Source organism: Cygnus atratus, chromosome 17 (genome assembly GCF_013377495.2).
Source record: "Cygnus atratus isolate AKBS03 ecotype Queensland, Australia chromosome 17, CAtr_DNAZoo_HiC_assembly, whole genome shotgun sequence".
Classification (NCBI taxonomy): domain Eukaryota; kingdom Metazoa; phylum Chordata; class Aves; order Anseriformes; family Anatidae; genus Cygnus; species Cygnus atratus.
Window position 1 is genome coordinate 15169470 of NC_066378.1, and position 246836 is coordinate 15416305.

General features: G+C 41.6%; 6 protein-coding genes and 1 long non-coding RNA gene across 25 annotated transcripts; 3 read left to right on the forward strand and 4 right to left on the reverse strand.

Moving 5' to 3' along the window:
• Positions 1-4080: 4080 nt before the first annotated feature.
• Positions 4081-173965, reverse strand: TTC28 (tetratricopeptide repeat domain 28). Of its 4 annotated transcripts, none has more exons than XM_050714214.1 (22): positions 173865-173965; positions 167351-167629; positions 77888-78035; positions 74720-74992; positions 73755-73885; positions 57963-58470; positions 45091-46432; positions 43614-44137; positions 41902-42011; positions 41483-41612; positions 40843-41061; positions 38730-38895; positions 32215-32355; positions 23714-23858; positions 19302-19481; positions 17483-18203; positions 16319-16443; positions 15027-15258; positions 14495-14571; positions 11515-11644; positions 10319-10426; positions 4081-9785 (listed from the first exon to the last, which is right to left on the reverse strand). In XM_050714214.1, the coding sequence occupies exons 1-22, from the start codon at positions 173955-173957 to the stop codon at positions 8161-8163; spliced, it is 7407 nt and encodes a 2468-aa protein (XP_050570171.1). In that variant the 5' UTR covers positions 173958-173965; the 3' UTR covers positions 4081-8160. The 4 variants fall into 4 exon arrangements, with proteins under 4 accessions (XP_050570171.1, XP_035421550.1, XP_050570172.1 ...); XM_035565657.2 differs by lacking the exon at positions 173865-173965 and adding an exon at positions 168116-168174; XM_050714215.1 differs by lacking the exons at positions 167351-167629; positions 173865-173965 and adding exons at positions 82113-82207; positions 121983-122094.
• A 182-nt stretch (positions 173966-174147) lies between these two features.
• LOC118257556 (uncharacterized) lies at positions 174148-196605 on the forward strand. The gene is made up of 4 exons (XR_004781629.2): positions 174148-174367; positions 175879-175941; positions 176733-176840; positions 196458-196605. It is a non-coding gene; the product is annotated as an uncharacterized LOC118257556 (long non-coding RNA).
• CHEK2 (checkpoint kinase 2) lies at positions 176577-198818 on the reverse strand. 5 transcript variants are annotated; one of them, XM_035565664.2, is made up of 15 exons: positions 198636-198818; positions 196501-196755; positions 195811-195935; positions 195396-195543; positions 194514-194604; positions 192284-192392; positions 190827-190880; positions 190012-190073; positions 189407-189506; positions 186787-186873; positions 185610-185773; positions 185274-185389; positions 183854-183939; positions 177424-177504; positions 176577-176802 (listed from the first exon to the last, which is right to left on the reverse strand). In XM_035565664.2, exons 2-15 carry the CDS (start codon positions 196748-196750, stop codon positions 176707-176709), a joined length of 1569 nt encoding a protein of 522 aa, XP_035421557.1. In that variant the 5' UTR covers positions 196751-196755; positions 198636-198818; the 3' UTR covers positions 176577-176706. The 5 variants fall into 5 exon arrangements, with proteins under 5 accessions (XP_035421557.1, XP_035421555.1, XP_035421556.1 ...); XM_035565662.1 differs by lacking the exon at positions 198636-198818 and adding an exon at positions 198371-198490; XM_035565663.2 differs by lacking the exon at positions 198636-198818 and adding an exon at positions 198237-198343.
• On the forward strand, positions 198429-204152 carry HSCB (HscB mitochondrial iron-sulfur cluster cochaperone). Of its 2 annotated transcripts, none has more exons than XM_035565683.2 (6): positions 198429-198655; positions 198725-198821; positions 199346-199435; positions 199935-200079; positions 200946-200993; positions 202254-204152. In XM_035565683.2, exons 1-6 carry the CDS (start codon positions 198429-198431, stop codon positions 202343-202345), a joined length of 699 nt encoding a protein of 232 aa, XP_035421576.1. In that variant the 3' UTR covers positions 202346-204152. The 2 variants fall into 2 exon arrangements, with proteins under 2 accessions (XP_035421576.1, XP_035421577.1); XM_035565684.2 differs by having other exon boundaries at positions 203812-204152.
• LOC118257552 (solute carrier family 2, facilitated glucose transporter member 11-like) lies at positions 203435-214350 on the reverse strand. Of its 10 annotated transcripts, XM_035565667.2 has the most exons (13): positions 213964-214350; positions 213181-213314; positions 212321-212419; positions 211459-211619; positions 210329-210453; positions 209690-209819; positions 208316-208464; positions 207968-208155; positions 207315-207425; positions 207103-207204; positions 205494-205569; positions 204814-204941; positions 203435-203913 (listed from the first exon to the last, which is right to left on the reverse strand). In XM_035565667.2, exons 2-13 carry the CDS (start codon positions 213241-213243, stop codon positions 203710-203712), a joined length of 1536 nt encoding a protein of 511 aa, XP_035421560.1. In that variant the 5' UTR covers positions 213244-213314; positions 213964-214350; the 3' UTR covers positions 203435-203709. The 10 variants fall into 10 exon arrangements, with proteins under 10 accessions (XP_035421560.1, XP_035421561.1, XP_035421562.1 ...); XM_035565668.2 differs by lacking the exon at positions 213181-213314 and having other exon boundaries at positions 213569-214348; XM_035565669.2 differs by lacking the exon at positions 213181-213314 and having other exon boundaries at positions 213964-214343.
• A 410-nt stretch (positions 214351-214760) lies between these two features.
• On the forward strand, positions 214761-224062 carry CCDC117 (coiled-coil domain containing 117). 2 transcript variants are annotated; one of them, XM_035565680.2, is made up of 5 exons: positions 214768-215285; positions 215995-216045; positions 216421-216654; positions 218108-218245; positions 218766-223353. In XM_035565680.2, the coding sequence occupies exons 1-5, from the start codon at positions 214930-214932 to the stop codon at positions 219016-219018; spliced, it is 1032 nt and encodes a 343-aa protein (XP_035421573.1). In that variant the 5' UTR covers positions 214768-214929; the 3' UTR covers positions 219019-223353. The 2 variants fall into 2 exon arrangements, with proteins under 2 accessions (XP_035421575.1, XP_035421573.1); XM_035565682.2 differs by lacking the exon at positions 218108-218245 and having other exon boundaries at positions 214761-215285; positions 218766-224062.
• Positions 224063-226044: 1982 nt separating this feature from the next.
• On the reverse strand, positions 226045-229255 carry XBP1 (X-box binding protein 1). The gene is given in 6 exon segments (XM_035565685.2): positions 226045-227087; positions 227855-227938; positions 227941-228018; positions 228622-228750; positions 228831-228927; positions 228997-229255. Coding segments are annotated over 6 exon segments (1140 nt in total). The 5' UTR covers positions 229191-229255; the 3' UTR covers positions 226045-226529.
• Between the last annotated feature and the right edge of the window lie 17581 nt (positions 229256-246836).

Genomic DNA, 246836 nt, shown 5'->3' on the forward strand with positions numbered 1-246836 from the left:
GAGACGAAGAGGACAACACAGGTGCCAGTGAGACATGAGGATAAACTAGCTGGAAATTTTTGGTGGAGCTTAGAGACATTGAATGGGGGGAAATGATAAAACAATCCCAGTTCTAATTTGGCCATTCAGAGCTAGAGCACAGAAAAATGAGGAGACTCTATGACTATGTCCCTGGAACAAGGGCCCAGCCCTGCTCTCAGCTAAACCACTGGGACATATGGACTCTTCAGCACAGGGCACAGAAAGGATAAAAAAGGTCAAGTTTCCCCAGTATGCCTCTGCATGTGGTATTCAGCATTATTCTTGTTTCCATAGCAATTAAAGCATAACCTGTGGCAAAATGATGCCCTAGGAACAAAGCAGCTGGCTAGCACTGTTTCTGGGTGCTCAAAAAACATGATTTGGGTAAAAACTCAGTATCTGTTGAAAATAATGCATTCTGAGTGTCCTAATTTGCTTTTCAGTTTCCAAGCATTAGCTTTCAAATTTTTCAGATTTTTCTTCACAGCTGTGCTAACTAGCTCCTTCTCCTTTAACACTGCTTGAGATGCCCACATAAAAGACTAGGTAAATCAGAAAAACAAACACTTCAAGATCTGACAAAGGGACGGCAAAACTTTATAGTTTAGCACTCTGGAAAGGAAATGATTCTTCCTCAAAAAATGTAGATATGTCTGGCTGTGGTACAGTTGACAATGTTTACACTTGCAAAGATTGTCATTGTGAATAATGCTGCCCTCTTGCTGACAAAAGAAAGTGCTATTTTGAATGGACATTTGTCAGCTTTCAACCCATAGGAAACTTAAATGTACAGTTTTAGTTTATGGGTAGCAACAGTATATTTTTGCACTTGGTGGACTCCTGTTCCAGCATCAATGTCCGTGTCCCCAAATGTATGCATTTCATCCTTTTCCCCAAAAAGGGCCACAGACCCTACTTACGGGCTCATCCTTGTCCACCCTTTGAAGCCATCTTTCCCAAGTTTTGTCCATCAGTAACTAGAACTAATGATGCATTTACACATCATCTCCAGCAGAGTAGAAGAGAGTAGAGATTCAGATGGGGAAATTCAATGTTGCCAGACAACCCTCCCACAATTAAATGGCTTTAAAAAAAATCCTCAATATGCTCTGCCTATAAAAACATACTTTCATTCAAGTCCCTCGCAATGTGAAAGATGGATGCTATGGAAACTGCCACTCAGACTTTTGCCTTTACTGGCTTTGTTTTATTAAGCAAAGAAATTACAAAGGCCTGTGCCAGGACACAGTGGTGGGGCTTTAAGAGTCTGCTTCCCGAAGTTCTCAAGCATTCTGTATTTTCCTTTATTTGTTTTTTTCAAAATCCTGGCTCAATGTAGTCCCCCGCTGCTGCTCTTTCCCCATATGGACAACATTTGTCTTTTGTTTACTCAGCCAGCTGCAATGTGTGCTCCCTCCAAAACCCTTATTCTCTTTGTTTATATCCAGATCATACCACACACGATAGTATCATCTGAGTAGCTGCATCCTGCTGATTCCAGACACTGCATACAGACAAACCACTTCAGACCCGTAAATACAATTTCACCGTGGTCTCTGCTGCTGGACAGGATGCTTCCTCAGCAAGCTGTTCTTCATGGGAGCCCTCTGGCCTATGCTCACTCTGCGCAGGTATCAAATACAGACAGTGTAGTAGCACATCAGCAGCTCCTGGCTTTTGTTAGATTGAGCTTACTGACTGGAGTCCTGCTGCCTAAACACAGGTTTGCATGTATGTGAAGTGGGATGGTGACATTAAAATGTAAGAGCATGGTGGCAGGAGGTCTGTAACGGGACCTGCTGAAGAAGCATGCTTGGCCAGCGCCCACCACACTAGGAGCTCGGTCAACAGGCAGGTCTGTGTTATTCCCAACTTGACCTCTGTGTACAGCAGTTAGAAGACATCAGGTGAGACATCAGGTTAGGTCCTGTGACAGACATAGTGCCGCACAAGGCTTGTACCTTAGGAACATGCCTACTTCTGAAGTGTCTGTGACCCTCTTACAGCTTCCCGTACTGTGCTGCAGTGCAGGCTCTGCTCTTGCTCTAACAGCTTTCCACCGATCGCAGAACAGGACAACTAACTGCATCTGTCTGGAGGGGTAAAAGGCAGAAGCTGCAGGGCTGGGCTGCCAATGCAGGGGACGTGAACTAGCTCTCTGAAACAGAACTCCTCCCTTCTGTTGAGTTCCCAGGACCCTGGTGTGATAGAACAGGGGTTTGTAACAGCAGCAAACACACTTTCATTCAATGAACAGCGAATGAGAACATGTTTTCTTGTTATATTTTTAATATCTAAACACTCTCTTCTATGCCGAAAGACCAAAGCTCTGCACTTCAGCATACAGGTTATAGATTTGGGACTTGGGAACAGTGTAGGTGAGGTAAGTATACCCTAATTCTGACATTTATGTCGCTGGAGTCCTCCTATCTAATCTGCAAGCTCAGGTACAGTGTGGGTACCCATGTGCCTAACCCAGAGTTGGACTTTTTCCATTTGCACCCTGAAGCATCTTTTAGGATATATCCTCCTGTCCTGGCCACATGTTGGAATAGCAATGCACATGTTGTCATATGCTCTCTTACAGCCACAAAGCACTGGAATTCTGAGGACTAACCAAGAGAAGAAAAGATGTTTGTGATGGCTACCTCTCAGATTGTTTTGTAGTGGCTGGCAGCAAACTGATGCCCCTCTCCAAGGCCTTCTCAGAGGAAGATGTGGGAGAGACTTTGTAGGGACAGCACAATCCCCTGTATGCTTTTTATTTGTACAAGCAGCATTTGCTGCAGTTCCCTGTGGAACAGCTTTCTCAGAGGCCAGTGAAATACCAGCCACAGTAATTTACCAGTAAGATCCCACGCAGTTGATGTCACCATGTAAGCAAAGATGGACAATACTCTTTCTGACAGGGATAAAAAAAACAGGTCTTCTCTTTGGAGAGTACATAAATAATGAGAAAATGAGGTCACGTGGGATAAATTATATGATGGAATGAGAGCTGGGGTGTTTCGAGTCTCCCTGACCGTTCTCAGAGAGAAGCAAATGCTGCTTCCAGCTGGGAGCTGGCACGAGCAGAGCTGTGTGCTGTGCTTCACGCATCTGGCAGAAGGATGAGGGAAGGGCACATGCAGGTATGTGCTACTGGTAGTGTACATCAACCCATAGTATGAGTGTGCATCTGGACACTCAAAGAATGCTCCAACCTGTCCCTGATACATATTAGCATACTAAGTACTAGATACAAAAACGTTCAAGGTCAGGCTTTAGACAACTTCCTTCTGTTTTTTGCAGTTCTGAGCTGACTTCTTCCAACACTTGCTGTTCTAGAAGTATGTCTCTGAAGGGAACAGGACTTTCTTGAATCTCTGTGATAAAATGGCAGAATCTTAGTAACAACGACAGGACGTGCCACCAGGTTGTAGGTAATCCTAAGAGCATGACTAAGCTGAGGCAGCCATCTATAAAACCCTTGCTGGGGAGCGGCACCATCTATGTCTTCAAATACAGAGAATCAGCTACATTTCAGAAGCATGCCAGGAACGGTCCCTTTCAAAAGAATTAGTGCCAGGAATTGGCAGTGATTTATGTGGTTTAGGTTACCTCATTTTCAGCACATCAAAGACTTGGAGGGTAGAGACTGTAGGCCAGTAACAGCCTGCTGTTTCATGACCTAGGACATGGTTTGTGTCTTCTATCAACAGGGCTAGAGGTGGCGTTTACACATCTGGGAGGGAGGCATCAATGAAAATTCCAGAGACCATAAAAAAGTCAAATTCTGGTTAGTTTCATCTGGTCACCAACACCTCCTTTAAGGACAATGGCATCTTTAACACAGGAGCAGAAGGAAGATTTAAGTAAGCAAGTTTCAAATAGCAAAGGGTGTGGGGAAAATATATCGTACCTTCAGCACTTGGTCCTTCCACAGTGCAGGGGTGGAAATAGGTGGTCCGTGAAGTTCCTTCCAAGCCTACATGTCGTTTTGCTGCTGACTAAAACAAGAAAGACAGTGAGCAAATGCTGATGTTTCCACCGCCTACCAGGAAAAGGAAAAGCAACTTCCAGTCATCATTTGTAGCAGAGCTACATTCTGATAAAAAATACATTAAGTTCTCAGTGACCCCTCATTTCCACAGGAGAAGTTGAGGACAGCTGTCACCCCATTAGTCACACTTCAAAATTCCAAGCCACCTGCCAGGACAGAGAGCAGTGTGCTAACAAATTTGTTAACAACGTCATCCTAGAACAAGAGACTGGAGTACTGAGAGAACTCATGCTTTAATAGACACTGAAATCACAAAGGAAGAAGGCCAAATGCCTTAGCAATTTCAATAAAAATATGAAAATCTTTTTACATGGTAAATTTCATAATATAAAAAGTTTAATGCTGTCTGGAAACAGAGTTTTAATTTACAAAAAAAGTCCATATAGGCCAAACATGGCTAACACTGCATACAAGGAGAGCAAGTGCTAAAGGGCTGCTGCTTGGAAGAGTCTTTGCTGACAGTCCTCTCTGAGTAATCATCTTCAACGCTCTTTGAAGGAGTTCTGCAACCGAGGGGCCAAGTTTTCCATGCACATTTGCAACTTTTCTGGTCTGCATGGCAATGCAATGAACCCAAACCATTATTATCACCTAGCCTGAAACTACCAGTGTTTCTTCACAGATTCACAGTCCTCCTGGATCTGTTCTGCAACTTGAAAGAGATGGTCACAGAACTAGTTTGATCTAATGAGAGGAAATATGGCCAAGAGTGATATACGTGGGTGTAGCACCCCTTCAATGCTTTTTCCTTGTTTAAATAAGGTATCACTAAAAAGAAGGAAAATCAGTAACCAGTCAGAGTTCAGGCTAACCAACAAAATCAAAATAAACTGGATTTTGTTCAGTGAGATTATTTACTGTTCCCCTTTAGTTTAAGCTAAAGACAGTCAATAAAATATCTGCAATTAGTATCTCACGCAGTAAAATATACTGAATAAAACCAAACTAAAACACATTCTATGGCCTTGGGGAACTGTTGCACGTGGCAGGTTTAATGTGGAAGTTGGTAACACCTAATTCTTATTGCTCACTGTATTAAGCAGTGTTGTCACTTGTACCATGCACAAATACGACGACGACAAATGCATTTAAACTCCACAGAAGGGATTCTAATATCAAACGCAGAACATGTTATTTTCATTTCCTGAATTTCTCCACATATTGGGCAAACCTGATAAAACGTCTTCACAAAGGGGTTGTTTCTCATTCAGGTGGTGGAGGAGTGAGGCACAAGGTGTGTGAAGTGTCTCCCAGACAAGCAAGCATGCATTTTCATGGCTCTCATTAAGCCAATAGAAGTGTCCTCTGTCAAGCTAATGGAAATAAATTTCTCAAAAGACTTGTTCTAGTGACACTCACCTTCCATGTTTATACAACACCAATTTCCCAAATACTGAACTTCCCTTACATCTGTACCCTTCCCCGCTTCTAATGCTCCCCTCCCCTTAAAAAAAGCAACAACACAACAGAAGAACCACCCCCCACCCCTGATTTATCTCTTTCTGAAAACTTAAAGCCAGTATGAAACCTACTGGCAGTATGAAAATGGGTTGTACCAAAATGGCAATATAGAATTTCTACAGATTAAAGATCCTTTAGTTATGGAAGTAAACTACAAGTAAAGAGGCTTATTTCCAGCATGTTATGCAGCACTACAGGGAATATTTGCTGTTGCTATAAACAAAAAGCTGCCCACTTCCATCCTGGATGTTCCTGGGATGTCGTTCTAAAACAGTTATGCTGGTTGGAAACGGAGTAGGTCACACGGAGTCCGTCAGCAGTCTCGTGACCACAGCAAGTTGCATGATCAGCAAAATTGCCATCTACATGACACGTAGATACTGTACTGACTCTTTTTGGCCCACTATTCTAATTATTCCCACCTAATGGCGAGAAGATATTTAGCACCAAACCATCTCAGAAAGATGTAATATACAGACAAATAACTTGAATTGTATGAGTTGAATGGGTTTACTCGACTGCTTTGCTACGTTGCATAATATGAGTAAGTAACTACTCTTTCTTTCTGTACTGAAACTTTTGTGATCAACCATCCATTGTTAGCTGACTATAACAACACAGTCCTATATTTTTTGCCTTTAGCACTTGTGTTAATTTCTTGTGATAGTGAAAGCATTCTCCCAACATCAGTGGATTCTAGAATATACTCTAAGCAAGCGTTTCATATGTGCACCACAAGTAAGCTGAACCTAAGTAATTTTATATTACAGTATCAGAATTGAATCCTCTGTCCTGCTATCATGCTTTTCCTGCAAGACCCCCCTAAAAATCACAAATGTTCAGGTCCACATTTTCAAGAAGAGCATCCAGACATGACAAGTGCAACAATTATCTGCATCAGCAACGATACCCTAATAAATTTAGAGATCTGACTGCACTCACCATTCAGGTAGTCAGTTGCAAGACTGGAATTTGACTTAAGATCCATGTAAAACTCAGGGCCTAATTAATAAGCCTCACAACACCTCTGTGAGGTAGGTACGTAAGTATTACTATCCCCACTTAGATAGACAGGGAAGACGAGGCACAGAGAGGTGAAGTGATTAGCCTTCAGTCACTTGACAAATTTTGGGAGTGCATAATAGAAACCAAAAGCCTTGGTAATCCAGTGCTCCGACCTCATAGCACATGGCCTGCGAAATACTTTGCTTGGATCTAAGTGTGCTGAGTTAATATCCAGAGTTTTCAGTGCACATAAATTATCATTTTGATTCTGATTACATCACTGCATTTAATGGCCACTTAAAAAATAATCATCTCCAACTTGACCCACAACACCTAAATACCATCTAGCCTAGGAAAGCTTAGTGTTTTTTACACATCACCTCTGGAGCGCTCTTGGTTCTCTTTTCTCCACAGATCAGAGGGTGCACAGGTTCTGCATACAGCTGGTCTGCATGTCCCCTCATGTACATGTTCCGACTGCACACTGACACTAGCCTATCTCATCTGTGTATACTGGTATACATGCTCCTGAAGAAGCTTGTTTCCTTAGCCGGGGAAAGAGCTCATCAGGAACACATCTACAATATTTGGAAAGATCTAGAAGGATCAGAGAAGGATTTATTTGGACAGGTGATTTCTAAATCACATACACTTACGTTACATTCCTGCCTACTGCGAAACTGTAAGATTCACTTTTCTGCGCACACTTAGCAGACAGAAGACATCTATGCTGCCCAAATAATTGCCAGGATGAAAATTTCACCATTGTAACACTGTGTGCCAGAAAGATCGGAGCATTCAATAAAAACAGAACTTGTGCCTCTGGCACAGCCTTACTACCTCATTCTGAGGCTCACCTTGCCCATTATACCCAAAACATTTTTTGGGGAGCAGACCAACTAGCAAAAAAAATCACCTGAAAGGTTTCCCTCCAAAAAAAGTTACCTGAGATGCAGGTTTTAGAATGGGGCATCTCTCTCCTCTTGTCTGTGTCACCAGCCTTTAAATGATGCAAGAGAACTGCCAGTATCAAGCTGCTATGGAGTTGTATTGCCAGCAATTTCTTGTGTTTCGCTAACAACTTAGCAGAGATACCTAGAGGTGTCTTATCTTGTCCTCTCTGTCAGCCTTTGAAACCAACCAAAGAAACGGCTTGTACTTCTCCAGGCAGAAACTTGTGCACACTTTCTTTGCGGTATAAATGAAAGTTTATACCACTCCTCTCGCTTCCCTCTCCAATCCCTGATATGTATAATTTTTGTATAAAAAGACAGCCGAAAAACCTCCTGTTAGGATAAGAAATACAAGTAGGTGGCTTAAAATCTAGTATTTTATGAACAGAACAAGATTCGTTGGACCTGTTGCAGCAAATATGGAACACTACATAGAACCTGTTATCAAGTGAGTCTTGCCAAGGTCCTGTTAAGGGAAACTAAAACCCATCTGTGTAAGGCCCATGTTTCCACACAGTAACAGACAGGGCCAATCTGTCACATTCGCGTGTATCGACAACTGTGGGTACGACCATGGCTTCTTTGATGATATTCTGTGGTTCTATATTGATAAAGGCAAGTGGGCAGAAGCAAATACTTTAACAAGACTCTAAGTCATCAGTTGGTACTCAAGACATTTCAACATTTGGAGGAAGGAAAAAATCTTCCCGGTGATAAGAATTTATAACCATTCCCAGATGGCAGCCTCAAGGGGAGTATGGTTCCTGGAGTGCTACTAGAAGGTGGAGAATGAGCTGATGTCACTGCATTTGGAGTTTCAGGGTGTCTGTGTCCATTTGGAGGGTTCTTTTGTGGAGAAGCAAGTTGTTGCTCAATAGACAGGTCCTTCAGCTCCAGCTTATCTGCACTTTCTTCTTTGCTGTGACGTGGAGATAAATTTAGCAAGCTGAGAACATCTTTCTTAGAAGTCATTGTGCCAGGAGCTCCTCGCAGAATCTTTATTGGGCCAGTGGAGTGCTGGGGAGTGTTCTGCCAGAACATCTTTAAGTTGTGAATTGCTTGCACTTTTTCATCAATAGCAGCCATTTTTAATTTGTCTATGTCTGGGGCATCAGCTGGACTTGAACGAGCAGAACCAGCTGAGGAATAAGAAAGAGCAGGAGATGGAGTGCTGCCACCAGGAGACTGATGCCCTGAGCTTGGAGAGAGATTTCTGGGTGATTTAGAAATATGAGCACTGTAAGGAGAGCTAGGGTACTTGAGCTTGAAGTGAGGCTGCTCAGTTAAGGACCCATGTAAATCACAACTTGGAGATGGCTGTCCACTGTACTGGCCTGTGCCTTCTTTGTTTGACATCTCTGATGTCGTGGGGCTATTATAGCCAGAACTCACTTTCTGAAGGGATGAACTCCTTGTTGGAGGCTTTGGTTTAATTGCAACAGGTGAAGACTGATTCTTCTGACTAGAGCTGACTGGCCTACTGAATGCACTGGTCTCTGAAGATCTGAATGCAGACATACCTGCTGGCATAGAAGCTGCATCATCTGAATTTTTGCTCTTACTTATTTGGCTGCCGCTTCTCTGAAGACGTTCAACAGCAATGAGGTGACTCTGAGTTTCCTCCAGGATTTTTTGAGCCAACTCTTGGGGATCAAGCTTTGGATTACTGTCCTCCTGGGATTTGACAGTGCTGTCAGTCTCAGTGCTAGACTGGTCAGATTCTCCAGTATCAGAACTTGCAAGTTTCCCAACTTTTTGGAAAGGTGAGTTTGGACTAGGAATAAGAGTCATTTTAACAGGAGAATTTGGCGTACTTATGCTCCCTTTGGAATTGACAAGCTCTTTAATACCTCCAGTTTGACCAGTTTGGGGATGTTTGTTATCTGGGGAAAATCTTGTTTTTATGTTTTCTTGGTAACTGGCCAAAGGCTCATTGCTGATTATAGAAAAACCTTCATACTCTTCCTCATCTTTGCTGGCTACAGTGCTGGTTTGTGGTGACAACTGGCTCTGTATTGCAGACCTATGCAGATAGATGTTCTTCGGCCTCTCATAGTCCTGACGTCCTCTGTGTCCCACACCATCTGGCATGCTCTCCGGCTTGGAAACAAAACTCATGGAAGAGGCAATAGAGCTCAGGCTATACACAGAAATGGCATCTGATGCAATGCTGTCTGGACAAGTAGGAGAGAATGGTGGGTTTTGATACTGGGGTACAGGGTTGGAAATAGACTGAGCAGAAGCCAGTGACTCTAGTGATGAGGAACTGTCCAGGCTAAGGCGCTTAGGCAGCTCTGTAGAATCTAAAAAGAAAAAAGAAAAAGGAAAAAAAGTACAAGCATGCCCCTAGATACACAGTAAAATGAAATAAAACCAAGTAATGTTCTTATCAGAATTAAGAGGAAATGCTACAAAGCATGCATTATGCTACTTCAAAAGAAAAATAACAAAACAAAATGAAAAAAAGAACCAACAACCTACTACTTAGGTGAGAAAAATAATGTGCACAGACCAGGAAATGCATGGACAGGAAACTCAGACCAAGTATCCTAGAGGAAAACTTTGGGAACTTGTCAATTGATTATGATTTTATATCTCAAAATCTTCCAGTTGCTGGAGTCTATTCCCAGCTCTGACCTCAGCCAAGTCTTAGTGTTTGTTTTCCATAAGAAAATTACATTTGCTGCACCTCTTGTATGATGTATGGTCTATGATGCATGTATGACGATGAATGTATGATGTCTGCAAAAGGTAAGAGTGTGAGATTACAATATAAGCCATTCTGATCAAATCATCAGATGGTTATAGGAGGAAAAACTTCTGTAAGTAGCTTTACCAAAAAGTGCCAGCAAGGACTGTAGAGCAAAGTGCATGGTCCTCCTATTAGCTTGTTTCCCAGTTTTCAGAATCACCTCCTCTTGCCCAACTTCACAAAGGTCAAAACCTGTAGTGGAATACGGAGCAAAAAATCATACCTCATAAAAAGATCCCATGTCCTAAACAAGTGTCATCTTGTTTATAACACAAATAGAACAAAGAGATATGAAATCCTGCAGTGTCCTGGAATGATGTCTCCTCACTTACAATATACCTCTTGCTGGTTTGGTTTTATTACTGTTTAACACATCTTCTTGGGAGCCTTACTGGGCTGGACATATTCAACACACACATACACAAATCTATCTGGTCCAAACTGATATACAAATGCACTGGTTGGTATTTTAGCTACAAATTATACGCAATTATCAGGGAATGATGGACTAAATGCATCTCAGGGGACAGGGTCTCACATGCCCCTAGCATTCCTTCATTAGTCCAAAGCTTTCTCACAGAAATGGGTCTGAGGAAGAACAAAAACCTTGGAATTTAGCAAATGAGGCCTGGGCAGCAAGAGGCATAAATGTATGAGAGAAACGATGTTAGGCTTTTATGAGCTTTTCATGTAGTCTTCTTGGACATCTCTTTCTGCCTCTTCCATGCAAAGCCCTTCATCTAAACAGCAGCCAAGCCAGAATAAATTCTAGTTTGATACTTAGTTCTCATCTGCCTCTTCTGTAGAATGTAGACCCTGGTACATACTATCACCCTGATATGCCCTGTCCTTGTCCATTGTGCAGGTTTCCCAGGTAAAGGAATGATTGGTTCACTGCAGGTAGAAGACCAGAAGAAAACTCACAAGTATGCATTATGAACAACAGTGGATCAGGATCCTGAAATAAAAACAGGGTTTAAACCAACCTGACAGCAGCAAGCTGCTGTAAACCCTGAAATCCGTATTCTGCTGACTCAGGATAAGTTTTGGGGCATGAGAGAAATACTCATCCCTAGCACTGGCCAAACAGTGAGTGAAACGTCTGTGTATGTGAACTGGTAGAGATTTACTGAGCAGTCAGGGATCACATCCAGAGATGCAGAGACCAAAAAGAACCCAGACAAACAAATCTAAAGCTGTGAGATTTATCACTACTTCAAGCCACCATATAAAACTATGAATAGTTTTTAGAAAGATAATAGAAAGAAGTGTTTTCCTACCTAAAGCTGCCAGAAACTCATGACAACCAGGAAGCCTCCAGAGTTGGACACTGATGGAAACCTGGATTGGTGCAGAAGAGAAATCTTGTTCCTTCTCACCTGCCTGAAGTTGAACCAGGACTTGATGTAGCTGAAAATAACAATGCAAACATTAGCCATTCCTTAGAAATTAAATAACTGCTTTTCTGACAATCACAGCTAAGGAAATACACTGCAAACAGCCCTTCCCCTGTACACCTGTACACTCAGCTGCTGGTCCTGAATGGAGCAGTGGGATGAAAGGTCTGAGCACAGGGTGCAGTCCAGAAACAGCAATGATGGACAAACTTGAACAGCGGCAAATCTAGAGACAGAGCAGGAGTGAGGGTCGGGGGTGTGGCAAGCAGAAACTGAGTGAGGAGAAGGAAGGCAGACTTTCCTAATACCTCTGTGGTCTCCCAGGAATGAATTTTCTCAACTGTTCTCAAAGGACAGGAGTAGCAAAGTTGAGAAAAAAATGTGTTTATGAAGATCTGACACAAATTAAGGTGCCAAGATCCCATCTAACTCAAAAACACAGCCAGAGCAGGAAGGATGGAAAGTCATTAATCAGGGACCAGCTAACCCCAGGACCACCCATCTCTTCCAACCCACAAAGGCTTACACAGTCTTTTTTCCACATTAGCACCATGGAGCAAATTCCAGGCCTGAAAGCAGGGTGAAGACACTACCCTGCAGCTCAGGAAAATGGCTCTGCAGTGACCAAGGCATTTAATTCTGCACAGCAGCGTCACTCCCCAGTGCGTGTAATACTCACCATTCCCACCACATTTTTAACAGCCTTCATGCAGCAAATAACAAAGAAGGAAAAGACAGGAGAAAAGAAAGAAAGAACACAGGTTATTCTGTGCTATAAAATGCCTGTAATAGGGAGCCCTGCAGTGCAGGGACACATCCACATGCAAAACAGCATCCTGACTGGCAAGATGCTCTGTTCTGAGAAAGAAGGGAGCAATGGAAATGACTTGTGCTGTGAATCAGGAGTCCAGCAGTGTGGGAACAGGCAGCTGGAATCTGGAAGTGCCCAGCTCATTACAATCAACTCAGACACATCGCAGGCATATACCCAGTCCAACCCACATTCTGGCAGAAGGCTGAACATAGAACAAGCCCTTCTCTTGTTTTCTCTGGGATATATTATTGGCACTTAAATAGTCAGCAATCCCTAGCTTTTCCTTGTATATGTAGTAGTACCAGAGTTCGTACTTTTGTGTTTCCTGCCTTCCATTTTGCACTAAAAGTAAGTATTTTCTATTCAGAGCAAGAGATCAAGCTCCCTGCCTTGCTGCTTCAGTAACGTCAAGAGCACCTGCTCCCTTACAACACCAATCAGCTTTATTGGAAAGACAGAAAAAAGCAACACCCACTGACTGAGCTGTTCGTAATTATGCTTCAGTTTTGAACAAAGTCTTCGCTCCTTTGGGACAGGCAGAGCCTTGTCTCACCAACTGAACCGCTGAGAATAATGAGGGGAGAAAAGCAAGTAACAGCAGAAGATGTGAGAGCTAAACTGAAAAATCCTGACTTGTAACCAGATAGATTCTTGTGCAAAAGGGAATTCTGCCTAGGGTTTGGTCTATAGAAGAACATTTGCACAAACAATGCAATACGCATGCCTATACTTATTGCAAGGGGCACCTGAGGAAATAGTAAGTGCATCTTTTGCTAGTCATCAACAGCCATCTGAATGGTTTGGATGATTTAATTATCTGAGGCAAGACAACAATCACGAAGTAAAGTCATTGACACTGTCACACATTCAGATCTACTGGAATGTCATTCTCTACGCGTCATATCCCATTTACTCTGGGCCTTCCTCTGGAGGTAAGGAGGAAAAAATAATCCTGCTATTCAACCACAGAAGTCTCAGACACTAACAGAAGAGCCAAGGCAAAAAAGCAAAATCCCGTAAAGGACAAGCCATTAGAAATATCCCATATGTTATTGTAAATTTGGGCAAGAAACTCTTTGAATCAGATGTAGTCGAATGGATGGACAAAGCAGGCTTCTTAATGGATGATTACAAAGCTGTTATTTTGTATTTTGTGCAGATAGACTCACAATGACAGAAACGCTCTAAAACTACACAGGGATAAACCCAGATATTCACCGTGGTACTTCCCTATAACATTTCTGCATGGAAAAAGGGGAAAAGAGAGTGAGCTTTTCACCTTTTTTTATATATTTTTTCACCTATTTTTTATATTTTTCACCTATTAACTATGTGCAGTGTTCACTTACTAAGGCAAGCACCAACATAAACCTCAGTTAGGGGAGCAATCAGGACACTAAAAAACATATAAAGGAAAGCCATCCAGGCCAGTGGCACAGAGTAAGGTTAGGTTCTGCTAGGCATATTACAAAGACTGGTAGGAAGGAATGTCAAGCAGATGGGTTGTGTGTCTGTGTGGGGGGCACAACTCCCACAGCCACAGGTGGCAATGCCTTTCTCTTCAAGAAGGTGAATTCTTTCAGCAGAGCAATGAGCACTCAAACCAGAAAAAGCATAGGCCTGATAAAGTTCTCAGATAGAGCACTGTCCAAAGTCAGGTATTCCTTGAGGTATTGGTAATTACAGTGGGCAAAGACGAGCCGACATGGGCCTTGAATAGGATGGCCAAAAAACAATTAGTGCTTCTACCATTGATTTCCCATATTTTGCTTCCCCCTCACTGTAGTACATATTATGTTTTCACTTCTCCCACTGAACCTGGAGACCCTTCCAAGGCCATGCAGCCCAATAATATACCTTCATTTTACCATTCTGGACACACACTTTCATTCACACAAACAGAGAAATTTATAATCTCAACCCTGAAGACTCCTAGCAGCCTCTGGGGCTGATAAACCACGGCATAAACTGTTCTGTGCAATTTCTGAATTTACTGACCTGGGAAGAACCATTTGGAAACTGGTACTGGAGAAAAACCTCCCAACTTACCCTGTTGATAAGCTGTTCTCCTGTTTCTGAAGCTGTGATAAGTTTACAAAGTGCCTGAAGTGCAGGGTTAGGCAAACCTGAAAAATAACAGAAAAAAACAGGGATTGTTCAATACTTGTTGCTTGCCTGCTAGAAATGCAACAATCTGAACAGAATATAACTTCAGATAACTCCTAAAGCCTCTCTCCCTCGTCACTGAATGGTTCTGAAAACAGCGTCAATTTTCAGAAAACAAAAGGTTTTCCCAACTTTGTATTTGATTATACAGTTTCTGACTGAGAGCTGGAAGAAGAAAAGGTCACATCATACTTCTCAGATACTGGACCCAGTGGTAAATGATTACAATCTATGACAAAATTTACAGTACGAATTTACTTCTAGAACATCTGTCCTGTTAAATGCTTTTATTTCATTGCTCTAGAAGCCTAGAACAACAGCACCATTTTGCAGGCTTACATCAAAGACAGGCAGGGAAAGGCAGATGTCTGCTTGGACGTATGAGAACAGAGCCCACGGCTGGCCTGCTTCTTACCTAGGAGGGACTGTATGGTGGTGCTGCACTGCTGCAGCCGCTCACCAGGGTCAGAGGTTGGGAAGAACACTGCTGCTGGAAGGCCACTGGCTGGAGGGTCCAACCGAAATCCTACTGCAGTGAGTAGTGCCTGCCAGCCTGGGATGCCACCAACTTTATTCTCCACACTTTGTTGGGAGGTATACATGGAGTTGTGCTGCCCATTCTGGATTCGCTGCAATGATTTCTCCACCTGTGGGGAAAATACAGCACAAGCTTATTTTAAAAGCGATTTTTACTAACCACCTCATTTTTCACATTAAAGATGCAGGAACTATGGGCTGAGGGATAGCAATGCTGATGCTGAACTTGGCTTGTCACAAACAGAAGGATGCTAGTGCCCTTGAAAACACAGGCTTCAGTATCTCAACACTCACATTTTTAAAATCACTATGATGAGTGTCACTGGTCTCTTGGATCCTGGGGAAATGAATGCCACAGGAAACAAAGTACCAGTTTGATTGTGATTATCTTCTATAAACCTGGCAGCTGCGTTTGTCCACACAGGATGACTCGCTGTCAGGTTCCAGTCTCTTGAGTACACTGTGCATTACCAGGCAAGAGTGTGAAGCTATACGGTAAATAGTAAAGAGAGAGAAGTGTCCACAAAACCCAGCAACTGGGATGACTAGCAATACTCATAGATTTCCATCATCCCATGGATACTCCACATTCCTGTGGGACCACAGAAGACACACCAGAAAGAAAAATACTAAAAATCATGAGATTATTCTTGTCATCTGGCAGCTTGACCTCAGTCCTGCTGCTCCCCACAGAAGGTTACTGCCAAATTTGGGAACAAAAGTGCCTCACATCCAAGTATGCAAAGAGCATGCGTTCACTAGCTCTGCATCTCTGTGACTGCTTCTTCGCCATATCCATAGCTATTTTCTTGTAGGAACGATTAACCCCAATCATAATCTCATTTTTAAAGCACAGACCCAAATCAACAACTCACACAAATCGGGTAGGTCTGGGGAAGATTTTGCAACAATACAGTTAGCATCTGCTCTGGGGAGCCCATAAAGTGTCCCACTCTTTTCACACTGACCCAAAGTTTTAGCAAGATAACACCTTACAGTAAGAGAGAAGGTCTGAAGGTTTATATTTGTGAGTGGTTACACATCAGGGTATTTGTCTTCCCATTCTTCATTTATAGATGCATACCCATAGGTAACATCACTTCTCTGCTACATGGGTTCCAATGCCCCTCCCTGTGCCTGCTGGGTGCTGTAGCGTTTCCTTTCTCTTACCAGATGTAGCAGGACACGCAGGGCATCTCGTGCCCTTTCAGGATGCTGCAGAATCTCAGTCAGGGCCTGTCCCACTAGCGAAGAAGGGCTGTTCAGCTTCATGTCACTCCCAATAAGCATGAAGCCTGCAGGGTCCAGATAAGAGACTTACTGAGAATTGAAACAGACAGACTCAGAAACGTAAACTCAGTCCAATCTGATACTCTCTGAATCATGTCTTAACACTGGACTCAACAAGCTCGAAATCACTCTGTCAGATTTACTCCAAGTAACAAGCCGTAGCAAGGTTCCTGCTCCTACGGCTACATACAGTTTACATCAGAGCCATATCTACAAGAGCTGCCTGATCTAAAAAATACAGTACTGCTGCCTGTGCAAAACCAGACATTTGGGGAGTGCTTGCAGCTTTCAAAAACACAAGACTTGTGCTGAGAAAAACAAACAAACAAACCAACCCAAAAACCTAAAACCAGCTAATTTGCAATTATCCCAGTAACACTGTTGAACTCCAAGACTTGGTCTTTCTGAATCTCAACTCATTAATCAAATTGAGAAGGAGCAAACTCCAGCACTGTACCCCAGGGCTTACACTGCTGAGAAATTTCCAGTGGAAACAAGGGAAACCTTTCTGCTAAACAGACCAAAGGAGTAAGCCCTGCAAGGCTTATGGCATGAAAATCATAACTACTGATTGCTGATACAACTTCTAGAAGTACTACTCCTGCCTTCTTGTTAGATTTTCACTACATTCTCAGTAAAAAAGTTCTGTTAATTTTCTCCAGCTAATTGCATCCCAAGCATACAGCAAGAAACTTGCCCCTATAAATTTCAAACATGCAGTGGAGTTGTTGTATCACACTTTATTTCTTTACAGTCATGAAATCATTGTGACAAAACACACTTTACCTTGCAATTGCTTTAGACTATATCTAATCTGTAGCAAACTTACTATACAATGAAATACTGCTGTTTTCCATGACACTGACTTTCAGCCACACTCAGATGAATCAGGGCTTGAAAGAGCAGCTGAATTCTGGGCGAGCACAGGGAACATGCTACTCCCAACTACCTGCTAGCACCACTCCTTGCTTAACTCAAACTATTTGGCATAAGAGCCTTTCCCAGAAACCACGTTTTGTTCATCAAAAGGCAGATTCTTCCTACCTGCCCAGTTGGATGGATGGGAGAACTGCTTGCTGCTCTGTACAGTTTTCATCGCTTCACCAAGGGCTGCACTGGCTTTCATCCCATTTAAGAGGGAGGAATAGAAGGCATGCACAAACATTTTGGAAGCAGCCACTGGAACTGGCCAGAGTGACACGAGGACACATTGAGTCCCAGCAGCCAGGAATGCTCTTGTCAAGCCAATGACTCCATCGGCAGTGACTTTGCTGTTGGATTCTTGGTAAGAGCCAAGAACCACTAATTTAACAGGAAGCCGCAGATCCAGGACATCAGCTGCAGTCAGCAGAAACTCCTGAAGAGGAGGACAGTCTGAGATGCTCTCCACATCACTGGCATCATCCTGCATCCGAAGGGATTCTGGGATTGTGTAGGGATTCCCAAATGAACTCTTGCTGCTGACTGGATTGCTGTCAGTGTTGGGTGTCAGGACCAGAGCAGCCAGCTTCCAGGAGACATGGGTTGCAAAATGGACGCATTCTGCCTGAGTGAGGGCACTCATCACTCTCTCCTTTGTTGCTGCACTGCCAACTAAGGGTTGGCAGCCAAGTAACTCAGATACCATAAATGCTTCCTCTTCTGCAGAGGGCATAGGTCCCCATAGCCACCTGTCCATAACTGCTGAAGGGAGCTTGGGATTCCCTATGACAGCTGCCATTGAGGTAGAACTGGAGTAAGCAGGAGTACTCTTCCTCACATGGGACTACAGAGAGAAAAAGAAAGCAAAAAAGGGCTTCAAAGCTCTGTCTGTTGAGGTGTTGGTAGAAAAACATCCCATCTCCTTGGCTCTAAACAGAAGTCTGGTTGTCATAATAAAGCTTTGCATTTCATTAGTTTATTCCATTTAACTATTCCAAGGAACATCTCCACTTTAGTCCAGTCAGGATTTCTATCCCCACTTCTTAGGAGAATAAATAGATAAGAACAGAAAGGAACAGACAGCCCAGGTCATGCTAGAGGGCTGTAGCAGAGCTAAAAGTATAAAGAAGATCCCAGTTTCCCACCTTAAGGGAGGATTATTTGTAACCATTGGTTTCTGGCACTTGTATTTCAAGGATCAGCATCTCCACTGCCAGCAACATGGTGCTGCATGCAACTGATTACTGCGGCCTGATACTGACCAGAAAAGCCTAATCCCCACATGAGTAACAGAGAAAAAAATGAGACCCTTTTGCTGTTCCCGTGACTGTGTTTAACATAGTGCAAGGCAAGACATGCAGCAAAACACTGCTCAGCAAAAACAGATTCTCCCTGGAGATGTGGGCCTTAGAAAAGCTGATGGTTGTTGCCATACATCAGCATGAAGATATTTCTGAAAGATTTGCCGGTGGTATTGGCTTTGCCTTATGGCTTCATTATCATGAGACATTAATGGCCTTCTCCACACAGAAAGCTGAGAAGCAAACATACCAGAATGGGACAGGACAGTTAACTCACCAAGGAAGCTCAGTATATATCACAAACACCTACATCTCTGCAGTCTGCCGTGTAGCTCCACACCCCAGGACATGCCACCCTTTAGAAGAGGATATCCAAATGATCCATTCCCTTTGTTCTTCCAGGCATGCCTGGGGTTGTGATTTTGTGCTGCAGAAGCTACACCAGAGTCTACTTCACACACAACTGGGGTGCTCAACATGCTCATCAGCCCTGGAAGTGCCTTGGGAAGGTGGTACATTTGTGGCTTCTATTCTTTGTCTGGTGTAGCAGGACAGAGCTGCTGCTATTCCAGCATGTATAGGAACTTACAACTCAGAAGAGAGGTTCTATGAGAAGAAGGTTTTATAAGGCAATGTCAGACCTTGGAGCTGGGATTCAGCGACTGGATGGATGGCACTGCAATTAGGCTGAAGCGCTCATAGAGGTACTCATTGGAGGAACTGCCCTTCAGGAGAGCAAAAGGAATGAGGTACAGTTCTCCCTCCAGAACCAGTATCAGCTGGCGGTGGCGGCCAACAGGCCCACTGGAATGCATCAAGCCCTGTAAAGTAAAAAAATAGAATCAGTTTGGTCCTTTCACTCCAGCAGTTCCCAGCCTGCACTCTCAAAAGTGTCAGGCTCTAGTCTGACCCCACAGTTTGGAAATATCCACATCAGAATTACTCTCCATGTGAATGCAGATGCAGTGACTGGTAGACACATAGCGGCATTGGACAGTTCTATAAAGCTGGATTGTTGCTTATCTGTGCATGAACAAACCCATTCTGGTGAACAAGCCTTGAGTCCACTAAACATGCTCTGTAGTCATGCACAGCTGAAACAAGTTTGCTGGGACCTAGTCTCATCACAGTGCAGCAACTCCTTCAGCTGCAGTGTAAACTCTTTATCATTCCCAACCACCTGTATCTTGTAAATATTACTAGCACCTCATCCTTTGAAAGAGAATGCTTTTTCAAGTATTGAACTTCAAAACAGCAACTTCCCATATAAAAGTAAAAAATCCACAGATAGACTGTTTGTATGGCTTGCAATTCTAGATGCTTGACACTGTAATCAACCCAGAGTCACAAATACAGGTTTAAACAGAGAGTATCTTTTGGATGGAGATGTGAGACAGAGAGATTAATAAACAGAAAAGATGCAACTGGGCACACACAATGGCAACTGCTCCTGGTCCCACATAACTGTGGGAATTTCAGTCTTACTTCACAGTTATCACAGAATGGTTGAGGTTGGAAGGAACCTCTGGAAGCCATCTGGTCCAACCCCACTGCTCAAGCCGGGACACCTAGAGCAGGTTACCCTGGACCATGTCCAAGCAGATTTATTTTTTTTTTTAATCTTGCGTGTTGTAAAAATAATTAGTTATCATCTCAGGACAGAGGAACTTCAAAGCATTTACATTCACTCCAGCTTAAATACCTGCAGCAGGAAAAAAACGTCTAAAGGACCAATGCAAAACAGCAGTACATTTCTGAACAATTGTACACCTTTAAGGTAGAGTGGCAGCCATATGTTGGCCTGGTAAATAAACCATTTGTTTAAAGGTGAAACCTTTAGCACAAGCTTGGGTGAGACTAAGTCCTCAACTCGACATAGTTTTGGAGATAACCAGTTCAAGTAGTGTTGTTTCATTTTTCCTCTAGACTGATTGATGTTCCCAAAGACAAGCTAATTTTACAGTATTCACAGCAGGGTGGAGGCAAAGACCTAACATGCAGGACTATAAGTTCTTATAAGAATTTTAATTTCAAACCATTTGATCTCCATCAGATGTATCAAATATGTGTTTTGACAGGAGAAAACCAGCTACTTAGGCTACTAGGCAAATGAAGATGAAACTGCCTGAACCCATTTCAAGTAGATTTCTGAACTAGATTCCAACGTCTCCAAAACTGACTTATTGATGGAAATTCTGGGCCTTCAATGGAACAGCAGAAAAGGTAGTGTGTTTTTCAAACACATGGCTTATATTTCATAAATAACCCAAAACAAACAAACAAAAACCAACAAACAAAAACCCAACAACTCTGAGGCCTCACTCTTTTTGGAAGAAATAATACCCATGCTCTACCCCCTTTCTGTTATTTATCAAATGTTAATCCATTTGAAATCTCTGCTTTAGAGAAAACTTATTTCAGCTGAGTTCCCATTTAACAGGGGACAGAAGAATCTTCTTCATTTTGCTGCCAACGGTAAACTACTACCGTGAAATATCTAATGGAAACACAAACTTTTAAAACACAGGGGCGTGTGAATAATGTCAGAAAATCCTGAAGTGCAGACATACTGGATAAAAACAGTCCAACAGAAAAGAAATTGCTATTGTGCAGTCAGGGTGAATTTTACTGCTTGTGTCAGGTTTTATAGAGAGAGCTCAGACAAATGCACCTTGGTCCTAACACAATTCTTCCTCTCTGTCTTGTTCAGGGTCTAGCTGGAGCAAACTGCCCGACTGCACTGTGATGCACTGATAGCTGAGGATTAATTTGAGATACACTGACCCCATCTCACTAGCAATCAAAGAATAACAGGAATTTGCAGTCAATCTCAAGCGTTAGCTCTTAGGCAGCAGCAAAGATGAATTAATATTATTAAGAAATAGAATTATCAGTCTGGTGGTTTCCTCCAAAGGGAGTTGGGAGTGAATCAGAAATACCAAAAACAAGGTTATCTATAAGGGAGAATGTCAACAGTAGAAAGTAGAAGAAAGATAGCAATGCGCTTTTAATGGCTTTTTGGCTTTTGAAATGGGAACAAAATTCCTGAAGGATAACAAAATTTTCACAGAATCACAGAATCGTCTAGGTTGGAAGAGACCTCCAAGATCATCTAGTCCAAACTCTGTCCTAACACTAACAAGACCTCCACTAAACCATATCACTAAGCTCTAAATCTAAACGTCTTTTAAAGACCTCCAGGGATGGTGACTGAACCACTTCCCTGGGCAGTCCGTTCCAATGCCTAACAACCCTTTCAGTAAAGAAGTTCTTCCTAATATCCAACCTAAACCTCCCCTGGCGCAACTTTAGCCCATTCCCCCTCGTCTGGTCACCAGGCACGTGGGAGAATAGACCAACCCCCACCTTGCTACAGCCTCCTTTAAGGTACCTGTAGAGAGCGATAAGGTCATCCCTGAGCCTCCTCTTCTCCAGGCTAAACAACCCCAGCTCCCTCAGCCGCTCCTCATAAGACTTGTTCTCCAGACCCCTCACCAGCTTCGTTGCCCTTCTCTGGACTCTCTCGAGCACCTCCATGTCCTTCTTGTAGCGAGGGGCCCAAAACTTAACACAGTACTCGAGGTGCGGCCTCACCAGAGCCGAGTACAGGGGGACAGTCACCTCCCTAGCCCTGCTGGCCATACTGCTGCTTATACAAGCCAGGATGCTGTTGGCCTTCTTGGCCACCTGAGCACACTGCTGGCTCATATTCAGCTGCCTATCAACCAGTATTCCCAGGTCCTTCTCTGCCAGGCAGCTTTCCAACCACTCATCTCCAAGCCTGTAGCGCTGCTTGGGGTTGTCGTGCCCCAGGTGCAGGACCCGGCACTTGGCCTTGTTGAACTTCATACAGTTGACCTCAGCCCATCGGTCCAGCCTATCCAGATCCTCCTGCAGAGCCTTCCTTCCCTCGAGCAGATCGACACACGCACCTAACTTGGTGTCATCTGCAAACTTACTGAGGGTGCACTCGATCCCCTCGTCCAGGTCATCGATAAAGATATTAAAGAGGACCAGCCCCAGCACTGAGCCCTGGGGGACTCCACTAGTAACCGGCCTCCAACTGGATTTGACTCCATTCACCACAACTCTTTGGGCCCGGCCATCCAGACAGTTTTTAACCCAACGAAGCGTACGCCAGTCCAAGCCACGAGCAGCCAGTTTCTCGAGGAGAATGTTGTGGGAAACGGTGTCAAAAGCCTTACTGGAGTCAAGGTAGATCACATCCACAGCCTTCCCCTCATCCACCAGGCGCGTCACTTGGTCATAGAAGGAGATCAGGTTCGTCAAGCAGGACCTGCCTTTCATAAACCCATGCTGACTGGGCCTGATCGCCTGGTTGCCCTTCAAGTGCCGTGTGACGACATTCAATATAATCTGCTCCATGAGCTTCCCTGGCACTGAGGTCAAACTAACAAGCCTGTAGCTCCCCAGGCCTTTTCATTTAAAAGGAGATGAGAATATTAAAAGGAGATGAGAATAGTTGCTGACCTCTTGCTGTTTCAGGGGGAAAGGTATGCAGACTTTTTTTTTTTTTGAATGTCTTTAGGGGAGAGGAACAGACACACAAACTGGCTAAACTATTAAGACAAAGAATCATAGAAAAGATGCTCCTTTGTCATTTCAGAAGCAGGAAGAAGGCTCACACTGCTGCATCACACAGCATAGGCACACATAAGGCTAACTCCCCCGTCCACTGAACCCAGCGCCATGGCCAGCCTTGATTTAGATGAATCTTCTCCATACTCAGAACAGTTTTTCATTCTCCCTGACCTATTTGTCCCTAGGTAGATCTGCCAAGTTTGCCAATTAATGTTAGTGAATAAAAGATACGCTTTCTTCATCAAAAGCATTATACTTTGGCAGCTGACCAAAAGAGGTACCATCAGCAACATCCTTTATTTCCACCTCCCAACACATCCTGTCTCACCATCAGGGATGATGAAGTGGAAAGCTCCATGCCTCAGAAACAATTCCCAGGCTGTCTATTCTTGCTTTCCCACACAACAGGTGATTTTGGTTAAGTGTATGTCTGTGTGTGCTAGAGGCTTACTCCTTCCAGTGGTCCTATCAGTAAGTCATAGAGTGCACGGAGTGGGGGTTTGCTGAAGGAAGTCTGCCTCCTTGGAAGAGATGATGTTCCATCCTTAACAGGAGACATGGTACTGCTGAATAGACTGGTCATGCTCTGACAGCTCCTGTGGGCAAAAGGCAAGTGAGAGGTTAGTTGCAGAAATCTGAGGTCCACAGCAAGTTGCCCTGCCTACATAATGCTGACAATGAGCCAGTCCCAGTCCATCCAAGCAGATGACTGTGCTCTGTAAGATGCTTCATGCCAGGGCTTTATTCTCCCATTCAGCTTCACGCCACAATGAACAATGACATTAATGGCAGGGTGAACTAGCTGCGGAAGCGGCTTGCATTGCTATGGAGTTTCTCTATAAAATCAAGTGCCCAAAGTGCTGTTCACAACATTTATTACTTACCTATGAGTAGCAATTGTGTATGGGCAAACATGAGACCTGTTAACAATTGACTACAATCACAGGAAGATTTACAGTAGGGTTTTGCACCAACTAATCTAGCATGATACTGAAAGGAAATAGGAAAACAGGCAAGCAACAAGACATGAAGATTATGCCTGCACTTGCTGTCACTCCTCTGGATGGCTCCATGAAGTCAGAGTTATACATCTTAGGCACTGCCTCCGAAAAAATCCTGAGTTGTGTAAGCAGGTTAGAATCCACATTTCCAGCAAGACAGCTGATCTGAAACCTGCTTCCCTACTAGCTTTATAATTTGCTGCAATGCTGTTTTGCTCCCACTTTCCTGTTCCATGGGGTAATGGCAGTACAAATGACGGTTTCCTTTATTTGCTATCTGTCCATCTCCAGTCATTCTCTTACAGTGTTCACTGCCAAAACTCAGTCACAGAGCTGTCTCCAAGCCCCACCCAAATGCCACTACACAGTTCTTTTTCTCTCCACCCCAGCAGAACAGATTTAGTTTCCCAATGATTTTTTCTTCATGCAAGCAGCTGAACGGAGTTAATCTGGACCTGTTTTAAAGTAACAAACAAAACCAACACTCACCCCTCTGGTCCCCCTGCAGACTCATCAAAATCTTTCCCATCACTGACAGTAGTCCTCCTCAGCTCTGCTTTCCTTAAGCACCAAGAAGTCTTCCAAACATTGCTATTATTTCTTGAACAGCCCCTCACTGCACACTTCGTAGCTCTCCTTATCTTCCCTGAAACCCAGCATGTTAGCTATTTTCCCACATGCTTACACCAGCCCCCACTCTTACCAAGTTCAAGCTGTCAGCTACTCCTTACAGGAGCAATCTCTCCCTCTCTCTCACCCCAAAACTGCTACTGGCATTTCAGGGACAAGAACAGCACCTTGTGCCACTGACCAGGAGCCTGAACCTGAAGAATTCATGCAGCTGTTCCTTTATTATATACATTCCTTCCCAAACCAGTATGCATTCCCTTATCAGCTTCCATGTATATCAGGAGTCTACCCCGCACTTTATATATATATCTATATCTATCTATCTATAATGTGATAATTACCTGTGCTAATTAGGTATTTGAGCTTCAGTCATTTATCTGTACTGTGTTCATCTCATGCTACATGCATGACATGTTTCTGTACTTCCCTGTCTGCACATCCTTCTTCACAGATGCTGCAAGTGTAGCATCTATACTAGTACAGGCCTTCATTAGTCTTTTGCACTACAGACACTCCTATCAACTGGTCAGCCATCTGGCAGTCACTTTCAGTTGCAAAGAGTACATGTACATTGTGTGAGACCTACATGCAGCTCTTGTACGTAAGAATTATTGTACCATCTCCCTGTCCTCCAGAGACTTGGAGGTACTGTCATCACCAAGAGGCTAGTGAATGTTATGTGAGTGCTGACCTGGTGCCCATTTCCAACATCCCACAGACAGCTTTGCACATGTTCTCCAGGGTGTCAGGCATCACGAAACACCAGCACTCTGAGGAGACCGAGATGGCATGGCTACAAAAACTTACTGCCCTGTTCAGGAAATGATGTTGCCGCTCTCTAGTCTCTCTAATCCAGCAGCTGTGCTCCCCAGAAAGGTTATCCTTGGCATGGTGCCATGAATAACCATTTTATGTAAAAAGGATAATTTTCCAGAAAGTTTTAACAGGTGGGCCTTAAAAAAAAAAAAAAAAAAAAAAAGAGGAAGGGAGTGAAATGAGACATTTAATAGTAATGGTAGAACAGGGTCTGAAGTGCAACTAGAGTCACCACTGGGGCTGTCCAGCAATGAAAACAACAAATCTCATGCATAGAAGGCCACCCACGAGGGAACACATGCCCCATTGCCCTCATGGTGCCAAATGCATTAAATGGAGGATTCCATGTCAAGCTCATGCTCTGATGCTGCTGCATAGAGAAAGCCTCCTTCCATTCCTGGTCTCTGTGAACCACAGAGCCGCTCTCTCAAGCGTCTTCCAGTGCCATGCACCTGTGCCAATTTATATGACAGGAAAGCAGCTATAGTTTCCTGGATTCATGACCAACCCCTCACACTTCTTCAGGACAGTAGACTGCAATGTCTTCTGTTAAGAATCTTTATTCTCAAAAAATGCCTTGCCTCTGTTCGTTAGTTTTACCTCTTGCCTGGATCGATTCTTAGCTATCACCACACGAAATAAACAAAAGCAGAAAGCTTTTGCATATGCAGGAAATGAGAACATAACTAAGTGTCCAATAGGTCAACCAATGACATTAATACAGTTGATTGCATATCTGCTATAGGCATATGTGACTGCACAGTATCTCTTTATACTCACAGATTAGGCCAAATTTCCAGGAAAAGATAAGGTGAACAAAATGTTCCACTCAAGTGCACACCTTCTACCACTGCCAACCACAGGGCTGAGACAAAGCCCTGACCTCTTCTGACACATACCAACAAACAGATTTAGAAACTTTCTTTCTCCCCTCCCTTTCTCTCCTCAGCTGCTGCAACCAGTCACCGGACCCGGCTTACCTCATGTCTAAAAACTATTCACTAAAGAAAAAATGATGCTATTGCCCATGCTTTCCACTAACAAGACCTTTGTAACTTACAGGCCAACAGGAGCAATTTAAGAATGCAAAGAGAAGCCTGGTGTCTAACTGTCCATGCTCTCCTACACAAACAGGGATGCTGGTGAAAGCACAGGCACGCTGAAACTACTCAGCACTGTTGAGAACCTGACTAGGTGACTTGTGTGATACCAAGTTTCTTGGCAGCATCAGGATGGATTCAGCACTATGTCCTCCCCTCTGGACCGCGCTCTGCCTAGCTTCATTGCAGCAGCTGACTGAGCCAAGCGCACTGTGCAGTGCCCAGTTGTTTCTACACTATATAGCACAGATTTTAAAATCTGATGAAGAAATAGAATAGAAATTGTGCTTTCCCAATCCCGTGCATTCCTAGTGCCCTGATCCCCATGTACTTAAAGCACACACCTCTACTATATTCCATCTGATATACCACTGAGGAAGGGCAGGGATACCCTCCTGCTTATCCAGGATCAAGTGAGCACAAAGAGCACTAGTCCAAGCAGAACAGTCCTGGTCTTCCTCAGAAATAGCAATTTGCCAGCAGGTGGCACTCACCAGCCTAGTCATCGGTGTTAAACACATTTAACAGACTAATTTATTGCAGGGGATACAAGTTTGATTACTCTAATCAGCAGAGCCTCCTTCATCTTGTTTGCACAGCCTAGCAGCTCTACATTTATCCCTTCACCACTCAGATTGTTTTTTATTAGAACAAAACCAAAGGAATATCATAAATCTTCCACATCCTTTGCATGTCTGTGTACACACAGAGAGAGAAAATCCGTAGGGAGAGGCTGGACATAGATCTTCAGCAAGCAGAGCAAACCTGGAGCCCTGGCCATCTCTCTCCCCTTCCTCCCTGGCCAGTGCTAACAAACAGCTCTCCAGGTGGCCTGTCAGGCATCCGAGCCCAGGTGATTTCAATGCAACAAGATGGACACTTCTGAATCTTTCAGGCAAACACCCCTTCTATGAAGGGCCAGTGCTGCACAGCAGCAGGTCTGAGCATTTCTACCTTGCTGTTGCAGTGTTCCCTCCCCTGATTTCTGGAACAATAAAATTTGGACTCCCTGCACAGACTCTGCAGTGCTGCTTATTTATAATCCTTTGTATAAGGCATCCTGACCTGCATCAAGCAGAGGAAACAGCACAAACTGGGACTCAGGACTGCCTGCATATATCAGTGTTAACTCTGCTTCCGCCCTTTGTCTTGGAGACAGAGGAACAAAGCAATGATCCCATAACATCCTCAGAGAAAGATGGAGAAAACCCTTGTCATACAAGCCTTGAGCTCAGACTAATTTGGCATACCACCAGTCTCTCAGGGCCTGGCTTTGCTTGCGGAGGATGAATGTGACTAGGCACAGGAAGGAAGGAGCAGTTCATACTGCAGTCAGCACAGCACTGCTCTTGCCTTGGCACTCGTTAAGACTCTGAACAGGTCAAATATTACTCATGGCCAAGCACAGCCATTCTGGAGGGCTGAGAGTCAGACTTACTGCTTTAATGGTCTGACAGTCCTGGGACAAATGGATATCCATCAGGCCTGTCACTTCGCAAGCCTGCCTCAAAAAGTCCTTTCCCAGACATGCAGACCCATACCCGCATTCAAGGTCTTGACATACAACACCAAGCTGTGGGAAGCTCCGAAAAACATTCAAATATCAAGCCCCTGCAGACACTTTCAAGCACCCACAATTACCTCCAATACCCACCAGTGGTTGCGCATAACCCACAGGCCACCCAGCACTCTCTGCTTGGGTGGTCTGTACTTGGGCAGCCACAACACTGCCCCCCCCATATGGTACAGAACCAGGCAGATAAGAAACTCTCCGGCCACTGCTTTCCTAATCTGTCTTCCAAAGGCCTCACACTTTGTCCTTGGACAGCCAGAATCCCTGCCTTAGCACAGTTTCCAGGAGGATCTGGTCCATGATCTTGCAAGGCACAGAGGTTGGTTGGGAGACAACAATGTCCTTGTCACAAGTAAATTTGCTTCTCAAGTTATATTACTCCTTACCTCCTTATTTGCCTTCTACAAACTCTCATTATGATGCATTGTAAAAATTGCCCTCAGGGAAGTATATTTTACACTTAAGCAGTGGCAGGGCTGATCCACATGTTTTCTGCAGGAAGGCAGACAGACTGTGTCCCCCGTGATGGTGGAGAGGCCAAAGAAAAGGTGGGGAGCTATATTCAGGTGACGGCAATGATCACGTTTCTTGCTTGAGCAAAAGATGATGAGCAGGGAAGAAATCAAATTTTAATCTGGTCTAAAAGTCCTACAGAGCAGAGAACACAGAAGCTGTATAAGACATGAGCAACTGGGATTGTGTTGGGATCTCTTGGCATGAACTGCTTAGACAGCTACTGGACAGTACTGAGATTACTGCGGTGTCCCTTCAGCATCCCTTTTTCCTCCAAAGTCCTTTTCTTCTCAGAAGTCCCTTAAGTTAACTGCCAAACCTAGGCATTTTTGCTTTTCTAAGCAGAGCTGCCAAAAAGCATACTATTCTCTGCTTGAAAGCCAGAATCACCGGGTTACCTGATGACAGCAGCCAGAGGGCACCCATCCAAAACCAATGGCTGCATTTCAGTCACCCACTTGCCATCAGAAATGGAGACTGGATGGCTCCAAACAGTCCCAGCACGTCTAGGGCCTCATTTTGACATGGGACCTTAACAGCATGTGCAACTCCTGCGCGTGAAGGAACTCACACTGGCCCCAGGCCATGTAAACTCCCTTGAGGATCTCCAACATTCAAACACAAGATGTGAACACTGCATTCAGGCCTCACATGAGGAATGCAGGGCCTGCCTTGGCAGCAGGAAAAGGCAAGCTCTTACTCTCAACTGCAAGCAGGCCCTAGTCCCCTTTGTGCCCTGCACTGTAGAAGCCAAGGCAAACAGAGGCCGTACCTTCGTTTACTGCTTGTGAGGCACAACATTACCATCTCCTGAAGCACAACAGCAGCAATAACCCACTCATCACTGACCTACAGCTATGTGATTTCATGCCAGTATTAGCTGGCAGAAGAACAACTGCACAGAGGCGGCGAGCTGGAGGCCAGAGATGCAAGATGACAATTTGTATTCTTCCTAAACATTCAACTCTGTTGTTTACCCAAACTCTAAAAGCTCACAGTTCCTTGCTAGAACTCTAGTCCAGTGCATAGAAATGCTGCCTACTCCCCTTTCCTTTATTAATATTCTTCCTTCCATGTAGACTTTCATCTGCTTCATTCCTGAAGCTGCAGGACTCTTTCAAGGATAACTCCTTGCTGTCCCAAGCTCACTGTGCAACATGCACTATGCTGCATACTGCTCTCTACACTGCTAGATTAGGAAGAACCACGCAGTGTAACAATAGGACAGGTAATACTTCCTACAGTTCCCTTCTAGACTCTGTAGCCTCTAGTTTCATCATCTGTGGGACTGAAGCAGACATAAGTACTCAAAGGTTTGGGCAGGACTATAGCACCTGCCCTGAATCTGGGACTCAGCAAACCAGGTACAAACCAGATGTGGCAGCATCAGCTTTACCACTAGAGCTCCCTGATATTCCCCCATGTGGGGACAAAAGTTGGGCAGGGAGGCCACACAGAAGTATCTTGCCTTTCTCTTCATCTCAGTGCAGCTTGTGAAAACATCAGTCACGTTTGCTTCTAGTTCTCCTTCTGATGCTCTTGTGAGGGTGCTTTTAATGAAGTGCTCAAGTTCCCCCATCCCTGAGATTCTCCTAATAGCTACAAACCAGTTAATTCACAAGACACCTGAGGTAAGCTCCTAGATCTGTGTTCAAAGAAATGCATTTAGCTCCCAAGAAGCAAAAAGACACACAGATGCTGCATAAATGGCCTCCGTGGTGTTCCTGAAGATTGCATCCCCCAGAGCAGAACCAGAGCATATTTTCCCTTTGTAACCCGAGAGAAGTTCTCCTGTTCTGACCCTGATGACATGGCAAAATGTCTCAGCAATCCTGGGGGTCTGCCTGTTTGATCCTGAACAAGCAAGTACTGATAATTCACCACCACTGCGGTAGCATGAATAGGTAAGTATGTGGACTGTGGAAAGAAAAAACAGATAGTTGTTAGGGCCAACAAGCAGCTCCCAGTTTCATGGGGATGCTATTGCTACAGCTCATAAGCTCCAGTGATTGCTCCCTGTACTGCAGGCTGACTGCTTTCTCTTTTCCAGCTGTGAAAGGCCTCGAGTGTCCTGTGCCCATATTCTACGCTGGAACACAGATCTAGACAGAAACCCTGGGTTGCATCATGTAGCGTCTCTCCATTATGGGAGCGGTAACAATGGAAAAATTCTGTCTTCAATGGTCATTTCAAACACTTGCCCTAAACAGCATGGTGTTGTGAAAGACTGAGACCTGTGCAAACTATAAGTGACAGAAAATGAGTGGAGATGGCATAGCTAGTGCACAATCCTGTAACTTTGGAAATGCAGCATATTACCACCTACTTAGTACACCAGTTAAAATCCACAGAAACAAGTACTTCCACCAGAAGTGTGTAAGCAGAGAGCTCCAAGTTCCACAACTCACAGACAGCAGGGACAAAAACAGACTTCCCCTGCAATTGTTCAGATGGTCAAAAATGGCTCTTGTCCAGCAGAACAGGAAATTAGAAATGGCTGCCCCTCAAGACCAAGTTGCCAGTTTACAATTGCTGACAAGTCTTTGATGGCTATCATCTTAACCTATCAAGTTCAACTAGAAATGCAATGAAGATGTCAACCCCTACATCTCCCAAACCAAGCTACTGGGTTCCTAAGTGAAATACACAGTCCTGTCTAGGTCTCTGCCCATGGCCCTCCCTCTCAAAAGAAGGCACAATGATGCTTTCATTTGTTGTCCTGCCTCCTTTCTATTGAAAATTTGTAGTTGTAAAGAAGGAAGCAATAGGACCCCATGCCCAAACCATGAAGATTTTTTCGTCCTTCACATGTAAGATTTGAGTCTGTAGAATAAAACCAAGCCCCAACAGGCCACATATCTGTCAAAGGACACTAGGCACCTGAAATACCTGTCCCAGGCTGGACAGGCGTGCAGCAGTGGGTGGTACTGGATTCCCAGTCCCGTCAGGAGCAAGATGCAAGGCTCTCCTGAGAAAGGGAAAAATTCTCACTGTAACAAATTAACACAAAAGAAAAGGATTGAAGGGGAACACCTATGGGCCCCTCTGCTCAGAAAGGAAGAGACTACTGTACATACTAACATGGGGACCTTATTCCCAAGATAGATGCTTAGTGTTCCCCAAGCATCAGAGTTGTGAAGACATATCCACAGGAATGGTTACTGCAACCAAAACAAAGAGCATCGGTTTGCTGTTCTGTGTCCTTGAAACATGGGGGAATAAGGGAGACCACTAACAACGTCATCAGCTCTAGTCTGAGGTCACGGCAAGACATCTCATTCTGCTTACTGATCCCCACAGTGCAGCACTGTATTCTCACCTGTTCAGGAGGTTGTTCCTGCTGACCATCCTCAGGAAGCCAGTTGGATCAGTCACTGAGTTCAGCTTGTTATTCATCTCCTCATACTGTTGGTCCATGATATCCCCAGCTTCACTCTCAGTCTCACTGCTAGCACAGGCTCTGCAGAGGGAACAGCAGGTTGAAGGAATCATTGGTGCAGGACAGAACAACAGCTTTGTAACAAATGCTCAGCCAGTTTGAGAGAAAATTAATTTCAGACAACCTCAACCAAATGTTAAAGTCAAACTTTCCCTGGATTGCATCTCCTCTCCTGTTAGGCATACAAGATAATAACAACCCTGTACCTTCCTCTTGCCCTGGGCATTCTTAAGGGTTTAAAGCGTTACACACAATGATAGAAATACAGGACCCAAATTCCCATGCCCAGCAAACAGATAAGGACTTGTGACGCTACTGAACAGAAAAGCTGATGTTTAAAGGAAACACCAACTCAGCCCTTGAATTGCCTAAGCACATATGCTAGCATACCCTTTCCACAAAAAAACACGACAACAACAAAAAAAACACGACCCTCCAAGCTATGTATGCTCCCTTCACTGGCAAAGCTCAATATACAAAAGGCAGCTGTGTTGATGTTCCTATTATACAAACAGGGAAAGACACACATAGACAAAAAACCGACTCCATCAGTGACACTAGGACAACAGCAACAGAGAGAAATATAGAGAAATATCTAAATGACCATCTTGTCGTAGATTTTCCATTTAAATGCTATGGTAGCACTTGTTTTTCCTTTCTAAAGGCAGAAAGCAAACAACTATTGTATGTGCATTTTTAACAATCCCTTCCTTTAATTTAATAAATAATTTGCATATCATATGGTGCATCACAAGCCTTGGAATTTGTACGCTTAAGCGAAAGCTGCTGTGCTGCCTGCATCTCACTTATGCTTCCTTTTACTGGGTTCCTGACAACTTACAGCCTTTCCTCAAGGACACATTTTTCAATAACAAGCACGTGAATCAAATTATCGTATAACAGGTATTTGTGCAGATAACTATACATGTTGCTGTATGGACCACAGGATATCTTACAAATATACTTCCAGGTCAATATCATTTAATAACCTGAGAGAATAAGCCTTAACAAAAGCCATTCACTTCTTGAACATTGAAATGGGACTAGTCAAACAACAGTCAAGAAGAAAAAAGTGGGGGGTGAGGGTTAGGGGAAGAAAAGGTTGTCAATGGCTGTCTCCTGTATGTTTTTCTTCCAGCTGTAGGCATGCTGAGTCTTGAGTCCTGGCACAGTTTTAAGTATCACTCATGATGAATATTTGGAGCTCCTACAAGAGTTAAAAATCTTGAGTTCATGAACCCAAGAGAGCAGGTCACACGCTTTCCCAGAAAAGAAAGAAATCTGTCCCAACAAAAATTCAAGCAGTCTTCAAAGTCTCTCACACTTTATTTTTTTGCAAGTATGTGTTATTCGTTACCTTAATTAGACAAGCTGAGATGAAGAATTTTCAGCACAAAGCAAAGGCTGCAGTGTAGAACCTAACATTACCACAGCAAAATCCTGGTGACACATCCTATGAGAGCATCCCTTCCTCCCAGGAGCAAAAAATGGGAAGATGTGCCACCTTGGTGGTGCAACAGTACCTACAAACATGTTTACACCATTATGGAAGGCAACTGCACTTAAATATCAATGCAAAAGCATACAACTACAGTGCACTTAAGCAGGCCATGAACTGAGAAGTCGAAGCCAAACAAAAGTTTTCACATGCATGCTGTACATATTCAACTCCTTTTGTTCTTTATTGACAGTCAGAGAACAGCTTCCAGGGACTGCAGGTGACAGTTTCTCCTGGGGGTGTGCCATGCTGGAGTATGGCGGCAATCAGCAATGCTGTAAGGAAGCACTTGATAATATGAGGAAAGAGTTTCAAATCAGAACATGATATTGACCCACACGGAGCAGACAAGACTTGTTTAATAACCTGCATATAATTTTGAAGTGGGGAAAGAGCTTCTGCCTGTGATCATACCACACCAGCCCAATGATCTCAGAGACAAGCATCAAACCCACAGTCCTTAACCAAGAACATACCACCACCATCCCCACAAAAAGAGGAGGAAGCTGACATCACAGTAAATTAAAGACTCATCCCAGAACCTGAAGACTGAAGGACTCCCTTTGCCAGGAAAAGTCTGTGATGACAAATGGTGACCAGAACTGAAAATAGCATCTGAAAACATAAGGAGTAACCGCAGATTTTGGTTGTGTACATGCATATCTAGAGGATAAGATTCAACCATTGGTACCTAGAGATGGATGTAACCTTCTGAAACATGAAACCCTGATCCTTTAAAAGAAGGGTAGATGGAACCAATTCAGTCTTGCTTTTTCTTTCTTGTCCTTCCTGTCAGTATTTGCACCTCAGAGGGAGTGACTCTGTTCTTCCAGAAAGAATCATAGAATCATAGAATATCCCGAGTTGGAAGGGACCCATAAGGATCATCAAGTCCAACTCCTGGCACCGCACAGGTCTGCCCAAAAGTTTAGACCATGTGACTAAGTGCACAGTCCAACCGCTTCTTAAATTCAGACAGGCTTGGTGCAGTTCCCTGGGGAGCCTGTTCCAGTGTGCAACCACCCTCTCGGTGAAGAACCTCTTCCTGATGTCCAGCCTAAACTTCCCCTGCCTCAGCTTAACACTGTTCCCCTGAGTCCTATCACTGGTGATAACGGAGAATAGGTCACCTGCCTCTCCACTCCCCCTCACGAGGAAGTTGTAGACTTCCAAGAACAGAGAGCTCATGCTCCACATGCACGCACAAGAAAGAACTGGATGAAGCGTCAACATCCGGAACTCATGTGTAAAACCCAGGAAACACGAAGGCTGGAGAGAATAACTTCTGACATTTCCTTTAATGGGAATCACACAGCTCATTTTCAAGCAAGACTTAAAAAATTTATCTCCTAAGGTGTGACTGAAGCCAAGAGAACAGATTTAATGTAAGGCCTGCGAACCACTAGACATCACCACAGACAAGGATAGGCCTTAAGTATAGCATTATTTAATAGCAATAATTTCATGATTATGATCATTCAAATAGCTGTGCTTATGTGCTTGCAGCTTCTCAGGGCTTTAACGTGCAGGAAGCTACTCCCCTTTGTCAATTCCCTTAGACTTCGATTACTCAGCTGGTTTAGGTTCCAATTGCTCTTTCTCAGAGTACTTAATAAAAACCCTAGACTAGCATGCAGTTTGTTATTGGTCACAGTGAAATGAATAATCCAGTCAAAGAGCTGTAAAAAAACATATGTTCCCCTTCAGAAAGCCACCTTCACAACTGGGGAAGGTTATGTACCTTGTCAGAAAGTACAAACCCAAAATGCATCCAGATGAGACAACTGGAAGTCCAATACATGCAGATGTGGGTATCACTGGAGGGAGGTATCTGCTGCCCCTACTGCATCTGCTTTCAAACTGTCTCAACGTTATGAGTTAAGCATAGAGTCGTCTCAGCAACTCAACTGACACAATCCTGACAAATCCCTTGTGAGGTTGGTGGGTGATTTCAGAAAATGGAAGTTCAGACTGAGTTCTGGACAGACTGGGTCAGAATCTCTAAGTCTAACATGATTGCTGACCTTAGGCTCACTGTTCCTGATCCACCATTTTGGCTATCAGCAGCAAGAAGTCACCTGTTCATGATCAAAATCTGTTACAGATACTGCCAGTATTTCAGCAACGTGTACAAACGTCCACATTAGCAAGATTCTGGGTCCCTGAATACCCGTCTCTCACTGAATCACTAGAGTTCATCCTCCCACAATGGCAATACTAAATTTTTTAGTGACACTCCAAAGGAACTTCCAGACACCAACATCACACTCAGAGAGATAGAATCTAACACCATGTTCATGGGAAGTTTTCAGACTGGTACTATAATTTTGTTCAAATCATTTTGTATCTTATCATTTACGGATAATCACTGCTATAGTCACAAAAATATTTATATATAGAAGTAGAACAAAGAGAAAGGATGAGCAAATCACTGTGTAGCTAGCCCAAAGGAACAAAAACCCTTTATCTATCTCCCAGCTGTAAAGCTACGTAAACCACACAGATCACTGACATAGCTTTCCTCCTTGGAGACTACGGCAGAGAAGCAGAGAAAATGGCTCAAATCAGTTTTCTTCTAGATATATGTTGTCCATCTCGACTCAGGTATCTCCTTCACCTTTCTCATACCAATTAACTTTCCTCTCTTGTGTGGGATAACAATGCATGGTTTATTTATTTATTTTTTTCTGTTTTGGGGAGTGGTTTGCTTTCCTTCTCATTTGCAGCCCAGTCAGTTCAAACATGGCCACAAATCTGCTTGCATTCTGCTGCGTGTACCTCTTAAGAAAATGACATAGGTTATGGACTGCTAGGTTTTAGCGCTCTGAAGCAGCATCTCAAAGATTTTGATGTGTCTTCAGTCTGTCACTGGCAAAGACTTTAGGACTGTACAAATTGTTTAGTTCTTACAAGATTAACGTAAGAATTTTAATGGTAACATGGGTGTCTAAAGTAATCTCAAAGGGTTGCAGAAACCCACAAGTAATTTATATAGCAAGAGTTTGTCAGTTCTTTGGGCAAATTTCCAATGAAAAGTGGAAAAGAGCATCTTGTGTTCTTTAGGAGACTGATACAATAACCATCCTGTTAAAACACAAAGAAGGAAACAAAAAAAGAAAAACAACCCACCCCACACACTCCCTTAAAACACAACAAAAATCCTGAGATCTCCTCTCAAGTTAGTAGTGTTCTACACAGGTTCTTTTCTGGTAATGCAAACAACAAACTTCTCAGTCAAAGTTAGATACAATGCAAATAGCTGCACTCAGGCCAGTAGACATTATGAAAATATAGAGCACTGAAAAGCTAAGATAAGCTTGGAACAGGCCACGAGTGGTTTATAAGACAAAGACACCTCCTAAACCTTCTAAAAGCTAGTATTTTTGTGGTTTAGACATAAATAAATAGATAAGAAAATAAACAAATAAATTAGGTAGAGCTTTCTCTTCAGTTCCCTAAGTAAAGGTAAAACCAGAAGAAGGCGGCTCTGCAACCTGAAGCATCCTCCCCTGCAAACCTTTCAGGGCACATTCAGCATCCCAGCATAGATGCACATTCTTTAATTTACTCTGGAATTGGTGAAAATGATAAAAGTTATTTACCACACCCGAGTCCACAACCTCTACTGGTTTCCACTTTTGGCATCTGACTCTCCCATGAAGGGAAAAACACGGAGGGACTCACCATCCATGCTGAGCACATGTTAACAGCCTCTCAGAGCTTCACATCCAGCAAGCTGATTGTAACCAATGTTATTAATCACTGGTGTTAGGGACATAGCATAACCAAGTGTTATATGTCCCCTAATCTGGGGAGAGAATTAATTTGTCTGAGTTACTGCAGGAAGTCCTGGGGAAAAAGCAACTGGGAAATCTGGTAACATTCTGCATAGTCAAAACACCTAAGAGGAAGCTTCAGAACTGGGGTTATGATCGTATTTCATTTTGACAGAAAATTCACATCCTGTTAGACTGCACTGTGAGCATCAAGGGCAGAAAGCCACGGACACTGCTGGTGGGTGGACGACAAAGCATAGTTTGGTTTTACTGCTGCCTTCTGCACAACACTGCTCTACCTCACACCACTGCAGTGTCAGGTATGCAATGGAATTTGCTGCCTACAATGGCTATTACAAAAGATGAAAAAAGATTAATTAGGAGAGTAGAATAGGTTCCCTGGATCCCACAGAATCCTAAGCTCATATCAATTCAAGGATCAGTGCCATCATTTCCTCTTTCTTGGCTAACATCATGACCTGGAACCCCAGTTTTGGATGTACACTGCCCCCATAGACCATGGGTTGCTCTCGGAAAGCTATCGGTATGGTGGTGACTCTAATGTCAGCTGTTAATGGCTTGTGGGGGCTGGGGCAGCACAAAGAAGAGGACATTTTTCTATAGCCTTGGGGACTCAAGAGTGCTTCATTCACAAATTTCAGTGCTGCATAAAAAGGCAATACAGCTTTAAAAAAGATTTAAAAATGGTACAGCTTAAAAGAGCCCCAATTCACATAAATTTTAAGAGCTGGTTAACAAATCAGCGAACACATACCTTTAAATCTCCTTTGCACCAGTAGTAAACTAGACCTGCAAACAGCCAGTGTTACCAACCTACTCCAAGTAAAGAAACTATGCAGTAAGCCGCACTTATAACAAGATGCTAAATTGTTGCCAAATTTTTTTCCCTGAACTACTCACATACAAAGAATGGACAAGGACATTACCAGCAGAAAAATAGACATGGATACCTGAATAAAACAATTTTGTAGTTGCTGTAATGAAAATTTGCCCCCTGCTCTCACTCTCAGCTCTCAGACTTCTCATCCCATTAGTTGAACTGTTATCGCTTTCTGGTGAGAAAGTGGGAACCAGGATGTTAAACCCTATCTCCAGCTTACCGGGTATAGTAGGAATCCACACCCAGCGCCTCCCGTACACTTGAGACATACTGTTCCAATGCAGAGTTTGTTACTGTTTGCAAAGTCACACTGTTGGCTTCAGGGAAGTCCCCAGCATTTTCTGTCAGGCTGTCACCCAGATAATACTCATGAAATTTTAGAATTCCTGCAAGGAAAAAGAATCATGACATTATTTCTGCAGGGGAGGAAGAGCACTGCCGGCAACTGTCCAGGAAAGCAGAACAGTCCCTAGCACTTGTCATTTCCAGTACAACTGTGGCAATGCATTCTGTGCCATGTCTCCACAGGGCTTTTCCAGACTTCTGAATTACAACTGGTTATTTAAAATCTGGCTTTGTACTTTGCAGATGATAGCTTTTATGAGATGCTCAGAATGCATTTGCTATTGCAGCAGTCTTATATAAATTAGAAAGCACATCTTTCATGCAAGCATGCGTAAGTCACCAATGTAAGTCACATTTCCACAGCTATGCATGAAAAATACCTAATAGTCTCTGTTCACATACATTGAACACATAAGGCCTCAAATGCTGAACAAAATTGCTATTACTACAGCAGAACCTTCTCATGTCACACAAAGGTTTTTCATTTTACTCATATGCATGAAAATACATTATATACGAAGAAAGGTGTATTAATGCATAGTAAAATACTAAATATTAGCATTTCACAACGGATAAGACTTATAAAGAACAATCGCTGTTTTGGTAAGAATTCAACTAATACTCTAGATAAAACCTTCCTCCATTCATACTGCCATAACCTTTCTGATACAATTCTACAGTGCTGCAGCCTGTGATCAACAGCAAAAGGCTGCTTTGTATGCCCTGTTTGCATTGACAGCATAGATCAGTTATCAAGAGTGGGGGAATAATGAATAAAGCAGCTCCTTTTGTCACAAATACAGAATCAGTGAAGAGGCTCTAAAGGCACAATTTCAGTGGGATAATGAGGATCCTGGGCTGTCATTGAAGCTACTCTCCACCAGCAGTAATGAGATGAGAAGGGATGGAGTCACTGCTGAAGAGCTCCCCAGCAAAGCTGTTCAAGAGAAAACCTGCATGTTAAAGACAAAAGCACCAGTGTCCCTCTCCTTCCTCACACCTGTCAGTGCCTTCAAGGAGCCAGTCACAAACCCATGTACTTGGAGAGCACAGCTGCACTTCTACACAACCCAGATGGGCAAGGAGGAGACTGGTTGTGAAGGCTGGTGGCAAATCCTGCACTCCTGATCCATATAATTCTAGTATACTCAGCTTGATCTCAATACTACAGAATTAGTGACATTTTATTGTGCAAAGTACAGAACTAAAGAGCCAGTTAGTGCCAAGGATGCGTAGCAGGATGACATCATCTTAAACTTATACCATCAATATTACAAGACACCCCCTAAAAGAGCACCTTCCAATCGCTGTCATCCCATCTGAAGTCAGAAACATGTGAATGTCTGCTTCCCTTCCCAAAGCATTTTTGGTGTAATCTGAATAGTGCTTTTTATCTCTTTCATTTTGTTATGGTGAAGGGCTGCAATTATTACATTATATCCAGAAAGAACTCATGAAAATTTACAGTCATCATTTTATTAGATAATGAAAAACAGCTGCCTGCAAAAAGCAATCCTCTTCAAATTAATCCTCCTTGCTCTCCTGTGATAAGCATTTCCGCATTCATATGAGCGGAATTCAGAGGATCAGGCAGTTCAATGATGTATCAGGAAGCAAGGATGCCCTTCTGTTTTCTGCAATCCAATTCAGTGAATAAATGCCAAAAGCTTTTGGAACGATAAAGCACAGAAATATAATTAAAGTAAGCATTCTTATGCATTAAAGATTCTCACAGACCAAGGTACCTGGAATCCCATTACTGCTCTGCATTGCTCTGTGAGAAAAACATACAGATTAGAGGTTGAAAAACGGAAATATTAAACACCTGAGACATTTCCATCTCCAGATGAATGTCAAAATCCTGAATAAGAACTTCTATGTCATTATTGCTGTGGCTATGCCACCATTTCCCGTCTATTTAGCTCCAAGGTTCTGGATCCAAAGGATTGCTTTTGTTCATAGGCTCTCACCTCCAAAAGGGACCTCACCTGCCCCAGGAGCCAGCAGCCAGCTGTACAGGTAACCTGCTGCCAGTGAGTAGTAGAGAACAAGTCCCCTCTGGCCATTCACTGTCTCCAGGACCTGGTCAATGGTCACCGGAGAATAGGGATCAGAGTCCTGCTGCCCAGTCTGGCGTTCCACGAGCAGATCAGCAAACGCCCTTGTTCGTCCTCTCTCTGCTACTGCCAAAGCTTCATCATGGTGACCTGAAAAGACAAAGCCATCTCTCAGACCTGACACCAACATGGTCTGCAGTGACAAGTGCGGGAACAGGGACAGGTGCTATCCCAGCTCAAACACAAACCTAGTGAAACAGCATCACAGCATTTATTTCTGGAAAGAGCAGTCCAGCACTGGACTATGGTCCCACAGATCATCTTGGCTGCAAGCACTAACATGATGTATGGGGAAATCAGTCACAGAGTCAAATAGCTGGAGAAAGAATGGAAGACTATCCACAGGTGCCTGAAACCCAAAGAGACCCTTACTTCTGTCCTGGCAAACAAACGCTGTGCTTCATCAGACAGGTAAGAGCAAAGGTTGTAGCACGAACTGTCTCCCTGCATCTTTAGTCAAACTGTGGCACAAGCGTGGAGTTCAGACCCAGCAGGCGATGGTGTCTCTTACCTAGGCTGACAAGTACTCGTTGCAGGGCCTGATAGGAAGATGTCTGCAGGTCGAAGAGTGACAGCTTGTAATCTGTGCTCAGCTGCACCTCATGTCGGATAGTTTCAAACAGTGCCGAGGCCCGGTACAACTGGTGGGGGGAAAACAGCCATGGTAACTCCCTAAACAGATGCAGCAGATAGTGCTGACTAGGAGAGCAGGATCCAGGGGCCACCATAGCCACAGATGGGGAGGTCAGCCTCAGACAGCCCCTCAGCATGTCAGCATCCCTGGCTGAGGGCAGGGGGCTGGGGATGCAACAAGAAGGCACATGGGCTCAGTGCATCATACACCCTGTCCCAGGATGCACCAGACATTTCCTCCCCCTACGACAGAAATGACCCACAGGACTCACAAGCATGGGACAGGCCATGGAATACCTGGTGCTGAGACTCCTCCAGGTTCCCACTTGCCCAGAGGGAAAGGCCAAGGCCATGGCGGATTTTGGCTTCATCTTCTCTGCGTCCCAGCTGCTCTGCCAGCCTCAGTCCTGAAAAGCAGTCATAGTGAGAGAGGGCTGGAGGGAGAAGTGGCTTTAGCCTCCAGGTGGAACATTCCTCCTGCCTCAGTTGCCTGGGGAGATGTTGGCTCAGGTGGGCCACATGCCTCCCTGGTGCCTGTGGCAGGCAGACAGCGGTGCTGGAGAGCAGTGAGATGTCAGCTGCAGCACTGCTAGGCAGCGCCTGCTTACACTCGAATCAACACCTGCATGAGAGGTGCCTAAGCAAGACAGACGTTTCCATGGACCAAGACACAACCCAAGTGAGGTTAAGGTGCAATCCCAAGACACTCTGTACTCTTCTACCAGGAAGTTTGACTTGTAAATCTTAAAAGCCACACAGACAATCAAAATCACACTGAACTGCCAAACACTACCAGAGAAGAGGCTCTTGCCACATTACTTGTTCATTTCCCACTAGCTATTCCAGCATCCTGGAAGGTTCTACATGGTTTCTCTACTGAGCCCAAACAGAGGGCAGGGTCCTGGCATGAGCGACATAAAGCGCATTTTACTTACAGCAGCACCTTCTTGTTTGTCCCCTGCTTCCATCACACTCCAAGCCTCTCACCTCCATGGGCCCTGCTGCTGCCAACAAGGATGCTCTTATCTACTTTGTTTCCTACAGACTGGAGAAGGGGAGGCCTGGTTGTGACCATGCATCTCAGCAGCAACCAGCATTTACATTTTTTTTTTCAGGAATCTTTCATCACACAGGGAAAAGGAGCTGCATATAATTTATCTCCTTCCAATATAATTGAACTCCCTCAGGTTGTTGGAATCCTGTCAAAGTCAGTTTAAAAAAAAATGAGACTAGCTGATATAATTAATCCTTCAGCTTCCAACTTCATACGCTCCAACTACATTGCTCATCTCCTCCATCTGAGAGCTACCGCCCTGAACAAATGCTGCTTGCATGCTGGAATCTTTTTCAGCAGCACAAGCCGGAGGCCTGCGCTGGTCCTGGCGCTCAGCAGCGGGCAGATGGCTTCTGAACACCGAGGGCTGCACCTCCCAACCAAACAAGAGTTGTTTTCACTATCAGCTTACAGGACACTCACCCATCTGGTCTCACTCCCATTGGAGCTCAGAAAGAAAAGCCAGGTGGTGAGCAGCAAAGCACAGCTCAGCACACATTAGTTCCAGACTTACTTTTGGATGAGTATGTCCTTACCCATGCAGCCAATTCCTGGGATGCAGTGCTATCTACAGAGAGAGCTTACACCTTCAATGCTCAGGCACAAGCAGGCTTTACAAAGACTCATTAGATGCAGTCTGGATTCAAGCTCAGAGCTGGATGGGAAGCCCCCAGGAAGGAAGAGACTGCTCTGCACAACACTCTCTTCACAGGATGCCAGGAAAGCTCTGACTGACATGGCGTGCTGACCAGAACAACTTGCTTGTGTAGCTACTCACATGGATGCTCAACAGTAGCTATGTATGTCTGCAAGAGCTTTTGCATCTAAGTCACTGTCAAACCCATTCTATTAGTGCCACACTCACAGTACCTCACTTCTCTCCAAGTGTTCAGGCCTCCCTCCTACTCCCCTACATCTATCACAACGTGCTATGTTGGAGGATTCAGCCTCTTACCTTCCTGCAGGTACATCACAGCCTGAGAGTAGTTCTGCAAGGCATGATGAGTCCTTCCCAGACTGCTGTAGGATATAGTTTTGGCTACAAGATCGTTCATTTGTGCTGCAATGCTGAGATGCTGTTCCTGATAAACTACCGCCCTCTCGTAGGTGCCCAAGGACTCGTAGGTCAGGCCCAGGTTCCCGTAGGCTCGGCCTTGGCAAGTGGGATTGTTGGTCTCCTCCGCAATCTGCAGGTCTAGCTGGTGATACTGCAGGGCTGTGTCATACTCTCCCATCTGCTGATAGACCCCACCAAGGCCGCAGGCAGCATCACTCTCCAGAGCTCGGTCCTTCATCTCTCGAGCAATGTTCAGCTGGCGTTCCAGGCAAGAAATGGCTTGTTCGTAATTCCCCAGCTGGCTGTGCAGGCTCCCCAGCTCCCCATAGGCCTGGGCTTTGTTAAATGCCTCCCCCAACTCATGTGCCACCACAAGCCTCTTCTCAAAGCATACCAGAGCCTGCTGCAAACTTCCCATAGCTCTACAAGGGAAGAAAACAGCATTGATTTTGCCAGTATTTTCTTGAAATATAATGTTTTGTCACTTCCTCTAGAGGCCATCTCAAATCTTTCAGGCAAAGACAAATGTTTTCCCCCTAGGAGTCATGCTCAGTGTCTTTGAATCACCATCCTTCCTCTGCTACCCTATAAACTTCTTGCTCCAAGGACAGAGCAACATCAGCTCCATTATTTGAGCCAGTAGCAGAGACAAAACCATTTTCTTCCCAGCATCCAGATGACTCCGTTACTTGGTCCTACGCCATATCCCTGTGCATGTATACAATGGCCACACAAACACATCCTGCCATTAACACAATGCACCCATTTTCACTTGTCTAGACATCAACCTCCCTGCCCTCTACTGCATATCTAGACTGCCCCCAGCAAGCCAGCCAAGCTTCACTGATAACCAGTTCGCATGCACACTTCAGCCCCACAGCCTGTTATCTCCCTTTCCCTCACACTCAGCTCTACTCCTGTTCCCATCTGTGCATTCCCACATGCTCCCTAAGTAGCACGCAACCTTCCCCATGCTGTGCTCTATGCAGGTACGGACACAGGCCACCTTCTCACATTTCTGCGTGCATCCCATACCTCTCTCCTCTGTTATATCAATGTTTCCCCTCGACACACACAAGCACACCTCCCGCCAGTGCCTCTAGGCAAGCACAGCTGTGCACAGATATGAATGCTCCCATGCACACGCTCCTCCCAGCAGCCCACTGGCTTCCAGTGCCTTCAGGGACTCAAGCACAAGTTCGTGTGCAGAGCCTGAGCACCAGGCGGGCTCACAGGAACTCACCTGAACCAGGATCAGGCAGGCTACATCCGGACTATAACACCTGGCAATACTGAACAACAGATGCCTTTCTGTGTGCTTTAACAGACTGCATTTCACTGCCTTTTGTTGCAATACACATACAGCGTTCCTTACCTGTGTCCATTGCCCAGGCCCCGGTAGGCCTTTGCCTGATCTTGCATGCGGTTCAGGCTTTGAGCCACCGACAGATACTGTTCATAATACTTTATAGCTTCCTCAAAATCTCCCAAAGCTTCATAACAATCTCCCAGGTTCCCATATGCTCGGCCTCGATCCAACACAGATTCATTTCCGCTGAGCTGCTGCAGCATGGCCAGCTGCTGTTCAAAGTAGCCAATAGCTTCCTCCATGACATTCATGTTCATCTTGGTAATGCCCATGTTACCATAGACTTGGGCTTCTATGCTGGGGTCCTTCAACTTCTGCCCAAGATCCAGTTGTTCTTCGTAACACTTGAATGCCATAGTGTACTTCCCAAGTGACATGTATACTGCAGCAAGGTGACCGTGTGCTCTGCATTCACCTGACACATCACCCAGCTCCTGGTACACCTCCAGCTCCTGTGTATGGTAACCTAAAGCCTTATCACACTTCTGTATCATTCTGTATGCAGAGCCCAAGGCTGCATAGGCGCTGGCTTCCAATCTCCTGTCTTTAACATGATGGGCTAAGCTCAACTGCTGCTCATAAAATTTTATTGCACCACTTACGTCTTTTTTACAGACAAATATATCCCCCAAGTTTCCCAGAGCTCGGAATTTGGCCTGGGAATTGTTCAGAGACTGTGCCAGGGACAACAGATACTTTTGACACTCCTCTGCTTTGCCGAAGTCCATCAAGGCTTTGAAGGCCAGGCCCAGGTTGCAATAAGCTTTGGCTTGGCTCAGCTTGTCATGAAGATCCTTTGCTAAGGCAAGATCCTGCTCATAGTACTTAACAGCCTCTTCGTAGTTCCCAAGGCAGTAATGGGCATAGCCAAGGTTATGGCAAACTTTACCCTCCCCTTCCATGTCCTGTAGCTCTGGGGACAAGCGCAGGTATTGCTCGTAGTAAGGTGCAGCCTGCACAAACTCTCCTCTTGAGCAGTGGAAGTTGCCCAAATTGCTGAGGGCCCGTGCTTCACTCTGGATGTCTCGCAGCTCCCGGGCAATGTTGAGATGATTTTGGTAGTGCTGCAGAGCACGGTCATGGGCACCCAGTGCTTGATAGGCAACTGCTAAGTTCCCATGTGTAGATGCTTGAGAGGCTCGGTCATTTACTTCCATAGAAATCTGCAGCTCCTGCCGATGGTACTTGACAGCTTGGTCATACATGCCCAGAGCATTGTAAGCATTGCCCATGTTGCCATAGGCCCGGCCCTGGGCCGCATAATCACTCAGCTCCTGAGCTATGGACAGATGTGTCTTATGCAGCCGCAGCGCAGTGTCATAGTCACCTTTCATCTGGTGAATGATTCCTGAAAAATAGCAGAAACGGGTTCAAAGAAACCAGTCTATCACGGTGACCCTTCTGCAACACCTTGCTATGCCAGGACTTTTCTGCAACCTGTCATTTAGCAGCCCGTGGCCTGGCCCTTTGTCCATGCTCTCTACAGGGAACCCCATCCCTTCCCCACAGCACCCCAATGCATAACTGGCACGGCCGATGCAGCACAGCCTTTCTCAAGGGAACTTGTTCCTAACTCCTACCAGGAATATCTCAAAGGTTTTCTATTACACACAAAACAGACATTCACAACAACTGGACAGTTTGTCTTCACAAAATGCCCATTCTGTTTTTGAACTACCCTACTTTTTTCCTTCAGTGATACCTGGTGACTAGAGCTCATATACAAACAACAGATTAAGCAAGAAAGCATTCATGTTTGCCTTTTGAATTCAGTCAAATCTTGTTTTCATTGAGACCTGTGAACAGGAGCTCTGAATATGCTTTCTGTACATGATGTAGTATTTTATTTGCTTTTCTGTCTTGTCCTCCATTACTAAAATCTTCTTACGGTAACAATACTAATATAGTCACCCTCTCTTTGAAGAAGAATGTATCCATACCTGAGGTGCTTATCCTCATATACCCTCTAACTCTGCAGTGTTCTTCTGGAGATAGTCAATCATTATTGCTCTCCCATGGGCAGCAGCTCCCCCCAGACCCCCTGCTCCTGCGTGGGCTCCTCTCCACGGGCTGCAGCTCCGGCCCAGGGCCTGCTCCTGCGAGGGCTCTCCATGGGCCGCAGCCTCCTCCAGGCCACATCCACCTGCTCCACCGGGGGCTCCTCCACGGGCTGCAGCGTGGAGATCTGCTCCGTGTGGGACCCATGGGCTGCAGGGGGACAGCCTGCTCCACCAGGGGCCTCTCCACAGGCCGCACGGGAACTGCTGCTGCGTGCCTGGAGCACCCTCTTGCCCTCCTGCTGCACTGACCTGGGGTCTGCAGGGCTGCTTCTCACTCCTCTCTCCCAGCTGCTGTAGCACAGCAGGTATTTCCCTTTCTTCGATCTGCTCTCCCAGAGGCCCAACCAGCGCTGCTCCCTGGCTCAGCTCTGGCCAGCAGTGGGTCCCTTTTGGAGCCGGCTGAAACTGGCCCTTATCTAATATGGGGTAGCTTCTGGACTCTTCTCACGGAGGCCACCCCTGCAGCCCCCCCGCTACTAAAACCTTGCTATGTAAACCCAATACAGTTAGTTATCAGCTTACCTAATTGCATGATAGAAGTTACTTTTTTCTCACTCTGTTCCTTATGCACCCTACATGCTGTTGTTTTCTTGACCACCACTTGACATGAGTGCCAGCACATGGAGACACAGGGTACTGCTCTTACTCCACTCACAGAGACCACATTTCACCCTGAGAATGGAGGCAAGGGATCCACGCTTGATCCAGTTCTATACTAGAGGTTACAGGCGCAGCCAACATTTTGTCATTGTTTGAATTCTCCTAATATTACAAGGGGTTGCTCCCATACACTGTGTGTTGCATCCTACATGAGAACCACATCACTTTCTGAGGCACTCTTTTTATCTCCTCTGTGCTAGGAAGTAGGTTAGTGGGTGACACAGCACCAACAAAAGACATAAAGCAGCCTCCACTCTGCAGTGAGACCTGTCCCGCCCAGCCTTGGAACATCCACACAACAACAGCAATCAGAAAGCCTCTCCTACACAAGCAAAAGGAAGGGCCCACTCCTGTAAATGAGTCGAGGCACAGAAGACAAACATTCTTGGCCAAGGTTGGGTTTCATGGATAGGAGAACAACCGGCCACAGGCAGGAAGCTGGGACAGAGCCAGGGGCAGATCAGGGTTTTGCTGTGGGAGAAGTCATGTTTCTGCATCCAGCAGAGGCTTGTCTGCAATAGTGACTAGTGTCTGTTTGGTAAACAGCACCATACAGACTATAGTCTGGAGCAGACAATGAGCTGAACAGAAGGGTGGTGATGTTTGGAGCCAAAACCAAGGAAAAGACAGCAGGAAGAGTCTTGCTCCAGGGAAAGGTGGACCATAACATCCCACTGAAGCTCAGGCTATGCAACACCACAAAGACGGTGTAAATGACCATGGTCAATAATCCGGAGGCCAAACACTAGTGAATCTGATCAGAGCTCTGCATACTCCAGACTTTTCATTTGAGACAACTGCCTTTACTCTCTACCTCATTAAACAAAGCCAGAATAAAAACATGTAACGCCCAGTCCCAAAGCCCTCATCTATTGATGATTCAGACCTGCAAAGAGTGGTCCCTTAGGATGTCCCTCAGAAAGGATACAAAAAGAAAAGACAGCCCTTCATTCAAAGGCCACAGAACAGTTCAGGTGTCTGGAACATCAACAGCTCTGTGCTGCGGTGGGCCCTGCTGCAGACCTCCACACTGCCCAACTTGCACCTGAAAGTTCAAACGTGTCTGGAGGCACAGCCCAATTTATTACACTTGGCAAAGTGGAAGTGGTAACTAAAACAACCCTACACTACGGAACCTCAATAAGGCAAGCACAGAAACAGATGGAAGAGCAGAGAAACCATGCCTTGCTGAGGAAGGCAAAGAAACAGGGACGCCTACAGAGACCGTGTAGCAGCAGCAGATAGCCCCACAAAGATGTGATCTTCCCTCCTGGCACAGCACCATTTCTCCCAGGAGCAGAAAGTTCCCTGGCAACTGCAGGTCCATGTCTCACCCAAAGACGCTGAAGACCATCACACATCTCCCACAGGCTGTGCCCAACCCTGACAGAAGAAAAAAAAAAACAAAAAAAAACCCTTCCCAGCCGACCTGACAAAAACACTGAATTACTGCTTAGGAAAATACAAAACAGGGCAGAACCACTCATCTGAGCAGCATGTTCCCACGCAGCTCCAGCAGCCCAAGACAGGCATGGAGAGGAGGCCTGGGAGCCACACCTGCCTGAGCAGACATCGCTGAAATGTCTGTTCACAGCACAGGTCAAAACACCCCAGTTCGTGCCAACGTTATAACTTGTGCTTTAATGAGACTTCGCCTGTGAATGTGTGGCTCCTTTGCACTCATGAACAGGCCTGGAAATCATAGAATCATATAACGGTTTGGGTGGGAAGGGACCTAAAAGGTCGCCTAACTCCAACCCCCCCTGCCATGGGCAGGGACACCTCCCACTAGACCAGGCTGCCCAAAGCCCCATCCAACCCGGCCTTGAACACTTCCAGGGATGGGGCATCAACAACTTCTCTGAGCAACCTGTGCCAGTGCCTGAGTAAAGAATTCCCTCTTCATATCTAATCTGAATCTACCCTTTGTTAGTTTAAAGCCATTACCCCTTGTCCTATCACTTTGCTCCCTGACACAAAGTCCCTCCCCAGCTTTTCTGTAGGCCCCCTTTAGGTACTGGCAGGCCGCTCTAAGGTCTCCCACAGCCTTTTCTTCTCCAGGCTGAACAACCCCAACTCTCTCAGCCTGTCCTCATAGGAGAGGTGCTCCAGCCCCTTGATCATCTTTGTGGCCTCCTCTGGACTCATTCTAATAGGTCCAAGTCCTTCTTGTGCTGGGGGCCCCAGAGCTGAACAATCGGATCCACCAGAGAGATCCAGGAGCTATTGACAGAGACCCTGCAAACACAGTTACTTGTTTCTGGAAGACAACCTCAGGTCCTTCCCTGATCCTGAAAGAAAACAGCTTCCAATATCCATCTCTGTATCACAATCAATGAGAAGGGGAGGAAAAGATGTGGAGTGTCAGGGAACATCTGCCTTCCCCCAGCCACCGGTAAGGGTAGCATGCTGCGACCAGATCCCATGCATCAGCCTCCCCCTGCTTTCTACTTATGCAGAGAAATCTGAGGACAGACAGCTTTCCAAGTGAGGCTGGAAAACGAGGGCTGAAATTTGCTTTCTCGAGGCAACTTGGACCTCATGGATTCATTTCTTAAATTCATGTAGGATTGAAAACCCAAGTTCCACTACATCAGCATGAAACATTCTGGCTAGATTATCTGTATTTCTATCAAAGCAAGTTATTCAAAAATTATGCTTATTTTCCTACTAATGTGAGGCTTCAGGAGAAGGCAACTTAGAAAACACGGGCAGAACGAAACAGGATTGAAACAGCAAACACTTGGCCGCCGCTGTTTCCCTCCCCACACACCACAACTGTGATCAAATGCAGAGCTGACAGCAGAAGGGATCAGCTCCCTGGTGTCTTTGCCCAGCTCCTTGCCCACTTCTCCCTCAGCTCTGCTGGGCCCATGGCTCCACCTGATCATCAGCTCTCTGCCTGACACATGCTGCTGTTTCCCTGCAGTGTGACGAGGGAATGCAGTGGCAGCAAGGACGAGCTGCACTGAGCTCAGTGATGTGCTGGGCTCGCAAGCTGCTACGCACAGCTGAGTGCTCCCAGGAAAGGGCACTGACTTCTGCAGAAAAACCACCCAGTGACTGCAGGGTGTGGAACTGGACTGGACACAAAGCTAAATAAGGTAGAAACTGTGAAAAGCAGTCACTGTAAAAATGTCCCATTGCTGCAGCAACTACAGAAGATGGAATTAGCTAAATTTCTCCCCTGAATGCAGCAGGCAGTATCTGAGCTGGAATCAGGCAGAACCAGCACTGCCTCAAGGATGCTGGAGTTCACACTCCCAGCTCCATCTCCTGACGTGGTTTTTCTTCTAGCCAGCACCTCCGCGTGCCAGCATGACATAACACAGCAGCCCCACCTGTGAGAAAGCTAAACACACAGCTCATTGCAAAACATATCTGAAAACCCAAGGTTTCCAAAATGAGCGAACAAGTAAACATTTCCTAATCTCTTACTACTAAACAGACAGATTCCTCAAGGAGGTGAGACAGGCAGTTCTCCACCAGAGCTGCTTTGAACCTCCTTGGAGGAATCAAGTGTAGGAAAGCACTCAGCTTGAAGTGACGGTAAAAGGGAAGGAGAACAGAAATCAGGCTAAAAGCAAAATTGAGTTCAGCTGACTGTCTAGATAACTTGTTCTATGATGAGATACTCTTTATGTAAGAGTCAGAAAGCAGAGAAGAGGACAAACATTGTTAAAATTACTGAGTAGTGCCTTTGCACAAATGAAGTGAGTACTACAGTGAAATGTAACAAAAACCAGTGAAGAAGCAAGCACTGCTGAGACAGGGAAGGATAAGAATATTATGCAGGAAGGATTGGACAACCTTGTGTATTAGAGCAACAGGAATGGTGTCATGAAGTTCAAGAGTAAAATATGCAAAGACATGCACTTCAAGACTAATAGCAAGAATTTCTACTACAAGGGCAGGGAATCATCATTTGGAAATAAAATGAGGAGAACCTATCCAGTGAACTGATGTATCTCCAGTAAAGAAAGACAAAATGTGATTCCTGTTGGATGCAAAAGACTAGCAATTTAGAGAACAATGTCGGTGTTACTACTGAGAGGCATCAACCCTGGAAATTATTTTGACCATCAGAGTGCTGAAGCTCCAGAATAGCCCTACAATATAGTATAGTAGTATACAACTTTATACAGTATAGTAGTATAGAAGCAACCAAAACGTTACTGTTAAAATGGGATTGCTTAGTTTATGAATCATAGTGTTAATATTACATGGCATGTGCAATAACAGGAGTCTGGATTCAGCACCTCAGGGCACATCTTTCATCCCTCTTAGTTGAATCACAGATTCCTCTAGTTACTCTAAGCTTCTACAGCTTTTCTGGGAGAGTAACTGAAGTCAGCAATGTCGGCAAAATTATTATTAATTAAACAATTTAACTAAAGGGAAAAAAGGAAAAGAGGAAAAGTGGAGGGAAAAAAATACAACAACAAGCAAAGGCTGTGTGGAAGTGCAGAGGAAAGAAATTACTCTCTACTTCCCACCAACAAGCGATGCTTGACCACGTCCTTGAAGCAGAGCCTCAATGCACGTAGCCATTGTTCAGAAGGACAGATGTTTTTGCATGAGTCCACCCCTCCTCTCTTCTTCCTTTTTCCACCTTTTATTACTGAGTGTGACATCACGTGGCATGGAATATCCCTTTGGTTGGTTTAGGTCAGCTGCCCTGGTGATGTTCCTTCCTCCCCTCCTGCCCACCTCCAGCCTGCTGGCTCTGGGGGCGTTGCAGGGAGTCCTGATGCGGTGCCAGCACTGCTCAGCAGCAGACACAACGCTGGTGTGATACCAGGGCTGTTCTAGCTACAAGTGCAGAGCACAGCACTGTATGGGCTGCTGCAGGGAAAGTTAACATCCCAGCCAGACCCAGTACACCACAGAAACTGCTATTGCATTAGTTTGTTAGAGCTGTCACCCATCTGTTGTGGCCATGTAAGGAAGAAGGATCCCGAAGTACACTGTCACTTCAAAACATCAGCATTCTGACTCATTCTTACAGCTATAATCATTGACTGCATAGCAGACAGTCTTCTGGTCAAGCAGCTGGACTATATCCTTGAAATAGCATATAAAGAATATGGCAGAACAGACCCAAGCCCAGAATCTAGCAGACATGAGGGGAGACAAAGAGATAGCCTTTACTGCCGTATATCATATAATGCTACAAAATTAGTGCAAATTACATTCATGCACAAGCTCTTTTTTCTTTCCTTAATGATGAATACAGATAGAACTGTGTAGAATATTTGCATAGAGCATCAGCAAAATAATTGTGTTCTGCCTATTAAATCACTGATTTTCCAATCCAGGCAACAAATTGATAAGGGAAGAGGGAAAATGTCAGACTAACTTTGAAACAGTGATTGCAGTTCCTGTGCTGGAGCCCAGAAGGGGGTTAGAGCAGAAGTTAAAGGGAGCTTCAGTCTCCTGTTAGTATCAGCCAAAGCAGAACAAACCTTTCAGTCGAGGTGGAGTCACAGCTGTGCTATAGCCCGCAGCGTAGACTAAAATAATATTGCTCTTGACTGAAGCTGCTCTTTTGGAATGAAATGCAAACATGTTGAAAGTTGAAAAAAAAGTGGTTTTGTAGGTCTCCCACCTACAGGGTGGGAGAACAACATCCCAGCCCCCTTCTCGGTGCTGACTGGAGGGCCTGACAGCATCCACCGCCTGAGTATGCTCTGATGCAACGCCCTGCAGCTGGCGGACGCCTGTGGGCAGTGAGAGATGAGGGAAGGGGGTGTCCTGGGCGAGTTCCCCAGTCCTTCAGCAACCGGGGACAACGTAACAACCATTTTGTGACTTTTGCTCCTCATGATGCTCGCCTGCATCTTCACTACATTGCCTCAGTACCCTCTAAAGGGAACAAGCTGCAAACTCAAACCAACTTTGCACCCTGAAAGTCCAGTATAGAGCACTCAAACACTCCCTCATCTCCCAGCATTTTATGCTGCTTCTAGGAGGCGGTGTTTAGAGACACCATCGGATTCTGTGCCATCTTCTGAATTTGACATAACGGCTCACTGAATTTTCTAGTAAGTACTTTACAAAGGTAAATATGATGGAAGACACAACAATGACTGAAAAAAGGTAGCTAAAATTTAGAAATACATACTAATCCTATGGGCAGGAATGTAACAATTTTGACATATTCCCAAGACCATATTCAATGAAATTAATATAATTCTAATTTTACAAGCTGAATATTGCAGTTTTACCTTAACCGAGGTGCAACACTTCAGAATAAGAATTGATGCATGAACACACTACCCCCTCAAACAGCTCCCCGTCCCCTGGAATATTAGGGAGAGAGAAAGATGTGAAGGTTTTCAGGAGGTTATTCTTGTTTGGGTTTTGGAGGGGTAGTTTCAGTACTAAAAAGATCTCTGCAGAAATTCTCAGGTAATTGTTTTTACATTCTTAGTCTTGACATTGTTAAATACAGTGTTTGACATTTTGTGTGTGTTTTATTTAATTTTTTAATGACCTGAAAATTAAAGATTGATCACCCAAGAAAGTCTCTTAAATGTTTTGAAGTACAGATGCTGAAAAAGCAATTTTTTGTAATGCAAAAACTTTCTTCAAGCAGAATCAGAATGTCATCATCTTATTACTGTACTTTTTAGTGAATTTGCTGTGATGACTAAGAAAAACTAACAGTTGTGCTTACCTGAGAATAATCAGCCCTCTGTTTGTACATCCTAAATAGACACTCTTTTCCCCTCCGACATGGCACACCTCAAGATACACACACTTCACAGAAATGCAGAGCTGAGTCTTTGAGGGTACCGCAGCTTCAGCATCTGCCAAGGGTTAATCTGACACACAAAGCTTCTCCCTGTCTATGAATACAACATTGACTTTTACTTTCTCCTACAAGTTACTTGGGGATTTGAAATGATTATCAGTGGAACTAGACTAAATGTTCTATAATACTCTTTACTTGCAAATAAAGCAAGGTTCCAGAGACCAAAATGAAGCATATGTGCCGCTACCTTAATACAGGCAGCCCATCCAACTTTGAGCAGCAAGCACGTAAAAGAGAGGCACAGAAGTTCTCTTGTAACTGCAAAAAGATGATAAGCACCTAGGGAGAGACTTAAACTGTGTTTTAATAATAATCTGAAGTGTACTCTCAGCATCACAACAGGAACTGTTAATAAGCTCTGCAGAGGCTGAAAAGCCAGCTCTCTACATGGAGCCTTGGCATTTGGAGACACCATCTGCTTTGCAAAGGTTGACAATCTGAGACTTCTGGTTAAACTCCAGATCTCCTTGTTGTGAAGGGCTCAGTAACTTGTGAGTTGCCCTCAGTCCATTACCTTCTGCTTACCGAGTCACAGAGTGCATTATATCTCCCTGCAGAGCACTACAGCAGCTGGGCTATGTTATATTCTGCGCCTGTCTTGCTCAGCATTAGATAGTACACTTAAGAGAGCTTTCCATCTAAATCAGTGAAATGCAAACAGAAAATTCTGTTGCTTCAGCAAAGAGGCCAACTCTAACATTCTGGCTTGGAAACACACGTTTAGATACATTTTTTGCCTGTCAGCATGGTTATTTCGTATGAGGTTTCGTTTTGCATGTGGATTAGATGAAAGAGACAATTAAGACTCAACTTTTTAATTGGTACTGGATGTATTTTAACAACAGGAATAGACTTTCGCAACAAGAACTGCATGTTCTCTTTTTCCAGTGTAACTTAACTCTGAGAGAGAGAACATAGAAAAATAGCCAAATAACAGCTGAAACGTGAGATCCTGTACTCAGAAGCTAGGGAAACTATTCAAATACAAAGTGTAGACTGGCTGAGTCAGCATACCAACCTAAAGTTATGTTTAGGCTTAAATCCAAACAAGTAAAACATTCTCTGCTGCAACAAAACATTTTTTTTAAACAATTATTTTCTGGGATTGCATGCTGAATGTATCATTAAATTCAAAGCTCCTGTAAGACATAACCATATTAAGATGAACTTTCTAGTCCCAACCTGACTGGATTTGAGTCAGCAAAACAGTAAGAGAATTAAAAATGCAAGTGAGAACCCACAAAGGCTGAAGAACAAGAGCAAGTCACTTCTGCAGCAGTGCTTGTTTCATTCTGGGATGAGTTAAAACAACTACCACAGGTTTAGCAGTTCCCTGTAAGTGCTGATATTTATCTCATCTCAGCACTTCTGTACCACTTTTCTGTAACAGTGCTGAGTAACACAAAGCCAGACCACACTGACCATACAGGCACTTAGAAGAAACATCACAGAACGCGAATCAAGCTCTTTCATCCAGTAAATAGATGTGGTCTGCCCAATGACAAGGGGCTTGAAAAAATGGGAGGAGACAATACGGACAACCCTAGACAGCTCATCAAACTGTCAGGAGGAAGAAAAACAAAACCAAGTGACAGCTTCCATTTCCCAAGACTGCATTTCCTTACTTTCTTGGATTTGCTCAGAAAGAATTGGGGTGATTCTCCAGAAAGCAGCAAGTGCTTCAGAGCGGAGGCTAATGAAACTGTTTCTGAACCCTAGAGGTTTGCTTGTGCTGCTCAGAATAGGTCCATCCATCCCCATGTTAGAGGCACTCACGGCTGAACATGGCTGTGCACTCTCCCAGTATCTACCAACAGCCTGTATACTCCATTGCTCAGCTTCCACTGGAAATAAAACACATTAAGATAAACTCCACAGCAACAGGAACATTCCCTCAATCCTGACCACAAACTGAGAAGCCAGCACGTTCCCCAAGCACAACCAAGGATGACATCTCCATCTCCCACAGGAATCCAGAGTTTACATCTCCCCCTGCTCCCTGCCTGGACAATTCAAGGTCCCACTTCTCCACGTGAGCCCTTCTGTCCCTGTCACTGACCAGTGGATCTCACGCAAGTCCACACATCTCCCCGAGACCAGCCCTACAACTGCAGCAGAGATGTGGGATGTACTTTGTGCTTTGCTAGAGGCATCTACCAGTGCACTTTGAAAAAGCCCTTGCATAAATGTAGGGGAAGCCAGACACAAAGTTTCATCCTCCCTGCTGGGTGCTCTATCACACTAACAGAAATGCCATCAATGCAATGCTCAGTGCTCTCTAACACTAAGCACCCCACAGGCACTTTTGCCTCAAACCTATTTTGCCTCGCTCATTTTCCCTAACTCGTGTGAAGGAGGAGGTTTGCAACACTAATCAGAAAGCTAGGACTGTCACATTTTCTCCAGTTCCCCTTATCTTCTTCATTCAACTCTTGAAGAGTCAGCTATTATGAGAAATTAAGTAATTCATCAAGCCCGTTTCAATTACCTGCTGTTGATAACATCAGAGTACAATTAGCATCTACAAATGAACCAAGTGCCAACTGCCAGGCAGTAACAGAAGCTAATTTACAGCATGGGGCAGCCTCCAAGAGCTGAGATTCAGGGGCTGCCAGCAAACATTTATTTTGTTATACCAGCAGCGGCCCTGTTCTGCCCCTCCCTGCACAGCTGCATACACCCAGCTGAGTCGTGCAGCCAGAACACGTCCTAACAACAGCTGCAATGACAGCAGTGCAGACTCCCACATCTCACGACCAGAGATGCAAACACATCTTTGTTTGCTTCCACATCTAGCAATGTGAAAGAGGAGAAATGGACTTCACTTTGATTTTTGTAATTCAGTCCTTCTCAGCCTGCCAGTAGGATGCCCATGTCTCTCCTTAGAAGAACATATAGCTCCTACATTCTATTACTTTAATGTGCACATTCTGAACACAAACTTAGTTAGGATTTGATCCACGTGTCTCTCAAATTACAAGGCAGCAAACTGACAAGCTCCCGAAGTAATGGCCAGGTAATAAGCCACATCATTTCTTGCCTTAGTGCAAGACTTCCTACATTTCTTTCTGACATCTGAATAGCTCTTCAAATGTACTGTACCTTCTCATCTGCCTTCTGCTGTGACCTTGGGCTTTCTGCTGCCTTCTGAGCAGGTGAGTAACTGAACGTGGACACATTACATTGGCACACAATCTGTCAAGTGCCTGTTTACTTTATGAAGATAGTCTGGCGGAATTGGGATAACTAAAGACAGCACACAGTAAGCCTCCTGGATCCTGGTAGCAGCTCTGATAGTCAGTACATTTCCTGAGAAATTCTGCTCCACTTCAGGGCCTTACCTAAATTGGAGGAGGCTCTGCCTTCAGCAGCTCGGTCCTGCAGACTCTCAGCAATGTGCAATTGTTCTTCATGGTACTGCTTAGCTCTCTCCAGGTCCTGCATACATCTAGCTGCATGGCCCAAGCCAGCATAAGCTCGCATCTCAATGGCTTTCTCAGCCAGCTCCTGGGCCAACTCCAGCACATAGTTGTGGTAGGACATGGCTTTGTCGAAGTTTCTCCGGTAGTGGTAAGCACTGCCGAGGTTGCTGTAGGCTCGGGCTTCCTCCCGCTTGTTCCCCAGCTCCTTGGCGATCTTAAGATGTTGTTCATGGCACTGCACCGCATTTTCAAAATCCCCCATTGCAATGTACACTGCTCCCATATTTCCCAGCTCCCGTGCCTCAGAGAGCTCATCTTTGGACTGCTTTGCAAGGAGGACACACTGCTTGTGGCTAGCCAGTGCATTTGGGTAGTCCCCAATGGCTGTGTACACGTGGCCCAGACTGCTCAGTGCTGAGGACGCTGCCTGCAGGGATAAGAAAGAAAAAGTAAGTACAAGATCTCATGGAAACAAGTCAGATGGCCTCAGTCCCAGCAATCACAGCCACAAAAGGCCATTCTGGAAAGAACGCGACTGCCAGCTGAAAAGCTGCTCTCTTGCAGTTCTACACCGCTCAGGGCAGCTCAGGCAGAGGCAGCAGAATGGGGTTGACTCAGGAGAGCAGTGCTAAGATTACCTCTTTTCTCTGAAGCACACAGCATGTCTGTATATGGTAGAGGGGAAGGATAGGACTGCAAAGATGCAGAGACCACTGAGGAAACAAAGAAAGCAATAGCTATAGAAAACTGCACTCTACCAGGAACCAGCATGGACCAGCCTGAGCTGTCTCACAGAGCAACACTTCCCCTGAAGGCAGCCACACCTAAGTCACCTCTCGTAACTACTATAACATCTACATCGAGTCCTATTAACATTGCAAACAATCCTGTGCATAGCAGCTTTTGAGAAAGCAGACAAGTAATGATATTCACCTGCAGAGAACATCACAGACGAATGCTTGCCCTGTTCCAACCTCCACCCAGTAAGCTCACGGCAGTGTTACAGAATCCTCAGACCCTGCAGGCTGGTGCCAAAGAGCCCATCCACAGAGACCACCAGCAGCATGTGTAACATGACATAACCACGCAGAATGCTGAGCCATCATGCGGTCTCTTCTTTCCAGGGTCAACAGCCACTGAATACCTCTGCTGGAAAACTCACACACCTGCAGCCAGCACTCAGCAGAGAGCAGGGAGATGCCTCTGTTGCTTATCTTGCAAAACCAGTAGGCCAGCATGCACCACTCGCCAATATCTTCACGTACTTCTGTTTGGCCAATCATACCATGTTCACAAGAGCACAGTTTTCACTGTGTAGCATCAAGGTCCTTGTATCACAGCATCATTTGTTATTGAGCCCCCAAGAATCTTGGGACTGCAGCAAAGACAACAGGATTTCAGCAGCTGGACTCCCTGTCCCCTGGGAATACCATAAATAAATAGTTATTTGAAAACCTGACTTCTTACCATGGAGAAACAAGACAAATTGTCTGAGAATCAGATTCTTTTGCCTACTGTATCTACTAGGACACAGGCTTGCCTTCTACCTGGCAAAGCCAGGTATATATATACACCTGGACAACAGGGCAAAGAGCCAAAAGCAGAGCTTCTGCTCAGTGCATATCTGCTACCTCAGCATGGCCGTTCACTCCAAAGCTCTGATCCTGAGTACTCCATGGTCCCCTGCATATGCATTTCTTTTGCTACCCAGCTGCTGCTGCGACCCATTTACACAACAGCCATCTTTTCAAAGACCTTCAGAAAGGTACAGTCAAGGTGAGACTGAACAGAGATCAGTCTCACCTCACCCTAGCACCAGATCTCTGGAAAGACCCAGTCCACCCTTCCACCTCAGACGTAGCTACAGCATCTCAGAACAATCGTCCTCACTATTTGAGACAGCATACTACCGACGAAGAGGCAGTCTCACTCTCTTCCTATTTTTGGCTGTGGACTCACAATGCATCCTTACGCTAGTGTTCCTGTTCATGCAGTACATTCAGAGCTCTGTGACCACCTGTTCAAATTTCCTATTTCTTAACAGGCAAGATCTTGCACTGAGCGGTGTGACTCGGGGAAGAGCAGCTTGACCACATCACCAGACTGTAAGCAGGTGGGTCCCCTCTGGCTGTTCCACTGTTGGGAAGAAAGGTTTGCTCCCTTTCTCCCTGCTTTCTGAGTTCAGCTGCTGGAACAATCTATGTGGCATACTTCTGTTTTATTTCGCTAATCCCCTCTTACTTTGGCTTGGATTGCCCTCCAATGCAGCTGATACCAGTGCTTTTAGTTTAAGGAACAAGCATGCTTCATTGTTCTGGGTGTACCCCTAGTCATGAAACAAGTCTCTCCCATGAAAAGGGACTCCATGTAGTGAGTGCAAGGGGTGCAACTGAAAGCACCTCGCAGGTCATGCCAACCAGCTATCTGCAACCTGAACACCACAGAACTGGAGAGGCTTCAGCACAGTACCACTGACAAAGACACCAGCCTAACTCCAGGGGGGCACAAGACAAGCTGTAAAAAATGAGAGTCTTGTTCTGCACACACAAGACATGAATCAGGCCATAGCTTCTCAGAAGTGCACAGGCAGCAAGAAGTTCTGCAGGGCTAGACTCACCTAAGACTTTGTAGAGTCACACACGCAGACACCTTGCAGAGCAACACACACCTTGCTGCACAGAACAAACTGCTAGGCCACTTGGGACAAAATTAAATCCCAGCACAATGCAACCCTAAGCAGAGCTGACTCAGCGACCTCAATTAATTCTGGAAGACAGGCCACCACTACCAGTAGCACTTCTGATGTAACTGGGAAAAGACTGGAAATGCCTTTCTGGAAACACACGAGTCAAACTGTTCCCTGCTGGTGCTGCTTAAAAAAGGGGGATGCTTACATGTGCAAATTGCTAGACAAGTTATGGCAAAGAGCCATCTAGACAGAGATTCAGATGATGTTAACATCTTACAGCTAGGGAAAAGAGGCATAAATGGAAAGCAGGAGATCTCAGACTTTCTGTGCACAAGACAAACTTGCCAGATACAGAGATTGCTCATATTGTACACATGAATCTTTTCACGCACACAGATGCAGAAAGGCTACCTCTACCCTCCGATATGGCAATCCCACCCATGCTTCCCACGTGTTACGTTCTGTGGCAGTCTGAGTTGCTAACTGACCCGAGTGATCTGGAAGATGTACTTCTCAATCATCTTGGAACCTGCATGAACAGAGCCTATGGCACTTTCAGCTTCCCATGGGCTGGCTGCAGCATCTTTTCTCCAGCAAGATAAATATCAGTACTCTCTAAATACTCTCAGGGGCAATCACTGGAACAACTGCATAGTTTGACATTAAAGCAGCGTTTGGGAGCAATTTGGTGATTATATCTGCTGAGGATACCAATGACTCACTTCAGGGGGTTAGTAATATGACTCAGGAAGATAAATTCATCACTGCATACTTAATAAAATCCTCCACATAACAGCATCCACTGGGAACTCTATGTGGCTCACACATCGGGCCAACAGGGTAGAGATATTCCCATATGCACTGGCATAAGCATCAATATGTTGTGGTGGATACGAGGTTGGCACTGGTTGTGCGTGTGCAACAGACTTCAGCTGTGCTAGCACGAATTTCTGATTGGTAGCAGGATGATGGGAAACTACAGCTTCATACCAGCGGGGCTGTGCATCAGCAAACAAAGAAAATCAATGTTTTATATATCTGACAAAGACAAATTTTACAGTGGGGGTTGCTTACACCTTCAATTTTGCAATTTATCACTTTAATAGAAAGCAGATTCTTCTGCCGCTAAGCTGAGGTACAGAATGGAGTTCTGAAACGGGTTTCAAATTGCTCTCTTTTTCCTGGAGGCAGCAGACAGCTTAGGTTGTTCAGCTGAATAACGTGAAGAGTCTGATGTTAAGCACATGTGCATCACAGAATGACAATTAATAGGGACCTGGTGACTGAGAGAGATGTCTTTCTTAGATATTTCACCCATGCCAGAGAGTGGTCATTTCCCAATTATGTTACATTAAAACAACTATTTGACTGATTGCACAGCCTCCTTATATGAGAACATGGCATAATAATCCTAAAATGGGCAAGGTGAAAATGCTCTGCCTGGTATCCCGCTACATGGAAACCCTAATCCCCAAATATGGACACCAATCAGGGCTGATCAGAGACTGAGCTTTCACAGCTGAGGTGGGGAAATGCACAGTATGGACCAAGCACTTGTGATATACAGAAGCCTGACTGCAGCGTTCACCCTGCCCATGGCAGGGGGTTGGAACTAGGTGATCCTTGAGGTCCCTTCCAGCCCAGGCCATTCTGTGATTCTATATTGAGCTCGTGCTCTTGTTAGAGTAGGGGTTCACAGAAGTTGAGTTTGGCTGTAGAGGTCAGCAACAGATGACCTTGGGAACAGCCTGGTCTTTGTGCTATTCTAGGTCTTTAGAAAGAACATCACCCCTTTTTGAACTGTAGCCTTTCCAGCTGATGGGTTTAAACAATATTATGAGTTTACAAGCACAGGAATGTGAACATATACCCTGTGTTTGCAGCTGATACTGGCCCGTAGGGACACAAAGCCTTAACCAGTTTCTATTGTTCCAGTTTACACCCTTCCTGACAAGCCAGGCTTGGGTCCTGAGGCAGAGAGGTACTAAAACGTATGTTGTAAGAGACGCTGGGACTGTACCTAGTCAAGAGAAAGAAATGGATGTGAACTGACCTAATGTGGATATGAAGCCAACATCTGACAGAAACCTTTTCTCTGTCGCATGTACAAAGGTTGACTAATAGTAATATAACACTGTGTAAGCATTTAAGCTCTTTCTGCATGTAAGCATGTAAATTCTGTTTGTTTTATAGCTATGGACTGTGCCACTGCTGTGCACACAGGCAGGACAGTAGCCTAGCAGGGAATGAATACTTTCAGGACCTACCAAAATGACCCAGTGCCTGTAAATTGCATTTTATCTCCAATTCTATTAAGCCCCTTTATTATTTGATCAGAATCCACCAGTATTCCACAAGTAGCTCTGGAGATAAGTGATTGTGTACTAGTGCAAAATTCACACCCAAATACAGTAGGTGCCCCATCAACATTCAAAGTCACCCTTCCCTCCTCCCTCAAAAGTGAGGTTTGTGTGTCTGTACCACATCCAGCATTTTCTTTGTATGGCATGCTTTTGAAAACAAAGAGCAAGCAGCAGGTAATATTCTCCTCCTGTGTATTATCTGTACACAGAAAGAAGGAATGGCTTTGCTTTCAGGTAATTATTGCCTGGAAAACAAAACAAAAACCCACACTGGAATCAATAACCCTGTCAAATCCAGTTTATTTACAGAAGGTTTCAGTCTTTTACACAGAAACTGCCATTTTCAATGAGTCTCTCTTTAAAAAACTGTATTTCACTTTTATAACTGCAGGTTTAGGCACTGCAGCAAACTGAACATCAATGAACGGAAGCAATGCTGCGGAAACCAGTTATTAATAGTATTGCACAGAAAAAGGAATGCAGTCCTTTTTACTTCTTCCCACTACACCACAAGCAAAGGCTTAACACCTCCATCATTCTTGGATGAAATCACTCAGACACACAAGATGTGCAGCTGAGCTCCCTGGTACTGACCCTGGATGCTCCTCTTCCTGCACAGGATGCTCCAGGCCAACCATGTCCTTCCCAAAGCACCTCTGCACAGTCCTTCTGGAGCAGGGTCCGATCCTAACGTTACTCTTGCTCATAAAGCTGTACATCATTTTACTGGGAAACTTAATATGGGAAAAGCTTTGACTGAGGTGGGCCTTCTGAAAAACCAAGAAGTGCTGATCCCCGAGTTGTGGATCTAGACCAGGTTTCCACATCATTTCTTGTACCATAATCAGGGTACAGGCCACAGTAGAGTACTAGGTTTTGCAGATACTGTGAGAAGTAATTAAAAACAGAAGGCTGCATTTCTTTCAGCTAAAATCCATGTAGTGTGAAGGTCAAGTAGGGACATTTAAAGGAGATCCTCAGGAAGTATTACATTTCCCTTTTGAGTCACAAGTCCAGACAAAACAAAGTATGTGGCGTTCAGTGCACTCCCAAATTTCCTGCTCTGTTCAGATTTCCTTTAATTCTGCTTTCACATGCAGCCTCACATTTGAACTGGACAAATCTGTATTGAATCCAGTCAAGCTGACCTTCTCTAAAGAGCTGCTAAAAACAAAGAGAAAGGCAATGAATTAATGCTTTCTTACACAAATCCAGCTATTCAATGGTCAAGTATTATGGTGCTCACATCACTGAACTCACCCTCTCACCTAGGCTGGTTTTTCAGTCTAAGATTTGATGCAACACTAGTGCCCTGGAAGACCCAGAATCTTCAGATGAACTCATACAGAAAGCATTTTCCCAACAGCTTGTACTCAAGTCTTCTTTGTTGCAGCAAAGAATCTGGTTCTGATATGGAATGAGAAAGCTTTCATCCAAGAAAGCAAGCTTTCCTCCAAGGTATGCGAGAATTCACCCCAGATTCCTAATAAAGCAAGACTACCAGCTGCAACAAGAGGCTGAAATCAATGAGGCAAAGGCAAGCACTGCACTTTTTAATGAGGGTTTCAAGTCTGGAACCTATACGTACATCACGGGTCAGATTTTGAGTCCCAGAGGTTAATCAGATGCCTCTCAAGGACCAGCTGTTTGAAGTGGAAGCATATATGGCAACTATATGGACTGGAAAGAGTACACCTGTAATTTTGTAAGCTCAACAACAGAGCCAAACATGTGGGCCAGGCAAAGACTGAACTTCAGTGAATTGAACAATGCTGCAAAAAGCTTTCAGGAAAACATGTAATCATTCTGTAGACTGAGTCAAATCTCTCACAAGTTCTCATTAAGGTGAAATCACAACACCTGTGGAACTTGAGACTTCAAGGGCAGCAGGTGTAAAAATAAAACTTCTGTCCTGTTAGGAAATCTGGAGAACCAATCTGCCTCACTCCCAGCTAACTGTGTACTGGCTTCTTCACATTCTTTCCTCAGCAGCCTGCCCTACCTTCTGCTCAGCTGTGTCCTCCTGGCAAGTGGACAGTACGAAGGTTTCAGTTCAATAAATCACCCTAGTACGAAATCAGCAATGATTCTGGAAATCATGAACCAAAATCTGCAAACATCTCCTCAGAAAGTTGGGAAAGCATTAGTCCTGGTCTCTTGATGAAGCAAACTCTACGGTCCTACACAGTCCTGAAGATGACAACATGGCTTTTGATAAAAAGACATATATCTTATATAACACCTAAAAAACTACAAACACCACCACTTAAGCCACAGTGAGTCTCTGTGCATTAATGATTGGGCACACATGCTGGGATGCCCTGCAGAGCATCCTCCTTCTGTTCAGCCTTGTGGCTGATCCCTGGAAATCCTATTGTGGCCTTCCACTACCTCAGCTGCCAGTCAGGAAACCAGCCAGTTGCACAACTGGACCATACCCATTTCTGACTGCTCAGTACTGGGACACTGAGAGCTGAAGCTGCACACTGGGCAGTGAGTGGCTCTTGCCAACCTGACACCTGCTCAGGCAGTTGTTTTTTTTCCCAGTAGTAACGAAAATGCGTATTTAAACTGGCTTGAGATCAGCAAGAATGCCCTGTGATGCTAGACTTCATCACGGATTCAGATCAGACAACAACTTTCAAAGAAAACACAACCCTTTCCTTTTGCAAATATCCCATCTGTGAACTGAAAAGGCTTGATCGTTTTACCAGTTTCTGGCTTCTGTGTGTAATTTTCCACTGAGTTCCTAGAAACTGATGCTGGTCTCTCACTTCTTCAAAGAGCAGGGATTGGGAGCAGTCTTTTGCTTGAGCAAGTAGCAGCCTGATCAACCACTCTGTTATTTGTAAGTCCTGTGTAAAATGTCATGGGATTTTGAAAGCTGTTTCTCACACAGAGGTTGAACCAAAGAACAGCTTGTTTCAATTTCTTGAAAGCACCTTCAGGACTCAAAAGATCCTTTTAAAGACCCCAGAGAAAGACGGAAGGCATAGTGGAGAAAAGAGTGAAGAGGTAATCCCATGCACTAAGAATGTTTAGCTTACACTTCTATTAGCAGTGCCTGCATTAACCGCTAATATAGATCATCAATTAGCAAAGCCCTTCTCAGTCTGTTCCTTACTTTTGGAACTCCAGTCAGATGTGATGAAGCTATAAGGAACAATGTATATTCTCCTCTTAGCCCTTCCTGAACACATGCACCCTTAGCAGCACGGATGTCTTCTGGGGCCTGGCACATACCAGGATGCCAGCTGCGCCTGCCCCAAAGGGAAAAGACAGACCCCTGCACGCTCCAAAAACGCAATGCATGACCTCTTCTTCTTCAGAGGCCAAGCAGCTGCAACGGGACCTCGAGGACATTGTTGGAAAAGCGACTCTGTGAAGTGACTCAGCATGCTCGAGGTAGACCTGCGGTGACAGACTTGGGCAACAACAGAGCAACAGGAAGAGGCTCCTACTGACTCCACAAGGATGGGGCACTGACTCCACGTGCTGGCTGCTCACAGCCCTGCTGGAGATGTAAGGTGGCGGCACTACAGCGAGGAAAAGCTGCGCTCACTGTTGGGCACGACCTCTGCTCCAGCTTCACCTCAGTGTCAGGCTGTAGCAGTACAAACCTGGTTATGTCTACACCCGTAGAAGGACTCCAGACTCCTGACAAGGTAACCAGGAGGAGAACCTGGCCCCACAACTAACCAGCTGCACATGTTCCAATGAGCTCACTCCACACTGACAAGCCCTACGATAGCTCCTCCAGAGAAGAATGGTTGCACAGACCCACGCTTCCAGCCAAATCTACAGCACAACTGCAAGCACAGGGACCCTCGCAACTGAAGCACAAACAGTTGTAATTTCATCTCTGCCAGCTGCCATCTCTGTGGCTGCCAGCACAGTCCAAACACAGAAACCATCCTGGGCCAGGAAAGGGTGCAGACAGTGTGCCAGGGAGACATCCCCCATTTCAGGCAAGCTCTCACACCATTCAGTCAGAAGGAAGTTCAGCTGGGGCAGACACACCTGTTCACACATGGGGCAGAGCCCATACACCCTGTTTACTTGGAACTGTTCAGCTCACAGCAGCAAAGGTGACTGATTTATGGCACAAGCAGAATCCCAGCCTTTGCATGACAATCGCAGAGCACTGAAGGCAAGGATGAAGACAGTCTCTCCTAAGGACAGCTGTGCCACTTCTAACTCAGATTGTACTCTTACCTGACTCAGCAAAATATATATTTCTAAAATGATGGGCAAGGAACATGAAAAAAATATTCTTTTATCCTGTACCATAATACACACACACCCCGGTTGTTCAAATGAAAGATTAAAAACAGCTTTGCTATTTAGTAAGGGTGTGGCTTGTATAGACAAAGCACAACAGGAAGGACACCTGGAAAACATTTTGCTCTCTTCAGGAAGAGACAGAAAATCCTGGCTTTACAGACTTTATAGATTTCAGTAGAAAGAAGTGATCTGTCTTTCCTACTCCATCTCCAATAAGAAAGTGAAATTTGATCTTTGACTTGCACAGTCTGACAGTAAGTAGCTGTAGTTTACAAAATGTAGGAAGCTTTATGCTGAGTTACACTGCTGGCTCAGACATGCTTTAAAGGGGACTGGAAAAAGCTACTAGAATTTCAAACCTAAATAACCACCAGCAGCTGAGCTGCACACAAAGGATGTTCAGACAGTTGCAAAATCTGCAAATTCCCAACCGAATACAGACACAGATTATGTCTGTAACAGCCGTCATATTTCACTAACACTCCCTCCCCCAGAGGCTTAACACATCCCTGTCACACACATCAGCCTGTTATTCCTGACAACCTTCCATCATAACAATCCTCTGATGCCAGGAAAGGCCTCTAGTCGCAGTAAGATCCATGGCAATGCTCTCACTGCAGTAGAAAGTGTAGCACCTAACCGGCTTCTTGAGTCTCCTGGACTTTTTAAATCTCCTTCGAGCAGCTGGCTATGCTGTGTTTAATGCACCCCAAATGCAGTTTGCCCTCTTAGATGCCAGGGCACACTGCAGCTCATGTTGAGCCTGCTCTCAACCAGAACCCCCGGATCCCTTCTTGCAGGGCTGCTCTCCAGCCACTCGTCTCCCAGCCTGTGCCTGTGTCCAGCAGTGTTCCCTCCCAGTTGTAGCACCCAGCATTTACCTTTGTTGAATTTCATGCCATTGCTGATTGTCCAATGCTCCAACAGAGCAGAATGCATCTGAATTTCCACAGCAGTTCCCTGGGAAGTCTTCTTAAAATCTTATATGGATTTTAAGTCAGTATAACTTGCAAATCAAAGGAGGCAGCTTTGGCTCCTAGCACAGCACCTCCTTTTCCTCTGCACAGCAATAGTTCTAAAAAAATGTCTTGTGACAGCTAAAGCTACTCATTGAGTCTGGTTACTGAGCATACACACCTGCTGCAGATGATTGTCAGAGCCACATGTTAATGAATATACTAAGTGCAGCAGCCAGCAGCCATAGAAACAAATGGCTAGTGAAAGGAGGACACTGAAGACCAGCCAGTTCCGCACCTACTCCTTCCAGAAATAGCTGCTTCTAGAGGGGAGGTGGGGGGAACCCTTCAAAACCTGGCCGACAATGAGAACTGCACGCTGTTGGGCATCCTGAGTCCGTGCAGGGACAAGCTGGCACAGGCAGAGTCCATACATCTGTCCTCTGCCTGCCCTTTGGGCCCCCTGCCCTTCCTGCAGTCGTGCTCGCTGAGAAAAGGGGCAGTGGAAAAAGGGCTTGAGTCATCCAACTTCAGCATCACGAACAGTCCTTTTCCTAACCCAGCTCCTTCCTTCACCCACACCTAGTGAAGAGGGATGCTGCATCTTTAATGAAAGGCCCTGTTCAATGCTGAACACGCGGCCAGCACACGCACAGAAGCTGCCAGCACCCAGTGGCTTGCTGGCAACATCGTCCTTCCCAAAAGCTCAGTGTTGGCAATGCACTTTCACACAGGCACTAATTTTATTATGGTTGCTTTATGATTTTGCCTCATTGCCCTGCTATTTTTAAATGCAGGGCTGTAATAGAAGGCGTCTGACTGCCCGAGAGAGAGGAGCTATTACGCTGTGGAGTCTCTGTGGTGTCGGTGGCCTTTGTGAGGCAGAATTGGTGAGCCTGAGAAGGGGCTCCACTGCTCAGTAACAGGCACCTTGCTCCACAGCTTTCCTTTCCCTTTCAATGTCTGCTTATCAGTCCTCACAGCTTCAAAACACTCTCAAGTAGTTGTTTTCCAAATTAAATGATTGTAAATGAACACAGGTGAAAAACAGTTATTAGTAAGAGCCACTCCAACCCATCCTGAGATAGTCCACAGTTAGCTCCAACTCAGCTGCACAGAAGCAAGGAATGGCCTTACTGAATTTTGTAGTGCAAGACAAGTCTGCATACCTGAGAAGTAGCTAGAGATGAATAGAAACAGGGACAAGGAACAGTAGCTGTCACAGGCATCAAAAGCTGTCACATTCACTTTTTCATTCCAATTTTTCCTCTAACCCTGGCATAGCTCATCAGTTGCACTATCGTTGTTCAAATCACAGCTCATGGTGTGGCATCAACACAATTATATGGGTTACACAAGATCAGGTTGCCCAGTGTTTAAAACAAAGTATTTACTTCAAAAATATAGTACAGGCATAACAATCTACACCTCTGTTATTAAAAATGACTAGATTAGTACCACAAGATAACTAACATGTATTGACTACCTTATAAACCTCAACAGAGGTGAGACACCACAAACTGCTTTTACCATGACGTAGCAAAGCCAACTCCTGCCTTCTTTCTGCTGTTGCAGTGAAGCAGACATACCCGCACAAGCCTAAATATTGCATAAAAGCCAACAGCTGGATGGTCAGACCGAGTATTCAGTCATCGCACCTTGAAGCCTACCATTAAGGAGACAGGCCATTGAATCTGAAAGAGGAAGTTGTATTCTGCTATTTATGATCTGAAGGGCATGGCTTCTCTGGCATCTTTAGGTTCTTAAAGTAAGAAGAACTTGTAGCATTACTGCTGATATGTAATAATGTTTTGCACTGATCAGGTAGCAGGCAGTCTAAGAGATTAAATTCACCACCTATTTTTCCTGGGAGGTGATCATAGGAAATGCATTTTAAGTTCAGTGTCAAGTTGAACTCTGAGTTAGACTAAATACTAATTTATTTCTTTAAGTGAAACCTTGCTTTGTAACCATGCTCCGTCGTACTCATACGTAAAAAAAACATTTTATATGAAGACACAGGAATTTATTACCATTTATCTACTGTTTTTTAAATAATTACTGTATCTGATCTTCTTCCCCCACAAAGCATCAGTTCGATTTACTGGTCGCTTTGGGTGGAGATACCTTCACTTATTAGTACTTTGCCATGTTGTCACAGGTGAACCCTGTCCCGCATATTTAACCTTGAGTGATTTTTGTCTTGGTATCTACGGAGCAGAGGTGACCTCCCTGCAACTTCCAGGTTGCTTAGACTACAACATTTTACGGTGATGCTCTATCAAGTCCACAGCTTTGTTTTGTACAGATACACCCTAACAGAAAACTAGTTCTAACATCTCCAAGTAGTAGTATGGTCAAACTTCATGCCTTTTACCTAGGGACTGTAAAGGAACAGTCTGGCGATACCCATACTGCTAAGTGGCATGGCTGAAGCGTGGATGGATCCACGCACAGCAGCTTTACTTCAGCCGCTACAGGAAACATCATTGCAAGAGCAGCAGCACAGACCTCATTGGGATTCTCAACTTGAGTACAATCCCAGAGACCGTAGCAGGCCAAGACAGCCCACGCTGAAATCTGCTCTGCTTCATCTTCACAGACAAATGTCAGACTACCAAGCTGTGCTACAATTTCCTCTTTAACTGCACTTAAATTATCTCAGGAGTTCAACTCCTGCACTCATCTCCATCAGAGAGGATGTCCTTCTACATGGTGCTGCTTACCTTTCTTTCCTTTTCTTGCACCTCCTGCTGTCATCCTTTTTAGAATGGTATCCTGCTGACTACAATGATCATCTGCAAAGCTCCACAGTAACCCAAAAAACACATGGAAAGGTCCCTTATGAGTTCTAGCTTCCTGAATCAACTACACTCTTACGTCTGCTATTCTCTCTCTCAAAAAAAAAATAAAATCTTGCAGAATTGGCTTATCTGAGTTTCTTGACCTGCCACTGCAGCTGGTCAAAAATCCATGACTTAATAGCGATGGAAAGCATTGAAATGACGCTCTGAAGATGACTACTTCACAATGCCCATTACAGTGTCTTATTAAGAACTAGTCTTGCCCATCTGCATAGAAGAAAAACTCATGTATATTCAATACCTCAAGGTCTCTCAAAGATTCTAGAGGTATGCCAAGTCCCAGCTATTTTTGCTCCATTCTTTCTGTGTGCACAAGTATCAGAAACCAGACTGAACTTTTCCTCCACACTGTGACTCCAAAGACAGGACAACCTATCTGCACACATGGATTTTGAATGGTATGATATGGTGCTTGTTAAAGGAGCTGCACATACTCCCTGTGCCAGGTAGAAAAAATTTAAAACTCTGGAGCACCTGAGCAGCTTGGATGATTTCCCACCCAGCTGACAAAGTTGCTCTTCTAAAGGTTTGTGTGGAGGAGGAGACACCTGAATATTACAGCCAGACCCCCTGCAAATTATTCCTGAGTTCATGGGCTACTCGACCCAGAAAAAGTCCTGGGTACAAATATTTGCTTTGGCAGGCTCAGAACACAATGTTCCCTCTGAGGACTGCAGCCTCACGTACAAAGGAGCACTTATTTATTATTATTATTATTTATTTATTTATTAACCTTGTAAGCCAATCCTCTGGATAGTTGGAGGTAAAACAATTACCTCATTACAGTCGCACACCAAATTCCCTTCTGGTGGGATTCACATCAGCACTACTGCAACTTTATAATATTTGCATTATAAAAATGCCTGCAAAGGAGGCCAAGAAAAACAGCTTTTTGTTCAGAGGAAGCTCTGTGGTCAAGATGATGTCATAAGAAAGCGCCAAATTAATTTCCTGTGGTTACATCCTACAGGAAATCCAAGAAGCTCAGCTTTCTTTCTAAACCAAGCAGTCATTTGTTGTCAATAGCTGTTAATTATGTGCCCAGATGTGTCATAAACTAAGAACTATCACTATTAGACTTCATTCTCTGGATTTTTTCCAGATCGACCATTGGGATCTGTTTAGATCAGCAGCCTGAAGTCAGTGGAATAGATCAGCACTTGCTTCCCTGGGCCAGTTCAGGGGCTCTGGTGCACGCAGACTGCTGTGTTCTTGCCAAGCGCCGGCACAGCGAGCTTCCTGTTACTTCCTTCTGCAGCGCCTTCCACACAACTGGGAGAGGGCATTTGCTGCTTAGAGAAACACCACAGAGTAGGAACAGCTACGCAGATTAGACTCTTAGCAAGAACAGGGACTCCCAATCAAGAAAACTACAAAAAACAATGGTAACAGCTTCTCTGCTTTGCATGAACAGAAATGGGGAAATCGGGAGTGATTCATGAGGTTTTCCAGCCGGTAAAATAATCATGAAAATGTTGAGCAGATCCCTCCCCCAGTCACAGTCCTTCCACAACCTACCGAAGGATGCATCATGTCAAGGCTTCCTTGATATTTACATCATAAAAAACACTTCAACAAAGCACTTAAATATTTTAAATTGCTCTTTTCAACAGTCACCAGTGGGAAAATGGTTCCCCCAGTTTTTGTATCTCCCCCAAACTGCTCACATTTACATTAATTCACACCTGCCCTGCTGCCCCTAGCCACTCCCTTCATCTGCCCTACAGTCCACAAGTCCTCTACTTTCCTATTCACAGTACAGAGGAATATACTGGAGGAGGAAGATAATCCTTTTGTTTCTGTAATCTGCACTAAAGTTATGACTCTGTCCTCATAGTGAACTTTCAGTAAAAATCTCTCGAGACAAACTCTTCAGCCCACGAATCACGCTTCCCTGGACTGGCAGGGGGCCCGGCACACTTGGAGAGCTGAAGGGTATATGGTTAAGACAAATCAGATCCAGTCCAAACAACCCCTACACTTTACACAACATTGTATTTTAAGGCTTGCACGGATTATTTTTTCAGTACTTTTTAAACAAAGTATATTTCACGGAGACTGTGAGTGTTTGGGGCAGAGACCTAGCTCATTATTTGTCTGGAAAACGCACAACACGGGATGCACCCTTGTGGAGTTCAGAATGGTAGCACATACACCAGGGAAAACGAGAGCTAGTGATAGCCAGGACTCAACTGCAGAGATGTTGTATCAATGCCTAACTCCGCAACAGCCTCTACCTGGAGCTTACGCACAGTGAGCAAAATAGACAGGCAGGTAGACAGAGGCAGCATGACTTGCTCAAAGTCACGTGGAGAATAGAGACAGAGGCAGGCAAAAGTACAAAACAAGCATCCTGTCACCTGCATGTACATACTGTATCTACTGGAACATACAATTTCCATTAAAAAATGCAAATGTAAGGCTGGAAAGACAAATCACAGAGCTTCCAGGTTCTCAGAATAACACATCAGACAAACAAGGCTTCTTGACGTGATTGTGTCCTTTTAGAAAACCATGCGTGATTCCCAGTTTAGTCTATTTAATAAGCTTCCTACCTCTCTGTCCTTGAGTTTCATGGCAAGCACCAGCTGATGTCTGTGGTTAGTAAGGGCCTCCCGGTAATTTCCTTTGGAGAAGAATGCAGAGCCCAGATTTCCATGAGCTCGGCATTCTCCCGTCTGGTCACCTGAGTCACATGCAAACAAAAAAAAAAGATTAGGTAACAAAAGGGTGGCTGGAAACATCCAGCAGAAAGACTAAAACACTGTACAAGTGATGTTCCAGTGTAAGAACCAAGATCAGAACAAACTCATCCTCATATTTAATACACAGCCAAATCTCCCTGGCTTTCAGAAACTTAAACAATATTCCTCAACCTATTTTTAGAATTGTGTTAGTTTCTTCTTTGGCCTGACACCTGGCAACCTCCCATTCTTCCATGTTTATTCTTTGTTTGACATTAGCAATTTCTTTGTGAAAACAACTGAATGGTCCAGGGCTTAACACAAGAGCGTGCCAGCTTTCACCAGAAAGCAATTCTGCAGCCCAGCTCAGACACAAAGTACATCTACTACTGTCTTCTTTTCTTGTTCCCTAGCAACTGTCTCAGAAGCTCAGACTGACTACCTTTTTCTAAGTAATTATTGAAAAAAAAAAAAAAAGACTAAACAAAACAAAAATACCACATACAAACAGACCGCTTCATTTAACAAGCATTTAAGGTTTTGAGCATATCTCCACAGGAAGTAAGACTAGTCCCCATATACAAGACACCTGAGAATTAGAGGACCCTATAAAACCTTAGCATATTCATTGATTGCTTGTCTCTTCACACATATAGGTAAACAGGGCTGCACAAGCCCGTACTTCACACATTTAAGAAATTTTACATTTGATTTGGTAGCTTGTAAAATACCACAAAAATCTGAGCATCATAGAGAGATGCTGACCATTAGCACAACTATTAATTTGTTCCATTTACACCAAACTAGCACTCAAACGAGTGAAATGAGAACTCTACCTAAAGTCTTGGCTACATCCAAGTCCTGCTGCATGTATCCGGTGCTTTTCTCTGTATTCCCTAGGGACCAGTAAGCACTGCTCAGCGCAGAGAACACTGATCCCCGCAGCTTTAGGCTGCAAGTGCCAATCTTCAGGGCAGCTTCTAGGACAACCACAGAGGCCCCATGATGGCCTGCTGTGAGAAGTTCCTGGCCAATCACAGACACCACAACAAAGGGGCTCTTGTCCAGCTTCATCTTCTGCAATTGTTGATAGGTTGGCTCCAGAGACTCTAAAATACATAAAGGAAAGCAGAGTTACTCAACAAACTAAGTTATTTTCATCTATAAACCAGCCTAACACCTCATCTCCATTTTTGGTAACCAAATGACACATGAGTTAAGGGCCAGTCTACCCAAATCAAACCAAGATTTATTACAGGAATTCAGGGCTCAAACACACAGTTTAATATTTAGTACAAGCACATTGAGACAGGTCAGGTCAACAAGCAAGTTGATGCTTTCATTGCAGAAAGCACTTCTGGAAGACAGCACAAGAATGCAAAGCAGTCTTATACTGAGGTCTGAAGACTGGTTTAATGGCAGGTAGAATACAGAAAACACCTGTAGAGTTTCACAGGAGATTGGAAATGGGCCACCAGCAGTGTATTTGAGCACTGTAGGTTCTGCTCCTTTAGCACAAACTTCAGCTGAATGTTTGAAAAATCTGTGCCTGTCCACATACTGTGCACATGACGTGGGCCAAGAGAAGTGACAAAAATAGCAGAAAGAAGCTGCTCAACCCACACAGCCTTACCTGCTCTCATAAGCAGCCAGGATCTGAAGGTACACCTGCAGAAAAACAGCACTGGACTTGACAGACTAGTGATAATGTGTCTAATTGCTTTTATCACGCTGTTGATAAAGCATCTTGGCTGCATGTCTCAGTAAAGACATCAATATAACAGGACTCCAGAGTTTGCTGCGCTCCACCTGACCACGCTGAGTTAATTTTCCATATTTATGACCAAGCAGGATTTCTGGATTAGATGCTCTCACCTGAATCAACATTATCACAGCAACCTCAGAATGCCACGTGCTCCTAGTTTTCATCATCTCTACAATCACAGTGCATATAAATAACTACAAAAGGGGATTTCCTACCCTTCCCTGAAGACGCAAACAGTGTGAGTGTGATGCCATTTACCAACGTACAGTTAGATTGAATCCTGGGACTAAATGCAGATATAAGAGAATAGAAATAATTGCTGTAACACGCCACCAGGAAACAAAACCGATTATTGTTGATAGAGCACAGTTAACAGGCATAGCACTACAAGAGCAGGTACAAATTCAGTTCCTGTCTTACAGAGCTTACAATCCTAGCCAGGTAATGTATGCAAACATAGGGAGAGAGAGGAAAGCACAAGGCAAGGGCTCCTGGTAATCCTAAAGTCAAATAGAAAAGGTGAACTAGCGTGGTAATGGAAGGGCCAATACAGAAGTCATTGCTTCTCTCACCCAACAGCAAACAGCGAGGGAAGAGACATCGCCACAGCCAGGTGAACGATGCAGCATCAGGGGGTTCATTTACTGTAGAAGCAAGTTTCAGCTTCATCTCTCTATTTTGCAAACCTACACTCCCTGAATCCCTCAGTGTCTGCTTTTAATAATGTTTTGCACATCACTAACACAGACCCTTTTGCCTTTCCAGTTGCTCATCTTCTTTCTCTGAATGCAAGTATTCGGGAAGCGACCACTCAAACCAGTCTACCCATAGCTTGAAATTATCAATTATCCTGATGGAATCAAATTACACAGGACTGGTTTTACACCATAATACCCAAACAGATCTTCTATGTCTCTCATAGGCAGCAAACTCTTGTAAATGGGGGCAGAATGATAATGTAACAACTACTGAAGTGTTCATAGAGTGCCTAGCTCAGTGGGACTAAGCTCCTGAATATTCATTGCAGTAGTACAGCATAGACACACACTCAAATTAAAACTAGTACTTCATAAGCAAAGCTGATCTAAAATTTGCCAACCACTCAGTGAGAGGATAACAACTGGAAAGCAGCAACACTGAGAAGCACAGTAGGGAGCAGCAGTATAAATAGACAGCTGCAGTATGTCAGGACAGTGAGATCATCCAGCCAGACTGGGGGCTGCTTACAGAGCAATACCAGAACACCTGCATTCTAAGCAGCAGCCACAGTACATTTGGTACCAAAAGAAATTAGCTTCACACATTAACTGCTATATAGGACAGAAACTTCTAGATGAATCCATTTTAAAGGATGGAGAAAAAAAAACAAAAAAAAAAAAAAACACAAAAACAAACAAACAAAAAAAAACTAATGGAAATATTTTTTCATTTCAGTGCTTCTTGACCCCTAAGCCCTGGGGCCTCCAGCAGCATCTTCTAATGATGAGAATTATCATGTGTCGTTGCCATTGCCCGCCCCCCCCGAAATACCATTAGGACACAGCAACAAAGCTGGCAAGAGAAACAGAGCAACAGAGCAAAGAGGATACTGCTACTTTCCTCTAGACAAGAAAATCTTTGTCCCTGGAAACGGGGACCATTATGAAAGAGGCAAAACAGGTACAGCTAATACTACCTCAAGTCCACATTATGTCAACATTCTTCCCAAATATAAATGAAATAGCAGAGCAGACTTTTGCCTTCCGGACCATTGTTTTGAGATACATTAATACTGTGGAAAATCTACCAGAGTACTCTTCCGGACAAACTCTGGCCCTGACCATTTAGGACTCCCTGTACCCAGTGGCCAAGCACTAGAGCACTGTGGGAAATTGTTCCAAGTAATAACAAAGCCAGGGCCACAGTAGTGCACATCTCCATCTGCACCAATACTGGATGAAAGACAAAGCAGCAAGGATTTCATTGGAACTGTTACACAATACCAGTTTGATTCATCTCCCCAGTGCCTCTTGAGCGGGATGTCACCATCTTGCTGTCCCACTGAATCACAATACTGTTTTTTTTCTTCCTCCTCCTACTCTGAGCTCTATTTCTCAGCAGAAAAGTCAAATCCTGAAATCATTCTCTTCAGGCCTCCAGATTTCTCCCCCTCAGATGCTGGCAGAGTTACCATAGACTGAAACTACTGCCTCTAAGTACCACAGCAGCAGATCACCTGATAAAATTTCCTGGTGCTTACCTCGCATGGGAGATTTCATGGCAGCCTCGACCATGCCAACCAGAAGCTGAAGACTCTTGGGATCCTGAGCCAGACCCGATGCAAATGCTGCGAGTGCATCTGCATGACGTCCGAGATACTGAAGGGCTACGCCCTGTCGGAAGTATGCCTGAAAAACCAAAAGGAAGAAATGTCAATTACTAAATTGGTAGAAATCACAGATACCGAATCTGCCAGTCACCTCATGCTGGTGGACACTACATGATCACGTTCAGGATTCTTTGGTCATGCTAGATATAATCAGAAAAAAACAGCATTACAGCTTGGTTTGTGACTGCCCAGCCAGTCGCTTATCCCCATTGTGTGTTGACTTCCTCGACCTTTGCAAGGCCTCTGAAGTGCTCTGGAGACCAGGGGTGGTAATTACTATTCAGACACACAGCTTTCCCCTTGGACTCAGCAAATTACTTATTCTGATCTTCTTATAACCAAATGCTCATTCTCTTGAGGTCTCCGTTTCTACTCTCTTGGCTCACACAGCACAGAAAGAACATGCTTCCTTTCTCAAAATTTCTCACCAATGAGTCCAATATAAACACTGTATTAGCAGAGAACAAAATGTATTGAAAGCTTAAGTTGCAATGAAATACTATACAAAACTCCAGATAGGATCAAAATCTCCCTTATCCACATGCATCTCGCAATGCAGACAGGGCCCAGCATTGTCCCACTTGCTGGGTGCAGCAAATGTCATCTATTGACTCATCAACCCGTCTCACACCTGTATCACCCCTGGAAAGTCAGGTCTCCAATTTACAGTAGCATGTGAACACCATTCTGTTCCAATTACAGAATCACTTTTGAACCAGGATGCCCAATTCAGAATTCTGAAGTTAGCTTTCCTAAGGGAAAGGGAGAATGTTCCGTGCACACAAAGCAAGTACCATAAGGAGCCAGTATTTCACACTTAGGATGGAATTTTTTATTGGTTTTATCATGAATGAACTGACAATTAAAGAAACATACATGCTGTATCAGCCAGAGAGCTAGGCAAACAGATATGCCATACTGTTGAACTGCAGTATGCTGCTGAATCAGGTTATTTACAAAGTGACCAGGATATCATTAAGTGATATGGGAGTAGGCAGTTCAATAATCCCAGATTATGAGTCTTGAAGTGAGGCAGGAAGACCCTCTTGCAAGAATAGTTTGATGGAACTGAAGAAAGTGAGGAAGAGCACTGTGTTGAGATAAAGGCTGTGTACCAGGGAGTGAGAGCTAGAAGTGCAGCGACAATGCAGAGAATGCAAGTCAGAACCATGAGCAGGGAGAAAATGAGATTGCACACAAAATAACAACGATGAAAAGCTGGAAAAGAGCAAAATTAATTGGAAAAAAAAAAGAAGGGCACAGGTGAACCATGCTAAATACAATGAGCTTGAAAGTACAGTGAGCAACTGCACTTACTGCAACCATCTAAAAGAACTGAAATGCGATCAAAAGTGAGAATCAGACCACAGACTAACAAGTAGTCAAATTTGGAGTACCAGCCTATACATGCACTTCTTAGACTGAGCCAAGACACTCATCATTTTGAACACATTCACAAGAACATTTTTCTTTGTTTATTCCTTTCAATGGAAACCATTCATGGAACCATGCAATACCTTCAAATTAACTTCAATCTCTTCTCACTACACATTTGCATTCTTACATCAACAACATCAATATGCATCTGAAAAGTGTTCCCAAACAGAGCTTTTGCATTCCCCTCAATTGTGATACCAAGAATCCCCACACAAAGCAAGAACTGCAGAAATGTGTCCTACTCACATAAAGCAATGGCAAAGCCTCTGCTCACAGGATATGCAGAACTACCTTGAGACCTACGGCACCAGAGACCACAGAAACTACAACCACTTACTCCAAGTGCTGAGACATATTTGTAGCACATACCTCTAGACACTATGTTATAAAAAAAAAGTGTTAAATCGTTAAGAAACATCTTTAATATCTATTATTCAAGTTTTATCTTCATGTCCAACTCATATCTTTATGACCCAAACTTTGCTGTACTCTTGGTTCACTGAAAACTTTGATAGCACCAATAATAATACACAATAGAAGATAAAAACTTATACTGTATTAAAGAGTGCTTAAAGAACATAATACTGCTCCTTAAGATTGGCTCCTAGTATCGCATTCATGGATAAGACATAATCACTATTTGTACCCATCTGCAACAGAAACCCATGCTCAAGATACATCAAGAGTACAGGTGTGAAGGTCTTTTTACTTGTACGGGATAAATCTCCAATTAATATCCAAACTGGTATTTCATTAGAGCTTGCAGACACTTTCAGAATCCAGTCCATGGAGGCAGAGATTAAGGAAAATCAGAAATGACATGAGAAATTTATAGACATGAATATTTAATTCCTTTTCCATTAGCAATCGTTGACTGTAGAACTAGTTTTAATGAATATGATGAAAGCAAAATTCTTTTCATTAACCTTTAGTATAAATGTGTTCTTATTGAACCAAACAAGCTACTGTACTGGAAACCCAATTCAATGTTAATTAGATTACTAGTATGATGCTTTAAATCGGTGAAAATATAAAGAACTAAGAGATGTGCAGCAGCCATAAAACATGAGTTCTCCAAGCAGCGAGTGTGCTGTCACCTAAATCATGGTGTACACTTTTAAGTCCTTTTCTTCCCCCCCCAGAATTATAATTTAATTACTTTCTTTACTGCTTCATGACAGAGGCAGTTTGATGCAGCACGTCTCTGATGGGGGCCTTTCAGGCCAAGGCTGGTTTCACAGACCCAGGACTAATGTGCCTGCCTAATCCAGTTATCAAGGATGAGGGCACAAATACACAGCTGCCAGCAAGGGAACTCCACATTGTGCATATCTAACAGCTCACGCTTTACAGAAAGGTAGAAGCCTGTCACCTCTTCTCTCAAAATGCACACTACCTGTATAGACGGCACATCAGAAGCACACTGCAGAACGTCAATTCAGCCCCCAAACCCAAAAAGCCGTATAAAGAGTTTTAATGAAAAGGCAGAAGGGAGATGGATGCTACAGACAATGCAGAGGAGACTCTCATGGCCTACAGAAGAGAGGAATTACTACAGTTAGCATTTCCAGGGTTCAAAAGGGACCATGTAGTTAGTGCAATGCTCTCTACATCCCATCCTATACAGACAAAGGCTGTAGCAGAAGTAACAAGCTCAGCTTCAGTAACTCCTCAGCTACAGGTGCAGTAATAAATAGCTTTCCTGTGTCCCATGAAGAAAAATGACCCCCGTGAGGAAAACGGGGAACAAGCATGCTAAACAAAACACACACGAAGCCTCTGCCCTACTTCCAGTTCTTGCACAGAAATTCAGACAAACATCTCCTAGCAGGAAAACAAACAAACAAAAAACAAAAACCCACCACAGGTGCAACTTGACAATAGAAAAAAAGCCTGGCCACAGGGTGTCAGAGCACCGTGCAGAGTAGCAACAAGCCTGCTGCACTGACCATTGCCTCCCCGAGAGCTCGCAGTGTGCGTCCCACAGCACTGAGGAACAGAGCCCCCAGCCCCGAGTTCTGCTCTCAGTGAGACCACAGGCTCCAGGTCATAGAAGAGAACAAGGCAGGGAAGAGATAGGCAAACAGTATTCAGCAGCATGCATGCTCCATGTCCTTGCTGCAAAGAGGTCTTATTTCCTTCCCACATCTATTCCTGGAAACCACTTAATTTGAATACAAACCAGCATTCAGAGCCCAACAGAAAAATCAAAACAAACAAACAAACAAAAAACCAAAACTATTAATCTAACTGAAGGAAAATTTTGGTCAATTTTTCTCCCACAAAAAATTTTCCTTCCTTTCTCCTCCGGTTTCCAGTTTATGCAGAACCCTCTCCACATATTGTGCTCCCCAGAGTCCTTTAACAAAATAAATAAAAAGCATTCACATCATCTATTTCCTCTCCAAAAGAGGCATTCACAAGTTATTTTAGCATTGGAATGAAGACACCATAACGAGGGAAAAAATCTGCAAACGGGAAATGGAGAGAATCACCCTTTGGAAAAGGAAAGGAAAAGGAAAGGCAGGGAGCCAGCAGCTGCAGCTGAAGAAATGAGACAAAGAGCATCTTTCCAGCCCTGACGAAGACAGAATCTTCCCACGCTTCAGTAAACTTTACATTTCTGATCTGCACATAGCGCGATTGAAAGAGCACTCACAGAATCACAGAACGGTTGAGGTTGGAAGGGACTTCTGGAGATCCTCTAGTCCAACCCTCCTGCCAAGCAGGGTCACCTAGAGCACGTTGTTCCTTCTAAAATGAAAAACATATTAATTTACCAGTGATCCCAGGTAAGAAAAGCCCATTGATTCCTTTAAAGAAGATTAAAGCAACAAGAAGATGATGCTTTGCTAAAGACAGGACAAAAGAACAGCAGGTGTTTTCTAACCAGTGGCTCTTTGCATCCTCAATGTAATATAGAAAGCCGGAATCTCTTGTATTTTTTCAGGCTCTGCATCACATTTTCCAGGAACACCAGCAATGCTGTATTAGATCAAACCTCACAAACTTATACTTCAGTTACTTATCTCTAAGGGAAGGTGGCACCAGAACTCCTCCTTCGCCCACAGCTGGAAGAAAACCTTTGGGCAGTTAGATATCTGGTAATCAATGCAAGAAATATTTTCACCCATATCCACCCTGAAATGGAAGGATTTAAATTCCTTCCGAAAAGATAACTTTGGTATTGAATCCCAGTGCTCAGTTGTTTCTTGGATTATGCTCTGCTTCAGCTGCAAGTACCACTGACTAGTTGTACATAATTTTATTTACTCTTTCTTACATTTCAATCACACTGACTGAGACCTTATTTCCACCTGAAAAGTTGGCTTAAGTAAGTAAGAACAGGGCATCTGTTCTTTTTGCATAAATCTACCTTATTTCCTCTTATTTATATCTTCTCAAAGATAACCACTTTTAAGCTTTTAATTCTTTGAACAGGTTTGGTGTCTTTTTTGTACTGATCAGTTTTACTTCTCATCTCATCAGCCTTACCCTTTTTTGGGTGGATTGTGCCTCACACCTATGCACAGAGCTCCAGAGGCATGGATCTGTGGTAACAGCAAGATACTCTCAGAGCATGGCCTTGCAAAGGACCTTCCCAATCCTTCGTTAACATACTAATGAGTCAAGTTCCCCCTCTCTTTAAATCTCCTTGCAATGGTGAGTAAAGCTGCAGTGGAGCACCAATAGATTAGAAGTCCACAGTATTCAATTGCATCTAGTAACACGTTTCAAGGAGAAAGAGCCAACTCGGGGATAGATCACAGGCAGACTTCAAAACATGCAGGCCCATACTCCCAGAGTCCAGACTCCCTTTGGTTTCATCAGACCTTGCAACTGCCAACAAACTGGACCAATTGGGGCAGGAAAATGTTGCTCGTTTTCTCTGTGAGAGTTAAACAAACAAACAAACAAACAAACAACAACAAAAATAACAACAAGAACAAGAAAAGCAAAAAACAAGCAAACAAAAACCTGCAGATAACGGTGCCCTGGCGAGTGGGACACCAGACAATTCTCCCCTCTTCTCTTCATCAGGGAGCCAGCAGATGACTCCTGGAAGAGAGGTACCTCCCCCTCCTGACCGCTTACCCCCGTTACTGCCCGTGTACCCCCTTACACTCAGTGATGTGCACGCTGGCTTCAAGCCTCCTGGTCAGTCAGTGCCTTCCCTGGGGAGAGAGGAGCTTTCACTTGTCAGCATACAGGCACTGTGTCAGCAAATCCCTGTAGTTTCCTGACTACAGCTCTCACAAAGAAAAAGCCATAGCAGAGGGTAAACAAACTGCTTTATGAACAGGTTCATTGAGGTCAGCTGCTGATGCATAGCTGCAGAGCTTGGAAAAAAAAAATCAGGAAATATACACAGAAGCCCTTTGTCTTTTCCTGCAAAGGACTGATCGCTCAGTACACTCCCCACTTCTAGGATTGTTTCGGGAAGGAGATCCTGATTCACATTTTAATATGTGCCACATGGGTCCTAGCTTGGACCTGTGTTTTGGAAGGGCCAAGTACCGCAGCGTTGCAGCTGGCAATCAGTATTCTCTAAGTGATAGGTGGAACACCGCTCTTCAACAATTTACAATGTACTTAAATCTGAAATGAAGTTTATTTGCTAAAATGGAGACATTTTTAAGCTCTGACGCTTATACCCTACCAAATAACAAAGCCCTGCTTCAGTCAATAGAGGAGAACTGTACAACATTAAAAAACAACCAAACAAAGCTTCTATAAAATTACTTAAGAACAAGAAATAGCCAAATCACAAAACAAAACCTGAATCTGAAACATGCACCTTAGTTTTAAGAGAAGGAGCTGCAAACCTGTATTTCCTATATCTCCTTACCTTGCTCACCATTGTTTCCTTGATCCCTCCCTACACCCCCTTACTGATTGCTATCTTCATAGCATCTCCTCGATAACATCCCTCATTTTCTGCTCAGTCCTCCACAACACCCTCAGCTGCCTCACCATGTTTCCAATTCCCTCCCTTCCACCACACCCACGCTCCTATATCTTTTTTGATCTGATCTCCTGACTTTTCTGGTGAACATGCAAGGATAATCTGAGAACCTCTACAATAATTCAAACATATGCAAAAAAGAAAATCTTGCTCTTTGCTGAAATTTGGCACTCGATGCATCTCCCTCAATAGAAACTATTTTGTCTTGTCCTTTGTGTGAGCACAAGCAAACTCGCTCAGCTGCTCCCACCTCCAGATTCACCAGCATGCCATGGGCTGACAGCATCTACTGCACAACCCTCTAGCCAGAGCCAGCTCAAACTCTGCGTGATGCTTCTGCTGGTGTCTCCACCGCCAACCCCTGCAGTAAGCACAGCGAGAGTGATTACACAGGGAAGAGGATTAAAAAGTAGAAGGCAGCTTTAGCAAAGAGCTGATCTGATCGTGTCACTGATACTAAGCAAGAGAGTTAAGAGAAAGTCCACACACCTATGGACCTTCTGTTCTGGGAGATCAGGCGATACTGCAGCCTCACACAGTCATTTCTCAGTCAGCCAGGTAACTACCATCACTTGAGACAAGCCACAGATTTCATATGGCCAAGTGGAGATGGTCTGGGAAAGAGGACAGGGAGGGAATAACGAGTGTTTTATTGAAAGCACTGCTGATACTCCAGGAACACCAACAAAAAAATCATTCTAATTAACTTGCAAAATATATTTGGCACTTGCGGTTTTGAAGCCATACAAAATGGCCCCATAACAGAGGCTGCTCATGCAGCAAACCCAAGCACGGAATGCCTACGATCTGAAGCTGCAACACGCCCAGCACAGGAGCCACCCAGAACGTAACAGTTCTTCCCTCCTCATGGAAGATTTTGCTCCCCTCACATTTTTTCAGGCTTGCCTTTTGCCCTGTGCTTTTCAGGACATGTCATATTTTCATGGCAAAAATATTTTTTAGTGCTTTTTCTCTACCCTCAGCTTTAGATAAAGCGTATGAACAAGAGGAGAACGTGAAAGAAGACGTTCCTAATCCAACACTCCTGTTTTCTGGAGGAGGCTGATGGCTGAGCTGCAGCAGCATTTAAATGTCTGCCTAACAGGCATTTTCTCTCTCTCTAGAATTCTAAACACAGATCCTATTTGTTCTGCACAATTTATTGGCCAGTGTACTTTCTATTCAGGCTAGTCTTTTTTTCATCTGTGCTTATCAAAGCCCATTTAATGCACAAGGAGAACCTGATCTGTCCTGTCCTATGAGGAGTTGCCACTGAACTGGCTGCTGCAGCAGCATACAGACGATACAAATGTAAACACTCTTGCTAGAGTTTTGATCCTTGTCACCTGAGATCCCATCTACAAAACCATCTAGAACCTGAATACTAGATCTTCAGGCGCAACATGAAACAGGATTAGAATGCAAATGCAATCACTGAAATGACTGATATTAACACTGGTTCTGAAATTGTTGTGAATTCTTCTAATATCAACATACACAAACTGCTTTAGGAAGAGCAATATTAACTGGCTTACAATTAATACAAAACAAGCAATAAAGATAAAAATACAGTACAAAGAAATTACATTTATGAATATGAATGGGACTTCTTGTCTTTCCTTTACGTTTTCCAAGATCCTGCTACATAAAAACAAGTCTGGTAAAGGAAGTCCTAGATAATTCAATGCTTTTCTTACCAGATAAGGATCAAAATGTATTATAATTTTTTGGACCAGCGGTCTAGGCTTTCACAGCAAATATTCATACTGTACTGGCATCTGAAGCAGGCTTTGGTACAACTCTTCAGGCTCATACCACTTTTCCCTGTAGAATCCAAGGCAATAAATCACTCGGATCCTCAGCGCATCTTGTACGCAATGCTTGCAAGAGTTAGAGATAGGAAACAGCTGCAGGAGTTCAATCCTGTCTTACCATTGCCTTTTGTAAGAAAGTCTGATGCATGACCTCACATTTCTAGAATATGATTTAGTATCAGGGTACAAGCATTTTTACACAAGTTCTTTACTTGGCAGGATGGTGTATTCTTTATAAATATTCTTAAATAGGTAGAACCAGGGCATCAATTAGCACATAGGAGCCCAGTGAGAGCATATTGTCACATGGCTTCCTTGAGTCACACTAAACTGAACAGGTAGAAAACCAGAAACCGTAACTTTCTCTCTAAAGTAGGGCAATCCCTTCAAGAACGTGATGAGAGAAGGTCAACACATACAAGAGCCGATCCTCTCAGATCATGCCAGCAAGAAATCCTACTGGAAGCAAGCTGCCCACAAGGAGTGCAATGACAAAGACATTGAGGCCTTCTACCCGCCAAGGGTCAGGCATCCCTCCTTCCTGCCCGCAGCCAGCTCACGTTGCTCACGGCAAATCCAGGTTCAGCTGCTGCAGATCCACACAGGCTTTGAGCGGGAGCCACAGCTCTCCTCTGGGGGGGTGAGGGCTCCTGCACCTCTGTCTGCTCATTCTCCCTTCTCTGCCCAACCCCTCTCCTTCTGTAGGTGATCCCTTTGCAAATCTGTGGGCGGTAACGCTGCATTGCATATTCTTTGCCCAAGCTGCGTTCCTAGAATTCATCCGGTAATTTTGTCATCAAACTTCAGAGTCCCATTTACATCATGAATTGCCGGTCAACTTTTAACTGGGTAATAGAAAGATGAAACTGGAATGACATCAGATGAACCTGGACCAGAAAATAACTGTCAAACAAATATGGAAGACTTGGAAAAAAATTCTGTCGTAAGACAAAGACCTTCATTGTACACAAGAGAGGAAATTCAAGACACCTTTATAGTCATGTCAGCTTCAGACTCTGGACAACCAATTATCTGGACAGAAAAGGCAAATGTATAGAAATACTTTTTCTACAATGCTCCCTTAGTTTGCAAGATCAGCAGATGATGCCAAAAATAGCATGAATAATCTATGAAGCATTTAATCGGCCTGTCCTGAGTCTGCAGAACGCTTCAATGTTGGACACACCCATCGTCCTGCGTGGGACTGTGCCGTACGTATTACCCAGCTCCCTCACAGCTTCGCACGCAAGCAAAGCCAACATCTGACGAATACAACATGCATGAATACAGAATAGGAGGAAAATACGGGAACAGCCACTATGGCTTCTTGGGGCCAGGCACCAGGTTGAATCTTTCTTCTCTAATTGTAACTGCTTTACAGCCAAATTTTAGAGAGAAATACAGGACAAATCTCTGCTGTGGGATTTCAGGAATGTGGGGAGAGGGAAGAATGTGCTTTAATTCAGAACACATGCAGCACATGCATAAATACTGCTTGCAGACCATATGCATTGAAATGCTGCTTTCACAGTTAAAACTGCACCCAAGATAACAATTTTTGTCCTGAATCCATATACTCAGCTGGCACCTGAACCAGTACTATCAGCCTACCCTAAAGAACAAGCGGACATCTGACAGATGTACCATCTCTGCAGCATAGCTTCTTTGTATTTTACCCCTGTTTCCAAGATGTCTCTAACAAAAACTATGCCACCTGAAAGTTGAAATTTCCTCTAGGTCCCACTGAGTCTACATAGAAAAGCAGGAAGGGGTGTGTGTGTTTGTAAAATATTATGCTTTGTTTTATCCAAAGAGCCTTTAATTTTCCTTATGAATTGTGCTTCCACTATCACCAGTGGGAGACTGCTGAAGTCATTTTCCCACTGGTATTAAATGTAATCATTAGTAATAGAGTCAAGTCTTTGCTTACTTAGTTTAGCACAAAAATTAACTGCACAGCTTTTTATATAGCTTAACGTTGTTGCTCTGTTCCTGCCTGCTCCAGGCTTGCTCTAGAAATACAAGCTACAATTTAGAGCCTCTCTTAGGGAGCAACTCCTACCTCTCACAAGAGTGTGTGGAAACAGAATCTTCCTACCTTTATCAGCTACAACTATTAAGCCTTATCTAATAGTAAGAACTAGCCATGAGTGCAGTAAAGCACTCTAGACAAGCAGCAACCAGTCCGCTGGCGCCCAAATACAGCACAGGGAAAGAACAACCAACCTGTTGTTGTTTAGGTTGACAGGCACAGAGGCAAGTATAGCGTCATCTAGAATTCCTCTGCAAGTTAGCAGGAATAAAGTTTTACTCAATTTCTGGCTAAACAAATAGCTTTAAGAGTTGCAGAAGAAAGGGTAAGCCACCTTCCAGCAGTAATACCAATCCTAGTAAGATATTACTGAAGATTTAATAGACACAGAATTAACACAGAACTAAAAATAAATGGATCACCCCTGTAAGGTGTTTCTCAATAAAGTTTGAGACAGTGACAGGACTGTTTCTAACACACAATTTGTCTAGTTTCAGGTCTGTACCATGATTTATACTGTGTTAATATTTGATATTTATCTGCAAATGTACATCTGCACACAGTTCTCCCAATTCTAGCAATATTTAACGTATTGAGAATCTTTGTATATACTTGAGTTCTGCAAACATACACTACTATTTGCAATTGTACCCTTAAAAGAAAAATAAATGAAAAAAGCAGTACAAAGGGAAAATAGGGAATAATAAAAATCATGTCCTAAAGCGGAAGACACCCACCACAATTACTCTTTTTGCTGCTCAGCCTTAATGTTCCAGCTCAAAGTTTTGTTGCCTCACTTCGAATTACTCATCTGAGTAGCAGCTTAAATGACTGCCCCTCCTCTTCAGCATTTCTCCATGTTGCAGGCTGGCCATCTGTGCAAGTTTAGGTGGATCACAATGAAAACACACAATAAAATCTAGAAGTGACACATTAAAGCATCTGGTCAGCCCACAGTCACAAGGCTTGGCATTCACAGAAAATCCAGCAAGAAATATTTCAAAGATCTGTGTTAGATAATACAGCACTAATGGGCTGGACAAAGTCCTGGTGATCTGGATTCACGGTTAAGACAATAGGTCTTTTCCTAGCAGCACAACTGCTGATTAAACTAATACTGTGCAATGATTTGTAAATCCTGTCTTACAGTAAAACTACTGAGGTTGACTTAAATCTTGAAATCTGGACTTAAGAATAAATAATGCTATTATTATTGTTGTCAGCATTAGTCTGTGCTTTCTAGGCCAGCAGCTCTAACAGACAGCATTAATGGCACATCCTCCAGCATCAGCACAGCGCACAGCTACCAGCTGGCTCTACAGCCAAAGGAACATTTAGCTCCAGCAGCATGCAAAGCATGGGACAACCCTCTCAAGCAGCTCTACCATAGGAAAATACTGGCAAAGCCTCCCTTCAGTCCCACAGTACACAGAGGCAGGACATCCTGCAGATGAGTCTGTTTCCTATGCGATAGGACCTAAATTACCAGAAGAAACCTATTACCATCCCTGTCACCCCTGTGGCAGTGCTTACGCTGCCAAAAAGGAAGCTGCTAACTGACCAACAAGACAGCCAACCACTGTGCCATCGCCTTCCTTACACATCCCCACTCCCCAGCAGGATGCATCCTGGTAACCCCGCCCCAATTCTGCAGGGCAGGCGGGTCCTAGCAGTTTGGTCTCAGAACTACCTCCACACTTCCAGTTTTCTCCAAATACAGGCGTTCATTCCCTGCCTGGAAGGGTGGACCCACACAGCTTCACTGTCCCTGCCCGCGGCAGCAGGGCTGGAACAAGATGATCTTTAAGGTCCTTTCCAACCCAAGCCGTTCTATGATTCTGTAAAGTAAACTGAGATGAAAAGGAATCAGCCAAAATCAAGACAGCTGGAAAACAGAGACAATAACTTGCACACTAGCACTTCGGAGCTAGAATGGGACATCTCCAATTTTGAGTCCAATAATCAATGAAACATTTGTTTTCTGTCAGCTTTCTGCTCTGTGATGTCAGCTTTAAACTCTGACATTCTGAATGTGCTCATGTCTTTAATAGCCATATTAGCTTGCTATTCCAAAAAAGGATGGAAAACAGAGGTCTCCCTCATGTACAGATTTTGTCCATTTACAAAGGCACTTAAGCAAGATGAGTACTGAATCTTGCCATTTTTCATATGGCTAAAATATGGTAATTATGAAGGGAAAGTACTGAAGTCATTGAAAAGACTAGCTAGCCTGGCAAGATGCAGCTGTGAGAAAAAGACAAGTGACTTTGTTCTTAGTTATAAAGGACACCTTAGGGAGAAAATTTCCAGTTAATCAGAGAGGAAAGTTACAGTTACAGGACACTTGATTTCTACTTCATTTTCAGCACTGCAACAAGAGGTAACTAAAGTTCCTTCTAAAACCACAGCTGCTTACCTGGCCTGGTTTTAGTAACACATTTTTCTGACACTAAGAAAATGAAACACACAGGCTTAATACAATCCCTTTGTAGAATTCTCACGCTGGCCATAAAGCTGATGCTATGGATAGTTTCTCACTTCACATAATGGGTATTTCCAAGGCACAGGTAGGGAAGACAGTTGCTTTTTCTTTTATTTTTTATTTTTAATGTTTCTGACGGATCCTTGGGTTTTCTTTGAATCTCAAACTTAGTATGAGGATTTTTGTTTCTCTTGCTGAGAAAGACATGAGACATTTGAACTCGGAATGAATAAGCACAACAGTTATTAGTGAATAGTGGTGGCAATTCCAAATGGCTAGCTCTAGCCAAGGCACACAAAGGTTCAGTCTCTCTAGTAGAGAGAGAGCAGGAGATAAAGTTTCTGCAGAAATTGCCCAAGAACAGCCAATTCTCAGCGCAGTGTGTTTTACTTTTATTTCAGTTACCATTAACAACAAGGTTAGGTAGAGGATAAGCACAATCTTAAGACAACGCATACTTGCCTCACCTCAGGAATTCTGATTCCACTCTTACTGTTGCAGTCAGATCTGATCATTTTTAGCAAGGAGAAACAAGCACTAGAAATGATCGCATGACACAGCACAGACCTGGGAATTCCCTGGGAACATGCCTTTCAAAGGAAGATCAACCATGTGTCTCTTATCCTCTTCCTCACATGCTCTACTATCTAGATTTACACCCAACCACAAAGTCATTTCATGCATTTTCATTTCCATTCTAAAACTGGACAGGTAACTTTTGGCCTAGGCATGCAACCCAGCAAGACTGCACAAAGTAAACGAGCGGCAGTGCAGAAAGGATCCAGTAATCTACACTCAGCAACGGGCCTCTTAAAAGGCTCTGAAAAAAAATTTTAAAACTTTGGCTCCAAAAAAAGCTTTCATTTTATTGAGTCCAGTAAGCATTACAGAAAAAAAAAAACACTTCTGAATGACGAGACTACTAGTAACTCAACTACCAATACTTGTTCAAGAATGCAACCAGTGCACGTGCATCTATCTGTGAAACAGTAATGATTTGTTTCTTAACCAGCAGTGAAATTTACTGCTATCCACTGAACGCGCATGAGGCCAAACAAGCCAAGCTGAGGAGCACATTAAAATGGTGCAGTTGGGTGCTCTGGCCCACACACAGCTGCAGCTCTGCCACTTCCTTCTGAACACTCAGAAGGACTTTTTCTGACTGAGGTAATTTCTATACTGAACTTCCATCCCTGGTCACTCTGGCAACTGCGTTGTTCAGTATCACTATAATTCAATGATACTTCAGTGGTTTTCAAACCATTCTGCGATCACGTGGTGTTGTGTCCCCCCCCCCGGTCATGAAATCAGCATAACTTTGTGGAAGTACTTTAGAATACAACAGCTGACTTCTCACAGTACTACAGCAAAACGTACATGAAAACATCAGGCAGCAGGACAGACAATATGTAATACATTTAAAATGTTTGTATGATTTCGGTATGGTTATGCTGAAGTGTTACAAAACATAAGACTGACTAGATTGCCATGGAAAAGTAGCAGTACAAATCTCTACAGATCTTTAGTTTTGTGGTAAAATGATATGCCTCAAAACTTACTCAGGATACAAAACTATCTGGACAAAGCAGGAGCTCAGCCTTCCTTCCATTTGAAGCCTGAGTCTAGCCACATCACCTGACATACAATTAACTGTCAACCACCTTATAAACTTAACTCAAGATGTGTAAAAACTGGTTTCTTTGAAGCTGGCTAATAAGAAAATTAAGTTTACTAATCATACATGCTGCCATCAGCTTATGTTTTCAGCTCCACAACTTTGTGGCTCAAATGAACACTGGGAAATCAAATGTCGTCTTCCTGAAGCATCCTGTTTTGAAATTTAAATCGGATGTGAAGGAGAGGTGACAGCTTGGCATTTCTAGGATGTCCACATTCGCTGACATCCCCAAAGCTTTTTATGCAGACTCCTTCCCACCTCCTGTTAAGTTACAGCCTCTGAACAATCACTGAAGAAGCACATGGGATTTCTGGGGTCATTGAGCTTCCTCCTCATTTTCACCTGGATGTATTTGCTTCAGGGTGGTTAAGAGAGAGGTGAATGGATATTAGGCATAGCAGTCAACAGCAGAGTGAAAAAAATCTGACAGAAATCCTCTGAGATTTCATTAAAGCAGCACAGTTTTTAAGTTTAAATAAAAAAAAATGGGGGGGGGGGCAGGGGAATGCAATGGCTAGAGAATCAGGTCGCTTATCTTACCAACATATTTTATTCAAATGGCTCAAAACCCCTGTAACTGCTGACAGATAAACTTTGATCAGCATCAAATATAAGAAGTGCTTTAAATGTCAAGAGAACTGAGGTATTGTAATATTTTAAACAGGCGTTTTAGGATTTTAACACAGGCCACCTTCCCAACATGCGAGACATATCCACCAAAACAGCAGCTATGCATATGACAAGATGTTTGCAGAGATGCAAGTGTGCTGGAACACACCTTGAGAGCATTCAGAAATATGCTGTGCTTTGTAGTAAATGAGACCCGAAGCCATTTTCCTAGCATACATCTCCACAGGTTCATTTTAAAGACCTATGTAACCTTGAGCTAACCTCCCTATCTCAGGGCAGAAATAAGTACTTTCTTAGAAAACAAAGACAGGAAGGGAAGTAAAAATCACAATAGTATGATCTCCAAGAGCAAACAAAATATAAGACATAAGTAAGATGAAACGCGTAGTACTAAAGGTGCAGGATAATGGTGACATATTTACACACAGGTGGCTGCCAGGTACACTGCAGGGTAGAGCAGCTCCAGATGTCCCAGAACAGTACCTAGTGCTCGGGAGGGACCGTGGTGGAGACGCCCAGTACGCATCCGCTGTGGAGCACTGGCTCCTGCTCGCGGTCCCCTCCGTCTGCGCTCTGCCAGCGCTGCCTGCCAAGAAGGACAAAGCTGAGGATGGGGGAGAGGGTGAAAATCAAGTTTGTGGAAGTACTAAATATAAAAATATCTCTGGCTAAGGTGAACATGGGAAAAATTCTTCAGTATGGGCATCACATTTAGCGCGTTCCGCCAGATCATTATTCTTGCGATGCAAAGGGGAGAAACATCAACCCTGTGGTTCCTTACAACGAGCCGCCTCCTTTATCACAGCTCTCTGAAGCACCAAGTAATTTTGTAGTTGCTACGGAAACTACTAGCTTTTATTGAACTGCCCCGAAAGGGTCAAGAGATACTATCAAAATGGTACACTGTAAATTATTTCCCTGCAAAGCTTCTGCTTCCTTTTAGTTGCCCTGCTACTCCTCTGTTTTGGTGTTAGAAGAGTTCTTAGAATGACTCCAGAGTAGGCGTCATTCTGCAGGGGGGCTGCAACAGGTAAGTCCAAAACCAGCAATTTTTCTTGCTCTAATAAATTGTAACATTGTTCACACAGAGGAGCTGTTCCAAGTTTTTTCTCACCAACACTCAGGCTGAACAGCTATAGCACTGTGACTGTTCTCTCCCTCCCACATCAATGGTGACCTGAGACAGTGGGAACTGGAGTGGAGAGTTAGCTTTCACTGGATTGCCAGAGGTTTTGCACTGCTGGTTACAACAGCCATGGAATGAATGACCCACAGACTGATCCACTTGTGCCTTTGGAGAATGGGCGAAACAGAGCAGCAGCAGAGAGCCCATCCCAGTGCTCGCCCCGTAACCCTGAGATGGGAACATCTCCCTTGCTAGCATGGGTCTATGCACTAGGAACACAAAACATCACCTTGCCTGCACTGGGCTACCAGAAAACAACAAAATCTACCTTCCTTTATTCATCAAGCAGAAATTAACACGTGAAATCACAAATGTGAGCTAACGGTATCTGTTCTTCCAGGCAAAAAGAAGAGCAAGAGCACTTGATACTTTTCCAACTTCGCTATTAGTCACTAGAATTGTTTCAGACCCACAAAAATGCCTTGCTTACCACCAAATTCTTCACTAACCCCGTTTCTTGAATGTGTGCCTATTGCAAACCCAAAAGCATCAGCCGAAGGTAACAAGAATGCAGAAGTAAGGTTCCCTCTGTGGGGAAAGCCTAGGCAGAATCAAATGGAAATCTTTATTTCAACATCTTGCATCTTAAGCTACAAATGTGCTTATCCAAATAACTGGGGTGGGCAGGAGAGAATATTTTATTACAGAACATACCTGAATTTCAGAGGCTGCATACCAATGACAGGCATGTCCAAACTTTGCCCAAAGGCAATTCAGTAAGTGACAGGCTCTGCTCCCTCCTCATGTGCTCTCTCCATTTTTCACTTTGCTGAAGTTGTACAACTGATGAGGAAGAATGCAAAAGCTATGTCTGTGTAGAAACGTTCTGGTCTCCCTCACATATCCCATGAACTCCACTACTTCTGTAAAGTCCTGGCTTGGAAGAAAATATTCTAAAGTCTGAGGCATTAGGCATGGCTTGATATGAAGACTCCAGCCTTTATTCAGACTTTCCATTCCACAGAACCCCAAGAGAAATGAAGACATTTCTCTGAACATCCATAGGAAAAACTTCATCAGGTGGTCAGTTCATAAGATTAATGTTGGTTCTCTTTTCTAAAATTATCTACCACATACTAAAACTTCTACACACCAAAACAGTGTTAGCACTGTACAGAAACTGTAAATCATGCAAGTACAGCTACAAAAACATCAAATCCAAAAGGAATCCAAAGAATTTGTATGTCACAGTCACTTCCAAGTAACAGGAACTCATTACTTTAGGACTCTGATGCAGGCAAGTGCCAGGTGATATATTATACAGGGGGATGTGTCTGGCAAACAGAGGGCACGGGCACCTCTGGAGGCTACAGACTTGGGAGTTCTGCAAAAGAAAGCCAGGCATCGCCCTCCCCAGGGAGGAGTGGCTGACGTGCCAGAAGGCCGTGCTGCCATCCAGCAGGACCTAGACAGGTTCAAGAATTGGGCAGGGAAAAATTTAATGAAACATAACGAGGGCAAGTGTAGAGTCCTGCATCTGGGCAAGAACAAACCCAGACACCAGGATAAGTTGGGGACTGCCCTGCTGGAGAGCAGTGAAGGGGAGAGGGACCTGGGGGTCCTGGTGGACAGCAGGATGACCATGAGGCAGCACTGTGCCACCAACACAAGCAGATGTTGCTTCAGTGGGGAGCCTCTCAGGAAAGGCAGAGACCAAGAAGTCCCTGAACTGCAAGGCAGATACCATCTGCAGGGACCTTGCCAGCAGGGCTCACAAGGATAAATACTTTATTATATATTTTTTTTCAACTTCCTGTTCCATTGGCCTCTATTTTGGCATTTCCACAGGAAACTTTCTGAAAAATGGTACGTTGTTGTTTCACTGTTGCATTCTTGTGGAACAAATGCAGCCATGCTGAAAACTAAAATTTATCTGTAAGGAAGGAAGAAGTTAATAATTACAGTTTGCTAAGGAAATCTCCAAGCAATAGGGATAGCTGTAGCCTCTTCATATGAGCTATAAAAACTTGAATAACCTTGGGCTAGAGGTTTAAGACAGCTGACAACCAGAAAATTTCCTCCAAAAGGTACCACAAAAAAGCCACAAGAACAAAGAGCAGAAGCGATATCTCAGCCCTGTCTGCTGCCTGCCATCAAGCTGCAACTAGAGTGCTGGGAGGTGAACGAGCAGGCTTAGTGAATAATTGAAGACAAAATGATGAAACCTCAGAATGTCAGAGACATAACATAGTTTTGTAGGTTTCAACATGAAGGCTCTGAATTCCCAAATAAGACACACTGAATAATTTATTTCTGTGTCACTAGCGGGTCAGCAGCTGTTCACTCATACCTAACGATAGTCCAACACACTTCAAGATACTTGGATGGGTCTGAAAGGTTTAACTAACTGGATTCAAAGAGAATAGGTGATGAAAACTCATCCATTTACCCTTACAAACACTAAGCTCAGATATAAATGTTCAGACCCAGCAGACATGCTGTATGCACAAGGCCCCACAGATTCTGAACTTGCTTTACCGCCACTCAACCACTTCTAAAGCTACTACAAGCGCTATTTTTCAGGAGCAAGGCAGCAAGAAGCTAACCCGCATCGGGTTGGCATCAGGCTGACATTTACCATCCCATCACCCAGACCCGTGCTTACGCAGTTCTAACCCAGCAGGCTCATTCTACTTCATGGAACCCTACAAATTGCATCAGTCTCAGCACAGGGTAAGAAAATCAAGCCAGAGGAGTCGGTCCTGTCCTTCTGCTCCAAAGCTCTCTTTCTCATAAGACTAGCAGAGACACTCATCACAGGAACCTGACCTAATGGTCTGGTTAGATATAGGAAGGCAAGTACATTTGGGGAAAAAGAACCACGACTGACAACTATGTATCTACTTCTCTTAATTTGGAATACTCCTGGTCGGCTCCTGACTTCACAAAGGCAATGCCTACTGTCTTGTATTTGAGCTCACCCTTCAGATGGGCATCGACATGGAGCTGTCTCCTTAGAAAGGTTCCTTGGGACACCCTGGAACAAATCTTTTAGCAGATGGACTGCTTTCACACACAAAGTGCTGCCAGACAAAAATATTGCATACAATATTATGGCCTGACAGACAAAAAAATCATTACAGGAGCTGGCTTTCAGAAAATCTCCACAAACTAATGATATCAAAGTAAGCAAATCAGGAGCAGAGCGCTATCTAGCTATGACATGAATCTGAAAGTGACACAGTGCCCAAGGTCCTACTAATAAATAAAATATTTCACCTTATAAGACAGGTTTTCTCCTACGCTACACTGTAACAGGAAAACAACACAGTTCACCTCTGACCACTGCGAACTGTAAATTTGCATACATTAACTTTACAAAGCAGCCTATTTTTGTTGTATCTTTAGCTAGAAGACTGGGTTAAAACCAAGAAGAAAAAATACAACAACCGAACAAGAACACAAATCTCTTCTCCCAAACACATTCTACTCACCAATGTCCATAGCTGTCACCAACAGCTACAATCTGTTCCTACTTCTAGCAATATTCATAACTCCTACAAACACTGTGGCATTAAACCAAAACCTATAGCCTAAGCACAGTCTTCTGAACTAAAAGCATGACTGCTTACATTTTAGTATATTAATGTATTTTCAGCAACAGATTTTCTGGAAACATACCCTGTATTCAGATTCGTGCTTTAGTAAATGACTTTCATCACTACCTTTGAGAATCCTAAATTCTTGGAGCATGGAGAATTTTGAAGAACAGGATATGGGAAAAAAAAAAAAAAAGAGTAATTGCAGCTGATTAGCAGATTGGAAGATTTTAGTCCTGTACATTAGCCACTGGCCTTTCGCTTTTCATTCTACACATGAATCAGCTGAGAGAAATTTTGTTGTTCTAGATACCTCTCAGGATTTATCAGATCTAACAATGAGATAGTGCTCGACACTGCAAGCACCAGGAAAGAAAAAAGAAGAAAATCAAATTTTTTTTTCCCTCTCAAACTGAACAGATCATTTTTGATCACCTAATCCAAGGTAACAAACCTGAGAGAGAACAAGAAACATCTTTTAAAATACAGACCATTTTCAGTGTTAAACCACATGCATAAATTTTGAACCAGCCAGCCCATGAGGAGAGTTTCATTCTGCCCCAAAACTTCAGCAGGGTACTTCTGAAGAGGGGAGGCAGGAGGAGCGAGATGGCCAAATGCCTGGCAGGATCAAAGAGCACAAATCAGTCTGTCCTGGAAACCTGCTTTCATGGAAATCTGCTACAGATCACATAAATTCACAGACACCTGCCCACCAAACACAGCAAAGCTTACACAATTTATATCAACTCCCAGCCGTCACGGACTTATTCACATGTAACAGTCCTGACACAACCCACATCATAGCTGGAGCAGATAGCATAGACTACAGTAAGACTACATGACATTTTTATTACATAATCTCCATTTTCTGTCACTTATAAAATTTTGCAAAACTATTACTGTTGAAATTTCCCACACTAGTTATCCACACGGCACTAATTAGCTCAAAAAAGTGCAAAATGGTATAGCAATTTTTTAGAGCAGGACTGCAGGGATTGTTTTTCCCCTTGAGTTTACAAAAAAAAAATAAGAAGAATCAACTGCTTATTTTCCCTCTGTCTCTTTTAAAATTTGGAAGCAGAACCTGAAAATTAGCAAGGATACATCTATCTCCTTGACAGGAACATACCTTTCGAACATATTCTTTCAAAATGGAAATAAATTTGGCCAATCTGCAGAATTTATACTCCAGAGAGTCTTGGTATGGTTTAGCAGTTACCTAGCCATCCAAATCCCCTACAGATTTTACTTTTTTAAACCTCCATGCTGTAAGATGTAGAACTTCCCCTAAAATGCCCTTCTTTACTCAGAGGGTGGTGAGGAACTGGAAGAAGTTGCCCAGAGACGTTGTGAACGCCCCATCCCTGGAAGTGTTCAAGACCAGGCTGGATGAGCCCCTGAGCAACCTGATCTAGTGGGTGGCATCCCTGCCTTTGGCAGGGGGGTCGGAACTAGATGATCTGGAGGTCCCTTCCAACCCGAGCCATTCTATGACTCTATGAACGACTCCTGCATGAAGGCATTGAGACACTTGGCACAAGTAGAATAACTCAGGAGAATCCACAATACTTTACTATCACACAAGAGCCATGGAACTTCATATCAAGATATGTGCCTTTGGTCCCTCCCGCTATCAACCAACAGAGCAGGATAACATAACTACAGCCAGCAATAACCCCTTCAGCCCATGTGCCACAATCACTGCTGCAGATCTAAGAATTTCTAATACTGCTGGAAAACCATGCTATCACCTAACATGATTTTCAGGGGAGGGAGGGTGGGATGATTCTTGCTTCTTTGTTTTGAAACAGTATTAAAATAATAAAAAATAAACAAACAAGTGTAAAACGTCAAAAGTGAAGGTGTGCAGGCAACCAGTATCCAGGCACTGTGTGTAAACATTTTCTCTAATATCAGCACGTCCTCCTCCCCAGTCAATTGTAAAAAAACAAACAAACAAACAAAAAAAACATACTATAAATAAACTCTGGCATTTCCTATTATGCAAAGGCCTGTTTGACCCAGCAGCCTTCAGGTTTTATACACTTCTCTGTTTTCAATTCCCTGCTCTTGATCCTGCTAGTTTTCCTCTTACTTTTCAGACACAGATATTATACATACCACTCTCTGCATCTTATCCAGCAAGGACTTATGTAATCGTTGTTGAACAAATAACAAAACAGGATGTTCCTTTAGCATAATAAATACAAGTATCTGTTTGCTTGCTCTTCTGTCACACAGGAAATTCCAGGCTACTGTGTCTCTGATGCACATTTCAGAGGCAGAGGGGCAGAAACGGTAGCAATTTTCTGCTCTCATTAAGAAGTCAGGACACCATCTTTGCATGTTCCCTCACCCAACATCTGTGTACTCAAGGGTAAGTTTATACTGCACGTTCAGGTCAGCAAAAGCTTGTTCTTTTCGGTCGGTAAGCTGGAAAAAATCTAGACAACCACAACAGCATAGCACAAAGACCAAACTGATAGAGTCAATACTTGTGCCAGGCTCATTTCCAGCGGAGAACGCAGGCAGGACAAGCCTGTTCCTGCACCAGTGCCAGAAGAGAGCACTGCGAGCTGGGGCTCAGCCTGCGCTGCGGCACGAGGGGCCTGCTCCTGAGGCTGTGGCCAGCCTGCCGCGGCCTGCTCCCATCCCTGCTGCGGCCTGCTCCCCTCCGTTTTCCACCTTTCTGAATAGGCCAAGACGAGCGCTAGAAGTGCAGCTTCCTCCTTGACTCATGCAAGAGAAGCAGCTTAAACATTCTCCCTTCTACCAAGAAGATAAAGAGCCTGCATGTTGGTGGGAGCAAGAACTGCCACACGCTCATCAAATTTGAAACCCTGGCTGGAACTGCAACCCAGGGACCCAGACAGCAGAAGGTCACTGCAGTGAACTCCTCCGTGCTCAGATATTACTATCCATATTACAGTGCTTACCTTCATGGTACTGTAACAACCCACTTTTCTGTATCTCAGTTCCTTTTACTTCACAGAAGCAAGCAGAAACAATAGTTCGTTAACTAGTACAACATAATTAACACTAACAAAGATCAGAACCATTGTACATTGTAAAATCTTTGGTTTTAAAGTAATTCTCTGACTATTAATGACATTGTGCCACGAGGTCTGCAGCTGCATGACAGCATTAGACAAGATTTGCTGCCATGAGACACTTTTCAACCCATGTCTTCAGGTATGCACAAATTCTGCAAGCTTTTCCTGATTGATCTCTGTTCAGAAGACACAGGATCTATGAGGAATGAACAGAGATTCTTCCCACTGAAAATAACAGAGAGAGTCATTATAAATGTGTTTTAGGACATTCACTATCAGATGTTCTAACTTTAAATGTAACAAAAATTATAATTATCACTTGATGTACAAAACGTGCTAGCATCATTCTTCAATGGGACCAAATACAAAAATTTCACATGTTTATATGCTACCATAGCAAAACTGCAAACACACAGAAAATCTCTGAAATATGGGCCACGTGACAGTTTTTCAGACAGTTTTCCACAGTCTGTGATCAGAAAACATGTCAAAATCGTGTTTGTAGATCAGGAAAGCCTCATCTTTTCAGGACAACTACATTAAACCTGAAGCATCTTAAGCCTAGAACAAAAATTACTTTGAACACCATGTTGGTATTTGCATTCTGACATTGTGTCAGAAATCTCCCTGTGCAAAAACAAACAAAACAACAACAACAAAAAATCCTATAGAATCTGCTGTCTGGAAAAAACTGTTCGCCATGAGAAGACTGCCTTCTTGCTAGCCTAACATCTACTGCTGTCCTTCATTAATATCAGCAAACACAAACTCAGTTACTAGGCAGACTTCTTACACAAAAGATCTTCCTTTGAGGAGACAGAAAACTGAGAGAAGTGGTATATCAAACAATGACATTGACATGTAATTTTGTGATTGTTCACTTCAAAAGCAACTGGAGATTTGATACAGTAATCCAGTGGAAAAGCAGCCGACAGCCACCATGTCCTCAACAAAAACACCTCCTCTATACACAACAAATACAGTAATCTCCAAACAGCAGACGTTTTCATGCTATACACAGCATTTAGCTCTGTAACCTCTTATCATTAATCTATCCTAAATGGGGATGCGGTAGTTAAATAGAGATTAGGGGTGCCTTAAATGTTTCATTCTTCAGTTACATGGTCTCATTTAAAAAATGAGAGAGTAATTCAATGGGTCTGAAGGTTTAAATTTTAATCATTTCCCCTTTGCCCTTTCACACTACTTCTCCCGGAGGAAATTCCACTTGAAAGCATCACTGTTTCAGGCACCTGAATCAATAAGCCTCTGCTCTGAAACACATAAGAGCAAGGGAATGCACTTTCCCCATTGTTTTTAAATACGTCCCTATCCTACACGCATACCTTGATCCTCTCCTGCATTAACTGCCAAGATCAGAAACAGAAATGCAGGTTTAGCAAGAAGGTTCTACCGAGAGCTACTGGCTAAGGCAATCCTGGGAAGCCATGCCCCTTCTCACCCCTCAAAGTGTCACCTGGATGCAGGATCTGGCAACTTCCAAAAGGACTCACTAAAAAGCAAGTATCACATCAAGTTAGGAGAGGCCTCACACTTTCCCGCAGAGCAAAAAGACAGCAGCATTGTACACTGCAAGACAACGATGGACACAACTCTGTACAAAATGCTGCCTAAACCTATGCAACAGTCAGCCTCATAAAAGTCTGTGTGTACATGCAAGGCTGAACGGCACCAGCATGGACAGCAAAGACCTCTCATTAGTCCGAGGCTGAGCAGAGCGTAAGTGCAAGAAGCCTTATCTGCACCAGAATGACCTCTTCTGCTTTCAGAGACTACAGAAGGTGAAGCTAATTCAGAGTTCACATCGGGAGTGAGTTCACACCTGGTGACACTGGCAGTGCTGGTGTTCATGTAGTGCCAGGAGCTTGTCTGTTACCCTGTGTGAAAGAGATGCCCTAGCTGTTCCTGTGGCCTCCCACTCTTCACGCTTCTGCCCTGCAGCTGTTTGATGGAGTTATGTCAGGAGGACTGGTAAAAAGCTTCCATGGAGTGACCAACGTTCTTTTGGATATTATAAGATCTGCCAAGTACCAGAAAGAACAAAGATGCTATAACATGCATTTAGAGTCTGTCTTTTCTTTTTAAAGTGAGCTAAGATGCCTATCTCCACTCCTGCCTGTTGTGGCTGCTCAGCAGGTGTTCAGCATCTCCTTCCGTAATTAGAGCTCATTCTCCCTTCAGAAATACCCCAGAGGAAATGGCACTTTGCATTTTTTAAAGGGGGATCACTGGCATACAGCACATCACTTTCATCCACTATTAAGACTTCAGCAAGTACGTATTTTCTTCCGGCACACCTGAAACATGATACTATGATATCTCAGAAATGCAAGCACTAAAACGGTAACCACATGGCACAACAGCTAAGCTGCTGCCATTCACCTTTCCACTGCATTATTTGTTTCTGGACATGGCACTATTTTATAAACTCAAAGCTTTGCTAGCATTTTTTCATGTTGCCGCCTTCTATTATCATGCACTCCATCATTTCCAACCTTCACCCCAGTGTCATGGGATCCCCAAGGACCACAGTTACCTCTTCTTCAAATCTCTTAGAAGAGCTTTTGAAGAAGCACTAAACAGATTCCACCTTCCCTTAGAGATAACTAAGTCATTCAAAGACAACTTTCCCCTGAAAATCGCACAGAAAGCCTGTATTTCATGCCTCGGAGATTAACCAAGAGGGCTTCACTGACTCTAGGGTCTCAGAGGCAATTAGTCACTGAACAGCCCACCTGCTGCCTGCAACAGACATGGCTTCACGCTGCCTTTAACTATCAAGAGGTATTCTTTCCAGACAAGTAATCACTGCGGTGGTACTCAGCTCTGCCTCTGGAGATAACCTGCTGGTCACCGGATGGAACATGAAGCGAGGGTTAGTCGGAGACACATTGTAATGAGGTGAATCTCATTTTTCAAACACTGAGACTGTGTGATCCAGTGAATCTACCCCCTCACTGAGAGGAGTCAATTCAGCTCACAGAGAAACTCAGCATAAAATTCTCTTCAGTGCTGGTGGTTATATTAGAAATACACTTTGTCTGCACTGGGACAAGCCGTTAGCAGGGTGCATGAACAAAGATGCCTAAACTACAAGTCATTAAACTGCATGGCTCCTCCAAAGAGAGGCACCCTGTCTCTCAAAGGTGTACTCAGCAGTACTTCACCATAACTGCCAGCCAAAAGCAGGATTCACTGCCTGCTCTTTGCCTCCACAGCTGGGCATGCGCTGATGATGTTCAGCTGGTGGAACTGGAAAGCACCTCAGCAGATAAAGGCGAAAGAAAAAACAGGACTAAGAACTAGCACAAAGGTGAACAAGAAAATTATTTCTGTACTACCTTATGAAACTAGGAATGGATATATCAAATTTATGAACAAATGTGTGTACTGCCAGTCCCTTCTGCTAATCCCTACCATCTGCACACAAGACATCTCTTCCACATTGCTTTAACTGTTTTAGTCGTCATCAGTGATTAGGCCTAACAGACTTACGTTCTTTGATGGGTATTACAAATGCAGAAATCCTAATGCAACTCACACAGCCTAGACCCTATTAGAAAGGTGTAGACCACCAAGCTGCTCAGTGTAAAAGGTTAAAAATGCTTGAAGTAAAAGACACAAGACTCAACAGTATGTGAATGGCTTGAACTTTACATTCTGGCACAGAAATTCCATTAAAATAAAAAGCTTAAGTAACTGTTACAAAGGCTTCAATCTTACTAGAGAACCTTCTTTTTAAAACATGGGTTAATGGTCTAATAGTTTGCACTAGCTGTTCCAGAAGAAATGTGCACGTGTATTTTTACACATGAGATGACTTATCCACAAGCCCCCTGGAAAGCCATGCACTCTACCTCTTTAAAAATACTACTGCCACAAGTCTTCTGTAAACAGAAATAACATTAGTACTTGAGAAGACACTGATATGTAGAGCTGGTCTGAACAATGAGCATCCATGGGCTCAAATATCTGTAACAGCAGTTTGAGAATCTATTTAACCCGGTCACTGTTTCATTAAACTACTCACAGATGTAATCCTACTTTACTGATCACATAAAACATACTTGTCCAGAGCAGCTCTTGTCTCTTCAAATCGGAGACTTCTTATTCCCAGCTATGCAGGAAAAAATAGAGTACTGTATATAGTTTACACCAACAAAGATAGGCATAACGAAATAAATATCTGCTTTAAATGAACAATGGGATAGAAAATGCAGAGTTAGTGATGACACCCAACCCTGCTCTTAGGCTTTGGTACTATAACCTTCAGGCCTGCCCAAAAGACCCCATATAGCTGCTACTTCAGTTAAAACAGCAGATTTTAGCTTGAAGACAGATTCAGCTGGAACTTGTCTGGGATTTCCAAAATGTATTTTGCATTTATTAATATATTATTAACATCGTTAGGGAAAAAAAAAGATAACTAATCAGCACATACAGTAGTCCAGAGTCACTTACAGATTGTTAACAAAGTGATTCGACGGGAGAAATATGAATCTAATTGCCATGATATGCAAAAGAATAGGATACCTGGCAGAAGGCATATTTTTAAAGCAGAGTCCTGGAAAACAACATGCATTTGCTAATTCTTAAAGTCCTAGATCCCACTTTAATATCTAGGCTGTAGTCCAAACCTCTAAATCAAAGTGACATGGGTACTGACCTTGTGCAGTACTTATTTTTTTGAAATCACGGATTTCAAATCCATAGATGAACAAATAGTACAGACAGATGACCTCCATCAGCCTATGTTAATCCTGATGGAAAGGCCAGGAAAGGCCTGTTTCTCATAATGCCCTATCTGCTGCTTTGCTCAGTGAGTTCCACCTAAATCAAAGGTTAGACCTTGTAGGCACAGAGACCAAGGCCAAAGACATATACAAACAAGTAGTGATTTTTATGTCAATCTTGTCTTTATACTTCTAGCTTTATCTGGAACATTTTATTTGTGTCCATCAGTAAATTAAAAAGTAGTAGCTTAAGTCATTGGCTTTTATAGCAAGAGAAAATTAAACGCCCTAACTTATTGTTTGGAAATTTCCCCACTCTAGCAGCTGTTTACCCCCTTGCTAATATAATTCCATTCTCCCACCCCATCATCCAACCCTGAATAATCTCTCACAAACTCTTCCCTGTTTATACACATTTAATAATCACAGACTTTCATGTTCCCCATTCACTGTCAGTTATCCAAATGATACAAATTTAGCTTCTTTGATCTTTCCTCATACATCAGTCTCTCCAGGCCCCTCTAATCACTTTTTTCACTCTTCTCTGAACTCCCTCCAGTAATGATGTGATTCTAATCCTCAAAAAGGAGAGGCTTTGGCTTCAGTTCTTCACACAGACGCAAGCAAACTAATTCACAGACTTCACAAGCTCTGTGCATATTACTGTCACCAGCCGCCAAGCATTAAACCATGACTCTGAAACAAAGATGGAATTGTCTCATGAACACTAGAGATGCCAGAAGCAGAAAGAAAACACAATGAAAATTAAAATGATCAACTGAGCAGCACTTTATATACCCATCAGGACTTTGTACGAGTAAAAGCTACACTTAGAAGACAGACACTGCTGTCTGCTTTGAAGGAACATGGGTTACAGCCCCACTACCTCACAGAACCGCAGTTCATGTCGGAGCTTCATGATAAATACACCAGGTAAATGGCGTATACAGTAAGCGCTGTTTTTTTGCCCACAGTGCCTGCAAGTATTTGACAATTACCACATACCACCTTGCAGCATCTGCATTTCAGTGGCAAGTGAAATGAGCCCTGCTCATACCGATAAAGTGTCTGGCAACGCACAAAGGAGAAGACACTATCAACATTTCCGCTTGTTTTTTGCACAATAGTAGAAGTCAAGACCTCAGTCAGAAAGAGAGCCTCAGGAGGAAGGCTATGAATGACCCAGCAGCGCAGTAATTCAAGAACAATTTTGAAGAGTTTCCAAATTTACAGATTTGTTGTTTATTATGTATTTACATAGAGTAAAGGACAGAAAACGTGTATTAGCATATACTAGTCGGTACAGATGAAACAGAAGGAAGCCTACTGCTTGCCTTCTAAAAACAGCTTTTGTACATTCATCTAGACTGAACACTAACATAACTAACATAACGCACAAGCAGCACATATGACAAAAACAGAGAAAATAAATTAGGGACACTATACACACAACTTGGTAAAGTCAGTTCAATAAAAGTTAAAAGACAGACTTTAGTAACAAGCTTTAACTTCACCCACTACATTTTGGAAACTGCCCTCAAATTAATATAATAAAAATCATTCCTCAAAATCACAGCAACCCAATTTTCTTTTTAAAAAATTTTCCTGACACTTATTTCTAATTTTTGCTTGACACCTATTTCTAATTTTTTTAAAGCTATCTTAAAAAAAAAAAAAAACACCTTTAAGTGCTGTAAAAAAACTTCAATTAGAACTTTACTGGTCAAGTCTGTGATCAGTAGCCCATCTTCATGTTGTAAGATTTTTATTTTTTTATTTTTTGTAATGTACCGGTTTTCTTCCTTTGCTATGAGTTTCTTTCCCTACAACCTCTGAGGCAGAGTGGATCTGGAGACAACTTCCTTGTACAAATTAAGAACAAATTTGTGTTCCATATGCTACTTTCGCACATTTGTATTACAACCATACTGCAGCAATGCTACAACAGCTCCAGCTCCTTCCTTTTCTTTCAGTGTGACACAGACAAAAGCAGGGACACACGTTTCTCAGTTAATCTTATTTTTTTTCTACTCTCACTGGTTAGCTTCAGCAGGCAGGTTGCAAAGGAGATGGAGGAACAATATCGAACCAGTTGCACAGCTAAACTCGGAATGCAAGGGAAAAGGAATGAAATTCATTAAAACACAGAACCAGATGAAGTCATGGTTTCTTTTGTTTCTCTTCAGCACAACAAACCGAGAACAGAACAAAGAAGCAATGTTAAGCACTGATAGTTTCAAGGAGGTGGTCACACCAGAGACTTAAGACTATTAACCAGCAGAAGTTAATCTTGATGCAGGGAATCTCAGGGTAAGGAAAGACCTGGTAGAAACTAGCCGGTATTTCAGGGACACCACATATTGTCATCAGGTTACAAAGATAAGGTGAGCTCACTTTAAGGAGAGAAGGGCATGAAGGGCTTGCCTCATTTCAGTGCTGGGCTGCCCAGCTGAGGTGCTGGAAAAGGTCAGCAGGACTCCCAGGAGCAGCTGCCATGCTCTCTGAGGCTGATTAAACAGTACAGATAGTAACACTTTCCCATAGCTGAACTGAAGAGTACAAATGACTAACGGATTGAGGGGCTTTAGAGCACATTTCCAGGTAATGTAAGTACACTGATGTAATGAAGAGTTCAACTGCAGGGTGTTCCTGCTCCCCTGCCTTACAGGGAAGTGATCCAGGTCACACACACACACACAAAATCCATGTCTGGTTCAATGCCCTAATTAACAGTACAGCTCCACAAACACCTGTACTGGCCCTTCTGGCACAGCAAGCATCACTGAAGTGGAATACCCTGCATGAGTACTAACAGCATATAACTGGTTATTACAAAACTGCAGTCTGTAGGGAAGTCAGCACTTTCAGAGCAACCCTCCTTGCTTTATTCAAATATTAACTGTGACAGACAATTCCAAACCTGTCAAATCACGACGGGTATATGACTGCTAAACAAGCTTTTATATAACACGAGAACACCATCATATACCAGTACAAAACACAGTAAAACTCTAAGTCACAGAACAAAGGACTCTAACTTTGTTCTGTATTTCCACTTTTACTTAAGAATTCTTCCAACTATGCTGTATGGATTTCTCATTGATTAGAAATTCATCAGCGAAGGTTCCATATGCACTTGAACTACAGCAAAATCTGAACTCTCTCGCTTCTTATCAATACCAGATAACTCACCACTAATCCACAAAACTATTCTAACTCTCTCAGCATACCTCACATATAGTGAAGTGTGTTCGGTTGGATTGCAAGCATTTCAGTGTCCCCAAATGACAGACTTACAACTCAGTTCAATTAATTGTCTCAGCACAATCATGCTATTGCTTACCTGAAGCCCTAGGAAATTCCCTCAGAATCAGTGCTTTCAGAGGCATTATTGAATACTGTGGACTGCGTACTCAAAGACACCACAAATAAAATAGCGTATGCCAGTGTTACCAACATGTCAGAATTAGACAGCAATAGCTCTGAGACTGAATGTACTTTATTGGAAAAGACACACTGAACCACCCCCTGCTTCATGCAGTCCAGCCAGTGGTAACCACCAGTTATCTAACAAAGACAAATCACAGGCCCTGCCCACTGCAAGTCTGACAAAAAAGAAAGCAAACCTTGAATCTTGAGACTCTGGTCACTGAAGAAAAAAACAACTTAATAAAACTTCATAGATTTCCGATAGAACAGCCTCTCTGACTATTTTCCATGTTCACAACACTTTTCATGAGGCTCAGAGGATCATAACCCTCTCCTAACTTTTACACGAGTTAGGAATTATTTTCAAAGTTTAACTGTGTGTACAACTCCTCTGCTGCTCCCTCTAATTCCTTGCACACTCTCTGCTGCACAGCGCCAGTCCTCGAGATTTTAGACAACTTCCCTTAGTGAACTTTCTAGAGAGCAAATAAATAAACTAAGAAAAATTGACTCAAGTTTGACAACTAGTAAGAAAACAGCCGTTGAGTTCTTTCCATAGATGTGCTGTCTGATCAGCATATTTTTTTTTACAGCAGCTAAGAGAATACATTTCCAATGAAGGAAGGTACCTTTACCATAACCCACAGGACTGTTTCACAAAACCTCCCATTTTACGCAGAGGGATAACATTGAGTCCCTAATCATCCTGGAATCACCCATCCTTCATTCTGACTGGTTACACCCCTCTCACAACTCCACGCTAATGTGCACACCAACACTTCTCCTCTGGGTAGAATGCAATCTCCTGGCCTTCTCACACATCACGTGAAAGAGAAGCCTTACGCAAAATCCAGATGGCAGAAACAGCTCAAAATTGCTGCATTTCAGTGGTAGCAGGTATCAAAGTAGGAGAGAGCTGTGAGACTGCAAAGCATTCTGAGAGCCTTCTGTGAGGCTGCAAAGCATTACATCCAATGGCTCTAAGCCTAGGCGGGCACAATGTACCGTGTTATGAGCACGAAGAGATGGAATTCATCAAAGCAGGATTCAAACATGAAAAAATGCTGACAGAAGCACAAAGACAGGAATCACAGCAGCAGGAGCCGCCATCTCAGCACTGCTGTAATGGCTGCCGGGGACGCGTCTCCATGGCAGCAGAGGATGCGATGAAGCTGCTGCCTGAGGAGTTACGGGTCTGATCATGGAAGGACTCGGAGCCTAAACAACAAATGCTCCAGCTGCAGCAGAAGCACAAACCAGAGAACTACACTAAGGGAGAGACTTGAGATAAATAGATGAAAACCTCTGTTGAATTCTAGAAGCCATCTAGGAGACACAGCAGTTGCCAATGCTTTAGTGGTTTGGACTCTGCAAAGATGGAGAATAAGATGACAACAATCCAGCCTGTATCCAGGAATCTCAAACTTAAGCACAATTATAACGAGCCAGTTATAATCACACTGGCATCAAGATCTTGTCTCAGGTGGAACTAAACATATGCGTTTTTGCTGCCAAGACTCTTGATCTGTAACAGTGAGCCCCCAAAAGCATTCCCACTTTTCCAAGACTTCTCCTGTGCCTTGAAGAAAACTTTTGGGAGAGAAGAAAAAGGCTGTATGAGATGGTAACTGGGCCACCAGAGTGCCTCCTTACTAATAGTACCAGAGCGCCCTTTTGCTGTGTAACTAAAGAAAGTGTGTCGGAGTTCAGCAAAGCTTTTCTCAGCAACTTATGGAATGCTTCTCTAAGCCATGATGCAATTAACTGCTGGGAAAGTGCTGAGGTAGGCAGAATTAGGAAACTATAACAAATCCAGTATATAATCCTATACCATTTACATTTAGAACAGCCGAATTGCTTATAACTCAAAGTGCTGTAACATGTTTACAATTTTATTTCAGAATATCTAGACATCTTATCCCCCAAGCAGGACAAATGAAACAATCCAGCTTCAAAGCCAAAACAGCTAAATTAACTTAAACAAAAACAAAAAACACAGCAAATTCTTCACAATCCTGTGAACTTCGTAGTAATACTTGCCATCCTGAACCCCTAATCTACCCCCAAAGTCATTGTGAAAATTCAGCACCACTAAAAGAATCATGATCATCCCAGTTCTTAATTAGTTCATACGAAATTTGAATCAATGTACTAGTATGGAGATCACTGGATTCAGAAAACACTTCCACATAAAAACAAGGGTACAAGAGCCTCAATATTCTTGATGCAATATCCAGTTAATTGGCAGAGAAATAAGAGTTACTTTTGTTAAATTATTACCAAAAATAAGTTTGAAATCTTGTCTATTTCCTTAGCATCAAATCAGACTAAATGCTACACATGAATCAAAACAGCAGCTATCCTTGAAATGAATATACGTAAGTCAGGCTCTTGTCCCGGAGCCCTAACTCTCTAAATCATAACTGTGAGAATGTTATCTTCACCATGTTCATTTGTTATCCTGTAACAAAATATCAAGTGATCTCTTTTGAATCACTAAACTGTACAAAACTTTATCATCACAAAACTCACAAGACTTTTGCTTTCTAAGGAGCAACGGTGGAAAAAAATACTTTTATACAGACACTGTAGACTTCTCTAGAGTCAATTAAAAAATAAATCACAAACCAAAAAAAAAACCACTCTCTTCTTGAAAGACAGGAAAGGAAAGGTATAACAAGGCACTACACTTAACCAACAGTGTCAGGAACCGAACATACACTATTTAACATTTACATCTTTAGCACTCCTGGTATAAAATTGGTAGGGCAGACCCGTATGTAACAGCTATTGGAGATGATGAGAGTTTCTTCTCTAACTCAGGTGAGTTTTAGATTGGATGCTGGGCTGAAATTGCTGCTACTATTCGCTCAGAAAATATTGCCAGTTAGCAAGGAAAGCGACATACAGACCTCATAAAATGGTTTTAATTTTTGCCAGCTATACCAAACATAGAATAAAAGTTTAAGAAAAACAAAAGTGAATTCTGTATTCAAAAAAAATTCATCATCATACAACCAACTGCACTAAGATCTGTGATATGCTGTGACCTAATGCCGAAAGATTTTGCTAATTCTAATAGTTGGCCTCCATAACATTCATTATTACAGAAAGAATGCATGACAAACAAGAGCTGGACTTCCTTCCCGACCATTGCAGAAGTCGTCACACTACTTTTAACAATAATAACAATGCAGGTTTCAAAATATCATGTACTTATTCAGAGTCAGAGCTGAAGCATAGCTGCGGTTTATGACCATATAGTAAATTTATCTCTCTAATATAACTTTGATACTGAGATGTGTTAAATCTTTGATTTTATTGGCAGATGCTGACTCTATTTGCCTAACCTCTGAAGCCTGCTGATTGACAGTGTTAATGTATCTTTTTAATGGATGAAAAGGGAAATGACAGCTTTTGGCTCACGTTCAAACATTTCTTTAGTGCAAAATACCCTATAGCTCAATCTGCCCTTCACACAACCTACAAAATCTATTCGTTATTGTGTTGCTAACAACTGGCGGCATACTGAAAAAAACAAACAAACAAACAAAAAAAACCAACAACAACAAAAACACAGGAGCCGGATAGGAACACTTACTGCAAGATCTACTTTGCTTCCTGAAAACAAGGTGTTTGCATCCTTCCTTTAATCTGAGCTACAATAATCAGATCTCAGAAAACCCAGATAGAGGTTAGACATTACTTCTAAATCATTTCTCAGCTCTTTCTACATGGAAGTTTACCCCCACACTTTCCAAGGACAGCAGCTATGCTGACAAGAAGTTGGCGGTCCTGGTGTTAGAGGGGTTTACACAAACGGCTGTCCCTAAAACTACCTCCAGAATGGGGGGCATGGAGCTGCACTCTGACACATGCATGCCAGACACACTGATGATGGAGATTCAGATGAAGGGAGGGAGAGTGACCACAGCTTCACCAGTATAATTCCCTGCTGCAGAACCTTCAATTACTTTGTACCCCACTAGTTTACTAACTACAGTCCTGCATAAGGCCCAACAAAAATCAGGGCCCTGTTATTGCTGGCACTGAACATACACACAAAGCAGTAGATGTACATCATCTGTGGCTTAAGGAGAGTAAACACGCAGGATGGAACAGCATATAAATGCATAACAGTGTGGTGGTTGAGAACTGCTTTGCAGTAAGACTTTCACCCGCGGCAGGAAGTGAACTGGGGTTAGATAAAAGTGCATCAATTAAAGTAACTGAAAAGCAGAGAGGAAAAGACTGTACAATCTCTAGGGACAAAGCCCCTCTTCGGTCGCTACTTCTCACCTGGGCTAGAGATTGTGTGACCCTATCTGCCAAGCTTCTGCGAGACCTGGCTGGCAGGCAGGGTCCACAGAAGGTACAAAGCCAACTGGGAGAAGCTGAACAATGTGGCAAGAGACAACAGCATGAACAAACCTGCCTTACCTAGTCTACTGCAATTAACGTATAAAGCAGGGCCTGTAGCTGCTGCACTCTGCCTAGCATGGCTTTCAACACTAGGACTGTACAACACGGGTGTGGACATTGCAGGCCCCAACCATGTACCTCCTCTGGAGATTTCCAAGCCACCTTCTCCGTATAGTTGTCTGTGTGCCTTTCTATTTCATAAAACTACAGAATAACTCAGGTTGCAAGAGACCTAAGGAGGTGTTCTAATCCACTTCCTCTTGTCTATTTGTTAGTCTCAAGCTACTTCTTTCTTCTTGTACTCAGGTCCAGCTGAGATGCATCTCTGCTGCAATGCTGAACTTATTGGGGGGAGTGCAAGGGAGGTATGAGAACAAAAAAATCCACTTGAAAACAAAGTTTTGAAAACATCAGAGGAGCCTACCTTAGCTGCATGTGCAACTCCCTCTGCTCCAAGCAGTCTGACCATCATAACAGCAATTACCCAAAATACCTAAGATGCATTTAATGCTCAGATTGTTTGAGCTACCCTCAATTTCAAAATCTCGAGTGGACACATTTTATATATTTATATATATATAAAGACAAAAATCCAGACAAATTTTTTTAGTACCCAAACAAATTGGAGCAGAACCATCTTAAAGAGTCCCCAGGAGAATAAAAATCTCTCTGACAACGTAATTTCTTACTGACATCCAAAGCAAACTGTGACACACATCTTTTTGAAGAGAGCAAAGAATTTCTTGTAACACAGTTCAGTAATTCCTTTGAAGAAATAGATTAACATTCAACAGAATTGGAATTGAAATATTAAGCCTAATCATAAACCCAATTTTATTTTATGAATGTCAACTGTGATGGCAACTGTTGTCTACAGTATCCATTTTATAGCAAGAGCCTTATGCAGGCCTAGAAGCCCATGACAGGGCATACAAGTGCCTCATCTAATTCAACAACAGCTGGCTCTAACACTGGACATTTATTTTGCAAAATTACCTATCTAGAAGGTAACAGTAAGAACAGAAGCTGAATTTTAAAAGAAAACTGCTTTTCTAAAAAAAAAAAAAAACAGAATTGACTCTGTTATGCGAAGGTCTGGCTGGCTGTCCCTAGGATGCTGACCAAGGAAAGCTCACTGGGATGACACGGTCACAGCAATGGAAGCTTTATTCCAAAGACTGTTGCTTTCCCAAGTCCTGCAACTGTAACATTATTTAACAGCAACAGTACTTGTGGCTTAGAAATTCCCTACTATGCCAAAATGCATGGCTTTACAGCCCTTTGGAACTTCACAGGTATAACTATGAAACAAGAACTCCCACAGCCAGGAAGGCACCAGGGACATGCCAAGAAACTAAGAACTTTGGGAGTGCAGATGCTGCAGTATGCACTCCACATTTGGCAAACTGGAAGTGGCATTTCACTACCCAGATATGGCAGGTATGGGTCTGCATCTGAGTAAGTTCTAAGGTTAGAGTACAGAAATTCATGAAAGGGCTCTCCAACTATAACAGATTAGCATTTCTGTGGAAAATGGGATGGTGCCAAGTTGTAACAGTCTGCAAAGTCCTAATTAACACGAATAACACAGCTGGATATTTTATGTATCAGCCTCCTAAGTCCCTCCTTCCTGCCACTTACGAGTAAAAATAGTAGAATGTTTTACAAAGGTTAATTTATGGCTGGTTAGGTGTGATTCCATTTTAAGAGAAGGCAAAATTGTTAGCCCTTTGCAGTTATCTGTATGGCAAGCATACGGACATTCTGTATTACTAGTGTTTGATGAAGGAAATTATAAAACAGCAAGTTAGCCAGGGAAATGCAGATAGTTGGAAGAATATCAATGCAGTTGCCTTCCCTTCCATTCCAGAGTTGGGTTTTAAAGTGTATGAGCTAATATTCATCAACTGGTAGGTTAGAAGATAAACTTAACAGGAAAGAAAATAGTAATGACAAGGTAAAAAAAAAAAAAAAAAAAAAAAAAGGAAGAAAGAAGAAAGCATAGTTTACCTTGAGATCTGTCAGTTGTTTTATTGTTCTGATGCCAGATTAGTACAGAATATGTTTTAGCATTATTCTTTACAAATAAATAGCATAGAACTGATTTGAGGAGGAGGCTGATTTCTTCAGTCAGCTCCTGGAACTGCATGGTTTTGTTCAGGTCCTGTATCAGCAGAGCTGTCAGAGAAGTGCCTGAAATAACAATCCCAAACACAGCTCAACTATCTCCAAGGAGTGCTCAACCGTTCCTACATCACAGAATCCAGGCTTCAGAGCCTGCACTTTCCAAGCAAGATGTGTGCCCAAAGGTGAGGCCAGTACAGAGCTCTACCCAAACAAGATCTGGGACAACTGGAACTCAGATACACTGAGCATCTTTGTACTTCAGCCTTCCCTACAGAAGTGCAGCAAGGAGCCAGCCTATCTATACTGGTTAGTACTGAGCTAAATACAATCTGCTTCATGTTTGGGTATCTCTACATTAACATCCCAGCATTTTGGCTTACAGGGGAGATGTAAACAGCCAGTTTGGAAACAACGCTGCTGCCCAAGATACTAGGCCTCCCCAGACAGCAGTGGGAGGCACCCACATGGTTCTTCAGGCATCAGCTCTAGGGCAGCTAGACTCACCAGCACAGTGCTCTGAATGCTCTGCGGTGTTAGTCACAGGCTAAACAGTGAGCCTCCAGGAAAGATGCGACATCTTTGTATGCTAACTGCAACAGTGAAGTGCTTTTACAAACTATTTTCCATTAAAGGGACAGAAATTATTCGTAACTGGAGTCACAAAATTTAACTCTGATTGTAGAGTTTCAGACCGGGTGAGATCATGAACATTCTCATCTCAGCTGTATAACTTTGTTTTCACGTTCATGTAAATTTCAGGCAAGAAACTAAACATGTCTAGATCTGGGTTATTAAAATAGCTGAAGTCACAGAGTTGTTCATGCTCCCAGAAAAGGCATGCAAACATAATTCGCAAAAAGATGTCACATGTGGGCCCATCTTACAATACTCATTTAGCTCAATTAAATGTAGCAAGCTAGTAAACAATAAAAGGAACAATAAGCAACTTTGATAGGAATAGCAGCATTTCCATATAATAAAAAAGACATTTTATATGAAAACACGTCTCGCTCCTCATTGTCATAAAAAAAAGATCGCAACAGCAAGAGCGACACTTAATAACTGTTTTCCATCACTATTGTGCAGCTTTGTAAGCTAAAAGGAAGGTACAACAATACCTTCAGTTGCCTGTGCATGCATAGAAAATGAAGTCTACAAAGTGCATAAAAAAAATTAAATATTCTTCTCATCTAACAGGGAGTCCATTTCATGGCTTAGAAAAACAGTGATAAAAATCAATAGCTCTGAGAACTAAATTAGTATCATCTACCACCTAAGCACAAAGATACCACGCTAAAGATCCTGAAGTATTGCTGTCCTTTCAAACTGGGAAATACTGACTCTTAAGTTGTTTGATATGTTTGTAAGTGTGCACATGTGCACCCATGAGAAAGAGCAAGCTTGCTTTTTCTCATGGATGTTCCTCAGGAACTCACAGACTCCCTGGAAAACAGGTTTCATGGTAGAACAGAATTCAGGGTGGAATGAAAGCACCTCACTTCTATCTCCAGGGCAGCCTCGAAGTCTGCTTTTCTCAAATGAAAACTGCCATGCCATCCCCACGACAAGTCCCTTGGTCTCTTGACCCTCTTCCCCAAGCTTCTTGACTTAAATCAGTGCTGAAAGGACTCCTGAGTATGTTTGCCTATCAGTCCCAAAGCCACTAGTACATGAATAGTTCATTATTAGACACTGCAAAATCTCCCAGCAAACATTTGATCAGGGTCCTGGGCTAGAACAACTGTGCAGCCAAGTGTTAAATAACAACACTGCTGTGAGCATCCCTATGCCTTCTAGCATCTGCTCCCCTCTCCTTCCAAGCCAGGGAAGCTGCCGCGAGACCAAGCAGCAGGGCTCCTGCTCAGCCCTGAACTGGAGGAACTGGAGCAGCACAGACCCACTTAGCGTGGTGAGCTGCTGAAGGAGCTGAGTCTCCAGACATCTAAACATGTTTTCAATGGGTTGGCTTTCAAATGGCTCAGCCTGCCGAACCAGCTCCGTGTGCAATGGCACAGGCATCAGAACCAACACAAGGTCTGAGAGGTACTGTGCAGCCCGGGGTGGCGGGGGAGAAAGAACTACAGCAGCATTTACTTAGATCAGGTAAGCTACGGAGCCTTGCCTTTAGGAAGAATCTAAGTTACACTTTGAGCTCTAGTAAGTATTCCAGGACAAATGCTGCCACCATTTTTAACGTGGGTTTTTTTGCCTGTATTTTATCATACTCACATGCTTAGCTGTTCCTCTCAAACCAATATTCCAAGTTTCAAGTTAAAAATATATAGCACATCCTCTCCAGGCAGGGGAAGAACTGACCAAGACAAGACAGTCTAGTTACATTCACTTCCTTGCCCCATTTACTCACTTTATGATCTTCTCCAGCCCTCCCCACACTGAAAAGGCTTCCTACCTGCACACCACACAGGCCACACTTCAGGTTTTGCTTTGACTTGGCATCCGCAACGATTAGAACGCACGCATATGATACGCATGACTCATATCTACGCTAACAGAATACGTTCTTACTTTTGCTGAGTATCACATCCTCGTATTTCACTTTCACTCACACTGTTGTTCTTATGCTTCTGTATGCTCATTTTTAACCTCTTTGGTCAGTTCTTGAAATAAGGACCATACGCCTTTCCAGGAAACAGTAAGAACCCCAAACTGTAAAGTAACGGGAATCCGGGGGTTTCGAAGTACACACTGTGTTACTGTTTTTTCACAAGGATTTTCAGAGTTTTCATTGCACAGGCAGTGGGTGGTAATTAAAAAAAAAATCCATGTAGGCATTTGCTAAAGTCAGAAATTATTCCCATTTCTGAAGATCATCCCTACATTTTGTCATCAACGTAATTCAGACAATACAGAATTTTTAGACATCACTAAAAGGCTGAAAAAGGATTTTCAAAAGAGTATCTTCCACTTTCAGTTCTTTCCACTTATCTTTTGTTTTTACATCAGCATTAACTTATTATCTGGACAGCCCTTGAGTATCTCATATGCTGAGCAAAAGGCCTGTGTAACTTTATCTGTCAGCTTGTTAGGAATTACTTTAAATGGATTCATTTGATTACATTAGCCAAGTCACAAGTCCACTAATTAATAAAATCATTACCACCTATTTCAGTGCTGTCAGAATAGGGGCCAGTGGGGAGGTGCGTGTGTGGGGTGCGATGTACACCTTTCCTTTACTTACAGATGTTTTTTCAGCGTTTGTCATCACAGTGCCTGACTGTTCCGCAGACTATTATGAAACCTTCTGTGCTGGCACAGAGGACTAACTACAGCCTGTAACGGTATTTCTCTGTGATGTAATACATCTTCCGCGTTTACTGTCTAAAGCTTTGTCTACATTAAAGGACCCAGAGTACTCAGCAGCAGCACAGTTCTGCTTTACACAGGAATGAATACAAATGATAACTGAGCTCCATAAAATATAGCCTGTGCTCTCAGCCAAAAAGGAATAGAAAAGCCCCACTTAAAAACTGGCATTAGAACCACACAGTGAACATACATGTCTGTGACTATCTGTATTGTAGGCTTAGTGGACAACAGAACACATAGAACTGCAGGTCCCTTAACACCCTGATTTGCTAGAAACCTCCTCTGGAGATACTGAGAACTTACACTTACAGTGTTGTTTTCAATTCAGTCTTTTTTTAAACTTTGAAGCTTTGCTCAAATTCACAGCTCAAAACATAGCCAGATACAGAATTCAACTGTTGTGAGGAAAGCCTGAACTCTTCCACTCTGCTTTAGACCTCCCAGAATGAATTTGTTTTGTTCTATTTAGGGTCTAGTCATTTTTATTTCTGTTCCTGGTCCCTGTGTTTGCACATATGATTCGTTCTAGCTGCTGTATACTGCAAGTAAGAGGAATCTTTAAGGTGGCAATCACTTGGATTAGATTTACACCTATGGTTCTGGTTTGATTGTACGATGGTCTCTTTCCTGTTGTTTTTTGAGTTTGTACGTGCCATTCTTATACAGTGCACTGGCAACCCCCCCCCATCTGTTCCCCCACCCCAGCTCTAGCAGTTTTTGGGCCCGCTGACCATTTGCCAGAGAAATGCATTCCAGCAGCAGTGTTGCCCAGGCAATCAGCACCAACCTCGCTCCAAATTGGCCCCGGCTAGATGGAGATGCCACTGTCAGGTAAGGGGAGACCTGAAGGGAAATGGAGTCAGAGGCAAGTGGCGAAAGTCCACAGGAAGACTCTTTATTAATTCTGATGCACAGGGAAAAAATTAGCAAACTATAATAATGTTCTAAATGTCAAAAAACGTACATGGGTTATGACAAAACAATATTTTAATCACACACAAAATCTCCCCCCACATCAGCCGAAGGCCACATAATGCCTTGTGCACCACGGGTGATAGCTGGTTATCAGTACCACCAAACAAAGGAATTTCATCTAGGTTTACACACAGGGTGAATAAACTGCATTCAATCCCTATGCTGCACAGTTTAATGGCTGTAAAAGCAATAACTCCTCAATGAACAAAACACCTTAAACGTTTCATGAAAAAATAAGGGGGGGGAAAGCAAAAGAACATGAGTACAAACCTAATAAAGCAAACAAGACTCCTAATTTAGTACAGCAGTACACACGCACAGCTTTTACATTTACAGCTCTCATTTTCGGATATTTTAACAGTGAAAGGCAGGAAAACTGTTAATCAGAAATGACCAGCAGCTATAAACAACCAAGGGCTACAGGAACACTAGCTGCTAAACTTGCCTTCTCGTTTTGTGAAAACTGCATCGATCTTCCTATTAACAAATGGAACAGCAGTGCCATTCCTGAGTGGTTTGTATGAGTCATTTTCTTGAAACTGCTCTGTAAAGCACATGACTGCAACACTACAAAGGCACTCAGGCCAGGCCAGCAGAAATCCTGGCTACACTCACGTGAGTATGCTGGCAACAACGACAAAATAAACTCGATCTCTGCCGAGATTTTATTGGTACAGTACTACAGCTGAAAACAGAACCTATTCCAACACGAACATAGTTTCCATCACATCACAGCATGAATAGGAATCAGTTTTTACTCAGACTAGTAAGATGTTTCATAGTTGAGATGAATTAAGCTGTCTCCAGTAACCTCCACACAAGCAAACTGGGTTGCCTAAAATCAACATTATCTGGACACAAACAATAATGCAGAGGAAAAAAAATAACATCTGACATTGTGATTTAAGCACAACGGGTGAGCCAGCACTGCAGAGTGAATCCTGACACTTGAAACGGAATCTTCCAGAGTCAAGGAGTCCAGCCAGCAGCCAAGAATAATATTTCAGCGGTTCAGCCGATACTGCTGTAACCATGGCCTAGAGGGGTTTCCATGGCCATAACCACAGGAGTGACTGCACATTCAGTTGAAAATAGTAAAAACAGACATTTAAAAATCCATAGTTTGTAGACATTTTAAAAGGAATTTGAAAGAAGACACAGAGAAGCTTGGAAAACATACAGAAACTCCCATGGAGCTTGCCCATCATCTCTTTATTCTGCTGAAGATACAACGACTTGAAATAAGAACTCCCCTCGCTGTAAGTAACTGCCTGCTTGAAAACGATTAAAGGAACAGCTTCAGAAAAGCTGAGAAGAGATGAGGGATCAGCGACACTAAGCTTGACAGGTTCCTTGGAGATGCGGCGGCAGTGCACCCTCTGGTCGGGACTTTCTGGAGCACCGCTTATTGCAGTGTCTACCGCTCAGAGCGAGAGACGCTCTCATGCATTTCACATATGATTTCTATTTCTTCCCTGATGTAAAACACAGTATCACACATCATGCTACAAAGACAGAAGGAGCCCTGCTGGTTCGAGCAGGTTTTTCCAAACAAACAAACGAAAAACCACACCAGAAAACGTGTAACAGCCCACAGCTGCCGGGAGCAGGGGGTCACTGCTGAGGAGGCGCAGCACAGCGCACCCAGTTTGCGAGGTTTCCCCTTAAGAGAACGTCAATAAAAAGCGCTGCCAAGCGCGCTAGAGAAAACGTCCCGCTCCGCACCGAGCCGCCGGAGCCGCCGCGCGGCCGTGGCGCTGCGGCCCGGCCCGCAGCGAGCAGCCCCGTCCCACGGGCCGCCCGCAGCCGCCGCCGCCCGCAACGACGGCGCCGCTCGGAGCGGGGCGGCCCCTCCCGGAGCGCCACCCGCGCCGTGGCACGGCCGCTGCCCGGCCCCGCTGCGAGGAAGCCATATTAGGGAACGGCCCACGCGGGGCGCTCCGCGGGCGCGGGGCGAGCGGGCCCGAGGCGGCGGCCCCGGGGCGGGGCGGGGAGGGGCGGGGCGGCAGCAGCCGGCGGGCAGGGGCAGGGGGGAGCGCGGCCCAGCCGGCACCGATCCCGGGGCCGGCTCCGTCGCGGGGCACCCCCCAGGGGAGCCGCTTCGCCACCCACCTTCTTCCGGGGCTGCCATTTCATCATATTTGTAGAGCGGGGACGGAGAGCATCAAGGTCGCGCTCGGGCGCCGGCGGCGAGCGCAGCGGGGCCGCAGCCCCCGCTCATGCTGCCCGGCCCCGCCGCCCGGCCCGCGCCGCCCGCGGGAGAGGAGCCGGCCCCGCCGCGCGGGCCATGGGAGCGGGGCTCTCCTCGGCCGGCCCCGCCGGCACCGCTCACGCCCGCGGCCCGCGCGGACCCGCAGCGCCCGCGCGCAGCGCGCGGCCGCCCAGCGCCGCGTGTGGGGCCAGACCCCGGCCCGGCCCGGCGCCGCCCACCGCCCCGCCGCGCACGGGGGCGGAGAGGGGCGCGGGCGACGGCGGAGCCCCCCCGCCCCGCCCCCCGGGCCCGCCCCCGCCCCCCACCTCCCACGGGGCGGCGCCGCGGCCCGGGCCCGCGCACAGCCGCGGAGCTGGTCCGGTAATTACACTTGGGAATTATCTGGAGGCTGCCGCGGAATTATTTCTGGAATTTGGAATTCTCTGGAAAGGAAGCGACGACAAACGAAGGCGATAGAGGCGGTGGCGGCACTCGGCAGAACCGCGGGGCGATCACCTCGCGGCCATCCCCCGCGGCTCCGCGCCCTGCCCCGCTGGTGCCGGCAGCAGGGGGCTGCAGCGGACGGGCGGGGGGGCAGCGAGGCACTGACCCGCTGCAAGACCGCTGGGCTCGGACCGCCGGAGCTCCAGCAGCTGGGAGAACAGAATCGCAGAACTGCCAAGGGCAGAGGTAAACTGCAGGGCTGCGCGCCACCGCCCTCCCGGCGGGGGCAGGAGGCACGCGCGGCTCAGGCGGCCGCTCCGAAACAAAGGCTGCGCCTTCAGCCCGCGCAGAACTGCGGCACGGCCCTCGCGGCACAGCACACAGACGAGGCAAAACACGCCCCTAAGTTCAGAACGACCCAAGCGCTGTCAGCGCTCTGTTGTTCGAACAGGAGCCCTTGGGCACGCGGACGCTGACCTCCGGCTCACGCAGTCGCTGGTCCGAGAGCTGCCGGAACCCGGCAGCAGCCAGGAGCGCGGGAGGGGGCGGCGCCGCGGGGCGCCCCCGGGCAGCCGGCTCAGGGGCCGGAGGCCAGAGCCAGCTCGCCTCCCGCGCCTCCCAGCTGAAGGAGGCCGTAGTCCCTCTGACACTTTTGAAGAGTTCTATAAATGGCAAAATTAATATTTCAGTAAAGAAAGTAAGTGCTCAGAATCAGACGGTGTCATTTACCGTTGATGCTGTCAGAAAGAAGCTTAATTTAATTCATGAACAGATTGCAAAATGTATTGTTTTGACACGATCAACAGGAGGTTTCTGAAATTCCTCCTGAGTAAAGATAATTACCAGGAAGGAAAGCAGGAGCTGTGCATACAAACTTGTCACAGAAGGGAGCAAGCTGGTTGACTCTTAATCTTAATTCTTACTCCTCCAGTGATTGGCATTTCAGCTATATTTTTTTCCTGCTTTAGAAAAAAAAATACCGTTGACACTATTTTCAAAGCCATAGAACATATCCACAATAAAGGCACTATAAATGCCTGGTATCTGAAGGAAATGGTAAACATTATTCACTCTTTCAAAGTCAGAGTTATCTGAATTCTTTAAAATTAAAGAAAACACTGTGTTTTTTTTTTAAAAAAAGAAAAAGTCTCTGATTCTCTTCCGAGCTTGGAAGCTACTCAGTATGTAGTCATTCAAATGCCAGAAAATGTTGAAATCATTCTCTTACATTGGCAGCTTTCATCTCCATCACCAGAAGGAAATTCTCACATCCATTTCAAAGTGAATTGATTCATTTTCTCCAGTAATCGGCAAAGCCAAGAAAATTCAAGTACTAGGGCTTTGTAAAGTTCAGTCTCAATCATTGGACACGTGCATGAATATGAACACAAAGTGGAAGATAATGTTGGTCCATCACAGTTAAACGCCTCTCAGTTCATTAACAGTGAAGTGGCTGAAAAGTAACAATCAGCTTCCCCCTCCCTGTCATCCTTGGCTCAAAATACTGCTTGTGTGTAGAGAGCCATGTGCCATCATTCCCTGTATAGGACTATGCCTCATATGTCAGTAACCTATGACAGGCTCTGTATATCTTCTCAATAAGAAACAGTATTGTGAATTCATTCTGAGTGAATGGACCATACCTCTGGAATCAGCAGAGTTTTCTCTTCCAAACATACATCAGTAATGAATAAACATATTTTATCCCTTCCAATATTCGTAAGTGAATAATAGTCAGCATTTTGGCTGGTCAGCACAAAGTCTGCTAGTAAAATGATTAACTACACCAATACTTTTCTTTTGTTCCCTTTCCCTGATTTACTGGCATTTATAAAATTGGGACTGTGGAGATGACAGTCCAGTATATTGCACCAAATACCTGTCCCTCTTCTCCTAAGGATGCTGAATAACTTAGAAGAAATCTGTGTGTAATTAAGAAATACCTGATATTAAATGTCATTCTTACAAATCAAAGAAAAAATGAAAGTGTCTTCTTCAAATTATCTGTTTCAAGAGCCTATAACTATTTGATGTACTATCTCCTTCCTTGCACAACCATTCATTTTTATTAACTTCTGAGTTCTAATATCATTGCTTCACCTTGAAATTCCCTTTAGTCAAGAGAACTGCATCACCAAGAAGCAACCACAGATACCTCAAGTAGAAAAAAATCCTGTTGCAGATGGTTTGGTGATCAGACTGCAAGTTAGACTAACTGAAGTGTATGAGAATTCAACTCATTCTACTCTACAGAGTCATTCTACAGTTTAGCAAGCAGGTAAGTCAGACAGTACTCAGCAGGTTCATAAAGATTTAGAGTAACAACTTGATCTTACAAAGTCTGAAAGATGCCTGCATTTTAACAGTTAACAAGACACCAACACAGCAAGAGGGATGTAGATCAGGCTCCTAACGGACAGATCCCTAGGCAAATTCATGAAGCATAATAAAATCATTTTATTTACAAATTTATTAAAGCGGCTTTCAATTCATTACGATGATTCTGTTTCCATCACATAGCCTGCCCCAAACCAGCACACTGAACACACATACCGTATCTTGCATTTGTTTGAAGACAGATACACCACACTTGATCTGAGCTACTACGGCTGCCAAACAAGTGTGGACTACAACAGAGAAAAAGTATTTCAGAAAATCCTTCTAGGCATCTCCAAGTCTAGGAATTAGTAAGAAGGCAACTCAAAGCGTAGCAATAACTGTACTGGAGCTCTGAAAAGAATCTCACTTCTCTGGAGTACCAGAAATCAGTAAGTGCTAACTCATGTTTAGACATTAATTTATGGCAAATTCTTATGCAATTGACAATCAAAATTTATTTCCAGCCTCTGCACTAAAGGTGCTTTGGTCTCAGTCTCCAATTACTTTCTTTATATAAGAAAGATGTAATGAACTTCAGCTAAAGGTGCTGGGGTCAGTTAGCATTATCATAGTACATATGACAGTGCACAGAAAAGCACAAGAATACAGTAGGCTGGGAAAGCAATACAAGCTTCTACAACATTTTTGCACATCATGCTTTCTTTATCTTCTTCTGGTCCATCTACATTTTGTTTCTGTTGCATTTTGCTACTGGCCTATAGCATTTGGCCCTGTTCTTTTGATAATAAAGATTGACTGATTGTTCTACACTGTATAGCAGTAGCATGGATCATTTTCATTATTAGGTTACCTGGGGTTTGTATCTCAGCAGCTGACGCTCTTCAAAAGACTGCAAATCACTTTGGAAAACACTTTGTTTAGCCAGGCAGAAAAAGCTCTTTTCACAGGGGTACACTCCAGGCTAAAAAATCAAGGACAAGGCTTTGAGAAATAAGGATATGCTTATCTGGAAAATTCCACTGGAATTTTCCTTCCACAGGAAGGAAGCTGAGGAAAAACTGGTTGCTTAATTGAATGAATTGAAATGAACCAAAGATAAGGAAAAAGTCTACAGAATTCTATTTATTATTGGCAAGTGGATTCATTAAGCTGGAGGGGCAAGGGAGGGAGCTGGCCATCCAAGCAGAATTTTCTGGGGGCTGCAGGTGCCTGTCACTAATTACAAGTTATTCATTGGTACCCTGAAATGATCAAATATATCAATACAAGATTAAGGCTAATCTTGTTATGAAACAGAATCCCCTCTCAAGTGCTGGTACCTGAACTAGAGCCTGTAGGGAATGGACTTTTGCACAGATCTCTCTTCCATGCTAGTCACAGGGAACAAGGGACATGGAATGGTCTGTTTCTTTTCTTGTTACTCATCACCCAGACTTCTAGACACACTTTTTAAAGTATTTTCTTCATAAAGTAGGTCTAGTTTAGAACGTTATTTGCCCAACACAGATCATTGACAAGCAGAAACAGAAGAGGTAGCAAGAGTTCCAACCAAAAATTTGCTTGCAGTGCAGAAATGAACAAGACATGTATATGCATTAAAAAAAAACACAACTTATTCTTACAGGCCATACGCAAATGCATGTGTCTATTTTCCATCTCATTTGGGGCTTCTGCCCCCGAATTAGGCAGCTGTCTTTTAATGGACCAAGTCTTGCGATAAAACTCCATCCCTTTTATCCCTTGTGAAACAAATGGGACTACACACTTTACGACACCTTTTAGAATTACAAATGAGAGCCCTATTCCATGCCTTGTATCACAGAAAAGAGAACAGCATACTGCCCTGTTTCATCATCTTCCCTTTCACAGCATAGCAAGAGACTCTTCTGGCATCTCCGTCGTGAAAGTATTTATGCATGCATATCTATACATAATAGATAGAGAAGCTGCAAGGAAATGAACATTATCACAGATTGGGGAACAGAAGGCCTTGATGCTGTGTAGCTATGGTTCAGCAATAGCTAAAACACTGATGTGTTATCAACACTATTTTGGTCACAGATCTAAAACAAAGCACTGTATGATCTGCTATGAAGAAAATCAACACCATCCCAAGCAAGCCCAGCACACTCAGTGCCCAACACCTCAACAAAGACTATGCATATAGAAAACAAATAATTTACAGGTTTCCACACGAGGAACTAGAAAGAGTTCTGCTTACACCAGGGTGAGCCTCTTATTAACAGAATAACCATTCAAACTCATCTGTAGCAAGGACAAAGAGCAACAAAACATGGAGAAATAACTAAACTCCCATGGTATGGCACCCTGATTCTTCAGAAGCACACATTTATGCTGAAATTTAAAATATTCAGAAATAAATACGGGGGGACAAATCCATCTTTATTTGCATGGGAAAAGCTAATTATTTACTGAGGAAATTCCAGATCAAGAAGCTTAAGGATGAAGGTTTCAGTCACAAATAGAAATTTGCTGGCTACTGCTGTTTTCATCAAAAGAGATGCATTATTTAAATGTAATGATGTGCTGGTAAAATATTTATGTGATAGTCTCATGGAAAAACATGTATTTCTATAGTTCATTGGGTAGGGAATATATTCTAAATTTTAACTATATCTTACCAAGGAAGGTGGTTGCTTTCTATCTGTTAATTGTGACTGTTACTGGCCAAAGAAGCTTCAGCTGTGTCATTGTATGATTCTGACCAGAAAAAAAATCCACACACATTTGGGACCTGTTTTTAATTATGACTTCCCCTTCCTTCTTTCCATAGCAAGCACAAGTACTGCTGCTATGGAGACAACTATAATTTGATCAAGATGTGGGTCAAAGTAATACCGGGGGGGGGGGGGGGGGGGCAAAAGATTTACCAAATATATCCTCTTTGCTATCTGACCTCTCTTGGAGAAAGGACTTCTACAAATCCTCCCTTGCTGCCTTCCATTACCATCTGCTGTCTCAAGTGAGAAATTCAAGGAGCAAAATAAATCACCTGTAGCTATCTAGCACTTGCTTCATATCACAACAACAGGGCACCTGATCTGCCCATCTCTGATGAACTGCATCTGTCACACCTATTGCATGCAGAGTTTGGCATCTTACAAAGGAAAGGCTAAGTTACCACCTCCTCAAGGATACTTTTGCAGATTCCAAAAGAACGTAGCTTTATGTTGAAGAGAACTCCCTTCTACATCAGAGCACTGAAACTGTGCCTTATTTTACATGGCATATATTATTTATTAGCGATAAAACAAATTGTACAAGAGGCACCTTCCTAGTCTTTCATAATAGTACTTTTTCTAAAGAATCCACATTACTACACAGAGCGCCAGGAAGGGACATTAGAGGAAGGAAAGCATTATCTGGATATACTCAAAAGGTATTGATGAAAACTAGGGCAGGATGGCCTTACACATGCCAACACCCAGTAACTGAAGTGGATTCACACTAAGTCATTGCTGTAACTCCAGCCAAGTAGTTAATATCAAAGTAGTAAATTCCATGACTGAAGTTGTAGCATTTAGATTCTTCCTAAGCAAGGGCAAAATCCAGGGAGCCCAGACTTTACATTCATCCCAGCAGGACCATCTCACTCCACCTTTTTCCTTGCTCATCTTTTTCCTTAGAACATAAGCTGATGGAAATGTTTATCACTGTTCATTGTAGTAAAAACAACTGTTTTCCCTTAAACCTTTGAACTGCTTTCTCGCCTCATATCATTATTTATTAGGATGCTTTAAGACTTGTAATCAATTTAGGTTCCTCTTCCCTCACATTTCCCGAGTGCGTATTTTCTAATGCTAGAGACACATGGACCATCTGACCAAATTGCAGGTGAAAAGAACTAGCCAGTGTTAAGAGCTTTTGCCTTTCTGCCCTTAAAACCGAGGTTCTTGTAAACACCTTGCTGACTTCAGTTTTTTTTTTCCTGACACCTGCAAGCTGCAGACCCTGATTCTAGCTGGTTCTAGCAGACCTGGATTCTAGCTGTCAAGTGGCTTTGAGCACAGAAATTAAAAATAAACACCTAAGAGGAGGAGAATGGTAATAAAAAACAGATGTCAAGGAAGTTTGCTGTTTCTTTAGCAACACTGCTAATTTGATCAAAAAACTTTACAAATACAGCTTGACCTCATTCAGATGAGGCTTCCGGTTTAATCTGCAGTGCTGTTTCAGAGCGGACACAGGCAGGAGTAGCTTTCCTGCACTGGAAAAGCAGAAGCGTCCTGTCCCTATGAAGTTCAGTTTTATGGGATTCTCCTTTTGTACAAATTAAGGTGATTAAATAAATAAAAACACCAAAGAAAAATTTCAACTTACGCTCTAGTTCTCCAAAGGGGCTGCGGGCTGCAGGGCAGGGGGAAGGAGGAGAAGGAGGAGGAGGAATAGACAGAGGGGAAGAGCACACATGGGAAAGAAAACAAGCACGTCAGAGCAAGAGAGACCAGGCGAACGCATGGGCATGTTTGCCTGTCTGTGCACGGGTGTGGCATGTCCACGCACCTGTGCTTCACAGCACTCCACAATGCCTCGTCAGCCAGTGCTGATGGACCCAAAGGACTGGCAACAATGCTGTGCAGCCATCAGCAAGGATTAGATCAGCGAATTCACAGGAAGTGCTGTCAGGTCGAGGAGAGGAAGGCCTCACGCATGGGGAATTTAGAAATAAATATTTTTGAATTTAAGTAGCTGAATTCAAAGACAACCACAATTTTGTTCCATGTTCCAATATTCACAATATTCCCTTACATCTCCAAGAATTGTTCCCAAATGCTGCAGTTCTGTGAGGAAACGCTCCCATTTCGCATGCTAGTGATTTCAGAGAGGACGGTTTTGTTCCTGCATGCAGAAGCTGCTCTCTCTCGTTGCCAGGCAACCCCAACCATACTACAGGACGTGCATTTTAGCCATCTGCAGTTTAAACCATTACCGTTTATTGAAAAATACAAATTTTAGAATGAAAACAGACACGGCTAAACCAGAAAAGCATACTCTCCTTTAGCACCTGGATCACTTTGTGGGAACCCTGGAGGCTCCAGTTTGTCGATAAGCAAACCACAGAATCACTGAATGTCTGAGGTTGGAAGACACCTCTGGAGCTCATCTGCTCCAACCCCTGCTCAAGCAGGGCTATCAACAGCCAGTTGCCCAGGAATATGTCCCAGGCAACTTTTGAGTATCTCCGCAGACGGAGACTCCACAACCTCTCTGGGCAACTTGTGCCAGTGCTTAGTCACCCTTTCAGAAAAAAAGGGCTTCCTGATGCCAGAGGGAACCTCCTGTGTTTCAGCTCATTCCCGTTGCCTCTTGTCCTGGCACTGAGCACCACTGATAAGAGCCTGGCTTGTTCCTCTTTGCACCTTCCCTTCATGCATTTATTGACACGGATGAGATCCCCCTGAACCTTCTCTTGCCCAGGCGGAGGAGTCCCAGCTCTCTCAGCCTTCTCTCACAGGAGAGATGTTCCAGCCCCTCCGTGATCTTCATGGCCCTTCGCTGGACTCTGTGCAATATGCCCACCTCCTGTACAGGGGAGCCTAGGACTGGTCCCAGCACTCCAGGCATGGCCTCACCAGCGCTGAGCAGGGGGACCTGCTGGCAGCACTGCCCGAATCACAGGAACACAGATGTCACACAAACAATAGGAATCACAGGAATACAGGTGTCACGCATAAACAGTAGGCTCATCCCTAGACAGTGCCTGGAGGGATACCGCTTCTGCTTAAACCATAAATAAAGTCATGAAAACTTCAGTCCTATCCAGTGATGGCACATGACAGCTTTACAATGAACAGCTGAATAGCAGAAAATGGGATACATGTAAACCCACACAGATTACAGCACATGTTCTACCTAAAATGCTGTCGTAACCTGAATAAAAACAGAGTTTGCCAACCGATTCAGAAGATTCGGAGTCTGTGCTTCTGAGGGTATACAGCACATGATGCAATGTGACCCCATGGCAGAGTTAGACAAAGGGGGTAATGGCTATGACCTTCTTTTATTTATGCCACTTAGTGCTTACCAGTCAGGGCACATTCAAGTTAGGTGTTACTTCAATAAATTAATTCCTGTCCCGAGTTTGTTTTTCCTCTGCTACAATTTACATCATACGTGCCTGTTATCCTGCCCTGTACTAAAAATAAATCGTATTCTGATTGCATTTTTGCATTCAACAAATATGACACTTAATGAAGCCCCTTTAAATTAAGATATCTTCATGTCATGATTCTGGGCTGCTCTAGCATCTACCCTGGAGAAAACAACAGTATATACTTTTTGTCTTTGCCAGATGGAAGTTCAGAAAAAACACATTTTTCGAAATGGTCAGTGTACAGAGATTATGTACGAACAAATTAGCATAAAGTCATCCATGAGGAAATAATGAAGTAGAGAGGAAAATTAAAAGAGGCAGGGGAACTTCTATGGACAAGGTCACATTAGTCCAGCTGCAATATAACCCCACCCTGCTACCTTGCATATCTAAGAATGAATAGGTCTTCAGTTACCAAAAATGCAACAATTTCATCTTCAAGGTTGACAAAAAAAGGTAAAAAATAAAAAATTAATTAAAAAAAAGGTAAGCTTTAAAGTTTAGAGAAGCCATGATCTCTTTTGCATAAGTCAACTTTCTGCTGTTATTCTTCTGTTGATCAACAAGTGATATAAATTATTGCTTTTATTTCCCACGATCCTAATGAACCCCTTTTGCCTGCTTCTTGTAGTACAACTTAAACATATTTGTGTTAATTCTTTCCAGGGAATCCAGCTGCAACTTAAGTTTGTTTATACGCAGAGAGTAGTGAGATTGATAATCATCTTACTCTTCACTGTATGATGATGCTTGGACTAAAGTTCTGAGACAAACATTTGCTAGAAGAGGAAGAGATTTAAAAAAGGGTTTGTGTAAAAATGAAGGAACTCTGTGCCTGAATATGAAAAAACACCAAACAGGAAAGCAGACAGCTGTTGTACCTTCAAAGAAACACCAGCACTGTAGAAATACAGATCCACAAATATTCTAGAAGAATGAAAACAACTACCCAACCCCTAGCCATGTTCCAAGTGTGAACATTTTTAATTATAGTTTGAAATCATATGCTTGCATAGACACTGCTCCCAAAGGGGTGCATTCCAGACATATCTGAAAATGACAAGAAGAAACTGAAAAACAAAATGAATTAAATGAGCCAAATTGCCAGCATATAACCCCAAATATTGTGCAATGCTAACACACCTTGGGAGACGAGGGAAAAACAACACTATAGGAAAGAAGAATGAACTTGGGGAATTCCTTTGCTAGTAGGAAGAATCTTAGCATGTTACTGAGCAAGACAAAGATAATTATACAAAAAGAAGCGACATTACAGAACTGCAAAAATACTGTGTTCACTAATCAGTGTTTTAGAACAGAGGAAGTTTTAATAAGGTCATGAATTATGAAAAGCTAGAAAGGAAAATGAAGGGATCATTTAAAGAGAATAGTCACGAAAATAAAGGTGGATGGAGAAAGAATAACTGCAGTAATTAATTCCCTTTAAAAAACGCAACTAGCTGCATAGTGAAATGAATCATCTAATTTACCAGGAGCCACAAGAGGCAAGGTCAAACAAAACTGTATTTCTTCACTAGAGCTCCACAAGTTCAGCCTTTTATATGCTTCTGAAGAAAATTAAGTATCAAGCCTCAACCTACTCAGAGACCATCTCTTTTGTGGGTAGATGTTTCAATAAGGCTTCCTGAAGAAATATGTTCAAAATGTTTGCCACTGAGGGAAAGGACAAAGAAGTCTGAAGCAGACAGGGCCAAACAGTTTGCGAAGCAACCTATCTCATGGCTATGTACGTCAAATATTGCCTAAGATATGGTTAATTTCCTAAGCGTACAAAGTCCAACACAAACTGCTTTAACAAATACCTTTTCTGGAGCTTACAGGGGGAGGAAGTTACAGAGTTTTGTGATGCTGCATAGTTCATCCTGCCCTTCAGGACACAGAACTTTAGAGAAATGCAACACAAAATTCTTTTTTATTTTCCTCTGAAAAGGCTACATAATAAAACTATTGTATTGTAAAGGATCTGTTTTGTCAATTCAAAAATTCTCTTCTACACAGTGGAAATGGAAGTATGTTACAACACCTATCTTACTCCTGAGCCCTGAGATTTTCAAGAAAAGATCCTGTAACAGTCAGAAACAGCACTTATAACTCTCTAAGGAGTCTTCTCCTACTGATTTACAATGACAGACAGTTCTGCTGCTGAACTTTCTTGTAAAATGTGGAAGAGGAATTTCATTTGTGTCTGTTCACATTTTCAGTTGGGAATACATGAATAAGATATGTGACACAATTCATCCACATTCAGTATCATCTTTTCACCAAACCATAGAGTGTTGAAGCTATACAGCAGCCCTTTTCTATGCTACAGCACTATGAGAAAGGAAGAAAGGAATAAACTTACCTTCTGTACAGTGACAGTTTCTACAGATTTCTTCAGACAGCCAACAAGCTCAAAAAAAAATCAGAAATCTTTAAATGGATGTTCAAAGAGCAGTTATTTCTTTAGGCTACAGTTATGTTAAAAATAACTTCATTGTCACGTCTGAGATAATTTTATAAGAAACAATCTTCATGTGCTATAAAACTATACAGCATCGCTGAAATCGCTGGAGCGGGGACAACTTGCACTCTGAGGGTCTATACATAAAATTCTTGCTGCTGGAGAAGTATATCCAAATGGAGGTTTAACTCATACTGTCCTCATTACTGACACTACTGTCAGCCCAGACATTTTCACAGTGTCTACAGCGAGCAAACCCGTCTAACCCTATGGGGTGCAGTGCATCCCAACTCTCACAGAGCCCATTCTTTCCAGAAGGAATATTTCTATCGGATGAGTAAATATAGGTGTAGTCTACTGCATTCACCATCATGATGAAGTGTTTCTGATGTGTTTTTATGTAACTTCACTACTTTTCACCATAAGCTTAGAAGAGCTCATCAAAACAAGAACCTAAATAGCCAGTGACCACGTCAAGATGCAATTAGTTTTGCTGTAAAATGGACAGGCCAGCATGCTACATCACAGAACATGTATTCAGAACCTGACTTGCAATGTCGTTTTTCAGCATAAAGTTGTGAGAGCATTTAAGAATAACTAGGTAAATTGTAGCACAAACAAGGCTGCAGCCTAAAAATACGTAAGAACTTTAGTGTTTCACTTAATATTTCATGTTCAAGCATCCAACAGTGAAAGAACATGAGACTTAGAGAGAGGTATCAACAGTTTTCTGCATGAAGGAACAGAAGGAGCCAACCATGCAGCAATTTCCACCCAAGCTTGGTAGGAACAGCATGGGGCAAGCTATTTGCAAGAAATAAAAATAAGAAAATAATCAAGTTGCATCTATATAAGTGGTTACTGATGTCAAAAAGATTAATTTTAAATACATTTTAAAGAAAAAAATATTTAGACCACACAATAAAAAGATTATGTAAACCAAAGTTTACAACTATTTTTGCAATCAGTCTCTTTTCTTACTAAATATTTATTTTAACAGGCGATCCCATTGCAGACTCAAAAGCACAAACTCACTCTTGAAGAGTCACGTGCACTCATTTTTACCTCCCCGTTTCTCCAACACACGTTTTCCGATTAAAAAAAAAAGTGGTATTATCAGTTGATGCCCCTGAAACAGGGGTTCTTCACACATGCACAGAGCAAATAGAAGAGAGCAAGTATTGTTATATGATTCCCCATAGCATCTGTGCAGACATGTCTGAAATCCTCAGAATAAAGACTACTACTTGCAGCCACAGCAGAATTCAGAGCCCAGGCTCCACAACCCATTCCATGTACAGCCTCTGCTTTGACTATCAGCCAGAAATGCTTAATGCCAATTAAAGACACAGTCACTCTCATCTAAACATCATAAGAACTAACAAGCAATTCCATTCTACTGAGCAACTAGCAATTTTTCACAAACTTACACAGTCCCAAGCTAGTGAGTCTAAATCTGTATAACACATTACCAATTCCCTCAGACATTCAGCCAACCTGAAACTTTTCTTTTAATCTGTACATTAAAACAAATCAGAGTTTGTACCATGATAATATGATGCACATTGTAATACAGATCGATAGTTGGATGTGGTCTTTTCAAACCATGCTACTACAAGTAAAGCTCAGTCACTAGACTTGAATGGATCAATAATTTCTTATACTTGCTAAATTTTAAATTTATAAACTGACCTTTAAAGTAAGTCTGGCGATCAAAAAAAAATAAAATCTCATTTATGCTCTCAAGCTTTGTAAATCTATGCCTAACTCAAGACGAATATATATATATATATATATATATATATATATATATTTTTTTTAAATAGCACATCAGTGATGGAAAACACGGCCATATTTCCTTCTAGCTTTCAGAAAGCACATTAATGGCAAAATTTCTTATACAGCTTCCTTTCTTTAATCCTCAAAACGATACAATTTGATAGAGGTAACTGTTTGATTGACATGTTATTGCAGGCTCATATGACTCCAGCATTAGTATGCACAGAAATCAAGGCTTTATTCAGTACAAACAATTGCTGACCAAAGTCAGTATGAGCAAATGAAAAAGAGTATAAATGAATGCAAAAGGAAATAATGTAATGGCTTTCTTGGTCATTCTTGGCTTCTGAAAAATGTCTTTTCTAGAGATATGTAAATTAGTTAATACTGTATTCTGGCTATAAGGCAGCTTCACTATCGCGAAGTGCTCACCTACTGCACTCGTTTCCAAGCACTACAACAGCAAGTTAATGATAATCCAGAGGTAGCATAGAAAACACACTTAGAATTGAAAATGTAATATACGGAAAAGAGACCTTGGCAAGTAACTTTGATAGGCAATACCTCCGACCGCAGCTATTGAACATGTGCAAGAAGTATTAAAAATGCACGTACAAGAATGAATTACCTGACTAGTGTAAGCAAATATAAGAAAGGGCAAGAATTAACTAAAGTCTTCTCAAACTATTAAGATCTAGGAGAGATAGAGAAAATTCTATAGATCTCAAATTTCACTTTTGCATAGGATGTCTTTTTGTATGTGCTCTATATAGAGGCAGTGAAAGACAAAAGAGAAATTGGTTTGATAATAGTTGCTTTGCGTGGTCACATATTTTTACTCTGGTCTACATGACAACATAGCAGGCTTTCAGAAACTACCTGGAATGAACGTCAGTTTTCCATCTTGCTACCCAATTGCCATTCTGTGAGTATCATAATTTAGGTAAAGTGCTGCCAATAAACTTATACCTACCACTTAAGATAAATTTACTGTTAACCTTCTGATTAAAAATCCCTTCTAATTAAGGTGTGTAAAGGCTTGGGCCTAGTAAGCATGACTTTAAAGTTCTAAAGCTAAAGAAGTTTTACAACAAATTGTTCCAAATCATTACAGCCTCAATTAAAAAACAAACAACAACAAAAACAACAAACAAAAACCAGGTGTTCCAGCTGCTGAACTGAACTGAGTTGAGCTGCTACAGGAACCACATACTAGATTAGACAAGTTGTTCTGTAAATCTGATAGCCTGGCCTATTAAGCCAGCCAGTTACCTTGGTTTGAATCCTTTTAACGGAACAGACAATATCAGTCCAATCAGTCTGGAAACACCTCTAATAGATCTTCCTTCTACAGATTGAGAATATAGCAAATTGTGTATCTTGTGTATGGGAAAGACGAGTCCTTTCTGCTAATACTTGTTAAAAGGTTATGCCTTGCTGTCTGAGGTCTGGGAGTATTTGTTGTGTCTATCCAAGCACAGTGGTATTTACAGGACTGTGCTATTCCTTATTAAAGCTGCACAGAACATAATTTGCCTCCTTAGTTGTCAAGCACAAGACGTGCCAACACATACTGCTGACAGCATGGCAAAAACACCTACGTATCCCAAACAGAAGTAAGCAGATCCTTTTCAGAGTACAGTCTCAAAACTAAGCAGAAGAATGACTTCTACTCAAGAAGTATAAAACATGAATCTCCCACCAAGACACAGACTTAACATTCCTCTGAGGAAATGATCAGAGTACATCTTAAACGAACCTTTCAAAAATGGCTCAGTTCCACATATTCCATAGTGGCAGGTTATCTGTACAACTCTTATAGGAGACTTGTTGTTTGTACTCCTGCATACAAATCAGCCAGATCACAATACCATTAGCTAGCAATAACCATTTCAGCCTGAAAAATCATCAGTAAACGTCAAAAAATAACACAAATAGAACAGAAGAAACCTCCTAAGCTTGAAATGTACTCTCTGTCAGTCCCATTTGGATAAGGAATTCCTGACTTTCTGTAGGCGTTCTCCTCTTGCTGCCTTCCAGCAGCTCCCCTCCTCCTTTAACCTCTGAGTCTGTGCAAAGGGAAGGGGAAGCAAAGCTAAATTTAACTTTCTATAAACTGATGACCAGGTAACATATACTGTGCTTAATACAAATAGTTGACCTCAAATTTAGCAGAGAATTGTAATTTCACTCTGAAGTACAGAAAAATGCAAATCCAACATTGCTTTCATTGCATGTGAAGGACTGTTGAGTAAGACATTCAGATAATGCCTGGAAGCACATTAATCTGTAGAGAGATCTGTGCATTAGTAAACAGAAGAGTGGCTGGCACCAGAAGCCTCTGATGTAATAAAGTTGTAACCATTCATAACAGACAGTAAAAGAAAGGTGAAAACTGGAGTGAATGGATACCTTCGATTCTCACCTGGTGCAAATCATTCATACTAGCAAACTCTGTTTTCTGGATAAAACAGGAAATTCTCAGAGCTCATCTCTGAACTACAGAAAAGTGCTGAATAAGGCCTTCTGAACAGACTGCTCTTGAGAGCAAAAACCTGGGGTTTAGGAGTGAGAAACCCTGCAGAGAGCATCTGTACTTGGCAGCCACTGTGACCTGACCAGGCCCAGTACAGGACATTCTTATTTCATCTCTTAGTGTCTTTATAAAAATGACTTTTCCATTTCTCAAACTGCATTCCAGCACACACATCTGGCAGTGCACTGCAGTGTGAACAGCATTTACTAGCTCTCAGTGCATATGTTATGCATCCAATGACATCATGCGCTGTTCAGCTTGCCAAAGCTCAGTCTCTACTGCACAGACCACCAGAACAGAGCCTCAGAATCTCCATGGGGAAAGAGGGCTAACTTCCAACACAAAAGGTTGTCCCCTTGCAAAATCTTATTTAATGCTTTGTTTGTTGTGTTGTGTTCTCTCCTACTCATACCTATTTTACTTCCCATCTACTCAAAAAGAAATTTCAAATCATTCCTAAATTGCTTATATTATATCCTGCCTGTAGAGATTTTCTCTTTGCAGAAGGCCATAACTTCTCTGAACACAAGATGTCTTTCTCCTTTTATTCACTGTGAGTTTTTAAACTCTTCATCCACCTGAAAACTGGGAAATCTGTATTTCCCACAAAAAAGCTTTAGACATTTTTCATTGTTATGGGTAACAGTAGGTGATGCAGTACAGATTAATTGTTCTCTGAAGATGAGATCAATGGCTCATCTTGTGTGATACTCATTACTTATTGTCTCAGCAGTGAGGAAGCTCTCTAGCCCACTTAAAATAGTTTTTACCTTGTAAGGCAAATCAGAAGAAAAATAGTTCTGGTTGCTGAAAAATGTTTGTGTTCAGTCATAACCAAATCTTTCAAAACCTTTTAAAGAAAAGTATACATATGCCAACAGCAAAGAAGCTAACTAGCCCAAGACTTAACAAGACTTATCACCTGTAATGTCAGGAGCCCTGAAGATGAGAACTGCTGCTGAGTTAGACCCGAGGTCCGTCCGTCTTAGTACCTTATCTCTGACAGCGGTGACTCGAAGATGCTTATGAATCAAAGCAAGTATAAAACTATCTTTTGCAACACACTCATCCAGATCCTGGCAACACAGTATTTTTGAGACTTCCTAAAATACATTTGGACAATTTGCGGCACTTGAAGGGCAACCAGGCAATCAGGCCCAGTCAGCATGGGTTTATGAAAGGTAGGTCCTGCTTGACGAACCTGATCTCCTTCTATGACCAAGTGACGCGCTTGATGGATGAGGGGAAGGCTGTGGATGTGATCTACCTTGACTCCAGTAAGGCTTTTGACACCGTTTCCCACAACATTCTCCTCGAGAAACTGGCTGCTCGTGGCTTGGACTGGCGTACGCTTCGTTGGGTTAAAAACTGGCTGGATGGCCGGGCCCAAAGAGTTGTGGTGAATGGAGTCAAATCCAGTTGGAGGCCGGTTACTAGTGGAGTCCCCCAGGGCTCAGTGCTGGGGCCGGTCCTCTTTAATACCTTTATTGATGACCTGGACGAGGGGATCGAGTGCACCCTCAGTAAGTTTGCAGATGACACCAAGTTAGGTGCGTGTGTCGACCTGCTCGAGGGAAGGAAGGCTCTGCAGGAGGATCTGGGTAGGCTGGACCGATGGGCTGAGGTCAACTGTATGAAGTTCAACAAGGCCAAGTGCCGGGTCCTGCACCTGGGGCACGACAACCCCAAGCAGCGCTACAGGCTGGGAGATGGGTGGTTGGAAAGCTGCCTGGCAGAGAAGGACCTGGGAATACTGGTTGATAGTCAGCTGAATATGAGCCAGCAGTGTGCTCAGGTGGCCAAGAAGGCCAACAGCATCCTGGCTTGTATAAGCAGCAGTATGGCCAGCAGGGCTAGGGAGGTGACTGTCCCCCTGTACTCGGCTCTGGTGAGGCCGCACCTCGAGTACTGTGTTCAGTTTTGGGCCCCTCGCTACAAGAAGGACATGGAGGTGCTCGAGCGAGTCCAGAGAAGGGCAACAAAGCTGGTGAGGGGTCTGGAGAACAAGTCTTACGAGGAGTGGCTGAGGGAGCTGGGGTTGTTCAGCCTGGAGAAGAGGAGGCTCAGGGATGACCTTATCGCTCTCTACAGGTACCTTAAAGGAGGCTGTAGAGAGGTGGGGGTTGGTCTATTCTCCCACGTGCCTGGTGACCAGACGAGGGGGAATGGGCTAAAGTTGCGCCAGGGGAGGTTTAGGTTGGATATTAGGAAGAACTTCTTTACTGAAAGGGTTGTTAGGCATTGGAACGGACTGCCCAGGGAAGTGGTTCAGTCACCATTCCTGGAGGTCTTTAAAAGACGTTTAGATTTAGAGCTTAGTGATATGGTTTAGTGGAGGTCTTGTTAGTGTTAGGACAGCGGTTGGACTAGATGATCTTGGAGGTCTCTTCCAACCTAGATGATTCTGTGATTTTGTAATTATGTATCATGTTTCTTCAATAGCCCTCTCAGCTATCAAATTAACAGTGGAACCCAAATACTTCTACAGGCTGCTACAATATCCTGTGTTATCCACCATGTAATTAAGATGTGTGTGGATAAACCACCGCATTTCTCACACACAAAGCAAAAGCTAATCACAGCACTGATATTCACCCATTACATCAGCTGTCACATATGGGTAAAGCCAAGCAAAATTTTCTTGTATTTGCTACTTCAGCTATCCTGACTTTGAACCCTCATTGCCTCCTTCACTAACCTGCTGTCCTCTAGCCTCTCACTTTGAATAGGTTATCAGGGGAATACGTATAATACTATGATAATTAGATTTGTTTGTTTTAACCTATTCCTTAACAATTTCATTAGGTGCCCTACTATTCTTGTATCATGAAAAACCCTAAACAACCATTTCCTATTTTCATTCTCTACACATTGATGATTCTATAGAACTTTATCAGATTATGTTACCTTAAAATACAGCCTGAGTAAAAGTACCCTGTTTTATCTATAAAGCCTGCAAGCATTTTCACCTTTTAGCTGCTTTTTAAATTACCTTTTCATGTCTTCTCATGTTGATGCTCTTTTCTTTTTTAAAGTTGACCACTACAGCGATCAGTTTTTGTTTATTCTAGCTACAAGGATTCTGAATTCAAGTACTATTACTCATTGATAGCCACATCTTGAATACATTCCTGTACACTGCTCAGTTTCCAGATTTTGTTCTTTTAACCCTTATTTCCTGCTTTTCAATCAGACACCATCATTGAATACAGTGCAGAAACTATAAAAAAACCTTTCATTTATTCCTTCGTTATTTTTAAACTACAACATAGGATGAGAATTGATTGAATTTAAAGGATTCAGAACACATTGAAAAATAGCTTCAAGCTCAGTAAACAGTCCATCACAGCCAAAAATAGAGAGGCAACTGGTAATTACTTTGCTAGGAGGAGGAGGATATACGTTAGCAGCACCTGACACTGGGAAATATCTGTTTTCCTACTTCACCATTTCCACTATGCTTGAAGAGTTCCCTGAACAATAACACATCCTCAGGACTTGCATTACAAGCTAGCATACACTTACTGTCTAAAGTATACATATTCCAGTGCACAGAAATTGTATGCAATGTATTACTTCGGAAGTTTGTACTTTGGTCTCATAACTCACAAGACCAAGATGACTTAAAGTAATTCATAGTTATTTTTCACTTGTGTGTCTATTTTACTTCACTTAATTTCTGTACACATTGTGTGAATACATACATGTATACATATTTTGTCCTTCAGACACAGACGCACACATATGCATGTTTTTGCACCTTTTCCAATCTTGTTGCAAAAAAAAAAAAAAGAGGAAAAGCACATACCAAAAGACAATTCTAATTATCGTGTTATTTTATAAAGCTCCCGAACACTTAAAGCAAGAGCATATATACACACTAGCTTATATCACCAGAACGCTGACTTTTTCTTAAGGTGCTCATTTCCTATTCCAGAAACACACTATGCATGACCTCATTCAGACAATGAGGAAGATAAATCCCATGACTAGATCAAGGAAAGGAGTTTAACCTTTCAAGTCTGTCAGAGCTCTCAAACTGTCTGAGAGAAGTTAATAGTCACCATGGTCTAGACTGTTCTGAAGTGAAGATAGCAGCTCTAGGTAACTGAGGAAAGTTTGGCATCAGACGGAAGTTTTTGGAAAGAGCAGTGTCCTAATAACAGCACCTGAACAAAGCTAAGGCAAAGATAAGACTGAAGGACAAAACCACTTGCCTGAATGACAAGCCCTGAAGTCCTACAGAGGCAGAACATAGTCCTGCATTTCAATGCTCAGGCAAGGAATGCTACTCTGATTTTCTCTTCCTCTCAGGGAAGTGGAAGAAACTAGCAGGGACTTTACTACTTGTGGGACATTGAGTTGCCAGGGTAGCAACAGAGGCAATACGAACCACCTCTAACTGTTTTACTAGCTGTATCTCTCCTGTTAATACTCTTCAGTAATTAAAACCTGATAGCAATTTCAGATCATGAGTGATCTGTTTGTCTTTCTCTCTATACACATCACATCTCTTATGACTGTAAAAATTCTGAAACTTACCAAAGCTGTCTCTTTCCTTCATCTCCTTTTATCAGTCCCCCAAAAAGTCAGAAAAAGGAAACACATATGCAGATACTGTAACTGGTAACAAAACAATAATGGGAGATAAGCACAGTTCTAAGACTTCATTGCAATAAATCCTCTAACAGAGACGAAAAACACCATTTCCAGGTCTGAATCCACTCAAATAGGCTTAATTGTCAATTCTAAAGCAATTCAAAAGGCGGAGAAAAATTGCAACAGATTCAGGTTTCAAAATGAAGAATTCAGTTTTCCTCTCACACAAAATAGTTCAACGTGCAACACAGCCAACTCATCAGTCATGGGTCACTCAAAGGTTACCCACAGAGATATGACAAAAGCTAGAAGCTAGATGTATCAAACATTAACAAGCATGTTGGCTCAAAACAACAGCAGTCCATTTTTCCCAAGATACTACTCGCGTTTCTAGATGTAGTGATTCTGTGGAAATCTCGTTTGCTGGCCGCCAAAGTGTTTCCAGATATCAGTCTAATGTTCCAAGGGAGAAAAAAGAAGGTATTTTCATGATTTCAAGTCAGTGGAAAAAGCAATTTTCTTCCTATTTCCTATCCAAAGAAAAGGCTACCAAGCTTCAATTGCTGCATTTGGCAGCAGCTAATTGTACTCATTAGTCACTGTACCTTCAGTTACCGGTGGTTCTTTTAGCATTCAATTAAGGAAGTCAACTACAGAAACACAATGCCAACAATTCTGGGGTAGACAATTCTGGCTAGAATAGAAACAGAACTCATTTAAGATCAATCAGTTAAGTCAGATGATTCCAGATCAGTCGGGTCTAATGAAATCCAAGTTAGTGAGAGAACAGACATGCAGTTTAAGAGCAATCTGCATGTAGTTTTAAGTATTCTTGAAAGACTGTGAGATTAACATTAATTCTTGGAAAAACAATGGAATAAAAGATCTTACAAATCACCTGTAAGGGTACATGAAACAACATGACAAGCTTAACCAATAGCCAACAACTGTTTTTGTTATCCCAAACAAATCTCAGACTAAACTATTCTCTGCTTTTAACATGGTAACTGCATTGTGGATAAGAAAGATACAGTAGGTATTGCACTTTGGCTATATTAAGGCTTTTTAACAATACTGTGTATGCATCAAACGTAAGAGAAACATGGTTAAACAGTACAGTGATAAGAAATTTGGTAATGTACAGGCAGAGACGGTTATCCAGAAAAAGTTCACTGTTGGACTGAAAATACGTACCAGTGAGAAGTGAAGAGGTTTACACTAGATCAGCAACCAATCAGTACATACTCAAGTAGCTTGCACAATAAATTGGAGGGTATTTTTATTAGTTTGTAAAAGTTGACAAGCTAGGTGAAACTAAAAGCACTATCAGAGACAAAGTCAACTACAAAAAGTTGACTTTTTGACAAAGTCAAAATAGAGGATACTTTTAATGAAATGATAAAATGCTATTAAAAATGATCTATGAAATGTAATAAAAGATAAAATTTCTGTGAAGAAAAAATATGTAAATAAAACCAAAAACAAACAACAGCTGATTAGACAGCAGTTTAAAATAAAAAAAAAAAAAAAGAAAATACAGTAGATTGATCAGTAATATTATGATATTATAGCAAAACAGGCTAATAGGATGCATTTACATAGGAGAAAAAAAATTGAAGACATGGAGCAACTATTCCAGTCCACCAAGCAGTAGGGAGTCTACTGGCTACAGTAATAAATCCAGTTTTGTTCAATTAAAACAGAACTGAGAGAAGATTTTTTTAAAAAAAAAAAAGAACATGAACTTAAGAAACATAACATAAAAAAGATCATCATTTAGAATATAAGACAGGTTAAAAAAAACAAAAATACTTGAAAACATTTCTGAAATTGACTTCAAGAGGCCATCTGTTTAATCCTGTTAAACAATAGGCTAGTCACCAAGGGCTGAACTGTATTTGACAGAAATTTATTTAATCTGTTCTTAAAAATCTTACTTGGTTATAGGCCATCATCCCTGCTTCCTCCAAAATTTCTTGTTGATAGGAAAACATACCGTGCCGGAGCTCTTCTACCAACAGTTGCACTCCAAGTGGGATATCCCTAGGCACCAAATCATGCCACATACTGATGAATATCCACAGTAAACATTATGAAACAGTTAGTGGTTTCTTCAGATTTTTTGGAAAACAACAAAACATTCAAAAACAAAAACAAGCCGTTGGAACTAATTTCCACAAACTTGTAATAACTACTTTAAACAGATTCCACACTATCCACCAATCTTGTAATTTAGTCTGACATACTGACTCACCTTACAAAGTTCTTTTTCACCCACTATTACACCACATAAAGGATGATTTTTTTTAGCATCTTTTCAGTGATGATCTATATTTAAACTACATTGTTTGCTTTGCATTCATAAAGAATAAGATACTTATTTGTAACTACGTAGCAATTTCCACATTCAAATGTATGTTTTATTTATACTACCTCTCTGACCAGAAAAATCTCAATTATTTTTTTTTGTCACATATGACACTCTAGTGGTTATTTATTTTCTATTTTGCTTTTAGAAGGGAACCCAGCACATTAGACAGAGAGATTCCCAACTGTATATAAAGTAAAAGACCCTAGAAATATCAGCTTTAAGAGAGACTGAAAGAAGGAAGAGATCCTAAGGGTTAACTTTACACTCCTGGACTTGCTATTAGAAGTATTGTTTTAACAGCCCGTCAGGGAGTTCTGAGTATTTCTGGTCCTTCCTCACTTGTACCAGCACTTCAAGGAAAAAAAGTAGTATGCAAGTGTAAGAGGAACAGAATTTGTCTTCCTGAATGTTAGTTCTGTAACTGTTTTCAGTGCAGGTTACTCTTGACAAGTCTCAAACCATCAGTAAAAGAAAAGCTATTTGGTGATCTTAGAGCTGTAGCACTAAACATGTTTAATTAGAATGCATTGCAGCAACTCTGGATTGAGACATAGCCCTACATGATCAATTCACCTATTGAAATGGCTACAACAAAACAGAGGGAGCTAGCAAGGCCATCCTTTAAGAGCTGTGTCAGCCCACTTTTCTCCACATTGTCTAAAGAGGTATTCTCCTTCACTATACGCCTGAATCACTCACAAGTCTTGACTATCACTGTGACAGCTGTGGATGCTGTACATACCAGTTCAATAGACATCAATCTTAATTCATCATATTCTCTATTAGCAATTATCCTTTTTCATTTCAAAAATCAAGGCCAGTTTTATTTAAACATTTATCTTTCAAAATGCTGTCAACATTTTGAGTACTACTAATCATTCACCATCAACTACTATCCAGTTATGTAGAAACCAGAATATTCACAGAATCCATATTTTCCAGCTAAGCTTACAATATTGTCCAGTCAAACTCACTCAAAAAATATCTACGTTAATCCTTTGAAATTCATCATCTGGTTCCCCCAGTTCAGTCATAACTATAACAATGAAAATAACAATAACAAAAAAAAAATGTAGAGTTGAAAATATATTTCCTTGGTTTTTACTCTTCTGAATATATGGAAGAGAGATTTGACAACAAAAGATAGCTTAAGCATGTTTGGAAGGAAGACTGAAAATTAACCCATAGCTGCCTAAAGCTTATTGGAGTTACCTTGAAAGCTCTCTCTGTAGTTTTAACATGCCTCTAACTAGAGCTTAACCATGAAACACTAGACTCCAGAATGTACCACCCATATGCTCCTCAGTTGCTACAGCCAGCGAACTGTGTACTGAATGCATGAGTCTCAGCCCAGTCAGGCAATCAAATTTAAAAATTTCAATGATAATACCTCCCACATATCTTAAGACAAGTGCCTTGTTCCAAAAATCGTGCACTTCCTGCAGAAGCAAAGCAGCTATGCTACACATTTGCTTTTGGTATTACATGTTACAGTAAGAAGGGAATATAGACTTGAAATTCACAGAGAACTGAGTTTTGCAGTGGTGTGAACAACAGAAATTTCATAATAGTCTTCCAATGGTTTCCAGTACTTAACTTGCCTGCAACATGTGGTAGAGGCCTCTTTGCTGGCTATTAAACTTGTTATGCGTGCAGTATAGGCATTGTTGGAATGTAAATAGTTCTCACATGGTAATGCTATTTCCGATACAGTCCTGTCTATACCGCTTATTATTATCGAAAAGAACTACTAAACCCTACTTAGGTTCCTCAGCATCTGCCAAAAAGCTGCAAACCACACCAGCTCCAACCCACCTCTTCCATTTGTAACACATCTAATGAGCAACTTCTTTTAGGGGAAGTGACTGTGAGGGTGCCTTGTTTTTTAAAAGTCAGTTGTTTTGCATATCTGCTCAACTTCTTAACTGTAAATTTAGCTTTCTGTATATTACTGGAGAAATATTCATATCCTGTTATTGTTTGCAAGTAAAATAAAAATCTGTTCAATGCTGTTCAAGTTTTAGATGTTTAGCTGTTGGGAAATACTCCAAAACTAACAAAATTTTCTTGCATCTGGTTCCTGCATGATGCTAGTGATAAAGTCCTTGTACCTCTTGATCACAAAGAGTATGTGTTTTTCCATCTTTATCATTGCCACCTGATTAAAAGATAGTAGATGAAGTTCCCACACAACTCTAAATACCTCATCTACAGAGGAGCTTCTCAGTCTTGCACTGAACCTGAAAGCTACACAGTATTTCAGGTGTGCTGCTGTTCACTTCTATAGTTTCTCCTGGAAGAAGAAACAAGGCTTAACAAGCATATGGGTTCCCAATCATAATTTGTTCTCCATTCAGCTGAAGAGGCTGGATCTTCATTCAGGCATTGAGTTAACTAGGGTATTTGCCAAAAGGAATGAACTAAGGAGCAAAATTACTACATGTACCATTAGGGTTTTGTAGCCATACTTACATGTTTGCACAGGCACCTGAAGTAAACCATAAACAGCTTATTCTAGCATGATAAAAAACAAAACAAACTAAGCAGGTACCCTACAGAGGTCTCAGAATACAGAATACCAGCTAGCTCACCACACTCACCGTTACTGGAAAGGCAGTCTTCTTTTCTCAAATTAATAGAACATAGATTTGTGAATCTGCTACACACAAGTTGCTTCTTTCTGTTCTACAGCATGATTTTTACAAAACATTAATTCAAAGAAGTTACAGTATTTTTTTTAATTTAAAATTTTCCTATTTTATCAAGCACAAAGCCCAACACAATGAGCAACATATTTATAAATGCTTTAAAATGTTTATAGCTCTAGAAATGACTTATCACTGTAATTAATATTCTTAAGCACTCTGAAAAGTAATTTTTATTGTTGTCAATTTAGTGGAGTGTGGGTAAGAGAGAGACAAGACAGGCGGGGGGAAAAAAAGTGTTTAGGAGGAGAAATTGTGTGAGACTAAGAGACAATGGATGTTTCTGAGCCAGAACTGGCTTGCTGTTTTGGACCATTAACTAATAGCTCTGATGCTTGCTACTCCTCTCTAGACAAGCTTCGGAATCAGTACCATTCTTCAATGCATACCAAGTGTGAGAAAAAGCAGAATAAATGTGGGAGTGAATGAAATCATACAGGCAACTGAATTTTTTTATTCTTTGGAACATTAATTTAGACTCTCTAAAAAGAGATGTTTACTATACACACTCCTCTCATTCACATTCCTTTTCTGCTGCATTCCCTGTTCTGTTACAGCTTTCCAAAGCTTTAATGATTGTACATTGCAATACCAAGCATTTCCCTCTGCAGTTAAGTGCACATATTTTCTGCTGTCTGAGGTTCAGTGCTATAGCTGTCCTTTTCCAAACAGCCTCGGAATCTATTTTTTCTAGACACTTCTACACTGCAACCAAATCCAAGAAGCCAGCATTTTTTTTATTTAGCACCCATGTGCTACAATCATGAAAAATGTACTCCCTGAAATACAGTTGCATGCATTTCAAATCTGCCATACACATGATAAAATATAATTTCCTTGAATGCACTGGTAGCAAACTTAACAACCAAATGCATCAACGTAAAATAAATACCAACATGTGACACATCTGAATTCTCCAGAGTCAAATTATTAGTCCACATTCCTAGCAAAGATTTAAACCAGTAAGAGGCCTTGAAGCTTGATGCACATGCCCAAAAGCATGGGAGAGGACTCAGGGAAACTGTCATTCAACTAAATTCCAATGAGTGATACAAACCTCCAGTTGCACTGTGGCTCACTGCTGGAGAACTGTTGAAGGCAAAAACAAGATGTCCAAGCAATGAAAAATTAAAGGATCAAGAAGCTTACCTGTATTGTTGTGTGATAACTTAAGAAGGCTAAAGGTTACATTTACAACAAAATCACAAGATTTCACCCCTTACTCTTTTCCCAACACCTGCCTGCAATGTAAAATTAAGAGTATCAGAAAAATTAAACTTCTCCCTCTCCAAAAAGGAGAGGGGGGTAAAAAAGTGCTTTCTTACAGTTTTCTAGTTGTTAATATTGGACTTTTGCCCAGTAAAGACACAGGCCCTGATTAAAATCTTCTTGAACCAAAAGTATCACGAATATTATTTCTCTGTAAGAAAGTGCTTCATGAGGAAGAATGGAATCTACAGAGTGGTCTCAGGAAGTTGTGACTGCAGGTGGTACACTACACACAAGGGGGCAATGTAACTGCTGCACCTGAACAAAACAGAGGTCCATGGTACATTGTCACCAGCAGCAAATATTCTGGTGGGGAAAATGTGAATGCTCCCAAATACTTTCTAATTTAAAATACAAATCCACAAAAAGATAGGAAACTGTCTTGTGACAAGTTTGTGGCTACAGGCAGGAACAGGGATGTTGGTTTTTTTGTTTGTTTTAATTCTAATAGCCAAAAATTCAGACACCATTCTAATTTTAATTCTTATCATTATTTGAAGTCTGTCTCCTACAAGATGTAGCAATGTTTTAGACATATGTTTAAACTTTAAAAAAATCTTAATTTTTGTAAAAAGTTGCTTATCTTATTTTAGCACTAGAAACCTGTAATCTGGAAAGATTTCTGGAAAGATTTAAACATACAATGCTAATTTTGCATCGTTTTCAATCCCATTCTTTCACAGGCTTTAAATGCAAATTCCACACTGCAAATTCCAGTACTTCTTAAGCCAGTGCAGGCCACTTGGCCACTTGAAATCTTGATGTAAACACACCATGTGATTTTAGAAAATTGCAGGCTTAGTACACACTATGACTAATGAGTTTTAGATCCTATTTTCAAGGCCTGCCAGAAGCCAGCTGGATGACCTAAAGCAAATCTCAGTCTCTCCATCCATAAAATGAAAGCAGTGATACCTAGCTTTAAAATTTCCTTGCCATTTCCTAACAAAATTATGTTTATTTCATTAACAACTTCAGGTAATGGCAAGCTATCTTTTCAAAGTTCACAAAGCATGCACTGTCTAAACATAGTCAGCTTTGTTTTCCAGCTCTTAACCATCTGGCTAAAAAATATAAATATATATATAATTAAAAAATTAAAATATGAGAAACTGTCCAGAATTTCTGTCCTGAAGTATTCCAGAAGTCCAACTGAGTAACGTAGACAGGACCCCTGATGATACTCTGTCCAATTCACGGGGGAGCTGTCCAGCAAAACACAATCTGAAAGTTACCATGATAACAGAAACAAAACTAAGATTGAGCTAGGGTTTTTGGTGTTTTTTGGTGTTTCTTTTTCCCCGCACACTACTTAGAAAAATTATTGTACTTATTTCTACTGAGTGTTATGGTTTCATGGGGCAACTGGGCTCAGAAATTATGATAAGTTCTTGAGAAGTCCATCAGTGATGAAAATACAACAGCTCAGATGAAACCTCCAGGTCAGAAAGCCCCTGAATCTTTTTGACAGCCATTGGGTAGAAATGTTTGCTAGGGAAAGGCTCACCCAGCACATCCTGCTTCCTTAAGTGTCTCATATTGGGCAGTATTTAAACATGATATTCCACTATTTGGACCTTCAGTCTGATCCCACATGACAATTCTTACAGAAGAAGAGTTGACATTCATCATCTATTAGATTTATCTGAAGAAAACAGAGCAATCAAAGAGACAAAAGCAGTCTTTTTCCATCCTTCACTAACCATCCTCGTTAGTTCCCTTTAAAAAGCTGCTCATGTTATTAACAGAATTTGTGGGTTTTGTTTTTGTTTTTTAAACAGAATAAAAACAGAAGATGAAGTAAATCCTATAAAGAGTTTAGACTGAACTGATGGCAGCATTGGCAGTCATGCTCTGAATGTTCTCAGCAGGATTTTAAAATACCTCTGATAGATCTGCCTAGTCTTGCTATGATCTTATAAGGCCTACTCTCTCCGAATCAGAATAATCATGAAGGACTGCTTTTGAAGCAGACAAGCTCTGTGTGTGCTACAAAAGTAAAATCTGTCCTGTTTGTCTTCTACTTCGTTTTATAACCTCATTTTGAGAGGGAAAGACACAGCCTAACTTTGGCTACGCAACAAGCACTAGCACAAGCAAGGTCAATAATGAAAGCCAAGAGCATTCAGTAAATTGAAATGTATAAAGAACTTAATGCCATGCAACAATTTTACATGAAAAGATACAGCTGTAAACAGTCATTGAAGAGATATTAACATTAGCAGAAAAGTGCATGTGCAAAAGTATTGGAGAAAACAGCAGAACAAGGGTTAAAAGAGTAACATTAATAAGGAAGAACACTATCTTGTCACTTCTCCTAGTGGTAACATTGAGGAATGCATTACGTTATGACCACAAGGTCTATACTCTGACCAGACCACAGCACAGATCAACCCAAGACCCTGCACTCTAACAACTTGAGAATAACAACAAATTTGCAGCACATCACAGATGCCATTCCTTCTCTTAATGGCCCACCTGGAAAATGGACACGCATTTCAAACCCAGAAACCAGACAATGAAAAGCAATTTTGCCTAGGGCTTATGGAAAATGAAGCAATAAGAGTTTGAAGCAAAGGAACACCCCATAACAACTATTGAGAGGAACCCAAGCAACATAGTAAGGACCTGACAACCAGCATCCTTTATCCTTTATCCTCCCTCTTGCACAAAACTGATGCTGGACAGACTACTTGTATATGTGTGTTTTAATGCTTATGTGGGTTTTAAAAAATAATCATCTCATTTAAACATTTTGTATAATACTTCACATTTCCTTTCTGTCAGATATTGCATTGCTTTTGGCATTTTCTTTGTGAAGGAAAAAAGCCTGCAAGCAGAGCCACAGTGACTAAAATACAAGCTATGTAACCCAAGGCAGAAATGAAATCTCCTGTTTTGCTCTGAATGATGGAAAATTATGCATTATTTAATGCAGTGTTTCAGCAAGGTTCCTTTCCATTTCCCATATGAGATGAGGTTCTATTAACAAAGGTTTGAAAGCACATTCCCACTCCACATTCCCACTCTCTGTTAGCATCCAGAATAACCTGGGCTTAGTATGTATTTTTGAAGCCCATTAAAAAATGCATCATAAAACCATAAATTTAACATTTGTCCAAATAAAAAAATAGTTTTCCCACTAGGGGAAGTGAACAGAGATCCATCCAACACATGACTGAACTATATTAGTTCTATCAGACACAGAAAACTAAAGGAATATTTTTCAGTTAAAGACCTATCAAGCACGTCAAACATCCCCCTTACTAATGCCCAATACAAGACTAAGCAAATTCATCAGATACACAGTTTGATAAGAATATTTAAAAAAAATGGAACACGAACAAAAAGGATGTCTTTATTATACATTTTGATATACATCAACATTCAAGTGTTCTATTATTTCTATAAGCTGGATTTAAGACAACAGCTTTAGAATGAGAAAATCAATACAGGAATTTGCATACCACTGCCAACTTATGGAAAAGCCATACAAAATTATAAAACATAACTGTACAGCTTCAAAATCTTGTATTTCATTTTTGGGGTCTTATGATAGTCTTCTCATAACTTCGAGAGAGATTCAGTTATTCAACTTCAAGAGGCAAATTTCACATTCCAAAGTGAAGGGAGAGAAAGAAAGAGTTCAAAACTAACTTAAATACAGAAAATAAACTGGAGCATCTATTCGCTATATGACAGAAACTACAATACTGCTCAACTTCATTTATTTGATATTAGGGTAAATTCTCCATTGGTGAATAATAGACAAACTTTTAGTAATTTATTTCTGCCATTCCATACGGCAGAAGGGGCTTTATCATTTACCTTTTGGAGCAAAAGAGAAAACATGTACAAAGATACTTGTAGCAAAAGGGAGATGCAACATGCTTTGTCTAGAAGTTCAGACTAGAGACTAAGACCAAAGTGCTCTCAGACAAAAAAAAAAAAAAGACTTATAGAAATAACAAGAAATGCTACTAATTTCTTCCCTGTTCTAATTAGTTTGAGCCAGTCTTCAGTCAGAAAATGCCTAGATCTAGTGAAGCAGTTAGCCTTGTGCTGCCTTTCCTACGTTTACATTACCACCTGTACTTCACACCCTACATAGCTACAGGGAAGTGAGATAGTAGCAATACTGTTTCCTGAATAAATCCCTGGTGCCTGTTGAAAGGCCAGTAAGTCAAAGTAACATGCCTTCAATGTTACATAGTTCTCAGCAAGCCTGACTGCTAATTATTTGGTTTTCCTTGATCTTGTCCCTGTGCAGTACACTGTATATATACTTAAGCATTTACTACTGACTTGTTAGTCAAGGTGATTTTCTGCTTTCTCCATTTTTATTATTTTCTCTTGGCTACTTGTTCCCCCAAACTCTCCATTTCATTTAATTTCCTCAGAGACTGCTTGAGGTAGCAGGCCTGTGATGAGACCTGCCCATGTCAAGAGATGCCATGATATAATGAGACTGTACACCCAAACAAGAAATGCTAGTTTCCAGGGGCATTCTTGTCTATTACAGAAGAATCCAGTCCCAGAATCCTAGAATCCCCTCCTGTTTTTTTTATTGCCACACAGCCACCTATTGGCAGCTCCTGAAAAATAGGAAGTTTCACTGCAGTACCTTTAATCCACAATGTCTAAAGAGACTCTTCCTTGTGCTGCTCAAATGCTGCTCCTTGGGTTGCCTTTCTGTTGCCAGAGCTATATCACAAATCCACTGAGTCAGTATAAATCCAAGATGCTAAACACCTAAAAAAATAGGACTATCTGCCACAGAATAAAACAAAAAAAATATCTGAGGTGCAGTTGTTTGTGATTTGATTAAACACAACAGCAAATAACATAAATGTACCAAAAAGTAATGATAAATTGGAATAAAGACCTGAGGGACACTGCAAAGAAAAACAAATCTGTATACATTACATAAGTTTTAAAGCAAACCATTCTAGAAAGCATGTATAAGATATGGGTGATCTCCTTCCATTCCTCTGCACCAGTGACACGCTTCACAATTTCAGGGAGCCCAATTTATTAGGACTTGCATACCAGCCATATCCAGTTTAAAATCAAAGAAAAAGAAAAGCATTATGAACAGTAGGCACTTTGGAAAAATATTTATCTTAGATATATCTAAAAAATGTGAATATATGTATACAACTGAAGTTAGATCTTAGAATCACTACTTTTGAAATATCTAAGTGAGGAGCGCCCTCTCACGTGTGCTTTGTTCGTTATAATTCTTCATGATTCCTCAACTGCAGACTAATGACCACTACGATAATGCTTCAAAAGAAACGAATCCCCAAGATGAGGGAACTCACTCCTTGCTGAGAAAAAAAAATAAGGAATAAACCTCATTTCTAGGAATAAACAAACTGAGAAAAAAAAACACTGAAGAGCTGAAAGCTGACCAGAAAAGTCACCTGGTAACTCCTCAGGGTTTGAAAAGCTAAGAAAAAGAGGTAACAACAGATGTTAAGGTTTTAGTTTAAAACTACACGGTACAAAATCCAGCACTGTGTAACTAGATGAAGACAATCCAGGTTTCTTAAAATTATGTCCAGTGGCTCTGTGCCTGACTCTCAATGAACAGGTAGCAAGATATTTTTTCTTAACCCCTACCCTTACAAATCAAGCTTAATTAGAAATCAAGGATGTCAGAAATCCTTTTTACAGTCACAGTTAAAAAGCTCTGCATTTCAACATTGCATGTTCAGATCTGTGAGGAAGAAAAAGCACTGTGCCATTCCTACACTGCAGTATAACTAGTTCTAGCATTCAATTGACACCGGGAGGATAACTGTGCAGTAAAATGCTACTACCTCCCAAAAGAGGACTTTACATTACAGCATTTAGAATGAGTAGAAAAATTGCAACTCAATTCCTTAAAATACAATTTCAAGTTGTTTTCTTCCATATAAAAACTGGTTCCAGAAAATGCAGAGGAATAATGAAAGCCTACAGTAAATGCTCAGAGATTGTGTTGATTTATAGTATTCTGAGACTCAGTTAACATTTTCAAACTCTAATCCAGTCACTTAGAACTCAAAACAGGAACAGTTTTTCCTGTATGTTCTTCTCAGAAAGACAACTGTTACAAGATACACAGGGAACATTTATTTAATTATTAGATTTATAAAATTGTGAGGAGTGTTAGTTTTTTCCCCTACTATGTTACATTACTGCTACTCTGTATTAAGAATTTTGGGGAAGGAACACCTAAACAGCATATCTGCACTGCAGCTTTCCCCTAGCTATATCATAACCTTCACTTTTGGTGCAGAGAAGTTAACACAATTGCACTGGAATTATTCCATTAAGAAAAATGTAACTCCATAAAGTTGCCAAAATACTACATGATACTAATTATTTAAATATCTAATTAGGATAAAAAACTTCATACAGAAAAGGATGATCCAGTGACTAGAATCTGTGTTAAATTTAATATTTCATAGACTCACCTGACCTTTGAAAAATTGCTTGAGGTGTGTCCAGATGTTCTAGGTATAGAACCAAGAACAATACAGACACATCCATGTGATTTAATGCTCAAGGCCAGGTATTTTAGCTTGGTTTACATGACCACGGTCATGCAGTTGTGCTGTTTTCAGATCCACACTAGCAAGACCATGTTATGTGGATGCAAAAACATGGCTTGGCACTAGCACAAGTATCACTAAACAGCAGAACAAATACACTCTTCCTCTCTCTATGCCCAACGGGTAACATGAAAACAGAACTACCCCACCTACTTTACAGACAGTAAGAATGTTATTTGAAATGCAGGGAAAAAATTATGAGCACATCCTACTATAAAGGATACACACATTTGCCATTCTATTCAAGAGTATCATCAGAAAACAACACTAAGAACAGGGGGAATGGTAGTGGAGAAAGTTGAGACAACTGCAGCTCCTTAATCACACTAAAAAACATACTCTATAAATTCGGACAACCACCCCACCAAGGACATGAAATAAGAAAATGTAAGTAAAAGTGTCTTAATGTACGTAAATAGACAAAGAAACAGAGTATTCTTCCACCACAGCATTAGTGATGCTCACTTTGGTACCTGATCCACCCTGAGTCCACCAGCAAAAAAAAAAAAAAAAAAAAGGATTACTCAAAAAGGAGAAAAGAATAGGGATGTGGAGAAGGCACAATACGCAGCAATAACCATAAAAACAGCAAAAAGCAACTAACAAGTAAATCTACATAGAATGAGTACACAAGATAAGAACTTATCTGGAGTGTTGTGACCAGTTCTGGGCTCCCCAGTACAAGAAAGAAAGTCAGACTAGACCAAGTCCAGCAAAAAGGCCACAAAGATGACTAAGGGATTGGCATATCAATCATCTGAGCAGAGGCTGGCACCTCCAGTTGTTTTATCTGGAGAAGGTGCAAAGGTGCAGTGGAAGAGCACATCTTACTAATGCGTGTGAACACCTGATAGGGGGACAATAAAAAAGATGGAACCAGGCTCTTCTCAGCAGTATCCAGTGAATGGACCGGAGACAATGGATACAAACTGCTATACCAGAAATTCTATTTAAATACAACAAATGACTTTTTTTTTTGTGAAGGTGGTCAAACACTGGAACAAGTTGCCCAGACTGGTTGTGGAGTCTCCACCCTTGGAAATATTCAAAACCCAACTGGACAATTGTCCTGGACAACTTCCTCTAGCCAGACCTGCTTTCAGCAGTGGGGGCTGGACTAGACGATGTCCAGAGGTCCTTTCAGCTTCAACTGTGCTGTGATTCTGTGAGACGGTAAGATAGAAACAAACGCACAAATCTCAGGATAACATAACACATCAAGTTCTAGCAAAGCCAAAAAAATCTGTTAAACAGTTTTGTGCCTGAAAAAATGGAATGCATCTTTCTGCAAATTAAAAACAGATTGTAAGCAGGAGGACAGGACTGGAAAGTTCCTTGCTCATCAAATTAAAAACAAGAGGCCTATTCATGAAAAATGTTATATGGTCAAGTCACATTCTTTGCTTACAAATTTTACACACAACTGAGGGTGGACATTTTACTTGCAATTCTTTGAGAAAATTTTAGGTGGTTACAGATTGCTACAGCATGTGGGTAAATTTCTAAAGATATGCAAGCAGTCAGAATTACAAGAGGATGAGCAAATGTCCCTTTTCTTTTTAAATGGGCTGGTCACATGATTAACAGCTGGAGTGAGTTAAGAAAATACCAGTGCAAGCTGTTTTGCTGAATTCTCTTACAGTTACACGACAATATCTAAAACCCTTCTGCATTTCAAATACCCAAAGGCCTCATGGTTCAAAATCCCCTCTTCTTTCTGTTCTGCCTTTCAAATTTCTTCTCCATCCGCACATACAAAGCCACATTTTTAAATGAAGCAGAGGAGGTAGCCAAAGATCAGTAAGAGAAACTTGTGCCTGATGAAAAGTGGGAGTCATTACTTTTAGATTACATACACATAGTGCATTCTGTTTGCGTCAGTTAAATTCTTCAGAGTATTTACCTTTTCTCTAACAGGTATCGCAGCTGAAAAACAGTTTGACATGAAAAATGCCACTGTTTTGAGGAACAAAGTTTTGACCCATTCTGCAGCTTAAACAGTTGCACATAATCACAGATCATTGCTGAGACCTGTCTTTTGAAAACGTTAGCTAAGTTGGCCCTCTCTCATTCAGCAACCTGTTATGCCCTTCATGGAACACTGATACTCAAACACCAGTGTCTGGGGCTTCAAATAGGATGATGTTACTAAGTTGTTCAGTCAACATCCTTCTACTCACACAAAACTCAGAAATAAAATCAAGATAACCCTGAGAGTGCTTAAAACCTCCTTCTGTTCTTCTTAATTAGGTATAAAGACATATACAAATTTATTCTTATTCTGCCACATGTTTGTCACTTTTTCCTGTAGTCTGAGAACTGGAATGATGTAAAGTTCACTTATTTTCAATAAAGGCAGCTTTTTTTTTTTTTCCTGTTAGGCCCTTTGAATACTAGAGGAAAAAAAAACATTGCAGCACTGTGTCGTACTACTTCCTTTGCTGACACCTCGACGCAGATTACCTTAATCAAATGCCCATATATGCCTCTAAGGCTGTGATTTCCCATTACAGATTTTCTTTTTAATCTCTCCTTCCCCAGTTCATCACATGCAGAAAGCACTTCTGCAGTTAGAAAATTCCACAATACTTAGACAAAGCTATAATAACATTTACTCTTAAGCTCTATGCACACTACAGGTTTTTGTTTGTTTGGGAATTTTGTTTGTTTGTTTTTAAAAGTTAATTTATAGAATGATTCTTTGGTATGAATGTAATCTAGGCTGTGTAAGCTTTGGTGGCTTGCAAAATGCATACTAGACAAGTTTGTTTTCTTTGTTTGGAAAGTTTGGTTTAATGTTGCTATAAAAAAGCAAACAGAAAGTTAAATATGACAAATCTTAAAGGCAAAACTGTCCCTGGCAATTACTATGTGACTCAGACTGTGGAAACCAAGCACTGCCCAAGTACGCAATCAGGACATCTCTGTATTTACTGCTACAAAAACAGTCACAGTCTGTAAACTTGCAGCAAATTCTTAAATGACTATGCTTAAGTATACATCAGATACCATCTCAAAATGTGAACTGAAAATCATGATTCCAAAAAACAACAGTACACATACATCTCAGCACAACCATACGTGACCAGAATCAAGCGCAGCTTTGTCACTGACATGAGCAGAAGAGGGCATCCTCAAGCTGCAAGACTGCTGCACCCCCATAATAAGCAAAATTCATTTGGGTATGTGAGACAAGCTAACATCTCTAAACTTGAATACTTCCTTGAGTCAGTCTCAGCTTATACCTGTACATTTGTAAAAACAAACATTCTACCTATTCATCAAGAAGATCAAATTAACATTTTAGTTCAAAAGAATAAAAGACCTGTTTTGAAAAGCAAACACAACCAACATGCATAACACCCAAAATCCTGGTCCTCAGAAACATGAGTGAGTATCTATACAACTACGACAAAATGCATTTAAGACACTGTATTTTAATATAACAGCGGAAGTGTTTACTCGCTACCTAACAAATATTTTATGTTTTCGTCCTAACACAAATTGAAGCACATAATTAGGAGCTCAAGCAATGGATAAGACCAGTGCTGAATCAAGGCTAGTCACTACAAACTGCTTTCTGCAACTGACGATTCTGAGAATGACACAGGAACAAGAACTCTAAATTAACAAGAAGGCCTAAATTAACCTGTTCCTTCCTCCCCTCAAAATTTTGCACTAATGAATAGCTAATATCCCCCAAAATGAAATCTTATTTCTCATCCATTTCCTCCTCTCTGAATTCCTTGCAATTTTGATACTCTCGTTTGTAAGTTTCCAATACTTTTAAAGTATGGCTAAACTAATGGCATAATATCCTGCCATAATCAATTCCCACAGACCAAGAATAGATTATCTGAAAACAACATCTCTTTGCATCCGTTTAAAATATGTCACCTTTCAATTTGTCCAGATGCCTCTTCATTGTTTTATCATAAGAACGAGTTATCCTGTAAAATTTAGATACCTCGCTACAATGTCCTGGACAACCAGCTGTTGACCCTGCTTTGAGCAGGGGGAGCTGGACTAGGTGATCTCCAGAGGCCCCTTCCAGCCTCAGCAATGCTGTGATTCTGTAATACTAGAAAATTTTATTCTCCAAGACGTTGTCATTCCCCACCCCCCAAAGAAACCCTGAACCTCAGAAAATGCTTTATAAAATCTCAGAGAATGTGGATATTGGAACGAGCCTCCCACAGAGGTTATTAAAAACAGCAGCTAGAGGACGGAAGATTTCTGGGAGGAGGTAATGAAAAAAATCCTCTAAAATTTTTTCTTTAATATGAAGACAAACTAAACATAAATGTTGCTCTACCAAATAGTAAGTGTTGTATTTAATGTGTCTCTTTTATAAAATAAAGATTCAAGTAAAAATACCTGAGAAGTGCAACAGAAAATACTGCATCTTTCATTAAAGAGAGACCACATGTAACAAACACTACTTTACATAGCTGGGTCTATCAGAGTAAACCCAATGAACAGGTTAAGTACATACTATCTGGTGCACTCCACATATTTCGACAGACACAGTCAAGCCCAGACAATTAAATGTGACACACATACTCAAACAACTGTTAGATCTGAAGCATTTTTGATGGCTGCAGACCCAGACATTTGGAGTCTAACTAAACTGAAGAATAAGGATTTGGAAAACTTTATGTTCATTCAAAAGCTAGAACACAGACCTTTGCTGATAATTTGTCTTTTGCCACACAGAATGTTGCCACTTCAAATAACAGAAGGAAATTAATCATTCAAACTATTCTTCAAATATTTTGGAAAAAATATTTTAAGTGTTACCTCAGAATGTATTCCATGCATCTTTAACATACAGAACATACAAAGCAGCACTGTTATAAACAGCATACTTTCAAAGAGTCATGCTAGATCACTCAAGCCATGACTCATATTTTTATAAATGCATTCAGTTTTCTATACTTCTGACAACTTCACTACCACAAAAGGTAACCAAAGGCCAACGTTTGAAAGCCATATTTAGCCAGGCTTCCCATTGTCTTCAGTTTAGCTTGTCTTACAACAAATAAGAGAACTCTAGAAAGATGTTCTAATGCCAGTTGCACAAAAGCCAAATAGGAGATATCTCCAAAACATTAGCCAATTCTGTAAAAAAAAAAAAAAAAAAAAAAAAAGCCAGTCATTAACTGACTGTGTGGCACAATAAATGTTGATACTTTGGGGGAGGGGTGAGAAGAGAAGGGGAAAAAGGGGGAAAGATGAGAGAGTTTGGAAGATCATATGTGAACGTGCACATGTCAGGGCTTTCAGATGCAAGGCAGTGAGAACAACAGCATGAGAACAAGGGAAGCCCAGAGGCTGGGAAACAGCCACTACAGCGTGCAGAGCTGTGAAAGAAATGCAGGTCACGAGTGGAAGATGGAAGGTCCTCAGCGGTACAAAATGTTAAGGCACCAAAGGCACTGGGCAACAATTTCATCTCCAAATCTAACCGTTTCTTTTCTGAAGAGAAAAGCCTCAATACGGTACAACTAATAGCAAGTCTTCTTCCATGTTCCCCACATTATTCAGAAAGAGAATATTACTAACAAATAAAACAGCATGATGCTACAGCAACTCAAAAGAGTCAAATAAGAGATGCAATGGGATCTACAAGCATGCTTCTTTCTGTAAGAAAAAAAAAAAAAAAGAACTCTCGTGACCAGAAGTAATGATCAAAGACAGGGTATATTAACATACATTTAGGCATTCCTTAGGTTTTGGCTGGTCTGCCTCAGAAAGTAGAACCTCCACATATTATTCAGAACAGCCACCATTTCTGAAACCCCCTGCTGTCTACCCTCATTTCTTCACTCAGCATTTCTTTCCCTGGAGCAACTCACAGCTCTTCCTATACAACTTGCCCCGTTTTTCCAGCTCACCTATTAAAAAAAAAACAAAAGTGATACAAGCATTGATGGCATTTAGAGATTTGGAATTAGATTGTGGAATTAACATTTTTTTGAAATGAAGCCCACCCAGCTAAACTAGGTCTACACGGATCCTGCAGGTTCAAGAAAGCAAAATATTTCTATTTATAATTGCATTACATTTTGAACAATTTTTCATATAAACAGTTTTAAACAAGTATCTTGCAGAACGTAGACAAAATTATCTCAAAAACAAAAATTGTGTTGTACTTTTAATATGCTTGTTTGTCTATAGCATACATTAGTAACAAACAGCCAAAATTCCAAGAAAAGTTTAGTTAGGCAACTAAACTTATGCCACAAGTCTTAAGAAACTCTCCAAAGCTAACCCTACAACATGCAGTGGAACAGTTTTACTTGAGGGTAAGTAAAAATGTACCTTACAGAATTGTTTTCATTTTCTTATTAGGAGTAGACATTTCAATACATACATATTAGCTACTGTAACACTGAGACCAGCTATTTTTCTATATCTGAAGCATGAATTACTATACATTTGCAACTACTAGTGAAATCTAAATTTTAACACAGAATTAGACCCAAATCTAAACCAGTTAAGCCACAGTATATCTTTCATTAGTTTGAGGATAAAAACAGAATAAAACCTATATCCGTAACGCCACCAAGAACCAAGCAGAGACTGTTCAGATGTCAGAGTAACAGAACATATCCCTCATTTCTCATTTACCATATCTAGGATTCTTTACATAGTTGTGCAGCTTGAGTAACTGAATAAAAATTCTCTAGAGCCAGAACAACAGCAAAACAAAGAAAACCATTTGGCATGATATCAAAAGAACAAAATGAGCCTAATCTGATTTGCCTGTGGGTATTCCCAAAATACTATTTAATTCCTGAAATATTCTGTTATCTTTTAATTTCTCAATGATATTTACACAACGTATTTTGAAAATAGTAGGACTTATAAGCCAATCCTCTCAGACAAACACTAAAAACATTAGTTTTATGTACCACTGAAATAAACAGTCACACAACATAAGACTTGTAGCAAATTATTCTGATCTGCTATAGATCAGAATATTTCTTAATCACTTTCTCATTGTCCATATTTAGTTTAAAGTTGCAAAAAAATAAGCAGATGTATTTGTATAAATATATTTGCTTATTTATAAACACTGAATGCTTTAAAGACCAATTTCAAGGCTGGGAGAGGTAAGCTGTGTTAAGATAAAGACTTTCAGGCACAGCTTTTCGTAATGTAGTCTTTTTTATTTTTTAAGTTCATAAGAAGATAATTGCAATGGGAGCATATATCTCTAAGAGCTTGTTCTGGGCATACAGTACACTAGTGTGCCCTAGTGGTGCAGAAAGAAGGTAAACAAAGTTATGTCACTTTTCAGGAACATTGCTCAGATTTTGTAGTGTTCAAAACAAATGCTCACAGTTAGGATCTCACGAAAAATATTTTGGGAGAACTGGGGGGGTGTGGGGAGCATCAAAACTTGAATTAACTCAGGACCTTGACTGGAAATAAAAGCTGTATGAAAATTCAAGGTGAAACAACTGTGTTTGAAAGCAAAAGCAAACACTTTCTTCCTTTCTGTTTTCCCATTTCACAGATTTATTTCACTGTGTTTTTTGTTTTGTTTATGTTTGCCATCCTCTGAGGCATGGATCAGCTTAATGCATTGCCTTGATTACTGAACAAAGATATATTTATTACAAATACATGCTAGATTCCAGTTGTGATATTCCCCATTAGAATTGTAGATGCTGCTAACAAAAATAACTGAGTAAATAATTAACAAATTGCATACCCAAGATAAAGGATAATAAAGAAATGTACAACTAGTAACTTCAAGCTCAGAAAACTTAGATTCAAAAGCTATCCAGTTTTGAACTCCTTAAGTAAAAGGAGACTGGGTTCTGTATTTAAAACTCAGATTTTTCATGGAAATTATGAGTTACATCTGTTAAGCTCCCTCTTCTGGCTAATTAATAAAATTGCTTAGGTTTTGGATGCATGTTTCAAATTTTCCCAACTACATTCTATCAAAAGGAACCAAACAGAATTTTAAAATAATTACAAAGCAGATTTTGATGATAAAATATGCAACATAAGCATTCAACTTCAGACAGTGCCTTCCCACTATCTCATACTGAGAAGCCTCATACACACACACGCAAAATTCCATGTACTATGTAGGCACACCACCATAAACTATTTGACTAACAATCATCTAGATCCATAACAACTTTATAAGCACCATTGCATATTTTCTGTTTTCGGAAGTACAATACAACCTAAAAATTTCTGTGTTCAAAAAATATCTGATTAGTTAATTAGCCCTCAAAGTACACTTTTTCCTTTTTTTTTAATCTAAAAGAATTGTGTAATAAAAATAGAAGTACGCATTTTAGAAAACCTAGTTTAAACGAGGAAAACATACCACCCAAACTTAACTTCCTCCTTACCAGGATCTCCCATCTCTGCTGTGACTTCCAAAGCACTTCTGTTGGATAAGCACTGCTCCCAATAACCAGAAACAGTTGAGGAAGCACATAAATGCTACCTGGCATTCCTACTGATACCACTGGAACACGGATGACTGGTATTTCACAAAGTAGTCTCAGAGGAGAGCAACTGTATGGTGGTGGAAAGGAAGGCACCCTATTTATTTGCCAGTAAAACAGGAGTGAAGGGACACAAACCAACATCACCACCACCCCTCAGCAGTCAGGACTGTCTACCTGCCTCTGCCTCATTGCACAGAAAGTTGTTTTCCAGTTCAGGCAGAAAGCTCATTTATATTTGTGTCCTTCAACAAAATAATAATTAAAAAAAAAAAAAAAAGAAACAATGACTCCTCTGAGCTTTTTCCGTAAAAGAAGAGTTACCCAAGAGCTCCAGCTACTGCGAATGCCAAAACTCCTATACTGTACCAGCAATTTTCAGTCTCCTTTTCACAGAAATGCTCCCCCCCAGAAAACGCCCTCTGTAAAATACAGCTCATTCTAGAGAGATGCAGAATTCATCACCATCTACAAACAGATGAATAGTCATCTCATACTGGTAATGACAGTTAATCAGTGTTTATCTTTTGCACTGACCTACGTTAATAACACTCAGGCAGTTGATGCTGATGCGTTGAAAGCAGACAGAATCACTCTTTCTCAGGTAATAGCTCCAAAAATTAATATAGCTTAGCTAAGAGGTGTGGTTTTCAGCATCAGTAGGCATGTGCTTTCGCGAAGTTGTTCAACTTACCTTTCTAGATACTGACCCTTTCCTTTGCTCTTGCTGATAATTTACAGAAACTGAACTGCAACAAATTAATTCTAAACAGGAAAAAAATCACCAACAGATTTCAGTATTTCAGTTCTATTCATCGTAACTAGTATTTTAACTTATACGTCTATTTAGTTAAACTGTTAAATAATTGCAAATGCAGTGATAGAGTACTAAATTTAGTTCTGTCACCAATATGAACCTTAAGTCTATTCCTCTAGCTTTTTATCACTGAACCAGTTTTCACTGTCATATCCATACAATTATACCCTTTAACAAAACATACTGGTGAAAAATATCCTAGCTTCTCAAGGAATAAAAGGTAAACTTTCCGATGACATTGAGAATAAAAGCCATACCAAAAAAATCCTTAAAAAAAGATAAAGTCCCAGTTCTATGTCAAGATAGATACTTTAATAACTTTGACTCCCAATATGCCATTCCCAGTCATAGACTATTTGAAACAAAGAAAACAAATTATTTATTTAAAAAATTGTCTTTTTCACTTGAGCACTTAAATAACTCGGAGAATTGGGGAGAAAAATGCACACTGACAAAGAACATGAAAGGGCATGTGAAGAGAAATAAATAGGAAATTGTCCTTCACACAGGACAAAAAGCCTGCAAAAGCTACATTGACTTTTTTATTTTTCATTGATAGTAATTTTCCAAGGATACAAACATTTTGTATCATGGAGCAAGATATCCTTTACATATTGATCCAATAAAGCATGAACAGATATTATAACAAAAACATTTAAGTCTTCCATTGCTTTTTCCACCAAAAAGGCTCAAATAATTTCCTGTAAAAGTATCTCCTCATCTTTTCGTACAAAAAAGAATAAACAAAGAAATAGAGTTTGTTCAAGGTCAGGTGGATGCTTAATAGCAAAAATAGAATCAAAATAGTTACTATTTCATGTTTTTAAATCAATAAGTTCTAATAATATTCATTAAGTTTTAATTCAATAATTTTTTCTGGTCTTCTCTGAAACAAGAGGCTCACTTATGTTAAAAAATGGTTTTGTTTTGGTTTGTTTTTTACTGTTCCATCTTAGTGATTGATCTATACATATTCTATTATTTCTGTATTTGATAGACTGATAACAATGTCTTCATTTAGCACAGCCAGCCTTTAGCTAGTAAATCTTCTATTCCGTTTTATTTTCTGTTTTGATCCACAAATCTATTCCAATGATTCGTTTCAAAGGTTTTGTTGTACAACTGTCTGCGACTCGTATTTTGAAAATATTCTTTTATGAAGTCTTTTCATAATTTTTCATCTAAGTGAGCTCTATAGCAAATCACTACCAGACTTCTTAAAAATAGGATACAAAACTATACAAATATACCACTGTTTTTATACTCTAACTCCTTGTATTCAGACAGCTGACCTGGAAATCCAGAGACTGAAAAAAAATAATGCAATTTTCTTTTTTTAACAGTCCTTCACATAAACTATGTAAAATCTTTTATGATATTCTGTAACATAAGACGGAAGTTAATGAGATTTAAAAATAAAAAAGGAAAAAAAGAAGCTTACAAGGTTGTAAGTCATCACCCTACCAAAGCAGGAGTTTCTTGCTTATGTGAACTGATACAAACTGTAAATTGCAGAGGCTCAGTACAAACAACAGAGAGAACGTACTAAAACTCTTGGAGAAAGATTAAGTAGTGGTATGAAAGTGAAAAGAAATAAAAGTACGTTGGTTAAACATGAAAATCAAATGTGAAAAATAAAAGTGCTGCAATGCAAGATGGCAACCCCACAAAACAGAATCAACAAAAGGGAAGGCCTTTCCCTGGTCCATGGTCTTCCTTTTGTGATTATGAGTGGAAGAGCTTTAGAAAACACTTTTAATAAGATTTTATTTAAGCAGTTTTTTGGTCTTAAAACAAAAACAAACAAACAAAAAAACTTAAGAGTGTAAAATTACAAGTTTCCTGTTTCAATATATCCTAAAGTTAAGATAACTTTTGACCAAAAGATGGGGAGGGGACAGGGAGGCATGATTTTTTCTAGAAGCTAATAAACAACTGAAAAAAAGAATACAGGACTTCCGGTGATCTGCTTACATATAAAAGGAAACATAACTTCAATAGTTTGGACTCAGCTGATGGAGAACATTATGTTTGCTACCTGACATAATTTCTGAGGAGAGGAACCTGGGCGATAAATCTGGTCTTAAATTGCATCTGTAGCTAAAGTGACTAGTAAGACTGTGTGAGAGATTGATGGGAGAAATGGAATCTGGAGTACATTCTACTAAAATTGATTGGCATCTAAAGGGATGGCTCTGGACTAGCCAACAGTGAGTCAGAACTACTGAAGCTATCAACAGCAGCTGCTGAGAAGCAGTCTCAGAGGAAACGGGCAACCAACACCACCTACTCTACAAAATGTTTCCTTGCATAATAAGATCTTACTAAGAATGCTGAGGTATGCATTTCTTAAAATGTTTATCCACAATATACACAAAAACTCTTTGAACGCTATTTTGAAAGGCTTTATTGCTCCATTATTAATAAGAATCTCCATGCTACACACCTCAAGAAACTTCACAAGAAAAATGTTCCTGGATGCTACTCAAAGCTGACTACTTTTAAAAGAGATGTCTGGTCTTCACAACCAAAAATCAATGCTAGTTTAAAGTAGTAAGATAGAATCATACCCCAAACACAGAGAACAGTTTAATAGCCAGCAGGAAATTCAAGTTAAACAACTTTCAAACACAAATGATTATTATTAGCAGCTTTTAGCAAAAGCAGCCATTAATATAGAAGTATTTGCAGTTGTCTACATTACATTAGTAATATGAACATATTCCTGGTGGAGTTGTCATTTCCCCAGAAAAGTAATACTTTCTTACCTTTGGCCATTTGGGATTCAGAAGTCGTGCTTTGATTGCATCATCCAGGGCCTTGTCATACTGTTGGATTTTCATGTAGGCCGCTGAGCGGTTGCTGTAGAGAATGCAGTTCTGAGGATCAACTCCCAAAGCCTCATTGTACAACACAATAGCTGTATGAAAATCACCATCATGGCAAGCCTGGTTGCTCTGTCGAACTTTCTCAACAAATTCAGCTTTGCTCAACATGGGGCTGTCAGGACTTCTTCTTCCAAAAGATTTTGATCCAAAGAAAGAAATCTGTGGAGGAAGAGGGGAATTACATATAAATGGTAAGAAATGCTACTCAAAAAAAAGAGAAAAAAATAGCATTCTATAGACACTATAGAAGAAATTAAAGCCATCACTATTAATGCAGAATCACTTTTTTTTTTTAATTGTTCATTATTTGACTTTTTTTGGTACAGAAGCAGCAAAAAAGAGCCTTAGAAATCATATTATTCCATATGAAGGATATCTTCCAGAAGACATAAAACCTTTTTCAGGCATAATACTAGTTGTCTATTTTAGTATTCTGCACTCCACAAGCTTTTGCTCCTCAGCCATACAATTTGATTTTACAACACCAAGCATAATCCCAAGGTAAAAATGTTTATTGGAAAACATGGCAGGTATGAATGAGAAGATGATGGTAGTATATCCATCCAATACACAGATCATAGAGAAGTGCGTGCATGCACAGACAACAGAAGAATGTATAAATTGCTTACAAACCAAAGAACTTACACTGGTACATGTGCTCACAAACCTCTACATCCAGCCAACTGCAAGCTGCAAATTGTTCCTAAGTGGGAAGAGAAGGATGAGTCTGTGGAACTGGGTATACTTGCAGAGATTAGCAGGGCATACAGTTTATGTTAGCAACGGAAGAGACATCACTGCAGAGCCCCCTTCCAGAATTCTCAAAATCAGTCAGGCAAAACAAAATAATTAAGAAAAACTGTTTTAAGTCTTTTAATTAAAAAACTCTAAAAGATGTAAAATGAGCTGCAGAAAGTCCTAGTTCCATTGATTTTGGTATACCCTTTCTCCTTGTCTAATTTTCAACATTCTTTAGTCCTCAACCAGTCATTAGCAGTCAATAACTGTTTCTGTCATGTATTCCCTATTGTCTCTCAAAGGGCCTCAAAAATTCATCAAGAATACCACTGTACAACTCTGATTAAAAGACAGTTATGAATGACAGTAATTGTACTTGGCAACAGGTAACATGTATATATGGAAACAAAACTTGGAAGTAGTCATTAAAGGATCAGACTGCAGATTTCAACTATAGTTGAAATAGGTATTATCCATTTTTAGTTCTGCAGGCAGAAAAAGGTTAAGAATATCACATATTGTTACCACAACACAACAATTGCCTGGCTTAAATACATTACCAGAGTAAGCTGAGTCACATTTTAGGGTGGAAAGGGAAGCAAGCTGCAAATTGACTTCCTGTCTCAAGCATCAATAAAGGTCTACAGGCTTTTTCTTTTTTTTTTTTTTTCTCTCCTCAAGTCAAACAACAACAACCAAAAAAGCAATCAATTAGAAACTACTGATCTCTTCTCTTCCTTATTATTCCTTTTCCTTCCTACTCATTTTTTTTTTTCTGACAGGTGTTTGTCCAAACTGTTTCTAAACTTCTCTACTCAAGCTGACTCCTTGTTTTCCTTGGGAAATCTCATTTCAACTGCTTCATGTTTTTCATCTTGAAACTATTTTTTCTAATATCCACCCCAAATCTCCTTTGCATTTCTTGTCCTGTTTAAATTGAAACTAACCAAAAACTATAAAAATCAAATTTCTGCACCCTCGAAAATTAATTCAATATGCCGTATACCTTTAAAAAGCACTGGTCTACTGATCTCCTACTTCAATCAACTTTAGAAACAGCAGCTTCATATATTCTCAAGTACTAGCAGGTAGATTGCCCTACTTTGAGCAACAGCCCAAACAATCGAGGGGAACATGTCACTTCATGACAAGCAGGCATCACTCACACATTTGTAAGTGTGTTTGTGACCACAAACTTCATCATATGGTCAGTTTGACTTTTCCTGAGAAGCTGCAAAAACAGAATATGAAGATCTAGCAACTATTACACATGAGCAGATGTTCAAGCCCAAACATTAGAAAACCCTGAGAAAGCTAATTAGTTTCCAGAAAGCCACAGATGGCAGGGCATATCATAGAGAAATGGAGCCGGGAAGTACCCAAGTGCCAGGAATGGCTCAGGTAACAGCCCAGAGACCCCATGATTTACACAGAGAGTTGATTCACTGCAGGAAAAGAAATTTCAAAGCCTCAGTCAGTTACATGCAGGGTTTATTAGGAGGAATTTTCCCCAGTATACCACTGGTCAGACACATACAGGGAAAAGGGCATGTTTTACCTTACTCTGAAGAATTAACAACCAATGTAGACAACTTATCTAAACTCTAAAATGGTATCCTGCTGCCTCTTCCACAGGTGTCTGCTCGTGCTTCCTGACCATAGATATATCAGTCATCAGACCAGGATTGGAAAGGAAACGTATACAAAGTTATATTGGCAAGGATGGTAGAGAGAGAAAAGACAGGAATGTGCAGAGCATGGATGCCACTCACAAATTTCTGGGCAAATTTGCCTAATGAATTCAAGACATTGGCAATTTCATTTTCTGACTGTGGCACACAACTTTCTGGGCTTCTCAGAGACCTAATTCAAACTGTTTGTGCAGCATGCATGTTTGCTACTGAAACTGCACGCTAATTAAACAAAATAGTAGCCAAATGTTAAAACTATCTGCCCAGAACACAGATCAATCTTCAGTATATTCCGGGAAATAAACAGAAGATGACACACGGTGTCAGTAAATGCAAAGTGATGGAAGAAAAAATCCTTAGCTGTTATTGCAATAACTGGCCCTAAATTTACCCTTGTCCCTCACAAAAGACTCTCTAGACACCTCGGAAAAATTCTCCAGGAAACAAAGTCTCAGTAGTCATGACCAGTCAAAGAGAGCAGTAAAAGAAAGAAGGAAGAGGAAACAATTGTGACATTCTAAAAATCCGTGGAAAGAAGTGCATTTTAAATTCCATTTGCAGTTTTGTTCCCACCACCACGAGACAAGAATATAAAGGTACATAAGCAGAAAAGGTAGGAGATGGGTAACAGATAACCAGATGTGGATCAATCTCCAAATACAGAGAGTCTAAGACTACGAAACTTAAAAAAGAATTGAGAGAAGCAAGTCATAGGTCTATAAAATGAAGAAAAGCATAGCAAAGGTAAAGGGAACAATTATCCACTATTCCTTACAGGAACAGAGAGGCGTCAAACAGGCAGAAGATAAAAGAAAAACAAGTGAAGTAAAACTTATACATGTGGTATAGTTAAAATACAGAATCATCCCAGGTGTTACAAAGAACAATACTGATAATAGACTCAAAAAAAAGTAATTAAGAACATGAAAGAAATTCATAGAAAGCTACTGAACACCAGATTACATATGTATCTTGAATGCTCAGTAAGTTCATATCATTTGTTACTAAAGATAAGCCTGATAAGAAGGATTGCTATATTTGATTTTGTTCTTATGGTACATTGTCATGAAATTTGAAAAGTTAGCTTTTCTCATGTAAATCACCAGTTACCCTCACTCTACAAACTTTTCCATTAAGCATATTTAAGGAACTAAAATATCGAATAGCTTATTAAACTTAATACAAATATTTTAACTCAGAAAATGCCAGAAGGAAAAAAAATATTCTAGCAATATAAGATGTAGATATTATTAAGTTTTGTATATTCAGAATACTTCCACTATAAAAGCAGCTGGAACACAGCATATACTTACTGAAACTTCAGCACAATAATGTGAAACATACAGGACATAGGCAACATCTGCCTTGCACAGTCCATTTATGCAGTTTGCACAACAGACAAACCGAGTAGGGAATACTTAGGGTTCTAGCTTCACTGGTTTCAGAGATAACCTTCAGAAGTAAATCAATGAATGCAAATTCACGTTTGTGTCTGAGCATGCTGAAAGCCTAAAACAAACTCAGAAGTACAGATTTTACAGGTCCCTACTAATCTCATTAGAGATTCATCTTATAGATAAGGGACAGAGTCCCTTCAGCATCTACGTAAAGTATGTTACTGTCAATCTTTTAGAAGGAAGAGCGTGAAAGTGTAGAAGTTCTTAAAGAATAGGAGAAACAGAGTGAAGACAGTACAGAGAAAATGGATAGTAACAAAAACTAAGACAAAGAAGAAAGAGAAATTAAAGCAGAAAGGAGCTCATTTTCTCAATAAGAGATAGTGAATATGACACTGACACACAGAAAAGTAATGAAAGTTGACCTCCTAAGGTCAAAGAAGCGCTTGCACCTATGGCTATCCAAATGATCTACCATTAACGTAAGAGAAAGATTGAATACAAGCTAAAGGGAGCATAACATCTTGAATCGTGAATAATAACTAAATTGTAAATTTCATTATCAGTGAGGAGTCTGAACTGTCAGCTAGCCACAGGCAGACACACTAATGACAAATAGATAAATCAACAATAAGCAAAAGCCAGGTCTGAACAGGAAAGACACTTCAGGAGGAGTTGGTATAGAAGCAAGTGTACACCCTCTCAGGATTTTGTCATCTGCAAAAAGTCATTCAACTGCTGTAGCATGACTGCTTTCTTCTCTGAGTAGACACAAGCCGCTTACCAGTACACGTTTGTAAGCACGACGTCAATAAAAACGCTCACTCACCTACGGGCAGGCAGGCACTTTACCTTCAGTCTCTTGTTACAGCATTCCTATCGCCAGGGACCTGCCCGGTAGGAATGGAAGTAACTAGCATTCAGGCAAAGGCATTTTCAACTTCAGGCAAGAGGGTGATAACATGGCAAAATACAGCGAAGAAGCCAGGAAACATGGCTCGATCAGTATTTAGCAGAAATACACATGCAGACTGATACTATTGCAGCAGTGGATTTCACCTCTAGAAAACTAAGGTTTAGATAGTACAACGGATCAGTAATAACAATCATTAATTGTGCTGTCATTAATAATAATCAGTAGTCATATACACTAGTATGACCTGGCACTTCAAAAACACATACCTGTGTCTTTATATCAGACCAAAAAATATAAGAAAGTGAAGATTTCTAAACCTACTGCTTAAAAAATAATAATAAAAAAACAATATTTAAGCCAAATCCATCTATCCATTTATCAAAAAAACTCTTTTCAAAGAACCTATAAAGGATTTTTGTTAGCACCTGAGGAGCTCTTGTTCAGCATCAGAAGAAAGCACAAAAGGGATGACATTGCCTAAGACTGTGCAGTACCTCCAAGAGAAATAAAAAGACATCCAAGGATAAACATGAACAGCTCCTAAGAAAGAAGGACAAAAAGCTATAGAAACCCAGACACTTCAACTCTTGGCTTAGTAGAGACGACCAAGGATGTTCCTATGGCTGCAACATCAAACTACGGGAGCACAGGCTGCAGGCAGGGACATTTTAACCTTAATCCAGTGAACAAACAGAACTGCATCCAAGATGCACCTCCTGATTCCAAATGCTGTCCATAGCAAAGCCCCTATAATCAAGTTACTGACCATTTTTTCACTACCTGGCACGTCTAGTTGAGGTACAGTCGTTTGACAATGTCTGTATCATGAGTTCCGTCAGGGTGATAAGCTCTGCTGTGCTACAAACATGCATCTGATGCACATAGCAAAAAAGTTTTACAGTTTTAAAAATAAGCTTAGTTTTCGCTTATTCAAGAGACCACTGAGAATGTAATGTTGACGTCGATGCCCGTGCTCTCTTCCACACACAGATGCACGCTCCAGCCAACTGCATGCTAGAACACGTATGTGGAAACAGCGGTCCGCCCGCGAGGAAAGCCCGGGCACTTCGCCTCCGTTACCCACACACCGCACTGGCGATCTCAGCGCCCTTCGCCCGCCGCTGCCGGACGGGCGCCCGCTGAGCCCCCCCCGGCCCGCGGGGCCGCTCCGTGCCGGCGGCGGGGCTGGGGGGCGGCGCGGGCCCTGCCGGCCGAGACGGGGGGCTCGGAGCCGGGAGGCGCCGCTCTCGGCTCCGCAGAAAGTCCAGGGCGAGACGCGGCGAGCGCTCGGCAAGGCGACCGCGGCCATACCCGAGGCCTTACGGCTCCAGAGCCCCTCCGCCCCCACCCCGGGCACCCGCCGGCCGCCGCCGCTTTCCCCTCGGCACGTCCGCCCGGCCGGGGGAAGCCGCCCCGCCCGCCGCCGCCCTGCCCCGCTCCTCACCTCGCCGCCGGCCCCGCGGGCGCGACGCAGCTGGCGGCAAACGCCGGGGCCGAGGCTGCTCCCGCCCGCGCCCCGCAACTTCCCTGCGACGCCCGCAGGCACGGACCGCGCCCGGCCCGCCCTCCGCGCCGCCAGGCGGCCGAGGACGCGGGAGGGAGACGGCCGGCCGGGCCCAGGGGCCGCTCCCGCCGGCCGGGCTTCAACTCACCCGCAGAGGCTCCGCGTCCCGCTCCCGCCGCCGCCGAGCCCGGCCCCCCACTCCGGCCCCCGGCGGGGCGGACGGCGGCGCCTGTTGCTCCATCGCGCTGCGGCTCCTCCTCCGCCTCCTTTGGGGGCCGCCGCCGCCCCCCGCCGGGCCGATCCCGCCCCAGCCACCCGGCCCGCGGCGCCACGTTCCGGGCCCCGACTCTGAGGGGAACCGCACTGGCCCCGGCCCCGGCCCCGCCCCCGGGGCTGGGCCCCGGCCGGACCCCGGACGCCCCCCGCCCGACGGCGCCAGGGGCCGCTCTGGCGCGTCCCCGGGCCGGACGTCCTGCGCCAGCCCCCGGCGGGAGCCCAGCTCGTCCCGGTCGGGGCCTCCCGCCCGGGGCGGGACACGCGGCTGCGGCCCGCTCCCGCTCGAGGCAGCCCGGGCCGCAACTCCGCCGGAGGCCCCGCGGAACGCGGGGCGAGCCCGGCCTCTACACGGGCCACGCAGGCCGAAGAAAAAAGGTAAGCAGGCAGGCAGCCCCGTCCGCTCACCCTGTGAACAACTCCAAGCCCCCCGTTCACAGAGAACGTACACTCAACGTCGTTTTACAGTCACGAAGGTGGAGGACCATCTCGTAAAGGCGGCGGCAGCCTTAGCAACAAGGCTTTTTTTGATGGCGTTCCACATCATACCTCTAAATGTCAAGGATGGAAACTGGTCACTAACGGCATCGCCCTTACCAGGCACGGCTAGGTACAGCCGTTGCCTTGTCATATTTATAGAACCAGTATCTAAACCAAAGCCTTCCAAACGCTGTAGACTCATGCCTGTTGAAGTGAACAGGTAAAGAGTTTACACTGAAGATGCTGCAAATACTACCTGTACAAAGACCCTGGAATGCCCTGCTCAGAAGGGGTGGGTGGGAATACTTCTTGACTAAGTGAAAACTGGATGCCGCCCCTAGCGTAGTGGAATTCAGTAACACCTTCCACACTTACAATTTCATGAAAAATGTAAGTCTGAAACTTCAGAAAGCTTTCTGCAGTAAAATGATGTCACATCGCCATAGGCTCAAAGGTTTGACTTCAAATGAGCAAAATGAAAATTAAGATTTCTTTGGAAAGCAGGTCTTAGGACCCAGGGAAAGGATCCAAGCAAAGCAATTAAAAATAATAAAAATAATCTAACTAGGGGGATGGAATATATGGAGGAATCAATTTGAGAAATTTCAAATTTCTAGCTGAATACCAATTATAGTTAACTCACTGCATAGAGTAGCTAGTGGATTATCTTCTGGTCTGTAATGATGCAGGTCTTCTTAAACTCACTGGTAACCAAGTCCCAAAGGTATTGGCTTTTACAGTATACCAGACCTAGACCAAACACATTGAGTCCTTTGTGACCATTTTACCTAGCAAATGGCAACTATTCCCTTTTACTAGCAACAGTAAGTACCACAACACTTTCAGAATGTGCAATCAGTCATACATGTGCGGAAAGTTAATTCACTAGGAGACAGTTGAAAAAACAAGAGAAGTGCATGTCTCTGTGCATCTGGATTGGATCTGATTGAATTTTCACCTAGATGCCCATGGATGTTCCTTCATCTGGCTCATTAAGAAAAATAGAAGTGCACAAGAACTGCCGTCTTACCATTAAAAATGACCAATAACAAATATCTCAAAAACACGAAATCTCTGCAATAGGCATAAAAGGGAAAACCCGCCTTGTGAAAAATCTTAATTCATACTTGACAGTGGTTTATTTTGAAATGCATTAGGCTTTATTCTTTCCTAATCCACGTACATTAAATGCCTCTAATCATAAAATGCATGTTTTAGGACAAAGTTATTAAATTGTTCCCTCATGAAATTAATGAGGGATTATTGAATTATATGATGAAATTATATGATGAATAGTATAATGAAATTAATATCCTCTATCAATAGGCACACAGTCTGAAACCTTTTTCACTTAACAGAAGAAAATTAAAAATTTTCTCTCTGTCCAATTCATTGTTCTTCTCTTGCAGGAACTTATCAAATAATGTAAGAAAGATGGATATCATGTGTCCTCTTATTCAATCCATCTTAAGGTAAATAAACATAATATACATTTTTCAAGACACTGGGTAGCAAGTACATGCAGATGATAACCTTTGCTTTCAAAGCCTAACAGCCACTTCACAGAATTGTTGAATCTGTCAGCCCGGTATTTAGCTTTATCTAACGTCCAGAGACCCGCAAGCTCCATCAGTAGTTTTACATCAAAACTGAGTAAGATATGACAAAATGAATCCCTAATGGTTTTCAGGACAGATACATGAAAAAAAATGTTATAGCATGTATAATCATAGTAAGGAATACAATTATTCCGCTTACAGTCTTTCTCATAGTGAATTTCTTATTTCCTGAGTTTTCTTATTTCCTGAGTTTTCTCAGTTTCCTGAGAAGTTTGTGGGCAGCATTTTGTGTCAGGTAATACTATGGCTAAGGCAAAAACTCAGACTTATTATTCCTGTTTCATCTGTGAGGACTAAGCATTATCTTCACGCCTAAGCTAGATATTTGAACAGAAGAATATAAGAGTATATGTAGTAATGAAACTAGCCTAAATTTTTTCCTTACTTTGTTCAAGAAACATACAAGTTTTTCTGATACATGCTTTGAATCAGACAGCTAGATGAACTGGAGATGACTGTTTGTGTAAATTCTCATGCATACACAGTAATCACTTCAGTCTTACAAAGTTAATTTTATTTATTAATTGCATTTTCAATAGTTATTCAATCAATAAGATTTCTTAAAAATAAAAATTCTGCTTTCCATAAAATAAAGCAATAGTTAACAAGTCACTTTTTTCACCTCATTTTCTGAAATGATGTAGAAGCAACAGCACGCTTAGATGAGATAGAATCATCTTCATTTTCATGCAGACGCTTTCTCGTTGTGGCTGACTAAAAGAAAGATGCAGCAGGGTGGCTACATTAATCAGGTAAGACAGAGCCCGACTGTTGTATCTGCTACATAATAACAGATGTTGGATAAAATCTCCCTCCTGTAGCCAAAACAGCAGCAAGACTAAATGTTTCTCTACAATGATCTAATACTGATCTTTCTCACATAAGACACTGACCTTATTCTATTTCCTGCCTCGACTGCCCCCAAGTTTACCTTTGACTACTATTTAAAATAATGCTAATTAGTGTCTTGTAACAAATGTTACAATACCATTTCTAAGCTTTCATTAACATGAGAATTTTTCTTTGAATATTAAATGTTCATAACTTGAATCAATCAAGATGTACATGTTCATGTGTTTAATTTTAAATATGCGAATAATCCTTTAAAGCTTAAGAGACTGTTCTTTCAATTCAAAGTGTCTTGCCAAAGCACAAAAGTCAGTTGCTTCTATTCAGAAAGCAGGAGAGACAATTAGCAGACCAGCTACATAAAGTTAAAATGCACACTTCTGTAGTAAGTTCTCCATTTTTTCTGTTTTTCTTATTACGGATTACTTTCAAATCTAGTTTCTCTATGCATCAAGTATTAATTTTCAACTAATCTGTTGTACATACCATTTTTGATGTTTGCGGTGGATTCATAGTGGCACTTGTCTGAGCAAGTAGCTGTTGAAATGTATTCTTCATATTCTCATCCTGTGGAAAAAAAAAAGCAGTAAACCTAAGTAATATATGGAATATTTAAGGTGGATCAGCAATTAAGGGATGAATGAATAAGTAATGAAAACAAGGGAGTAACTTTTTTCCTCATCATTTAAAAATAATAATCATCATCATATAGTGCTAGGAGAAAGGATCTGTAATGATAGTCCCAGATTACTACAAAAACACCGCAACAGTGTTGTGTCAATTCCTCCAGTATTCTAAGGTTTCAGACACCAGTCTGAGCAAAAGCAAGTGATGACTATCCTAAATGGAACACAAATGTGATATAGAATGAAGCAACACTAATTTTGCAGCAATTACATTATGTATGATCAGGACACTGGTCCTTTGAAACATCAGCTTTATTACCCAAGGAAAACTTGGAATGTGCAATTTCAGAAAAAGATGTTCTACCCAAGAGGAATTCTCAAGAATAAACATTCTCAAGGACCTTCAATAGTTACCGTTAAACCTTGATCCAACCTCCCCTCCTCCCTCCCACTTCCCCAAAATAAACATCATCCTAATTTGCCCCAGAGTAGCATTTTGAACAGGTGGTTTACATACAGTGCTGGTAAGAAAAAAAAATAGTTCTGTAGTTCTACAAAGAAGTAGTTTCCCCTAGTAACTACTTAGCTAATACTAGTCAAGCTAAAACTGAACATACAATGTCATTCAATGAAGTGTAACAACACAGAAAGAACAGAATGTACAGGCTAGGAGTTTGTGCAGGTAATTTACTGGTCAGCCTTATCAAAAGAGGCCTTTATCAGGACTTGAGACCTTGCTTTCCCCGAAACCAAGTTCCTTGCTCTTGAAAAACAACAATTTTGCTTACAGTCTTACATGCTGTTCTCATGACAACTTCCCTTTCTAACATAATATCTTCATTTCCACTAGCTTAGCATCATCAGTATTTTGGATTTGGGTAGTTTTTAACCACATCTCCACCTCCACCCCTCCGAAAAAAAGTTGTATACACTAAGAGAAGAACCAGCTAAAATACCCATAATAAAACAAAAACTTTCAAACAAAATGTTACATTAGAAGCACTCCACTGTTACCTCTATCCTAAGTCCATATAACATATTAAATGTTGCAAATGGAAAGTTTCACTTTTAAAAATCAAAATTATTATTGTCAACTGTTATATTATTCATAGAGCGTACATATTGCTACACTGTTCCCTATTGTGACAAGTTCACTAGACAATACAGTTTATTCTCTATTTACCAGAAGTGGTAAACCAGCAGCTGCTGTTTGGGGAGGGCAAGTGGGAGATGCACTTGGAGTGAAGTAGACTCAGGGATGTCATTAGTCTCACTTGTGCATGAACAGGTCTGACTGCAGAAGCATTAAGGGGAAGAAAGGGCAGCACAGGGTAAGGAAGGCTAGCACAAATCATTTGCTAAAAAAAGTTAGTTTAGCAGAAAGTCAGATGTATTTCAAGAGGAAAAGGCAGCACATAGATTCATTCTGGTTCAGCAGCCAGTGACCAGAGGTGTTCTTCGTCTGTGTTGGGCAACCTCAGAGAAACAGGAAATTGGTGCAAAAAAAGACATTTATTTGACATTGTATACTCCCTGTTCTAAAAATAAAGTCTCATTCTCTGGTTTCAGCAATTTCTCCAGCAGGAATTTTATTAGAATGGTTACTACTGATTACCTGCAAACCCTAAATCAGACTTCCAAAGCTGAAATCAGGTCTTGAAACCTTTCCTGGGACTAAATGAAGTAAGCTGCTCATAGTCATGTAATACAGATCATTTCCTTTGGCTGAGCTTTTGAACAGTGACTGTAGGTTCACCAGCTGAACAACTGATCTAGAACCAAAAACAGACATTTATTCTAAACGACTGACTAAAGGTAAAAGGTGTTATAACTTTGTCCCATTATGACAGCAAAGACTGGGGAACTCAAAGAGAAGTGAATGGGATGTTCACTGGTAGAGGCACAATTAGAAATAAGGAACATCTAGCTTCTAAGGGTTTCAAAAATTTTAACCATTTTTTAGGTGGAAGGCAAGGGGAGGTGGATTCTTATTCTAGTCTATGGAGTATTGCAATGTCTCCTTTTTTGGTTCAATTACATTCTTAAGCACTACAGAAAGGTTTTGATGTGATCATCCAATTTGTTCTACATAGAATTTGGACTTTATTTTCAGCGTCACATTTTGACTGTGGCTACCTCTGAGTTGACAGGCAAGGTATTTTTTTCACTTACACAACAAACACCTGAGCTTTTCTTCAGCAAACAACCAAAATAATCTTGAACCTTTCACAAGATCCCAGTAAAGTTTTCAGAGGCAGACACAGCAATTAATTGCTTGTATGCCTTTGAAAGATGTTTAATTAAGAAGTACCTACTTGGTTGACGTGGACTTCCATGAAGTTATAGTTGGAACCTCAGGTGACTCATGTAAATACAGGTAAGATATATCCACTGAATAGTACTCAGGTTTAAGTGCCCCACTAAGTTTTAAAGTTTTAGGTTTAAATGAAGAATGGAGTAAACAGCACAGGTATTAAAACACTAATTTGAAAACAGTACTGGTTTAAATAGAGCTGTAGAAATGATGTTTTGTTTTAAGAACATGCATACTTATAATATCTGAAAAATTCTCTAGCGGACCCCAAATCATTAGAGGAGGCTAACATGCATTAGCTGCCCACAAAGCATGAATCTTGCGGATTTTTTTCATACTTCATAAGACAATACTTACAGACAACGCAAGAGGGAGTGGGGAGCCAGTAGCTCCTTCTTACTACTCGTGGTAACAAGATGTAAGCAGCTTTTTTGGTGGTAGTATTCAAGGTGTGTGATATCTAGAACTGAACATATTGGATGTTGGCCTTCCAAGCAGGCAGTGTACGTTACCTATAAATAACTGATATTCTTAGTAACAGCTCATGAAGGGAAACAGCTTAAAGAATGGCATCTGCATGCTGGATGACAATTGGATTTGCGGGTATGATGTCTTATAAAATTTTTTGTCCTGTCTTCAAAAGTCAAACACAGCAGTAAGAGCTGCCCCTAAAGGGAACATATAGTCAAGATGCTAACAATTTTATATACTGAAATATCTCAGTCTTAACTTGTCTAAATCACTATCATATTTCCCCTTTCCCATTATGCATATCAGTGATTCTTAAAATAAGCATAGCATTGTTTATCAATAACTTACCCTGCTCAGTCATAATCAAAATGTAAGAACCTACAGTCAATTAACCCACCGTAGAAGTTACACACAAAATTACAGTAGTAAAATCCAAGAATGACAAGAACTATTTCCTGATGCCCAGCAGTATAATTAGGACAAGTTAATGACTTTCAAACAATTGTCAAACAATTGCATTTTCTGTCTCAGTAAACTGCCAGCTGTTGATTTCTGAGCAATAGTCCCTTGCTTCTACCCTGTTTCTTTTGCTCTTTACCTAAGCATCTGTAACTAGCCACTGTTCTCAGTGGAGGAATATGAATGGCATTATGCACAGAATAAGTAAGCAGAACGTGTTGGCTCAGTTATAGACTAGGTGACTTTCTTCGGCCTCCTTAAACAAAAACATCCAGGAAAGCTCATAGGCCCAGTGGTCCCCTCTGGGGTGCCAAAATTAGCAAGAAACTAAAGACCACCTTTCACAAACTTAACTAGACTACAACAGGAGGCAGAGCAAGCATCACCTCCTACTCAGAGAGTTCCCAAACCAGTGACACTCATTCATGATCATCATAGTATGAACAGAGTCCTGGACACCTGCCAGAAAAACTCTGCAACGTTCTGCACTGCCTGCCCACAAAAACAAGATGAGGAGGTTGGACTGTTAAAATGTTCAAACGACGAGATCCTTCCTATCAGAACCACTATCAGACTTGGTCTCTAAAAAAGCCGTATCTTGATTCTCATATGTTAAAGAGAAATGTCTCAGAACAGATGTAGAAGCTGCCAGTTATATTAAAAGAAAGTGTTCAGCAGAATACTCCATGTTTTTTTTTTGCAGTCAACTCTGCAGGGAATAAAAGTCCGAAAGCACAGCCTAGCTACACGTGCAGACTAGGCTTCATTTTAAAATGAAAAATTGCAAAGATACGGGATTTTCCATTAAATTCAGAGCAGGCCATGGAGGAAAACAAAGGGTGTTGAAGCAGGATCAGACTATGGAGAGGATTAGTTTAGTACCAGTATCCTTCAACAAAAAGAGAAGCCTCTCAACCTCTGCTGCTAAGCTGGCACCACAACCTCCAGCAAAAGCCATCTGGCCAATGGGAAAGAATTACTGGCAGAGAAGTTGACATTAAATAGCACAACAGACTTGCAACTTGCTGGATGTCATGGCACGCAAGGAATACTTGTACTTATTACTTGTGCTCAACTGTTAATCTAAGTGTTGACCCTGACAGATGTTAGCAAGCTCCAGCTATTCCAAGGTGTTCCTGAGCACAGACCATGAGAAGCTCGTTGTTAGTATTTACCATTAGGACCACTGAGATCTGATTCTCTGAACATCAAAATCTGTTTCGTTTTTTTCCCTAGAAAGGAAACACAACTGTTTTGATGGTAAGGCCAGAGATGACAAGACTGGAGGAGTCCTGACACACTTCTTAGCTAAAGATGATAGGCTGGAACAGGACCTAGTTTACCTTGATGGAAGAGCTGAGTACTTTACAATGCCCATAAGACAGGATCCAGAGTCAAGCACCCATGGGATAGCAAATACATAAACGATGAAACGCCTTCTTCTAGCTGGACAGGTGGACAAATTCTATGTAGAATCTGAGTCTGTCTCCCTTACCTGAATACAAGTTACTATCAACTATGAAATATTACAGATTTAGTCTGGAAGAATCATATTACTCAGCATTTTTCTAAGCTGCTTTGAACTATCTTTTACTATATGGTGATGTAATAAAGATCATGAGACCATGAGACCATAAATCTTTTCTCTACAACTTCTTGAGGCTGCTGCCAAGGGTCCTAGCACAGGTAGTGATAACACATTCTAGCAAGGGTTGGGCTGCATTAGGAGGTAAACATACTGCTCAAAAATGCCCTCAGCCTGTGCAGAGACGACATACAAACTCACAGGAGCTACATTGCTGTTAGTTAAGCTACAAAGACGATGCAGTATTCAAATAATAAAGAGAAAAGAAAGCAGACATAAAACTAAGTATAGTGTGTTCACTTTGGAGAAGATAGTAATTCCTTTTTCTCTCTGGCTGAAGTGTATGGAAAGATAAAAACATATATGGGGAACTTGTGACAAGGTGGAGGGCAAAGGAGATGTCAAATTAAAAGGGAAATTAAGTTTAAGGTGGGAAAAGGCACTGAATACCATCAAGCAAGGCTACAAGACTAGGAATAGCAGCAACAACAGTTGAAAAGGAACACAGAACTGTAAGAATTGAGAAAGCATACCATTGCTGTAAAAGCAGCAATAGGAGGGGGTTAAGAGCTAACAAAGGCTTTGCCAGGGACAGTGGCCAAGAAAACAAGCACAGTGAAAGACTGAAGGGGAGCTAGCTGCCACTGCAAGAAGAAAGAAAAAAAAAAAAAAGAGAACAGGAAAAGAGGAAAATCTTTGTGTTGCAGAGAGAGCATTTGTTGGGAGAGCAAAGAAGCAAATTTGCTCTGTACACTGCAAGAAAGTCTTACAGCAAGACATACAGCAAGGTACTGCATGATCACCTTGCTTACAGCTGATAGACATTGCAGCAGTCTGTTCAAGATGCTCACTCTGGTTTGAAGTTGTTCAACTGGCAATTTGTGGCTATGGTATCTGGGCTAATGTCATTCTACAAGCTAGGATCTGATGGCTCCTCTTCCTACATGTCATTCACAATGCTAGTGAAACAAACAATTCACAGACAAACAGCCTTTTCTTTCCCTCTTCTCTGAAAGTAGGTAGCAGGATCCCTCTGTCTTAACACAGCCTGCAGAAACAGTATAGTCAGCTGGCCCGCAGGCAGCAGTGCCTGCCCATAAGAAACACAAAGTGACAGTTGCTCCTCTGCTGGCTACTGTCAGGGACAGCCTACAGACAGGTGGACTGAAGCTCTAACTTAAGGTAACAGTTGTTATTCCCAAGAAGCTACAGAACTGAAGCTCTTATTGCCCATCACTGTATCCCTATTATGGTATTTGCCTAAGACACAGGATCAGGTATGCATAGATCTCTGGTGACCAGGGTAGTCACAGTTTGCCTGCTTCCTTACAGAAGCAAATTACACAGTATCAACAAAACCTCACAAAATTCAGGCTATTGAACTGCCTTTGAATTTACATCAAGGAGTTATCCCTGGAACAAGCCAGCCTTGCTGTACTTTGGTTAAGAATCTATTCCTACCTGAAGCCAAGGATGGTCTAAGGCTTTCTCTATTGTAGCACGTTTGCTCGGATCCACTACTAACAGCTTCTTCACAAGATCCAGAGCTAAGATGAAAAAAAAAAAAGTTGGTTGATATATGATCAGTAAATTCGTTACCTGAAAATAAGTTAAACAATATGCATGCTCCAAAACTACGTGCAGCAGCACGTTTAATAACATTTGACAGTTGTGCCCAAAAGACTGGCTAAGCAGATCACTTTTCTTCTTTCTATGCCCAGAGAGCACTGAAGACTAACCATTTTTCCTTTACACGCACACGATTCAACACACATACCAAATTGCCAAAATTACTCGTACATTTACTGAACATGTCCAACATTTATGTTCTGTGCATGCACAGGTAGTTCAGCACTTTCCTAACTATGGACATGCAAAAATAGCTTAATTTAGTTTCCTGTTACCAGAGAAATAGCAACAGTTTATGGTGTCTTGGAAAGCAGATCATCCATCTGAGATGAGAAAGAAGAGACAAGATGTATGCATGTATGCTCAACTTGATCATATAAACTTTATTGTCTTCTGAAACTGCTAATAGACACTGTGAAAAATAAGAGTACTTAAGTCATATTTAATGACTCCTAATCTTCCATAAAGGAATTTTGGCAAGATTCATTTTTCGTTGTATCTGATTATTCTGTTATATGCATAATTGGGACTATGTATGAGCATAACATAATTTCCATTCCCATATATGTCTGACATATTATTGAGTAAGCTTCAGGTAATTTAGGAAGGGGTTATATTTGGCAAGTTTATTAGAAAGAGAATGATCATACCAGTTATGAGAAACTCTTCTGCATATACACAGTAGTACCTAAGGCAAATAGTGCAATTATTTTGTGCATATAAAATGTCCTGAAGAAAAACATGCAGACAGTAACTATCATTTTAGTTTATTGTGCAAAAAAGTAAAAAAAAAAAAATTGGCAGACTACTTAGTTTAGAGTGGACCAAATAGTTGACTCCACAATTGTGACTGATATTTCATGGTGCTAGTCTTTGCACTCCAGGCTTAAAATTCCTCTTAGTAGTTCTCTCTTGGAATTCTAATTCATACATATCCCTTAAATTCCTATTATTTTTGGTTCAACACTTGAAGAATCTTTGAGGCAAAGATCTGTTGACCAGCTTGATAAAGTTAGAAGAAAAAGTGAAAAAAATGAAAAACAGACCTACGTGCTCAAAACTTCTGTATTTTTGGAGTTAATAATGCTAAATATTACTACAAAAGGTACTGGTGGGTAGCATCAAGAGCCTACTTAAGAAATGTAAACATATCAACATGCAACATATCACAGAGGTGAAAAGAAGTTAAAAGAAAACAAAAAATATGGCAAAAGAGCTAGATATTCTGCTACCTATTGTAATGGAGTCATACCCATGCCTGATACATGTTTCCATTCTTTTGAAATGAATGTGTATTCTCCACGAGTGATTTGATCTTTCAGAGATAGTTGAGTATTTTGCTCATTAAATGGTGGATATCCACACAAGCTATATAAAAAAAAAAAGAAAAGAAATTAAATAACAGTTTTTGTCACAGTGAATGCAAAAGTAGTCACACATTTTAAAACATCTGCTATCACAGTGTCTTTTACATGTATACATTTTTAAACACACTTTCACTTCCTACTGAACATACTGAAGTTGCAAAGTCTTGAGCCATGTATGTCACTGACTGCCCAATGAAGGTAGCATCTCTGCAATATCTTACCATACAAAAAGAATAACTCCTAAACTCCAGCAGTCCACAGCTCGGCTGTATCCAGCAGTCCCAAGTGAATTTAGAACCTCAGGAGCAAGATACGTGGGAGTACCACATAATGTTTTCATAAGAGAAGTTTCTCCAAGAATCTTGGATTGTCCAAAATCTGTAATCTTGTATTTAAAAATAGTAACACCACATTACATATTAGGATTGATTGTACTAGAACATATCATATCGTCAGTATACAGCAGGAGGTAACATTATAGAAAGTCATGAAAAGGGTAGATGAAACAAATGGCTTTATAGAATTATCTAGGGTAGAAAAGACCTTCAAGATCACCTAGTCTATCAGCTTGACCTACTAAGTCCCATCACTAAGCCATACCCCAATCTCATTGTATTGTTCTTGATCCATACAAAAAAAATGGCAAAGCCAATTCTCTTCCATTATTTTGACATCCATTTATTATCCAGTGGTGTAACTTCACTGACTACAGGAAAAGCTCACTAGAAAATACAGGCAAACTGTAACTGTGTTCTCTAAGACTACAGTTGTCGGTTCTTAGTCATTTGCAGCAGCTCTTGTTTTCTCAGGCATTAAGTTTCCTCTTTTCAAAGCACAGTTCCAGTACGAATACAAACAAAATTTACCCCAAACATTACTAAAAAGTCAGTTAACAACAACTGAGAAGATGAGTAGGGAGAAATATAGAAGAGGATCAGACTTCACCCTAGCAAAAAGCATTCTCAAATGTGGATGTTAATGGGCAACCTGAGAACACAAGTATTCTCACTTATTAGAAGACACTACTTGAGAACTATGCATTTCAACAAGCAAATCTGCTCAATGCTTTATCTGAAAAAATATATTTCCTTCACAAAACAGCCTGAACATTTGTGGAAATGCTGTCTGAAATTCATATTTATTATTTTTAACAATGTAGCCACATTTAAAGTTGTACTCAATTAAGTGCTGTACAAGGTATTAAGCATAAAATTTCCCAGTTGTTCTTAGATGTATAGGTTGAACTATCCACAAGAGTAAAATTAAGCGTATGAAAAGCATGAAAGTTTTAGGTTACTTCACAGCTTGTATGAGTAATTATAGTTTTTTTGAGTTATGTTATGAGAAAGAGTATTTCCATTCTTCTCCTTGAGCAACTATAAATTTAAGTTCCCTTACCTTTATCAGACATGTCTCTTCAGAAGATGAAAGTAACACATTTTCTGGCTTTAGATCTCGGTGTATAATTCCATTGTCATGAAGATACTAGATGTATGTTGACAAACATATATGAAGAAAAACAGACTATTATCTTTTTTAAAATCTAAGCTTTCCAATTTTTCAAATAGCAATGGCGGGATAAGTGAAATGATTGCTCAAGAGACATGTACACATTTAAACCTACACAACTCATGACTTTTTTTAAAGCCAAAAAAAGCAACTTAGAAACAATTATGCTTCAATTGTCAATCCACATGCAAGCAGTGTGTAGAACTGAAAAGTTGTTAAATCCTTCCCACTCACTGAAAAGCTATACTTCTTTCCTCACGTCAGTAAAACAAGAGAACTAATGATGGGCAAAATTCTATGTTGCAGGAATTCTGGTTTTCCATCTCTCTCTCTTCCTTCTCTTAGTCATTATTATTGCACGATCATATTCTCATAAATTCAAGTCCACATTTTGGTCTGCAAAGACAATTAAGATTTCCATGCTACAACAACCCTTACAATTTTGAGTAATAGTAGACAAATTTAACAAACATCTCAGTTGTCAAAGAGCTGGAGGCTGAAAAAGGGTTCAAAAACTTGGTGATATAACTAGGAAAAATGAATAAGGAGGTGATATAAAGTCAAAGTCAGGTTAAATTACAAAGAATTTTGAAAAAAATTGCTTCCTTGAGGCAAATGCAGAATTGTTTTCTTATCTGTAGTTTTGAAGCCTACATGCAAGTCTACTATCCAGTTTTCTACTGGCTCTAAATCTGAGAACAAACTTCTCATTTCATTAGGAGAGCATTTGACGGCAAGCAAGAATTAAAGTTCAGTCATAAAAGACATATTATGATACAATGAAATCTGTGCTAAAGCTAGAAACAACTAGTAGTTCAAAATATATACTCGTGAAGTCTTCGCATTTGCATTGAAGGGATGTGTAAAGTAACGATACCACTTTTATTACATGACCAGCTATGCCAAAAGTGAGAATAGGGGAAAAATAAAATACTTCACTCACTGAAAAAGAAAATAATTCTGGGTTTATTATTTATTAATGCCTTGTAAAGAACAACTATTAAGTTTCAATTTTTGGCAAGACGCAAAACAGTCAAAAGGAAAAGAATTGATCTGAAAGCATATACAGGTCCAGACAATTAAGTGTGATGTGGAAAACAATTGTGCAGAAGTTACTAATGAAATATGTTTACCATTCCACAGAATAACAGAATGGTTTGGGTTGGAAGGGACCTTAAAGATCACCTAATTCCAACCCGCCTGACATGGGCGGCAGGGATACCTCCCACTAGACCAGGCTGCCCAAAACCCCATCCAGCCTGGCCTTGAACACTTCCAGGGATGGGGCATCAACAACTTCTCTGGGCAACCTGTTCCAGTGCCTCACCACCCTCTGAGTAAAGAATTTCTTCCTTGTATCTAATCTAAATCTACTCTTTTAGTTTAACTACGAAACCACTGGAACTACTGGAGCGAGTTCAGAGGAGGGCTACTAAGATGATTAGAGGACTGGAGCACCTGTCGTACAAGGACAGGCTGAAAGAACTGGGCCTGTTTAGCCTGGAAAAGAGGAGACTGAGGGGAGACCTCATTAACATATATAAATATCTGAGGGGAGGGTGTCAAGAGGATGGAGCCGGTCTCTTTTCAGTTGTGCCCAGTGACAGGACAAGAGGCAAGGGGCACAAACTGAAGAACAGGAAGTTCTGGCTCAATATGAGGGGGCACTTCTTTACTGTGAGGGTGACAGAGCACTGGAACAGGTTGCCCAGAGAGGTTGTGGAGTCTCATTTTCTGGAGATATTCAAAACCCACCTGGATACCATCCTGTGCAATGTGCCCTAGGTGATCCTGCTCAGCAAGGGGGTTGAACTAGATGATCTTCGGAGGTCCCTTCCAACTCTGCCCATTCTGTAATTCTGTAAAGCCATTACTCCTTGTCCTAACACTACACTCCCAGACAAAGAGTTCCTCCCCAGCTTTCCTCTAGCCCCCTTTAGGTACTGGAAGGCCGCTGTAAGATCTACCCAGAGCCTTCTCTTTCTAGGCTGAATAACCCCAACTCTCTCAGTCTCTCTTCAGCGGAGAGGTACACCAGCCTTCTGATCATCTTCATGGCCCTCCTCTAAATTCATGAATTTAGAAGCTTATGTAACAACTCAATATTTAGTCTTTGAAAATCTATTATATAGAATTAATTTGTTGTCTGCTGAACCACAATGCTCATTCAGGAGTTCATAGTAAGCATCTAAGCACTATTTTTTGCACTGCACTGATGAGTCTTTGCCCATACACTACGAGAAGTCTAACATGATAATCCTGCCATTAGTGAGCACGGCATGTATTACTGCTTTAATCCCTGTTTTGTGTTTGCTTGTTTTTAAATAAGTAAAAGAGTTGGAATGCTATTTGGCTGTATTGAGGTACAGAATCTTATTAAACTAACAAATTAAGAGCACTGTGTTGATTAATTGTGCAGGTTTCAGAAGTGACAAATGACAGAAAAAATCATCTGACTGACATGCAAATGCATAACCGTATTTTTCTTGGTAGAATTCATATTATGTACCTTCACAGCCAGTAGCATCTGATAAAAATACAACTTGCAGGTAGCTTCTTTCATCTTGATTGGCCTTGACACTCTGTCATACAATTCTCCTCCTTCCATCCTAAAACAGATGTAGGTAACATGTCAATATATTACTTCCAAAAGATTCATATTAGGAGCAGGATTCTTGTTAGACAAGAAGGAGACCAAAATAATTTCATTTGGCTATTTTGGCTACAAAGAAAGAATATATTTCATTTCTGAAAATGAATGAGCAATGCCCTAAACACAGGAAGTGCATTGCTGACTAAGGCCTAATCTTCTGAGTCTTCACCACTAAGAGTTATAAGATTTTTTGATCTACCTCCTATTATGAGCTCAAAATCAAAGCAGCAGCAATCCACAATAGCAGCATAGTGGGTTACTATCCAAGGCACTAAGTGCTTTCAAAATATAAAAGGATCCTCTCCTGGTTATCCTAGTTTCTGATTTTAAGAGGTTTCAGATAACAGAACAGAATGGAAGGGGACAACAACAATAACAAAACACAAGAAGTCCTGAACTATTTATGCTCTTTTTGGCTATTAAAAATATGTCATGCATTTACTTTCAAACTAGTTACTTACAATTCCAAAACAATGTAGTAATCCTCTGCTTCAAAGAAGTTTTTGATCTTGATTAAGCAAGGCTAATAAAAAAAAAAAAACATAGAAGTAGAACCACTTGTAAAAACTAACTTTATCAACAGTGTATCATCTTAAATTTCCTATTTTAGTATAATTTCAACCACGCTAGTTAAATTAACACTTATGCAACTGGCTAATGCCTCAGGCTTTGGCAAACACTTTAATTCAAGTCTGTTGTCTTCTCCCCTATAACTGCACATATAAAAACATTCGATTCTTTTCATGACTACAACTCAGCAAGCATCCTTATTTTTTCCAGTTGTTACTTTCCATAACCCCAATGTTTTCTTTATATGGGATAGTTCATTAATCTATGCAAGCTTTCTCTTTAACTAAAGGTAAGGAAAATCCTTTTTTGGGGAAAGGCTGTGGGGGGAAATAAAGAGGGGAAAGTGGATAAAAATCCAAAAACTTGCCAGTGGAATCTAATCTATATATTTGGTTATCTAACAATATTTACAAAACCTGAATCAAGGAAAGATTTCTTCTACAGATATGGTTCAGGTTGAAACCTCCTCTGTGAAATTTCTTCCCAAATTTATGTCTGTTATTCAAGTTTTTAAAACCTTGTATCTGTTAAGACTTAGCATACTTAAAAGAAGGAAAAAAAAGTGTTTATTTACTGCAGTAATTACACGCATCCCTTTGTATATTTCCTAACACATAAAATTGATCTTTAATTACTACACTAGGTCAGTGAAGCACAGAAGCACAGTATGCAGCAAAAAGGAGTAAAAATGTACAGTAATACTCACATGATCTATTTTCTTCAATATTTCAATTTCTGTGTTGATATTAAAAGCTGGGTTCTATTAAAAGAATCAAATATCAAAGAGTAGCACAGCAATATTCTGGGATAAGACACTTCAGAAATGAGAGACAGTACCAGAAAAGCCATCGTTTCATATCCCTTGCAATTTTAATGAATATAACATACAATCTTTTTCAAAAACTGATTAGGTGCCTTCTGTGAATTAACTGAATAGACTGCTGTTATTATGTGTAGCAAGATACTGCTCCGGACATGTCACTCTTCTGAGAATAACTCTACCTTTTCCTATGAACCAACACAAATGTAGATGATAGAAATTGTCACTGATCTTGTATTTAATCTTGCACTACTAAACATTATCTAACTCCTACTACTCCAGCATACAGAAGTTTCTGTTCTTCATACATAATACTGCAATCTTCCTTTCTGTCAACGTAGATTGAGTCAGTGCCAAAGAGCTGAATTACCATATTCCCACTATTTGTGGCATCATTTGTACATCTCCAGATGTAGTAGTAAGGAAGACTAACCTCAAGACAAATCCTCTGAACTTCCATCAGTAACTTCTCTTTCATCCTGTAATTCTGCTCCTATTAAAGCCTCATAGCACCCTTTCCTCAGCAAGACACCCTCCCACCTTAGTATTTTTGTCCTTGCAAAAGTATTTTCCAAATTAAGTAGTAGCTTCCTATACTGCACCCTATGAAATACTTTGTCAGTTTGAACAGATTCTGTATATTGTATCTGTACGCTAAAGTCTCTTTTCTCAAAGAAATTCATAAGGTTACTCCAACCTATTTTAACTTATGTAAGTTGTGCAGCTGTGGGTTTATGAAACTTTTTCCATTCACTTTCAACCTCTAATTGTATTTTTTTCTTAAAAGTTCATCTTATACCCTTACATAAAATTAACATTAGAGTAATAGATTTGAAGTTGCTCGGATCTCTCTCTCATGTTAGAGTACAGCCACTTGGCTTGTCCTTAAGTTTCAGGCTTCTGCTATAAGACTAGACACATGAAAAGCCCTTCCCAAAAGGCTTCATGCAATTTTATTGAAGAGTGTTATGATGGAATATGCAACAAAATTAGCAGAGCTTATAAATCTTTGGTCAGACTCCACTAACTATGTAACTTTCTGGTATATTTTGGGACATACACCCCACAAGACTCCCCCTCTCCCCCCACACACACACACACTTTGTAATACCACATTAACAAGCAGTCCTAAAATAATGAAATGTGGTCAAAGAATAAAAACAAGTATTTTCTAGGGTATTGTATATATTCTGTAAGATCAAAAGGCATTTGGAAATGATACACAGAAGACATTAAGTCAGAAAACCCTCTAATTGAAGAGAGCTGGGGAGTCAGAGAGAAAGGTTACCAAGTATTCCAGGCCCACTGCAAGATGGCCAAAAGACAGAAAAATAAATACTTACTGCCTCTCTAATACCACTTGCCATAAACTTCCGTTTATTGATTATCTTTACTGCAACTTTGTTACAAGTGCTCTTCTCAAATGCCAGTTTGACTTCTCCACAGGCACCACTACCATGAAAGCACAGCTATGTTAATACTTACAAATACATTTCAAAATTGGCATAACAAGTATAGACAAATGAAATGAAGGCATTTGCCTAAACAAGGCTACACGCAATTGGAAGCTGCTACCTTCCAACTTCCTGAATATTACAGGTTGTCCAAAACTATCTCAGAAAGCATTCGATAGTTAAGCATATTTAAGGAGTGAGTGATGTCAAGGGCCCTATTCAAAAACACAGAAGTAAATACGTACAGTAACTGATCTGTTTGTACAAAGGGTACCAGTGAATATCAAACAGAAGCTGTGACGGCATTTCCCCTGCACAAATGTAGAACTTAATGAGCGTTCTCTCAGAACAGGACTGTACAAATGTGAAAAACAGGTACTTTTCATTTTTAATAAGCAGCAGTTTTATCACTGAAAGAAATCCTTGTATTTTGCACTCAGATTTGTTTCTGCTTAACTGTTCTCTTCTGAATTCTTCACTGATGGCCAAAACAAAGATTTGTCCACATCTAAAATAGCCTCTCCTTTTTCCTGAAAACAGCTTTCGTCCTTAGCCTGAAGACTCCAACAGTGATGTTGTAGAAGGCTATATTCGGACATAGAGCTCTTTCTCCTACTTCCTATTATTGGTAACATGAATATACAAATTAAAAAACTTGCTAACAATCTACAAACTTGGTTCTCTTCTAAAGAAGAACTTGGGTTTCACAATTACTGGCAGGTTGTAAACCCAAGCCAACTAGAGGAATAAAGCCAAAATCCCCATTTAAGCTGTTGTATAGAACAGGTTTACACAGATGTTATCATACTTTTTTTATTATTATTTGAAACTTGTTTCATTGTTTAACAGATGAAACAGAGCTATAATCCAGTGAAAGGATTTTGCCTTTATGGTCTAAATTTGAAAGAATAGTGTGCTATAATTGGGGAAGAAATAAAGGAACAGTTTATCACATTTCAGATTTATTGTCACTACTGCTACTTAGCCTTTGATGAAATAATTCCTTCTACTTCTATCGATGACATTAAAAATAAAGCAAAAGGTCATTTTGTAGAATTTTTGAAAGAACTAAATTTTAAAAATGCTGTACATCAAAGCAAACAGTAGATAAAGCAAGAGACATAACAGAATATTTTAAGATAGTGCTTTAAAGCAACTATTAAGGTGCTCATCATTAACACTCGTTATTCCAGTATTCTTCTGAAAAAACTTCACACTAAAAATCAAAGTTTTCAGATCCCAGTTTCCTCCTTGTAAATGTAAATATACATAAACACTATTGCATGTAAAGAAAATAGGCACATAGTTGTAAGACAGAAAAAAATGTTACTTTGAAGTCTTGAGCAATTAATTCAGTAATCACATAATCTACTGCTTTAAAGCATCTTCTATTTCTAAACACACAAGTACAAATACTGCATTCATCTGCATTCTCAATACTCTGGTCTTAATAAATGCAGTGTGCCACAAAGTGTTTTAGGCTGAACCTGTTTCAGAGAGACACCCTTACCTCTGGGGTAAACAAAGTATGTTCTAAGTATCAACTTTCGACCATTCACATAAAGTGAAGCAATTAAGGAAATATACTGATTCATGGTCTTTCTTAACTTACACACCAGTTGTTAATCAACAAAATACTTTTAACTGCAGCCAGAAAAGCATTTGTCTGTAGGACCAAGTCTCACTGATTCATAGCAGTTAAAACGTTTCCTGCCAAAGAGATTCTCAGTTAGATATTTGTGCTAGATTTTAAGTGGTACAAAGTGGCAAGAACAAAAGAATAGGATGTTTCATTTTCATTAAAACTCCACAACAATAATTAAACCACTTATCACAAGCTATTAATTTGGTCCCAGATATCCTTGTACTGACCCCAGAAATCTCAGTTAAATCAAAGTATTTCAATACTTATCAAATTGATTTGCTGCATGTAACAGTCAAAATATAAAAACATCAGGAATGGTACCTGATGACTCTTATGACCCTGTAAAACACTTTGAATATTTGTAGGATTATAAAAACTAAAACAGCAGCTCAGTTAACATTGGTAATAATTCTAGCACAAGGTACTGAAAACGGTAACAAAATTAGCACTTCATATTGCTGAAAATATGCTTACCTTCCCAAAGTCTTTGACATGATATATTTCTCTCTGAATTCTCTAGGAAACACCAACTGATCATCCACCATAAGATCAGAAAATACAAACACTAGGAAGATGAGTGGAGATCATTTTCCTGTTATTAACTTCAAAATAGTTATAATGAATAACTACACTTCCTGAGCTTTTATAGTCAACAACATAACTAAGCAAATACTGCCTGCTAGAAGCAAAACAAATATTAAAAGATTAGAAAATTAAAAATATATATTAAAAAAGTTAACTGATGCTATAAATTACACCAGCAATGGGTTAAACAAGGTGCTCTCATTACTGAAAAATGGTATCTTTGGTATAAGCTTCACAACACTGCTTAATCAATTAACACAACATTTAAGGACAAAATAGCCAACCGTGTCAGCTTCAGTGAAAGCTTTTTACTGAGAAAGCACAAGCAAAGAAACAAGCCCTAAACCCTCCTAATTTTTAAGAGTTTTGTTTTGTTTAAATTATTATTATTACTACTACACAAAATCTGGTAATTTCCTGTTTTTTCCTCTCTTCCCTTGAATAGTTTATTTCCCCTGTCCCTCCCGCAACACACACAGAGCTACTGAAGGAGTTACAAAAATAGAAAAACAACTATAAAAGTTTATACTCTGGTAAGGTGGTTCCTGATGCAGCTTCTTTTATTTATTTATTTTTTGTTAGGATTGAGGTGGATATGTAGAATTTTATGCGAGTTCAGAAACATCAATTCATAGCTATGTTCTCAGTTGTTATTTTAGCTGTACAGTATTCACAAAGAAGCTCAACTTGCAAATCATATATTCAAATTATTGTAGAAAGGACCTCGTGGTCAACACATGAGGAATCTACATGTTTTACAGTATATTTTACCCTTATTAGTCTGAATAGACAGTGCAATTTCAGAGTTGTGAGTCAGTGGAAGTCTCTTCCCTTTTCCAATGAGCTCTCTATTAATGAAAGTTCCATTTGCACTGTGATCTTCAATGTAGGCAACATAGGAATTTTTTGGACCCATTTCCTATGAGAGAAAAAAAATCAGGTAGGTAGCAAAAGGAAAAAAAGAACTTTATAGTAATGACATGACAGACTGTAGAAATTTACTATTGTTGGCTCAGAAAATCAGACTAAGGTTATTTCATAAACCTGGTAATGCAGCATTGCCAAGTGTCTTATTAAAGCAATCCACATTGAAGGACGGTATGTAAATTTTGATTTCATTAGGAGCCCTGCCAAAGTCAATCCCTGCCAACACGGAGAAAGACAGTTAAACCTTTTTAGCACCTACCCTAAAAATTCGGAAGTGCTTCTTGCTATAGTTTTGGTAGAAGCCAGTCTCAGATAATCCTAGTTTTGAAAAACTATAATCACAGCTTTTGTCTCTTCCAAACCAGTATTCATCATTCACGCAATCTGCAGAGAAAGGGTATGCAAATTGGAGAGAGAACACAGAATTGCAGGAAGTTACTGATTATTGCACTACAGAATCATGTCGAACAGTACTAAGGAGGATAACAAAGACAGGTTTCTTCATGTTTACTTGTCTTAATTCAGACAAAACACTATGTACTGTCAATACCTTACATCTTGCCAGGTAGTGTAATTTTAAAATAAAGTGTAATTTTATTCTCTGTATTAATAGTATAGTTTTCCATTCACCTTCATCAATACCTAGAGACTCATATGATGTATAAATAAAAATTATGAAATGGAAAAACTAAGCAAGTAGCAAAGAACACGAATACCCCAGAATTCCTCTAAAATCTCCTCCAAGTCTATGGAAACTGTGTATCTAGGTACTCAATGTAAACTTTGGGACGTAGCATGGAACTCAGAATTACTGCAGAAGTTGCACGCTTGTACTTAAATTTGGTTGTACGTAATCTGAAGGTGACACTGCTCCCTATCAAGCTGCTCATAACTTTTTTTTTTAAGGTGCTACAAACAAACGGGGAGATGTATTACAGTAGTTACATACCACAATTGCTGAAACCTTTTCCAAGTGCAAAGAGTCGACCCCAAGGCTGAGGAACAAGCTCTTCAGGTTCCTGATCCTCAGGGATTGATGGAAGCTCCTGAGTGGGAACGGTGTCCAAAGAACTGAGGGTCCCAGAACTTGAGGATGACTGGCTAGCACTCTGAGATGCACTGGAAGAGGAACTGGTACCACTCTGTGACTGTTGGGCACCTTGAGACTGCTGCACTTCATTTCCAGTCTCTCGAGACATGTTGGCTTCAAAGAGAACATTTAAAAAAGCGCTTACTACAGCAAAGTAAAATTGACAAACTTTCACATACAGTCCCATTATCATAGAAATCTATTTCCAGTCTTCAAATAAGACTCTCAACCAAAGTTTGCATGTGTGTTTGCATATGTTTAAATCCCCCCCAAAATGTGCAATGACTTTTTGTTTTAAAAAAGCATGTGGTGCTCCCTCTAGCGGTTCTAAAGCAGTTAAATCTTATTCGCAGATTTTCACTTAAGGTCTTCAGAACTCACTCGATTTCACGAATGCTTGGGCAACAGTCTCTGACAAAGCACTCCCCAACAAAGCAGTAACCATTACAGTTCCACAAACACAAGAAAAAAAAATAAAAAGGAAAAACATTATCTATAAAGCAAAAGTAGTTGACATGGAAGGCACTCAGCAGACTTATCCCACAGGCAGGCCTATTTGGTGTCTTGGCTGAGTATTCTTTTAATATAGGTTATAACTTACAAGTTTTCACACCTATCTTTCAAACAGGTTCTATTCAGTGATTTTATTCACCGAACAGTCACACCTATACATAATGTATAAAATGTTTATGTACAAAACTCTGTCAGACTCAAAGATACACCGCACACCCCTAGAAGCTGCTGTTAAAGACAGCAATGGCATCTCCCTGCCCTGCTACCACTGGAATTTAGAGTGGCGGGTCGCCTTCCTCCCCGCTGAGGAAGCACAACCCACCAGCCAGCTTGCCTTTAGCCAGCGTTCTCCAACACCATCCGTTTAATCACAGAAAGGGGCCATTACACTGCCCGCTAATCTTCCCAAAGGATGCTTCCATCATCTGAGGTCACTTGTGCTAACCTGTCGGCTTGCCGTCTCGGTGTATTTATTAGGGTATCTTGGGGTTTATTTGTTCGTTTGCTTTTAAGCTGGTTGCCATCCAGCTTAACACGTAATTCAGCTAGCACACAAACCAGCCTCCTTACCGACGCGCTACACTGGTCATAAAAACACAACACCGTCCTGGCTGCTTTTTGCGTGCACACCCCGGCGTTCGGACGCAGAGGCAAGGCCCAGAGGCTCGAGCACAGCCAGCCCGCTCCCGGCAGCGCGCTGCTGCTGCGCCGAACGCCCCTCGGCGGCTTCACCGGAGGGCGGCCGAGCAGCGGGAAGGAGCGAGCCGGAGCCGGAGCCGCCCAGCAGCGGCCGCCTCGCGGGGCCCGGGACGCTCCGGCGCCAGACGGGGCCCGCGGGAGGCGGCCCAGCAGCCGCCGCGCAGCCCCGGGGCGCGGAGAACCGAAGCCGCTCCCGGCAGCGCCCGCACCCCCCGCGACCCCCGCCCCCGCCGCACCGGGGGCAGGGCCGGGCCGGGCGCCGCGGAGCCCCCGGGAGCCCAGAGCGGAGGGGCGGGGGGCGGCCGCCGGCCCCAAGGCCGCGCCCCGGCGGCCCCGCGCGAGCGCCGCAGCCCCACCAGCGCGGCCGAGGGCCCCGCACGAACCTCCCGGGAAGGGCGGCGGCGGCCGGGGCCGGGACGCGCCCGGCGCCGCACTCCCGAGTGGCGCAGCCCGCGCCGCGCGGCCTCCCCGCCGCCTGGCCCAGCGCGCGCGCGCCCCGCCAGCGCTCGCTACGAACTGGGCCAATGGGGGCCCGGCCGGGCGCGCGGGGCTGCTGGGAGCCGTAGTCCGCAGGGATGCAGGCGGCGCTGCGGCAGCATCTCGGCGGGGCGCGGTGGGCGCTCCGCGTTTCCGAGGCGGCTCTGCGGCCTCGCTGCGTCGGGCCGGCTTCTCCCCCGGCCCCGCGCTGTTGGAGCTGCGGCGGCGCCCTCCCCAGCGCCGAGGGACTGCCTCACTTCTGCCCCGGCTGCCGGGCCCTGCAGCCGCCGGGGCCTCGTCCTGACCTCTTCCGCCTCATGGACTGGTGAGTGCCGGCGGGGCGGCCGGGGGCGCGGCCGGCCGCGGGCCTCACGCCGCCTTCTGTCGCCCGCAGTGACCGCTCCTTCCGCCTCGACGTGCAGCGGCTGCAGCGGCGCTTTCGGAGCCTGCAGCGCGCCCTTCACCCTGACCGCTTCGGCCAGAGGCCGCCGGTGAGTGCCCGGCGGGCCTCGTCGCGTCGCCCGCCTCAGCGCCGGCCGCCCTCAGCCCCCGCGCCCGGTTCCCCCTCGGCGCTGCGCCGGGGCCTGGCGGCACGGCTCGCCGGGCGCCGCGGGAAGGGGGCGGGCGCTCCCCGTACGCGGGGCCGCCGCTCCCGGGGTGACGAGGCAGCTGCCCGGCAAAACGGAACGCGTGGAGGCCCTACCAGCCTTGTGCTTGGGGACTTCCAGGTTTAGTTCCCATGGAACTTAGAAGAGGCTTCTGCTAACGGACTTGTTGCGGAGGGCGGTGAGAAGGTGCTGCTGAGGTTTTTGTGATCTTCATTATGTGACGTGACAAAGCTTACAGCTCTAGATAGTTCTCTCCCCATTCTTTTTATTTCTGTCCAAAATCAACTTTCTATTTTACATGCATTTGTTGTTGTGGGAACATTGTTTCTATGCAGGCAACAAAGGGTAATCTATTTTGCCACTTCTTACTAATTTGTTAATAAGTGTTATTTATCTTCCATTTGCAGAAAGAACAGCACTACTCAGAGCAACACTCTTCCTTGGTTAACAAGGCCTATCAAACCCTCCTGAATCCTCTCAGCCGCGGCCTCTATCTGGTAAGGAGTCCATTACGTGTTTTATCAATGCACCTATAACTACTCATAATGGTAATGCAGTGAGTCAATTTTATAAAATTCCTGTGATACCATCATTCACATGCTAATTTGTGTTCCCCTGAAGAAGAAACAGGATTACCATGGATTTAAAAGAAGCTTGTCTAAAAGTTAATCATCCTTCCCGCTATTTTGTTTAACATATTAGTGATTATTATAACCTCATTTCCTGCTTCGTGGTTATTTGTTACCTGCTTTGGCCTTTGGCAGTCTTTGTTATATTTTCCTGCTTTAGTTAACTGCTGATTTTTATGGTCCACCTATGGAGTTAATTTTAAGACTGCCCCAGCTTTATGAAGATTTCATGGAGTAAGCTTAAAAAACAGAAATTTATCAGATAAGAATCTGAGCAAGCCTTACTAAAAGACTTAATATTCAAGAAAATCTTTCACACTGAATTAAATGTGAGAATGTGTTTCAAAATTCCCCTTTTCTCCACCAGCTGGAGCTGAATGGAGTAGAACCAGCACAAGAGACAGACTGTGATGCAGATTCAGAGTTTCTCATGGAAATAATGGAAATCAATGAGAAATTAGCAGAGTCTAAAAATGAGGATATCCTTGAAGAAACTGAAACTTTAATTAAAGGTAGGTTGAGATCTGACGGTTTTGTACAGAATGAATTTATAATCCCGTATCTTGTGTAATATGGAAGTGTCTGAAGATTCTTAACTTATTCAGTTTATTTATTTTAGTACCACTATCATTAAATTCTATTAAGTCTCGAACTGACTTGCTGCAAGAGCTTTTATTTTTCCCCAAACAAAAATGTTGTCTTTACCAATTTATGCCACTTAAAATCAAATCTGGCACAGGAAAATCTAAATAACAGTACCTATTCTGATGACAAAATAGGTATATATATTGACTATAAAAAGAAACTTCTCATTCAACCTCCACCAGATCAGGGCAAGTAGATTGCTCGAAAGGAAAGAACCACTCAAAATAAAGTTTATTAAAATACCTGACTGAACACATTAAATAATTTCTTAATTTATTCAGGCATTTTATTACTTTCATCTTCTTCGACTTAGCAAAAATTATATTAAGCGATTATTGTCTTTATACAAGCAACTTTCTTGTTTATATTGTTGATGATAACCAAAACATTGAGTTTCTTGGTATGTTTAATTCTTTGCAATAACAAGAGTATGCCAAAAGTAATAAGAATAACTAGAATAAAAACTAAGTAGAAAAGAAGCAATTTAATAGTAGGTAGATTTCTGGGAAGCTAGTGAACACATTGAGTGAGGCATTGCTGTCTGTAAACCTGTCTAAATAAAGGAGTATGTTTGAAATGATAATAAAAATAATTGACAGCAATAATATGGGAAGACCTCTTGTCTCCTAAAAGACTATGATACTAGTAATTGTTTCCCACCACAGTCAGAATGCATTGGTATTAAATATACTGAGCATGTAACAAAATCTGAATAAAATAATTTGTTTTACAGTAAAACGAGAAGAATTGACCAAAGAGGTGACCGCAGCTTTTGAAAGAGGTAGCTATTTTAATCGAGTATTTAGTCGCCATATATATGTTATAAATGCTTAAGAAATGCCATGTTCTCCTTTTGCAAACATTTTCTGAACTACGGAACAGTAATACTGTATAAACAATTGTTCCTGTTGGATGTTTAAAATATATACTTCTAAGCATGACCTTTCTTTTGATTCAGGAAACTCAGGACCTCACATTTGTATTTGAACTCTTTTTTTTTAGTCTCAGTTAATTCCAGTCACATCAAAATGATCACTTTAAACAGGAGCACATTCATTAAGAATTTTTGTTTTTGTTTCTCCTAATACTGGGAAGGACAGACTCTCTTCTCATTCAAATTTATGGCCTATTTGACATTTCAAACTTGAATTTGGGGAGATCTTGTTCTGCGGACTTGAAGCTGTCAACAAAATAGTCGATGCTTTTCTTTGCAGTGGAAGTCCAGGCTGCCTAGCACTGAAGCCGTATAGCCAGACAAGATACGATGCCCCATTTAGTCTAAGGTATTAGGGCCTTCCTGCGCAATAATCAATGTAACTTTATTCCACAACCAATAAATGGGCAGGAGCTTGAATCATTTCAGACAAGATTTTTACACTGGGAAGAAGTCTTCTTATTTCTCTCCTAGGTCTCAGAGTTCTTTTACTGTTGGTTTATGTAGTGTGTGCTGCAATCGTAAAATATCAAATGAAAAGTAGTAGCAGCTAGGCCTGCACGTGAAGAATTATAACTTCATAATAGGCCATTCTTTGTACTGTGAGATTTAAGGACTTTATCTATCCTTGTCAGGAGGTGATAAACCATCTTTCCCCTCCAATTACTTGTTCAGTTAAGGAACAATTGTTTCAATATCAGTTTGGAATTGCCCTTGTCTGTATCAGAGTGCTATGAATCTTGCATGCGTCAGTGATGGTAGTTGGTCTAATTATATACATTCCCCCATTCCTGAAATGTCTGTGTGGTCTATATACTTAAAATTCCTCAGTGGCTACATCAATACTATAGCCACTTTACAGAAAAGTCACATTTTCTTTCTCAGTTGTATATTCTTACATGTTTTGTGGAACATCTCAATTAAGGTGTTCCAAAACCTTCGAAGATGGAACTAACAGACACCATGTTTTTAATAGTATATGGGGTCTCACAGCTTTTGCAGTTCTTAGTTCTGATACAATTGCTGTCAATGAAATCTTGAGATCCATTTTGAAAATGAAAACTCAGTCCTCCCTCTGTAAATTAGTAATTTTTTATTTCATTTCAGATGATCTTCAAGAAGCTAAGAAGCTTCTAGCCAAAATGAAATATTTTGCAAACTTAGAGGATAAACTAAAGAACAAGAAGATGCCTTCCTGATACTGCCTCCTTTACCATTAAGAGTTAATGTTATTTTCAATTAAACATCTGATTTAGTAACCAAAAATCAGAAAAATGGTGTTTGCCTCCTACATTTTTCTTAAAAGTTTTAATTCTGAGAGAAGGAAGACAGAAGAAATTCAGTGCTTACTGTAGCACTTATTTAAGTAAAGATGGAAGCAGGAAATGTTTACAGCCAGAAAAGCTGTAATTGAGTAAGTTAACACTACTGTCCTAGCAGAGTTACAGGTATAGAAATGATTTTCAGAGAGACACACATAAACACAGTATGCAATTAAGACTTCTTTTGATTATTAAAATGTGAAGAGTTTATTTTAAGTTGAGGAAAAGTCCTTCACGAAATAACGAAGATTAAACAGAAAGCTCATTCAGCAGGCCCGTCAAACTCTTTTCTTAGTCTCATTGTGTATGTTCTATCCAACCATCTTGGAAAAAAATCTTCAAAGGTGGAAAAAAAAATATATATATATATATTTAAATCATCTGTCCTCTTTTCTACTTTGTGCTTTTTGTGTTGTTGAACTTAATCTGCCAGGAAATGACCTTCAAAAATTAGAAGAGGTTTTACCCTGTTGCACAGCTTAAAATGTTAAATTTTCCCCCTATGCTGGGGGGGAACGACAAAAAACCCACTCAAGTGCCAGAAACTTTTATTATTACCCTTTAAGAAACAAACCTTTGTAATAAACATCATTACTACTTAAGATAATATAAGAAAAATTCACATAGGTGCTGTCCTGCCTTTACTTCTTTGATATAGAATGCCTGTGTCTTTTTACGCTTACAGCAATAGGACTAGAGGAGGAATCTCCTTAAATCTTTCAAAGAAAATATTTAAATGAAAAACAGCAACTAAATACCTCAAGTTAATAAATTGACTAGAATTCTTCAAATATCGGTTTCACGGAAGTTCATGTTTGGGTTTTAATGCCTCAGAATACTAGGTATGCTTTATTCAGTAAAGCATTAACATATGCTTGATAACTGAATCTGAAGAGGGGTATTAGAAATAAAAGAAGAGCTACTGATTTGTATTGCCTGTCTGACAAAGTCTGCTGGAGGCAGGAGGAGTGGAATTCATTTATTAACCTCCACCAGCATTTCTTACAACACCAAGTTGTAACTAAACATTGACTCTTCGTATATAATGTTTTAATAGCACTTCATCAGTATCTGTTTTTACAGCATTTCAGAAGATTTACTTGCCTTTTAATTAAGCTTCCTCTAAATATACAGGAGGAAGTAATAAACTACTTGTTCATCGCACTACATCGCTAATTTAGAGGACAGCATTCATAATTCTCATCAAAGTAGTTTTATAACAGCTGTGGAATTACACAGATTTAAAATTCATCATGGAGTTGTCTTCTTTCATAAAGTTCTGTTTCCTTTTCTTTGTTTTTTCCTCCAAAATTAAGCTTGTGAAATTCCTTTTTGATTTCCAGAAAAGACTTGTTTTTTGTCTCAGGAATTACGAGGAAGATGAAAGCAGCAACTAAGGAGCACTCCAGTAAGAACACCAGAAAACAATACTGCTTCAGTCCTTTCTGAAAATAAATCGTATTTATTTGATTGCAACATATTTCAAGTATGACGGGGGGGGCTGGAAAACAAAATGCTTTGTTTCCATTATTCCCTTACACTGTTTAAACACGCATGTGTTAATGCATGCACAGGATTAGTGTGAAATAACATTATTTTTAATAAAATCAAACCATACATGATATGAATCGTGTATAATGTAATGGCAAGTCAGCATTTGCTAAAATAAAAAAATTCATGAATTTAGATATTTTAAGTTGGTAACATTTAGCTAATATTTTAGGTTCATAACATTTTTTATGAATGAAAATTTGTAGTGCCGTGTATGAAAAATAAATACCTCTTGTTCAGAAGCAGAGTTCTACCAAGAAGAAAAGATTATCCAGTTGATATAGATACTCTGCTGCATGCTCTTCATGCATGTTTTGCTCTTAAGTGCTAAACCAAAATGTTAGTCTAGAAATAAAAGTCTACATCTTTTTTCCTAACAATTTTTCTGATCACAGAATTCTCTATATGTAAGTTTAGTGGGCTCTCAAAGAAGATACAAACCATTAGCCCCAAGTACTATTTCTACTCTGACATAAAACCACAGGGAACTATCAAGAAATGTTTTATTTGAATCTCAGTATCTGCTTAAATTTTTCTGGTTTTGATACCTTCTGGTTTTTGTTTTTTAATCCAAACCTCTCACGCATTTTTTTTTTAACTTAACAATTTTAGATATTAACAAACAAAAATAAAACAATACCTTTAAGAGAGACTGAATCTAGTTAGGCTCAGACGAGGGTTTGTATTTATCTTATGTTTAGGTGTTATTGTATAAGAAAAAGCAGTTTGATGGAACCTGAGAGAGGAGATAGTGGGAGGTTAGGCAATTAGGAAAATGTGTTATGCAAACTTACCACTATAAAGGGAAAGAGCATTCCAATTGTGAAGAAACTAATCCAACTGATAGTCCCTCCTATCATGTAAGCAGCAGGACGTGAAGACTGTATAAATAATTCAGCTGTCAGGGTATTTGTTATGCCACCTGGGGGGGGAATGAGTTTCGGAAACAGAATGGGTTATTGTAAACGTCTGCAGAGTACTTCTGATGCCAGAAAAATTGAGTTGCTTTTCAATATGCCACTAGTTGATCCCATTCTATTATTAAAAATAAATAAAATTAAGTATTCTTAACAGCACCTTTCTGAATCTACTGCCCACATAGTAAGCATTCTTCTAAGAATTAGTCCTTTTTCAGCACGACTGCCAAGGAGCAAGAATTCCTTTAAAAAGCATAACAGTTTTTTTCCCTTGCTTCCTGTATGGCTTGACTGAATTAATGGCCAGAACTAAGACTCCTGTCTCATGCGTAGCTGGCCCTGCCAAGAATGCACTGCAAGCCTCAGTTTCAGGCTATATAGACTGAAACTATACCATTTTGATAAGACTGCCTCACTTGCATTCCTTAACCAGAGAGCATCAGCAGCCATACAGTAAATAGCTACTGCTTGGCTTACACAGCAGAGCTGCAGACATTCCTCCCTCCACCCTCCAAGACACAGTTCAGCACTTTAAAACATTCTTTACTGTGTGATACCTGGTCCCAACCCAAAGCTCAGTATGAAGGCAAATATAGATGTCATGCTCACATAAGGCACCCATGAGTACAGTTCCTGGAACAGAAAAAAAGGAAGTTTTAGTTTAAATTTTGATAATCCAGTTTAAAAATGGAGCTTAACAGTTACATGTCTCTTAGCTATTTTATTTCAGCTAAGACCAAGTCATTCATGGCTGCTTAAGGCACTTGTACTGCTTCAGAGAAAGTCAGTATTGTTCATTTCAATTTTTACTAAATTGTGTCTAGTACTTCTGTCGAGATTTATAATTAGTCCTCTAAGACTAAAAATGTACACAAATATAAAAAGTCACAATTATATATTGTTACTAGTTCAACATTTTGTCAGTGTTTACTCTGGTATTTTATAATGATTAGATAACTCATAGGATCATTACTAAGCGATTTCATTGCATAAACGGATTTTTCTCATCACATTATGTATACATAAGTTCAACAACGCAGTAAAGAAATGTTAGGATTACTAAATACATGCATATGAAACTAGGTGTGTTAGATAGTCCAAACCTAAGCTTGAAATGTCATTATTCAAAAGCAAACCCAGAAATTTACAAAAGTTAGAATAAAATGATTAAATCTAGGCCTCTGACTACAACCTGACCTTTTTTTTTTTTTTTTGCCTGGCCTAGCAGCTTAATTTACTCTAACCTCAGAAATTACATAGATGCTTCTATGGCCTGCTTGTCAATCTGTGCAGCCCTTAACCGTACTGTCCCTCATCAGACCTGAAACGTGACTGCGCAAGATTTTCCTGTTTAAAGGCAGATCTTGAAATTGAGGGGGTAGACAGAGAAAGGACTGTAGCTCTTTAATTCTCCCTTTGTCAGATAAGGATTTATCAGGCAACCAAATACTAAGTGAATTGAGTTGCTCACTACACCTGCATCACCTTGCTTGGATTATCTAAAGGTAACAATGGGGCCCTTAACATTGCATGGTAAATACATAGTACAGTATGGTCTGCACAAGACAGATTTCCTCTAAACTTTAATTTCAGGAGATTTGTGGGACTACCTTATTTGAGCTGATACAGTATACAGAACAATTAACAATGCATCTCTTTATACCACATCAAAACGTGAAGCAGGAGGTTGTCTTCATGTGGTTAATTTAAGGTACTATGTATATCTTGAGTTTACACTGTTTTCGTGAATTTACATTTAACGGATTTAAGCATCTTTTGAATTTCAGCATCCTTACAATATTTTTATTTTGCTTTACTAGTAAGTGAAGTGGACTCTGATGCTTAATATCATCACGATCTAGTATTTCATCCTAAAATTACTTTAAAAGATAGAATAAACACTGTTCTGTCACTGCTTTTTCTTTTCTCTCCTCAGCATTAAACTCAATTTCAATTTTAAAACAAGTACAGGATCAAATCTAATCTGAGAGTTTTCTCTTATTTTACGGAAATACAGCGGGAGAATCAATCAAATCTTTCAATTGTAATTTTTTTACACTGATGCTTAAATCTATGCAGCTCTCATGTACCAGCTTCTTTTGAGTATCACAGATTTTCACTCACTTATAGTTATATCATGTAATATAAATGAGTCCTTCTTTACACCTGGTAAGTCAGAGAGAATGTTAAAACAATGCTCCAAAGGATCATAAGGAGGTATCCCCCAATGACAAGGTATCTTCTTCCCACGTAGTCAATCAGTAAACCCTATGGGTAAGACATAACATTTTATTACTATACTGAGCTCATATTTACCAAAGTTGTTCTTCAAGCATTGTTATTCTTTATGCTAGAAGGTAGAAGAAATTGGTACGTACACAAGTGAGGGCTGTGAGACATTCACAAGCTCCAGTGCCAAGTGTCACGTATGGGATTTTTTCTGCTGAGATCCCAGCTTGTTCAAAAATGTAAGTTGCATAAAAATAAATCTACAAAAGGAGGAAGAAAAGAAAAAGGAATAAAAGAATTGAGCATTCCCAATAGATAAATTGTCAGTTGGAGACAAAGTCAAGTTCATACTAACATACTCCTGAATATATTTTATATTGTGACTTTTTAATATGATCTAAACAGCAAGAAGAACCTGTTAAATTAGCATCTAGGTAAATATATTGCTGTCATAAAAGTAAATATAATTATTCAACTTACTAAATATAATGTTTCATCATTCTTAAGCTACATATCATGGGATAAGCTGATCCAACTTTATTTACTTTTTTCAGAAGAATAAAGATGTAAACACAAAAATTAAGTCATTCTTCAAAGCAATTTACATACCAAAAACATGGAAATGAAAAAACAAAACAGAACCAGAAATGTGTTTCAGTTTAATAAACATGAATAAGACAGGTGTTCTTTCTCATCCCATTTCTCTGAGATTCTCTACGTGGGCTCCTCATTTTAAGAAAAGGCTGAAAAATAAATGGAAGTTAAATAATTACTTAAGTTGTTTTTAAGTATGAAATCTTACAGCATTTATCCCACTGAGCTGCTGGCCCATAGTCATGACAATCACAGTAATGAGCTGCCATCTCACACCACGATCAGTGAATAGTTGCCAGGGCTTCCTGGGTTTCTCCCCATCTAAGGCAAAACATTCCTGCTGTATGTCTTCCATCTCCCTTTGATACTGCAAAGAGCCATGAAATCGCTTCAAAGCTAAAAAAAAAAAAAAAAAAAAAAAAAAAAGGGCCAAAAGGTAGTAGTAGGCAATGTAACTATGCTGTGTTGATAAGAAGAAAAGGAGGAAAATCTGGAACCCAGTATATTCATTGTACCCTTCTGAAGATGCAGAGAAATTATATACACTGTAAGTTACCTTTGGCACAGCTCAGCTCATCACCTCTGTCAATAAGAAGATATCTGGGACTTTCAGGAAACCATGGCAGGAATAAAAGTTGGGCAAATGCTGGAAAAGAGCTGCTGGATAGCAAAAGAGGCCAATACATTTCTCCACCTAATAATTCCCTGGAAGAGGTGTGGAAAAAGAAGGAAAAAAAGGTAATTAGCTGTTCAGAACACTACCGAAAGCAAGATGTTTGTTCCCTGTAACCAGTCTTGTGAACCTCAACAGAAGGAGGTTCAGAAAATATTTTCCACCCATTCTGAAATCAGGTTTCACTTGAGAATAAATAAGCAACACTGCTTTACTACTGCTTATTGCTGTGTTGGTTCCAAGCATTAGTTTCAGATTTGTTGTAGCAGCGTTTTCTAGTGATACAGCAAAGTAAGAACTTAAGGACTTCACTTTAAGGTCTGAACCAGCACTCCCATCTGCTTTTGAAAAATCATACAATAATTTGCCATAGAAGGGAACACAGAAGGTCATCTGATCCCACTTCCTATTCAAAGTTGATCGAATGAGAAAGTGTATTTACATAGAAAGGAATCATTAAAATTGATACAGTTAGAATCTGCAGGATGATGTGTTGTGGGCAATATGAACTTGTTAAAATAGAAAGCGTATTGCATTTTAAATATTGACCTTAGGTTATGCAGTCTAAAGTTTATATTCTACTTTATTCAAACCTAAAGTATCCAGCAAAATCAGTTAATTTAGAAGGTGGCAATAAAGACAAAAGGGCAAAAGACAAAGGGACAAGAACAAAAGGACAAAGTTTAAGGGCTTTGGTAGAGGGACAGAGAGGAGAGAAAAAATAAGAATGTAGATAATATAAGAATGTAGCTGTTACTCAGCGTACTAGCTCTTAGGGCAGGGGGAAGTTTCTAGCAGACTTCATGAAAGAGGCTTTTCATCTTGAGGTTATGTAGTCTCTATTCCTGGAATTTTTCAAGAACCAACTGGATAAAGTCCCTAGCAACCTCATCTGATCTCACAAGGGACAAAAATAGCAGTTGTGCTACAATATAAAAATTAAGAGGCCCTCAACTTGTTCTCAAGGACTTGTTCTCAAGTCCTTTTGTACGAATTATTTTATACTTCTTTGTTGCCAGCAAGAAACTGCAGAAATATTAACTTGGCATAAATGTGCTTGTTTAAGTGGTGCTGTTCTGTTTTGACTCACCTACACAGAGAATAATTCCCTGAGGAGATAAAAGCAGTTATCTTCCTACAGGTAGATGTTCTGTATGAAGTCATTCACTAATGCTACAATGAGTGTTTTGCAGGGAGCTGCAGGGAATTGCAATTATTTAAATGTGAGTAATGCACAGTAGAAAAAAAAATTCTAACCTCAAACCAATTATTTGTCCTGTCAGAATCCCCCCAGTCAGAAAGATGGAACTACCCATGGCCATGCCACCTCTAAGATGTTTTGGGGCAACCTCCCCAATATACAGAGGTTGCACACAGATCCCAATACCTGCAAGTAAATGGAGAAACATTTTCCTATTAATAGATTGTACCTTTGTTGTTTTTTCCACAAAGCATATGCTATGCAGTGCATACCCTGGATTTCTGTGCTCAAGAACATTTTGTTCCTTTACAATAGTCTGTTTATTGAATAATACTGAGAAGTCATTAATGAAACACTTTCTTATTCTAGCTTATTACAACCACACCAAAGATGGTTCTCCATGCCTTTACAAACCCGTCATATCATAGTAGGTTAGCATTACAGGACTAGAGTCTTTTTAGTCTCTAGAGTTTGCTTTGAAAAGAGTAACTGAACCAAAACGTGCAGAAAATTGGACTTATTTTTATTTCTCTATGAACTTACCTGCCTTCAGATTCCATATTAAACAACAGAACATTTTTATCATATATACAAAGCAGTGTACAAAGATCTATTATAATACTTAAAGAATCACCAGTAACAATAAGTTATTATTCACTGTAGTTTAGTGAAAGTAGGAATAGGAAATCATTTACCTGAATTTATACCAATCAAAAATCTTCCAACAATCAGTAACTCAAACAAACCAGTAGGAAAACTGATCCCCATTAAAACGGCAGCCAGTACTGCAATAATATTATTCATCAAAAGAGCTCCTTTCCTGAAGAGGAAAAAACAATACAGAAATTAGCAATAACAGGTTTTTAAAAATATTTTACCTTTTGACAATAGGGAAAAAAACGGGCTTTGTAATGATGAAACATGCTATTCACTGGACATCTGATACAACTATTTACTCATAATTAAAAATAAAGTCTAAACATAAGGATAACTTATATCCTTATAAAGTTTATAAACATAATTTTCCTTATGAGGAAAGGCTGAGAGACCTGTGCCTGTTCAGCCTTGAGAAGAGAAGACTGAGAGGGAATCTTATTAATGTTTACAAGTATCTTAAGTGTGGGAGACAGTGGGATTTGGCCAACCTCTTTTCAGTGGGGACAGGACAAGGGGCAATGGCCACAAAATGGAGCCCAGGAAGTTCTGCACCAACATGCGAAAGAACTTCTTCACGGTGAGGGTGACGGAGCACTGGGACAGGCTGCCCAGGGCGGTTGTGGAGTCTCCTTCTCTGGAGATATTCAAGGCCCGTCCGGACGCCTACCTGGGCAGCCTGCTCTAAGGAACCTACTTTGGCAGGGGGGTTGGACCCGATGATCTCTGGAGGTCCCTTCCAACCCCTGCAATTCTGTGATTCTGTGATAACACAAGACAAAAATGCCTGACAAGGTAGGAGTGTGCTTTTGTCCATTCATGCTGCATCTATAAGGAATGTTTATGAAACGTTAGAGTTCACAGCATGTCCTTACTATCAAATGTGTGCATGTGGGACCTGTGTTTTCATACAGTATTTCCATACTCTTGCTGAGATTTCAATAAATGTAATGGAAAGACTGGACTGGAAAGCTTTAATTCTGGCTCATCTTTTAAGTCACGTTGGAACAAAATGTAAAACTCTGCTAGAAAGCTCTTTGAAGTGAAAAACATTTATAGTCACCTAATGTACATTGTTTCCCACTCCCACTTCCAATTGATTTCCTTTACATCCCAGTGAAAAGGTAGGAAAAGAAAACATGCTCTGTGTCTGCCTGCCTATATAACTCACCTGCCTAGCCGAATTGCCATGCTGCCTCCAATAAGGGCTCCACACAGACCTCCAAGTGAAAATATAGAAGCAATGACAGACCAAAGAAAAGTCAACAAATCTGGACTTAATTCCATGCGATAACGACTAATCCAGGTTTCATTTAAGAACCTGTGAATATGCTGTAGCAGAAAGGAATGATGATGTAAGTATAGCATTCTATGTATGCCCTTCTGCAACTCTAATTTTCTTCTTCCTTTCTTACAGTATTCATGTGTCAAAACTTTTAAATGGTCATTGTACATGTTTGGTATCCTAAAATTTGCCTTTAGAAACTCTTGAACTGACACATATCTGTACTCAGAGGCTCCTGTTCTTAGTCAGCAAACAAAGATTTCACAGATGAACAGACTTCCTTCCTGGACTCTCCCTCTATTTCTGGCATATTACATATTTCACAACAAGTGGGTGAAAATACCTGTGATGGATACTCAGACACTACAGATGCAACATTTTTGCCTCTCTAAGGTGGCCTTTCTCAGTAAGCTACTTTGTGATGGACTGCTGTAACTATCCTTAGTATTCTGGCCTACATTAGTCACAGGTGTAACCAGAAAATGTTACTTGTTTATCTTATTTATTCTGTTAATCCTTCTAAAGCAGATTTTAACAGAGCTATTTATATGGGATTTTTGGCACTTTTGTCTGACACAGAATACCTCGGATAAGAGGTATTCACAAATTCATAGGAAAGCCTTCTGGAAATCAGCAGGAATCTTTCATACTGCTTTGGATCCCAGTGCCACCACAGTCAAAGGGTATTTGTCCTCTTGGTCCAGTTAGACAGGATACCTCCATTACTGCAAAACAGACAATATTTTACCTGGGTGGGTGCATTGATAATGGAAACATTATATCCATACTGAAAGGTCCCTCCAATTCCCACAGCGCAAACAGCCAGAAATAAGGTCCAGCTGGGAAACTAGAGAACAAGAGAGAATGTCGGGTATGAAAAGAGATAGGCCCTTGAGCTCACATGCATATAATACCCAGGACAAAAATCGGTGAGGTAACCATATATTTTTTCAGGCAGTGAAAGAATTTGGTTAGAAAATGATATAAGCTGTCAAATATCTGTAGTAGGAAAAACATTTCACACGGACTTTGGCCGTGATCACTAGCATTCTTCAGAGTCACAACAAGTTTTCAGACTAACTATAGGATACACAACCGCTTCATAACTGCAACAGTTATGAACTGCGTGAAAGCTTTTTGCACACACCATGCTGCTCGTGGTGTCTGGTTTTTACGAAAGAATTTTAGGACTGGGTGTTTGGTGTAAAAGACACAATAACTCCATATGAGAATTAAACTCACAACTTCTGTGTCTTGAAAAAAAAACAAGAAATAACATCATCCTGACCGAGAGCTACAAAAACACAGTAGCACTGACATAGTTTTAACAGCAACACAGGGATTTAATTCCTAACTCTGCCATTGACTCATTGCACCTGAACAAGCCACTTCACTTCCCTGCACCTCAGGTTCCTGATCTGCTAAACAGCTGGTTAAAACTTTTTGTGAACAACTTCAAGCTCTACTCAGATAAATAATTAAAAATTATTTATATTTTACAATTACAAGAAAGTATTCCTACTATATCATTGTACTGTAAACATTAAAACAGTGAGAAGACAGCACTGGGGGGGAGAGAGAGACACAAGCCCAGAATCATTAACATACATCATATGTTTTTTTGACACCTCCATTTTTCTTCCTGTCCAAAACAGTCTGCTCATTAGCCATCACAGGTTGTGTCACATTGGAGTTTGAGCCCAGATTTCTTAGAGCATGGACAACAGCCTTATCACTTCCACCTCATTTTAGAAATATGCCACAAACAAGAAACAGTTTAACATTCAATATAAGAACGTAAGAATCGCAAAACATGCTTTTACAGCTTTCATTTTATGACACGGATTGCAGTCTAAGGACAATACAAAACTTTACAAGCCTAATCATGACCTAAAAATAAATGTGAAAATAAGGAAATGTCACAATCATGAATCACTGTTAAAGCTAAAAACTTTCTGCAGGATCCATCCTCAGAGGCCACGAACGTTCTGCTTACCTTGCTGCGCATGCTAGACCCTCTCAGTAGGGGCTGGTACTCCATTCTCACCATGGGCTGAATTAGATTTCCTTTGCAAAGTTTTAGTAAACTACACTACAGGAACAAAAGGTGCCAAAGAGATGAAGCTGTTATTGTATGAAAACAAAGAATTTTGGGTCCACCTCTAGCCAATGGGATTCTTCTCAACAGTTCACGACTTTCTTAGGATGGAAACGTCCAGCGTCCATTAAGTCTTACAAAGCCAGGACAGCAGTTAAGTAGCTCACAACAGCAAGTTTCCCCAGTAAGACATTTCATACCACTTTCTTCATTTACATCGGAGCAAAAAACATACCCTTCAGTCACCAGTTAGCTACAGACCTCAGCTACTAAGGAAAATGACAGGCAGTTACCTTGTGCCTCCGCGTCATACCTCCTGCTGCTCACAGCTAGAGCCCCAGCTTCTTCCCCGAAACCACAGACCACGGAGCTGGCGCAAAGCCGCCGGCTGAGCTCCTCATCTGACTGGGATTTGGCTGCTCCCGGGGAGGCCCGCCCGGCCCGGCGGTTCTGGCTGCAGTCCGCGAACAAAAGCGGCTCTGTCTCCACGTTCCCTCGAGAGGCCGGGGCTGTACCGCTGCCGGGCAAGGAGGGCGCCTCCCGCACGCCCCCATCTCAGCAGCGGCGGGACGCGGGCGGCCGCCGCGCTGCCCCACGGCACAACGGCACAGCGCCGCCCCGCACCTCGCGCCCCGGGGCCGCCGCCCAGGACTACAGCTCCCATAGTGCCGCGCGGCCGACGCCCAGGACTACGGCTCCCATAGTGCCGCGCGGCCGCCGCCCAGGACTACGGCTCCCATAGTGCCGCGCGGCCGCCGCCCAGGACTACAGCTCCCATAGCGCCGCGCTAGCCTTCCCCGAGCGGGGCGAAAGGCCTGGAAAGGGCTCGGGCTCTGGCGGTGCCGTCCGACCCCGAGAGCGGCGCGGCCCGGCCCGGCGGTGAGCACGGCGCGGCGCGGGCGGACGAGCTCAGGCTCTTCCCTGCTGCTGCGGTGGGGCGCCCCGCGGCCGCGGCCTGCCTGCAGTGCCGGTGGGCCGGCTCGCCCGCGCTGCCGCAGCGATCGCCCCGCTGCCGGCGCCCGCCCGCGTCCGGCCCCGTCCGGCGCGGGTCTGCGCGGGAGCGCTCTGGGCCGGGCCGGGCGGCGCGAGCAGCGGGGGCGGCCGCGGGCCCGAGCTCCGCGCGGCTCTCTCAGGGCGGGAGCTGGCGCCGGCCCTGGGCCCGCCTGAGGGGAGCCGCTTGCCCTGCGGCGGCACCGGTGCCGGGCCGGCCCCTCGCGGCCCGGCGGGGCTGACGTCCTCTTTATCCTCGGCGGAAGGAAATGGCAGCTCTGGGCAGATCCTGCCAGGGCATCCCTGCGGGGCCCGCCCTGGAGTTCCCCCAGGCTCTGGCCGCGGCCCCTGACCGCCACGGCCTGCCGGGAGTCGCGCGGGACGGTTCGCAGCCCGGGGCTGCCGGCCGCGGGTACCTCCAGCCCCCCGCCGTGATGCTGGCGGGGAACAGGAACGACGGCGCCGACGGCTGCGGCTCCTCCGGCGCGTGTTTGCAGAGCAGCTTTGACATTGCCGCTTTAGCTGCGCTTGGGAGTTACAACGAGAGCCTGACCGTCGCTCCGGTGGGTTCCTTCACAAACGCGGCACACCCGCGAGGCTTACACCAGCAGCAGAGTGACAGCCAGTGAGTACGAACATCATTACTGCTGGAACGGGGAAGGGAAAATGTTTCTCAGTTGTACCGGCCTCGTGAAATAACCTGTCTTTCCAAGAGAGGTTCGAATTTGTTTTTTTTCCAGTATTGTATTGTTTGTACGTTAGAACTGCACTGCTTCTCCTACTGCCTTTAAATTTGTTGGTGAAGGACGAAGGAACCTTCAAAAAAGAAAGAAATGTGATCGGATTTACCTAGATCTCGACGTGCTTTAAGCTCTTGTACTTTTAACTCACTGTTTCTAATATGTGAACACGAAATACTTGTATAAAGTCTTATTCTGTCATATATTGTTCTTTGGTCACATTTAATTTGAGTTTGTCATCCCTGTATTAGAGCCTGAAGTTGGTTCTCATGCTAGTTTTGAAGCATTTGAATTTTAGCAAAAATTGTTCTTGCCCCTTGGAGAAAAAAGAAATAACATAAAGGAGAGATTATCAGGCATTCTGCTCAGAGAACTGAGCAATCACAGACTTCTTTCATTTTCTTTGGAACAAAAGCTGGTCCTTTTTGTCCAGACCTTCCACTCCCTTCACAACTGGTGACATGTGGCAACTGTTGCTCTTACCGCTGTTCAAGCTGTGCGTGAAGTTTGAAAAGGGAGGAAAATATTGCTTGAAAATCTATGTTGTTGGAAGATACAATTACACGCCAATAACCATTTCTCTCTGTTTTACAGTGTCACTGTTCGAGGTGGAAAGAAGCATAAGCTAGAAGAAGAGGCAGAAGGGTAAATTAAATTTGTCCTTTGTAGCCTGAGAAATCTTAATTTCCTTTTTATTTTCCATAAAGATTTGAGCACATCTCATCTACAGGATACGTAGGAAAGGATCATCTTCCATTGTTTCAATTTGGAACTCTTCCCCTGAATTGCACATGAGCGAGCCCAAATCCATTTCAGCTACCTAATTAACTGAGTAGAACTGATTTTTCTTGCACGGGTACCCACGTCTTAATAAGAGCAATGTTGTCTTACTTGTTTTGTGGAGGTTGTATTTCCATAGTTTGTCAAATCTGGTGAAATGCACATTACTTTCTATAACACGTTTTTGTGTAGAACACCACATTTCTCTTTTGTCAATTGTAAACTTATTTTGTTTCCTAGTTGTCCTGTGAAGAAGAAGAGACTGACAGGAACCAAAAATTGCCCTTTGAATCCCAGCACTGAAGAATGGATTCTCTGTGCAGGTCAGCAGGCAGCTGGGGAGGTAGCAAGTCGGTATGGTGGCAGCCGTCCTGAAACTGCCATGTTAGAAATTCCCTGTGAAGAAATGGATCAGACAATGGGGGAACAGCAATGCGAGGTTGCTCGCAGGAAGCTTCAGGAAATTGAGGACAGGTAAATGCAGGGATGGAGTGGACTGGCTTTGCTGAGCTTTCCCTTTTTTGGTGGGCAGTAAGGGGTAAAACTAGCATTTAGCAGTGTGATAACACTACTGTAAGTCTGAGATCAACTTTGTGTGCAAGTGGTTTCTTTGTAGGCTACCTATGGTTTTATCAGTGTTGGGGCTGCTATTATGATCTGAACTTGAGGATGCAAGAGATGCTGAATATATATGCTCTTCAAAATCATCATGCAGCATCAATATACCATAATGGGTTCTTACACTTTTTGTGAGTATCCAGAGCTCAAATTTTAACTCATGTCTGACTATATAACTTGAGCTCAGCTTTTTTTCAACCAATTGCAGCTTGTTCTGTGATTAATTCTTCTAAATGCTCAGGACAGATGTGAATTTGTTAGTGTACAGATTAGCATGAACCAGAGATCTCTGTCTGCACATATGCAGTAAGACTGAGGTTCATCTTGCTGTTAAATATGAGGTGGCTTGATATTGGGATGACGGGGTGGCTATGGGCAGACTTTTACAGTCATTTAATAAGCATATTGTGCATTCTTGCCTTTGAAAGATTTTTCAGCATGTTGTGTATATATCAGTTGACTGCAGTTGTGCTACTATTCCAGAATACTCTAAAAAACAAAACAAAAAAAAAAAAACAAACAAAAAAAAAAAAACAAAAAACACTGCAGACAGTTGTTAGAAAAGCCAAAATTTAAAAAAAAAAATTTTTTTTTAGATGATTACTCAATTGATGATGTATGAAGAGATGCATTTCTCATAGGTAAATCTAAGTAATAATGTTTTTTCTTTGTGATCTGGCTATACCTGCATTACAAAGTCTGCTTTAGAACTCTCAGAGGAGTGTTCCCCCTCCTTCCCAGCTACTCTACTAAATTTTCTTTAAAAGGTTTATCAAAAACAAAGGAGATGCCTCCAGTTTGTTCTAAATGCTTTAACTTTTTATGCTCTTAATCAGAGACACTGATGCCAAATCTTTAAAGATTAAGAACTATATTCAGTAGCTTTTCAATAACTCTCAAAGTTAACATCTGGAGAATTAAACTGGTGAAGTTACTACATAACTTGAGACTCATTCTTGTAATATGACTGAATTGTACACTTTCCCCGGAAGTGAATTTGTGGTATTTTATTTTTTTCCTCTCAGTGTATGTGCGCATTGTGCACTGCTGGACAATGCAAAGATAACAAAGCTAGCTTAGGTACCAGAAGTGGCATAGCTGCTCAAGTGGCTTCTACGGTAACAGTCATTCTTAGGGTATATTGGCCCAAGAGAGACTCATGTTAGCATGGCCCCGCTGCTTCTGGTACCCAGCCTAGGTCAGCTATCTACACTGTACAGTGCAGTGCACGTAGATAGAACTGCAGTGGATGTGCCTGTTAACAGTATGCTCAATAGTGTTTATTTCCCTCTTCCCCCTCCATTCCTAGGATAATTGATGAAGATGAGGAAGTTCATGCTGATGGAAATGTTAGCAATCTGCCCACTCTTATCCTGTCAGATACCCTTAAAAAAGGGATGAAGAGGGATTTTGGTGAAGTCCTGACAAAGAAAATAATAGAGTCTATGTAAGTTCTGGAGGAAATCATGGTGCTATGTAGCTAATACATGCAAATGAAATGAGAGTCCTGGTCTCATGTTTGTGGAGATGTCCTTAATTACTGCATGATGCAGCTGACATTGTGTAGCAGACCATTCATCTGGTCAAAAATAGGAAAAAACTATCCTAATGTGAAACAGAAATAAGTGTAACTATAGTGGTCATCAAGCTGCGTTTTGTACTCCTCATTTGTACAGAATGAAACATGTTGAATAAACAACTATATCCTCATTTTTATATATGCGGGTTTCCAAAAGAAGAAGGTCCTGAAGTGTGACCAACAATACTCAAGTTTTGTGTGAAAGAAAACGCATGGTTAGAACTAAAAGTAATGGAGCTAGTTAAGGAAGAGGAAATTTAATAGTTGGTATATGCATTTTGGAATATAGTTCCAGGCTAGCACAAAGGATGAAGATACTCATTGGTCTTCTGCATTTAGCAGTTGTGATTGGAGAACTTTAATTTAACTGGCACTCCATCCCTTCTAGGAGCCGTCCTTCTATGGAGCTGGTGCTTTGGAAACCTCTTCCTGAATTTCTCACAGATAAACTGAAGCCTGTTTCTGTTAAGAACTTCAGGCAGCAGAGTACAGAAGGGTGTCAAGCAAAGCAGTTAACACCAAGAGCTGCTTTTGACCCACAGACTGAAATATTCCCTGAATCACAACAGACTGTCGTGTCTCCAGATGTGTATACTAGTTTGGGAATCTCTGGGTGTGCAGAAGAAGAAATGGAGTTGTAGATGCCAGACTGTAGACTGGAAGTGGTGAACTTCTGCTGGTTTTTGTTGCTGTTTTTTTGATTCTCTCTTTCCTTCTGGTTTGATGTGTGAATCTGAAGTTTTATTGTTATTATTTTTCCTAGTAACAATGGTAAGAACATGGGTTGGCCAGACAAAACTTTAGGAAACCAAAAAAAAAAAAAATGATTGCTCTGTTAAATATTCTAATTTTTACTGAAAGCAACCCAAATGCCTTTGGAACAAGAAAGCAGCTTTCCATCTTTGTTAATGGTGAAATGTCCTCTTAGTAGTCCTTGATCAGGTATAAAATCCAAATACTGAATCTTATGGTGGCTCAAGCCACACTTTTTCACTTACTGAGCCACTGAGACTGGTGCATATACTGTGCTTAGTCAGTTAGTTTCATTAAAATCACAAAAAGGTATTGAAAGGAAGAAATAATTTTGAGTTTAGTCAGAAACAGAAAAGTAGTCCCAATAGAAATACAGCTTGTCACACAATGGCTGTTTCATCTGCAGCTGGTTTGCACTTGATGGAAACTCAAGTATTGAAATGATGCATTCTGTAATGTGGTAGGGAAGGAATGTTATAGCTGAGCTTAAGCCTCTTGCTTTGTAGAAAGTAAAACTGGCTACTAACTTGATACTACGAGATATCTACTAACTTTAGTCCTCTTTGGTTCACTCGCTTGTGAATAGTTTGTTTTTTTTGACGACCCTCCTCCCCAGATGGTGCGAAGTCTAGGGAAAAGTGTTTCTCAGCCAACTGATTCACATTTTACATTGTGATGTGATTCCTTGTATACAGTGAGTTGGAAAGTCAGTTGAAGACAGTGTAACTTTTCATTAAATAAATGGCATCCTTTAATTTTTATAAAGATCAGTAAATCAGATAATAGCTGATTTTCTGGGGTAAAGAGAGTCAAATGCTGAATGTCACATACAACTAAGTCCCAAAGTTTAAGTGGGACTGCTGATATTGGTGGCAAACTAAAAAAAGATGTTCGTCTTTTGCCTGCGGAAACCTGTATTTACAGTTCAAACTACAACATGCCATTAACATGACACCACATAGTTTTATACAGAAGTATGCCAAAAGAATTTTGTACCCTGCTTTAGAGTGTTAAGAAAAAGAATCGTCAATGAGTTACTGCTTGTACTTTTTCTCAGTGCACACTACTTCTACTATGCTTAAACAAGGCAGACATCTTATCTTCTGGTCTTAAGTCCCAGACCTTTCCCAGAGATACCTGAATTGAGACTTTTCTTAGGAAATCCCTTTCCAAGTAATAGGTTCTGTTGAGTCTTAGCATCCTAGTCTGTATTTGACATCCTGCTAACATAAAGGAGCCAAGTACACTGGCCTTTCAGTATTGCAGCTGTTTGCATAAGAAAATCTATTCTTCCTTTGCACAGTTAATTGATAATCTGATTTATTTTTTTTTAATGGTTAACCCATAGTTGATAGTTTAAAATCAAGTTTATCTTTTTGTAATCGTTCTTCTCTTTTGGATCAGAGAAGCTTTCTTTGAAAGATATCTTTGTTAAATCCTGTTTATATCTTGCTGTTCTTGTTGAAGGTTGTGTGAAATTTGCTGTCTCTTGCTAAAATATTTCAGAGCTTCACTAAAAACATTCCAACATTTGAATAGGTATTATTCTGAAAACTGGTGTATAACATCCATTCTGGAACTTTGGAGAATGCGCACAGATCTTTCTTGCTCTTAAGTCTAATTTTATTTCAGTCTGCTATAAATCTCTTGCATGAACTGTGTAAAATTTCTCATTTATTATTAAACTGCTGAACTTGCTTAAAATCTACAGCCTTTAACATGCTACATTGCTTGAGTATAAAGTAAAGCAATGCAGTTTAGGGAAGGCTGTAGTTATTGCAGGTAGAAAATGTGGTGCCTCTAAATAAATACCCATTTTTAAGCTTGCAGGATTATAGTGAAAGTTCAAGGTTGGGACTGTTTTAGCTGATAGCTCTGATCCTAAATAAGCTGAAAAGAAAGGATAGAAAAAAAAGTGATGAAACCATCTCAGCAACACTTATGGCACAGGGTGTAGAAAAATTTGGGAAGTCCAAATATGTCAAATCTAGACACAGTTTCTTCCCTCTTAAAATACTGAATGACAAGTTGCCCATCAAATTTGCAGGAGAACAAATGTACGTAGATGGCTTTTAAACATGCTTTTTTTCCTGTTATGTTTGTATCAAAGGTTAGCTTTCAGAAGTGTATTTCCTCTTTAATCCCTTGATGTCAATAAAGTATCACTGAGCCCTGTTAATCTGACATCTGAAACAAGAATATAGTGGTGGACTACTGACGAAGACCATGAGACGGGGGAAAAAAATGTGTCCAATAAATTTGCTTTGGTATAAAAGATTATTTTTTTTATAATTAATTTATGCTATTATTAGGAGACAACATGGCTGAATCCTTAAATTGATGGAGGAGAAGAGTATGGGTAATGGAGGAATCAGTTATCTAGGAGGACTGAGCAAAATTCTTGCTTTAGCAATCAGTTAGAGAGAATGAGAAAGGACAAGCTACTGGGTGTTTTCAAACTTTTCTATTTGTAACAGTTTTATTTGGTTTTGACTTCCCTAAAATACTTCTATTAATGCTGTTTACAAGCAGGATAGCAAATGTGATGCAGTATTAGGAAAAAACTTTTATTTTGAAATATGGAAGAGCTAATTCTGGTCTGTCTTCTCTTGGGGCCAAATCACCCTTTGTATGTGAGTTTTCAATAAATTTTCTAAAATATTTTTAGATGGCTGTGCTTCATTCTTAATGGAAGTGAAAACAAAACTTGTGAATGTATGTCCCATCCTTTACTTGGAAGGTAAGAGAATATTTTGACCTAAAAAGATTTTTTAGTTTAATCATACGTTCCCAAAGACATGTAACTTTTCCTCCACTGTGTTCAGCAGGGCCGTAGTAACTGTACGGCAGAATAAACCTGAAGCTGCCAGAGAAGGACTGTGAATCTGTCATGATCCAAAAGTGTCTGACAAAACAAAGGGTTACCTTTGGTAAAAGGTGTTGATATTGCGTGTATTTTCAGATCTTTTATTTTACTTCAGAGTGCCTTGCTTGGTCATTTCTGTATAAAATCAAGAAATGTTGGAGTGCGGAGTATTTTTATAATTACTTTATTAGTAGGCAACACTGCTCTTTTTTTAACGTCTATTTAATAATTTTTCAAGCAGTTTGAAAGACAAAGTTGCTTGACCTAGACCAGTATTACCTTTGCTTTCAAAATGAGAAAACTAGCACTTCAGATTTATTCAAAACAACCTGAGTTTTACAGGCTGTGTCAAATAACGTGTGATTCAATGTGAATGAACTGAATTTCAATTGGATTTAAATTAGTCAGTTCAATGGATTTAGTCAAGGCTTAAATAATTCTCCAGTGCAGAGTAGGAGACAAAAAAAAAGTAGTTTAAAACCAAACACATCTAAGATTGTGTAGAGCTTGCCTAGTTGTCTAAGTTTCCCTGGGAATGTGGCTGTGAAACTGTAGACAGGAGTTGTATTACGGTTATGGAGCCAGCCCTGTGAAGACGAACAGAATATATTTTGGCATGGATTTGGAACTGAACTTGTATTTGTTCCAGAGCTTGTGTCTTGTATCAATGAGCCATGGCAGGTGTATGATTTGTATCACAGATCATATATTTAATCAACTCTGCATGTAACAACATATGCGTGAACTGCTAGGCCTAGATCCACACTTGCTGTGATGCAAGCAGACACTCCAGAGGTTAGAGCAGAAAGTAGTCATGTTAAGGGAAGCATACTGCAAAGGTGAAATCTGTCCTATGACATATGTATTACTCTTCCCTCTCCTGCCCCAGCTTAGCTCGGGTTTACTTTAATTTAGTATCTCTCATCTACCTGTCAGATCTCAAATGAAGACCGTCTGCTGCCAATTTAAATTCTCTCACTTTTATCTGTGGCTGTTGATGTACTATATAAAAATCTCATGGTGCCCTGGTATTACTTAAGAAGACTTGAGTCTAATAAAAAGTATGAATGCTAGTAGGATTTCTGAATTCTATTCGGCTCCCAGATGCCCAACAAGAAGTGTGTGCGCTATTAGGGAGAGTGATCTCAATAAATATTAGCAGCTTGTATTGGAACCTATATTGCCAGTAAGTCTTGCTAAAGCATGCCATGAAATATCTGCAGCTATAAAGGGTACAGATATAAAAAAAAAAAAAGCACCAAAAGGATACAAATAATACTTCAACAAACTCTTTTGTCTGCTGTGTTTAACAAGGTTTGGGTGGAAACATAGTAAACAGAGTCCATTTCCAAATATCATGGGAACGTGACCATAGAGAACTTTCTTCACATTTTCTTAGATCTTAATGTTGCTCTTCAAGCCACAACACGTTTTCATCTTTGAGATAAGTTAAATGATACACTAGTGAAAATGGGCAATATATATCCATGTCACTGGGTAGCAGCGTTACTGCTGTTTTACTTGGTAAATCACACCTGGAAAGTTGCAGAGTAACCAAGTTGAAGCAATTTTCAGAAGTACATGTTGAAGACTATCTCCCTTTGTTCATTTTGCAAGACCTTTACAGTTCATCCCATACATGCTCACACATAGTGCTGCACTGGCTGAACAGCATAGGTCTAACTTTCCAGAGACAGACAAGGACAGTGGTTATAGGCAGCACCTACGCTAGATTGTTGGGTATAAGTGCTATGTCATGCATGCAGTTTTAGAAGAAGGCTGAGTGGTGGCAAAATGACACATCTACAAGCCTTTCAGAGTGCCCTGTTGCAGGACAGATGAGAGGGAAAGAGATACAGCACAGGTGAAGTGCTCCAGTGCCTTCATCAAGGTGTTTCAGGCTATAGGGTATAAGTGTTTTTCCTGCCTCTGCTAGGGCAGTAACCAAATACAGGAATAACTTCCACTGTAGCATAGCAGATGAAGGTAGCTTTCTGCTCCGTATCATTCACCCCAGCCACTCTTAATCCCTTTGTCTAGTTTTATCTGTAGTTGCACAAGGATGAGTCTGAGGATTGCAGTATTCTTGTTCAAAGTGATGATTAGCAGCTGCTTCAATTAAGGGGGGGGAACCGGATCTACACCATCACTGCTTCCTCCCCCTGCTGTGGTAGCAGCCTTTGCTTCAAAGACACTTGGCTGCTCTAGGGCAGGCTCTGAAGTTTACAGGAAACCTAAAAAGCATACCTTTGCAGCCAAACTATACTCAAAAAATGCTGGTTCAAACCACAGGTTTAATGAATCAAATCAATTTAAAGTCTCAAAGGGATCAGTACTGAGCTTTCTTGTACCAATAGCTTTTTTTTTTTTTGGGGGGGGGGGGGGGGCAAAGGCCTTACTTTCAGTAGCTATTAAAATGGCTATCAGTTTAAGTGCTTATTTTAGCTACAATAGCCTCTCCAGGTGCACAGAAAAAGCAGTTCAAGTGGTAAGAATCGTGAGTGAAACCAGAATGAGAAAAATCTGTAATAACCTGGATTATCTTTAGGAAAATAGTGTATTATCAAAAAAAATCTACATTTGGGATCAACTCCTAGAAAAATAATTAAAAACCTCATACAGGAATAGTCAATACTATGTCTACATTGAATGCCTCAGACAACAAACTCACAAGAACACACGCTGCCTGGAAGTAATGCAGCACTGAACAGAAATACTGCTATGTCATTACTATGCTTAGTCTTTAATGTGCTACCCTTTAAAGGCCAGATGTCTGAAAACAGGATATATGGCCACAAGACCAATGGGATGGGCTGCACATCTCTGGTGTGCTAGCCTCAACCTTTCTATAGCCCTGAGGAAGGTATGTGAAATCTCAGTCCTTTTCCAGGTGTTATTTCAAGTAATGTATACTTACACTGTGAACTGTTTTGGACTTCTAGCCTAGAAACCATAGAGCTGAATTTTAAAGAGGCAAGAAACATTTCCTTGCATGTCCAAAACATTATTTCTTAATTCTTTTTGATTTTTTTTGAATTTAATATGAAGTTCCAATAATAGTAATTAATAATTTTGTATTACTTTTGTCATCCTCATTTAACTGCTTGCTTTTCAGACTTGCAACATGCACTATGTACTAAGGGCCCTCTTGCAGTCACCCCGTTTTCCAGTGTGAAAGTGTAACAAGCTGTTTTCAGTCTACCATAAATTTATTTTTTAATCCTTGTTTTGCACATTTAGTTTTTACTACTATCCAGTATTCAGACAAGATATTTTATTGCAAAGTAAGTTACTTAAGTTTGTAAAAGACAGTCCTGTCGCCTATAGTGACCAATACACTCCTGCTTACCTCCCATAAGCTATTTCTGTCCAAATAGAATGCAAGACATGAAACAGAACTGAAAACAAGAACAGTTGTACAAACACCTGGAACAGCTCTCACTTGGGGTACAACATCAGTTTCTTCCCTAGCACTCCAATTCAAGTATTTTTCCATACTGTGCCATTGCAACAAGTGGCCGAGAAAAACAACAACTACATAGTCATACTGTTATATTTGAAATTAGCTCCTACGAAGTTGATTTTTGTTTCAGGAATTCCTGTGGTAATGCAGAATCTATACCTTTTTCACCTTGTCTCGCTACTTCATAAGTACTAAACATGTCACTTGAAAAGCACCGACCTTCACTCAGACTAGAGTATTCTGTACAACAAAAGCTACCAAGAGGAAGGAATTAGTTTTATTCAGACATCAAGCTACTGCCACTTGCATTCTCTATTATGGCTGCAGATTTTGCTCTAGCAGCTCTGGCCACCATACAAACCTATCTACACTGAACAGCTTGCAACATCATGTGCTCCAAGACACGACAAAGGCTACTAAAGCACTCAGCTACATGCACCACAGCAGTACTACTGGATCAGTGGGTGCATCAAGGCGGTAGAAGATCAGCCACTGAAAGATCTAACCTCCAGAAATTTCTGTAGAGTTTCAAACTTCAGCAGGTCCAGACACTCTCCCCTCCCCATTGAGATACAAGACAAAAAGTGAGCTGCATTGCACTTTAATTGCACCAATACAGTTAAATATTAAAATGGAGAAAGCAACTCTACATAGCAAATGGAAAACAAGCATTTACACAGTAAATCCGTAAGATGTACAGACTATGTAGTTTTAACCCAGCTGTCTATACCTGAATAGACCATTAAAGCTTTCAGCATTAAAGAAAATGAATATTTTGATTTTCAGGTTCAGCCAAATTGCCAAGTTACTGAGAAACCAACTTCTCTCATAAGCCAACGCTGGGGGAGGGGGGCAACACACACAGGGACAACACCCTACGTGTTTTTTTTTTTCTTCATACCAGTAGAAATACATTGGCCATAATACATTGGCCATCACCCCACCTACCAGCATTCTTAGGTAGAAGTGATCATTTTTCTGTATACACTTGATTTCCCACACACACACCCCTCAAGGGGCATATCCTATTACCCTGCCAGAATAGTTAACCAGGGAGAGTTAACACTGAGTTAGACACTGATCAGCTGGGGAAATAGTTCATTTGCAAAGCTATCCTCCCAGGCATGGTCAGTATCAAGTGGAGAGGACATATCACTGAAAGGTGACAGGGATCCTTCATATCCTGAGTCACTACCAGCATCCAACAGATAACTTGAGGCTGCAAGGCTACAAGGAGAGGGAAGCAGATGAGAGATGCCCAGTTCTGGCATGAAGCTGTCTACAGGTTCCTCTTTCACAGAGGCTGGGATCTCAGCAATAGCTTTGTCTTCAGATGGAGAGAGAGATACTTCCTCAACTTTCACTAGCATATTGGTTTGGTTGCCCATTTTAACAGGAATCTCCAATATTAAGGGCTTTGTGTATACATGATCAAACCTTATGAGTTCATTAATGGCCTCCAGCTTAGCTGATGGGGACCCCAAAGAGGGAGAGGGGGAGGTCGGTATGGAATTTGTTTCTCCACAGATCTCTTCCTCCAGCTTTTCCAGGCATGCTGATTCTGAATCAGCACATTTGAGAAACATCTCTGGGTCCAGACTGTCCAGAAAGCCCAACAGGAGATCAGACTGCAGAATAAAACACTGGTTTAGAAAGACAGCCTGCAACTATTACAGCAAAACATCTGTTGCAGCATCAGTCCACCCTCACCTGGAAGTTAAAATATGCTAACATCAGAGAACCAGGAGTTTTACCAAGAACACCACTTATCAGAACAGAAAGTTACTTATTGTTCAGAACTTCTGTCCATTAGTTCTCTTGTAAGGGTACTAGAGATTTTTGTCAAACTCTGGATTAGATGTTCAGTCTCTACTAGAAGCTCCTCAAAATCTTAGACCTGTTGTATAAAAACACCATAGAATCTGCTGAGTCCACAGAGCAAGTACCAGAACCAGGTGCAGGCAGATACGCCCACAACCAAAAGGTGTGTAACCTTCCTGTCTTTAAGTTTCTAAAAGAGATTCATATTGGACAGTCTTTAAGTTCCAACAGCCTTGTCAAGTATCAGACGTCAAGAAAATAATTATCTGTTTTCAACAACAGTAAAAGCACAGTATGCATTTTGTATTTGTATGCTTTGCTGTAAGAACTAAGAGACTGTTCTGTGCAATATTATCTCAGATTACAAAAGCCAGACTTGTTTAAGTTGCATTAACTTGTCTTGTACTCACAGGATCCCTAGCTGTCTTGAGGCCCACGTACGATATTCTGAAGCTTAAAAAACAAGCTAACTATGGAAAGTCATCAAGAAACTCTACATCAAGTTATCAACTGAGTCTTAAATCCACAGTGGTTCTGAATTTCATGGGCATTTAGGACAGGAGCAGATGCTTACCTCAATATCTGAAGAGTCACTGCCATCAGAATCCATGTGGAATTTGTCAGAAATGGTGACTGCTGGGCCTGCACCTGCTGCAGAGGAACACGTAGTCTGAGTGCTGCGGACTCAGCGGACCCGGTCACCAACCCGATCTCATCCACTTGTGATTCCATCACGACCTGGACCAAAGAAAAAGCTTTGTCAGTCATCACAGATGTTCTGGCAGACAATACAGCATCCTGAAGACCATGCTCTCTCTGCAAAGGCTTCCCCCATTAGTCTCTCCTTGCTTATGCAGTAGCAGCCTGAAGAGATGAGACCGCTTGCAAAGGTGACTCAAACTTCTATACCTCTGCAAACCCATCTTGTTCACCACTTTTAAATGAGAGCCTGGCCTCTCACTATCTCCCCTGTTTTTCTGAGACAGCCACACATAACTGTAAGAATTTTTATTTCGCTTCCACAGTATAACAAAGAAATGCAGATGATGTAAAACAGCTTGGAACTAACCAGCTCACTATCCCCCACACTACCAATGGTGCTCGCTTCAGACTCAACAACTACTCAACCTGTGGGAAAGCCACCGCTCGGAAGACAAGAGCATTTCTGGCACACAAAGCATGCTCTCTTCAGAGCATACCTGTTTCAGCCTGGAGACTCTCAACACTGGGATTAGTGCTCCCTGGCGCTGCCACGCAGTTGCCTCCTAGAGCACAGCGACTCTTGACAGGCTCTGCCGAGAAACAGAGCAAGACAGCCACCGAGAACACCACAATGCTCACCTGAGACTCGCTTTCCTTCTCTGTTTTCAGAACATCCAAACCCAGGCGGCAGCGGAGCTCCTGGTTCTCCAGGGAAAGGCTGCACGTCTTCTCCCGCAGGAGCTGGTTCTCCAGAAGCAGCTTCTGGTTCTGCAGAGAGCCGCGCAGGCAGGGGGGTCGCAGCAGCTGCCGCCGCAGCCACCCTCCCGCGGGGCCGCCGAGCTCCTTACCTCCTCCTCCAGCTCCACCACCTGCTGCTCCAGCTCCGTCATCCGCGCTTTCTTCCTGTCCCGGGCGCTCTGGGCCGCCACGCGGTTCTTCAGCTTCCTGCGGGGCAGCGCTGCCGTCAGCCCCAGCAGCTGCCCCGCCGCGCCGCGCCGCCAGCCCCCCACTCACCTGCGCAGCGCCTTCTCCTCCGGGCTCAGATGGGTGAGCCGCTGCCGTTTGCGGGCCGGCTGCGGAGCCCCCGGGGGACTAGGGGCCGCTCCTGCCGGCAGGACGACGGAAAGGCGCCGGCCGGCGGCGGGCTCGGCCGCCTCGCTGGGGATGAGGAGCAGGCGCGGGGCCGCGGCCCCGGGGAGCGCTGCCATGGCCGGCGCAGAGAGGACGGCCCGGGCCCGGCGCGCACGGCGCTCTGCGGGCGCTGCCGCCCCGCCCGGGTTTCTGCCATCGTGGCTCTTCCTCATTGGCCGTGACGAGCGTGACGAGCGGCGCCGGGCCGCCCGCGGCTGGAGGCGAGGCCGGGCAGCGATTGCATCAGACGCGGGGGCGGCCGGCGAGCGGCGGCGCGTGGCGGAGGGGCGAGGCCGCGGGGCGCCGGAAGCGGGGGGGGACGCCGGAAGCGGGGGGAACGCCGGAAGCGGGGGCCCCGGGAGGGTCCTGGGGGGGTCCCGGGGGGGGCGGTCCTCGCGGCCGGGAGCGCGCGGGACCCTCGCCGGCGCCGGCCGCTGGGTCTGGTTGCTGCGCAGCGGGTGTGGGGGGCGCTCAGCTTGAGCAGTGTCTGGGGCACGGGGACCGGGTAGGGTTAAAGGTGGCAGCGCAGCAAAACTTCCATTTCTGGCATCCCAGATACCGTCTGTCCCAAATCCCAACAGAAAGCAGGGAAAGGGCCAGCATTTGTGGGAACGCAACTGCTGGGAACGGAGCTGTGCTGGATGCTGTGTAAAGGGTCTGAAAACAGGGAAGAGGTTAGTGACAGGCAAGTAGAAGCTGCTAGAGAGCCTGCAGCAGTGCTCCAGGTGTTCTATTTTGAATTGTATGTGTTTATAAGCAGCAGCAATACCATGTGATAAGTGAGAAGTACCCTTTTCACATTATCTAATGGGGGGGAATGTTGACAAAGTGTAATGGGTTGACGTTAAATCCAAGCTATTTCAGACCCAGACAACTAGAAGTTTTGTAGCTAGGAAGCCTTGCAATATCATGCATGTACAAATTCAGCTGTTCAACAATGTGCAAGCAATAATAGGCAGCTTCCTAGGGCACTCTGTTTTGAAATGTCAGCCATACCTCAGTGCCCTAAGCTTCCCAGGATTTGCTCAAAGGCAGTTGCCTGTTACCAAGTGGTTGTGAAATGTTAAAATTTTGGTTCCTTGAGTTTATTTCTGAAATCCACCCATACAGTGAGTTTAAAATAGATAAGATGTTAAACATTAAAGGAAAAACATTAGCTTTAAAAGTTCAAAGGCACTGCACAACTGGTGTGCTTGTCTGGAATTATTCCAGTATTGGAGTACTGCCAGGCTTTCACGATAACAAAGAACAAACTGCATTTGTAAGTTTTGGTTTGTTCTTTCCTTACTCACTGCAGCACGACATTTAGTTAAGTCTGATAGTTCACATTTCTACTTTGATGCTTTTGTAAAAATTGTGGCAACTTTCGATAAGCCTTTTATTCTGAGTGCAAAAAATTTGTTTGTTCTGGTCCTGCTTGGCCCCTCAGATACCTATTGTTAAAAACTAACTGCTTCTCCTTTGTATGTCTCTTTGGGGTTTGTAATCATATTTATTCTCTAATTATAATCAAAATTAAAAGCTTTACTGTTTTCTAACAAAATGCGGAACAATATTAATATATTTTGCTAATATCAGACATTTGTGTCAAATAAGTTGCACATTTTTACAGCAAATGAAAATGTTGAACATTTAAAGCAGACAGGCTGCCCCTGCTTGTGCTGCTTTCTGATATTTGTAGCTATACTACTAAAACTAGCTATGATGTGATTTGTCATATAGATACCCAGATTTCTTAGCATTATGGCTGAAGAAAAACCCTAATTTTGTATCTCTATGTGACTTAATTTTTCTGATTAATTTTAAAAAGAACCAGAGTAAAAGCATCATTTTCCTTCTACAACCAACAGTTACAATCATGAGTAAACTTCAGAAGTGCATATGTGCTGCTAGGGGTACAAGAGCCATGTAACAGTGGTATGTGACCAGGCTGGAACAGTGACAGAACTGGAAGCTGCCATTGGCATTGGTGGTTTCCACTCTTACTGAATGTAATAATGGTATCCATTAACATGCTTGGTGTTAGTGGTAACAGCTGGCAAAGGAAAGCCCTGAGACCCTCTAGTCTTGCCTTGTTGAGTAATTGTAGTAGCATTGCTAAGGCTAGCAGTGGTATAGTTACTGAGAATATGTTTAGGCTTATAAATATTATGTTACTGCCTTAGGATACATAGAATCTTTTATTAACTATATGGTAATCTACTGGTAAGTGGAAACTAAAAAGTTAAATAAAGCTTGTCTTGAACTGAGACACCCTTTCAGAAAGTTGTAATTAAAGGACTTCAAGTTTAATTCTGATTTTTGCCTTTTTTTTTCAAACTTGCTGTTTACATGTTCCTTTTTTCATATTTCTGTTTTTTCAGTCATTGGATTCAAGCCTGTGATCCACATGACAGTACTCAAGTTATTCAAGAAAGCTTCTTACCCTGCCTTTTAGTTCAGCACCACCATCTAAAGGATGTGCCAGTGAGGATACTGTTGGCTGTCCCGCCAGAAACAACATTAGTTCCTGCCAACACACTTTTATGTGGTATGTTCAGGTGGCTGACCCACCAAAGGAAATAGTTTTGTTTAACAAAGGTGGATAGGCTTTCCCCTTTCTCAGATACAGAGAAAGAAATATGAGTTGAATGTTATCTACATGTGAAAAAAGGGTGAATAAAGGAGGGAAAGAAATGGGAGAGTATAGAGAAAATATAGTTTAACTAATAGGTTTAACTAATAGTCTGAGAAGGAGCTTGTTTGCCCAATGCGTGTCTAACACACTTGGAAGGTTGCTTAGGGCGTTGAGCTCATGTCAACAGCTGGCATATTCCCAGCTCTGTATCAATAGCTGAATAAATGAGAAGGGGAACTGTTCTGCAGCCTAAAATGAGGTTATTCCAAACCCATAATGTTTGTAATATGCTTTGTATCCATTTTACTTATTCTTAAATTTCATCAATACACATTGGGATGGAAAAGTGCATCTCTCAAAATTCTAGTTCTTTCAGTCTTCAGGTGGAGATTCACCTTATCTTTCTATAAAAAACTCTACTAACATAGCTGCTGAGTTTATTGTTAGCTGGAGCAGGGGAAATGTTTCGCTTCAGCCATATTACTGGGTTTTCTGGGGGTACTGGCAACACTATTTCTTCTGGTCTTATCAGTTCAGGCTTCTTGGAGACATGGGATTTTTGTTGCTCCTCTGGGTTTGAATGGAAGGGCTGCTCTTAATTCTTGTAGTGGGTCACAACAATTTACAGGTAAGGTGGTGATAACAGGTATAGCACTTTTCAGCAAAGGCTGTCAAGCCTAGCAGGAAAAGTGAGATACCTCTTCCTCGGCAGAAAGGTGGTACTGCTATACTAAGATGACTTATGCAGAATCTGTATCCTTTGCTTACTGCGTGGAGCTGCCAACCTGTCTGCATTCTGTAGGAAGTGAGGTTGGCTTTGCCTTCTCTTTACAGCGTCTCAAGCAAGTGCTGCAGAAAGGTGATTTTTTGCTCGGCTATCATCCTTTCTCCATTAATACTTATTATTGAAACTTTGCCTCATTGGCGTCTATGATTGCTTCCAGTGTGTCACCGTAAAAGCGTGGAAAAGACTGAGTCCAGTTTCAAACCCTGGTTCTCATGCAAGCATCTTACAAACACTTTGCATTCTATTTCTTCACCCTGATGTTCTGTCCACATACGTTACTGGCACCTGTTACTACCCAGAATTACAATGAACAATGGTAGGTCTGCCTCATTTCCATCTTAGACATGTGTGGGAGCCACAGGTATAGTCTGGAGATTCTTACTTTGGTCATCAGTATAGTGCAGTACTTTGACCCAAGTTGCTTTTGTGGTTGAGGGAGAGATCCTATCACATTTGTACCTTGAGTGAATCTTGTTACACCTTTTCTTCCAGTGCCTTTGGAACGTCATGCTGAAGTTCTATATTTTCTCCCACAGCTGTGTCTTAGCCACTACAGACAGTGTATGTTCATTCAGAGAGTGTACATCTTGTGACACAGATCACATGTCCTGATACTGGAATTCTGTCTCCCCATCCCAATAGAATTCTTTTTCCCACCATTATAGTGAAGCTTTGCTTCTGATTCACAAGAGATGTCTGAGTTAACTCAGACGTTCATGAAGATTGGCTAGAGGTTGGACCTTTTACAAGGGCTTTTTTCAAGGAAAGGAGGGTCTTCAACCATTTTCATTGGAATTCTCAGCAGCCAAAGGCATGGAAGCCCACCTTGCAGCTCCTCTAGGCAGTTTAGCAGCATTGCCCATGTTCAAAGAGGTTGTGCCGTATTCGAAGTTTTGCTGGTAGCTCAGTAGGCATAAATTTCATGCAGGACCTTATAAAAACAGGCAGGTGAAAAGGCAAGTTCTGGAAGACTGACAATAGGAGCATGTATAGAAAGTGATTAACTTTTTTTTTTTTTTTTTAAGTATGATCCTCCATTGTTACCCTGTCTTGTAATAACTTTTTTTGCACCACAGATTTTTTTTTGTCAGCAAAATCATTCATGCTTCATGGCTTCTTACATTTTTTGTAATTCCTTATTTTACTGTAACAGAATACAAGGCAGCAGTTTTATCTTAACATGCTCTGATGATATGTAGTCTCTTTTTGGAGTAATAACAGTAATTTTAAGATCAAGCGACCTATATAAAGAGGTCAGAATGTTCCCTGCATCTATATATTTCTTCTGTTCACTGGATTTCACTTGCATTATAGTTCCATATGCTTCATTTTGTTAGTTTCCTCTAAAACTAAAGAATTACCTGGTCTTAGGTAAGACCGGAAATAAACAAATCTGTACAGTTAAGTAATATTTGCATTTTTTTGTCAATTTACTACTTTTTTTTTCAGAAAACTGGCATGTGTATTAAGTAGCAGAGGTCTCAGTATAGAGGTAGCCTGCCAATCCCTGCTGCTCTCATCTGAAAGCTGATTACCCCCACCCACCAGTCACAGAATACTGATTATTAAAGACAAACCTTACTTGTTTACAAGGAAATTTCAGAATTTTGAGGTAAAGAGCTCTTAGTCTGATTCGTGTTTTGTCTGACAGAAACAAATTTCTCCTGCATATTCAGAGACTGGAGTAATTTCTCCTTTTAAGTTCATGGGAATTTAAAAGGAGAAAAGTTATAGACAACACAGTAAATGGAAGGGCAGTGAAGGGAAGGGAATGTTTACCAGCAACCCTGTGCTACTAGTTCTGTAAAAATGAAACACTACTGGAAAGCTCTGCAAACATTGGTCGTGTAAACAGAGTTTTATACATAGTGACTGGATGCCCTTGGCAAGATTTATGTCATCTGCCAGTCCCTGAGAGACTCAACTGGGAATTAAACAGCAGTGGACCAGCTGGCAAGGAAAGTAGGCTCGGGTCAGGGAATCTGGTGGGTATCAGGGAACTATCTGATCTGTGAATGAATCTCACAGGCTAGGGGAGGTGGTTGTTCAGTGTCCTGCTTTGGGTATGTGCTTTGTTCTGGCTTCTGTTTATAACTACCTTGCTTAAGGGATGTTGAGCCCATCCCTTTCCAACACCATGCCTTCATCCTTCTCTCTATCTCATTGCATGGATTCCCTTTTCCTTTATAAAGGTTCCACTATTGGCATCTCTGGTGCTTGGCTGTGACTTGTTTGACTGTAATACCTATTTCCATGCTGTAGTTCTACTTCAGCTCCTTGGCTGTTTTCTTTCTAGCTTGGTCCTAAGCACAGTGTTCCACTGCAAAGTTCTGCCAATACAGCTGATGAGAAAATGTGGACCTGAAAGTTGTGCTGATTATGCAGGATTTTGAGGTTCTGGAAGATGCCCCATTTTGACATAATTTCCAGATGTGATTAAGGTCTTGGCCAAACTAAAGGATAGAGTTGTGTGCTGCAAGCTCTCTTTAGAAGTGATGTTGTTTGAGAGGTATTGTGTCCACTTCTGTACATTGATGCGTGATGATGCATTTGTGGTGGTAGTTACAAGTAAAAGGACAAAGATAAAAGTACTATACTCAATTGAGATGATACTTTGAGTGCATCTTTAGGGGTGATGTTGCAGGAACAGGCAATAAAAGAGAGACCGAACTTGCTGTTTTACTGTCCCAGTGAACTGGCAGCCTGTGTTCTGGATTCTGTGTAAATATTTAACGTACTGAGTGAGATCTCTGAGGAAAGTAGCCAACTGTTGAAATCTCACATACCTGAAAGCTCCTGTTCCAGTAAATTTTCCTGTTTGCGCATCCTGGTTCAGAACTGGAGCCTCTGCTTGGAAATACTCTGGGAGGTAAACAACTGTGCTTAGGAAAATTTGATGACTACTTCCTGCTGGCAAAACCTAGCTCTTCTTTGGAGCAGTGCTAGCTTTTGAAAGGAAATACCTTCTCCTATTTCTTAGGCTTTATTCCCTAGGCTTTGGAATTCTCTTAGAACTTCAGAGCCCCTGAGAGTCCTGGCAACTTTATTGTTTTGTAATTTTGAAATGATTTCCATACATTCTTCTGCTTGAGTGCCTTCGCCTAATTCTATTTTATTTTTTTTGTACACAGAAGCCTGTATCCAGCTGTCATAAGAGAGCCACCATGAAAAGGGGCAGAGAAAAATTATCAGGAAATAACAAGTTAGGAATGAGTTCAGTCTCATCATAAGTTCAGCATGACCCAAAATGTGAGGAGCGTTATCAGAATTGTATGCCTCCTACCTCATACCTTTTTATTTTGCTGAATGCTCTGGGGGTGAAGGATAACAGCTGGTGCTCACAGAGGGGCAAGTCTATTATCATTCCTTTCTGGTAACTTCATTTGTTCTGTTAGCACTTGATCTTAATGATAATTTTCAGGTAATTGATCTGGGACGGTTGAAGCTCTTTCTATTCTAATTAAATGGATTGTATACTAGTAACTGAATGTGGAAAATGCAGTGCTTTAGGGTGATTAGTTAAAAGTTCCTGTCAGAGTTTGTAACTTAGGTGAGTCTTTAATACATAAGATGAAATAGAGTAAATAGTTGCTTAATTCACCTTTGCATGAATGAATCAATTTTTAATGTAGTAATTTTTTCATTTTAGCCAGTCCCAATTTAATTGCTTTTTTTTTTTTTTTTGGAAGTCAGAAGTCTATTTCTTGGCTTTAAACTTAGTAGTGTGGGATTTGTCCATTGCAATTAGTATCAACAGCTGACACATTATACACATTAATTGCATGCTTTGAAATTATTTTGTATTGTTTATATATTGTTCACTTTAAATAGTGGGTTGCTTGAGGTAGGGGCTGCAAGAACAGCAACTTGTACCATACATTGATTCCAGAAACACTAGTCACAATGTTAAATTAAATAGAGAAGCGTTTATAGTCTTAAGGCTTCAAATACTGTTGGAGTTGTGAAGGCTCTTCATGGTTTTTAGTGGGCTTTATACCAAGACTGTGAGTAGCTTTGCTTTCCAAGTAATCAGATAAATAAAAACTTTTGATTATTGTAAAAAATCACTATTTATGCAAAGCTCAGTGGAAACCATCAGGTTTCACAAAACAGCTCAATGACACAAATCTAGCTGCTGTATCAGGACCAAACTTGCCCAGGTGTGCGGCACTTGCCAAGACCAAGCTCTGCTTGAATAGACAGCAACAGCACAGGAAATACTCCATGTATCTAATTCTGCTTAAAACTTTGTTTATGACAATTGCAGTAGCAAGAACCAACTTTTCATTAGGAATTACTGGTACTAGAATGTGAATTTATGCAGGTGGATGCAACTAAATTGCCCTTGTTTGCTTCTTTTTTTCTCAAGGCATGTTAAATTTAACCTTTAACTTTTTCTCTCTGCTGCTCATCAGTTAGTATTTAGATTGTATGTAAATGTGTTTTTCGGAAATATGTGATGTATGTTATTTATGTTGGATGCTTTTTCAAAGAGAACAAACTGCTACATGCTATTGTAGGAATTACGCAGCTGCCACCTGGACCATGGTTCCAATTATGCTGTAGCCACCTGTTGCAGGAATTATGCTATCACCACCTCCGACTTCACTTGGTTCAACCCTAATTGAATGCCTCAAATCGAACCAGCTCATTATTATAATAGTGATCATTTATTAATATAATGCTTGACAGTTTGAGCTGGGTGCCTCCAAGGAGTGACCTAGATTGTCCGATAGCCTTCTGATTTATAGTCCTCACTCCTCCACATCTCCTTTGCATGCCATCTATGTTATCCAACAGCATTTCTGAGCCTGGGGCTTCACCTTCTCCTTATAGGTGTCTTTCTGTCTCCAGGCCTTTCTTTGTATTTATGACTTCTCTCTTGCTCTTATCTCAAAAGTTAGGAAACTTTGTAGTTAGTCTTGTTCCTACTCCCTTGTATTCTAGTTTCAACTGGTTCTGGGTTACTGGTTTCTCCATTTAAAAACAAAAGGTTAAAAGTACATTCCCACAGCCTAAGGCTTCCTCAACTTTAGTTACTAGTGCTAAGCTGTTACATATTTCTTTTTCTACAGTCTCTTTTTTTTTTTTTTATTAGCATACCGGCTACTTATATGGGTGTTGAATAACAATAGCCTCTAACATAAGTTGATTTTTGGTTACACCACAAATTACAGTACTGTATAGATACAACGATACCTATAGAGATACTTGCAAAGATAATAACCCATATGCTGTGGTCCACCTGTAGTTTCATCTATTTTCCTCTAATTTCCCAGTACTTTGGCTAAAGGTGTCCCCTTTTCTATTGTAGGTATATTTCCCACTTCAGCACGCTCCCAGAATTTAACCTATATTTAAAACGTAAATTTAAAACTCACCAGTCAGCACCTCCCATCCCCAAGGCCCTGGGTGAACTCACCTGATGCCAGCAAATAGACAGTTGGAGGTGAGAGGGTCTAATGGTGATTGCCCAGCAGCCTACCTGGGTCACCAAAACTGTTGAAGGAATTACACCACTGCCCCCATTAATACAGGAATTAATGCAGAATTATTCTACTGTCAACATTCTTTTGATCTGACCCTAGGGTCCCATGGCTTAAGAATCAGGTAATCTGAAAGATGGTTATTCGTCTCACACAATTCTACAGCTCGAGCTGGGTGCCTCTCAAGAGGGACCCCATTTCATATTGGCTTTGGTTTTATGTAGTTTTTATGAAGTAACCTCCCTATAGCGACACTGTCAGTTCTCTGCTGTTCTCCAGTCAGTCATTATTGTCTGGGGTCTCCTTGTTTCTCAGTTCATTCGTCTGTGGTTTCCTTGGTGGTATCTTTGGCCTGTGGCCTTTTCAAGTTTTATGCATATTTCCCTTATCTGCTGGTCAAAGCTAGTTCTTCTGATCTTAGCTATGCAGTTTAACACCAATGTTACAAGTGTAGTTTCTCACAGCCTAAGGCTTGATTAACTTTAGTGCTAAGCAGCTAATGCTAAGCAGTCTGCTTTCTACAATGATGCCATGATGAACACATAAAATTAACAATAATCTAGGATTCAGTGAAGTTGTAACTGGAACTGAGTAGAGCTGATGTATAGCAATTGGGGGTGCAGGTTTAGAAATACAGAGAAAGACATCTGTGTGGATGTATTTGAAAGTACTTCTTGCAGAATGGATATTGCTTCCAAAGATAATTTTGGAAAATTTGGCTCCAGATGTTCTTACTGATCCTGCCTGTCCTTGTGAAGATTTTACATGAGCAAATAGCATATAGTAACAATTTTAGTTTATTTCTTAGTACTCATTTTTCTTTCTTTGCTTACATGATCTCTTGTGCCTGCCCTGAAAGAATCAGTACATCATGCATATCTGCACTGCATTGCAACTCTCATATAAACATGTGCTGTATATTGTACAATAGTTTGCAAAAAGAAAAGGCTGCAGTTAACTAAATAAGGATATTTTTAGTATGGTTTAACATATTTCAGTTTTGCAGGTCTGATTAATTATTATCTTTTCCCTTCAGTAGACAATTGTACTTTTACAGAAAGAGTGAAGGGTTCCTAAATCAGAATGTTTGCACTTCATACAGATTTAAATAAATACACATTGTTCAAGACGTTGGAAACCTTAATTTTTCAAACATTAGCGGGGAGTTTTGTTCACTTTTTTTTTTTTTTTAATATCATTGAAGATGTTGTGACTAGTCTGTTGATTAATTTGGATTGCTTCAATGCTGGTTAACTTAGAAAAATTGTGTTTCCAAATTTTAACTTTAAATAGCAAGAGAAAGTCACAGCTAGATGACATTTTTTTCTTAACATAAATTGACACAGTGTTTTTTGTTTTGTTTTTTTAATTGAGCTGACAAGTGACAATAGTTTGTTAATTTAAATTAGAGTAATTGATGATAATGATGAAAACATATCTTTCATAAATATTAAAAACATTTTGCCCATTTCAGTTGGCCTTTTGTTCATAACTGCAACAGTAAAATTTGAGTGCATGAAAATGAAGGGTATGAGAGGCATCTTTAATTCAGACTAATGTTTCTGGAGATATTTTGGCACATTTCATACATACTTGGTGTGTTTCGCCAGTGGGCAAAGGAACTTCTCTAGCTTTTCAAGTGTAGGAGGTCACCTACTGGTTGCTCTGCTTTAGTGCATCTCAGCATCTCTTCCTGAAATGCAGCAGCAGGTGTGACCTAAGGGGTGTTGGAGATACATTTCCATGTACCAAAAGATGGTAACTGTTGATGCTGCTTCAGTAATGGAAACTCATCAGGCACTCAGGCATATTTGAGTAAAGCTTTCAGTCAAACCTAAGCCTTTGTGCTGTGCAATCATGTCTCCAGAGATGTAGGATAACAATTTTACCTGGTGATTAAAATGGGCAGGCATGTACATGAATTTACACAGAAAATGATGTATCTCCTGTTTACATGCTTATTAGGAGGTACAGCAATTTCATTTGCTTATGAAATATGCTGTAGTCCTGGTCTCCGCAGAGGGTGGTGTTAAAACATGTAGGGAACATGGACAGTAGAAAGTCTGAGTTATCAGTTACTGAAATCATCTGGAAAGGCACATGTGGTGGTATGACTGAGATAAGCGGCTCTCTTCATCCTTTGTATGGCTACTTGTTCTGCTGTGAGGACTTCTGAGGTACAGTTTACTGTGAAAACACAGTTCTCAAGTTTGGTTTAAGAATTACTCTAATGGAAAACTTACCTTCTTACTCAGTTGAGAGTCAAGTAAGTCCCTCTGGTCATCAGAACCTCTATCCAGTTGTACAGAACTCTGCTGCTGATGTTAAATTGCTTCTGATACCCATTTAAAGCAAGGGTAGATGTCACTGCACTGCACAGTGCAATCAAAGTATGTACTGAATCCCTCAATGATGTTCTTTAATCTACACAAGGGGGCCTCTGAAACACCACTTGCTTCTTAAACTTGAGTGTAGCATAACAGCCCAGAATGCCAAAGTAAATGCTAAACAAATATCTGTAATGTAGAAGGAAGATGCTGAGTCAATGTAGTTTACAGTTATACTATGGGACCCTTTTTTTCCTTTGCTTAAGTTTAATGATTTGATCAAAGGAAATGGCAGACAGTTCTTCCTCTAGGAAGGACAGCAGACGGAAACGGAGATGCAAATCAACTTCAAAGGAAAATTGCTAGTTGCAGTTAAAACAGGCATTTATGGTATTTATAAACCATTATTAAGAATACTTAGAATACTTTGACTAATTTTTAAACAGGAGTTACCAACAAATCCACTGGTACTATCCAGACTTTATTTTGGCAGTGTTTAAAATGTAATGTTTAATCATAATTCTTTTATTTCAATCCAGTTGTATTGGCGTGCTTCTTTTTGATCAGTCAGTGATATTTTTCTCAGTTTCTCTTGTGTCTGACCTGGACTTTGAAAGAAAAGGCAGTGTCTTAGGCATGGATGAACAAGTGAATGACTATGATTAAGCTACTGTGTGAATTTATAACCTAGAAGCAATTTGAGGTAACTGTATGCACGTTTACGTCCTCTAGTTAATGTGAAGTAATCTCATGCCCACAGTTATTTCATGGTAACTTGCTTTTATGCTCACATTCTCAATCCTTCTCCAAATGCTTTGGAGCGATAATTTAGGAATTAGCACAACTGTCTGCAGTCATCATACACAGACTGATTTTTCAACCTGAAGGTGTGTCAGAATTATTATTTAAAGTCTAATGCTGAAGTGAGATACTATTGTTCTTCACGGGGGGAGAAAGAAGGTGATTCTTTAATGGACTTTGCTCCCCCCCTCCCCCAAATTAAATTATTATTCTCATCTAGCGTTCTCTTTTGGTCCTGTATAATCAGAAATTTTTTATTAGTTGGAGATAGCAATAATCCCCTCTCCTCCCCTCCTCTCTCCTCTCTCTTTTTTTTTTTTCTTAAATGGCAGCTTGTGGTGAAACTTCTGATGAATACCAGTTAGTTAAAAGGAAAAAGAGTGCCATTACCTTCTATGTGGTTACAGTATTGCAAATACTTCAGTTGTTACAACGCAAATATGAAAAGGTCATTGCTCACCAGTGGGGGGAGACAGTCACTGGACTCTGCAGTGACATGTTGCCCTTACCATTGTAAATGGATGTCCCACTGAAATATGCCAGTCTGAATTATCTGGTGTTATCAGATCACTTCTTATGATAAGTCACAGGAGTAAGAACCATGTTTTTCTTACTACTTCATGTGTTCGAGCTGCCCCTTTTAAGAGATTTTCTTTTTTCTTTACAAAGTAAATGAAAGATGAATTATGCTCCACACAAGGTCTTGTTGACACTGGAGACAGTCTCAATCAGACAAATTCAAAATTCGCAGTAACTGAAGTAAACTTCTAATCCATGCTCATTGGTTAGTTTCTTTATTTCTTTGAGAAGGGACCATATTTTCCATTGTTATGCTAAAATTTTTGATGATATCTGAGAAAAATTCTTTAAAAGTTCACATTATTACTGGCTGAAAGTTCAGCCAGTCTTTTGAGTGCTGTTTTTGCTCTACTTATCACAGACTAAATAAGCAAAACCTAAGAGCATTGCAGGTTGTCAGGTAGCTTAGAAGAGGTTGGGTTTTGGTAATTTGTCATAAGAAAGCACTTAATTGAAAATGTCATCTGCTCTTTGCTATACTAATAACTGATACTAGGTTTCAGCCAGGGTCTCTCAGTAGCCAGGAGGATAAACAAGCTAGTGCCAAAACAGTAGACCCAAAGATACCTTGTTTTCAGCATATTTTTTCTTAATAGTGCTGGGCCCCTGCCCTTATTGCCTCCCTTCAGCAACCTGAGTTCTCGTCTTCCCTGCTTTTCACATTCCTTAAGCATCCCCATCGTGCAAAAGACAACATATGCTGTGGCTAATCTGCTGCTGTGCACATACGTTTTTTCTGGCTTCTGCCACGCAGAATGTGTAACAGCTGAACACCATCCCCCCCTCCAAGGGACACTGTTCTATACCAAACATTTACATGCACACATTTCTTTATGTCATTTCACAGTGGTAACTCCTTAAAATGCACATTAGTTACAAAAGCTTCATGTTAATTAAATGGGATACATTAGAAAGGATCCTTTTTAAACAAACAAACAAACAAACAAACCTGTAAGATCAACAACAAACAGACTGTTCTTTGGGCAGTAGAATTGAAAAAGCTCAGTTTCCTAGATGTTTTTCTGCTGCCCTGGCTTTTCCTGTCTCCTGCATGTCCTTCTGGATGCTGCTGCAGTACCAAGTCCAGAGCATCTGATTTTCACAAAATTTGCAAGAATGTACTGTCTTAAGACCTCTGATCTGCCCTTAAGCTTTGTTAAAAGTAGCTAATATGTCCTTAACGGTGACGGGGCTGTCAGGCAGGTAACACATATTTAATTTCATTATGAAATGAGGCTAAAAGAGGTTCTCAAGGGGTTCTCCAGTGTGCTGTATTTGTGGTTGACTGCATGGATGTGACAGAAAGCAGCTTTCAGACATCTTTCAAATGTAGAGATGGCAAAGATCAAGGAAGCTGGATTACTGCCTCATTTAATATTGAGAATGGCTGGTGATCACATTATGAGTGGTTATCAGTGTTTTGTTTTCTTCTTGTCTGATGTGCAGAGCTGTACTTCCTGCACAATATTCCATCTTTGCTCTCAGTACAAAATCATTAATTTTGTTTTGGGCTTTTTCTGTAACATTAATCACAATAGTCTGTGGGTACTACACTAACATTGTTTTCTCTCAGGAGCAGTGTGGGAGGAGGAGGGCCCTATAGTACCTATTTCTTTGCCAGGAAAATGAGACGTAGGAAGTTTAGTGTCAAAAGCATCCGTTGATGTTGACTGCCCTCTTTTCAGGACATACTTTCTCAGACCATTTGGCGTTATATATCATTTCATTATGTTAAAATCACAGCTCTCATTGACCTCAGTTGCAGTTATAAATGTTTGAGGCTTCTGTATTTCAGAACTTGTACCTTGGTTTGCTGTGTAGGGGGAAAAAAGAAAACGTATTTGAAGTATTATGGCATAACTGAATTGGCAGCTATATGCTGCTAGCTGGGAAGGAAGCCAATTAGAAATATTTGATTGCTTTAATGATAGACAGTCCTTTCTTTTTCTGCAACCTCCTGCTTGGATTTCTGCCCAAGTAGGGGGAACTCAGGGACCTGAGACCTAGTGCCTCATGTCAGTCTTTGGTATTTTACTGCGGGGAGATTTTGCTGTGCCTGCAGTCCACAGATATGGATCATTTTGGAGGGTGGATCATACCTTCACTGGCTTTTATTTTGGGGCTAGGATGCTGTCTACTTGTTGTATAGAGCCCCATTCCTATGTTTTTCACTAGTTAGTTTCCAGATTTATTTGTCCTGCCATTTCTGCATTCCTAACTCTCAACCTAATCTGGAAAGACACCACTTCTAGGTGGGTATAAGAGAGCCTATTCCTAGAAAATATCCAAAGAGTACTGATGATTGTGTTTCATTAACAACTAAGGCAAGGGTCTTATCTATAATATTTTTTCCCTGTACTTCCTTGATTTTTATCTGCAATGGGATCCTTCTGTGAAGCAAAGCCCTGTGGGGAAAAACGTACCCATGTAACAGAAGACTTTCATAGTATGTGTGGACAGGGAACAAGATCACTGTTAAATTGTCTAATCTGGGTACTCCCTATTTTCTTGATCTTTAAATCTGAAATCTTACTAATATCTCAGGGTATGGTGTTTATGTAATTTTAAAAGATTAAATAGAAGGGGGGGGGGGAATGTAGTGTTCATGGATGCTTACTGGGGGCATTTAAGTTTGATGCAATGAAACTTACAGAGTTGCCTAACATTTGAACCCTTAGACTGCCGCAGTAAATTCAAATCCACTTTGTTGACCAGCAGAGAAGGACACAGCATTCTCAACTTCTCAGTTTCACAGCTAGGAATCAGGGATGTCAAGTTCTTTTCAGCTTTTGTAGGACTGAAGCTGTCTTTCACACACGCTGAGCTCTTGTCCAGGCCTCCTAGAACTCCTAGATTTCCAGCTCACATCTCCACACCTAAAATTACCCTTCCCAATACTATTTTAGCTTGCTGCTTCAATATAAAAATAATCTTTCCCCTCCTGGGCTGTTTTTAGCATGGGTCTCTTCCCTAATCCAATTTGCCACACAGCTCCACAAAAGCTACATTGGCATGGTTAAGGAGGCATCACTGAAGTGGAACAAGTGATAAAGGAAGAGCTGTTTAAAATAAGTACTTCCACCAAAACAGGCAAACTTCTGCGAAGTATGGCAAGGCGTGCTCAGTACAAAACTCATCAGTTGGCACATCCAGTCTGAAACTGTCCTCGGGCTCTGACTGTGCCTGCAACAGTGGGGAACAAATATAATAATGCTGGGCAGTTCCTCCAAGCTATGTAAGGGTGTCCTACTGGACAACGTATTCTGCAAGAGGCAGTGTTTGTTACCTTCTATTTGACAACAAGCGCACACCCCATTAACTTCTGACACTGAAATTCTAACTCTTTCTACTGCCCGTCTTCTGATTAGATACCCATTGAGTTTAGGACAGTTGAGATGCATTGACCTGCAACAACTTAAACTGTTTACCTTAAATAATAAAGCATTCAGTGAAATAATTTGATTTACAGTGGCACAGGTATTTTTTTACAAGAAAAATACGTCGTGAAAAAAGACATCCCAAATCTGACAAGCAGGGTATAAAAACTTGCCAAAGACTAGAAATTAAATACAATTCACATAAAAAGGGGGGGTCTATGGAATTTAACAATGTCATAAATGGGTCAGATGAATGTCAGGACAAAATTCCATTGTTCTTAATGGTGACTTGATCTCAAAACATTGACGGAGGATGGATTTAGAAAAGCAAGCTGCTTTCAAACACTCTAAGTAGAAATAAAACTATTAACTAAAAATGAGTTGCTTCACTGCCTTTCACGTGCAAATGGATAGGTATTCCATGCGGTAGGAGTTTACTCCTTTAACGCTTTGTTGCTGCATGTCCTCAGTGCTGTCTGCTCTATAGTAGTTTATGGTTCCTTCAGCACTGTGATTGATTAAGTCCCATTCTGATACAGGAAGCAGCTGCTTGGGGAGATTTGCGAAGTAGGCAGTTGTCCTTCAGCAGCTCATGGCTTCCTGTTCTTTTCTTGTTCTTCCTATCCTGAAAGAAGCAAAATGTGGCTGGGCTGGTAGGAAGGACCCCATGATCAGATCTACCCCTTGGCACAGGTCAGGTAGGATAAACAGGGAAGCCTAATGCATTTATTACAGCACTGGAGAGCAGAGCTATCTCTAAAATATTTTCCTTGAGGTAAAAAATCCTACTCAAGACTTTTGGAAAGGACTTCTTGAAACAGGTGAATAGGGTGTAAGAAAAGTGAGTCATCCGTGGAGCAGCAAGAGGACATGGTATGTTTTGATTCTTCATTTTAGAGACCTATTCTCATTAGAGGGAAGAAGAACAGAAGAGCATAGGGCCTACAGAACCTCTTCTGGAATCCTGAAGGAATGAGAAGGCATCAGGTTAAAAAGTCCAGATGTCATTTGCTTAAACCACTGAAGTTATTGAAGAAAGAAAACTAGCTGAATGTCAAAAGACTTTCCTCGTGATAAATTCAGGAGGGACCAGATAACAGCAACCCTCATCATAGTAACAGTCACCCCTGTATACATCTCACCTTTTGCTACATGTTTTGAGATAACGTAGCTGACTGGGAGAAAATCTCCCAGAGGTCTCATCATTTAACCTGTTCCCATGTTGATTATGATGCAGGGAAGCCTATGATACCCAAACATCAGCCATTTGTTTCACAGATGAAGGAAATTCAAGTAGGGGTAGTTTGCAGTAAGGGATTAATGTGCACTAGATCTACTCAGTGCACTAGATGCTATGCCTCTCTGAAATCATACTGAACCATAAGTTCATAATATAAAAATTATGCGTGTTGACCACATTTGAGCTTGCGTAGTGCACTCTCTATTGTAACCTGGCTAGAGCACCACAATGATGCTCCTTCCAGCTACCATTCTACGCATATAGTAGTTTTGGCAGCCTTGGATCCATTGTACTTGTCTTTCTGGTTGTGGGGGTATTTTGTGGCCTGTGGTAGAAGCTCAGAACGTATGTTTCTTTGATCCCTTCTTGACCCTTCCTCAATGGGGAAATGTTCGGTGACTTGTTAAGCTAATGCTGCTCAGTGTCACACTAAGGATCTGACTGTCTCGTCTCATACTCTTGCAGAGTACTGAGTTCAAGGAGCTGGATCATTCCTGCTCTACACACAC

Bases quoted from the DNA above. Each gene is read 5' to 3' on its own strand.
- TTC28 (XM_050714214.1), bottom strand. From the start codon at position 173,957: ATGGAGCAACAGGCGCCGCCGTCCGCCCCGCCGGGGGCCGGAGTGGGG. The intron at 32,356-38,729 runs GTAAGCTGGAGA...TTCCCTCTGCAG, and splicing joins GTGGATTCCTACTATACCCG to AGCCTGTGCTAGCAGTGAGA. The intron at 16,444-17,482 runs GTAGGAAGAATC...TGGACCCTGCAG, and splicing joins CCATCCATCCAACTGGGCAG to GCTTCATGCTTATTGGGAGT.
- HSCB (XM_035565683.2), top strand. From the start codon at position 198,429: ATGCAGGCGGCGCTGCGGCAGCATCTCGGCGGGGCGCGGTGGGCGCTC. The intron at 198,656-198,724 runs GTGAGTGCCGGC...TGTCGCCCGCAG, and splicing joins CTCTTCCGCCTCATGGACTG to TGACCGCTCCTTCCGCCTCG. The intron at 200,080-200,945 runs GTAGGTTGAGAT...TTTGTTTTACAG, and splicing joins AACTGAAACTTTAATTAAAG to TAAAACGAGAAGAATTGACC.
- CHEK2 (XM_035565662.1), bottom strand. From the start codon at position 198,452: ATGCTGCCGCAGCGCCGCCTGCATCCCTGCGGACTACGGCTCCCAGCA. The intron at 190,881-192,283 runs GTAAGTATTTAT...TTCTTTTAATAG, and splicing joins CAAGTGGTATTAGAGAGGCA to AACCCAGCTTTTAATATCAA. The intron at 185,390-185,609 runs GTAAGATATTGC...TTTTTTATATAG, and splicing joins GGAGTTATTCTTTTTGTATG to CTTGTGTGGATATCCACCAT.
- LOC118257552 (XM_035565667.2), bottom strand. From the start codon at position 213,243: ATGGCTAATGAGCAGACTGTTTTGGACAGGAAGAAAAATGGAGGTGTC. The intron at 211,620-212,320 runs GTAAAATATTGT...TTTCTGCTACAG, and splicing joins TTATCAATGCACCCACCCAG to CATATTCACAGGTTCTTAAA. The intron at 209,820-210,328 runs GTAAATGATTTC...ATTTACTTGCAG, and splicing joins TTTGATTGGTATAAATTCAG to GTATTGGGATCTGTGTGCAA.
- CCDC117 (XM_035565680.2), top strand. From the start codon at position 214,930: ATGGCAGCTCTGGGCAGATCCTGCCAGGGCATCCCTGCGGGGCCCGCC. The intron at 216,046-216,420 runs GTAAATTAAATT...TTTGTTTCCTAG, and splicing joins CTAGAAGAAGAGGCAGAAGG to TTGTCCTGTGAAGAAGAAGA. The intron at 216,655-218,107 runs GTAAATGCAGGG...CTCCATTCCTAG, and splicing joins CTTCAGGAAATTGAGGACAG to GATAATTGATGAAGATGAGG.